Below are 253,641 nucleotides of genomic sequence, written 5' to 3'. Positions count from 1 at the left end.
TTAAGACGGTGGCGAGGGCGATAACACGACACTAGTGTTAACATCTGGGCCGCGCTCCTGCCGCTCCCGCCTGCCAGCGCCGAGCATAAACATCCCGGTGTCGGCGTCATGTCTTCATTTGCATGTTTCAGACGCGGCAACATCGGCTGCCGTGCCGACAATGTCAATGGGATCGTTACCAGAATTTATTCAAAGTAGGTGCCCTAGATTAGGCAAGGAGAATTTATGTCGCTACAGATTAACAGGCTGTCACCGCGCTTCTACGATGTTAACATGTTACTTACGATAATGTAGGTACTAAAATATGGCGTGAGCTCAAAAGCATAATCAACTTTGGCTGTTTTCGTGTACAATATTGCATTGTTAAATCGATAGCTACCGCACAATGGAAGCTCGTTTGCCAGCTCCATAAAAGTGAAACCTACGACGACCTCGCGCCTTATTCTTCTCTTCTTTTATATTATACTCGTGCCTACAATTAAGAAGCATTGTGGAGCTTAATCCAATATCTATTACACTCTCAGACTTAAAACTTATAGTAAATTTGAATCAAATGGACTCCATTCAAAGCTACTAACCATCTGCGCGTTTCTATTGCTAGAGAAAATCTGCTAATTTGGAAGCGAAGTCCGTACTCGTGAACGTAGTGCAGTTTCATGGTTTGTGAGTTGGTACTTTACGCTTAACTCAACCATAATACAAAATTAGTTTCATATACTTTATTAGTTTACTTGTGTTAATAAGTTAAAATCTTTAAGACACAAACTTGAACGAGAAAACAAAAGAAGGAAACAAAGTTGCTACCGCTCGAAACGACATTACTTATCTGTTTTATAGTAAGCGCAAATTAGTTCCCTAATAAGTCATTTGAAAACAATGACCACAACAAATACAGGAGTTGCGAAGATATTTTTAGTCCAAAAATAAATTGAAAGGAGCTTTGCAAAGCGGTTCGCAATAATCTTGTAGGGTAAGTACCCACTGTGTAAGGTTCTACAAAATATATCTTACTCCTATTCATGACACTACAATATTCTTTACTACTACTTCTACCATTTTCAAGCACGAAACCTTTTACGGACGTCTTTTATGAGTCCTTCAGAGATTACGCCAAAAAAGCGTGTTAAAAAGAGCTGACCGAATTTCCTAATCTGATATTCTTGTCTATTTTTTAAATAACTTGCAAACGATAGTGTTTGTATAAATGTTCTTATTTGTTTTGATTAACGTAGAGAAGAAAAAACAGTTGACTTGACTTGAAAAAGGCAATACACGAGGCTAAGTAAGTATGATGCAACTTTCACATCCATTAGCTTCCAACCTTGCATTTTAGATGTATGATTTAAAATAATTTATGTTACCTAAAACATAAAGTACCTAATCATCTACATAGATGTTACAGACAGGAAGCTTTTGGACTGAAGAAAATCGTAAGGTAAAAACTATTAACTTTGAACTATCTTTTCCCAAGTGTAGACTTCCACACCAAACATGAAAATCGGTCCCACCAATTTATACCAGACTTCTTTACAAACTAACAGATCTTTTTTTGCTTTATAGGTAAGTTTTCATTTTGAACTTTCTAGGGACAGAAAAGATCATTCCAGAAAATGTTACACTTTACAAGGGTTGAGCTAGATCCAGAGAGGAATTTTAACGTGAATTCATTCAAAGCGATAAATAGAGCAAAACTAAAATTGAACTAAAATCTGCCAAAATTCATTATTTTTGACATCTCTTTAAATGTTAATAGGCTGAATCATCCAAAAATGGAGCAGACTAGATTTAAAAGATCTCAAATAAGATTTTACAATTATGTATCACAAAATCGCAGCTGCTATGCGAAACTAGACAATTAAAAATATAATTAATTTAACAATACTCATTGTTAATGCAAGAATAATTCAATTGCCGATGGATATGTAAAAAAATCATATCTAAAAATGCCGTCACAAAATTTCGATACACATGTAAGATGACACATGGTCCTTGAACACAAAACTATTTCAAATTATTACTACAAGAAACCGTTTTATAAAATACAATAGAGGACTTTGTCTTCCGTATAAAATTTTGATATTTAAGATGCCTTCATATATCTTCGATACCCATGCTAGATGACACATGTTCATGAACACATAAAACTATTTCAAATTATTCCTACAAGTAAGCAAAATACTGCAGAGGATTTCGTCGTCCTCCCCGAGAGACATTCAAGATGGGTCTGGTACGTACGGTACAAGCATTGAGCCACACGCGAACCACTCGTTAGCCGGACAATAAGTAAATAGCTGGATACTCTAAATAATAAATGGTTCGAAATGAAGGCCCCTCTGTCCTTTCATGAAGAGCAAATCGAGAATTCATGACATAGCTTTCAGAATTAAGGATTTTGGGCGTCTGTCGTGTTTTAAGCAGTGGATTAGACTAGATTTTGACTAGAATGAAGCCCAATGTCCAATGGTTTCATGAAAACAAAAACTCTTTAAACGTTTCAGTTATTTCAGACATTACCTAGCTCCTGAATAGAAATTTCCTTGCAAACTGTGTAAGCTACGTACCTATAGTTTGTTTTATACTGAGATATAAAACACATAAACTGAAAAAAATGAACTCGTCGCATTCCTCCGGCTCTAATCCATTGGTATGCAGTTAATTAGTTAAATTACTCAATAACATGCCTTTCACTGGCCATTCAGTGTCGTGATTCATCCTCCGAATGAGACATTATTAGCCGCAGAGCACACACATGTAAATATAAATAAAGCCAATAAAACTGATAGGCTCCACGGTTACTCGCCCTTGCCTTGTAAATGGGCTGCCGGCAGTGACATTACGACCACTTTCGACCGCGTAATCTTAATTGTGCCGTTTAAGATAATTTAACCTCTTAATATTTAGTATAAAGTCATCGGAGCCCATACATTTGGTACAGCGTTTTTGACATACCGAAGAGACGAAACTTTCAATGAGAAAGTTTGGAAGTTATACTTTAAAAATGTTGAATGTAAATAAATTCGATGTTATAGTATGATTAAGTCATAATCCTTAATTTACAAAATAAATAATGAGAATAATTCGTTTTGGAAGTATCATCCAAAACATAAAATGGAGCCACACGATGCATTATTCATCATAATAATGAGGTGAGTGCAATTATTCGGACGTTATTTTAAAATGATAAAATAAAAATTCATTCAGCTGAAAGTGGCTGGTGAACCCACATACTTTGCATAAATATGAGTACGTAGGTACGTACGTATCATTAAAATTATAATAATTTAACATGCGTGGCTGGAACAGGCGAAATGGGAACTGCTACTGGATCATAAAAGGTTTTAATGAAAGCTATAACTGAGCTGATTTCAATTTATGCGTGCGAGGAACGACGCCCGCGCCCAAACTGACTTATATTAAATTAAGGAGCTAATGAGCTCTTACCCCGTCAGCTTCGGTTACATGCAGAATGTCATTTCATTTCGAACAAATATTTATTATAATATTTGCAGGGTTGCCGAAGATATTTTTTTATTTTCCAATATTTTAATGATATTTCATGCATCCTTTTTGTAATTTTTTTGTGGTAACGTAAAAAGAAATTTTTATATCGCCTAGAAAAAAATATTCTTAAGTTACATGTTTACTAAAATACATAAATTTCTGCGTAAAAATAATGAAAGTGATGACGATACTAGGTATACGCATAAAGGTGTATGTAACATTATATTTTTATTTTTTTCGTACATTGCCATCAAATTTTATTCGCCGCCTTAAAATGTTCTCAAAATTTGTTAATTAATTTTCTGAGATTTCTGCTCACAGAACCTTTTCAACATAATTTTTTAAGTAACTTGATCATGTTTTAAATTAGAAAATGGAAAACCTATACTTATGCACGGAAATACGTAAATACTACAAGTTACCAAGCTTTTAGGAAAAATAAAAGTAAATGTGACAATTCTCATTAAGGGACGACATACATGGTCTAGTTACCATCCCACCGAGGATATAGTAAACGAACTACAGAAACAGAAGGGTTGTATCGTAAACAGAATTGATGAAGGAAAAATAAACAAGTACCTACCTGAAAAATCGCAGCGAACACAAAAAGCAGGCGAATTTACATAAAATCCACCGCAACAATAACTTTTTATCACCCTGTACATTTATCTATTGATAAATTACCTCGCAGAATCTAATAGAATCTTTGAACTTGAATAGTTAGGCAGAATTCACTTTTCCATGGTTCATACATACTTTACCAACTACACGGAGTGAGCAGCGAGGTTATTGCCATTAGCTGGGCCCATCTCCGATTTGGAGATATCTACCCTTCCCTTAAGTTATCTTAGAACAATATTTTATAGTCATTTGCTCAGCTATAGAACTTTGAACTACATTATAATATTTACATATAACAAAATCATTAATTTTCTTCTAATAACACACTAAGACCGCGACTTAATATTTAACCATCTACTTATTGCTAAAAGAGAGTGTGCTAAGTCTTTATAGACATCATAACAATTCTACACACGTTTGAACTTCTGCAATCTCTAAAACCGATATTTTATTGCAATACGTGGTTTAAATCGATATCAACACCATCTCAAAATACTCCTCTATAAGCCACTTTTCCTTCTCTCCATATAAAAATAAATGGTCTTCAGGTGACTTGAACACATAAGTATGTAAACAAGAGTAGGGTAAGGATTTCAAATGTTGTAATATCAGCATATTGACAATTTGCTACCTGCAAAAATTCCAAAAAATGTTTTCCTTATCCGTTTGTGTTACTAGAAAATTTCAATGTTGTACTAAACAAAGATAGCTAGTTGATTATAGGTTTTGTGTGAGTCCGTAACAGGAGTACAAGTACCTTTTACACTGGAGAATTTCCAGTATAAAGTAGAAGCAAAGAGAAAAGGATGATGACATACGATGCGGGTGGGCTCACGCTCATTATAATATTACTATTACACTCTTTGCACTTAGAAGACGAAGGTTTTGTCCGCGGCAAATACTGCGAATACCGAACAGTTTGCATAATGAGGTGGTAGGCGAGACCGACAATATTAGTGTTCCCGACTGCACAGACCAAATATTCAAACTGTTGTTTTAGGACAACGTCAACAACAACACTGTACCAAGACAACATATTAATTGCAAATAACCAAACCCTACTTATGCTGTTTGTAAAGGTCAGTTAAAGGACTCCCAGTTCGCAGTGAGAGAGGAAATAACACGGTAAACATCAAACAGAAGCTAATTTCGGAAGAGATGTTGGCAATAAATTACGGAGTGAAACAATTCTGATTCAAGGATACGTTTGTTTAAGGCATTAGGATGTGGGGTCAGGTCAGTTAATGATACTTCTAATAAACACAATCCTGCAGCAAAATTTACAGCACAACTTGCTGTCATAAATCCAGTACAAGCTACCTACAATAAAATTAATCGATTAAAACTAACCGGGCGCGACACTTGACTAATGAAACCAGCAATAGGTAAAACACGACACAAATAGTTGTGTATAACGTGTGGCAGCTAAACATACAAGTTGCTCAGCTGTCGTAAACACGTTCAGTAAACTCTGTATCGGACTAATCGAATCGACCTATAACTTGGCTACGAGCTTGTAGTAAATACGGTCCACTTTATTATCTGCGCCAGATTTAACAGCGCCCTCTGCCGCCCGGATGAGACGTTAACGTTACACTCGGTAACTTGCTATCGCACGGTTCGACACTTAATTGAAACTCATATTCCTTCATAATCTGGAGTGTTGTGCAGAAAGTTGCCGTTTTATTGTTGATAGGCACTTCATTTAAGTTCTGTTGCCTGGCTACTGCATTATAGAAGCTGCTAGATTGCTAAACTTAGTTATCTCTTAGGTATTCTAGCGCCTTTACGCTTGCAAGTTTTCTCACGTAACGCCTCACGTAATTAAGTTACGATGAAGCTATGTAAACAGTCTTGTAAAAGCTTTTTGCCTTTGTATAATTAAATAGAACTAATGTATTGTTACCTATTTTATTTGGTACTAAAAATAAAAACACTTTTTACCACAGCCAAAACACCATACTTCTCATAACCTCTTCCTGACACAATAAAGAAGAGTCAGGCTTCAGGGTTTACAAATCTTTTAAACACTCCCGTAAAGAATTTGTTACCAAACAGTCAAATAACACTTCTTGACACGTAAATAAAACTACCCCAGTTTCATGAAACTTAAACGAAATGGTAACCTATCAACGGTAAAAAGGTTACAACTGCAGTGGAATGTACTTACTTTTGAGGATCCGTAAAGAACGAATCTATGAAAATGACAACAAAATGTAGATCCAATGTCTAATCTTACATAATCCTAATTCCTCTACAATAATTGTTGGTTTGGCTTCCAACTGAAGTGGGTATTTTAGAAGTAGATTTATAAGTCCTAAAGGTACGTCAGTAATGTCAGGCGAATGGTGCTATAACTGCGAAGAGGAAACCTCTCAGGAAGCTGAACAATAAATGGCTCACTACTCACCACCTGCGCAACACAGATCTACGGTTTCCGCTAACTAATTAACGAGAACTTCCAAATACGAGAGTATTGGCGTTTTACTCGTATCTTCAAGTAAGTAGGTCCAACGACTTCCTAGGTCAATCTTCATCCATCGAAGTTTTTGAGCATTTACGTATAGGTATTGAGCTATTTTTGCCCATTACATTACATTTTATGTATGTATCAACACAAGTACATCAAAATATTTACAAATATATTATCTCCTTTGACGTCTTTTAGTGTTTAATCTGCCCTTTTATGGCAAAAGGAATAAATAACATCGTTCCTTGAACTCTGTTAAACCAACAAAATTAAAACAAGCTCTTAAGAACGATGAGTGACGAGCATGCAAATCGCACGTACGACTATATGGAGAAGCAACAGAGGGTTTACGTCTTTTATGCATTTGACCAGGCTCTGTCAGTCGGTGGTTTAATTGAATCGCGCGTCAGTTTAGTGATATACGAGAACCGCCCGCCGCCGACGGCGACCGACCCACGTGGAACAATTAATCCCACATAAACAATTATGGAAGACCGATTTATATTCGATAAATTCGTCGAATCGAATACTTCGCCGTCACTCCTTTTTAATGATATCCAGTACGAGTTAATTATGTAAGGAGAATATAGACGATTTCATTTAAAATCGCCTAAAGGTGTTTCGATTAAATCATGGCAGTGATCGTGCCGAAGCACGGACGCTCGCGATTTGCCCTCTCCTGGTTTATAGTTCGCGTTGTTATCCCAAAGGATCCCAAGTTAGTCAGAGTTCAGGCGAACTCGATCATCAACTTTAACGATCTGCAAAGTTCAGACATTAAGCTGCCTACTTTTACGTTGTTACTAATATTTTGATTACCACTTAACTGCTATGTAAAACTTGAGACAAATAAAAATTTTACAGCCTACCGCCTATTTATTAACAGAGACGTAAAGCTAAAAGTTTTGCAGCAGTGAAGTAAATAAACATACTGCTAACTAGTCAGTCATTTCTCAGAATCTTAACTTCATAACGTTTTGCAATATTTCTAACAGCCATAACAACAAAAAAATCAATAGCTGTCAACGAGGACACTTTGTTCACTGTTAATATGTTTTGCACACAAGTACATTGGTTCAAATCATTTAGCCAACATAGGAGCAACAACAGGCGAGTAATTATACAGTTCCAGGAAAGTCGTTAGTGTCGTACGAGTGGATAGATTACGAACGACCGACGGTAGTTCGTAGTACCTCTAGCTGGTGCGAGGTAGGTTGGCAACTAAACTGCCTGAATACGGCCAATTCACCTGAACGTTACAGTATACATAGATATACGAGTTCTAATTACGTAACGCGCCATGCAGTGGCTTTCATTTTCACTGTTCTGCGTACACATGTATTGCGTAGCGGAGCGTCGAACTAATTGTATTGCAAAGGATTTAGCTTAATGGATTTTTGCTATAAAGTTATAGTATGTATGGCAATTGCTTTTGAACGCAAATGTTCTTCAGATCAAAATTATTAATTTACAGTTAACAAGATTAAAATCTCACCAAAATTATACCGTTTATATTTTTTCATATATATTTACGTTTATTGTTGTGGTAGCGAAAATAATTATAAGTACTATCTCGTACTATTTCTAAATATCATCGCAGGAATATGTCGGCAAGAAGTGTCGGCTCCCAGCCTCGTCTGCAATCAGACAGTCGCCCGCGCCGACATAAAACATAGCCCGTCAAACTTTATGTTTTCTTATAATCTCAACAACGACCATGTGTGAAATATAATACTGAAATGAACATAAAAACCTCACTGTCAAAGTTTTATAACTTGGCGAATAAGTAATTGTTAGGAACACCAGTTCCTTCTTGTTAAGGTAGTTAAATAAAGTTAGAGTTCTAGTAGTTTCAAAATGAGATTTGACCACGTAAATTAGGATTTGCTTCTCAAAGACACAGACCTATGAAAAGCGCAAATAAATTATAACACAGCTTGCGATAAACCTTTCTCTAGCGAAAAAGTATTAGTGATTGGACGCCGTCCAAGTACTACTACAGAATAAGCTTCAGGAGTTCTTAGCTCTTCGCTCACCACCGAGAGAAAATATTAGCATAAAACGCGATGTTTGAAAAATACTGTTGCTTCACTAATATTAGTTCCAAAACCACTAAAATGAAAGACGATGTAGGAATAACTAAATAAATAAAGTGCATCTCGTATCTCTCTCAAAGTTGACGCAAGGTAGTCAAATTCATCTATTTACTGACAAAAGTTGCTTGCTGTCGAGTTGTGGTTTTCATAATATTAATATCTGGTGCAACGGGCAGGTAAACGAAACTTCAAAACATGAGGAACTTTGTGGAGACATGCACGTAGAAAATTTAATATTCCCGTAGTTACCTGCATTACACGCTCCGCGGAAATTGATTTTTATTTATTAAAAAATGTGACCGCAGTTTTCGTTTAACGTGAAATACTTTAAAAGTTTACGTGTATTTAAATTAGGTTGTCAATTTTCCGGGACTTTAACTCAGATAGCAATGAAGTGTTGTGTAAGGTAACAAGCGTAATGGTGAGTTCCTTATAGATACAAAAGCTTCTAACGAATGCACATTTGAGATAAACATTATAATCTACGATTTATAGAAACAGGATACCCATGATTTCAGTGGGCGTCAAGCTAGAAGCCTTTCACTGCCTAACTCCTGTGATATTTAACCTTTAGATGACCACAATTAAATAGACAAAGCGTTTCTGCCTACGCCAAAGCTAGAGAACGTCGATTCATCGACTATTTATTAGGTACTGTGGTTATAATTATATCAAAACGTAGATACCTAAATGGTTTATTGGCTGCTTCTAATAGCTTTTTTTTTTTTTTTTTTAGCGACGTAAAATCATCAAATGACCCCTCCCGCTGTGGGTTAGCAGCGGTGAGGGAGTGTCAGACTCTTACTGACTAAAATCGTCGTGTTCCGTCATAGGCCTTTTATGTACCAGGGCCGCGGTATCTCTTTCGAACAACCCGCAGCCCCGGCAGGCCTTGGCCCTGCTGGGCCCCGCTGGGGTTGCTGACATCTCTTTGAGGAGCGCGTGGAACAACGCGCGCCGTCGACACGGGTCTGTCGTCTAGAAAGACAGAGGGACGATGAGCCACCCGAACTCACCGCCCACAGACCCACGCCTACGGTGGCCGGGAGTCATCTCGCGACACCCGGCGCCCATGGTGTCTACCTGGTCCAGCGCGGCGGCCGGGATGAGAGGTGCGAACTCTCTGGCGTTCCGCCTCCTCCTTCTCGAGCATGACCGCTTCGCAGAAGGAGGCGACGGCATCCCATTCCCTCTCGCCCCGGACCATGGCCTGAACCAGGGCCGGACGCGAGAGGTCGCCGCCGCCCAAAGCCTCGACGAGGACCCGGCGGTGCCCTTCCATTTTACATGTGGCGCGATATAGCATTGCCGCCGGTGAACGCCGTCAGTGATTCATTTCGCCCATAGGTTCCATCAGAGGCGATCGATTCACATTACAACGACACGTGAACGGGACAGGAGCGACTATCGCATGTCCACGGTGTTTTTTACTGACGTTGCTAGATCGACACATGCGAGATTTAACAACCTGCATTTATCAACTTGATTAACTTTAAGTAACGAAGAGGAATGCAGATGATTATTTACTCATAAATACTATTAATCATTTCGACCAGCACACAGAGGCATGAAACAAGAGAACAACAGCGACAGTAATTAGGTACTTTTTTTTTTTTTTTTAGCGACGTAAAATCATCAAATGACCCCTCCCGCTGTGGGTTAGCAGCGGTGAGGGAGTGTCAGACTCTTACTGACTAAAATCGTCGTGTTCCGTCATAGACCTTTTATGTACCAGGGCCGCGGTATCTCTTTCGAACAACCCGCAGCCCCGGCAGGCCTTGGCCCTGCTGGGCCCCGCTGGGGTTGCTGACATCTCTTTGAGGAGCGCGTGGAACAACGCGCGCCGTCGACACGGGTCTGTCGTCTAGAAAGACAGAGGGACGATGAGCCACCCGAACTCACCGCCCACAGACCCACGCCTACGGTGGCCGGGAGTCATCTCGCGACACCCGGCGCCCATGGTGTCTACCTGGTCCAGCGCGGCGGCCGGGATGAGAGGTTCGAACTCTCTGGCGTTCCGCCTCCTCCTTCTCGAGCATGACCGCTTCGCAGAAGGAGGCGACGGCATCCCATTCCCTCTCGCCCCGGACCGCAGCGGCCGGACGCGAGAGGTCGCCGCCGCCCAAAGCCTCGACGAGGACCCGGCGGTGCCCTTCCCAAGCGGGGCACACCTGGACTGTGTGGTCCACCGTGTCCTCGGGGCTGTCCGCACAATGGTGACACCCGGGCGCCTCCTCACGACCGATGCGGTGCAGGTACCTCCCGAAACAACCGTGTCCGGTGAGGACCTGCGTCATGCGGTACGTGAGGGCGCCGTGACTCCTCCCGAGCCACTCCTCAAAGAGGGGACTTACCGCCACGATGGTGGCGTGCCCTTGCTTCTAATAGCCTCAAGACTAATTCGTTTCCAAAACTGTGTTTGAACTTCAAATCCACTAAGACTCTTCAACACAAAATAGATGTCGCAATGAGCTGATTTAACCCACCATGGACTAATCTAACATTTTTAATTAAATCTCACAGCTACACGAATCATTTTCTTTTACAGTTGAATTAAACATCATCATTGTTTAATTACTTTTGACCGACAAAAGCCTGACCGCTAACAGTTAATGCAATTAAGAGGAACAAGACAACTTCGTCTCCAGATTTTTTTAACGTGTAACTAAAAAAGCTCGTAACTTAGACATGATTAAGTCTAATGCTTAAGAATTGATTTACTTGGTGTCACTAGAATTTATAGGTACGACCGGGTTGATATATCCATGTGGATAAAAACCCCGAATAAAAGAAATAAATATATGAAAAGAATTAATTTACTTGCAACGGGAAAGCTAAGGAAATGTAGCTTGTCCGTTGATTGAGTGGAGAATAGCTGGTAATATCGATATCTCGGCGGGCTGGTCGGTCCCGGTAGCAATAAGTAGCCGGACCGTCGCGGGCCGCGCTGACACTCGCCCCGCCCCTTCGCTAATTGCCGCCTACTTGTTTATTTACTCACTATTAAAAAAACGTGAACCTCGAACTGGTTGCTGGATGTCTTATGGTCGTAGTATGTTTGTATGAAAAACGATGGAAAATAACGTCTTCAGAAATAACCACAACCCACGTTTGTATCATATATCCCATCTAAATGAACTCGCTGTTTAATAACAATGTGTAGCCATAACAATCATAAAATAAATCTTACCTTTTACGGCGGTTTGTATTATTCTTATACTTCTTAACGTCAACACCAAAGGTTCTATTACCAAGCTAAGCCACAAAGTGCCTCCTCGTCGCTTTTCTGTTAAAAATATTATGTATGTGCGCAAACGTAGAGGTGGACACGTAATACTGGAACTTTCCACGAAAATCGTTGCGTCGCTGAAGCGTAAACACTTTGCGGTTCCGAACCTCACCAGCACACCTATATCATTTAAATCACCCTTCAATACCCGACGTATGTTCACTTTGTATAATCTGGTTCCATTATAGCCGGATTTAACAGCAAACACTTTGGCCGTGAACACGTAGTTTGACGCGAGCGTGACGTGTTTCAGCGACACTTTGTTGTAAGTGACACTGGTGTTGCAGGCGGAGGTCGCGTGGTGACGCGCGTGCGGCTCTGCGTCCGCGGCCACCGCGTCCAGCGCAAACATCAACAATATTAACGAACCGAGAGCCATCGCGTTACATAAATAAACAATTACTGGTATAAATGTCCCGATAAGTCAACACGTTTTCCCGAGTCCTCGTTTACATTTATTAGATAAGGACGGCACGTCAGTGTAGGATTTGCGACGTTAGAAGCGGTACCACAAGCGTGCGCACGAGCGCAGGCCGCGCCGGAGGCTGCGAGCGCGCAGGGCGTCTGCCCACTCACTCCAGAACGTTCACCTACCCTACATATTTACATACTGATTGGTCCCGCGTAAATAACACCACGCACCTGGTAATAGGACACCAGGTGATTGGATGCGACGTTTATCGCGACACTATCTTGATTTGTCGAGCTAGGAAACGAACTAATGTTTTCCAATCCACGTCTACATAGAAAGCCCATTTGTTACCCAAACGTCTCTATAACATTTAATGTAGTGCTTCACAAAACATGCGCCGTGATATACTGTTACCATAACATAAAAAGAGGACAAGAGTGTAACGATAGGAAATCTATTAAAATCACTATTCTTTGTACGGATTATATCGCGGTTACATTAATATTATTAAATCCCGACGTTTCGGATCCGTTACAGCACCCATGGTTACGGACAGACTAAGGTGTTGATAGTCTTGATATTTTAGTTCAACACAACTACCCTACATTTTGTTGATTTTATTGACAATCCGATTCACGCAAAACGAGCTCACTGTATTCTTAGGTCTAGCAGTTTCTGGCTAGGATTTTGATTTAATCGTTTCTATTATGGGGTTCCAAGCAGCTGCCATCTTCTCTAATGAAATTTGGATGTTTTTTTAATTTCTTGAATGTGACGACCAACCCCTTAGTCTGCGCTTAGATAAGTGTCAGAAATCAACACTATTCTTTGTAATAATCAAATATTGCTCCAACTACTGACAGCTTTTTACGTACTTACTCACTTATATTTTTTTTCACTAATTTAAGATCGTAAACACTTCAATAAGGTTATTAATTGAACATAAAATAAAATGATGGCGTCCTCCCATTCTATAGCCTCGTATCCATACGGTGTATGACGTGCTCACAGCCAATGATCCAACACCCTCATTAATTTGGACCTCATAATTACACAGGAGCTGTGCGCACGGCAGAGGCGCGATCATAATAAATAATAATTAAACTATCAGCTAACGGGGAACTTAATTCAATCACGAATAACGACTTTTGTTCCGTAAAAGATCCTTTTACATAGTGCGGGTTTTAAAGTTTATCGATAAATAAAGTTTTTGTCAGTCAATCAGGTGGCAATGTAGCACAGAAAATCATTATCACGAGCCGACGGCGACATCAAAAATCAATTTGTTTCTTGCGTCTGGCGGAGGTCGGGCTGCTCTTCGTTTTTACTGCAAAACATATCTTTGCCGCAACATAATTTGTAAAAGTCAATTACGGCCAATTTGTTCGACTGTTGTAAGAATGTACGCCAAACTCAATTATAGTATGTACATTGTAAACCTTTTATGTAAGTCAAGTAGCAATAACGAAGTAAATTACATAATTCTGCTTTTGAAGCAAATTGAAATATGGAGAGACGTAGAATTATTTTCAGTACCTAAGTTGTATCAACATCGAACTAAGGCTAATATTTTTATAAAGGTCGGTGTAAACAAGAGTTATAAAATTAAAATTCATGCGTGCAGAGGTACTCTAGTGGGGCTGCAATTAATATGAAAATCTCTGGACAATATTTATGACACTGACACAAGCGAAATTATTGCAGAGTTTAATATTTACTGACGCGCCGTATTTTACACGTCGGCCGGATTACGTGCGAAATATAAACGTAAGCTGCGTTATCCAAATTTAATGGTCGCTATTTGACACCTTGATCATTTGCATTTCCTGTAAATACTCATTTAGTACGTAGTTATGGCCACCGTTTATTATTCCTGATACTCCATACTCGTGCCAACCTTATTTATGATTACGACGACAACCTTCGATTTGCTGACGTAGTTTATGTATTTCCGAATAGCTAACATCGATTTCTAATAGCTAACTAGAAATATCGTGTTCAGGATTTAACTTGAATAAAATAGGTTATCATTTCTATTTATCAATATACGCCGTCAATTACAATGGCAAAGCAGTCCGTTAACGAAGTAGCTAACTGGGCTGAAACAAATCCGCATTCCATTATGCATTCTGTCAGTGCATTACAAATGGCGCGCCAACCTCTCATCGGAGCGTGCTGTGGGGATCATTTTCGACATGTTTGTTGTGATTACTTTCACATGTGGTTCCTGACTGCGGCGTGAAATATGGCTACGCCTACGTTTACGTTTTCAAATAATCCTCTAGGCCGGGGAATTATAACCCGTGAATAAACATAAAAGGCCGCGGTGGCGCGGCAGGCTGTAATTCCGCACTGGAAACGTCGTAAATAATTGTCGTGGCTTTCGCGCTAATTCCTCGCCAAGAGTGAAATCTATGAGAACGCTCGCGCTGCGCTCTTATGAAAAATTGCCCGCGACTTCATAACCTGTTGCTTTTTGTACGTATTTAGAATTTTATTGCTTTATAAAATCTGTACACGTGAATAAATTATTTTTTAAAAGAATGGGTGGACCTTTATTTACAGTGGAATAACATTCTAGGCTACATAACTAGCAGGCGTAATATTAGTAAATAAATGTAATATCACACAATCATAAGGCACACGTTGAAAAGCCTAGAGGGGCACGAGGCGGTATGTTAGCGCCAACTGTCTCCTCGCCTCGCTCGCAGGATGTCACAGCGGTAATTAAACATTCCTCAGCCGCTCTTGATATTAACCCGTTTGAAAATTCTAACAATGTCGTGTACTAGGCGCCTCCTATGAAAACGTTACGTAATAAACAACACATTGTATAGATACAACACGAACTAAATAGGCATCATGAATACATTTAAGCCTAAACTTACTTACTGTAGCTAATTTCAGTTTTCCTTATTATCTAAGCTTTTGTTATAGGTATGGATTTCTATGGGGAGTGTCCGATATTGTAATAGAGAGGGAGATAAGGGTTAGTGAAGAAAATTAAGAACATGAAATAAAATACTCACAAATAATAAGAAAATATGTACCTGCAAAATTAATAACCTACCTTATTATTCCAGGAAATGTAATTTGATTCATCTATAAATCTTTCTAATTTAATTCCGGTTAGGATATAAACAAAGAAACACCTACATATTACTCAAATAAGAGGCAGAGGGACACTTGTAAAATCTGCCGATCCTAAATAATTACGAAGAGTGGACTCAGATAAGCCCATAATCACTGGGGGGGTTTCCATAACACCACTTATAAACTCCCTTTTGTTACGCGTTTTAACCCGACGACCCTCGACCCCGACCCTTTCTTAAAACCATCAGTACTAAACAGGCATCTTCCTGTTGTCATTCTTTACAAATACTTCATAAGCACTTAGTCGGTAATGGTTATCTACAGGCGACCGTGCACCACCGAACCATTTCACATGTCTCGAATGACAGTCACTCATTAATTATTTCAATGTAATGAACGAGAGTGATAATACTCCTCATCATTTTACTCTACTATCAAAAATATGCCCCACAACTCCTAAAAGCACACTACGTATTCCTATATGCGTAGCATTACACACAGAAGCTGATAACAAAAGAAAATCTTATTAATATATTCCCAAAGGAATACCTACGTAGCAGATTACATTCCGGCTAGTAACTACGTCGGCTTAGCGGGAGATAATATCAAAATCTGTAGCTCAAGGCACCTTAATTTCCATCATCCCATTTCTCGCAGAAAGTCACATCAATACGATAGCGTTTAAGCGGTGGAGGGGGAGCAATAATGAATAGAGGCTTTTAGCCATATTACTGCGGCACAGGCGGTTGGCCAAACGACTGTTATGACGAAATTAATGTCTGCCGCCTAAGTGAGTGCTCATATGGTTCACCTCAATCTTAATGACGGAGTGACACCCGCGAGCTAAAATTTTATTTTTCTCATCATAACTCGCCGAGATGAGTACAACGACTTTTCTCTCGTAATAAATGTTGGGTTTGCGGTAGTGCTGACACATTTTACGTTATGAACGTATCATTTAACATTACATTCGTTTTAATATTTTTATCCGGGAATTCAGCTTATTATTTATTTTTACTGTTGCCGGCAAGTTGTGGGTTTCTCATGTTTTCGGTTCCTTCTGAATGATAGTGTTTAGGTTGTCACCGTCGTTCTTTGATTTTACCTAAGTAAAGCCTAATCTCATGTGTTACCGAAATAACTCATAAAAGTGGTCTTACTACAAAAACTTAAACATGTGTCAAGCACTTGTCTAAAAAAAGTGTCGCGGCAAAATGGACCTTATTTCAACATCATAATCTGTCATTTTTTTGACAAGTGTTAAACTGACGTTTAAAAGTTTTTGTGGTAAGGCGGAAGGAGTCTATGGCCAAAACTTTTGTATAGCATAGCTAATACATTCTGACAACCATATTTCAATCTGCCAATATGCGCTCCTCAGAACATTGTGTTCACTTGCTTAACTACCAAAGTAATATTTGAGTTCCTCAATCACGTCTAGATTCACATAATTTACACTTACTCTGAATGGTCCTATCTATCGCAGCTGTACTGATTGATTGGTCACTGAATGTGACCATGCGTTCGCCTCAACGTCGAATCAATCAGTTATGAACAAGCGATCAATTACTCAATCGTATCAGTATCCTCTTCATGTTCTAACCAAATGGGATCCTCTTTATGAAACCTATTCGCAATTACTAACTATAGTTCGGCCATTCAGAGAATGCGTTCCTGACACGTCGCGATTGAACTGACGACGTAACTTTGCAATGGCGTTGCAGTTACGATAAAAATATTTTTGCTGGTTGTTTACCGTTTTAACAATTGAGGAGCATTAAAACAACATTATTATATCAATAATCAATGAATGTTATTACGTCGTCAGTTCAATCGCGACGTGTCAGGAACGCATTCTCTGAATGGCCGAACTATACCCTATCAAATGGTGTATCTAATTCAGTGTCCATTTTTATGTTGTACTCTATTAAATAATCTAATTCTCTTTAATTCTATTTAATTCTCTTATGTTCTCCTCTTATGTACCTTCTCTCTTATGTACTCCTCCTATATACTCCCTTTTGTACTCCTCTTATATACTCTCTTATGTACTCCTCTTATATACTCTCTTATGTACTCCTCTTATATACTCTCTTATGTACTCCCTTATATACTCTCTTATTTACTCCTCTTATATACTCTCTTATGTACTCCTCATATATACTCTCTTATGTACTCTCTTATGTACACCTCTTATATAGTCTCTCATGTACTCCTCTTATATACTTTCTTATGTACTCCTCATATATACTCTCTTATATACTCCTCATATATACTCTCTTATGTACTCCTCTTATATACTCTCTTTTGTACTCCTCTTATATACTCTCTTATGTACTCCTCTTATATACTCATGTTTTTTTTTATTATTATTTAATTCACAAAACTGATATACAATCTATTAATTAACTAACAAGCAGTCGATATTTCATGTACATGTCACCGGAAAATAACAAGATCCGTAAGTTTATCAATTTACTAGGAAGTTTATAAACTTTCGTAAGATTCTAAACGGGAGATAAATTGTAATATTTTACGTCCACATTTTCGTAAATTTATCAATTTCCGACGTCATACGGTAAAGGATGATGGGCAATTTTGTATGAACCCTGGCCTGATAACCAATAAAGTTCTAATGTATATTATATTATTGCTTATACCCTACAGTTACTGAAATAAAACAGTCCATGTCAAGAATCGACCGGAAATAAGTACAATCGGGCACAAAAGAGTTATACTTTTTGCACCATTTTTTTTTTGTTAAAATAAAATCCATAGTAGAAAAATTCATTGTATGATGTATTTTCGTCAACTTATCACTTATTTAAGTAAGCCTAGGGTAGACTATCAATTAAAATCGGTCTTAACTAGGCATAATTGTTTTAATAGCAAAATAAAACATAAAAACTTTTACTTCTACCACCGTATATTATTTCCATTATTGGAAATAGCATTTCCTCGTTCTGCGGCACTGGGATAGTCGGCCCTGGGTTGTCGAATTATTAGAAAAGTAGCGACCCACCCCAGCTTGATGATGATGTCTGTGCCCGACAAGTATTTGCATTAAATAGGCTACGAACTTGACTGAACTGATTTGGAAAATCTTTCAGTGGTGGAAAAGCTACGTTATTAATAACTAGCTTTTGCCCGCGGCTTCGCTCCCGTCAACTGACTTCTCTACTTTACCCTATTTTTTTTTCATAAGAACCTTCTCCTGACAATAACAAACACAACAAAAAAGAATTAGCCAAATTGGTCCAGGCGTTGTTGAGTTATGCGCTTACCAACACATTTTACGATTCATTTTTATATTATAGATAAGAAGATAGGTTTTTCTTATATACCATACGTGCCAAAGTAGTTTAATTCCATAGGCAGTCGTAGGCTTACAGGACTGATATCTTTTTTCCCCAGTGGTTAACAATGTTCCACCAATAATGGATATTATTGATTATGCCGGTTAAACTCACTGGAACAGCGGAATAGTTACACCTTACGTTGTGAATACTAACTGTTATATTTTTAATATTTTTTTAATATGGACACATGCACCTTCTGTGACACGTCCTGACTGATATTGACAATAATATAATGCACTTAACAGCCCTCTCATACAAAATGAAGTGGTTCAAGTCCATGGGCTGTCCTATGCTATCAAGTGTCATATCTTCGTTCTCCGGTATAATATTTTGCCCATAATAAAAAATGAAGCTTATGACATAAGCTATCATTTGATGTGCAAATGGTTTTTATTGGATATACCGGTTAGACTCACCGGAATTGCGGAATACGTACACCATACGTTGTAAATACTACCTGCTAAATAATCGTTTTTTTTTTTCAATAAACTTGGAAAATATGGGCACAGACACCTTCTGTGACTCGTTCTGACAATTATTGACAATAATATAATGCACTTAAACATCTCTCCCATACAAAATGAAGTGGTTGAAGTCCATAGGCTGTCCTATGCTATCAAGTGTCATATCTTCGTTCTCCGGAGGGTTACAAGGTTTTGCCCATAACAAAAAATAAAGCTTAGGGTATAAGCTATCATTTGATATGCAAATGGTTTTCATTGGTTATGCTGGTTAGACTCACCAGAACGGCGGAATATGTACACCATACTTTGTAAATACTACCTGCTAAATAATCTTTTTTTTTCAATAAACTTGGAAAAAATGGGCACAGACACCTTCTGTGACTCGTTCTGACAATTATTGACAATAATAATGCACTTAAACATCCCTCCCATACGCACTGAAGTGGTTCAAGTCCATGGGCTGTCCTATGCTATCAGGTATTATATCTTCTTTCTCCGGTGGTTTAGAAGGTTTTGCCCATAACAAAAAATGAAGCTTAGGGTATAAGCTATCATTTGATATGCGAATGGTTTTCATTGGATATACCGGCCAATTTTACCCATCATCCTTTAAAAACTAACGAATATCTATTCGTAAGATTTTATATGGCTCGACCAATCACAGAAATTCTTTTAAATATACGATCTTTAAAATACGTAAAATAACACACTGCTCTCTGATTGGTCAATGTTCATAGTGGCAATGCTTAGGAAGGAGAAGTGACACGTGACAGCCAACCAATCAGATCGCGCGTAGCGTTTGGTTACTGCTTACTTATTATTTTACGAGTGAGTTCAGTAAGTTTATCAATTTACGAAAATCTGGACGTAAAATATTACAATTTATCTCCCGTTTAGAATCTTACGAAAGTTTATAAACTTCCTAGTAAATTGATAAACTTACGGATCTTGTTGTTTTCCGGTGACATACATAAGATTGATATCTACTCGATGTGAATCCTGCATGCATACTTAAACAGTCTAGTAAAACACTACTTAACTTCTAAAATTAAAACTACACATTCAAATTAATAACAGATAAGTGGACATAACTGAATGTAGAAACAAAAAGGGGAAAAAAAGTCAATTAAAAAAAAGTCATGTTATGTATTTCTGCTGTGTACTCCTTCCTATTGTTACTGCCCGTAGTTTCGAAGAGACGTATCTGAAGCACTCCTACATATACACTGAATAAGCTTCAGTCATACTTACATTTCTTGATGTCTCACGTTGCCCACGTAGGTAAACAAGACCATTGTCTTTATAAACTTCCGTCAAAAGAAGTGCTAGATAAAAATGATATAATTTGCATAGTATAGATTTTCAGTTTAACTTTCTTGCATTGTATAATTTTGTGAGCTTATTATTGTTATGTAATAGACTGTTTTTACTGTGACTGTATTACTTTTTAAAAAAGAGTATCTATGGAGTTTCTTGCCGGCTCTTCTCCATGAGACCAACTTTTTGGAACCGTGGAACTAATAGTGCAGTCATTGAAGCGAAAAATACGGTCTAACCTCCGAATTTTTTTACTGTGAACCGATTTGCATGAAATTTTGGAATTAGGTTCATCCTACCCTTAACTTCAAAAGTGAATATGATTTGAACTCCGCCACCCCCCCTGGGGGTGGTTGCCACCCCTTCTTTGGGGTGAATATTTTTTTTGCAAAATAACCTCGGATATCGATAGAAGACCTAATTTTAAGCATAAGTTGTCTTTAAAGTTTAAAAAAAAATCCAATACTTTTCAAGTTATTGGCAATTGAAAATTCGCAATTTTTTCACGTTTTTCATCGGTTTTTTGCAAATATCTCCAAAAATATACATTTTATGGAAAATGTATAAAGAACAAAATTGTAGCAGGTAAAACAACGAACAATTCGTTTTTTTTATAAACTGTTCTAAGTGCAATATTAAGCTAGATATTAAAGATCAAAGCCGTTTTTTATTTTGTCTGAAATTTAATCGACGTAGTTTATGCCATATATTATTTTAGTAAGTTGATCAATTTACGAGTTTTATTATTTTCCGGTTACATATAAACACATTACAATAGTTGTGACTCTTTATTATACTGCCTACTCTCACATTGCTCCAAATATTGATACTCCGAAGTTTTCAGTTACTAAGTAGAAAAAAATATGACAAGTTTTTGGACCGTAACTCCTTCAATTTTCATGCTATCACAATTTATAAAAAAACACTGTAAAAGTAATTAAGAGAGCTACAACATCCATCATTGCAATATATAGTAAAGAACTTTTTTCTAAAACGGTGAAGGGTTAAAGGGCTTAAGAGAGGCTGTGATTGCGCTGCCACGCGCTCTTTAAACAATCATATCTCCGTCAATTTTTGTTCGACAGAAAAAACAAACAAACCTAATTGTTTGTCAGAAAAATACCTAATTTTTTTATCAGTACACTTTTATACGTATCTGTCGTAATTTTTGAGATATTATGAAAAACAAGTGGGTTTTTCTTTAATTTGAAATTTTGTTATTTTCGTTAATCGCGACTTTTTTGAAAAATATCTGTCCTGAAGCAGCCAAACTGATACTATCTATCAAACTCTTCATAATAAAGTTAATCCTAGGCGGAATACGATTAATTTTAATTTTGGTGGAAATGGCACTTATGAAACCCATTGATTTAAAAGAAAAAATATAAGATGCTCCCCTTATTTGCAATACAGCTCACTTATTTTACGTGCAAAAGACTTTTAATAGTGCTCATCTTAAAGCTTATTTCAAGCACTACAAAACCCATTTTTATTAGAATTTATAAAATGCATCTACTCGCCGCTACATGGCATTGACCACAACGATTAAATTTCAGACAAAATAAAAAACGGCTTTGATCTTTAATATCTAGCTTAATATTGCACTTAGGACATTTTATAAAAAAACTAAGTGTTCGTTGTTTTACCTGCTACAATTTTGTTCTTTATACATTTTCGATAAAACGTATATTTTTGGAGATATTTGCAAAAAACCGATGAAAAACGTGAAAAAATTGCGAATTTTCAATTGCCAATAACTTGAAAAGTATTGGATTTTTTTTTAAACTTTAAAGACAACTTTTGCTTAAAATTAGGTCTTCTATCGATATCCGAGGTTATTTTGCAAAAAAAATATTCACCCCAAAGAAGGGGTGGCAACCACCCCCAGGGGGGGGTGGCGGAGTTCAAATCATATTCACTTTTAAGGTTAAGGGTAAGATGAACCTAGTTCCAAAATTTCATGCAAATCGGTTCACAGTAAAAAAAATCGTAGCAATAATGCTTCAATGACTGCACTATAATGTGACGTTTCATAGGTGCCTGCAAAGGCCTATGTGAAATAAAAAGATTTTGATTTTGATTTTGATTTTGAAGTCGTGGTGGCCTAGTGGGCAAAGAACTAACCTCTCGAGTAAGAGGGCGCGGGTTCGATTCCAGGTCAGGCAAGTACCAATGCAACTTTTCTAAGTTTGTATGTACTTTCTAAATGTACCTTAGACACCAATGACTGTGTTTCGGATGGCACGTTAAACTGTAGGTCCCGGCTGTCATTGAACATCCTTGGCAGTCGTTACGGGTAGTCAGAAGCCAGTAAGTCTGACACCAGTCTAATCAAGGGGTATCGGGTTGCCCGGGTAACTGGGTTGAGGAGGTCAGATAGGCAGTCGCTTCTTGTAAAGCACTGGTACTCAGCTGAATCCGGTTAGACTGGAAGCCGACCCCAACATAGTTTGGGAAAAGGCTCGGAGGATGATGATTTTGATTTTGAATGAAACACCTATTAAAAACTATGCTGTCGTTAAAAAATCTTATAAAATTAGTTTACGAGTTTCACTTATTCGTACATAATGGTTTTAAATTTGGAAATCTCGACTTTTATGGAGCAGACACCGATAACAGAGATTATGAAAGGCAAGTGGGGGTGAAACGCTGATAAGGAAATAATAGGCAGGCTATAAAACCGAGGGCAAAGTATTATAACTCGAATTATAGTGTGGTTCCGTCCTTTGATTGCCGTGTTATTGACTGAATTAATGGGCATTTTGTTTTATGTACAACGTTTTAGATTCTATCGGCGGTCTTTGACATCAAAGCCGAAAAGTCTAGAGCTTTCATTGTATGAATTGACCGATTTGAATATAATGCGGTTAAGCTGGATAAATAACCAAGTGACACACGATTCAGAACTGCATATAAATAATAACATCATCATCAGCCTATCGCAGTCCACTGCTAGACATAGGCCTCTCCAAGTGCACGCCACTGAGATCGATTTTCGGCTTCTCGCATCCAGCTCCTGCCAGCCGTCTTGCGCAAGTCATCACTCCACCGTGCCTGACGACGTCCTACACTGCGTTTGCCGAGGCGTGGTCTCCACTCTAGAACTCGTTTACCCCAACGGTTATCGGTTCTTCGGCTATTATGACCAGCTCACTGCCACTTTAGCTTGCTGATTCGGTGGGCTATGTCGATGACCTTGGTTCTCTGACGGATTACCTCATTTCTGATGCGATCCCTCAGAGAAATATAAATAATAACAATACAGGGCAAGATCTGTTGTTGTCTTGACAGAAGACTGTCCCATCAAGCTACGTAACAGCCAGCTGTTCATTATATTAGTATCTAAATCAAATGCTCAGGTTCAAAACATACATGTTTTCTTCTCCACATGTGGCATCCTCGATAATCGATATGGAATAAAACGGGAAGTCTTAATGCAAACGAGTTAAAATGTGTCGACTTAGTTCAGTAACTAGGGGTGGTCTACACCGATAGGCAGATGTCTTGTATCGGTAAGCTGATACTCTTTCCGAGCCTGTCGTATGCATAAGCAATGAAAAACATAAATATTTCAAATAACTGTATTATATAAAAGGAGATAATTTATTATAAAATGCATAGAATTAGATATGTTAAAGATAACAATATGTTACAGTATTAGAAACCGTATGAAGTCACAGTTCCACGAATATCACATTGCAAGGTATAGCCATAGTATTAGATAGTAGTTTCAGTACAATAGTTCCAAGAATTATAAGTATAATTACTGCAATATCTACATTAAAATCTGTTAAATTTAACTGTTATTGATTATTTATTTAAACTACTAGTAACAGTGTTCTTGTGATCAAGAACTTAGAGTGAATTACAATTATATAAATTATTTCAACAAAAACAATAACATCATCAAGTATTGACAATGAGCAAAAGTTATAACAACATTTAATGGCACAAATAATAATGTGATTAATCACAAATCATCAAATTAATATGATTAATCGTTAAGGGCACACAAGCCGGGCCAAATTGTGCGGGGTGCAGGATCGCAACCCAGACGATGTGATAGTGAGCCCTCGTGCCGGAGGGATCAAGTCTCGGCCACTCACGCGCAGCCGGTGGATGCAACCCACGAAGCCGGGGATACCTGACGCACCTGACAATCTGCACCAAGTCGTCAAATAAAATCATTGTCTTTCCCTTCAAATAGAATCCTTAAAATACAAATGAATAAAATGCTAACTTTGTAACGTTATCCGGAGGATGACCGATGTAGATAAATGGATCGACATCTAAGGAACTCATTCGTCCCTGAGACGAACCTCTCGCCACTGACGACCCAAGCTTCAACACTGCATCCTTTTTATATCTCCTTGCAGATACCTTGGATTTCCCATCTATTTTAACCTTCCCAGTATGCAACTCATACGGCCCACTACCGGCGTCCCACCGTAATACAGCTCTATCCTCCACAAATCCAAGCCACAAATGGTCCCTCGTACCGGAAGCACTCACTAATGCGCCCTTACCGCAAACAGCAGACACCTCGGCCCATATATCGAAGCGTTTAGCGGGGAACCTCGCGCGAGCCGTCATTCTCGCTAGACCATCGAACAGAGGCACTTCGTACATATCATGGTTATTCTCCTCTATAACCTCTTCGTACATTGAATAATCTTCTACTTCATTAGAATCAAATTCTTCAACATCGTCAATTAAAGTTTGACCTTTCTCTTTATCTTTGCTAGATTTACCACAATTCCCTTCGGCGTTACTCTCTACGACACTACTAGATTGAGTGTAGACTTTTTCTGCGAATTATCAGTTGAAGGATATTAAATCTGAATTAAATGATTAAAATCATATATTCTAAGACGATAATCAACTCTACAATACATCTAGCTTACAACTCTAGCGATATCCAATAGGTGGGAGTATGTCGATACATGTCAACTCGGGTTCGGGACTGTCAGGTTTGCCACTATCACTCGTGTCTACGGAAGCGTCAGTGAACTGCAGTGAGTTGGAGCTTTGTTTGATGTGCTCGAAGTCTTTGAGCGAAGTTCTGTCAGGCGTGTGGCTGTGTGGGTCGGAGTTCTGTCGTGTGAGGGAAGAGCGGTTGGATCTACTGGAGCGACTACCTCGGCGCACGTGTGGTGTTTCCTCGCTGCAGGGTCCAAAGGCCTGAACTACGACGTCGGTCTGTGTCCGGCAGGAGTGCGTGCGCAGATGACAGGCTGACAGGTAGGTTCGGCCGTCGCTGCCACACACGGATGGCCCGTCGGCTGGTGGACACTCAGATGTCCCGCACTCGCAAGTCGCGAGCCCGCTGCGGACTGTGCAGTGCGCACCGAAGTAGCAAGTCATGTGGTCGCAATTGGTAGCTGGCAATTGTGTTGATTCCGCTGTCAGAGAATAGTAGATTTAAACATCGAATCTTTTAAGCTAACCAGAATTTTAAATATCTTAGTCACTACTTACGGTCGAAACATCCATTAGGGCCCAGAGTATGTTCATGATTGGAGCAAACAGTGCACTTTTGCCCTTGTATGCCTGGCTTACACACACAACGGCCTGTCATCTGCTCACAATCCTCCCGTACTGAGCCGAATGCCGAACACCCACAAGCTAGAAGACAAACAAAAGAAGTCAATATAACTACACATAGAAAGTCATTGGAGGAGGGGAAAGGGGCAAAACAATAATGTTTAAGTTGATTAATTTAGCCATACTATCAACTTACGTATGCATCCCGTATGCCCAGTGCCGATCCTTGGCAGTCCCCAGTACCCGGGCTCACAGCGGTCGCACTTGAGGCCGCCGACGCCGGGCCGGCATGCACACTGGCCTTCTTCATCACACTGCTCGTTAACTGAGCCGAGCCGGTGACAGCCGCATACGGCCGGACACCCGGCGCCGCCCGGCCCTCGCGCCGGAGTCACGCCGTCGGCGCAGCACCCGTGCCATGACTCCTGGCAGCCTTTCTTCTCGACTACTGCTTTATCTGCGTTGTTTTGTTGTTTATTTAGCGTTTAAATAGAAATGAAATTAAAAGATAACAGCTAGAAAACATGTAATCCATTTCAATTGAAGTATTTCACTTTTTGATCAAGGTTGGATCCAACCCTAAAAAGGCTCAATAGCATCGGATATGGCTGAGATCGGATAGTACATAAAGTTAGGAGTTTATATAAACGAAGTCATCCTTAACGATTTGGCGGATCATTATTAGTATATGATTCTAATGTTATAATATTTATGTAGGTATAGTATTTTCTATGGGCTTTAGATGCCTGACTTAAATAAATAAAAATAAAAATATAAAAAAAATTACCTGTCAGTCCAAAATCTCAATAGACCGTGAAAGAAGGAAATGTGACTCCACAAATAAATTAGGATAGTGGGCATGCCCACAGCGCTCACAAATGCAGATCTGCCACTGATTATGATAAAACTTTATGGACACAATATTACACTTCTATTCTGAATGACAATCCGACACGATAACCGTCGGCTCTGCTAATGAAATCACAAGGCAACTTCATTATAAAACCAAGTGTGATTTCTAAACATCCGGCTCAGTAATGATCGGTAATGTCTTTCACTTCGCCTACCATAAATAGATCATACAAATATGTAAATAACTAGTATTTGTCTTGTGAGCAATGCAACTTTCGAAATAAATTATGCAAACAAGGTATAGTACGGGCCCATGTTTACTTTGCGTACTTTCTGATCGGTATGTGAACTCCAATGCATTAGATTAACCGAACCTTTCGAGCTCAAACAAACGGTCTTTGATTTAATTATGATAAATCTGCATTAATTTAATTCTGTATGTCTACTTGAACTCTTATGTTATGTATACTTGACGCTGTATTTGCGTTAACTAAAACCTTCCATGAAATAGGTAGATACCTAATACTAATGGAATTACGTCATACAATACTTATAGATTTAGGTACCTGTAATTATTTTCTTGTTGAAGGCAGGTTCTTTTTTAAATAAATATTTATATTTTTCCCCTATCCCAGAGACACCACCACTCGTCTACACGCGTTTGAAATATGTGTACAACATACCCCTATTATTAATGTTCTCTTGATATATGCAGATGGATAACTGCTATTAGTTAATAAAGTGAGTTAAAATCAAACCTTTTCTACAGCAGCGTGCAGCCTTGGCAGTGTGATGACAGTAGCTGCCAACAGGACAGTCCTTCCTGCGCGGGCCACCCCCGCAGTCGATAGGCCTCCCTTCAGCGTCCGTTAGTGGCTCGTCGTCGCCACATGGACGGAACTGTGATCGTACAAAATGGATGGTAATGTAAGACGAAGTAAAAGGTGGTCTAGTTTTTTCTACTGTTTGGTGTGACTAGCAGAATGCTCAACTTTCAGTATTTACATGAAAAAAAAACCTCGGTAGGTATATGATTTTCCCTGAACTATAGAATTATTATTTTTTTTTTGTTGTCGCTGGGCTAAAAATGCTATTACGCATCCCCTTCCCGTCGGGGGACGGGAGAAGGGTATGTGGGACTCCCCGGTAAAGACGTTCCCGGTATACCGACTAAAAAGGCCCAGCGGCACTCCGACCTCGCCTGAGTGGAGGGGGGTCTGGGAATCCATGGCATCCAGTCCCCCACCTTTCAGGTTTTGGATTAATACGTGGTAACTGTTGGCCGATAATTCTATTCGATATCTCATTTTAACTGTATCAAACTTATCATGGTGATTGAACTTACGGGTCGCTCTTTCTTTCAGCATTACAATGACAATGCTTACAAAAAATTGTAAATTATTTAAATACCTCTTATTAAAATATTATAATTACCTCTAACCCTCGGCAAAGAGCAAGAGGTCTGAGTCGCAAGTCCTCCTGTCTCCGGCAGGCCTCGAGCTTCATGTGGCATAACGTTGGGTACAGCCTCAAGTCTGACGCGCAAACCGGCGCTGATGATGTGGCTGCTGCAGCCGCCGCCGCGCAATCGAACAGGCAGGCACACCTGGGGATAGCAGCCTTAGCTTTAAGACACTATTGTACAGTTTGGTATAACAGCTTAAGATGAATTAAGGACTTTTTCTTGATAAGCTTGAAAAATTATTTGTCTCTATAGGCTCATAACACTTGCGATTGAAGGAATTTTGAGCACGATTATGACATAGCACTCTAAATAGACAAATTGTATCTAAAACTCTTTACATTCCATAAAAAAATATATGCTAGGAACCTGGGTTGTCCGTTGGAATCAACAGCGCACGTAGCTTCGTACGCACACTGCACGCGAGCACACACAGCCGTGCCCGTCACGGCTTCGCTTGAGTTCTCATTTTCATCGCCAGCGCGAATCTCATTGCTTATGTCAGTATATTTCGCTGATCTGTTGCCATCTGAAATTATGTTTTTTATCACCTATTGAATAATTTAAGTTATTGCCATGATGACACACACAGGTTTTCTTAGGCAATACATGAGCACGTGGCATCAATACATCAAGATTATCGAGCGTTAATAAAAAGTAAGACGTTTCTCTATTCACGCCTATTGCCTCTTGAATATTATCATAAGCCTCTTCAGAAACCTTTAACAAAGCATCCTACAAACATCTCCAGAAATTATAGCTACTCGTCTTTCTGCCATGTTCCCTGATTTATCTGGGGTTGACGAAATGACAGCAACGAACCTACAGTATTATTCTCATCCGTCTCAGTGCATTCTCCGTAGTAAGCTACTCTAGGCGGCGCTTCCCCTCGTGCCTTAGCTTCACAAGCACTTCGTCTTAGTGCACAATGATGAGTCCAACATTCCTTCGCACTGCAACCGCAGTGATGATCTCCCCACATAGAAAAGCCCTCCTAACTGAGCACCTGTCAAACCTTATATCCTCTTCCCCAGAAATGACAGCAACGAACCTGCAGTATTATTCTCATCCGTCTCAGTGCACTCTCCGTAATACGCGACTCTAGGCGGCGGTTCCCCGCGTGCCTTAGCTTCACAAGCACTACGTCGTAGTGCACAATGGTGAGGGTATGTGCGTCGGTTGTCTGCACAGACGGGCTCGCGCGGCGCCTCGGCGCAGGCCGCCTGGCAGCCGCACGCGCCGCGTGCACACCACGTGCCCGCCGGACACGCGATATCCGCACACGATTCTGTAAGTCGAAAATTGCTTATTAGATTAAAATATTCAAATAGGCTTTGCTATTACAAAGACAAGCACAACGGTAGCAGTAGCAAACCCACGGTTTCGTGTCCAGTTCATAAACAGGACAGGTTTATATGGCGGCAAAGTCATCATTTATATGGCTGCAATGTCAAAAAAGTCGTGGTGGCCTAGTGGGCAAAGAACCAACCTCTCGAGTATGAGGGCGCGGGTTCGAATCCAGGTCAAGCAAGTAGGGCTGCGGGTTGTTCGAAAGAGATACCGCGGCCCTGGTACATAAAAGGCCTATGACGGAACACGACGGTTTTTAGTCAGTAAGAGTCTGACACTCCCTCACCGCTGCTAACCCACAGCGGGAGGGGTCATTTGATGATTTTTGACGTCGGAAAAAAATAAAATAAAAAAAAAGGTCAGGCAAGTACCAATGCAACTTTTCTAAGTTTGTATGTACTGTCTAAGTATATCTTAGACACCAGTAGCTGATAAAAAGGTGAAGGAAAACATCTTGAGGAAACCTGGACTATATAGTCTGAAATCACCAACCCGCATTGAGCAAGCGTGGTGATTAAAGCTCAATCCTTCTCCGTGTGGGAGGAGGCCTGTGCCCAGCATTGGGACGATAAAAAGGCTGTAACTGTAACTGTAAAGTCATGTCAGTCAGTCATGACTGTCAAAATCTATGGAATATGTTTCGATGTACTTATTATGTGCTATATTATATGACGACGACAAATGTCTCAAAACAATTTATTTTACACGATTTCATAATTGAATATGGATCCGAGGAACACTCACCGCACGACCCCATATGCTTGATATGAAGTCGCCTCTTCTCCTTACAAGCCGTGTCACGCAGGGCGCACACGCTGCTGTACGTTTTATTATCTGTACCACAGACTTCTTCTGTTTCCTGCAACATTGTAGTTGGAAGATTAGAATTATCATTCAAACAATAATGATTACAGAACAGAAGAACGGGTACTTACAGTTCCCTCTTCACAATGCTTGGGGCAAACGCAGCTGGCTTCAGAGACACCGTCGCTCTCGCAAACGGCGTAGAATTCGCACTTCTTGTTCTCACAACCGTCTGTAATACATAACCTTCAATTAATAAATCCCTACTACTATGTATTACGAAATAGTGCTAAAAAAAGTCTTTTCCTCAGATATACAGGATTATGTGAAGTTTACTAGCAGTTAAACTGTGTTTAGTTGAAATTATAAACTCTCCAAAACGCTCCCTTCTGTCCATAATTTACCTAGCGATTTGCAAGTTACAACACATTTTCTTGAATTTTGGGCAAATAAAATTCATAAGTCTTCGCTATGTAGGTATCAAGAGTGTTACTCACTGCAAGGTCCGTCGTACAGGACCTGCACGTCACGGCGATGCCGACAAGCCTCCAGCTGTAGCTTGCACCTATTCCCGTACGAGATGCCGTCCGAGCCGCACACGGGCGCGAACTCGTTGGAGCAGCGAGGACAACGACACACGCCGCGCCCGCCCGTCGCCACGCACTCGCCGCCGTGAGGACACACGCGGTCCGCGCATACGCCGTTGGAACCTGGATTCAGAAATAAAGAGAATATTAATGGTTTTATTAATGGTATTCAGACTCATAGTCCCCAGGCCGGCGAACAATTTTTTTTTTGATACATATACATTTAAGACTTTGTGAGTGCCTTCCTTACGATGAGTCCGACAAACTTTTCGAATGCGCAAATTTTGGTGCCGCTGCGTTTTTTAATGCTTGACTCCTGAAATTGTCGATATGACGTCACTATGGCTCTTCGTACATACACGTTTCATTTTTTGAGATTCGTTTAATAAAGTTAACTAGAGAATGGTGGTCAACTTGTCCGATAAAGATCGTGCTGCGTTTGGAGTGTCCACCATCCTGAAAATGTCGATATGACGTCACTACGACTCTTCGTACATACACGTTTCATTTTTTGAGGTTTGTTTAATAAAGTTACCTAGAAAATTGTGGTCAACTTGTCCGATAAAGATCATGCTGCGTTTGGAGTGTCCACCATCCGAAACATGTCGATATGACGTCACTGTGTCTCCCCATACATACATGTCGGACAAATACAACAATGATAGATAATACTATTCTTATTGCAAATATCGACTTGTCCGACAAATGTAGTGAGTCAAATAGTCAGTTCGACAAGAAAATGAGAAAAAAATATTACAATTGGAAGAAGTTTATTCTTTTTGTCAATTTCTGACTTAAATATTCACGTGCATTATTTAAGTATATTAAATTGGCATACTACTTACCAATTTTAATTACTATTTTAGAAAAAGTAGCCTGACTAAGACGTATTGTTGATAGTTTATATTATGTTAAGGAATAATATCCCACATCTATTAATGGACTATATATCAATCAAAAGGTCTTTTTAAGTGCAACATTTTGTCTCAACATACCACTTATCAATTCTTAGTAATTTAGGAGATATAGACCAAATAAGGCGTATTATCGATAGGTTTTACTATGTTAGGGAATAATGTCCCACCTCTAGGTATGAACCATATTTCAATCGAAAGATCTTTTTAAGCGCTATATTCCGTCTTAACATACCACTTACCGATTCTTAGTATTTTGGAAGACATAACTGACCTAAGGCATATTATGGATACTTTACATTGTGTTAAGGAATAACATCTCACTTGAAGTTATGAGCCATATTTCAATCAAAAGATCTTTTTAAGCGCAAGGTTGTATTAGCATAACTCCGACAAATTGTTAGTACTTTAAAAGCTAGCGCTTTTGTAAGAATATATTATCGGTAGGTTCTGTCAAGCTAATCCATTACTTCTTTAGTAACAAATTATATATTATTTGAAAAACCTTTCCAAATGAAACATTTTGTGTTAACATACTTCCGACAAATTGTTAGTAGTTTAGAAGCTAGAGCTTATTTAAAATTATAATTATTGATAGATGTTTTCAATTAAATAAATCCCATCTCTAGTAATGAGTTATACATAATTCAAAAGACGTTTTTAAATGCAACATTTCATATTAAAAAAACTTCGGCGAATTGTTAGTATTTCAGAAGCTAGAGCTTATATAAGATTATTTTATCGATAGGTGTTTTCAAGTTAATAAATCCCTCCTGTAGTAATGATACATATATCATTCGAAACGACTTTCTAAATGCAACATTTACTATTAACATCTTCACACCATTTGTCAGTACTTTATGCCAAATCTTAAAATATATCTATATTTTCCGGACGGTGGACACTCCATATGCAGCATGATCTTTGTCGGACAAGCTTACCACAATTTTCTAGTTAACTTTATTAAACAAATCTCAAAAGATGAAACGTGTATGTACGAAGAGCCATAGTGACGTCATACCGACATTTTCAGGATGGTGGACACTCCAAACGCAGCACGATCTTTATCGAACAAGTTGACCACCATTTTCTAGTTAACTTTATTAAACGAATCTCAAAAAATGAAACAGGTATGTACGAAAAGTCATAGTGACGTCATATCGACATTTTCAGGATGGTGGACAATCCAAACGCAGCACGATCTTTATCGGACAAGTTGACCACCATTCTCTAGTTAACTTTATTAAACGAATCTCAAAAGATGAAACGTGTATGTACGAAGAGCCATAGTGACGTCATATCGACAATTTCAGGAGTCAAGCATTAAAAAACGCAGCGGCACCAAAATTTGCGCATTCGAAAAGTTTGTCGGACTCATTGTAAGGAAGGCACTCACAAAGTCTTAAATGTATATGTATCAAAAAAAAATTTGTTCGCCGGCCTGGGGACTATCATTGTCCACTACCTCGGCAGTTTTCTCTGTAGAAATCAACTAGCTACGCAGGGCATTTGTGCAGACATAAGTGCCTTCTGTATTCCTTCACTTTCATAGCTACATGAGACGGCAATCCGACACGACCAGAGAGGTGTCTGTACCTACCACAACTCTATAGGCACACCAAAAATTTTAAAGAAAGCTGCGTTGTAACAGCGCCTTCAGAAATAAGGGATCGCATAGACTAACAAGCAATTAAGACATACCACAAGCTCCTGCGTGCAACACCCTCAGCTCTCTTCCTACCAAACAGGCGGCTCGTCTCAATTCGCACTCGCTATCGTGGGTACGGGAATCTGAGCCGCAAACGGGACGTAGCACCGGCTCGCAGGGAGGAGGACAGGCACACACGGCACCGCCGCCCTCCACTCGACACTCCGCACCGTGGCGGCACTCCACCTCAGCGCAAGGGTTAACTCCTGATGATGTTAAAGTTAAGAAAACATATAAGTAGATAATCTCTAAAGAAAACTTGCGGTTTTTCGGACTCATTTAATTGCGCTCGAAAGTTTTCTGCTAAAATTATAATTTAGTGTCTTTTTAAGCAATAAATCAATTAGCTTATTTAAGTCGTAAGCCATAAATAATAAACATATGCATTTTAGTTTAAGTTAGGCTATGATGGAATTGACATGTACTTTATGTATAAAAATTCCTTAAATAAACGAGAAAAAAAAAACAATTAGGTACTAATTTACCCTAGAAAACATTTCATATCATCACAGGACATCATACACAGATAGGTAATGCGCTGAATCGATACTAACCCGAACTACACTGTCCTTTAAAAATAATCTTCAACTGCTTCCGTGCTCTACAGGACTCCCGATGCATCTGACACTCGTTGGAGTAGGTCTTGCCGTCGGAGGCGCAGACGGGAGAAAACTCGAGGGGACACGGCTCAGCGCAGCGGCAGGATGGGGAACGACGATCGTCCAACTGACACACTTCGGGATCTGGGCAGGTTACTCCAGAGCAAGGATCTGGAAAAGAACCTTTTTGAGAACCAAGTATACCTACCTATTTCCACATTTTAATATCTCAACGTCGTAAGTTCGTGATACAAGCTTGTAGACAAAACCACAAGCCAGCCTAATATTTTCTTACCAGCTCAATATTCCAAAAGTAAGTACTTGTCGCCCAAGTAGTATCATCATCATCGGCCTAGCCTTTTCCCAACTACCCTAGGTAAGACTGATTGCCAAAATGGGACACTTACCACATTTACCATAATACTTGAAAGTTATATTCGTATTTGATTCGCAAGCTGCTCTTCGCATCTCACAATCGCCGGGGTAGTCGCGAGCGTCGCTTGCGCAGAGCGGTCGCGAGCCCTCGTGGTCGCCGTAGCTGGGGCAGGACGTGGGACACTCGCAGTTGTGTGCGCGGCCATCGGGCGTGGGCCGGCACAGCGCTCCCGGCCTGCAAGTCACTCCACGACACGGATCTGGTACGTCTGATGGTAAAAACGAATAAAATTATAACAACCGTTTTACAGGTGGATCCAGTCCTTAAAATGGTTGAGAGCTTTGTGGACCTTTAAAATTGATATTTATTCATAAATTCAGTTAAATGAGGGTCAACAAAAGGGGAACACATAAAGGATAATATAAGGGAATACCTCTTTCATAAGGGATACATTTCTTTCTCCTAAGCGAGTACGTGTATAAGGGGAGTAGTTAAGAATAATACATAAGGTGTACATAAGGTAATTTTTAGGGGGGGGTACTCCTCCAAGGAAGATCACATAAAAAATAAATAAGCCTGACGTCACAAATAAGTTAGAGTTGGGGTCCACAGTGCCTGCTACAATAGATCCGCTTTTCAGGTTGATAATGGATAAGTAATACTTTTGAAAATGCATAATTAAAATTGAAACAATGCAAAAATGCAAACAGGTACCTAAGGGTAGATGCGCTTCTTGGACAACTCACAAATAAAACTTCAAACTACAAAATTGCTAACAAAAGCTTAGTGAGCTTACCACTAGGAAACAGATAACAAGCTTCAGCAGCCGCCGCAAGCACCAGGAGCGCCAGCAGCGTCGCGCTCACCATTGTCCGACTGGCTCGCCGCACTTGGCCGCTCTTGCTTCCACCATCACACATCGTATACTCGCATTGCACTTACTTCTACAAATATATTCAACACAATATACCTTATTTAATATCCTACACGGTTGTTCGTTGTATAAAGAAAAGAACTGAATTCAAAATTCAATAACAAAGCGATCAATAAACATTAGGTTTTTGCTTATATTTACAAGTAAACTTAATTAACTGAAGCACAACTTCAAGCACAAAACGCAGGAACAGATCTAAATATAACTTACCAAATGTTCGCTTCTGTTTCCTGATTACAATTGGGGCATGAAATTGAGAGGACACATTTATTTATCGACAAGTTTAAAAATAAAAGCTAGGTATTTTGTTTCTGCGCACAAAGCGTCATGTTTGGCACGATGTTCCCTCAATCGACGGAGGGGTACTGAAGGCACTGAAGCACTTGTCTGAATGAACCCGTTTCGCTCATGCGCACTGCGATATGACCATCGGGAAATAGAGTTATTAAAGTAGACGTGAAAAGTGCCTCGTCAATAACTCGAAGCTCGTTATCACCTAGCTACCTACCCACTAAACTACCCTACTCATAAAAGAGCCACAACTTTTGAGATTCTAATGCATCACAAAAGGCATTAAAAACCTTCTTTTTATCATTCACGAATATTATGTTACCTACGTGCTTTTAATATCTAATGTACTAGTAGGCACCTAGGTTTTCAAAATACCTAAGTAAAATGTTGATACTTACCTCGAATACTTTCATTCTGAAAACTGCTGAAAACCTGCTTGGAAACTCAGTTTCCGTGCGTACCTTTGCCTAAGGCCCAATTGAATCAGCTCTTCATCATCATCGTTCATCGTTTAGATTATTTTTTTTGGCTTCTAATCCAATATAAAACCGCGATCGATACCGCAGGTTGTGTGGACACCTCAATATGTGGTGCTGCGGTTTCGTAAATCAGGCCCATTCCTTAGTCGTAATTATGTATTTACTTACCTAATGATGATACATACTATTTTTACATACAAGGCTTTCACACTAGCGGATTTTTCGAGCGTACGCGCGATATATTCGGAGAGCAAAAATCTGTCGCTGGGTTTTTTGTGATAGTAGTTATAAACTGTTCGATATCGCCGAATCGCTCGGAAAATCCTTTATTATGAAAACTCCTCACACTTCTAGAATTCACGATCACATTTTATTATTATCGGTTCTTACAAAACATCTTTCTACACACCCTCGAACATTGACGTGGTGGAACATTAACAAGTGCGGAGTTATAAATAAAAAAGGGTATAATTTAGGTGGTCACCAAAAATATTTTTAAGACTCTAAGCTGAGGCACCAAATAAAATAAACAACTCCAAAAAAAATAAATTGACTTTATTAAAAGGGCACTAAAGTATATATTATTATGATCCAAAAAAAATAAAATAACATCAGAAAAATCGCAAATCTCGCACAAATATTATTTTTGGTTCCCAAAATGGATTAATGGTCACCAAATTCTATCCAACTAAAATATTAATATTACAACCAAAAATCAAAGTTAGTGACGAAAACGAATCGCTGCAAAACCGACTCCACGTAGTCTTGTCTGCCCTACCCCTAGAGTGCAATTCAAAACCGCGTAGGCGCAGAGGGGCGAGGCGGCCTGCGAGCTGAGGCGCAGGTACTTTTAAGGCTCGCCGCTGCGGCTGAGGCTGGCCGGCTGAGCCGGCCAGCAAGCCGAAGCTGCGGTGGTGAGCATGAAAACCATCTGCAACGATAAGCTCGCATGGGACCGCCGGAGCCCTGCAGCGCCGGAGCCGTGACAGAAGCCATGCTTGCTGCATGTTGCGTGCTTACATTTTAAACGTACTGAGTTACACACAAATTCATATAACAATAAATAAGCGAAGTACGTTTGGGAACCCCAGTATATTAATTGGTATTTGGGAAATATTCTAGCGATCATTAGCTTTTTTAGTCTAACAAAAATGACCAAATTAGGAGTCATGGTATTACATAATTGGGAACATCTAAGTAGTGACAATATATAATATTTGGTCTAAAGTGTATTTTAAAGGCGTCCATATATTTTTTTAGTAGTCAATAATACGAAAAAATGGTTTTATCTAATAATATTTTTGGAAACGTTATTTGGTGACCATTTATCCATTTTGGTAACCGTTTAGAATTTTTTTGGTAGTAAAATAGGTACTTTTTTGGGTGGTGTTTAAACACAAGCCAATAAAAAACAACTTTCAACTTTAATATGTTTATTTATTATCATGGTATATACCATTCAAGACGTTTTCACTCTTATTACATTCACAATTGCATGTAACAGAGAATAAGACTTTACATAATGTATAAAAATAGGATTGTACGAGCCATAACGGGACTCGGAAATGCACGCAAAATGAGAAATGAATTTACAAATTAAAACTCCTTCCTGTCCACTGCTAAAATGCAATGACAAAGTTATGTGCCCCTTCTGCTAAGCTATACACAATTTCATGAAATTGCACATGATTTTAAATTACATGCAAACCTACTAACAATAGCTAAATTTTGTACATTTGCTACGACCTATTTATATCACTTGTTTCTGTCAAGTTAAATACATAAATCATGATATGAGGCATCAAATAAATAGAAAATTCGATTAGACATTAAAAAACATTAAGACCGCGACTAAATTGGAACAATATAAAAATTAATTAATTAGGTTTTCTTTCTAAATTCTGTACATTAACAATCAATCGACAGATTCGGCAATAAATAAATTTACTATACAGTCTTACTTATAAAATGTCACTAATAACGTCTCTTCATATCGATGCGCTTTCGCTTATCACATAGATAAAAACCACAGCACTTTTTGTCACTTATGTTTACACTTCACGGTTAAACCAGCGTTCTGAGGAGATCTCTACATGCTATCTATTTACAGAATATAAAATACAATTTTATTTACAAGGCGACGGAAGTGCGTAACTACGGCATTACGTGGGAGGTGCGCGTCGGTCGTAGTCCCTTCGGTACACCTCCCGTTCGTAGTCGCGTTCGTCGTACGCGTACTCGGGCTGCGTGTAGCCGCGCCAGTCGTCGGGGTAGGGCCGCGCGGGCGGGAAGCCCATGCTGCCCGCCATGCTGGCGCTGTCGTAGTACGCGCCGTACGGGCCCGGCATGCCGCCGAAGCCGCTGTACCTGCTGTACATAATAAACACTCGTTTCAATATTTAGTTAAATCATTAAACATTATAACCTCGCCTTCTCTCAGCTTTTCCTGGCTTCAAATTTCACAGGAAGCAACAAGTCTAACATAAATCTTATGGTTGGTGACCCACAGCTTTCTGTGGGACCCGGTCACCCGGGTTACTTGAACACAAGATCCTTAAAATAATGGGAATCATAATACAATAATAAAGTAATAGTACCTCCTCTTGTCGTGTGGGCGCGGCGTGCGGTCGGCGCGGTACTGGCGCGGGCCGGGGTAGGCGGGCGGCGTCCAGGCGGGGTGCGCGGGATGGTCGGGGTGCGGGTGCGGCATGGCGTAGGGCGGGCGCGAGCGCGGCGCGAGGCCGCCGCTGTCGCGGCGCGTGCGGGAGCGCTCGCGGTCGCGGTCGCGGTCACGCTCGCGGTCGCGCTCCCGGTCTCGGTCCCGCTCACGGTCTCGGTCCCGCTCCCGCTCCGACCTGCTCCGCTCTCTGTACATCAAATCGTCCCGCTTCAGGCTCCTATCCCTATCCTTGCGATCCTTGTGCTTGTGTTTATGTCTGCAGGGATGGACAAAGCGATAATGGCGGTGAGCGACGAAGGAGAGGTTAGCGATTTCATGAAATGAAAGAAATATTAATATAAAATTAAAGAAAATATTAATATGGAAATGATAGATGAGGAAGCGGGCGAGCGAATGGAATGACATTCGAAGATTGTTAGTCACCAAATGGAAATCAAAACTAAATCTAAATGAAAGTGACGTAATTTACCTTTCATGACGTTTATTTTCACTCGGCTCTGGGTCACATTCGCCTTCTTCTAACTTTCTCTTTATTCCCGACGTCTGTGGATGCTTGTCGTTGGCCTTATCAAATTTATCTCGGTCTGTTTTAGGCCTCTTCTCCTTTTTGTCATTAGCATTATCAGCTTTTCCATCTTTTTTATATGATTTCACATGATTGCTATTGTGATTATTCTTGTTATTCTGAAAAACCAAAACAAGATTAAAGATGCAGAATATTACATACAAAAATTCTCATTTAGAGAATTTTACCAAAGTTCATGTTCTATTGAAAATTAGACACTAACCTTAACATTCTCTTTATGTTTTCCATCTTTCTTACTAGACGATTCATTTTTTTTCAGTCCATATTTATATAACCTATAAAGCTGCTTTGCATCAAAGTTTGTAAACTTGGAAACAAAGTACCAGAGATTACTTCTCCACTCAACTTTCTTTTCGGGATCCGGATATGCGTCTACACATATGTCTATTTGGTTCCCGATCTGCGTGAGGCAGGCTCGCGTCCTAGCTACTTGATCAGCTTCAGATAATGTTTGATCAGGATTATCTAGAGCTCTCAATGCTTTCTTCACAGGCCTCATTTTTTCTTTACACTACAAAAAAAGGTTTATAAATATTTAATACATTTAACATATCATCAAAGGTTTAATAATAGGCTGTTACTGTACTGTTACTGTTTATACATACCTCTTCAAAGACTGAAGGGTCGAGGTCGCCGAGTACCTCCAGTGCCCTGGGTTCATTGTTGGCAGTGAAATGCATGGGGCCCGCGGGCTTCTTGTTGCGCGACTTCATTTTGTCAGATTTCCTATTGCCATCTCTCTTTGCTCGCTTTTTATCTCGCTCTTTCCGGTCATTCGATGTTTCGTCGTGGGTGGACACATCTTCTAATTTCGACTTATTCTGAAATAGAAATAAATGCAATTAGCAATTTACTGTAACCTATTGACATAATTTTAATCATATTACGTAAAAATTACAAACCTTATCAGATTTATCATTTTTACCAGTCTTATTTGATTTCTTATTCTCATCTCCAGAACTACCGTCATCTTCTACAATATCCTTGGTAACAGGCTCCTTCTGTCCTCTCTTAGTCCGAGGTTTTCTTTGTTTTTGCTTGCCATTCTTTTGATCTTGCAATTTCTTTATGAGTTTCAGTAAATACTCTGCACGCGATTGCAAATGCTTCGCTTGAGGTTTCTTATCTTCATTGGTGAGTATTTTATCTCCAATTTCAAAGGATGAATCCATTTTAATAGCTTCCCAGGATCCCATACCATATTGATAAATTCCTGCTAGTAATTTAGAATCATCTGCTACTCCCCACTCAACATCGAAGTTTGCCGGCCTTGTCCTGCAAAAACAAAAAATCATGAAAAATTTACCCAACCGCCAAAAACAGTTATTAACCTACTAATGTTCTTAATTTTGTTGACTAGGGTAATGTTACATACCTAAAGTCCAATTGCCACTTAAGCCTCTCTTCTTTCGTGTCGGGCAGGAAAACGTCGAGCGGCGCCAGTTCGTCCTGACACGCTGCCATCGTCTTGGCATTGACTGGTACACCACCAAGCTTGAAGGTTTTCCTAGCATTCTTACGGCCTTCAGTTTGTTCATCTGAAAGGAAATCATTTCATTACTAATGACTACATGCATGCATCTTTCATGGTTAAAGCATGGTTCATGGTACATGTACTAAAAGTTATGATCACGATTATTAGCTATGCTATGGCAAGACAGAACAATGTTTCCCTCAAAAACTTGATAGTGTCCACCTTATCAAAAACTCATGATTCCTGCTAATAGGTAGCACTAAGTAGTAACTTTGGTCATTTAAAAGACTGAATATACTTACTTGCTACTTCTGATGTATCATTTAGCACCGCTTTACATCTCTCTTGCAAAATTTCTCCCAACTTTTTGAGTTCTGCTAAAGGTTTTTCTTGTAATTCTGCATCGCACGCTATACTATCTAGATGCTTTAGGGGTGCCGAAAACTTTTTGAAACTCTTGACAAATCTTCGAATCTGAAATTATTAAATGCTGCTTAGAAATTCCATGATTGACTGACCTTTTCTTATCCGTAGCTATTGGGCTATTCTTTGAGCTTTTAAATTCGCCCAGTTACTGTATGGTAAACATTTTATAGTTTTATTACTATTACCTCTTGATCAGTAAAGCCTTTGATTTTCTCTCTATGCGAGGCAGGTGGTCGGCCTCGCTTCCTTGGGCGGTCGTCGTCGGAGCCTCCATCCGTGCCGTCGCTCTCGGCGTCTCCGTCCAGCTCGGCGCCGTCGCCACCCTCCGCCGACCCACGACCGCGCCGTTTGCGACCTTCACCTAATAATAAGTTTGATTAGAGAAATTATGCAGTACTCACCACACCAAATGACTAAACTGTAATGAATTGAAAAATTGGTTGTGTAAAGATCTACTCAATTCCGAAAGCTACATTTGTCTCTTAAGAATTTTGAAAGTAGAACTACATAACACAATGTTTATTTTGTGTATTTTGACAGGTGTAACAATTATACTCACTCCCATCAGCATTGTTAGCTTGCAAATTCTTTCTCCTAGGAGGAAGGTATAAATCCTCCATTTCTTTATTTTTCTCCTGTTCAGCTATCGTTTTGCGAACATTTTCGGGAATAATATCATCCTAGAAAAAATATATTTTATTACAGAACAACCATTAATCTGACTAGTCAAAATTACTACATCGAAAATTTACTTCTACATACCCAATCTTTACTTTCTTCTTCAGCGTTTTCTTTCTTGACTTCCATTACAGCTTTGTCTTCATCAAATGCGAAACTAGCAACTTTGAAAGCTGACAGCAACTCGTCTCCCGCCATAGAAGGACCTTCGTCGCGGGTCTCAGCTCGTTGCAGGATTTCATCAATATCACACTGTATTAAAAATCAACATGTGTTAAGAACTATCATAGAACTTTAAGATCTTGAATATCTATTGAAATATAATAAAGAGGAAACATTTTTTGTAACATTCAATCTGAATCCGCGAGAAAACAGATAGTAATCAATTAATATTTTTTACTTACGACAGGATCCTCATCATTCTCATCATCATCCTTAAATAACTCTTCAGCACCAAATTTCAATATTGCATTTAAGTCTTCTTTATTGAATGGGTTATTGGCACTTGTCGCAGACGCATCACGCTTGTTGAGAACAGTTCGGCCAGTCGTGTCCATTCTCTGGATAACGAGATGATCAAGCACCATTTTTCTTTTAGCTCTTTCCACAATATCTTCTTCTACCGACCTAGCAGTAACTAATCTATAAATGTTGACCTGAAAGAATAGACGAGAAAGGGTTTAATCACGCGTTCATATTACATGAGATAGAATTGCAAATAAATACGAAATATAAATGAGGCACTTGAAAGAATGATATAATTACCTGGTTCTTTTGTCCAATACGATGCGCTCGTGCTTGAGCTTGCAAATCGTTTTGAGGATTCCAATCTGAATCGAAAATAATGACGGTGTCGGCGGTGGCCAAGTTGATACCAAGACCTCCAGCGCGTGTTGACAATAAGAAACAGAAATCCGTCGAACCCTCAGCATTGAAGTGATCTAAAGCTTGTTTTCTAATTTCACCTTTTATACTGCCATCAAGACGTTGGAAAGGAAAATGCCTTCTTTGTAAATATTCAGCCAAAATGTCCAACATTCTGACCATTTGTGAAAATATTAGCACTCTATGACCTGTTTCTTTTAACCTACATAACAGCTTATCTAATAGGAGTAATTTTCCCGAACCCCTCAATAATTTCTGAAACAATAAACAATATTGTTAATATACATATTGCTGTGCAAATGCTGAATAAGTGCGTACATTTGAGAGAATATGTTACCTCTACAGCATCAGTTGTTGCGAGTGATGCTCTAGATTCAAAATCTTCGGGCTTCGTTAATAAGGCATGATTACAGCATTTCTTTAACTCAATTACTATATTTATGAATGTATTTATAGACCCTTTCACTCCTTTTCTAAGGGCACTATAATTTTTGGTGAGAATCCATTTATAGTATTGCTTTTGAATCGAAGTCATTTCTACTCTTAAGATTTGTTCTACTTTCGCAGGCAATGACTTTTCGACATCCTTCTTCTGCCTTCTTAAAATAAATGGTTCTAATTGTTTGTGTAACTTTTCGTAGCCTTTAGTGGCAGCATCTTCATGGTCTTTCTCAAATTCTTCCCAAGACTCAAACCTGAAATAGATGCACTTGTTAAATAACGCCTGCAAAACAAACTCAATGTTTATTTAACATTTATTACCACAATACTTACTTATAAGGCATGATAAAATGCAATAAGGCCCATAATTCCTTCAAGGAATTCTGTAGAGGAGTACCCGTAACCAGTAACCTATGATTTGTATCAAATTCCTTAAGTGCTTTATACAATAGAGAATCGTCGTTTTTTAACCTGTGTGCCTCATCTACTAATAAGCACGCCCAACTAAAGGACCTTAGGAATTGTCTATCTTTGAGTAAAATCTCATATGTAGTTAAGATGGCATTGAACTTCAGTCTTTTTGAGCTAGCGAAACTCCATTCAAATTGTCTGAGCTGTAAGATGGAAAAAATAGGAATTAAGTACATATAAAAAGAATTGATTGTATCAACAGGTGTCTACGTTCATGTTTACTTACGATTTCTCTACTACTGAGATCACCAATATAAGTAACAACATTAATATCAGGCGCCCACTGCTCAAACTCTCGCTGCCACGCCGTCATTGTACTTAAAGGCACAACACATAGGAATGGTCCATAAAGTTGTTGTGATTTGAAGAGGTAGTATAGAAAACAAATGGTCTGAAAAGTTGTTATATAAAAATTATACTAACGTGTACAATATTTCTTTCAATACCTAGATTTCAATTTTAAAATCTACTCAACATACCTGTATAGTTTTACCTAAACCCATTTCGTCGGCAAGAATAACAGAGTTGTCTTTACACCAGGAATGTATTAACCAGTTTAATCCATCCATTTGATAGTCTCTCAACACAAAACTCTGTAAAGAAGGAAATACAATTTATTTTATTACCATGGTATTGTATAGCCATATTAGTCAAATGCATATTCAGGGAAGAATTTAATGTAATTTAAACCATCAAGTAGCCAGAGCTCAATTCAATCATAAAACTGAAGTACTATTTGTCTATGTCAACTTTTGAAAAATAAATATAATAACATTATGCGTATTTAAGATTCTAAAATCATAAAACGCGCTCATTGATAACGATTGCTGCGTGATTACTCGTTCTAGGTCACAGCTCAAGTTTTAAACAAGCGACATCTGACAGAGTTAGTAAAAACTTCTGAGTTTAAGTAATCTCAACGGTATACCGGTAGATGGCGTTGTTTTAAACAGAGCAAATAACCTAAGCAGTGAAAATTTGACGTATGATATTGAAATTAACCTGAAATTAAAAATGTTATAAAAATAATAATTGTAAATGAAAATAAATATCAGAAGAAATTTTGACTAAAAAAAAATAATTTAAGAAATACGTATTTAATAAAAAGTAGCATACCGCATCTTTTCCCATGTATTCAGGCTGTTCCTTGACATGGTGGAACTTAGGCCTTCTCCTCAAAACAGGACAATGCCGAGATGGCGTCGTTTTGGCGGCTTCTCTATATTTGAAATGTTCTACTTCTTGTGGCCATCTCTTTTCTATTAAAATCGCATCTTCCCAAGTGGCATCTGCATATGGAAGTGACTCCCATTTGCAAAAGTACTCGTGTGCTGTACCGCCGCCTTCTAGTTCCCGCGTTTGTTCCGCTATTAAAGCAAAAAGTTTAGTTTACATAAGTATGATTACAAAACATACATAGGTAATATTTACAATCAATGAAACAACAATTATACAAAATTAATAATTACCTATTATCCTCTCTACATTATTGTAAGTCTTCACCAATTCTTGCTGCAACTCATTTTGACATTCAAAATAATCTATATCCTCAGGACCCGCCTGCTGCCTCCACCATGATAATTCAGCTTCTTTCTTTATATAATTTTCTAATTTCTTAAGACCTTTAACCTTTTGTTCATTGAGTGACCTTTCGGACTCCCATGTATTGTGAATGTGTGACCAGCCTTTCCATTTGATCAGGTACTGAGGTTCAGTTGAGTCAGCATCATCAGGGTTACAATCGGCATTAGGATCTCCGTGTTCCTCTATGTAGTAAAGTGTAGTCACATTCCCAGTGACTGCATAATGATAAGAAGACATTAGCTAAAATTTAATAGTGTATTTGCACCAAAATGCAAAAATAACAGAACACTAAATTCAATATTAATACTTTCTATAAAAAATAAAGTAAAAAACCATAGAATTCAAACTATACCTCCTTTTTTCCCTCGGCGGACGCCTAAGACCCTTTCAATAGTCTCACTATGGTCTTCCGGTTCAGGTTCCGCCTCAGCTTCACCATCCACGCCTTCCACTTCCAAAAGATCAGAGGAGTCGGTTTGTTCATCACTCGCTTCTTTGTAACTAACTGCGGCGCCCGTACGTCGCGTTGCTGTCCTACAAAACAACAAACCACAAATGCATTGCCTATATCAGCGACATCTCTTAGTATTGACGGAAACAAGCGCCCTCTGACGTCACCGACAAACGTAGGCATATCGGTCAAGTACGCGCGGTGATAGTCGCTAAATGCGCCGCCATTTTGTGTTGTTCAAAGTCATGATACATTTGGTGAGCAGAGCAAAAAACTTTTAAGGCCACTTTCAGTGTTATTTTACAAAATACGAATTGCCATATTTTAACCAGTTTTAGAGTTCAAAGAGCGCTGAGCACTTAGCAAAATGCCGTTTTATTTTTTTGTTGGAGTTTGGACAATTTATATACGACAGTTGCATTTAATATGCGTTTCGGCGCAGGTTGACTATTATAACACAAATCCAGTGAACTTATTAACTTGCTGAAATGATTATTTTCATAATGTGATTTATAACAAGACTTTTAAAATTCAAATAATAATGAATACCTAATAGATCAAAAGAATTTCCATCCACTAAAATGATTTTATTTATTATTATTTAACCAAAAATAATATTCCATCGATTAGGAGACTTATTCGACTGAACGAAGAAGTATGCAGCCGCTCGAAGAAGTATTCAGTCGAACGAAGAAGTATACGGCCGAACGAAGAAGTATTCGATTGAAAGAAGAAGTATTCGGCGGAACGAAGCAATCAACTGAAGGAAGAAGTATTCAGCCGAATGATGAGATATTTGGCAGGAAGCAGGAGTTGTTCGCCACAAAAATAAATATGCGGCGGAACAAATAAATAATAAAGAATTTCAAACCACCATTATTCGACCGAAAAAAACGAATTATTCGGCCGAAACAAGATGTATTCGGCCGAACGAAGGAGTATTCGGCAGAACGAAGAAGTATTCGGCAGAACGAAGAAGTATTTGGCAGAACGAAGAAGTATTCGGCAGAACGAAGAAGTATTCATCCGAACGAAGACGTATTCGGCCGAACGAAAAAGTATTCATCCGAACGAAGAAGTATTCGATCGAACGAAGACGTATTCGGCCGAACGAAGAAGTATTCATCCGAACGAAGAAGTATTCATCCGAACGAAGAAGTATTCTATCGAACGAAGACGTATTCGGCCGAACGAAGAAGTATTCGGCCGGACGAAGAAGTATTCGGCTGAACGAAGAAGTATTCAACCGAATGAAGAAGTCTAACTAAACATAACAACAACAATAAGGCATATTCTGCTTATGATTAATTTCGGCCCAAATAATTAGATTACTATCTATAGACACTTTAGCTAACAATCTTCGAAAATAGAAACGCACAATGAATAAAAATACAGTAAAAAGTAAAAAAAAGGCTAAAAATCATTACCTATCTTAATTTATCTTATTTTTTTAACCCTGAGTAAGATAACTTTGCTTATTTTCATTTCCTACAATAGTAAAAATTAAAATGAAAGTTTCAGAAATAGCATTTAAATTATCTAAAAATATAAGAACTACATATAGTACTTTGACAATGACATTATAAATAAATATAAAAAAAATGCATATAAATTGATGCCACTAGTTTTTATCAAAATATAATTAAAAACAACTAAAACCAGGGAATAATTAATAACATGAACACCGATTATCAATCTGTATTAATGATCATGTTAATGAAAATATAACATTACTACTGCTAGAGATAGCTATTTTTGAGAATAAATTGTATAAAGATACAAACCTTTTGGTTTCATCATCAGTGCCTTCTGAACTCTCATCCTCATCGCTGGTAAATCTTCTTCGAGTTGGTTTCCTTTTCCTGAGAGGTACACTTCTTTGGCCTGGTCGTTTGGAGGGTGGGGGTGGTGAACCTTTTAAGTCACTATCACTATCAGAAGAGTCTGAATTCCATGAATCACTAAAATATTTCATTTTTGTTAAAAACACAATAACATATTATGACATTGGCATGTATTTGTATTTATTACTACCTTTTTTTTCTACTTTTTCTACTGTGAGTCCTGCCTCTTTCACTTGAATCACTATCTGCTAATTTAAGTCTATCTGGTTCCTTTCTTGATCTGGCTGATCTCCTAATTCCATAAATGTCAGGATTGTCTTCCCATAAGTCTGACTTTAATTTGCTATTTCGTGATCTAGATTTAGTAGGAGAATCATCATCTGAAGAATTCTTGTCTGTATGATGATCAGATTTTGATGAGTTTGCATGACTGTGCTTTGGTGATGATTTTGTGTCATCACTGTGATGAGATCTGTTAAAAGATTTCTCAGATCCAGACCTTTCAGACCCAGACCCTGATGAACTAGATCCACTTTCACTGTTAATACAATAATTATAACATTACATTTACATACATAATAAGAAAGCCACTATTACTACGATATGAGGAAATACCTACCTTTCACTACCTGAACCTGAGCCGCTGGAATCACTCTTCTCACCTTTATCGCTATTCGAATCACTTCCAGATTCATTCATGAATCCCTTCTGGAACAAATTCGAATCATTAATGATGAAAACAACTACACAAAATGTTAGCCTATTCTTAAATTTTATGCTGTAAATTTCGATCATTGTTTAAAAAAATATATAAAATGAAAAGAACAATAATATTTTTGTGCATTATTAAGAATTGCATGTCACAATAAGCATCAAATTATCATTTTATAATTTAAAATGACTTTTAGTGGCTTGTTTAGTGCAGTGTAGAATGTAACGCTAGCTTTCAAAAGGTTAACGGCCCTAGAAATTAAGTTTTTTTTATAGAGCCAATATTAATTAAATGTTTTAAATCTTGGGTCTATCTGAAGTAACACTGGTTCTGCTTGATTTGGCACCTATTGGTTAATGAAAACTCCTGAAGAAATAATGACTAACCTCAAAGTATGAGCTCAAAGGCAGAAAACATCAAAAACTCAAAATATTTCATTAAAATTAAATAAATTGAGGATGCTTGAAGAATATTACAATTTACGCCAGTTTTACCACTGGGATCATAGGGAAATTTAATGAAAAAGACCAACATAACCTCAAATGATTGTGTCTTGAGTAACAGAGCTCACTAAGACCTATTTTCAAAGCTAAATTGCAAAAATGGGTCTCTTTTGAAAATCATTTTCACTGCGTGGTATCGAAAGATTACGTAACAAAGAATCATCGCAAACACTTTCTTGCGTGGGACAAGAATGTTTTCATACATAAAAACAGCAAAATGTATTGTAAACAATCACAAAAACCCTCAAATCCACAATTACGTCTTAAAATTTCACCCTGTTTCGGGGCCACACCCAAGTCTTCTAGAACGTTCCATGAATATTTTAAGCCTTTAAAATATAACAAAATAAACAAATACACAAAAACAATGAAAGAAAAGGCTTTAAAATCACTTACCAAGTGCATTTTGGAGTTATTTCAAGGAATACACGGTTTCTTATATAATTAACGACTGAAGCAGAGAAAAACTGTATAATTCATTAAGAAAAATGTTAAGAAAACACACGATAATAAATTTTTCAGCATATTTTTATGATAAGCGAATAAAATGCGAAAAAATATTTTGCAGTAAAATCTTGTCAAGCGACGCCATTTTGTCGTCGAATAAATTCTGGTGACGACGGAAATTAAAGAACAGTAATTTTGCCACAAAACTTTAGTTAATTTAAGGTAAACAGAGACAATAACCACTAAAAAAATTAAAAACGAAACTTTAGAGCCGTCAGAAATACTACTTCTGTACTGGAAATGATGCGAGCACCGCGCACTGCCAGCGAAACTCGAAAGCTACAGCCATATTGCCATCTGCCAGCTGCCTGACGAAATAATTACGTAGGGATGTCTAGTGATCACAATGATTAGGTGCTTGGAATTTGTAATAGTGGAACATTTCATTACAGCAACTTGCATCAATTGTGCGTTTTAATTAATTTATTTCTGTGATTTTTTATAAAAATATATATCAGCAAAACAAGAGTTTTCTGATTGTACATTATTTATATAGCTATACAATAAACAAATTGCAATAAAATTTTTCGCTAAAATGTGTGCTAATTAATTGATCGCCCCTAGGGAGCGCCGTTTAGATTGTTTATTAAGTGATAAACATGTCAGTAATCTATATTTATATCATTTATAAAAGCTTATACTCCGATCCGATCCGTAGATCCGTAACGAGTACGTACGCGGTAGCCTTGGAGTACGCGATGTCGCCGACAAACTACAAGAAAAACGGCTGCGATGGTACGGGCATGTTAAAAGGAGACCACCTGAGTATCGGCAATGCGACACTCAATCTCGATATACCCGGTCAAAGGCGCAGGCCAAAACTGCGGTGGTTGAGTGTCGTAAAGAAAGACATGGAAATCTGCGAACTCAAAGAGGAAGATGTCCAGGATAGAGCCAAGTGGAAGAAGAAGATACGGAAAGCGGACCCCGTCACAAGACGGGATAAACACTAAGAAGAAGAAAAGCTTATACTCGACATATTTTAGGAAACCACAGGAAATTACAAACTAAATGTGGTCTAGTCAAGACAATGTAGGTAATACGTAAAGTATCTATTTAACTACTTGTTATCCTTCGCAGTTAAATATGATCTAAGAATCTAGATATAACGCAACAGCTACTTAAGTCCAGTGAACTGGTAAATATTAATAGCTTTTTTACAAATTAAAAATATCGGAAACCTGTTCCAATTCGGAATAGTTCCAAAGGTATTTCAAATGTCGCATCACTATAGTCTTTGCAAGCAATTCTACCAACAAAATCATGCGTCACATCCGCTTTTGTTAAAAAAATATATTGGTTCGAATGATATTCTCGCCGGACCATCGAGCTTAGAACGCTGGACTGACTCATTTTCCTCAGCGTGTTACTTTGGAAAAAGATCCATCCTTTTCAAATGGATTGCTTGCAGGCAATAATGCTGTTGTAATTGCTCGATGATCTCAACAGACTCTCCCAGCGAGTAGGTCTTTAAACATGGGTCGAAGATCATAACTAACCTCCATGTAAAAATGGGAGACTATACCATCGAAGTGGTTGACGAGTACAATATACCTAGGGTAAACAGTTCAGCTAAATAAGTCCAACTTCAAGAAGGAAGTCAGTCATCGAATCCAACACGACTGGTCAAAGTTCGGGAAGTTTATACTAACGTGTACTAACGTATTCTCGTCCCCAATACCGCAGAAGAAGGTTTATGTGTTGCCAGTGATGTCATACGGCACAAAGACGTGGTCGCTAACTATGGGCCCCATGAATCAAAGTCACTCAGATAGCAATGGAGAGAAACCCACATGGGTTTTGTTACTATATAGTGTACCTAATGACCTCACTGAAGCTGGATGTGGACAGAAAGCCAAGGTTCGTTGCATTAGTAGAAAAGATTTTATAGATAGTATGACTGAATTTAAGCCTACCGAAACTTGTGTCATTACTTTTAATGGCCGAGTATTACCTACTAGAATATACTGTATCATTATCCAGTGCCGCTAGTGTTGCAGGTCACATGGAGTCTATAATGCAGATGAAAAACACGGTGCAGTAAATGTGGCCATGATCACCGTGGTGGTAGTTGCAGCATTTCTCAGGGCGAGGCCTTCTGTGTGCTCCATCAATGCTGCTGCTGCTTTCCATCAATATCCTCTCCCATCACTAGATAAACCGCTCAATCCTTCTTTACTCTAGCCAAAGTGCCTCTGCCCTTGCGTTCAGAATTCGTTCTGTAACTCGCTGTGGATACAGCCTGAGGGAGTTTACAGAAGAAGTAGATACCTTTCTATCTGCCGCTATTAGTCGATTAAAGTCATGTAGTATGTAGTCATCATGTTGATTAAATAAATATCTACGATGATAATAATATGTCAATGTTCACTCCGGAAAGACGAACTTACCATATAAGTACCCATTTCACGATTTAAAAAATAATAATAGGCTTTTGGCAATCAGTGGGACAGTTTAAGATTTTTTATCTTCTAGACCAGTGGTTCTTAACCGGTGGTCCGCGGACCACTGGTGGTCCCTGGAGGCATTCCAAGTGGTCCGCGAAGCTTGGCTTCGCGAAGTTGCTATACGTTATCTAACTTAATTTTTATCGACTTATAATTGCGAGCGGGGGTTTTGGCATGGACGTATATCGGGTGTGTCGTACTTAGTCCCCCCATTTATGAAAATGTATGTTTGGGCTACATTTTACGTAATTTTGGTTTTGAGTCTTAAAAAATAATTAAAATTTCGCGCTCGCTTCGCTCGCGTATTCAGAAACGGTATGCCCTTATTTTGGCATTTGTCAACCAACAAAAAGTTAAGTACGTTTGGCCAAAATTTTACGTAATATTTGGTTAAAGTCCGATAAAATTTCGCGCTCGCCTCGCTCGCGTATTCAGAAACTATATTATGGCCCTTATTTTTGCATTTGTCAACAAACAAAACGTTAAGTATGTTTGGGCTAAATTTTACGTAATATTTGGTTTAAGTCCGATAAAATTTCGCGCTCGCTTCGCTCGCGTATTCAGAAACTATATTATGGCCCTTATTTTTGCATTTGTCAACAAACAAAACGTTAAGTATGTTTGGGCTAAATTTTACGTAATATTTGGCTTAAGTACGATAAAAATTTCGCGCTCGCTTCGCTCGCGCATTTGGAAACTACATACGCAAGTTTTTCTTTATTTGCATTTACTTACCTACACAACTGCCGACATGCGTTTAGCTTTGAGTAGAACTGACCCAAAAATTCAGATGTTTTTTGATAAATAATAAACAAATGAATGCTAATTTAGGTAAACCGATGAGGTGGTCCCCGGCACGACAAACTTAAGTTAAAGTGGTCCCTCATGTCAAAAAGGTTAAGAACCATTGTTCTAGACACTAACAATGTATGTAGACTTTATTTAATTAAAGGATCAATGGTACCTATGTTTTTTTTATTTTATTTGTACTTTTCCGCGTAAAAGAAAATAAAATTCCACTAGTCTGATTTTCATATTCAATAGAAGTTTCCTGCTTGGCATCAACTATGGTCACACTACGATTATCCGGGACAGCGATTAACGCATGAGTACAAAGTGTCTGCCGAGACGGTCATTATTTTTTTAATACGCTTTTATGTTCTTGACTACTGTCTCCATGTTTCACTAGATACTGCTAGGTGTCGTGCATTCTCAAAATATCTATTTAAAAATATATAACGCGACTTAATTTTTTCCTAGTCTGTCAAGTGGCTTACAACGTATCTATACTAATATTATAAAGCTGGGTCGCGATTCTCCTAATTTTACTTAAGCAACATACGATTCATATTCGACTGCGATCCAATCACGACTCGATTACGATTGAAGCGTATGTGGCATTCCGCTATTTTTTCTTTGAAATAAACGTTTTTATCCTTTTCTGTCATTCAATAATGAATCATTTTGTCTGCAAATGATTTACGATTGCAATATGATTGTAGAGCAAACTGCCGTATAGACCAAAATCACCAAAATAGCAGACCAATCGCAAACCAATCGAATGTCGTTGGAATACGATTGGTCTTATATTAGTAGCAGAATGCTCGATATGGTTAAAACTACTATTGCGATCATATTACGATTCGATTTCTATTCAATTTTGTCATTATTAACTTAGGAGAATCGGGCCCCTGAACAGTTTGTTTGTTTGTTTGAACGCGCTAATCTCAGGAACTACTGGTCCGATTTGAAAATTTCTTTCAGTGTTAGATAGCCCATTTATCGAGGAAGGCTATAGGCTACTTTTTATCCCGGTACGGGAAGTAGTTCCCACGGGATGAGGGTGAAACCGGCTGGCAGAAGCTAGTCAATAATAATACATTGTATTTATACACATACATAAACATAAGTAACCTAAGATAAAACGTTGTTTATACAAACAAACCTTCTAATATACTAGAAACTTAAATAAATACATATTAATATAAAAAAAACATCGACGAAGTCATGCCTAGCTTTTATAACTCTGCGGTCACTAGGCGGTATGGTTGAAAGACTTTAGCTTGCACTATGAGCAAATAAAAAAAATAGTCAATGTCAAATAGACGTCAGGCAGGTGATCAATAAAAGTTGTGCATGCGTGCATATTGCATTTAATAACACCGAATACATCCTATTTGATACTGATATGGATGTCAAAAGATAAAGAGAAGTTTTGTATCTCATTGTTCAACAGAAGCCCGAAAATACATGTGAACCAAATATTCTATCTACTGTACAATACATGATTTGTGATTTTGTAAAAACATATAAAAGGTAAACAGTGTGTTTGTGTTTGTAGTTTGTAGATATATCTGTGAAATCATGTAAAATGAGAAAAAATAGTTTTAGTATGAGAGCTTATGCTGTACCTACTAATATAATTGACTGTTATGTATTGGAGCATCACCATGCATAAAGCATAAAGAAAAGTAATAGTATTTTGAGGCACTTTTCTTTTGACAACTACCCTACCCGAAGTAGCTATTGGCGTAGGTATCTGTAAAGTAACTGATTAAAGAGAAAAGTGGAACAAAAAAAACTATTTTAACAGTTGTGGTTGCCTTGTTGCTGAAAAAATACTTTAATTTTCCAGATACAATGATGCAAATCACGGACCTTCCGGAAGAAATCTTGCTGATCATAGTAAGAAGACTGGATTTCTGGACATTATCCCAAATGTATAATACCTGTAAGAGTTTCAGAAATCTGCTCTCCTTGCATGGGGTTATTGTTGAATGTAACATGTCTAAGAATTTAATGGCAACAGTGAACACACTGAAGCTTGGACTCTTCAAATCTATTGCAAACCATCTGTTAGAAATCAACATGCAAGGCGTGCCAGATTTAACTAGATCAAAAGTTCTGCCTGCCTTTAAGAAGTTGAAACGTTTAAAGATCCTAGACATTTCCTACACAAACCTGAATATTTCTGATTTAATGGCAATACATAGTGTATGTCCTTCTTTGAAAGATGTTACTGTCAATTTTGTTTCTGGCGAAGGTAGTACTGTTTTGCTAGCAGAAGAGTGTATATTACAGCACCAATCACTTTTTGCACATTTTGAAAATATTCATCTGGTGGGTTCCTTGCAAAACTTGTTACATTCTAAATTAGTATTCCGTTTCTTGAAAAAAGCAAAATTAGACACCCTCAAATTTAGTGCAGTACAAGTTGATAATATGCACATAACAGTTTTGAAACCGTATAACGTAGTTTATGAAGTGCCTCAATTCAATCACTTTGCAATTTTTTTGATGAATTGGAGGGCAACCAGGACCTATGGATATCTCTCCCAGTTTCCTATCATATCCATGTTAAATCTTGAAAACTATGATATCTTTATGATTAACTGTACAAATGGGCATGCAGTCTCTGTTTATGCAACATCAATATTTACAAAGTTCTTCAGAGAAAAATTTTACATTGATGCAGAAAATCTTTCAGAAGGCAGCCAACCAGTTGGAAATGCTGCTTTATTCATATGGAATAAAAAAACCACAAATTTTGATGACATATTTTTTCAGAAGTTGTATATTCGCATAAAGCCCTATTTCTGTTTTATTTATGAAGACAAATCAGAAATAAGCTGTCCAGTTCAATATGATTGGATCTATACAGAACCACAACCTGTTGATGGGCTCCTGCCTTTTCTTCGTGGTGATCATTTTGGTGATGATCCAGATGTATTTGAAGCAAAGTTAAGAAAAACTGCAATGCCAAGTGTAAAGCTAAATTATGATTTTGTATTGAAAGATAAAGTTGAAGCACAGTTAAGTATAGTTTTTAAGTCATCCATAGTAGCTTCAGTTTCACTGCAAAGGAATTGTAGTTATTACACAAAACTAACATTTTTAAGTTTAGTAGCAGGTAAAGCTATAAGTTATAGCATGGACTTTTTTGACAGATTGTTTCTCTACTGTCAAAATTTAACTACTCTATCAATGGAATGTCCCAATATTACACGCGTATACAGTCTACACATATCGCGTGCTGCACAAATTAGTCCCTCCTTAAGACATTTACGTATGGTTGATAAGGCTGTTGATTTTAAAAATGTATTTGAAAATTTGAGCAACTGTAAGACATTAGAAAGCATTAATTTAGTTGACTTGAAATCGTGGGATCGCCCTAAAATAGCTGACCCTTCTTTATTAATAGAAAAGTGTGACAAGTTATGCAGTGTTATCATAGAAGCACCACTTGCTGAAACTGCTCAAACTCAACTGTTTCAGTGGTGTAATAAAGCCAAAACTAAGTTTAGGAAACCCTATCTTCGGGTTGTAATAAATAGGATGTCTAACAACAATAGATTTAAGTACGATTATGATCCATTTATAGATGTGTTCCAATTAAATCCAATAAAACCAGTCTAAAATGCATTTATTGTTTAATTATAAAACCCAGGCTGAGTTAGGTACATATTATCACGGTGTTTGGGGCAATAATTATCACAAGATGACAAGACCTACAATTTGTTACTTTAAAAATTAAGATATAGTTTGGATGGTGCCTACTATTATTTAATTAAATACTTACCTATTTTATTATTGCTACATTACACTGTATGTAAGGGTGTACAGCGCTTATCGGCGTTGGTCCATTCTGGTAACAAACACACAAAGCTAGCAACGTGAAGCAAATCTAACTGTTGACCAGTTGATGTAACCAGAATGGACCAGTGCCGGCTTCTAGCTTGCTTTCTGTACATGACCTTAAAAATAAGTTTTGTATGTACACAATGGAAACCCTAGAAATAAATAGTAAACAAATGCCATCGTAGGAAATTTTATAATTCAGTAGTCGTTTTAAGCTTTGGTAAAAATTTAGCAAAAGACAAAGAGATCATGCCCAGGACTGCGCTCCCTCCACAAGCGTATGTCAGGACTCCTCTGTAGTATTGTGGACATTCTGTTTCATCTTCACATTTGCTGCAACGAACAGTATTGGTTAAAACGGTTTTGTTTATGTTAATATCAATTAAATACTTGTATTTGATGTAGGTGCTAAAGTAATGTAAGCTAGTGTAGGTAAATAATAGTACGTAGTAAATCAACAAAAGAGTAAAGATAAATTAGGTATCTCCGTCTGAAATAATTATAACTACTAATGTGGAACTCCTGTCCGTACCCTGATAAAATAAATAACGTATCCTATGTTACTCGGAAATAGTATAACAACAGCAAACAACAACGGCAACAGTTAAAGAATTTTAGCAGTAGGTATCGGAACCTTTATACATAGTCCAAACAAACAAGTACTTCTATTCCTAGTTACTTAAGACTGTGATTCCACTACAACCTTTTTTTTTTTGTTTCAGCTGAGGAAAATGCCTGACACATACACACACCGCCCGGGGAGACGGTGAGGTTATGTGGGGCTTGCACCCACTAAAAACCAACCTCAGCTTTTGTGCCGTCTTCTGCCTTTTAGAGAGGGGCCACGAGGACCAAAGACGTCTTTCGTGACCTCTCGGCAGTGGCTGGTCGCCTCCATCTACTGGCGATCCATCTCAGCAGCAGCTCGTGCAATGCAGGTAGCAGGAGTTCCCCGGTCTGCTACCCACTGGCTGCTGCTAGGGCGGCATCTGGGCGGCGTAACGCGTCCGACGGCTGCCCACCCTCCGGCGACGAATTGGGTCCGCATGAGCGTCTGCCTCACGGAACCGCTCCGCCGCCTCCTTCTGCGATATTACTTGTTCGCAGAAGGTATCTACGGCTTTCCAGCCGGCCTCGCTGCCGATCGTCACCCTCACCAAATTCGGCAGCGAGAAGTCCTGTACTGTGTATGCCGCCAACGCATTGCGCTGCTCGTCCCAGGCGGGACACAGCTCAATGGTGTGCTGCGCTGTATCTGGGCTGCTACCGCACTGGTGGCACACGGGGGCTAGCCACCTTATGCAAGTAGTAGCCGAAGCACCCATGGTTGGTCAGAACTTGGGTGATGCGGAAGGACAGCACTTCGTACCTTCTTCCCACCCAGTCTTCCAGAATTGGCCCTATTGCCGCCGCAGTCCAATGACCAGCAGTAGGCGCCGGCAGTCTCTCCTTCCACTCTGAAAGGACATCCTCCTGCACCTGCTCGCGCCACCTTCTGACAAGCTCGGGCGGAGGACGGTCGCCGCTCGAGCGAGCATTAGCTCTCCGGGAATAAATCTCAGCGAGCACTTGTGCCTCTAGATCCTAAGGGGGTTCCAGCCAGGGCGCATGCGGCCTCCGCAGAAACGGTCTTATATCAGCGGATGACCGCGTTCGCCATGATCCTCTGTGGCTTACGCAGTAAAGCCCTATTTTGGGCACTCCTCAGAGAATCTGCCCACACCGGTGCTCCGTAGAGCGCCATCGACCTTACCACCCCCGTGGATTCACACACTGAACAATACATATAAAAAAATAAAAACAGTTTATGTACAATGGCGAGCTTAACCCAGAATTGGGTTCTCTTACAGCCAACCTTAAAGCCATGGAGACATACAATATACTTACTAATTTTCAATAGCGACGACAGCGATGCCCGTCACAAGTTTGTCTGCGAACGTGACGATGGAGTAAATGGCAGCGCCCTGGTGGGAATGCGGCCCGATCAGGTCCGCAGTCACGCACAGACTGGACACCAGCGTTATTGAACTACCTGCACCTGGAACACACCCAAGAAAACTTAGGTAAGCAATAAGACATCTTTGATTTTTGAAGATTGGTCTTCTTCAGGTGCTTAGTCTTCTGGTTTTGTTCATTTGGAGTTGGCGTCTTCTACAGATTCCTCAGTCTGCTTAAAGTCGATTGCCATCATGCTCATTTAGTCTTTTCCTAACTATGTTGCCTATGTTGGTAAGGCAATTTTTCTGCTCTTTCGTAAGCTTTCTGATGACTAGCCAAACGAAACTTGGTCCTATGTTTATTTCTGTTATGTAAAGATGTGGTTTAAGACTCTTACCAATTAATGTAGCGACCATGTATATTTGTACTATACTAGCATGTGGATCTATAGCCAGTGCTATCCAAAGACAGCTTAACAGACTTAATAAACTTCCTATTAGATACGCCATCTGTGGACAGTTAAAATTATTAATCACTATCTAAGAATATAATTTCTTATTAATTGCTGTAAATAAAACTATAGCATATATTGTAATAACTAAACTTCTTAATTTTTGTTGCAATTTAAGTAAGGAAGGAAGGAAGTAGTTTTAATCCCTACCGCCAAACTTAATTGTCAGTATGAGGATAGTTAAGAAAAACTTCAATAAGTACCATAATTAAGTTGACATTACCTGGTTCCCAAATCTATTTATTCTACTCTTCAGTAGTAATGAGAAGAAAAATGAAGATATGTATAGGACTAGAGGAACACTGGCCACCAATTCTGACCCAGCACTTGGGTTGAAGACCAGACGCTCTTCCAGGAACAGTGGTACGTAGACTAGACTCAGAGCCCAGTATAACCGGGAAAATACGTATCTGAAATATGAAAAAATAGCTATAGAAGGTAGGACACCCTGATAGGACGACCTTTTACGAGGTAAAGTTACCAATTAATGTATTTTCAAAAATTGTAATGTAATTTGCACTACATCTATTAGAGCATTTTTATAATTTACTTACAATAAACTAGTTTGATATAACAGGGGCATGCGTAGAAAATACATAATCTTCGACTTGGCCACTTCGAGGGTTCCATTTTCTTCGTTTGGTAATGTAGCCGTTCCATTATTCACTGCGTGACCATTCGCCTTAGCTTCTTTTTTCGATTTTAATTTGAAGAATATTTGGAATAGCAGAAATGATAATATACCGATGCTAGAAATTATAAGTGACACATCCTGAAACAATAGTGTTACTGTGATTAATAGATACCTGTTTCACGTTGACGGGGTTTAAAATATTTTTGTTCTGAAAACGAAGCTTTAATTAACAACTTCATAATCACATAATTATTCTTTATTACAACTTTCGTCTTTGGTTTTATAATAAATATACAAACGCAACGCTCTACTCGATACCAAGACCCAGGTGGCGCCGGATTTTCTCTATGTCGGTTTAATAAAAGCAGATATTCACATAACACTGCATGTTAGCATGCTGCTAAATAAATAACTGCATCTCAACAATTGCTATCAATGTTGAATCAATAATTATGGCGAAAGCGTCTTGAAGAAATTACATAATTTGCTATTTAGCCGATCTTTGTCAACATACTCGATAGTGGAACATTCATACAATGTTAACAATGAATATGGTTATTACCCTGAATTTGTAGTCATCCAGGGGTCCAATGAACGTGCTGTAGTTGCTCGCTCTCAGTACAACCCACGTTATCAGATATACAGCCAAGCTTGACGTTACTGATGCCATGTATCTGAAACATAAGCAAACGATTGCTGTATGGTACCGATCTGTTAGTGGTTGTAGTAGGTATCTCATGTTTATTCCTAAATAATTATAAGTATTTTTAATTTTCTGCGTTATATTCAAAGACTGTCTCCATTTTTCCTCTGTAATTTTGGTACTAATGGCAACTGTTCCATTGTCTTCAGAAAGATACCCAGCTATGACGGGAATGTTATGAACACGGTGGGAACCGAATTGTTTTTCTCACACATGGGGTAAAAGTCCTGCCTAGACTATTACATAATAGGAAAAATGCACGCAAGATAGAAAGCGAGATTAATTTACCTGATAGACGTTAAATCGGCGCGTACTTGAAGGTTATCTGATATAGCAGGGATCATTGCTAGGTGAGATATCTGTACAACGGCCCAGCCGATCTGGAAGACTACGATGAGGACCCCATAGTAGATCGGCATCCACCACTGCAGGTAGTCGGGGTCGTCCGTCACCCAGCAACCCCAACATCTCACGAACAGCAGGGGAAATGTGCACGTCACTAGCACGCAACCTGGAATTACGATTAAATTATATTAAAAAAATATTCTATTATACAATTTTAAATTACAAAAATTGTTGAAGTAGACATTAACCAGCCCATACGTACCTACAGGGATATTAAAAATGTTGCTTATACAGAAAGTCTCTTTCATATGTTAGGTTTACATAGCAGAATGAAACACTACGTTCGTGCAATGCTTTCTCAAAACATGAAAATATCCATGGGAATCACCGCTAATGTCCCTTCCCTACTTTGATGACAAACCCAAAATTCTGTGTTTAAGAAACAGTCCTACAGCTCGTAGATCTCGGTCCGCCGTTGACAATGAACACAAAAGATGTTATGAATGGCTATGTCAACTATAAGGAAGATATTACCGCTAAAGTTGCGATGGGAACGAACTATAAATGCTTAGTTTATGTCGCCTGTAGTGAAACATCTATGTAAACATTTCGCACCTACACGTAAGGTGAGGTCAACGATCACGTAACATAAACCTACTATTTTGTTTCCACGAAAATTTCTCACGCCTTTTTTATTCGTAAGAAGTAACTCGTAATCGGAGTAATTAGAACATACCAGTTAAATGCCAAGCCTTTAGGCTTCCGAATCTGTCAGCTAACACGCCCACAACTGGAGTAGCTAACGCGTCGATGACTTGTCCTGGAATTTACAAATAAATAATGCATAAAAGAAAATAAAAACAATATAAAATAGTTAACGAGGTTCTGTCTGCGGTATTTTCATAAAAATTGCAGTATCATTATTACAATAAATATATTGTTATTAAGTCCTATTATATACATACCTTTTGTTATAGGAATGTAAGGTTTATTAAAATTTTGCTACGTTGGTAGGTACTGATTTTACATATAAAGTTATCGCTTAGTATTTTTATAGTTATTGCATTTATTTAACGCACACTTAGGCATACAAAATACACATGTTAGAACAATAAATAGTTTTTCAGTTCATTGAAGTTACTTACTATTTTCTCATCATTGACATTTCAAAACATTGAATGCGCATCTACTCGGAGACCTACGTAAGGTTGTTTTGCAGTGAGACATGCATTCATATCATTTATGACAGTAAAGGGATTTACCTAAGAGGAGCATAGCACCAGCTACCACGGCCCTCATATCCAGCACTGCCTGGAAGAACAGCATCATGTAGGAGAACCACATGGCTGCACACAGGTCGTTGTAAACATGGCCTAGGCCAAAAAGTAGGTGCTGACTGACTCGCCACCATTTTCTCTTGAACGACCCACTGAAAAACATTGTCTTATTATGAATCTCCAATAATAAACACTGACTTAGGAGGTGTTTCTGAGCTAATGTTTATGTAGACCGGCGATCTAGAGAACTCACATCGCTTGTAGGTTTAGGTTCAATAGGACTCCTTGTGATACTTAGTTAAAATTTAATTAAATAAATATTTTGGAGAAGCCTTTTGGTTTCAAAAAAATCCTTCCTAAAATTGTGATTCATAATAACCTTCTAATTCAACAGACGCATTTCGGAAGTATTCGTTTGATCGTGCGTTTTGAACCACTTTGAAATCGTATGCAGTCTTGTTGTACTTGTTTATTTTACCATAGATACCAAGTAAAAGTAGAACGAGTAAATCATTTCTCATACAAGAACTTTAACTAGAGCACATGTTCGCTTATAGTGCGTCTATAGTGTATTTACCTTATAAGTATCTAATGCCATACAAGTTACCAAAACGTGCTACACATGGGTGCGTCTTAGGTTACCTCTTGAGCCGTTCGATTTGCAGTTGACCGGTTACAGTATATACTGCTGTTATCCGAATTGATCGAAGCTGACAACATGTTAAATTAGACAAATTGGCTCAGAAAAGATTCTCAAAGGATATTCTCCGTAAAGGGGAAATATGTAGTTAGAGGTATTCTCGCAAATACCGGTGCAGTGGGAAACAGGCGACTTTCGTTAGAGGTCCGCATTGGGCAATTTTCCCAATTTAGGCGCCTTAATTCCTTCCCATGTCGTGTGCCACTAATTGGATAAGTTGCACTAAACTGAATTTGCACGGGATTAGATAAACGCTCCTGATAAGGAATGCTAACAAGTAAATTACCTCAAGTTAATTTCAACTTCAGTGGCTACTTCTTTGTCGGTCTCTTCAGTTTTTCTATCCACATCCGTTGCACCATATTTTACGCTCATTTTTCAAATTTATTGTGTCTAATGTGCAGTTTGCGAATGCGAATCTCAAAGAAAACGTCTATAAATTGTAACATTCGCTTGTCACCCACGGTGAATCACCTCATACACAATGTAAAATAAAACGAAACACTTTCACATCTGTTCAAACAAACACTTTTATAATGCTTAGTTAAATAATTATTTATTGTTAAGTATCTGTAACGTGTTGTGCGCTAGGGAGAGCGCGTGTGCTATGAATGGCGCACTCCACTTGTGTGACATCAAATTAGCCCCTGTACCCAAGAGAAGTATAAGACAAACTAGTCTTCTATAGGCAATACTCAATTGTCAAGGGACCATCGAATGACTGACTGCGCACCATTGGTCATTACTTGTCTGCACATTAGTTAGTTATGGTAACAAATAGCAGCTAAGTAATTGGACATTTATGTCGCGGTCAATTAAAATTTAATTTATCAATTTACTGTTGTTGCATAAAAAAGATAAAATATTAATAAAACAGCAAGTTATTATGATTTTTCGAGAAACCGGTGTTTTATTTCATTCTAAATTAGATCAGGTTTTCTCACGCCATTTAGGTAATTGATAACTAAGTCAATATTTACATTAAGGTACGTATGGCTGGTTTGTGAACACTTATCGGAAATTTATATATTAATTTTCGCGTTCCCGTTTCAGGTGAGTTCATAAACTAGTCATTAGGAGGCACATTCGCATTGTGTATCAGAACAGAGGGTGTTTTCTCTTCAGTAGATATCTGACGAAGATAACAGCTCTTATTGAAATATTCTGTCTACTACAAATGTGACAGTTAGTAACTGTACTGGAGTGTAGAATTTTCTCAATAAAAATCTACCGACTGGCTTAGAGGTAATAATTGGCATAGTAGTTTCAACATGTTTGCAATCATCAATTCCGAAGCTCATGCTCTAGATATTACAAGCAGATGCTAATATCTTCGAGTGTGCAGCTTCCCACATAGGTAATTTGAACAAAGAAAGGATCCATAATATTTAGGAAAAATTAGATTTCCGGCAGAATGATCGTGGGTTGACTGAGACGTTAAATTGGAATTACAGTCTCCACCTACGTGTGCGTGGTAAAATGCATATGTGTGCGTGGTAAGTACTGATGTGTGTTATAATGTAGGCGATTTGACATGGCAGTGGCTTCCGTGGGTATTAAGTTTCCTTTCCATCCGCGGTTTATGCCTCACTACGCATATACTATGCGTAAACTGACCCTAATGTTAACTAAAACAATAAGTAGGCCCCAGTCCCACGTTTGAAACGCACATATTTTTTTCCGAATCAGATTTTTTTTTTCTAAACAAATCAACTGATTTAATTTATACATAGACTAATACCTATAACACGTTTTTGTATCCCAGTTCAGAATAAGTAAATAGTTAAATGGCCCTGAGTACTAATTTTCGTCACGTTGATACTAATTATAAAATGAACGCAATAATATCATTGAGAGCACACGTGGGGTTAAAAATAGCCGAGATGACAATGACCGAGAGAGTTATATCTGTAGGTAGCTATTTATCTATCAGAGATAGGTATAGATAGGTATAATATCAAATCATGTTGTTCTGCTAATACGGTTGGTTTCATAAACCTAAGTATGGACCTTAGTCAAAGTTTGGGCTCTCGACTAGAGCTTGACAATTAACAAACCTATTTGACTCTGCCAATATGAGTTTTCACATTGCTCGCTACGGAAGATTCAAGAAATTCCTACATGCCACCAATCAGATTGAATAGGTTTTCACTCAGTGTCGACAGTTGTTTCGAAGGCACAAACCTGTAAAAAAAAATATACAATGCGGAATTTAGTTCATACTTTCCTATAAGGGGGAATGACTATGGCTTTTACACCACCACTCTCGCTCGGTGGTTTATGGTGTAATGTGCACACAACCGCAATTGCTGTCAAACCGAGTACCTAGCATGTTAACCCGAGTTCACTATTTTGCAGCATTATTGATGGGAATAAATTAAGTTCGGCCCCCTCCCGACTACGATTCATTCGCCAGTCTCCGGACATCCCAGTTAATGTGCCATTGAACTTAAAGTACTTACCTATTAGTATTTGCATTTGCGTATCCTAGTTTGCTAATAATACAGACTACCAAACGTTTATCAAAGAAAACATTTGCAGTCATTTCAGTCGTCAGACTGGTGATGGCTGCCCAAACTGTACCGTGTACTATCAAAGACGTTGAAAAAAAACGTCTTTCGAAACTTGGAGGAACTAAGCCACCTATTCAAGTAATAGACAGATATCTTTCCTCAATAATCAGTGATTTCTGGCTTTTTAAAGTAAACACTTTCCAGGTTTTGAGTCTGCATACTTACCTACTCCTAATTAGCCGCTGATAAATTAGGTAAGTAGGTACTAAATAGTGTTATTTGGCTATCCACTCCACATCCTGTAATTGTTTCTATACTGTTCGCCGCATCTTATTCTAACTGCAAATGACATCATAACATTACACCGTTAGGCAAGTTACAAATTCTAGAAACTACACCATTATCGGAGACATAATACGACCAGCAAACTACATTCACTCCCAGGTCGTTTTATTTTTCGTATTTTAATTAGGTATTTACCTACTCTTTTGCTGCCAGCCTTCAATGAAGTAAATAGCGTGATAGTATTGATCACAGCGCCACCTATAGTTTACAACTGTTAACGTCACAGCTGTGTGTTACATTCATTTTTCTCTTGGGCCGTAGAAAAACCGGCTTCATAGTAGCAGTCTGTCCAACTCACGGAGCGCCTAGTGAAATAACTCAACAGTTTTCCGCCAGAGGGCGCTGTATGTAACGTGAGTGGTCGGAAAATAAATTGCAATAGCATGCCGTCTGTTATATTTCCTTATACATTATTGTGGAAAAGGTGCATTTTGTTATAAACATATCTGTTAATAAGAAATATTTGTACCCAAAGGGAAAAACGGATCCTTATTGCTAAGACTTCGATGTCCGTCCGTTTACCGTCACCAGGTTTTATCTCAGGAACCGTAAAAGTTATGCAGTTTAATTTTTGGCAGATGATGTATTATTGTTGTTCCTACACATAAAAGTTGAAAACTAGAATAAACTATTGTATGCTCTGTTTACAATATGTAGATCTCTGATAAGTATCTTCATTTACTAACTTATGTATTTTATTAATAATTAAATACCTAACGGCAAAATTAATTCATCAGCCATATTCTATGAAATTAAATTAATAAATTGGTCGTAATTAAAATATTGTGGGCAGCTCCGATCCCCATGCCAGCCATAAAATATTTCACGTTATATGCTTACTTACATGTTTTCAGCGAGCTCATGTGATAATTGAATTCCGAGGTAACTCCGTACCATGTTTCGAAAAAATATTATGAACATATTACTGAAGCTTAACGGATCAGTATTGTTATACAATCTATGTATATTCATACCAAACATAATATCTTATGTAATGTTATAGAGAGAAAAATGTTTAGGCCTAAAGGCCCGAAATATCTAAACAGATTTGAAAAATTCTTTCACTGTTGAGAAGCTACCTCGGTTGTTCTAGTCCTCGGGTGACATAGTCTCTATTTAATCCGGGGACCGAGGAGCTTCCACGGGAGGCGGGTGAAACCGCAGGACGCAGCTACTACTTATTCGATACAAAAGAGACATGATAATTCACGGTATTAACTAAAGATGACGCTTGTAATTAAATGGACATATCGTTGGATTAACGTAACTATTAATCTAAGTGCTCATACGTGTATTAGCTTAATTGTAGTTCAAGTTCATAAAACCAGTATGTGGAACTTGTAATATGTGGAAACCCAACTCGTTAATACTCCTGTTTATTACTAATTAAGTATTTCTGTACTTTTCCTTGAATATTACATAAACCTATCTATGTTCAACAACTACTTAATACCTAATAGAATAGTTATGTGGTGAAATCTTTAGGTAGGTACGTACCTATGTATAGAGGAAAATACCTCAGAATACGACATAACCTTCAGAGTATTAACAGCCATTTACTCAAGCTGTTTCGAGAATTGACATATGTTTTTTCCTTTCCAATGACTAAAATATCTCTTTGGATACCTAACCTATACGTATAGTTATTTTGTAATTCTCCGAATCCACGGTGCCTACATTTATAAAACAAAAGCAAGAACTGTATCATTATTTGGAGAACAAACTGTACTACTTTACATAGCTAAGAATACCCACTACTTATACTATTTCTCGATTGGAGAGTAGGAAACAGGAATTTCAATAAATACTACAATACCTAATTGGGTACTAAAATATTGGTAAGAAGATGTTTGATCAAGGCACACACTAAATATTTTATTTTTGGTAATATTCTGCTTCTATTTACATCACATATGTATGGAGAGAAACTACTTTGATTTTTTGACATCATGCATGTTATGAATTCCTGCTAAGGTAAAGTGAATAAAAGCCGTAGAAAAACTTTTACGACACAACTTTTAAGTCCTAAATAACCTTACCTGCTTAAATCTACTTTAAATAACTCTAGTAGCTAGTGAACTAGACTTTTACTAGCTCAGTTACATTACGTAGGGCAGTATAATTTTTAGTGCCTTGAACTACGAACTTGACGTTTTTACAGCATTTAAAACTAATGAGTTACATACCGAATACAACTCTACCGAACCGTTTCTGGTAGTCAAAGGTACAGCGGTAAATTTTGATTTAAGTACCCATAGGGCCCTGTGATGTACGACTCTCAAAGTTGTATGATTTTCACGTCATTATCGGAAAAAACAAACGCTTTTTGAGTGAATCCTGGAATCACCAATCTGCATTGGATAAGCATAGTGATATGCATGAGCTATACATGAGTATAGCTTAATTACAAAACCAAGCAATGCTGGTACGCAACATTAAGGATATACTAAACAATGTATTTGTTTTTGATACCAGCTAAAACATTGTTGTCCAGTGTAGGAAGGAATAATGCAGAAACGTGATCGTAGCCCACTATCATGCACCAATAATGGTTGAAATCAAAGTGCAAAGGCATGTTAGTTTGAGCCTTTTGTTCCAGAGCTGAAGTAGATTAAAAACGGTCTGATCACGATTGGTCACAATCGATTGCACAGTCGTATGTCCTAGGTGCACACAGTCACTATGCCGTGATTTATGAGCCAGCGGTGCTATCTACTGACTAGACAGTCTGCAGATAATTAAATCCAACATTAATTGATATAGCGGCACTAATAGCAATTACGATTTATTATGCCTGCCTCAATTGTCGTGGCGGAGAATCTAGCACGCGTGTGCACTCCAGAGTTATTTCAATACTTAAAAGTCTTTATAGTAGCTATATAAATTGATACCGTGTAATGGAAGCTATTTGAACTATTTCACGGCGATTCAATTGGCATTTGTTAGAGTTAAACTTGAAATAGTGTTTCTATTTTGCGAGGTGTTGTAATAATCGGGCCTGACTGAGCCTATAGTTCATTGTTAACATGATAGGTGGCGTTACATAGGCGTTAGTTATATTGCGTTTGTACAAGCCTCGTGTTTCATGTTGCGTTGGTAAATTAGATGTTACCTGAAATTCAGAGCTTTCAGGAGATAATTGTTTTATTGACTCAAACTTTTACTGTTACAAATAATATTAGGTTAATGGGATTCTTAATGAAACTTTGACTCTTTTTCTTCCTTCCAAACAACAAAGCTTGCTCATTGGTCGCCAATGTAAATAACATTTCCCTGAGTTGTTTGCGAACCCAGTTTAATTTTCTATTGTAATGGTAAAAGTATTTGAATAAGTAAGTACTCACATTTTCTGATAACATTCAGTGTTTTAACAGGAAAATGCATCCAAGGTTATAAAAAGGGGCAGGTAGTATAGTGGGTGCTTTTTAAAAGGCAGTGACACGCTGTCGTGAGAAGGTCAAATCGAAACTGTCGACAAACTTTAAACTGGTTTCGAAGAAAGCCTTCAAAAGGTGCCCAATAAGATTGTTGTTCCACTGCCGAAACTTATAAACGTATCCATTTATAAGTAAATGTATTTTCTTTCAGATGTTTGTTTTATATATTTGCTTCCTTTGTATTGTAAAGATTGGGGAAAATATTGGATTTGGAGATCAGATATTAAAAACTTTTATTGGACCGATGCCGGTTGTTTTCCTTAAATTAATAAGATGTTTAATGAATTATTAAATGTATTATCGAATAACGATTGTTGTATTAATCTTTCCGCTTGGCAATGTTTTGTCTTACTTAATTGATATTTACATAAAAACTTATCGCAACTTTTACAATCACTTTTAGGTCATTTGAGTTTGATTGTTTTTTTGAGCTTTGTATGTAAAGTCTTACGGACCATCTGGAAGCATTTTGATAGTTCGTTTACTCCTATTTTTAAACGTAGATTAAATCGAGGCTGAAAAATCCTTTGCATATGGCAGAAAACGCGCACCTACTTAATCAAGACAGCTTGCATTTTTTAGCTTAGATAACCATTTAAAAATCTGATCGATGGTATCACTTTCGTTTATCTTAAAACTGATGACTTTTTTGGTAATACAAACGCAGGATGTTGCCACACTAAGGACGTTAGACAATGGTTTTTTCATCTCTCATTGCTAAAATTATTATAACGCCAGTATTTTAGTGTCGTAAGTCAGTTTCAGCGGATACTCGGGCGTGGGAGGACGTGTTAAATTATAGCATTTGACGCTATTATGTATTTAGGTCTATTGTATGAATTATTTATTACATTTTGCAATAGAAATCGTAATTAGAGCAAACAATAGCCATCACGCATTAGGTTGAATCCAGATTGAATCACTTTCTTTTAATTTTGTTTTTTTTTTTTAACTTAAGAATATTTTAAATTAAGAAATTAATTAAAAATACCGGATTTTAGAAAACAAGCTCCATTGTAATAGATTAATACATTACAATAACTTGATATAATTAATTAATTAAGAACGTTAAATAATGATTTTTATGGACTTAATATTAAACAGCTTATAATGCCAAGACATTAATATAAAAACCACAACTCACATCCCTTTTAAAATTAATATCGTGAATGAAATCCGTTCCGTTACAATATAATACTTGCGACATTAGATTGTCGACTTAAGCTGTGTGTAGAGCCTTAATACGATTTATGGTATGTCTGTAGGGGAACTTGTCACCGGCGACAATCCTCGTATGTGCAAAGCTCAACACGGCCCACGCCTACTACGCCACGCTTTCAATTCACACAAGCTAAATCAACGCACCCTGTATACTGCCGATATTGCTACCAGTGATTTCTGATCTCATTAAGATGTAACACGCGTTTTAGATAATACCAACACTACTGTAATTGCTAAGCAAACACATGTAAGTAACTGAGCTAAATTATGAGTTAAACAAATAACCCCCAGAGGTAGGTCGCTACTACAGGTTTGCACTACTCCTTTCAGGTGTTCCACGTTTAACATCAAAGAGAGTGTGTATTTAAATATGTTAGATTTATACACCTTACATGAATATAAGGTGCTCAGTGGCGCGTGTCCCGGCATACAAGCAGGGATATTAGTTCAAACGACTAACGCAAGACGTGGGACTCTCTGATAACAATTTGATTATTCTGCGCCCTCCACTGTTAGGTCGTACAACGTTTTAAGGTAATCTTGGCTAATGATTCTAGCCTCACCCTTCGCTAAAACAATATCGCACCCTAACAATTTACAGGCAAATTAGTTTGTAGATAGGCATACATTATATACGACGGTTGATCACCGCTAGCTCAGAACATAAACGAAGCTATAACTTTGATGAGTAAGTCGTGTTTTGAAAATGTTATATGCATGAAAACATGATAACATTATGATCGTTAAAGTACATGCTGAAGTATTAAATGTAGGTCATAATCCAAGGGAGGTAATAGTCGACGCGGGTATTGCCAACAGCCGCGCGATCCCGTGCAAAAAAGCTATAGACGCTCTGGATTAAAACAATTTTTATGTTTATTTTTAGTAGAAGCGTGACCCGGTTTACACGTGATAGGTCTATAAACTCGTTAAGGATACCTACAGCGTCGTAAGTGCGGGAGATGAACACATGCTCCACTTGATCGAAATACACTCCATTTATGAATCTCTGCATTTTGTTCTTGGTTTATTTTAAGTCCGTAAAGAGGATTATCGTCCATACTTCACGTGTAATAATAATAATTATTAATACACAGAAATTCATCAATATTTATTATGTTAATTAACAATATTTTATACACAACATTATGTTAATAAGTGTCACAGTTATTAGCATAAAAATGGTCGTTTCGTGAATTAAGTATTGCTTGTATAATTTTCTTGTGTGATAAAGCGGAAATCTTAAATATGATTGTTAAAATTATTGCTATTTCTTATTTATGTAAATTAAATATTCGTAAAATGTCATGTGTGTTATAAAGTTATCATACACTGTCGTCAACACAGTAAAGGAACGCCCACGTACCGATAGTTTTTTTTCTAAAGGCAGGCAAATTAAATTAAGTGGGTTGACAGTTTACAATGTAAAAACATATCTGATATAATATACAGGAGCTTAAAAGAGACATGAATGTTCTTATTGATGATAAATACTGTAATACATGGTCTACTTAGGTTCCAGTGGCAAAGCTGTATGTTTCTACAAAGTGTACATTGTGCCGTTATCGGTGTACTAATACGGGTGTCCAAAAATACGATAGCTTAGCAACAATGGTTGATGGTGAACGTTCGTATGTGGGTCACGCACTCGCGCGCTATCCGTTCCATTTCGCATAAGGCCAAGAACGCACTATGATAATAATTTGCAACCACGATAACAAAAGTGTCTGGATACAATCGTGACACTATTCGTAACTTAATGTTGTACTGCGTACCATAACCAACAATATTTTCAGGCAATAGCAATATATTATTTGGTTTTATGAGAGGCAGAAACATTTAGCAACACTGATGAGCAGAGTCTTTTGCATCATCATGCTTTGGATTGATGACACAATTACAGAGTCAGACACTCTGATTTAAGATATGACCACTGACCGTGTTTCTTCATCATTATCTGTGTCTGTGCGTGATTGGCATAGAACGTAGAACTTTGACGTGAACGCAATTATCTTGAGCTTTAAAAATTGCTAATGCGTGCGTTGTGAATATGGCATGCCACACTTTGCAAGATTGTAACGTCGTGCTATGGTTTCCAAGTGCGTCTTGCGTGACCTTAAAAGACACGAATAACTCGAAGCAGCCATCTGTTATCATCACCTCACACACGCGCTTGGAATTTGAGTAGTCTCAAATAATATGTTAAATAGACACTTTATTCTAAATGGTCTACACAAGCTGCGTATGACCGTTTACTGATACTCATATTAAAATAGCTATAAGCAATTAAGCCGAATGAGGGCGCGGAATATCTCGTAATATTACACGCTTAATTACTCTGTGTGATTTGAATCCAGTTTCAGATTTAATTTTAAGGTCACGATCAATTACAAAGTAGGTACCACTTTACGTACCGCGCAAGTTGAATGCGGTAGTTTCTTAAAAGATTAACGTATAATTATGAAACGACCACTTAAGATAATATGAGTGTATTACAACGAACGATGCAATGAGATTACTTGAACCAGAAACGGCAATGGGTAATGTCATCAAATTAATTCCACTGGAGTTAGTTTTTGCTGTAAGTCACGCTGGATTCGAGGATTTGGAAGTGGTAAAAACTAACTTACCACATATTTCATTGAGCTATAACTTTTGTAATATGAATGTCACGCCTCTCGGGAAACTTGGTTGGGCTTGGCTGTGTTTGCCGAGCGCGGCGGCTGACACGAGACTTACTAAGAGAAATTGGAGACTTTCGTACAAGTTTATTAAGTCCTGTAATCCTTGCTTTGTTCTCATTATTTAAATTGATTTATATTGTAAGCTGTCATCCGTTGTTAACTGAACAGTTTAACATACAGATAATTCCTAAGGAACAAGTAAAATACAAATAAGTGTAGCAAACAACGAAATAGATTTGACCCTTACTTTCGATGTCTATCTAATGATACTTCCTCTTAACACATTCTGGTCTCTGTGGGCTTCCGTCCTTGTTTCCTCATCGAGCAGGATGTATCGCAATCACGGTATCGTGTAAGCTGCTGATTCACAAGGGAAAACTTGATATACCTCCTCCACTTTCTGTTAAATTAGCAAATTTTTCGATCCAGGTGCTCAAGTGCAGCGACCGCGACGGAAATGACGCGGTGTTTCTGGGAATACTTTTATAACCGTGAATTTTTAAACGTGCTACCAATAAGCAAAACTTACGTAGAATAATTTGTGAGGACTGAAGCTAAACCGCAACGACGTCCGAGACGATAGTTTTACATATCCTTTTGCTTCTCAAAATCGCGAAAGATCGTGATATTCCGCGATCTTCTTGATTGGACAGGTAGACGAAAGTAAATCACGAAATAGGTATTAAAAAAATAAGTCTTTTCAATTCTCTTTGATACGCGTTACATTTATTTTTTCAATGCATAATGAGGCGTAATGAGAAGTTAGGTACTTTGAAATTTCAACTTTAATTAAAACTTCTTCTCGGGAACTTGTTCAGACGACAAAGATTACAATCATTTATTGGCCGAAGTTAAAACAATGGTGTATCCTGTTTACCTTTGCCATTGTGAAGTTTGTCGAATGTTAGTTTGTTTCAAACACCCAAGTTTAGTGTGGGTGAGGACATTAGTATTGTCTTGAAACAGACCTGTGTAGGCTGGTGTTAGTATCCTTTAGACAATACGCTATTTATTCCTTATTTGAATCGCAATTAATTGGCTTAGCTTTTTTACACTGACAAATGTAGATATGTACCGAGTACCAGCACCTTATTTGGGTCCACATGCTGAGATTGTTTACTCATAATATTTTGAATAGACATTATATTTATGACGTTTAAATTAAGCTTTGTACCCTTGTCGTCTTCAGTATGTAAAGATAAAGCTTCACAATTTCGCAGGTAGGCATGGTACCTGTCCCCTGTACAACACATTCAAAGTTATGACATGATTTCATTTGCCTTAGAAGACAGAGACACCTACCTAATGTACTTTTAATTTCTTTGATAGACTGTTTTCCTTATCTGCCCTCTTCCAGTTCGCGTGCTCTTCAAAAGCAGGAACATCAACTGAGTCTTTTGATTACATCTTTGAACGGGGCTTTTTATAGTAGGTAGGTATTAAAATGAAGAATTTGTTTGAACAAAGAGCTTTTCATAGGAAAAAAAGTATAAGAACTACTTCTTCTGACAAAGGGTCATATAAATTTGGGTACACGCAACTCGTGAATTGTATGAAAATTTTGTGGACAGAAAAAGCTGTAGGTGTCACGCAAGTTATATTCAGGGCGCGTTTAAGCTGGCTCGGTTCAATGGTGTTCAGTGCGCGCCAGTTCACCAACAGTTGTAGATATTTATTACGTATTGATGTCGCACGCGACGCTAATGTTTAACCAATTTACAACTAGTTTAGTTTCGTTCAAGGTTCGCTCATAAAACGCCCGTCGAGTTTTTATTGTTGTAGTTGTTACTTACATTTATTGACTTCTTTAAAAATGAATTATTATAACTATAACTTCAGTCATGAAATTCAGCAGTAAACCATAACTTTTTTAAAGAATTTATTTTTATTCCTTTTTTTGAAAGTTTTGACATCACAGCGTAAACGTTGATATCGGGTCAAGAGACCTGCCTATTTGTTTAACTTATCTACACATACATAATTGATTACACCAGGGTAATTCTTCTACTTCAAATATACGGCTGTTTATCAGCGCCGGATAGCCATATTAGAAAGCAGTAACATTATTCACCGGAGCTATAAAGCTGCGCTGTTTTGATTAGTAAGCTATCAATTACGATTTATTTTCAAGGTACAAGTAGTTGTACGGCAGGTGCAATGGACTGCATTCCCGAGTGCTAGAAAAACTGGATCCAAACACCGCTCCTGCGCTCGGAGCCGGCAACTGCCGAGATTAGATATTTTGATACAGAATTTATTTTATTATTGACTTTAACGACGTGGGAAACTATTGTAAAAGCGATTGCTGCGCATCTGACGTCATAAAATAATCTTTGTATCATATGATATTATCACATAAATTGAATAACCCTATACACAAAGACGACGATAAGTCAACACTACAAAAGAAATAGGTAGAGGAAGTTCGCCCTTACTTTTACATTTACATATTTCGCCAGAGATATTTCTATTATTTTCAAAGTTTGACAAGTCATGAATAAGTTTTATTTCCTTGAAGCTTAAAGTTCATAACGCGAGCGTTTTATTCGGCTACATAGAGAGCAAAGTTATGGAGCGTTCATATTCCAATTACATAAGTAATTAGGTGGAAATGTACAGTATAAAGTTAGTGCAATTAGGCCTGTACTCTGTCATGAATTGTAATCTCATTATGTAAATGCATGGACGGTGCGCCGGCCGAGCGACGCCGGGAGGCAGGCGAGTGGCGACGTCGCGCGGTGATTAGCACCGCTCATACCTGTCAATTTACCTCGACACACGAGATTTGCTGTCAACCTGCATTACTATTCAGCATTCTGTGATACCACGTCCAATTTATACAATTTATTGTTGCATCAAAGCGAATTGAATATAGAACAAGATCTGACGCGCGACCGTCGATATCTTGATTCTGTACCGATTTTAACGATCTACCGATAGTTCCGTTATTACAATAAAATTGTTTGCTATCAGTTTCAATCTTAATTCGCTGTAATGTTAGATAATTTCACAATCAATCACTAAAATCGATTGTTTTGCTTTGCCACTTTCGAATTTCGCGTCGGATAGTGCCTATAATTATTTAGCTCCGTGTTATTTCATTACGCGCATGTCTAAACAACGTCGCACCTGGTAATAAAATTGTGGGTGAAAGTCGTTGCTTTTTCACACATATCGTGCCAACCATCTATAATTCACACGGCTCGAGGACACTGTCATAGTTACGGCATCGCCTTGCATGCGCCGCGTTGACGTCACAAAGCCCGGTGTTATTGCTCGAATCACTGTATTAGCCTCATAACCAGAGCATTTAACATTTGGTCGCCGTTAGATAGGTACACATAAATTAGTTAGCGCGGCGGGGCCATCGCACTTTCATTAGTGAAATTATTTGCTAATTTGAACTGAACCCGACCGCAGCTACTCAGTAAGGGGTTACGGGGGCTTAATCTACTTCATTACAGGGGCTTAGCGATAATGAATGCAGAATGTGGCACAGCTTCACATTTAAAATACTTTTTTCTCGGTATCAAACTAAGTAGTTCGTTGGAAAAGAAGACTAATTAACCTTAGCCACATAATAGAGTTATTTTCCACAATTTTCCAGACCATGTACGTTTATAGAACTCGTTAACAATAGCAAAGAGCGTTCATGAAACTGAAGTTCATCCACTGTTGATATGTCTACGAGTCAGTGACCGCGGCTCATGGCTCTTCACCAAATACTGTGTAAACGTTAATAACCAGTTCATCCACGATTATCACACACATTATCCAAACTATGCGATGAATGCCTATTCTACTATTGATTTTTGTTGTTGTGTATAACTTGGTAATTGTCTAGCCAGCGCGTGTAGATTTCGCATTAATACGCTAAGCGTTGAATAAACGCACGTGTCTCCTTTGTCGGACACCGAGCAGTGCGACCTCTTTGAACTAAACGAAATGCCTCCGGAGACCAATTTCTCTTTAAAAAGGGTGTTATTTGCTCAAGTGTGCAGAGTGCCCGTACGCACAAATGAGCGTATTACGTAATGTAATAACACTTGACTGAGACTAATTTCGTTTCAGTGTTACTGTTGCTTTGTACAGCGCATGCACATTCATTTTTACTGACGTACACACTGTGAGTAATAAGTAGCGAAATACTTCTTTCACTCCAAGGAGACAACCTATAATTTATAATCAATTAAATAGGAATACGAATAACCACTGCAAAGCTGCGATTTTAAAAGCCGCGTACAACTTTGCCATGGCTTCTGTAACTGACACTTATTTCAAATTTAGTATCCCTTATTATCGTTATACGTAGACCATTTATTTTGTAACGGCTCTATTACCTATAGCTGCAATTTTGAAAGGAAAATTCATAATTACAATAACTAACGATCGTATTGTGCATTGCAGTACAGTTTTATTGCTGTACCGTAGCAAATTTAAAAATAGTTTTGATTATTATAATTGCGCAAGTTTAAAAGTGGTAGAATCCACGCGACGTGATCAATGGGTGTCTGCGAGCTGACATTTCCGTTGCTTTGCATAACCTGACATTAAAGCTGATTGAAGTGCCGTCTTCGTACCCACGGAGGACACCAACGACGCGCCTCGCACTTTGTTATTCATTTTATTCTCTTCGATTTTACTCCATATCGGAGACAACCTCATAAAATATTATTTTCAACAGAAATAAAATCGAAATGTCGTGTTGAACTATATTTTGCCAATAAAAGCAGAAAAAAAATAAAACTAAAGAGCCACGTTGAGTCAGTTGCTCGGTTGCGGCGGTATAATAGTGTTATGTTTAAATTTTTCTTGTATTGAAGTGATTGAATCACGGAGGGACAGTTTTTATCAGTTGGAAAGTTTATAAAACGAGTTTGCACAGTAGATACAGCTTTTTAAAGCTTTAAAAGTGAACAATTTATGGTGAACGTAAAAAAGGGACTTGTACAGTACCAAATTCTCAGATATTATTCTGAAGTATATGATATTAGTCAAATGTTATATGCAATGACGGTTTCGAAGAACCGTGATCGATGGCTCCAAATATTATGACGCCATTGGCTGTCAAAATAATTACCAGCATATTGTTCTATGTTATTAAGTGTTCTTATGCTCCTGTATCAAACACGAGCCTTTGGTGCCGACTGAACGGTTGCACAACAATGCTTTGATGATACAAATGATAGTCTTGGTCTACTAAGTATACACGCACGAGAGACCCTGCTGAAGAATTTCATAATGCCTTTCTTTGAACTTAATTATATTCAAAAAAACCTTTTGTGTTGGGCCCTAAAAATAATAGAAGTATAATGAACGGTATAAGAAATACATCATAGTGACAGTTGTAAATAAGAATTTTGATAGTTATTATTGACCGTTGCACTGCACGGATGCAGTAAGATTTATTAGTCTATCATTACCGTTTCTAATGCAGGAAACTCTAAATAGATTCGAGCTGAGAATATCTAGAAATAAACATGGCTGGCGAGGCAGCCGTGACAAAAGTCGTTACGGAGTTACAGTGGCTGAGTTTTTATGACAACATCGCTAAAGGTTGGAGCCACTGATTTCTATCGTTAACATTATTTTGTATAATATGAGGGCTCATAACTTGGTGCCCGTTAAATAATAATGTATATTGACTATTTATTTTATAGGAAACTGTTACTGTGCATCCAAATTATAATGATTGTTCTGCTATAAAGCATTTGTGAAATTAACGACGGAACATTCCAGTTCTGCCGAATAAATGGCACGGTATGTTTTTTGAAGTTTTGCATGTTTTTAGAAATTAGGCCTGTACTAGTATATTTTTGCAGTTTGGTGAAAAAGCGGGACGTTGAACTCAAGGCACATGATCGGTGTATCCGTATTTTCCATCAATTATAGTTTGTGATTTACAAAACAAAAACAATCGGAACAATTAAGTTATTAGTTTTGGGTACAATTAACACGATGACCTGGCAGATATAATAACTTCCTCAACTTTCAACTCAGTGATTGCCATTTTAAAATATTTGATTGTTCTTACGATAATTTAACGGTAATTAAGCGTTCTTATAGGCTTTATGTTCTTATTTCGTTCACTCTTACAGTCAGACAGATGTACCCTCATCAAGAACAATCATTCGTTACGCCGATTAATTTTCATTTACTGATAAATTCCTTTACAAGGAAATGATTTAGGTCAGATTGAAGAATGATACTGTGATAAAAGTGAGTATGTAATGCCAACGACTAATATTAAGTATTTGAGTCTCTCTCATATAAAGTACCTACACGTCTTTGTCTTTACTATTTTTGCAATAATTCCCAGTAAGTACTTTCCAGGGGCGTGTGAATTTTAACCTTGATGCGTAAAACATAGTAATAAGAAAAATCTTTTTGTTTATTACAATACTCCTGAGAAATGTCTGCCGTTTATGTGTACCTATAACAATCATATCTACCTATTGTTTTTGAACCCATTGTGTTTTACACAACTTCTCACGATCCCAGCCACTTTCTTCATCAACGGGCTATGTTTAGATGCCATATTGATTGCTACCGGCTGTGATTACAGATAAAATCTCATCTCATAATCAGCATGATAATGTGGCCGCTACCGAGGTTGCTGTGCCCGCCTCACCACGAGGCAACAATCAATTGAAGGCGGAGGCGATAGAAAGTCAAACGGTTGTAAGTACGAGTATAATCAAACGACACAAAGAACTAAGTAGATTGCCTTCGAAAGTAGGACCCGTGTTAGAATAAACGCCAAGAAACTTAACACTATATAATTGCCTTGAGACATCTTAGAACAAGTATTTGGTATTTATACGTAGGGCAGCTAATTAACTACTAAATCGACACGCAACTGTCATCAGAACAATGTAGTAAATAGTTGTATTGAACGTGATTAGAATACAATGGTGTGTTCAAGTAGTCTGGGGGGAATGGCTAACCGCAACATGAACAAGTCAGTAAACGCGGCGGGTGCGATCAATTACCATTACGACGGCCGTAAAAAATAAATAACCCCGTGCTCATGACAATAAAATTGGCAACTGTACTAAATAAGGGACTTTGCAAACAATTCGAATTGGAGTTTTCCAATTAGGGTCCCATTTATTTTAAAGTACAAATGGGTCTCGAGCGTGTCAACAGTCGGTTAAAACGCAAATCGTTCTCTTATAAAGCGTAGCGCGGCGTTAAGGCGCGGGTTACCAGCGCGTGATGCCGCGAGCAAATACGAACCGACCCTCATCGAAATCGCCCAACTACAAATAATTCCCTTCATTCCCGCTCTATTTAACATCTACCAGTACTTCGCTTTAAACGGTCCTAAGCTAAGTACAGTTTGATGTTATTCCATATAATGTGAGCCTGCAAGCGACATGATCTATAGCGCTATTATTAAAGACAAATACACGGATACTTGTTGCTGTAACCGAGTAACTTAGCACAAGTCACGTCCCACCTAATGTTGGAAAATAATCCCTTATGAATATCACGCGCAGAGATTTACTTGTTCTGTAATCATATTAGCTGATATACTTACGTAGACAGGATCGTGCGTGTTATGCGATATATGTAGGCGCAGTGCAGACACAATCGACGACGAAGCGGGGCACTAACTACAGCAGGGGTGTTTGCGTCAATTAATATAGGCGCATCGGGCCAGTGTTGCACGGCTATAACAAAATGATGTCCATCAGGATTGAGGAGCCAGTTTTTGTATCTTAATGAAATTTTGTACTTATTTAGTAGTACGTTAAAAAGTATTGTAGGCTCAATCTTGGAATTTGTAGTATAATAGTTCAAAAGTTATATGAACACAAAGGTGGCTCCTCAATCTAAATATTTGGACTGAGGAGCCACGTTGGAACACAGAAAGTATACGATGTACATTCTTGAAAATTTTGTATGATTTAGTAGTAATTGAGCGCAATGCGTACTAAAAATTGAACTCCAGTACCTTTAATATTTAAGAAGATACAATACTTTTAATGTGGCACCTTAACCCATACGATGAAAGTGTGAATTCCCATGAATCGTAAGTGGCAAATTCAAATTACACCCCATAAACATTTAGTAGTAAGTGTGTCTGAATTTGTAGTACATAAACAAAGTAGTAAAATTGAGTGAATTTTGTAAAAATACGTATTTTAAGTGGCTCCTCAATCCTGACGTTTCTGAAACGAGAAAATGCTTGGGTTACCTGAAATCGGAATGGAATTAAAAAAATAAAGACACTAACATTTAGTATAAACTACTAAATATACATGCACAAATGAAAATTGTATGTATTCAATATCTGATAAAAAATCATCTTTTCCATTTTCCTTAGGACGTCGCCATTAAGGGTGACCATGTAATGTGAATAAAAATCAGGATAAATAGGTAGTTCTTAGCTTTGACGCCAATTTTTTATGAAACCTCTGCAGACAAACGCATTTATGGCTATTCCGCCTCGTGAATGACAAAATATTATTAAATACAAAAGTATTTAATAACCTTACTTAATAAAGTATTTAATAAACTTGCTTTGCCATTCAACATTGCTGGAGCGATGTAATGTTCCAAATTCAAAAAACGCGCCTGCAATGGTTTTTTTTTTGCCCTTAGGGCAGGCTAAAATGTTACGACCGTACTGCCTAGTATTTCGTAGTGGTAATGGATTTGATTTTCATTGTCCATAAATTCGATACTTCGCATTTTTTTTAATAATGACAGCATTACATATGAAACAGATATTCGCCTTTATCTGTCGCCCTACCTATTTATCCTGATTTTTATTCACATTACATGGTCACCCTTAATAGCGACGTCCTAAGGAAAATGGAAAAGATGATTTTTTATCAGATATTGAATACATACAATTTTCATTTGTGCATGTATATTTAGTAGAAATTTATACTAAATGTTAGTGTCTTTATTTTTTTAATTCCATTCCGATTTCAGGTAACCCAAGCATTTTCTCGTTTCAGAAACGTCAGGATTGAGGAGCCACTTAAAATACGTATTTTTACAAAATTCACTCAATTTTACTACTTTGTTTATGTACTACAAATTCAGACACACTTACTACTAAATGTTTATGGGGTGTAATTTGAATTTGCCACTTACGATTCATGGGAATTCACACTTTCATCGTATGGGTTAAGGTGCCACATTAAAAGTATTGTATCTTCTTAAATATTAAAGGTACTGGAGTTCAATTTTTAGTACGCATTGCGCTCAATTACTACTAAATCATACAAAATTTTCAAGAATGTACATCGTATACTTTCTGTGTTCCAACGTGGCTCCTCAGTCCAAATATTTAGATTGAGGAGCCACCTTTGTGTTCATATAACTTTTGAACTATTATACTACAAATTCCAAGATTGAGCCTACAATACTTTTTAACTTACTACTAAATAAGTACAAAATTTCATTAAGATACAAAAACTGGCTCCTCAATCCTGATGGACATACAAAATGTGCAGTAGAATACACCTACATGCGTTAGTTGAACCAGCAATTTACTTGCTGCACTAAGTAACTGTAATGACTGTTCAACAAATGCAACAAAGTAGATTAAAGAATAAACCTCCTACCATAAATCGTCTTGTCCCGTGACAGGGAAGTTATTCATCCAAGATGCGTCAGGAGCTCGGGCTTAATCATTGATAAAATTGTGCTGTTCACGTATGTGGAGGTGTGTGTATGCAAATGAGGCATTGTGTGCGAGGGTTGATTCAGTCCGCGGTGCAGCTCGCAATCAGTCGCATTGACACGGACCGCCGCCGCGCCGCCGCCGCGCCGCATCGCCCCGTGCCGCGCCGCCGCCCCTCTATATTTTTCATCTCTTGACATCCGCTCTGTTAACGTGAACGCACTCGGAAATTTATGATGTTGTACCTGATGCATTGGAAGCCAATGTGTCTATGCATGCTACCAGACAACATGGACTGAACATAAATCTAACTATTTTTCGTAGCGAGCGTAGGCTTACGCTCGTAGCAGAGTTCATAAGATTTATGCTAGTCGTACGAGTTTACACTATAAACACTACGAAGTTACACTATTATTTACTTTAATTAACAAATAGTATCTATGAAAACAAAAACAACAAATTATTTTTTTTATAAAGAGATTAATTTGATAGGTTATCATCAGTCTGTCATTTACTTTAGCTATTGAAAATGTCTTCTGTATTCTAGCCACTATCACCTTTCTATAAAATTGCAGGGTGTTAACTTAATGCCGCGGAGCTCCCTGTGCCTGCTTAACCGGTGAACACCACGGATGTTGTAAATTGCACATCCAATTGCAATAGCTAAGGAAGCCCTGTTTTATAGTCGTGATAGTTTAGCTTGATAATGCGTTCAGAAAGTGGCGTTCAATGAGAGTGTATGAGAGGAAATCGGTTCCCATTGAGCGTAGCCGTAATCACGAGCGCGCACAAATGATCGCGGGTCGCCGCCAGCCGCGCCGCTGCCGCGCCACCGCCACGCCGCCGCCGCGCCGCAGCGCCGATAATGAATTACAGCGCCATTGCTCGCTTGCAAAATCTAGTCGGAGTCGTATCGGTAAGTAACGAGGTTAGCTGCTCTCCCTGGAGCTGAGCGAGATCGCGTCGTGACTCGGGATGCCTTCGGGAGCGTTCATGGGCGAATTATCTTCTAAAATAGGCGATATAAATTATCCCTAATGGGTTTTATTGCTGTAAAGTATTGTATTTGATTCAGATAATTTTTCAAGTTATTGAAAGTTGAGTACAATGCCTACCTACCTATGGGAAAGATTGTTGTTTAGTTTTAGGTAATATTAGGTAATCATGTTTGAATTACAGAACGAAAAAGGAAGCAATCGCTGAAGTGTGGACGCGATAAAAGCTTTTATCGAGGATTTTACGATTCTTTTCGCACTATCCCAGCTATAAACGGCGAATCAGATGGAGTGAGAGACCGCGGGTGGCATAGCAAAAAATAACTCTATTTACTTTGCCCACATAAAGTTGAAATCTCTGGCATTTCACCCAGCCGAAATGTAATTCGACTATTCCGATATTTCGAGAACGGGCTTCTATTATAATTTTGTTTACAATAATATCACATACAGTGACATTTATGTGAGAATCGAGGCAATTCAATTTATAATATTGCCTCAAAAGTTGCACTTCAACAAATAATTCCCTTTGGTTACAAAAATATTATCTACATAATTGTAGATTCTCAGCACCTATCTACTATTATTACAATTCTTAATCATATACTTGTATCTCAGTGCTTTAAAGCTCAGAAGCAGAGTTTCTATTTCAGATTGTTTCACACACAAGGTCTGTGAATTAAAATAAAATGTGCGTTGCTTAGAAAAAAACTTGCCTTCCAACCTACCTATATTTAAGGCAGAATATTTGTAGGCAGCAGAGGGCCTTTGCAGCGTGTTCTCATAATGTCAGAAACTTACGCTAAGAAAACTAAACGCGAGGTCAACAGTTCAGGAAAAGGTCGACCGACGTAGCAAATTATCCATTTTTTGTCGACAAACATTACAGTGTTTGTAATCAATTCGCTTAATAAAATAAAGAGAAAAGAGCGGGCAATAACTAGACCAAAATTATTATCCGATTTGATCTTGCGGTCGAGCAGCTATTCCGAAGCCGTGCATTATTTAAGCACAGCTTTTGTTCTGCAGATAGTAAAAATGATATCGCACCGTCTTGACCGGGTAGGTCGCGTACGCCGTAAACCACGGAATTTACGAAGCATTTCGTAGTTCAAAGAGCATCGAAGCTAGTCAGTAAAACATATGGCCTGCCGCTGAGGGTGACACTGAATTACCAGGACTCTCTGATAGAGATTGTCTGCAGCCGACACTAGACTTTATATTGACTATTTATGTGCGAGAATTTCTCTAAAATAGGTTAGGTACGAACGTTTCTTGTTTAATGCAACGAGTTCAGCATTTTACCTACCCGTTGAAAATCGTTGTTTTAATTTTTAAGGACATCACGTTCTCAAGATAATGCGATAGCAAAAGGTGCACTTATACTTAAAGAGCACACGGAAATGACTTCACTTATGAATACATAAAACGACAAAAAACAAACTTCGTTTAATTACTCATGCAAAACTAGTTTTGTAAATGCAGGTCTTTCGTATATACAAGCTATATTTTCCTGATCGTTAATTTATTCATTGAACGTGATTATTGTTCTGATTAAATACTTGAAAAATAGCGCATCACACACACACACTAAGATTAGTTTAAAAATGCCTTGAATACATAAAAAAATAATACATAGTTCCTTAATCAGAAAAGTTATAAAAACTCCATCACCCATTGCTACCTCTATTAATATCAGTAGCGAGGTAGCGTGCGTATACGCAGGTAACCCAATTTATAAATTGGTCTTGTTTGAAAAAATATATTAATACTATTAATAGCTCTGTTATGATGATTATCAACATCAGAATCGAAATAAAATTTAAAAACCAAAAAAAAACGTGTTCTTGTAGAAGAAACATGGTCCGTTATAATTATAACCGTTCTGACTGTCAAGTTGATCGTTAAAACAAAAATATGTGTGCATGAGGCTTTCTTTTGGTAATGACGAATGCAGATCATTACAAGCACCGACTCACGTTAGTCAACATCTTCCTGGAACATTACACATGTATTTATGCTAACTGCGCAGTATAACAGCACCGCTCAGTTTTTCAGCACTGTAATAAGCAGCTACTTAAAGCGCTCTAACGGTAAGCCATTCTCCGGTAAGCAAACTCAGCTCGCTTTATTAGTCTGGGCAAATTGAAACCTAATTAATGTCGAGTAGAAACTTAGCGGCTCGTGACGGTCGATCGTTGCTCAATAATCGACCCCCACGACTATGGAAATTCAGTTATAAAACTGTTGTATCACGACGCTGACGGTCAAATTTAGTAAACACTCCAATTTTAGACTTAATGGTTATGAATGACAGTGAAATTGTGGGCAAAAGTCAGCGCCCAAGAGATGTCGTCGTGGGAGTTTCGACATTGCACGGATAGGATAAGCCTTTGTTAAGTACCGATGATTAAATATAATATTTTTATTAGAGTTGTTTGTTTCATGAAGAAAAAAAGGGTGTTGTGGCTTTGTTGGGTCAAAAAGTATAATATAATCAAGTAGGAGACATTATGTAAGCACGGTGGCGGCAACACAATGCCGTTACACTACACTATTTACATTTATACGTGTCGCTGTAACACTTAAGACTTAGGAACAAGTATGCGGAGCGCAGACAGTTACGTGTGATAACAATTATTTGCTCCCGCTGTGATATTGTCTCCGTGAAAATACAATTTTGGATAAAACTTTACAAAAACATGAAGAATTTCACTCCAGTGCTGGGATTTAATAAAAAATTTGCTACTTATTTTTTCTATTCTGAATACCAAAGAAAACATTCAAACGAAATATAATAAAATATCAGCAGATGTGCTCAAATATGAAAAAGAAGAAAAAACCGATCATCGTATTGGCAGATGACTTTCATACGTAATAGATAGACAGCCGTTGCTTCTCAGATATAATTCCTGACGTTTATAGCAACGTGAAGCAATAACGTAATGGGTTTTAAGATTGCAGTAACACACCAGTAATGACAGGCTGTTAGCCCATCGACTTACAAACACCATACTCCTTTCCCTTGATTATTTGCACGTGACTTTTAGTTCTTCACTCCATTTCTAATACCTTGGTAGATTTTATTTTGTAGGAAACTAAATTACCCGAGCATCATCGGAAATGAATTCGAATTGCTTTAACGAGGTGTGACGAAAGGACTTTTTATTGTTACGTTCTCTAATCAAATGTTCATAATAGGTTTGTCAGTTGAGCAAACATACCCTAATAGAATAAGACATGCGTTGGCTTTTTTTACAATTTAAAGCGGCTTCCAGTTCTGTGCTCATACAATTTAACTGGACTGACACGACAGGTAGACTTTCACTTCCATTCGTATTACTTAGTGTATGAGGCAAGCTAATTATTTTTAATGTATTTATACTTACAAGAGATAAATCGAGGCGCTGTCCGTCACGTAACCGTTACTATGACATGTAATTTGTTCGGATCTGAAATGTTTCTGTCCACTGAGGTGCTTTATAATCGTATAAAAATCGTCTCGAATTACCATTCTGAAGTGATTAGATTACGTGATGACCTACAAATACTAAAAGGTACTTATATTTAAAACCACCCACAGAATCTTCTACAGTTCGTGGCCTTTTCACTGACATTTAGAAATCCTAATGGATAAGATAAGGCCAAATCATCTCCAATCTTAGGTTTTGTTGCCGCCATATTTTCAATCTGTACCCATAACGATTTTATGCTCAAGTAGGAAAGGTACTGGAGCCTTATTTTTAAATGAGTCCCTAATAGAAACGGTGTTCAACTCTCGAATTCAACTTACTTATATTACGACGCGGTTGACAAGAGCCTTAACTGTCAAAGATTATGTAGCTGTTAAATGCTATGTGAAAAATATGATAGACATTGATACAAGTGTATCTTACGTAACACTCAGTTAGACATAGTAATGAGAACTACTAGAGTCGACTAGCCTTTGTTTATTTGTTACGTCACGACGCTTTTCGATCGCCGGCTTCGTGTTTAATACAAGCAAATAAAACTTACGAGCAAGCACTTAGCGCCTGCAGCAAATGAAAAAGTTTTGAATTCTACATACACATAAAGTTGTAAGAAAAAGTAATAAACATTAAACCAGAGTTGAGTTTACGTTAAGCTTAGAACAAACGGTCTGGTGTTGGTTAGAAGTAATGTGTTTATTTCTGAAGAAATAGGTGTACAATTTAAGTACATGATTCTTGTGTGTTAGCTGTTACAATGGTCAAAAAAAGGACAGTTAGAAGCTTCTGTATAACTTCATTCCTAACTGACCATTGTCTGGTACACACAAAAATGTAATTTCCGCCTCACATTCAGTTAAACATAATTTTTAATAAGACGCTTTCTTTGTGCTCTGAAAGGACCACTAAGCTCCGAATATTTTTTCCTTTTTATTCGGGTGCCGTATTTTTTTACACAAAACAAGGCTTAAGCTTTTAAAGCTTATTTGTAAAGCTAATAACAAACCAAAGCCTCTTAAAACGCAGCCAGAACATACCGCCCGCCATACGTACGCGAACATTATCCTATTACATGCTCAAACCATGAAATAATAAAAATACCCTAGGTATTTCTAAAATTCGAAAGCTTTGTTTATTACAGTATAGGACATACGATATGATTTACAGTCCATAAATTGTGTTTATGCAACTAAGTCTCCTAAATCGACTAATCTACATATGAACACAAACGAGCTTATCTTGATTATAACTGGGATGGGTCTCCTATTTCAGAATCACTAATGATATTAATAAAAAATTTCGACGGTGTCGGAGAATACTGATTGGACCGGTTCGCCAAATCAACGCTGAGCGGCTATCGAATGCAAATCCTATTAAAATAGAAAGAGACTGACTTGAATAAGTTTACTGTTTAAAAATCAGGTGCACACGGAAACCGGGCTTAACAAGTTTACAAGACTGGTTGCTCTGAGACCGGTTTGCTGGTAAAAAATAGTTACGTATCACTTAACTTCACACTCAAAGTCGCGTTCAAAAAATAATCTATTAACTTATCAGCTCACTCGAAAGTTTGGAGGTGTAAAGTGTTTACGAGTAGAGATAAGAGTTTCGTAATAAATCTCTGAAATCCTCCGTTAAGCTTGAGATAAACTTTTGATTCATCTCGTTCATTTTTATTGTTTCCACTCACGCTTATAAAAAATCTGGGTGATCTTATACCAAATTGATAAAAAGGAATTCAATATCTCACATATTTGAAATTGGAAGCTTAAGTACGTTCGCTCTTTGTAGGTCTACGTATCTTGCACTTGTATAATTTATCCACTTACTCGTAAGTTAATGGGACCTTGGAATTGGAGTGCCAATTACATTCCATGATTTTAAAACAGCTTTATTTTGCACTAGTTTCGTAAGACCAAGCGATTTATGTTCCAGCAAGATGATAAAATCGATCAATGCTTAATGTGTGACATACTTAGTTGGAGCATCACAGTTATTAAACTCCACTTTTTCCATTTGGCACGGCGTCAAGGCAGATGTGAGGCATAGTTTCCAGATAATGGCTAAGTTGGTAACTTTTCACATTTCCTCGGAAGCGTGTCCCCTGGCAATGTCGACAATGTCGCGCGTTGTGAATTTGTTATCCGCGTCGCGCGATTAACGAGATGCATGTACTCTAACTTTGTTAAACAGATGATACAATTTAATCGTACATCCACGGCATAAGTTAAATCGTTAACGCTACACGATGATAGTGGCTTTAAACATTAATTTCCATAGTAACATTATAATTACCCCGGTCATTACTTACGCTAAAAGCTATTTATTTTGCATAATGGTGTTTGGGTGAGCGCAACAATGGTGAGTCGCAATGCGGCGGTGCACGGCGTGGAGATATGGCGGCTGGTTGCCTGTGAATCGCCAAACTTGACCGCGCTCTGCCCTTTGTTTGTTCGCTCTGGACGCGTGCCTGCTATCTGCTCCCAACTAAAATTATCCGCGATATGACTACGGGAACATAACGACCACTTGAAACAGATTAAACCTTATGATATGTTATGAACAAATATAGTCTACGCTCTAGTTATTATTATTCCTGAGCTTGTGAATGTTGTCAGGAATATAAACACCTCAGTAGAAATTTGGAAACGTTTATGACACGCTTTCAATTCTGCTGACAGTCGTTACTTGGGACACGGCTCGTCAGCGGAAAGGTTCGTGCGTCTATGGCTGCGGGCGACCGGAACTTTGTAGGTTCTGTCACGTCATTTGCGCGAGAGAATACGCCATTTTTTCAGCCAGGACGGGACAAGAACGCTTACTCGTCGAGATAAAAATGTCACTTTCTCATCGAGCTTTTTGCTATCTCTGACGTTTTTACCGAAGTTATTTTTAACTGTCACTATTATACGTGGTTTGGGTTAATATGTTTTTTGTGAGACTTGTCGTAAGTCTCCACTAATTGGTTTTCTTATAAGTGTCTGACAAAGACGTAAGTGTCAATAATCTTGAATGTATAATATGTAGTTACCAAAGTAGTTTAATATTTCAGTAGGACACCGCAGTGGGCTTGTTGTATTACATGACTTGACACTATCGTAACCTCTATTAAGTTTTAATGTGAGCTGAGCGTACGAACCGGGTGATTGAGTATAAGATGAATATTGGTTTGCGTGTCGGATTATATTAATAACGGTAACCTTTAGTGACCTGAAACTTTCTCCTGTTTTGTCGACGCCCGCGCCGGTGCAGGTTGTCTTGATCATTAATCACGCTAATGATGTCAAATGAATTAAACATTAGTCCGTGGCCGGCTCCAGAACAGAACCTTCAGTATCCAATTAATGCTAACTGCGAGAGGTATTACGTCGCGGTTCATTTGTAGCATGCAAAGTGATGTAGGAACAAAGAGTAACGAGCCATAGAGTGCGCCATGCTAGGTATCGCTTTTGTTGGCCAAATACGTACAGTGCAGTTGACGCAACGCACAACTTAGTGAAGCTAATTACAAAATGTTCAAACGGAAAAAAAATGCGATAATTATCTACCGTTCTCTCCAGTCATAGAACATAAGGCAAGCAAACCGACCCAGAAAGGATTTGCTACAATTGAAAAAGATAGCACATTCTGATTGTACAGTAAATGCGTCACGTAACAGAAGGACACTATACTCAGCAATAAATGGCCTGAACAAATAGATAGGGACTAAACTGGGGTGCTCCAAGTATCTAATCCTTCTTTATGCGTTTGTCCAGCGCGCGAAAATGAAGCCCACTCGTGGATGACGTCACAACACACGAAGGAACAGAATCATGACACTATTAGGATAAACGAGGACGCGGCCGCTCCTGCGGGTCCACGTTATAATCTAGTCTTGAATAAGTAGGCACTTGGCCCGCACTTACATCGACTTTCATGAATTCTTATATCTCGAATAAAACTTATTTTATGGTCTATTTCGCGACTTTCGGGTAAATTATGTTCCTCAACGATTCCAAATATTATGATCGCTACTAGAGTGTTATGATGTCGAATTTTGATGAGATATTTTTTCTGGGATGGACTCTAATACAGTTTTTCTTTATATCTTCCATAAACTGAATTAAGTATAGTACTCGTAACTCCGAAAGCCATTACAGTTTTAACTTAGCTGCTGCCGCTGAATACTCAAGAGGTTAAAAATGTAGGATTCACAATTTAGTGCGTGTCACAGCGCTTTGCTAAAACCACAGTAACCCACATTTGTAGCGCCATTAGAATTACGAATTCGCACACTTCCGTCCCCAAAATGGTCATGGCACATAAACAAAGAACCATTGGTTCCACCATTAGGACTTGCCTTCTATCCATAAAATACGCATCTATTAATTAATATTCATGTAACTAACAATCTGTGTTCGGCGAATTGCATATGAATTCTATATGGATTTGTTGTAGCTCATGCATTCTATAGTAGGTGGTGTACGAGGAAAACTGCTCATTGTTAAGTCTAGCAGACTTATGTGCACCTACTTCACAATTCTACCGACATGCCTGTGCTTTAAACACGTACCCTACATACGTACAGCCTTATTAATAGTACTACGCTATTATTTGGTACAAAAGGAAGCGCGCTTGCCGTCTACGTATACTAGGCACATACTACAGACTCGAAAACGAAACAATAATAGCAATCTATGTTCTTGTTCACTGCACATTTAAACATGTGTGGATACTTATTTTGGAAGACTCCTTTCAGAGAGGGTTAATAAAACATTAGGCAAATGGATGTCGTTACAGCCGGGATTAGGACTGAAATAACATGCAGATATTGAGTTCCCTCTCTACCATAGACCCACAGACAATACAGAGTATAAAATATTCAAAAAGTACCAAATAAAAAGTTCAATCAATTAAGAATATAAACACAAACCATAAAAGTAACCAAACGACGCACGACTGGAGTTGTGCGTCTAACGAACGGGAAGTTAGCCCTGGATTTTATATTGGTTACGAAACAGCTAATGCGTTGACAAGCATTCGACGATTTTAGTAATGTATTAAATATTGTATTATCATAAGCCAAGCGATCAAGCGATGCTTTATGTGTAGCCAGTAATGGAAGTTTATAGTCACAAGAGATACATTTAATTCTCGTAGCGGTCCAGATGTACTTGCGTCCTAAAATATTTAAGACCTTTTTGTGTTCAGGCCACTTCAGGTAATAGGTAGACCTTCTAGTTTAACGAGCCCCATGTACAAATTACACATTAAGGTAATGGGCACAGATAGAATAATTTGCTAACGGTCCATGAAATATGATGTTCTAGCCAGTCACATCACTTCGCGGTCGTCGTGTAATAATGTGGCCTAGTTGCGTTGATTTGCTCAAATTGCTCATACTAAACCGTATGTATGTACACTTATGCGATCTAGTAATATGAACTTCAAAATTGTCTCACAGAATTGACCTCTAGACACGTGCTAGGTGTTACTGGAAATGTTGAATATTTTTGTGACACAATTACTAAATTAGATATAGTAACGTTGACACACCTCTCATAATTATTTCAGTGTACGCGTGTGTTTATTATTTTTGACACGCTTGACTCAGCAGTTTAAGTTCGTGGTGTTGTCTGTCGCGAATTAATTATGCAGTGTAGATAAACAAGTAGCGGTCGCCATGGACTTCCATGTTAATTAACTTCAGTTCTATTTCCTTGTGGATAGTTCTGAGAATGTCTCCATTCCAAGTTGTTCGGCCGCGTTGCTCCGCGGTCCGTAATCATCAGCTGCCGATCGCAAACAAAATAAATCGACCGACCACGCTCCCACTGAAAAATGTAGACTCTTTGAAACTGCAAAATACTTGTTTATAAACTACTACGCTATGCAAAGTGTGAATAAAGATAGTACATATCAAATGAAAAACGACACTGTCAGACCGAAAAAGTGCTTCAGTTCCGTAGTTGAAACTGAAATATATGCGGACCCATCTGTGTTGTTTGCTCTCTGTGTTTTATTTACTGCCTTTGATTTTCCAAATATTTATGAGTTTGTATTTGAAGTTTCATATTTTAGAGAGCATGTAAAATATTGGTGTCGATTGATGAACGATATTTGTATGATATCGGTTTCAAATTCGTTTATCTACTTTGTTTATTGTGTAACTATAGGTGTAAGCTGCTTAATTAAATGCTTCAATGCAATAGAACTCTAGATAATGTCTGGAACTTTTAATGACTTTCATTGAATTTCTTAGCTTTTTCATTGTTACGCTTTTGAGCCCATTGTCAAGCATTTGTATTCAATATTGTCTAACTATCTATCCAAAATTCCTAACTGGTTCACCTGTTATAATGAGTCATACTCTAAGGTCAAAAAGATGATTCACAATAGATTTTTTAGCTAATACAATAGTTAAACAATCATAGGTACTCATATCATTTATTTGTGACTCATATTACTTAAAGTTATGCTATGAATAGGGTGGATGAATTTCTTCATCGCAGTTAGGCAGAAAATAAAAAATGTCACGATATTTATAAATAGTGCAAAATTTATAAGAAGTGGTGCCAATTTGCCAAATCAACGGTTCACAAGTTTAGTGTACAAGTTGTTCTAGGTGGCCTAATTTAAACGAGCTCTTAAACATCTGGCGGGGCTGCCAAACGGTGCAGACTAAGTGATAAACACAACTGTATAACAAAACTGTACGTTCCTAGACTCGGTTAACTGTGATTTTATGTTTGTGTCACATACAATTCGGTATTTCAACATCCGTAGCCTCTTTGAAGAGCCACAATAGTTCGTAAATTCAGTAATCATTCTTTTTTGTTATGAAACGCGTGAAGAGTACCTATTCATACAGATATTTCGTACTATACATGATAATTACTCGTAACTGTCCATGTGTAGGTTGCCTCATCAGAGTCGATTAAGTATATTATGAGGCTTCCAACCTACCTTAGATACGGAGTGTTTATGATAAGTAATCAAATAAATTAATTGAGTCAAGTAAAATGAGATATTTAAAGCAGACCTTTAGATTCTAAATATCAACAAAACATCAAATTAAGTCATAAAATTATTTTGCAAAACCATGCTAAGCAGGAAACTTATCGATTAATGACTTTTATAGCGGAAAGCGCTACATATAATATTTTACAGACATTGCGCTTACTCTGATATCGTAACATCAATGAGATAGGTAACTCATGTATCCATTCGTTGATGATGATTGCTTACTCTACAACTGACATATAATAAATAACCACTAATTTATGATCTGGCATCTACAGTATCATGAGTACACAATATAGGTGTGTTCTATTTATAAGTGGAACTCAAAGACCATTGAGAGGAGGGTTGACAATTTGACATGTATTCAATTCCATTGAAAGTCCATAATATCTGTCGAACACAATAACTTTGTCGACATACTTACGTCTAGGGAAACTTTACGTGGCTATTTTAGGAGTTCATTGTCAAGTATTTTCGGTACAAAATGCTCTAAACCCAATAATCACGTTCCCGCCGTAGGCTAGCAATAGTGGTCTGCAAAGGTTAAGTTTAATCTGATTTTGGCTTTAACAATGCACTGGGGAGCAGTAGACCGACAATGGCGGCGATACAAACTTTTAGCCTTCCAGGGGACAATTTATATAGCAAGTGACCATGAACGAGTACGGAATGGTGGGAAATAAGTAACAACGAGAAATATGCGCCCATACTTTTCCTACTTCCAATTTGGGCTTTATGTAAGTACCTAATTACTGTCGCTGTTGTTCTCTTGTTTCATGCCTCTGTGTGCTGGTCGAAATGATTAATAGTATTTATGAGTAAATAATCACCTGCATTCCTCTTCGTTACTTAAAGTTAATCAAGTTGATAAATGCAGGTTGTTAAATCTCGCATGTGTCGATCTAGCAACGTCAGTAAAAAACACCGTGGACATGCGATAGTCGCTCCTGTCCCGTTCACGTGTCGTTGCAATGTGAATCGATCGCCTCTGATGGAACCTATGGGCGAAATGAATCACTGACGGCGTTCACCGGCGGCAATGCTATATCGCGCCACATGTAAAATGTTGCGATGCACCGCCATTAAATAAATTCATTCACACGCACCTTGTTATTATTATTTTTATATCTTTTCGATACTGTCCTTTACATGATTTATGCTCGCTATATTTCATAGCTACTTGCATGAAGACACTTTATTACGTAACGCAACTTCGGATGCACGGTCATAAAAATAAATAATGCAGAAGACGTTAATACGGCCCATCTGTAATTGATATGCGGGTGATTCTTCGAAACACAATTTTTACGTGTTTTTCACCGAAGAACACATGAAGATATCCTTCGATTTGAATGAAAGTTTCAGGTTTTATGTAAAAGGTAAAGGTCTATCGACGCCTCATGTAACTAATTAGAATTTATTTAAAAAAACTATAATTAAGTTAGCAGAAAACAGTAAAAACTAATTAATCTGGTATGTCCCAACGACGGTTTTTGCTGCATTATTTAACTTTCTGCGAGCAACGGTCGCGTTACAATAAAACTAATGAATCCAAATGATCTTTAAATATGTGTTTCTTAATATTTTAATATTAAAATGAAAAAAAATGGTGTATTTTCATAATTACATAAATTTAAAAATTGTCCCCGACTAAATTCATCATTAAGCTGGCTCGATTTGTTCAAACATTATCTATACGTAAATAAAAAATATTTGAAAGTGTAATATTTACTTGTAAGTGACCGTTCCGGTCAGCACCGAACGGTGACAGTGAGTGCTCGTGAGCGGACGTATTTTTCCAAAAAAATGCGATTGCAAGTTGTCATCTGGTGTTTGTAAGGCAAGTAGTCATATCAATCTGTCTTAATTAACTGATAGTCATCATCATCATCCTAGCGTTGTCCCGGTTGCCCTTCCGGGCCCGGGGTCCGCTTTCCTGCTTCTTCTCCTCCACTTCGCTCGGTCTTCGGCATCCCTGGTGGTTAGTCCATTGGCACGCATGTCATCCCTTACAACGTCAAGCCAGCATTTCCTGGGTCTACCCAGTCTGCCCCGGCCGGGCGGAGGCGCCATGGCTAGACATTTGTTCCCCACGTAAGTGGCCGGTTTCCGTAAAACGTGTCCGTACCAGCGTAAGCGACACTCTTGCAGTTTGTCTGCAATGTCACGGACATGAAGGCTGCCGCGGATGCGCGAGTTCCTAACGCGGTCTTTCCGCGTAACTCCACACATCCAGCGCAGCATTTTCATCTCCGTGACCCGCAGCTCCTGCTTGTGCCGCTCAAGCACAGGCCACGCTTCACTGCCATACAAAAGGACAGGCCTAATGATGGATTTATAGACCTGTCCCTTCAGCTTAACCGGCATTTTAGGGTCACAAATGACACCAGACACCTCACGCCACTTGGCCCATGCCGCCGAAATTCGTGCCCTGACGTCGCAATCGATGCCACCAGACGCGTGAAGGACAGATCCCAAGTACCTGACCTGGTCCGTCTGCTCAACCATATTACCGTCTATGCAGACGGAGGTGGGATCTGTCGAGTTGCAGGCCACGTACTCAGTCTTCCCCACATGCAGCTGCAAACCGCCGTTCTCGAGTGACTCCTTCCACATGTTAACACGCTGCACCAACCGTCCCTTGTCCGCGTCTGCCAGCGCGATGTCGTCAGCATACATGAGCAACCACGGGGGCTGCTCATGCGCATCTCGGATGCTTTCGGACAATGAGTCCAGTATCACGCTGAACAGAAACGGGCTAAGGACGGAGCCCTGGTGTACTCCAACGGTAACAGGGAAGGGTGTAGTGTCACCAACAGCGGTCCGAACCACTGAATCGGAATCCCGGTACATGTCTCGGATAATGTCAACATAGACTTCTGGCACCCCTTTGGACCGCAGCGCCCACGGGATCATCATGCGAGGAACACAGTCGAAGGCCTTCTGCATGTCCAGAAAAAGGAAATGCAGAGGTGTGTTCTTCGCCCTGTATTTCTCCATCACAATCCTTAGGGCGAAAACAGGGTCCATGGTTCCATGACCAGGGCGGAAGCCATACTGACAATCCGAAACAATGCACTCCTGCCGGAGCCGAGAGTCAACGATCCGCTCAAAGAGCTTCATGGTGTGGGACATGACCTTTATACCGCGATAGTTTCCACACTCCTGCACAGACCCCTTGCCCTTAAAGACTGGAGTGATGACACTCCGTCTCCATTGGTTCGGGATTCGGCCGGTGTCCCATACGCGGTTAAATAGGTTTGTTAGGATGCCCACCCCACGAGGCCCCATAGCTTTCCATACTTCGATGGGGACTCCATCGGCTCCGACAGCTTTCCGATTTTTCATGCGGCGAAGAGCCAACTGGACTTCGTCAGGCGTTACCGGTGGCACCAGTCCTTGATTCGGAGGGAGGTCCGGTGGCTGCACTTCTCTGTGCTGCTTATTCAGCAGCTCGTGGAAATAAGAGCGCCATCTCTCCTTCACCGCGAGGTCCTCGCATAACAGGTTGCCGTCAGGATCTTTGACACAGCGGCACTTGGAGATGTCCTGTGCCGCTTTAATCCTGGAACGAGCCAACTTATAAATGAGCTTTTGCCCCTCAGACGTTTCCAACCTATCATATAGTGGCTGTAAGTGGTTACGTCTGGCTCTGGCTACAGCTCGTTTTGTGGCTCGTTTTGCAAGCCTGTAAGCGTCGCGATCTTCGGGAGAGTTGGACGCTTGCCACTTCAGAAAAAGTGCTTTCTTCACCCTAGTCTCCCTCTGGACTGTGTCGTCCCACCACCAAGTTTCCTTGTCACACTTGCGTCCACCCTTAGACATTCCCAGCACAGCCTTCGCCGCCTCCGTGACAGATGCCTGAATCCTGTCCCAGTGTTTTTGGACAAGTTCGCCTTCGGCTCCGTCGCACTTGTCGCCGATAGCCGAGGCGAGCATGTGGGACTTGTTTTCATCAAGCATCCACCACCTGATTTGGCGTTGGAAGTGCTCCGGACGTTTGTCTTTGGGCTTCACACAGAGATCCATGACAAGGAGACGGTGTTGCGCAGTGAGACTCTCGCCGGGTATGACCTTGCAGTTGGCTACTTTGCTGATGTGATGCCTTCTAGTGAGTAGGAAGTCGATTTGGGTCGCGTTTCTCCCGCTCCTGTAGGTGATCAAATGGTCAGGTTTCTTTTTGAAAAACGTGTTCACAACGGCCAGGTCGGCTGCGGCACACGTCCGGAGAATCTCTTCCCCTTCCGTGTTCCGGTTACCGTATCCAAAGCCTCCGTGAACCCGTTCAAAATCCACCCCCAACTCACCCACATGACCGTTCAAATCGCCCCCCAAAACGATGTCCTGCGACAACGGGATGCCACTAAGCACATCACCGAGTTTATTCCAGAACGAAATCTTGTCAGCATCGCTACAACCGGCCTGTGGTGCGTATGCACTTATCAAGTGGGTTTGAACCCCCTCGATAAGCACCTTGACTACCATAAGTCGGTCGCTAAGGCGTTTCACCTCCAAGATATCGTCGTGCAATCCCTCGGCTAGCACTATAGCTACCCCGTTCTCCCCACCAGGTGCACCCGTATAGATCAGCTTGTAGCCGTTCCCAATGTACCGGGATCTGCTGCCTTTCCACCGAGTCTCCTGCAGGAACGCCACGGCCACCCTCCGCCTGATGAGTACGTCGGCCAGCTCCCTCGCGCGTCCAGTCAACGTGCCAATGTTCCACGTTGCGAAGCGGATTTTCTTTTTGGTAGGGGCTCGCTTCTTTGACCGTGCCCGCCCGTGGCACGGTAGCCCTTGCCCACTTGCCACAGGAGTCGGGCGAAGCTCCTGCGCGCCGTTATGCGGCGGCGCCCTATCCGTGACCCTTTTCCTATTTTTGCTTCCCATTGATGTGGCTATAATGTGGCCTTTACGGAAGCGACTGCCGTCTGACCTCCCAACCCCGAAGGGAAAGCCTGCGCCAGAGCCTCGTTCGTTTTCCAGCAGGTGTACCGACTAGCAGGTGAGGTTGGCTTGGGCCCGATGATCTTGGTGGGCCCCATACACCCGTCCCCCATCTTAATTAACTGATAGTGTGTATCTGCTATCGTTTTATTGCCAAAGCAAAGTGTCTTATGAGATGATTTTGCTAACATTAATTGCATGTTGGATGCTTTACGTTTATAAATAAAGGAGAAGGATTTGATAATCTGCGAATTCCTAATTTTTCTGGCCCCAATTAGTCTGGATTCATCTGGCTCTTAAAGCCAGATGAATTTGAGCGTTACATATGAATTAGATTTCAATCAAATTCGGGCATATGTAAGAGGTATGTCTAATGCTTTTTTTCATTGCAGTTTGTATATTTGTTAATTTGTGTTGACTTCTAGTGCATTTTTTTTGTTCAAAGACCGTGGAAATAATTATTTTCCTCTGGACATAGATTTGTATTAGTATTACTTATTTTTTAATTTCAATAAGATTACTTAAGTAAGTAATAAAAAAAAATAAAGCAAATGGCCTGTTGGTTTTTATTCCGAAGTTCAAATTCTGTGCTAGAGGTTTTGGGTTTTTTTTTATCATTGCTAGAATAGCTTTATATTTTTTTAGATCCATATTTTCAAAATGGCATAACGAAAATTACAAACAAGATAAGAAATACTAAGAAAAAAGACTAGCGGATAAGAGAAGATATGACAGAATAAACAATAGTGAAGAATTATGGAAAGAAAAACAAGAAAAGAATAGACAAAACTATATACGCAGGAAAGAAGAAAACAGACAACTACTGATAGGAGAAATGAATCTCATTTTCATAAAAGGTTCCTGAAAAACTCAAATTTAATTATTCAGCGTTCTGCAAGTTTGGGAGATCTAACCTGATTTCGATCAAGAGATACTTTTTCAAGAGATGGAAGTAAACATTTTAGTGTCGTTTTAGAAAATATAAATCCATACTTTATAGACTCCGATGGTGAAAAATTTAATATTTTTTAGTAATTTAGGCAGGATATTAATTAGTTTTCTACTACCTCAAGCTTAGAGTTCCTATTGTACTGAAAAATTAAGTCTGATTTTGATTAGTAAGTTTTATTTCATTCTAATTAAGAGTTTGTTTTCGGTGAAGTTTATTTTTGTTTTAAGCTAAGATTCGTTTTTGTTTTGTGTTATTAAGTTAAGAGGTCTTATTAAGATAAGTTTACCATCTCATATAATTATAATTATAGCGTTGAAGCTAGTGTGATTTACCAACCGTAAGAGGTTAAATAAATGATTAATTTGAAGGAAAGTGTTACTGTTTACTTAATTCATAATTATTTTCTTGTGTCAACCAAAAAAAAAGTGCAGAGTAATTATTTCTATATTTGGTAAAATCTATACTAATATTATAAAGAGGAAAACTTTGTTTGTTTGTTTGTTTAGTTGTAATGGATAAACTCAAAAACTTCTGGACCGATTTTAAATACTCTTTCACCATTAGAAAGCTATATTATCTGCGGGTAACATAGGCAATATTTTATTTCGGTGCGGGCAGTAGCTCCCACGGGACGCGGGTGAAACCGCGGGAAAACGGCTAGTTTTATAATACAGATCATTGGAAAAATAAAGGAAGTATCATTCATCTGCCTCTGTCACAATTAATCTGGCCCAGCAATTAATCAGCACCTTTTAAATCCTAATCTACGTGATGCAAATCGATGCCTTCGATATATGATATTGAACACAATGCTCTGGGTCAAACTGTTAAGTCAATTTAGGCCTAAGAGCAAAAAAAAATTGAGCCAGATCAATGAGTCAAAAACCCTCTGTTTCAAAGAATCACCCATGCATATCTTGTGACTGTGTGAGATAGAAAAACGAAAGCAAGGGCTAAACAAGCGTGTGCGATGTGTGGGAGCGGGACGATGCGTCGGCGTCGCGTGGGCGTCATGCAGTGTAATATAATGATATTACACTTAATAGAAAAATATAATTGTGTCGTGTTGGGAAGATGCGCCATAACACGCCTTTATAACATGCAGCTCAATTAATTAAGCCTATTTATTTAGATTTAACACCAAAGAGACAAAGGCTTAATGGTGAAATCTATGCAGGTTTTCATCTCCCCACCGCCTCATTTCCCGGATACAGCGCAATAATTATTATTTTGATACGAGTGCTATAAATAAATTCACGTCAGTCTCTTTGTCTTGAGTAACTCTTCCATCATCTATTTGAGAAGATAACGTTGTTTTAAGTAGCAAACGGTTAAAATAATTGATTAAAGGATATATTTGATAAATGGAAATGAAATAATTGGTTAATGTAAACTTGGAAGTTGATTTTTGTCTAACACTTCCAGCGTTCTGTTTACTTAATCCGCTGTGACTTTTCCCGAACTGTTGACTCAATAGCAACGTGGTTACAGTACAGAGTGACTAAGCGCACTTTCACTTCTATAGACTAACAATCCATGTAATTATGATATGTGCGTGTTTGTTTTACTTTCTATATCATTCAATTGTATTGTAGTACTACCAAATAATACAAATCTTCACTTACCAATGTATTATGTACCTCAGCAAACGCATGTCATCGGGCAGCTGAGCTTGTTAATTTAAACTGAAATAAAAAAGGCAATAGTAAGTAGGTGACTAGTGATGACTGGATTTGGTAAACGAGGAATAAAACATGACTAACAGACAGACAATGAATCACGAAAATGTTACCTATAAGTGGAGTTGTGTTGAACGTGGCGAGTCGGACGGAAGTCGCGTCGCAAACTCAGACAAATCGACTTACATTGCTATTTTATTGTATTTTAGAGTGGTGGCGTTAAATTTCACACACATTCTTAACAGACTTTGTTAAAACAATAATTCCTAAGAAGTTATGTAAGGGAAATTGTCGATCGTCTTTTAAATTGATAAAGAAAGAGGATAACTTAGTACGACCAAAACAAAACTGCAGTTAGTAGAAAGTAGTTTCTATATCTTATCGCAGTTGATCACTGCAATCAAAAGATGGCGGCAGTGTGACTAATAAATAAGCCAGTTTCGAGAGATAGCAATAAAAACCAGAATATTTTATTTTTATCAACAATCTCCATAATTAACTATGTATCTTTAATTCAATAAATATGTATCTACATATAAGAAATCACTACAAATTATTGGATTACTAAATTATTATTTTGCATCTATTAACTATGTAATTGCAACGAACATTATGCATACCTATGCATCAAGATATTTCTTATAAGTTAAGGTTTTTTTTTTATAATCCAACAAACGTGTTAAATAAAAATATAAGTTTTTTCAGTCTGCATCCCTATTAGTCACGGTGGCAGGTGTAAAACAAAGCTAACACAAGTGGACTTATTTATCATCTCATATTCACAAATCTAATTACATTTTCAAAAATAGAACAAAAATGCTGACGTTTAGTTTTTTTTTTTTCAATTTAAAATGCGCGGGCAAACGCCGCGGTCTGTTGTTCATTTGAGGGATGTTCCATCGCGATAAAATATTCAGGTAGTTTGCGTTAGGTTCTGACCTTTGTTTAAAAGGGCTGACGTGCAGGATCAACCCTGTTGGTATGACAGGTGTAGGTTATACATATGCCGCATAGGCACTCGTAACTGTTTTTATTTAAAACTTTTTTGTATATATTGAAACCAGTTGGTCGGTCTGGCAAGTAATAAAATTCAAGGTTGTTACTTATATTTTTATAGCGTCATTTTTTTTCCTTTTCAAGATCTTGTGTAACAAACCATTAGCTTTATTATGCTGCTTTTAATGAAGCAATTTAATTTCGTCCAATCTTGCAAATGGTTGTTGATTAGTACGTTGTAATTGATCATTGTAGAGTGCTAGTCTACAAGCATAAAAAATAAAGGCACAATAACGTCAACTATATCCCAGTATTTTTTACACGCGGTTACCTCGGTCTCCACGGAGGTGTAACGTAGGGTGGCCACTTGGACATACAACGCCAGTAAGAAACCTAACCCTTTTACTTTTTTTTCCACTGCACCGCCCAGTCCCCGGCCACTGGACCGCGAAGCTTTTTTTTTTAAACCAAATTCTCATTCTACGGCTCGCTCCCGACTCCCGATTATACTGGCCCTCTTTATGATTCTGGCCCCGAACGCTCTCTTCGAAAACGAATTGAAGATAACAAGCTTGTTTTTTCGCCTCTCCACTTGTTCATTTTGGAATCGCGGCCGATCGAGTACGATATTGTTTTCTTTAGCAGAGTTTTCTTATATAAAAGAAGTAAGAAATTCCCGACCGTAGAACTGGGAGGTGTTTTCGCAATAAATCTATATTGAAGTAGTTTTATAACGCTGATATTGTTGCATTCAACTAACTGGTTAAATATTACTGTACTCGTTACGAAGTTCAGTCAAGTTTTGTATTATTAACAAGGCTTGTGCTCTAGGTGAAAATTCTTTTGGTGCAATTTCAGAATTTCTGCTTGAGTTTATCCTTAATGTCACTGAAGCTGTTGCCCGGCTACGTTTCTAGAGAAAAGTTGCACATGGTGAATGGAGTGGAGAGTGTAGGTACGTAAGGCAAGATAAAGAACGTTGACTAACTATGCATTTTTTTTTTGAAACTACAATAATTTAAGATTTGTGCAGTGGTAAAAAAAAATTTTAGGTACATATTTTATACTTACAAAAAATAAGTAGGCAGTTAATCCGAACTACAATAAACAATAATTAGTTAGGCGCGATACGCGGGTCGAAAACAAATAATTTTCTAAACATCGTTCTCAGAGTGGCTGTAAATCGATTCTGAACCGTGCCGGAATCTATAAATCACAATTCTCCAATCAATTCCTAAATCAAACATTGATTTGGTCACAGTTAAGAGGGCCGCTGCCGGCGCGCCGCGGCCCGCTATCGCCGTCGCATCGTGACCGCATCCACCAAACCTTTCATAACAATAAATAAAAAATTTCATGCATAAAATTTCACTTATCATTCAGTAAACGATTCAAGTATTTAGATAAGTATATCGCATTTGCATTCAAAATAGCAACTCTTATTCATTGAAAAATAACTCTTTAAATCTGATGAAGTAAATAAAAGACAATTTTTTCTCAGCGGCTAATCAGAGTTTTGCGAGACCATATAGAATTTAGATTTGTTTTTGATATTAGAGCGCGACTAAGAAAAAAGAAAGATACTTTCCATTCCACTTAATACTTACAATGTCAACTGAAAACGTTGTATTTTATCTTTATCAAAGGTTCTAAAGTTAAGTTTATAGCAAACAATAATCAATAAGTTGGCTCGTGAACCGGTCGACGACCGAATAAATTTGGCGTGAATTATCGTCACGATAGCGTGTGGATTTTGGAAAACGACCGCAACCTTAGGTCAACCACCCACAAGTTTTGATTTCGTAATAAACTTTAAATAAACTCACTGAATGTTTCAGGTTGGTTTTATTTTGGCGCAACGAATCTAAGGAACTAACAATACTACCTAGTTCGATTCAAACCTATACGTAACAACAGAAATTGAATTATTGGCGAAACGATTTTTTAGACACGCTAATATTTCTTCGATAATCTAAAATGGCTTTATCGCTTTCTATTTTCATGGTGAGTCTGAAAAATTTAAACTATTTAAATCTGAATTTTGTGAGTTATTGTGTTTATGTAGATTACGTACAACATATAAAAGATAACAAAATATTACCCAGTTTCGGTTAAACAACACATTATGTATTTCAAAATGTTGTTGCAAGAGCATTTCATGGGCCATCTAGATCCGTTAACTAAACGCCTAAGCGGCATAGGACTAGGTACCATCGAGGAGTAAACAAGGCTCACTCCACGCACTGGTCAGACCACTTCTCGGGACTGGGGCACTTAATCGCACCCATTATCTGTCAACTATGATTTCCTGCTTGGAGCACAACCAAAAGTCTACATTTTGTTATTGGGCCGTTCACTCAAACCGATACACTTCGGACCGGACAATCAGCTCCACGAACAAGTTTTATGCCTTAATTTGAGTCTATTATTGAGAATAGGCCTCTCTGCGTGTGGTGTGGGTTTTGTTATTGTACAAAAGTAAATACCTGTTCAACTCACTTGGTGTCAATTGTGAACCACACAAACAAAATTACTTTATTTATATTGAATTTTTTTCATTGTTGATGTTTTTTCTGTAAAATAAGTTCACTGATAGGAATTTGAGCGAAGGTCCCTAAGCCCACCAAAATAGATTGTGTGAGACTATAATTCACATCATAATAATAGACACATTACATGACCACTTCACTTAAATATAATTGTCTAAGTACCTAGTTAATTTTAGAACAAAAATTACAACATCAATAGCCGATTTTAGAACGAAATCGACCTTTTAGAGACAATGAACGCTAAAATTAGATACACGTTATTATGAACGTTGTTAAACAAGCACTTGTGGGCTCATTTCGAAGAATGAATGGTACCTGCGGTAAGTACGTACTTCAATGTTATTCCGCGATAATGATAGAGCACCGAATTATTTGCTTGTCAATGTTATCTAAAGCATCTAGAGTTAATATAAATGTGTACTACACAATCGAGATTGTAGATTTTATTGTCCGTTTATAAACAGTGAGCAGTAACGCTTTGGACTGATAGCGAGATAAGTGAACGGGGGACAATTCGGCGCTGCAAGCAACAAGAGACCAGCGACTTCTGTCAGTTCATTCTTTGTTGTCTTTAATCCAATATCTATGAATAACTCAATTTATAATCAACCAGACAACTCAGCTTAATTCAGTCAACTACTAATTGAATTAAGAGTTTACTTTAATTATTCATAAGAGATTGTGATCGGATTATAATTGATCCACTTTTAATGAGTAACACAGGGTTGGTTATTGATAGTCTGTTCAATAATTGAATATTAAATTCAATCGAAAATATAAATTTGCCAGTAGCTTCATTATTTCTGTCGTAACATCGAAAATATTATTTCTTTTGAAAGATAACAAATATTTACCGATTACACACAGTAAATTAATTGGTGAATCGGCCTTAATTATTCTTCGAAAAAAGGGGTACGTATATTTAGCTTATCGTTTACAATCATTTTATCTAGATTAAAGCTATCGCGTACAAATTGCGTCCCACGCATAGCTGGCCCGCTTGCAGTCCAAGGTTAATGCAGAAATCGGCGCGGGCGCAGGCGGTTGCAATACGTCACGAGTTACACAACCCACGCGTCTTGTCAAGACTAACTGACCGCCGGCCAAATTAATTACTGACCAACGTTTTAGACACATTGAAATTATGAAATGCTGTGTTTAAGCAAAATTTTATATAGCTTTTTGAACTTTAACCTCTAGCCATTATGCAAAGAGGTAAGTATGAGAGAGTTATGAATATTCATACTAATATCTTATTATATTTGACACTTCTGTTAGATTTAGTAATAATAAGCATTAGTTGCATTCTGATTACAAATATTTATGCAATGTTCAGGTGTTAGCTAAATCGGGTTAAGTAATAAATTGTCAGGCTATCATAATTCTTACGTAACATTTATGCAGGAAATGAGCACAGCCCGGTAATTTTCTTTTACTTCAGAAACTGGATCTTAATATTAGATTTTCAGTACGGTAATGGAACGTTTATGCAGATTTAGTCCGTGAACGTTTTGCTCGAGTTATGAATGAACGTCCTAGATTTGCTTGGGCAATCATCTGGTGTGTTGGGGTGCGCACGACGCGGGCGGTGCGCGCGACTACCCTGCGCGGCGACACGACCCGTCCACGTCGCCTCGGAACCGCCTAACTACCGCTAACGGCGCCTCCATTCCTATGTAAATCCTGATGCCGCATCCGACGCCAGATAATACAGCAACAATTTGCATGTCCCCTTGCCCTTTGTGGTCGCGAAACCGGGACTCGGTCGCCGCCACCCTCCAGAATGGGTATCGATTGTAGAACAGGTCCTGCAGAGCGTCACATGAATAACAAGCATCCAGTATTAGACAGTAGTTTATCGAACAACATGTAGAGATTTGCTATTCATTGGAGCTGTAACAGCGGCCTCACTGACGGCTCACTGCTCATAGCACAGGGACCCAGGGTCTACCGTGACCTGAATAATTGAATCCGGAGCACCTCTGTTTCCTCGGGACACTCTTGTAACACGATATCTTTCATATTAATTAAATTAATTAGTTAAAATTCAATACGTGTATCTAATCCGCAATGTAATTAATTTTGTGTTTGTGAGCCCCTGTTTATTAAGTTAGTAAAACAGCCCCCGTAAGTATGACTACTGAACTAAAATTAACTAATTGGGAGTATGAGACTGAATAATTAATCAGCCTTTGTAAAGGTCAGTTCACACAAACCGAATTAGGCTGTAATTCGAGTACCAATTTATCACGCTAGCATTTAAAAATCCAGTTACATCAGAGAGGTTACTTAATTGCTTTCGGTAGAGCCGATGAATAAATACACGTACAGTCACAAAAACTTGACTAATTTCCAATATCCACCGACAGGTCCGGCTGTGCCATTTAAATTGATACGTCAATCAGGATATCATTCGTCCACGACAAGCATATTTTTTTCATTTTAAGGCAGTTGCATGCTATTTCTCTAATGGCGTATAGAGGACGCGAGCGATGCGACCGTGTGTGGAGCCTGGCCAGCGATACGCAGAACCAATTATGAGTTTTTCCCTCCGGCAGATCGGCATCCGGTGCCATCTCTGTGTAGATTGTTGCCGGTTCTTATTACAGGCCTCGCAGATTCCGAGCGTATGCACACAAACACCACACATCCTGCTTTCTATAAACGTCTCTTAATTGCTTATACTTACCCGGTCGGTACTTTTAAAAGCCACATTAAAATATTTCGCAAACGTTCCAATCCCTTTGTCAGTCTCAACAAATTTTTCTTACGTGAATATTCCATATACCTTCTCAAATCTTAATTTCAACAAAAAAATGTGTTGCCATGATGTTATTTAAAAACACACAACATAGTAGTAACAAAGATAGGTAGTTACTATTTTACAACAAAAAACATTCCAGTAACAAGGTTACATATCAATGTACCTGAAGAGAAATCTCGCTTGAAAGCCTTTCTCGTTCGGAGGCAGTAACACAATCTTTTATTATTAAAATTCCCAATAGTTTTATTACACACGGCGGGACCAACGTGGCGGGTGTCTACCAATCTTAATGGTCTATATAGAGTAATTTGTTTTCGGCTTCTGATACGGCTCATACAGATTATGGTCACGATAGGAATGTTGTAACGACTTATCAATTCGATACGGACGGTTTTTTCTCAGACTGCATAGTAACAGAACATCATACAATGGGGTCGTAATGAACTGGAATGGGAGTCTCACAACAATTTAGAAGCTATTTATAGAGCGATAGTACTGCAATGTTTAGTTGTGTTAACTGTTACTAGATCATTAGTCTCGTCTTAATTGAACGGGGGCACGAGCCTGTCAAGGGAGCTTTGCCGACGAAAAGCTTCATGCGTGGAGCGCACGAGCGTGAAATTAGAACTGCCTTTTTTAATGCGGTTACTTACTGAAGCCATCTGTAGAATTATAACAGAGTGGAAGTATTTTCAGTAACAAAACGTTATATAAGTCATTTAATACAGTGTAAGAAATAAAAATAACGGACAGAGATACGATTGCTTTTTTACCTAACTTGAACTTCTATTAAACTTTAAGTCACCTACCCGCCATGAAAACCCATTTGTAGAAGATTTTCAAATTAGATAATTGTGAAACATAGAGTATTGGAGACAGTATCGCAGAGCTGTCGTTACTTTAGCGTCTGAGAAAAGCGTCTGTACGGTTGTAAATCAGAAAGATGTCAACTCGCGGGTTATCTGAAGCAAGATATACGTGGGACCAAACATGCTGGCTTGTTTCCTCATATCAAATGTCTTCGCTATCGCACACCTAAGGTTTATGCTCTATTAACTGAAACATCATTTCTTTTCTTTATTTACCTACCTCAGCAAAATGTACACTTGCTACTGTTATTTCTAAACAAGTAGAATTCATAAGTAACGAACAGCCACGTTGCTCCGTACCAGGCACTTTTAAGAATATTATGAAAGAGCAGCGCTTTCTAGAAAGACAGGAGGAATTTATTTATTTATTTATTTATTTATTAAAAATAAGCACACCAACAATACAATCACTCAATGTTATACAAAACAACAAAAATCAAACAATTGAAAGCACAAGCAATTGTACAAATTACAGGATGTTAATGGATCCAGGTTGCATGACATTAAACATGAAACTCATTTGAGACTTACACAAAAATAACTAAGCTAATAAAATTAAGACACACATTAAAGTAATAACGAATGGGCACTATTCACACTGTTTAAGAAGGGAGCGTTTGTATGATGCGAACTTCATAAAAAATATATCGATGGGATAATCTGTCACAATGGTCCTCTCATTATATAACCTTGCCATACGTGTTAGAGGGCTATTAAATGTGGTATTTAGAGTAGATATAGGAATTTCAAAAACTCGATGATGTCGCTTACTACGTCGGTCAAACCGGAACTTTAAACCTTCTATCAACTGGGCATCAAGAAGGCCATTAACAATTTTGTAAAGAGTCAGTAAATCAGAATGAATTCGCCTTTCTTTTAAGCTTAACAACCCAAAGTGTCTTATTCTGTCACCATAATCAGGAATAGATCTTCGAATGCCTTTCTTTGAACACAAATACCTAACAAAACGAGCCTGAATAGATTCAACCTTGTCAGCATAAGTAGAGTAATATGGAGACCAGATTGTGGAACAGTATTCCAGTGAGCTTCTTACTAGTGCATTAAACAGTAAAATAATACTGGTGCTTTTACGGAATGGTTTGGACATTCGGAAAATAAATCCAAGCATCTTCTTAGCCTTGGTCACTAGGTTGTCTATATGATGGCGGAAAGTTAATGCAGTATCGAAAAGTACTCCTAGGTCACGTATGACAGATACTCGGTTAAGAACAGTTCCCTCTATATGGTAATCAAATTTATCATAACTTGACTTATTGGTGAATGTTATTGTCTGACATTTGTTAACATTTAGCGTCATTCTATTGTTCAAACACCAATTTTGAAGGACATTTAAATCATTCTGAAGTTTCAGACAATCATTAAGGTCCGATATTCTGTAATATAATTTTAAGTCATCGGCATAAGCTAGACAATTACATTGCATTTTATCTAATAGGTCATTTATAAACACTAAAAAGAGTAGGGGGCCCAGTTTTGAACCCTGAGGCACACCAGAACTAGGAATAAATGGTACAGAGTCATAACCCGCTAATGCCACAAGCTGAGAACGATTAACTAAATAGCTATCGAACCATCGCAACAAAGAACCATGAATACCAGCATGTTCCAATTTTAAACTAAGAATTGAATGATCTACGCGATCAAATGCCTTTGCAAAATCTGTGTAAATAGCATCCACACGACCCCTGGCCTCAAAAGTGTCGGCAATAAAAGAAGTATAGATAAGTAAATTAGTCATAGTGGAACGGTTGGACATGAAACCATGTTGTCTATCACTAAGCACATGACGTAGGTGGGAGTAAAGTGCAGTATATATGAGACCCTCAAATATCTTCGCAAACTGTGATATAATAGATATTGGTCTATAATTAGTCACGTCATTCAAATTACCAGATTTGTGTATGGGGATGATATGTGCAATCTTCCATAAATCTGGAAAGGTGCCTTCTTTAAGGGATTTATTATATATTAGTTGTAGTGGCTTAGTAAGGGCATCAATACAGAGACGGATAAATACAGGAGGTAGTCCATCGGGGCCTGCTCCTTTATTCAAATCCAATTTTTTTATACTATTCCTAACGTCGTCCTCGGTAATGTTAACAGAAGAAACACTGAAATTAGACCAGGATACTCCTGGAGACAAGTTATGAGAAGGTTGAACATCCGCATACACGGAAGCAAAATACGCTGCGAATAGATCCACCACCCCGCTTCCACCCTCGCCAACACGGTCACCCCAGTGAACTTGGTCAGGGATACCCCGATATGATTTTTTAGTCTTAGTATACCGCCAGAATGCTTTAACATTTGTCTTCAAATCATTTTCAATTCTTTCTATATATTCTTTGAAACAGATCTCTAATGCTTTCTTAACTCGCATGCGTAAGCAAACAAAAGCGTCATTGTCTCGAGGGTTTTTGAACTTTTTGAATCTAATTCTATATTTATGTTTTTCTTTAATAATTTTAATCAAAGAAGTTGTAAACCAAGCGGGATAGCAGTTGTTTTTAGGTTTGCCCTTTGGAGTATATTTATCAATAATTTCCCATAAAATATTATAGAATTTCTGAACAAACTCATTACAGCTCAAATGAAAGTACTCCTGCCAATTAACCAGACGTAGATCACGAACACACGCTTCATAATCTGTTTTCATAAACATATATTTGGTCTGTGATGTATTATGACTTAAATTAGAATGATATGACTTATCAAGAGTTAACTCAAGGGGTGGATGATGTGAATCGGGTTTACTAATGGGGGGCGCAGAGGTGACAGAGATGCCAGTATTCTCATCCACTAACACGAGGTCCAGGATATTGTTATTCGTATTATTTATAAAATTCTTTTGAGTATATCCAGTAATACTTAGAAAATTGCTCAATGCTAGCGATTTAGGGTCACTGGCTCCTAGAAAGGGATCGTCAAGGTGTGTCGTCCATCGGACATTAGAAAGATTAAAATCACCAATAATCAATGTAGTTTTATTTAAATCATTTAAACAAATTTCTTCAGCTCGTATGAAAAATTGCTCAAAGATATGGCTAGGTATATAGGACGGTAAATAAACTACGCACAAGTTCATACAGACACTTCCCAAGCTTATACACAACCACACATCTTCAACAGTAGTTTGCCAATTCGTTTTATGAACAAATTTAAATTTATTACTTATAGCTATAAGAATACCACCACCATAATTTTTTGAGTACAAATCCATAAACTGAGAACTGCGATCTCGCCTCACAACAGTATATCTCTGATCAAAATATTCTGAGGATGATAACGAGTCGTCTAACCAGGTTTCAGTCAAGCAAATAATATCATAGTCTGAATTTAAAACTGACATAAGAATTTCATGCGACTTCGTTTTCATACCCCTCACATTCTGATAAAATATTGAAATACTATCCATTACGATTACTACAAATAGGTAACTTAAAAATTAATTACTATAAACTTTGATAATTATTATTATTAAATAATTTTATCTAAGCATTTTTCATCTTTGATCCATATGGTTCCTGAGTTTTCACTCTTACAAACGAAAATTTTACCATATCGGACCCAAACAAACTTATAAGATTTATCTTTGGCCCTAAGACGTGCTGCAGCGTGTAGAGATTTGTAAATCGGAGAGAGGTGCTCAGACACGAATACTGGAACCTTCTTATCACCATAACCCAGAACGGATGAATTTAACTTATCTTCACTGTGAGCTTTATTATAATTTGTCACGGCTGAATAAAATTCGTCACGACATCTAGGACTACGTAGTTTTACTATAACAGAGCGAGGGCGTGATTTGTCGTTCTTCATACTAGCCACTCTTACGCACTTCATAATGTCACCATCTTTTAGTGCATATGACACAACATTGGCCAACTTTATGATAACGTTAGGTAGCACCTCATTTTTATTCTCTGGCAAGCCGTGGATTTCCAGGTTAGCATCACGCATACTCTGGTCTAGTGAGTTAAGACGCGCCGTCAACTGAGCCACCGTTTTTTCCATCTCGCAGTTACGTGAACGAAGCCCGGTATTTTCAATTTGTACATTCCGAAATTCTGCTTTTAAATCATTAACTTGAGAGATATCGAAGGAACTAGATTGCTTCAACTCGTCCAATTGTTTTCTAATATCATTCATTTCGGATCTAAGTTCACCGATCATACTTTTAACTTCACGACGCATCGTGTTCCTTATTTCATCTCTTATAATGCGTCTTATGTCATTCATTTTATTCTCCTCATCATCAGAGCTATCCACCATATCTTTTAAGCTTAACAACCCAAAGTGTCTTATTCTGTCACCATAATCAGGAATAGATCTTCGAATGCCTTTCTTTGAACACAAATACCTAACAAAACGAGCCTGAATAGATTCAACCTTGTCAGCATAAGTAGAGTAATATGGAGACCAGATTGTGGAACAGTATTCCAGTGAGCTTCTTACTAGTGCATTAAACAGTAAAATAATACTGGTGCTTTTACGGAATGGTTTGGACATTCGGAAAATAAATCCAAGCATCTTCTTAGCCTTGGTCACTAGGTTGTCTATATGATGGCGGAAAGTTAATGCAGTATCGAAAAGTACTCCTAGGTCACGTATGACAGATACTCGGTTAAGAACAGTTCCCTCTATATGGTAATCAAATTTATCATAACTTGACTTATTGGTGAATGTTATTGTCTGACATTTGTTAACATTTAGCGTCATTCTATTGTTCAAACACCAATTTTGAAGGACATTTAAATCATTCTGAAGTTTCAGACAATCATTAAGGTCCGATATTCTGTAATATAATTTTAAGTCATCGGCATAAGCTAGACAATTACATTGCATTTTATCTAATAGGTCATTTATAAACACTAAAAAGAGTAGGGGGCCCAGTTTTGAACCCTGAGGCACACCAGAACTAGGAATAAATGGTACAGAGTCATAACCCGCTAATGCCACAAGCTGAGAACGATTAACTAAATAGCTATCGAACCATCGCAACAAAGAACCATGAATACCAGCATGTTCCAATTTTAAACTAAGAATTGAATGATCTACGCGATCAAATGCCTTTGCAAAATCTGTGTAAATAGCATCCACACGACCCCTGGCCTCAAAAGTGTCGGCAATAAAAGAAGTATAGATAAGTAAATTAGTCATAGTGGAACGGTTGGACATGAAACCATGTTGTCTATCACTAAGCACATGACGTAGGTGGGAGTAAAGTGCAGTATATATGAGACCCTCAAATATCTTCGCAAACTGTGATATAATAGATATTGGTCTATAATTAGTCACGTCATTCAAATTACCAGATTTGTGTATGGGGATGATATGTGCAATCTTCCATAAATCTGGAAAGGTGCCTTCTTTAAGGGATTTATTATATATTAGTTGTAGTGGCTTAGTAAGGGCATCAATACAGAGACGGATAAATACAGGAGGTAGTCCATCGGGGCCTGCTCCTTTATTCAAATCCAATTTTTTTATACTATTCCTAACGTCGTCCTCGGTAATGTTAACAGAAGAAACACTGAAATTAGACCAGGATACTCCTGGAGACAAGTTATGAGAAGGTTGAACATCCGCATACACGGAAGCAAAATACGCTGCGAATAGATCCACCACCCCGCTTCCACCCTCGCCAACACGGTCACCCCAGTGAACTTGGTCAGGGATACCCCGATATGATTTTTTAGTCTTAGTATACCGCCAGAATGCTTTAACATTTGTCTTCAAATCATTTTCAATTCTTTCTATATATTCTTTGAAACAGATCTCTAATGCTTTCTTAACTCGCATGCGTAAGCAAACAAAAGCGTCATTGTCTCGAGGGTTTTTGAACTTTTTGAATCTAATTCTATATTTATGTTTTTCTTTAATAATTTTAATCAAAGAAGTTGTAAACCAAGCGGGATAGCAGTTGTTTTTAGGTTTGCCCTTTGGAGTATATTTATCAATAATTTCCCATAAAATATTATAGAATTTCTGAACAAACTCATTACAGCTCAAATGAAAGTACTCCTGCCAATTAACCAGACGTAGATCACGAACACACGCTTCATAATCTGTTTTCATAAACATATATTTGGTCTGTGATGTATTATGACTTAAATTAGAATGATATGACTTATCAAGAGTTAACTCAAGGGGTGGATGATGTGAATCGGGTTTACTAATGGGGGGCGCAGAGGTGACAGAGATGCCAGTATTCTCATCCACTAACACGAGGTCCAGGATATTGTTATTCGTATTATTTATAAAATTCTTTTGAGTATATCCAGTAATACTTAGAAAATTGCTCAATGCTAGCGATTTAGGGTCACTGGCTCCTAGAAAGGGATCGTCAAGGTGTGTCGTCCATCGGACATTAGAAAGATTAAAATCACCAATAATCAATGTAGTTTTATTTAAATCATTTAAACAAATTTCTTCAGCTCGTATGAAAAATTGCTCAAAGATATGGCTAGGTATATAGGACGGTAAATAAACTACGCACAAGTTCATACAGACACTTCCCAAGCTTATACACAACCACACATCTTCAACAGTAGTTTGCCAATTCGTTTTATGAACAAATTTAAATTTATTACTTATAGCTATAAGAATACCACCACCATAATTTTTTGAGTACAAATCCATAAACTGAGAACTGCGATCTCGCCTCACAACAGTATATCTCTGATCAAAATATTCTGAGGATGATAACGAGTCGTCTAACCAGGTTTCAGTCAAGCAAATAATATCATAGTCTGAATTTAAAACTGACATAAGAATTTCATGCGACTTCGTTTTCATACCCCTCACATTCTGATAAAATATTGAAATACTATCCATTACGATTACTACAAATAGGTAACTTAAAAATTAATTACTATAAACTTTGATAATTATTATTATTAAATAATTTTATCTAAGCATTTTTCATCTTTGATCCATATGGTTCCTGAGTTTTCACTCTTACAAACGAAAATTTTACCATATCGGACCCAAACAAACTTATAAGATTTATCTTTGGCCCTAAGACGTGCTGCAGCGTGTAGAGATTTGTAAATCGGAGAGAGGTGCTCAGACACGAATACTGGAACCTTCTTATCACCATAACCCAGAACGGATGAATTTAACTTATCTTCACTGTGAGCTTTATTATAATTTGTCACGGCTGAATAAAATTCGTCACGACATCTAGGACTACGTAGTTTTACTATAACAGAGCGAGGGCGTGATTTGTCGTTCTTCATACTAGCCACTCTTACGCACTTCATAATGTCACCATCTTTTAGTGCATATGACACAACATTGGCCAACTTTATGATAACGTTAGGTAGCACCTCATTTTTATTCTCTGGCAAGCCGTGGATTTCCAGGTTAGCATCACGCATACTCTGGTCTAGTGAGTTAAGACGCGCCGTCAACTGAGCCACCGTTTTTTCCATCTCGCAGTTACGTGAACGAAGCCCGGTATTTTCAATTTGTACATTCCGAAATTCTGCTTTTAAATCATTAACTTGAGAGATATCGAAGGAACTAGATTGCTTCAACTCGTCCAATTGTTTTCTAATATCATTCATTTCGGATCTAAGTTCACCGATCATACTTTTAACTTCACGACGCATCGTGTTCCTTATTTCATCTCTTATAATGCGTCTTATGTCATTCATTTTATTCTCCTCATCATCAGAGCTATCCACCATATTATCCGATTGGGATTTATCAGATGGCTGCTTAGATAAACAACTCGGACAATTCCACGCAGAACGCTTCAACTTACTAAGCCTTTTAAACGCTGACGCGCTCAGGTTGACGCATAGGTGGTGATAAACTTTGTCACAATTGGAACAAATAATTTTTTCAATTTGTTTGACTGGCAACTCGCAGGTATCACAATTTGCCATTGTATAAATGAACTGTCAAGTACAGGGAATGTCGAAATAAACCCAAAAAGATTTTGCTCGCCGTAGGATACGAACCTACACCACTGTGTGCACAAACGGCAGGCTTACCGAACAGTCCCACGGAGACGTTGCAAGTAGTAGCGAAATTATAGACCTGTTGTGGTATTGACAACTGACACAAAGTTAACACAAAGTTAATAGACGGTAGATTTGTGAGTGTTAACTTGGATTAATAGTCACTAAACTTTCACATATACCGTCACAAAGCACTTGTATTTTATAAGTTTTTGCAAATTATCGCACTCCAATCATTACAGTGAATGCAATGCACTTGTGTACCTACCAAACAAACTGCTGTATGTTTGTGTCATATTGTTGGAACCACCGCGTGTCGACCTGCAATATGTCTTTTTATGTTTAGTTTATCTATAAGGAATTCTCGTAAACTTTAATATTATTGCCAGAAATCCTTTCCCGCATTCCCATAAAGCTGAAATTGTTAGTACAAATAAACGAAAATAGAAAAGTGTTACGTGAGGATGTTTACAGACGCGCGGTGTGGCCTTGTGGGTTTCTAGTGAATTCAATCTCGGAATTTCACCGATATATAAAGTTGGAACTGCGTCATTAATGTGCATTACTCCGCAGAATGATATAGGTAATATGTAATTTAACAATGATAAACTGATGGTCCCAAAGGCGTGATAGTCCTACATTGAAACGTTTATCTATGGGTCATATACCTATATGGCCTATAAGTATATGGCAATATAAAATGACATAAATCAATTACTTCACCACCGTCTACAAGATGTAATCTTAACTGATATGCCCTAATTTTCACGTGTGTTTTTACATTGTTCATACCCCTGTTTTCTCTTATAAGTATATCAAAATCAGATATAGCTTTTCTTTTCATTTAAATTACATGGTCTTGTCGGTTCTCAGAAGTACTTCGGGCGTAATTCTCGAAGGCTTATGTCGTAGAATACACGGACTATGTACCCAGAGGCTTGGAATAGTGTCTGTTGGATTAAGCTCTCAGTTTCAGCTCGATCTACATACCGCAGCGGCAGGAGCAAACATTTGTTAAGCACAACAGAATTCCGGCCTAGAACCGTTGTCGTCGATCGCCAAATAACTGGAATATCTTTCTAGGATCTATGTGCCCTGCTGACTGCCAGTTTGGCTATTAACGTCTAGTTTACTAACCGAAATATAATACAATTTTCGCTTTATTGTATTTAATAGTGTTAAGCGATTTACGCTTGTATCGCTTCCATTTTATGTGCCAAGCTAAATCCGAGATTCGCGCATAGATTTTTATGGCGTACAGATTATTAAGATATGTTCGTAGTTTATGTATATGTTATCTGCTGAAAATAAGTTTTATTTTTTTATGTACAGAAACGTGTAGTTAAGGAAAACATAAGCATTTAAATACATTGCTGTGCCTAGCTAAGATATAGGCAAATGCTTTTTATTCCTACTGGGTTTTTAATTAGAAATTTTATATAAATACACTCTGATAAAGTTTTCCCATCAGTTTTCCTTCCAGATTCCTTGACATATTTTATATTGTCTCTTAAGTAAACACAATATTAATTTGGTGACACGTGTATTCTGATTACATATTTTATTTTAAAGAAAGGTATCGACTGATCTTATTATAGGGAAATATTAAAACTAAGTATCAAAATATTCATCCGCATCGCTGTCAGCTGGGATCGTGCCCAAAAGGCTGGCTGCATTGCCACGCTGGATGGCAATGCATATCCTTTGACCGAAGTATAGGCCAGCCCTTTGGTCACGAGTGGACTCCACTAATCGCTTACTAATCGGTATCGAATTGATTCTCTAATAACAATATCAAAATGAAAAAGCATACGCGTTGACCTACAGACAAACATAGATTTAGAATTCAGTTTCAGGTAGAAAAGTAATACGAAACCTTTTATCAATCTTTTAGGTTTTGGTTACATGTAATTGAATAAATATTCAGCTTCGGGTTTTTAAAGCCTTCTATCGGTACAAAAGTATAAAATAATTGAAACTGAATAATACGTAGCAACATGTATTTCCAGTTTATTCTACTCCAGAGTTCCAGTTAAAAACCGAGGTAAGGTAAACGTACCAATAGTCGTCGGATTTCGGAAATCCCTGACTTTGAAGCGCTACTGTGTGTTAAATATTCAGTAGAAAATGAAAATTTTTGCATGACGTGATAGAGTATTTATTCGTTATTCTAAGTAACTAATGTTTTTTTAATCATTTTGATGGGTTTACATACTTATTAAGGCAAAAGTAAAAAAAGGGCGATTTGTACCAATAGTCGTCTGATTTGTACGGATACTCGTCAAATATTCCCAGTACTCGTCAACTTTTAATGCTAATGTAAACTCTCTGCTCTTGAACATAAAGTTCAAGTTATGTACATTTTTTGTGGTTGAATTTGTTAAGCATACTTTGTGCCTTTGAAACATTAGGTAGATAGATAGAAAATCAAATCCCTATTTAGAATAGCAGGTCATAATCTGTTAGAAGATCAGGTATTCAATAAAACAGATACATAATTGCATTTTAATTTATATTCCTAACTATCAAACGCTTGGAATCACAAAATCAGTCTATAAAATATGTACCTATATGTTATATTTCTTAATCATAATAACCGTGCAGTCATGTGCATATGTGGCACGAGTAAAATTATTACAAAAATAAAATAATCAGTTTTCACAAAAAATACGCCACATTCATTAATCATCATATCAGCCATAGGATGTCCACTGCTGAACATAGGCCTCCCCCTTGGATCTCCACAGATACCTGTTGGAGGCGACCTGCATCCAGCATCTTCTGGCGACCTTTATAAGGTCGTCTGTCCACCTTGTTGGTGGACACTGCGTGCGCTTACTAGTCCATGGTCACCACTCCAGCACTTTTCAACCCCATCGGCCATCTGCTCTGCGAGAAATATGGCCTGCCCATTGCCACTTCAACTTGCTAATCCGGTGGGCAATATCGGTGACTTTAGTTCGTCTACGGATCTCCTCATTTCGGATTCGATCACGTAGAGAAACCCCGAGCATAGCCCTCTCCATAGCTCGTTGAGCGACTTTGAGCTTTGAGATGAGGCCGATAGTGAGAGACCACGGTTCGGTGCCGTAAGTCAGCACTGGTAACACACATTGATTGAAGACTTTCGTCTTGAGGCAGTGAGGCATGTCGAACGCAAAGATATTGCGTAGTTTCCCGAACGCTGCCCAGCCGAGTTGGATTCGGCGGTTGACCTCTTTCTCGAAGTTGGACCTACCTAATTGGACTACTTGTCCTAGTGTATATGAGTCAACAACTTCGATTACCGAGCTTCCAACAGAGAACGGGGTGGGCTCAACATGGACATTTGACATAATTTTCGTCTTGTTCATGTTCATTTTCAGGCTCACCCGTTGTGAAACTCGGTCGAGGCCATCGAGCATCATACTGAGTTCCTCCATCGACTTTGCCATGACTACAATGTCATCGGCAAACCAAAGGTAAATGATGTATTCGCCGTTGATATTGATGCCAAGTCCATCCCATTCCAGGAGCTTGAAGGCGTCGAGCCTCGGTTTCGCTGTATGGTCTCTTTAACACGATTTGTATTAAAGAGACGCAGATTGTGTCGCAAGGACTTAGATATTCGTCTATTGAGCTGCTTATATGACTTCGCGTCGCTGGAAGACTGCAACTGTAGCAAGCGTCCTTCAGTCATGAGGTTTAAGGTTTGGTCGGTCAGTTTTTGAGGTCTATCTTTACGGCAGGGTCTAAAAAACTTAGACCCTACCGTGCGGACAGTTTCCACTAGCCCGTCGTTGATCTCGTCCACTGATGCTAGGTTCTCAAGGCAAGCCAAGCGATTAGAGAGCTCGAGTTGAAAGCTTTCTGAGTTTTGTATATGGGACCGAGTAGGTCGGAGCGTAGACTTCATCAGACTGGACCTTTCAAGTTTAACATTAATATTCAGCGAGGCTCTTACGATTCGGTGATCGCTACCGGTTTTTACCCTATTGATCACAGAGACGTCGCTGTATCCGTTTCTTGTCGGTCATGAAGAAGTGTATCTCGTTTCTCATGAAACCATCGGGACATAACCAGGTCCATTTCCTGTGAAGCGGCTTCTGGAAGAAAGAGTTCATCATGAAGAGTCCCTTTTTCTCCAGAAAGTCGGCCAGCCTCTGTCCCCTAAGGCTCCGTTGCCCATACCCAAATTGCCCCTCTCTCAACTCATCACCGCTTTTTTTTCCCAACTTAGCATTAAAGTCCCCCATAACAACAGTGAAGTGGGTTTTGGAACTATGTATGGCTCTACTTACGTCCTCATACATAGTCTCCACCTCATCATCGGAGTGTGACGAGGTCGGTGCGTACACCTGAATGACCTTCAGCGAATATCTTTCGGATATTCTCAGTATTAGGTATACCACCCTGTTCGATACACTGTCGATGGATGTTATGTTGTTTACGAGGGACTTGTGAACGAGAAACCCGACACCACCTTGGGACTATTGGTCGCCCTCCCGGTAGTAGAGCAAGTTACCAGACTGCAGGGTTACTGTGTCCTCTCCCTCTCTACGGACTTCGCATAACCCTATAATGTCCCAATGTAACTTGCTCAACTCCTTTTCCAGCTCGTAGATCCTTTAGCCAGTCCTCAATGTGCGTATGTTGTGTGTTACCAGGGCCAGTCGTCGTGGGGGTGGGTAGCCGGATCTCTTCCGGGGATTCTTAGCACCCCCTGCTTCGCCGTTACCTTGACCGCTACCCGTGCCAGGAATAGCGAAGCTGCCGGGGACTGGGGGCCTAGTTTCTGTGCCTATCATAATCATAATTTGCCGTTAATCGCCACGCTTGGCAGGCGGGTTGGCGATCGCAGTGAGGGTGTGCGGTACACGGAGGGCGCTGCTGCCCGACCTCCGGTTTGTCCCTTAGTCGCCTCTTACGACACCCACTGGATGATTTGGGGGAACTCAATTCTAAGCCGGCGTTCCACGGCGGTTTAGAATGTCATTATTCTATTCTAAACAGCTTCTATGACTTTTAAAAGGCCCTCTTGCTTGTAGTTTCTTACAGTCATGATCTGCTATTAAAATGACGATGATGCAATCACTAGGTACATACAATTTTAAATAAAAAAATCTTACTTAAAATTACTCTTTACCCATCAATATCGAATACGACAAGCAAAGAAGTGACAGCGCTGGAAGCTATGTCATCTTAGTTTTAAAACTGATTTTAGTATTTTTTGCATTAAAACAGTTAGCTAGTTGAATGACATAATTTTTATATAGGCGAAGACACGTTAGGGAGACGCGGTACAATACTCGTGACGACATGTGTTATTTCGAACAGAAAGCATAGTGTAAGAACAGTCAAGTCAAACACAGTTTTATCAACAATATTGTAGTCTAAACTTTAAATATGTTTGTCCTAGAGAGTTAACAATTTTGTAAAAGTCCCGATATTAGCTATTTATTCGCATTTTGTACTGTAAAACACAAAATATCCTCATTATGACGAGTTTAGGTGCAACTATTGAGCATGTCCCAGTAGTCGTCATAATAATTCTAAAATTGACGAGTTTTGGGTCAAATGGGAGTTTTAAAGTACCAATAGATGTCACATGAAAAAAATATATCTTCTATGTTAAAAGTATTCCAAATTGCATATTACATCGTTAGCAAATAAACTTAACTATCCAATTAAACAAAGAAACATACCACAGACACCACTGGAGTCATGTAAATTAAAACACAAAACCACGTGCTGGGCTTCACTTTTGACAGCTAAACTTCACGAAAAAACGATTTTGTTAGGGCACACACGTTTCGACAAACATATCTCCGATACCATGACTGTTAAAACCCCATATTGTCATTTCAATTGTGCTATATGTTATCAACAATATGTTGACATATAAACCGGCCCATTTTAAGTTCAATAGAAAAAATAAATAAAAGTTTTTAGATTAATTGACGACTATTGGGGCATGACGACTTCACCCGCGTTTACCTTAATGTATTCTGTTACATCAGTAGTATATTTCTTAAAATAACTCTTGTAAGTCTGAAGGGGTGTAGGTACATCCCTGGATTTCCCGTGTTAGCGGTAATAAGGGACTAATCACCTATTAGTATCGAGACTGCTAACCCCAGGCTATTTCTGAGAAACTCCTTACTCAAACTCAAAATAATAGTGTGTGGTATTTCTCGGTAAAAGGCTAACTTTCTTGGGTTTTTTCACGGCGGTTGTGTCGTTATAAAAGTGACTAATGCATACTCGAGAGGTGGTTCATCTGTGTCACTTGTATGTGGAAACATATTACACGCTCGGTTGAAAGTTGGCAAACAGTGGCTGTCCTAACATCGTATGGCACGGTGCCGACGACCATAGCCTACCATTTTTCTCGTTCCTATAATCGAGCGGGAGCGTTACCAAAATGTACATTCCTAACGAAAACATTTTAAAGTTTCATGACATGCTCGGCAATAGACACAATATATAAAAGCTTCTGAAGAATGGATTGAAATAACACGGCTTGGTTAGCGTTTTCCACGAACAGCTAAAGTACGCAGACGAGTTCAATAAACTCTCACTGTTTCGTAATAATCTAATTTGTGGTTACACCTTAATAAAGCATTAATAAGTTACGCCTGAGCATTCAGGTCCCTATAGAAATAAAGTAGTATTTATTCGATAAACATTCAACGAGATTGAAATGTAATAATGTCACTAAACAGAAAGAAAGTCACTTTGTTACCGTGAACTTTTCGCAAGGGCGGGCGGGCGGCCACGCTCGCTGGCGACCGCCCGCCCAGTGTCGCGCTAGCCGCCCAACGGGACGAACGCGCACATTAACCTCTGATATTGTAGTTATCGTGAATATTGTCGACGATCGTGTACTTTGTGAGTGATGTCAGTGGATGACGCCGCAGCCGGCCGAGGTAGCTCATGTTGATACACTGCTGACACGAGACCCGTGCACTCGCATGCGGCACGTTACATACGAGTTAGTTACAGTTAGACAACTTATTGAGTTTTCAGTACTACGAAATTGCATTTACTTTTTCTAAGTAAACAGCAGTGTTGAAAGGTAGTACTAGTTAACCAAATGTTGTTCCTCGAAGTTTGCTAAAAGAAAATTTCGCTCAACAAACGGGTTGTTAGTTTAGTTTATTAAATTGAACATTTGAGGAGACGCATTAGAGACATAAGTGAATGAAAAACTCTTGAACAACTTTTCGGATTCGCCGGCAAGTTTGCAGCGGACTTTTAAGTGTTACTTACGACTAATTTGGGAATCGCAAGAACTTCTTAAAAGGTAAAGAAGCAGTATACTTTATTACCGTCCTTATTTTATTTTTCTTTACTTTAATGAAATGTCGCAAATAGCTTTCAGGTAAGCATGTTCGAATTGTTGAAATACCTTTGTACTAATTTGTTATTTTTTTATTGCCTACCCTCTTAAGTATTCATTTAATATAATATCACCATTAAGGAAAATGAGCCACATTTTTACGCAGGGCGTCGCACGAATTTCATTTGATGTTAATAGCGTTATATTAAAAGTGTAATAATGAGTTCAATTATTTATATTGAGAGTACATTGACACGGAGTTTGGTGTATTAGTTCAGTCGGTTGGTCAAACAATAACGGTTATTACCGTAAACAAATCGTTCATCAGTTGGTGATGGTCGACAATTTGGTCGCGGTTCAGGCTTGTTGTGGACTGTAAGGCGTGGGAAAACAAACAACCGCTGCTCTCGTTAACGGGCTCTTGTCCTACACTGGACCAGAGTACCGCTGCGGATGCTGCCACTGGTCACATTCAAATTTCAACTTTACGTCCGAGTACCACGGAGTAATGACGTCTTTAAATGGAAGAACAGATCTATGTCCGCCCGCGTAATGTTTGTTCAGGACTGTAAAATTTAACGACAATTACGACCCGAGGAAATGCCGGAAATATATTTATTATGCATTTAGAGCATCACTGCTGGCGTCTCTTACCGTTCTGCTAAATATTCTGTAAAGAAGTTTTGTTTTGTAAGCAAACCATATTATCAACGAGCGACCCACTCCGCCCCGCTCGAGTGCAAATGAATGTATTATTATGCTTAAAGCTTTCTCAGGGAAAATGTCTTGATGCGTTTCTAAAGTAACTACTTCAGTATTTGCAACATGAAAACACAAAGCTATGACTTAGATTTATACATGCAACTATTATGAGAACCTTAAATTAACGCTATCCTGTCTCCCACACAATATCAAGAATAAAATTAGATTTATTGCAGTTAAAGAGACCACGGCACAAAACACAGCTGCACTCCTATAACAAATGTACGTAAACACTAAACACATTCAATTAAGTGTCCGTCGCTGGAACATTCTGGTCCTATGTAAATGGTTCCAGTGCTGGTGTCCATTTCCGTTCGGTAACAGTTTCCTTCCAACGCTATAACACTCAATCCCTTACGTAAAGCTCCCTGCGAGTATTGTACGATTATCTATGCATGACTTTTTATTTGTAAGGACTAAAAAGCTACAATAAAACCGGTTCCCAACGTCGACGCCAACCGGACGAACGACAAAGTTTCTGTTTCTTTTTGGTTCAGTGATCTAATCTAAAGTCTCCCCTGTCGCCCTGAGAGCAACCGAGACAGGAAACTTGTTTTCTTATTTACTCGCACGTGAAGCCGAGGTTTGCCGAGCTTTGTCGAGTGTTGCCGAAGCGCCCGCGCCGCTTGCCCGGTACTACGCCTACACCATGTTTTGTGTGACGTTTCTATTCTATGACGTGAATCCATTGATATTTTTGTTACTATAGTGTAGAATTTAACGTACTGTCGCGTATGTGTACTATGGTATATACAGTGTGGACTTATTATGTCATTATGCTAACATAACAAACAAACGAATTAATTAACGTGCTCAATCAAAAGCTGCTTCATCTAATTTGCTACGAGACTTATCTGTGAAAGGTAAGTAAATACGTATACTATCTCCTTAATTAAATGTGTGTTTTGTTGATTTTGGCTGTGAGTGTTAAGAAACTGAAGTCTTTGTTCGAACCGGTTGGTATGATTGAAAGTGGGTGACTGTCAGTATAATTCCGCGGTAAGAATAAGGTTGAGTGCCGCAACCACGGTGAGCGTTGCACGACTCGACTTAACATTGAACGTGAAGGTAAGGCCCAATTAACTCCATATCACAATAGCGTAAGGTTTTATTAAGGACTCCTTGTGTTAATTATACCTTTTACTTATACGCGCCATTAATTATTTATACTAGGTATACTTACATTGCGTTAAATATATTACCTACTTACAGTTCACGTTGATCCTGAAAAGAACAAGTGTTATTATATTACCAAAAGGCCAAAACGCAATTATTTCTTTAAATTTCATAATTACATAAGTTCAACATTTAATTAAACAGCTAACTGTGTGGTATCTGTTACAGACAGGAATAAGCTCAGAAAATGAGCATGTTGGCCTCTACATACTTCTGAAGGAATTAAAAGTTTGTTTATAAAATTATACCAGTTGCTACGGTTCATATATAAACTGGTCGTAGCTAATGGTACGAACATTAGCAAAGTTTGTTAAAAGCTCGTCGCAGTTGAAGGTAGTAAAAGTTCTCGTAGCAAATTCTATTCTATCTTTTTTTCAATTCTATCTTTACAAAATCAATAAACATGAGAGAATAACTGTAACCACATTTCTGCGATCACTGAAAACCACAATGAATAATACATAAAACTTTTCTTTTGAAATGATTCTGAATACTTAACTAAACCATCTCTAGGAAGTATCTCGGCCATCTTCATCTAGGAACTAAATGTACGACTGATGGCTCAGATAAGTTGGCAGTAATGTCATTGGATGGGTCGACGTTACCGGGCCGCGCGGTCGTTACCGTAACTCAGTGGAACCCAGGGTTCATCTCGGCTCGAGACTCGCTGCGCGCACTTATCCTGCACCCATCTGACCCCGCGGGAAAGCGGTGACGTCACTACCCACCATACTTCTCATATAACATTCACGTTTACTCATACAGTCAGGGGTAAACGATTATTGGGGTCGGAGGTTATGGCCTGGCGAACTACCATTACCTTCTTAAGTATTTACACTATTTATTTACTTACCAATATTCAAATTATTGACCTACATGGAAACTGTCGTCATTTCACTTAAATCTAATTCCACAATATACCTAATTGTTTAAAATTAGGTAACTCAGTTAGGTCCGTGTTAAGAATTAAAATATTATAATATTTAAATGAATTAAAACAGTACTGTGTTAAAGTTAATTTTTATCATTGTTGCCTACTTAATATTAATGTTCTCCAGTTGAATATTAAGTATTCATTCGAAAACTTTAGATGAATACTAAGTACTATGGTTGGAATATTCTTATTACAAATATTTTTGAGCAGCACCTCTTGTAAGTTAAGAATAATCACATTATATTATCGTGTAAGATTAACACAATATCTTGAGAAATGGATATTAATCGCAAATGTTAAGTATCGAATTCTATGATAATGAGGTTGAAACGGTAAAAGCGGTTGAACTTGGCCCGTAACCTTTCAATGTAGTAACCACGCTGGCTGCCTACTAAATAACTACATAATGAAATTCGATCAAACCTGGCGACGACGTCGACGAATGTAAAATTTTATTGAAAATCTATTTTAAACCAGCTTAAAGTTTATTCTCAGAACATATTTCAGCTTTTATTCGAAATTGACCTCGCGAAAGTTTGTTTTAAAAAAACATTGAACCAAAATACAATGCATAAAAGTTCTCGCAGAAAGTTTTGACTTGAATAAATGATTTGGAACGAATTTGGTACTTACGCGTCGAGCTGGTTTTATCTACATCTGAAGGAGGTTTATCACTACATTTTCTATTAGCTTGGCGATTCGAAACTCCGATTTCTTATGAATCGTACGCCTGAAGGGACGAAACTCATATAGGTCAACAAATCATTCAATTTAACGAGAGTCAATGCCATTCCTAATGTTTGTAGGAGGCCGCACAAGTGTCGCTTGCCCAATAACACAATTGGATCCTGAGGTGTCTATACTTACTTATATTTTTCCCTTGACTTGTTTAAAAAACAAACAGAACCGGTATTCATTACAGCCATGTGATTGTTAGACTTAATTAAGTCGGCATTGTTGACACATTTTCACTTATAGCGATGTATCTCACCAGCTCCCCATTCCACCAGTTTCGCCGGCTGTACCTTTGTACCGACCACCGCTTAGTTATACATTTATTCATCGTGTTCAATCAGCACTTATTTTAGAGCAGTCGAGTGTAAAACGGAGGCCCAAATCTTCGTGCGTTGAATACAATTTAGCAATCGATTGGCATCCTATAGTCTATTGTAACACTGATGGAGATCAATTCGTGGCAATTGCTATAAATGGGTCACGTTACTGACGTTATTTGACCGACTTTCGATCCACAGAAGACAACGCTGACAATTATACCGATTCTTCAAACACCGCGGTCACTTCCATCCATTCAATACCGTCCGTCCTATTTGTTTTTATTAACTTTGCACTTTTCAAACTGTGTCAATGGAATTGGTTTAATTTGATTTGAAGATTGTTTTGTTAGGTCGATTTAGCTGAAAAAGCAAAAGTTGACTTTTTACGCGCTGAGATTGGCGTGCAAGAAAGTGTAATCGAAAATCAAAGTGAAATGTCACTCAGTTTGAGGTCATCATTCAATTTACACCAATACTAGGTATCTTGCTTACAAACTAGTGACGTCTCGTCTGGAGACAGTGTAAACTGCCTATGTGACCGAGTATTATATTTCTAGAATACTTCACCATATCAGTCGAAGTATAAATGCAATGAAATAGAAGTCTCCGGACTTTGGTGATAGCTACTACACAAAAATCAGACAACGACCCATAAAAAAATATATTAAACGAGGGCATTGTATACACAGTCATAAACTTCCCGACAATATTCTTATCTCATTGTTATGTAAGAGAGGAAAACTCGAAATGTATGCCTTAAACTCCATCATCTGAAGCTTATCATTTTCTTCTTTACTTGTAAAGTAGTCACTTCGATCGAAAGTTGGCCTTTTGTGTTGTAATTGTCACTTCTCAAAGGAAAAGATTGTATTCATTGTTAAGTTCTTTAAATCGACGTGACTTGGACACTAAGTTGCCGTTTAAATAAACTTTTAAAAGAAAAGGAACAAAAGAATTGGAGTAACGTCATAGACAAGGCGCGAAACTTTTAATAAAACACTTTAAATTTGTGTTACGTACCGACGCTGGCAGTTCCGGCTAATTGAATTAACTGGGCGGTAATGAGTACATTTTGTAGACGTTTTAATTGAAACAGACTGGTGAACAATTGTACGGGTGTACGCTACATGGCTGAGCTCACGCCGCCGATCGTCGCACGTGTTTAGCCTTGAAGCTAGATCCCTTGAGAAGCACGACGTATGTCAGAGCCGTACATTATTGTACTCCTGACATAGTTCGATGACGTACTAGTATAGATTGCAAGTCATACCTTTTATTACGGCACATTCAATTATGTATTATGTCCTTAGAGTTCTACTGATAATACCAATGTATGAAGAATGCCGAATGCTTGAGCCGAGTTTCTGACAGACTTTCTAGACCATTGGTATACCAAAGTCATCAAACTAATCCAAATATTGTTCAGCTTACTCCAACAAAGCTCTGTAACGCAATCGTCTGAAAAGAACTTAACCACTAACACTTTATTGCCACATTGGAATTAGTTGTATACAAAAAGCACTTAGAATAATTAGTTCACAAACGGCCTGAATGACACAGCCATTGTCAACAAAACTCACAGATATACTTTCTCACGATAAAGGAGAGAGCGAGCTATCAAGCAAATTGTCACTCCATTCTTTGCTTACGATATTCACCCCGCGTTCAATCGTAGTTATCTTCGTAATGCATCAATGTCCATTTGAGTAATGTTCGTGCAGTATTTAAAACAAAAGAGATTTGTTTTTACTGTTGATTAGTACTTTTTCGCACACAATGGCATCGAGAGCTCGTAAAAGCTAAGCGGGCTCATTGAAAAAGTGCTGGAGACACGCAACAGCAATGTTTTAACTGCGCTGTCTCATTAATTTGCAAACGGCCAGTTGGTCACGGGTGCGCAAAAAGTTAATCTCTAGTGGCCATTATTTTGATGTAGTATCGACTAGAACAATGGACCAGTCGCGTGACGCGATTACGTTATGGAAATACTATTCGGAGATTATATCGGTATTATAGTAATACGTGAACGTTTTACATTATTATATCTGTCTACATGATTAGAAATTCAACTGGCTGTTTAAGTGTCTGAATTTCCACAGCTAATTTTATCTACTGATTTTTATCTGTATTAATTCAAGAGATTGTTATTAATGTGAGCATGTAAGCATATTATTATGTAATAACCTCACAATACTAACTTTTATTTGTTAGTATTAGAGTGATGCAACAAGAGTACACAGGCCGCACAAGCCTTGTTAGTAGAATATATGAAAAGCTGTGGAGTTGCAGCGGCAGTGGGCGGCGCCGGGCGCACAGGGCGAGATGTCGTTTAGAGGAAGTGGTCTCATCCAATTAAGAGCATGCCCGCTGGATTGCTTCCAGCGTTTTTGTCGTTTTTGTAATTGTCTTCCCGCACATTCCGTTTTACAAAGCGCCATCGGAAACGCCTACCCTATCTTGTGTTCAATTTGTACGGTTTAAAGTTACACGCCTTTAACACCAGCTAAAATAAATTCGAATGGCATTGAGGTAAACCATTTATTCAAGTAGTAGGTGTGGCGAACATTTGTGTCTTCGGAGTTAGGAATTAATTATCTATCAATTCCCTTTTTATTTCAATGATACGGGGTTTTATACTTGAACATACTTTTACGCGAAATACTTAAAAAGCAAATGAAGTATATCCGTAGCGAATAGCGATCTAAAGTGATACTTGCTACGGCAAAGCCCAGGAGACGATAACTCTAAAGTTAGTTTATTATGCTAAATTATTCACAGTATTGCTTGTTCGTATCTAAGCTGTAAAGACACGAATAACTCCCGCTGAACACATATTTGTTATATTTAAACTAGACGTCAGCGCTAAAACACAAGTTCTTTAGTAAGATATTCGAGCTTACAAGTTTTGTGTTTAGCGTTCACGTACCGAGCTGATACCGATACTCGCACCGGCGTACTGCGGCTTAAAGAGACACGGTGCAGCAGAGTAGTCGTGCATCGAAGGGAGGAGTATTCAAATGAGGAATATTGGGAGTAGCGGTGACGGCGGTCGGTGCGCCTTTGTCACCGCGCCCATTGTGTGCCACCAGTGTGCAATGTGCATAGGCACACAGTGTGTGCGGGCTCGGGGCTCGCCAATCTGCCTCGTCCGCTGCATCACAAAACGGTACCGTCTAAGTATTTGTTTCGAGTCGTGATCGACGCTCGCCCGGTTTCTTGCTCCCGATGCTGATGCATTTCACCGCTATCATATGTCCATCTAGCTGATTAACTACTCACGTTAAACTCAAACGAAATGCTTGCCATTCTCAGATTGGAAATGTTTTGGAATAAAAATGTAGAACAGTTGCACCTGCTCGTTTTCGAATACGAATTAGGAGAGTGTATACGTACGTTGACGTTTACACAAAAGCGTGTTTATATCGTGTGCAATAATAAACGCGTTTATCTAGCTGAAGAGACACCGTTAAAGCTCGTGCAGTCGCAGTCGTGCCAAATCTCTTCATTAAACTGGTTGGAGGTGGGCCGATAGCGGTACATCCCGCTGTTTACGTTTTACATGTAGCTGTAGCTATCACAGCGCATATACATACAGCCTGTGTTATCTAACTCTGTGCATTGTATTGTAGCTCTATGTAAGTAGATTGCTATCACATTCTGCTCACAACTATGACCACATTCTGTATGTCTTGTTCGATTAAAGTTTATTACTAAAGCAGACATTTATTTAAGATTACCTGTATCTTAAACATAGATAGTATTAATCTTTACTAAGTAGGTACATGTCTCGTATTGTTTGGCAATCTGCCGTAAGTTTTAGGAAATTAAAATGACCAACAATTTTGCTCATATAAGTACGTAGGTATACTGGCATTATGTTGTTAGTTGTTATCCCAAATCTCGTATTTAATCAAGCAGTTTCGGAGACCAAAGCAAGTTGTTGAAGCGTGGTGCACTCAACCTCAATATGTTGCCAGTGAGGCTGAACTTCGCCTGTAAGTTCCGCCAGCCGGTAATTATTCACATAAATGGCATCCTAATAACATATCGGATGGCCCATTATCAACAATCGGTGATCCGAAATAGATCATGAGCAGAGATTAGAGCGCGGTCGCGTTTTAGCTGAGCCCTAATTTATTATTCAACCAGCGTCGCGGTACGTAATTTATATAGGCGTAGTTATCGCAGACGAATGCGGCCGTGGCGCTTTGAAAGCTGATTACAGCTTTAAGCGGCTAGATAACGCTAGAGGTGTTCGGAGTGTCCCGTGTCGCAAGCCGGCCGCCGTGACACAGTTTCGGCTGTTCGACGTGTGATAATTGCAATACTAACTAAATATAATTGCGCATTGTGATTCGGCGCGCACGCCGTCCGCTCTGCCGGCGCGGAGCATCCTCGCGCGCATCCAAATCAGCGGCCGCCACTCCCGCCGCCTACGAATGAGGATTTAATTTAATGTTCTGGATAGTAATTCGTTTCAAAACAATAGCATCAGACGCAGCATTGAATACATATGCAGCGTTTTACTTGTTTATACTTAACATATAAAGAATGGACAACTGTTTTGTAACGCGCGTTATGGAATAAGTATTATAATTATGTAAATATTACGCTACCGTAGAACGGATTGTGAAATTAATATAATTACATATGATAGAACATGCTGTATATATCTGGCGGTCAAATTACTGCAATAAAGCCAAATGAAGTTTTTATTGGGAACGAAAAATGCAGTTATTGAGTAACATTAAGAAACGGCTTTACGAGTTCACGAAATGTGAAACAAGTATGATAAAGATAACGCAATGCACTATATGGGTTTGCAATATAACATTTGGCATCGAAATATACCAAGCAGTGTTTGTTTTGTGGCTTTGGCAGCCGTCCATCAGTTACTATCGGACGCGAACATCGAAGAATGGACGCAGCGCGTATGAGCTGGGTACTCCCGAGTTTATCACTTGATCTCACAATTCAGTAAACTAAATCAATTATTAACAACAGAATCCACGGATAAATTCTTCTACCTTAGTTTCATTTCAGACTGCGTACATTTTGTATAAGTAAGATGCTAAAATTGTGCTGAATGAGAACGGCAGGTAGAGCGTTACGAATTTTGAAACTCAGTGTTTTTCTTTTTTGCTGAAAGAAATTGGTAAGTAGTTGTTCTTTGGGTAAAAAGGCCGTGTCTGACAGTTATTTTTTCGATTAGATTCGTGTAGTGTCTATGTATTTCAGCAAAACTGTTTCAGTTTGAAATTGGGTAATAGACTGGTTATTTACTGAAGTTCATTGGTTTGATGGGAAAAAATCTATTTCAAGGAAGTGGATACAAAATTAGTTTAAGATTGATAAGAATTCTGCTGAAGCAAGTTCATAGACTCGTGGCTTTGAATAGCACCTCGAGTGTTAATGAAGAGAAAGTTTATTCATAATGAATATATGTATACACTTATAACTTACAATTTACGCGTAGTTGTCTGTGTAACGTTGTCCTTACAAGTGGGTGCGTTGAGCGTGAAAGCCTACCGCGGTGAGAGGGACGCGGGCGGCGCGCGCGCTGCATACTGATGCCACGACGAAGTCGCAAGCCCCCACTGCACTCCGAACCACGGCGCTAACCCTACACACAACTATACTGCAAATACTAACAGCTCCAGGGCTCAAGCGGGTTTAACGTTCGTGCGTGGAACACAGCCAAGCAATAAAACTTGATGTTTATACAACGAGTCTGCAACATGCTAGTTTATGTATCGAGCTTAAGCTCCACACACACATACACAACGCGCACACAGACTTAATAGACCAGACCAGTTGTGACAACGCTAAATGTCTGCCGTCGAACAAAATGGCCCACAAATAAACGGTATCGGTTCATAGGCATCTATGCGAAGGCTTTGATTCATTTTTTCATCGATTATAACAGTGAGAGGGGCAGAGCCGGGCGCTGCTGAACTGTTATTGTTGAAGTTAACGAGGCTATTGTTCAAGGGGTGGGTTAGGCGAGGTGTCATCCCAGCCACATTGTCCGTCCAGCAAGTGTTTTAATATCATCACACCATTGTTACTACTCGCCGTGCATTATTTACACTGCTGTTGCTTCCTGTTCGCTAGTTATGAAAACATTCTAATAACTCTCTGTTTAACAACAACTAAGTATTTGAAGATATCGAGCACACAAGTCTTTCAATATACTAATATTGTTTCCGGGACACCGAACGTAACTGTTATTAAGCATCTATTTAGAAAACAATATCGGAGCGACACAAACAACAGTAAGAGAACATTTACATACCGCTCGGTGAAAGTAAAATGTACGAACTGTGGACTCGGATTGAACTACTATTGATTCCATAATGGGACGCCGGGGAGAACGCCACAGAGAAGTAAATCCTAATGTACCTCTACAGTATTAACATAATGGCTTTGATTCTTTAATCTCGAACCGAGAGTACACAGGTATGTTGAGAGATTGAAAACATCGGTAGGTCACGTCACGAAGCACGAGACGACTAAACGACGATGCAAGTTTGAACTTTGCCTTTGGATGTTACATCGTCATCATTTAAATTAAAATTTTTACTTACTAACATTAATTAAGTTCTTTGTATGATTACTCTGGCAGCGAACATTACAAGGTCCAAATATATTTATTGCAGTCGAAGTAATCACGCACATGGCAAGGTTTTATCTATTATTACGAAGCACCCTTGATTATTCATCTCAGTGTTGCGTGTTGCTTTGAGTGAAGTCGGGAGTAAAACCACGATTAATCAACGTTAACCTTGAAACTTCGTGATCTACATCTTAAGTTCAAAATTAATTTTCATATAGTACACAGATTTAGCAATTAGTTATCTCGGTGCCCGTGAAGCTGTGCTCCATTGTATGTGTACCGAACTACTGTAAACTGAATTGTAACATTCATTTGATACTTTGTTATCGGAATTATTTAAAGTAAATAGCAGCTTTAAGCGTATATTTTAACATGTCAGTTATTAATAGGGTTTTACATTTTAAGCAGGGTATCTTTCGGCATATCGGTTCCTTTAAAGATCAGATAATAAATGTTCTTGTCGTAAATGTGACAATCACAATCATAATGTATACTACGAAGCTTTCCTAGTGTGCACATACGACGCACACGTTATGTTTCTGTACAATACAACCTGCATAGCTTACAAGAACTAACTCGGAAGTGAGGAGTTCTTTCCACTCAACAAAGTCGAGTAAATAATTCATTTGGACGAGTAGATGGGGCTAAAAGTAACACCTTCTGCTTGGATAGCGACGACTTTGGAGGTGCTAAACTTCTGATAACAAACTACAGCTTTCAGTGCGATGTTGGGCTAAGCGATTAGTGCGCGCGTAGGTGGTCATTTGCTATAATTTACCTAACACAGCAAACGACTCAAGTAGATACGTATTTGGAAATGCGATTAGATGAAGTAAATGTTATGGCTTTGTTGACATTCATTCAACTTTGTTCCGGTTTACTCTAGTAAACAAACAGCAAATAGAAATTTTATTTTCATAATCAAATACTTTTTTATGTGCGTTCGGATTGGAGTGAAAAAAGGAAATTGCGGTACAGCGCGAAACTAACCGTAAAATATAACGTTTCACAGTGCAACTAACTTATAATTCAATATTGGCAATCGATTGGTGCCGAACCACCAAGCCGAGCCTTAATCGGTGTCAGTTTTCCTTAAGATCGATTCGTTACGTTAAACCGAAAAGTGTCTAGTTTCTCAAACATGGTGAAAAACTTTTAAGGAAAAAACCAGTTCGTTTTGTAACTTATACAAAAAAGTTGATAGTTTTGACATTCAGATAAATATAAATTAATGAAGTCTCTTATTAAAATATACCAAGGTATCTATCAAATGATTTCGTCAGCGATATAAGCGTTAGAGTTTTTGTAGTGGCAGGACATCTAAGGTCAACGAGTGGAACATTGAACAATGATTGTAAAAAACCCATCCCATTGTGAGTAAGCTGCATGTCATATCGTTAAGGCTTGGTACTCGTACCGCACATGGTACAAGTTTAATTTGTGTAGATAACATGCATGTTTATTTTGGGCATATCTACATCGGGACATGTCATCGTCCGGATGGGGCCAGGCAGTCTGTGAACTCAAGGCTATGGCTCTTGACAAAAGCACCAATGTATATTTATGTCGCCTCAGTCATTGTGCAATATGTCCTCAACTGTACGAATTGTGCCATCACTAAATTGAATGCTAGCCAGCTTGTATGAACTACGTATGAATGTACTTCTGCCCACGGGATTTAGGATACGAATAATTGATCAGATATACCAATGTGTTATTTACAACACCTATGTTTCAAAGACAAATCCAAAAATGGTTGTCTAGAATCTGTCATGAAATAATAATTTTAACAAAGCAGCTTGTTAAATACCACTATATTTATACCTAATTAGAGTATTCATTAGGTTAATAAGCATGTTACAGTTATTATTATTTTCTCAACATATACTTACCTAAACAAATAAATGATACAGAAAAATATACGATATATTATCCACCGGTTCAAAGAGAGGAGCCTAATTAGATGCTTTATTGCACCTATTGCACTGTACACTGTACAATGACATAGATTTGACAATGGTTAGACCAAACAGTAATTCGGCTTTGACAGTGTTCTAGGTATTACTTAATCCACCTGTATTGTTGCACTATGCCTACTAGCTACAAGTTTATTTAAATACATGTACATAATTTGTAAATGAAATACAATAGGTATATCTATATTTTCATCGTTCTCTGTTTACAGGCAAAATATCAAAATATATAAAAGTTATAAAATACTGCTTCTGTATCGCAGAAATATTTTCATTACGCTGTCGAAAAATCAATATTTTTAAATGCCTGAATTCCGTAGGTGTATGCGGAAAATTGGTAGCTCTTTGAAATATTAGTCTGTGCTGAAATAATTTGACACGTGTATTTCAAGTGTCAGGCAGTGTAAGCTAGGAAATCCCAGCAAATGGCCACCCTAAGCTGATGGAATGCGCGCGAGTGTTATGCAACGCGAGAGAACACCTGCGCATGAGCCGCCAAGCGGTCTTCTGACGGCAATTAATCTCATGTCAAGAATTTTCCTACGATCTAACACGTACCTAGTGACATAATAATAAAATGTTTAGTATATCGTTGCCACATACACTTGCAAGCAACTATTTACAGCTGCGAGGAGCGGCATCAATTTATTTTTGATGCAAAAAATATTCATTACATTCTGAGAAAATTACAGCAGATATTCAACATACACACATCAATATAGATCCATACAAAATGAACTGCGAAGTTTGTACAAAAAATGTGTCTCTTTATAATTAACCTCAATCAAATTCTAATTCAATTGTATCATTGACATCCTTTTACAAATAAATATTTTTTGTAGTTGAAAACGCTTGATATATAAACATTAAAGTACATTGTTTTTTTTCTTGTTTTCTGCACATTTCGAAAACTATTAATAACAATGACAAGTTGGCTATTACAGGAAATATGAAATTAGTAAACTATATCATCTTGGGCGGGCCACTTAATGAGGAATAAATGTAACATTTATATGTACAGTAATATTCTTTACAAATGAACAATTAAACAGCAACACTGATTACAGTACAACTAATTAATAGGCTGCACAGGCTTTTAAAGTCCTATTAGCATTGTTTCTACAAAACAGTTATTTAATACCTTATGGTTAATTAAACAAGAATACTCAGCAAATAACATTGAGCATTAGAAGATATTTATCAATGAATAATTATTTATTAAATATGTAGTTTGTCTTATAAATTATGGAAATCTAAGCTCTACAATTCATCATTAAATACGTAAGTACATAATTGATAACTAAATTATGCACAGAATTAATTCGTAGTACCTATTAGTAATGAGAAAATATCAACTTTTTGACACTTCCCAATGAGACAGAATTTTTATCTAAGTGGACAGTAGTTAATAAATTAGAAACTATGGCTGAAGCAGACGCGAAGGTTGCGGAGTCTTCTTAAGATATAACAAATGATATAATTAAACAATTTTATAAAATCTCAGTTTAACTTAAATTATATAAAAAGTTAGCCCGAGCTTAGTGTGTAGCCCTAGGCACGATTATACGCTCATAATACTTGCCTACTTAATCCTCATAATATAAATCTATACGTACTTTACTTGCACTGCATTATCTTTGACAATCATAAAGTAAATAGCAGATAATGTAAATACGAGCCACAACATTACCGTTGCCGTCATCACACAATATGTGCACAAAACTTTGATCTTTATCCCAGTCACGATAAAGTAAAAAATAGCGTGTGATTATTTTACAGATGGTTATAATTCACCATCTCGACTGTGCAGATACGGCCTATAGCAGGCGCATTAAGCATTATCGAGTATCGATATCGAGTGATTTACTAATGCTTGCCTGTGCGCACGCGGCACGACCACGGCTATTTAACATCGTCAGTGACCGAGCCAGATACAGTTTCAATTCAATTGAGAGCCATCAAAGCAACAATCGAACAGATTGGGGAAGCAACATATTATTACGCTGTGGTATACACATAGAATGCCCATTGATCTTGAATACCGTTCTGAATAATAATAGACGATTTCATCTCAATTGTGGCAAAACATACCACACATAACTTCGCGCCTTTATTCTTGCAAGGGGTACGCAGTGTTGTCGTTACACTACGCACCGTACCCCAAGTTATGTAAAATCCTTTGTGATACGAGGTTGACCCAGACCCAACCGGGCATAAATCCAGACGTGGGCCTGCTACAGAGAAATTCCTCATTGAAAACCCAATTTTGAATTATGATGAAAGCGAATATACATTTGTATGTAGAGACGAGGAGTGCGATAAGGCTTTATGCAAATATAAGTACACTTACTGCATTTAGCACTGAATACAAATACAGTAGCTGTTGCGTTAACAATTTATGTAATTACCAACACAACACGGCTCGTATCTTTCAAGAGTTCTTCAGTTAAAAGAATCCGTTCTATCGTTTGAAGTTTCCTAGAAAATTCCATTTAAACTTTGTTCGCACATTGTATTTGTTATTCCACTTTAACATAAAGCATTGGTGTAAATAAACAGATACACGAGTACTGTAGGTACGTGTATGAGTAAACCTTGCAAGCGCTAAGAACAACACGAGTTCGCAGAAAATACATTAACACGGTTAACACAGTTAAATCACTAATAAATGTTATGATTTAGTGCGTAAATTTGAAAATGACGTGTGTTACAACTATGTATCCCTAAAACATAGTTGCAAGTAGGTACTCTATAATCTAACTAAAGTATGGATTTACGCAAAAGGCAATTCAAGGGAATCGTAATCGTGAAAAACAATCGATCCCGCCTCACAGAGACTGTTCCCAGTGGATGGTCGAGAGTCGAGATCATTAATCAACTTGTTTGTTTCCTATTACGATGCTTTCGTGTTATTATATCATGTAAGGATTTTTTTATTGATAACGTACCTAAAAAAGTCAAAATTGAACCATAAAATAAATAATTAATTAATTGTTTTAAGAACAAAAATTGTTTTCAGAACCGAGATATAATATATAACTTTGCCAATTCTGCTTCAATATTACGAGATGAATTAATTCCAAACGTAATATTCGACAGTTTACAAAATTAGATATAAGCTATTATGCACATAAAAACAATATAGAATAACTTGTATGAAAAGCTCCGTTCCTTTTTACTGCTGATTGTGCGGCGAAAACACCTGAGCAACAACGTAGGATGAACAATACCGCGATTGCTGCCAGATAGCCGTCTCTTAATACATATAACTACAAGCAGGCCAGATGGGGAGCTCACAAACAGGCCGACGGGACCATTGTTATCTACTCATACACTCAGCGAGTTATTACTCAGTTTTAATAATGACAGGAATGAAGATCATAAGATTGATCTTCTAAGTCATTCGAAAGACCATCTAAAACTCCAGTTGAGATGTAAAACCGGCGTTAAACTTAATTACTCCGAATAAAAGTCGGTGGAACTCTGACCAGACTGAGAAGTAATTACATTTCTACAAGCTTTGAATTTTAATCGTTTGCGAGGCTGCAGGCACCCCAGCCCCCTTCCGCCGCGCACACATGCCCGGATCGCTTCTTACATTCAATTTATACGTGGCGAGTAAGTAAATTATTAAATTCATTGAAAGGAACTGGAGAACTCCATTAAGAAATACGCTGAATTAGAGCCCTCCTCGTTTAGATTTTGAATTATCCATCATATCGTGACAATATATTTATTTATTTATATTTCATTAATAGATTCGAAGATTTAATTACTTTGTCAGACTATATAGCTTGCTATATTAAAATCCGTAATGCGTCTAAGAATTAAATGGCTTGACTGTCGATTTATGACAAACTAACAAATCTAAGATGTTAGGAAAGAATATAATGCTAGTTACAATTATAAAGTGTGTGTCACACTATGAGAGATTCGCGGCGAGATGCACGGGGCTTCATTAGAGCTTCCTCCCGCGGCAGGTGCACTTGACGGCGTGTTAGCGACGCGGCTCACCATTGGCCGATGCGCCGGCGCTGATTTACGAGAGCCGGCTTCTCGCAGCTGCCTCCCTACAGTTGCAACTACACCACAGTTATAGGAAGCCGATGTTTAGATACGATGCACCAAAAAGGAAGTCGCGAAACCAGATCTCCTCAGGCAATATGAAACACCTTGTCATATATGCGCCTTTCTTTTATGGGCCGGACGCGTTTTTATGTACCTGCTCGAATCTTTTACAATACACGTACTTAAGGAATAACCTGTATTTGTATAATACTTCTCCTTCATCCAGTTTTCCACCTAATATAATATTAGCAATGCGCAAATAACTAAGCAGTACATGGTTATACAATCTCTTGAAATTCATGCACATCACAAGCGATAGCAATGTATTCTATATTCAACAAAAATCCAAAAAGAGCAATGCATAATTCGCCTAATTGTTCAATACACTCTCATTGTTTTTTAGCCAGGCAATAATCTGGTACATACCTTCCGCATAGCGGCGCAGTGGTGGAAGTGGGCTGGCGTGACCAGAGACATGACAGCGGCGACGGCGAGCGCGCCGGGACACCGGCAGAGCCAGGCACGGTGCGAGGTTCCGTCACGCGATGTCAGCACAATAAATTTAACTGAAAAAATACGGAAATTATCGTAACGAAACTACGGAAATATTAGTTACTCTTTACCACAGGCGACGTTACTCAAGGATCGGTAATCATGATCAATCAAGATGTCTTATAGCTCGAACAGGGTAGGCAGCCTGGCAGGGTTAATTAGACGTGAAGATAAAAGACTAGCGCAGCAGCCACTCTGTGCTAAACAGTGCGCGACTATTAGTCAGCGTCATCCACAGCGCGTTTCTTTTGTCACAGCCTCATTCATAACCGGCGTTCGTACATCAGTCCACACGGCCGGCCCGCACCGACTGATGCTCACAATTAGTCCTCGGAGCCCACATCTCTATGATTATATAATGTTAATTACACCTCGATTTTCCCGCGGATAGCGATTAAGACAGCCATTAGACTATATCCCAAGGCGATCATTACTCGTACTTTTCAAAGATTTGAACGTTTCCTCTGATATTCAAAAAATAAGAGCAATTTGCTGGAAAATGTATTATAAAATTATTTGCAACAATAACGTTTCATAACCACCGAAGCATTACAATATTGAGCAACAAGGTGTAAATAAGAAAATATTGCGAATGCGTTATTCACCACAAAGATAACTGCATTCTTTGGATCTTTACAAACAGGCGTGATATTTGTTCAGTAATTGAACCGTCAGCTCTCGATACTGAGCCATCACTTTGTGTAAATGAAGATTTCATGTCATATCATCAGATTATCCATTTATGCTATGTATACCAGTTAAGGCACTCGCTTTCACAATCATTGCTTTGTATCCACACCTTCACTTTCTTATCTCCCACACACAAAGTATAAAATATACTTCGCTTTTCATCGCCATACCTATAATGATATCGTATGACAACAGTTATTTACAAATATTTTATGAGGTGCGATATTTATTGCGACTAGAATATTTCATTTCACAAAGTGTGCTCACCTCAACTTTGCTTTGGCAAGATTGGTTAAGGCTGAGTTCACACTGACTAATAGAAAACTTATCAATGTAGTCGCTCGTCCACGTCGGACAATTACATAAAGTAAATTATTAGAAAATATAATAATGAGTTCGGTCGTCCTGCCACGGTTCACCAAACCGTCACAATTCGCTGCGAACTTTTTTATCGGCTTCAATAACCGTTAAATTTGATTACGACGTGTATCGAGATGAAAACGACAGTTGCCTAACGAGATATTGCAGTTGTGTTCTGTGTGAGTACCTCCGGGTACAATACCTTTAGCTGATCGTAGTAACAACAACAATAGTTACGCAATGATTTGTCAGTTAGTACTCATTTTCTTTTTATCGGCCATTGTGTCAGCGGCTAGCACGCGCCTCATAGAATAATAAGATAATTAACTGTAGCTAATTACAGCGATGGATAGCTTCATCGGATCATCGCAGTCTTATAAAGTAGGTAATCAGCAATCTAAGACTAATCTACCGTAATGGTTATGTTAACCATAATAATCACGCCCGTCCACAAAGAGGTCGTACATTCCATTCATTCGTTCGTTACGAAAAACGTGAAAGAAAATTTGTAAGTAACGGTAAAAACAGGTTTTCGATTTGTATAAAAATATATTGGTTGGAAGAGACAAAATAAATAAAACAATTAATAACTTTGGCCGACCATCACGATTTGAAGATTTATGCGGGTTAACTAACTTGTAACTGGGATTTTGACCGGGGCCATATGGGTGTATTTATTTACTTTGTATAGCAATATTTATTGAGCAACACCACTTCACAATGAAAATCGTTGATTGACATTATTCTAAAATTTCAAGGCATACCTACACACATTCATGTCATGTAAGTAGGTAATATGTTATATTCAATATTTCGTGCGGCTACTATTTCGAAATTAATCTCTAATGAAAAGCGCATATGACACGCTCAATACAACTTTCTGACATAGACGTATAGTTGTTTGAGTTGAGGCACAGTTCGTGCTATATGGTGAAGAAGAGGCCCCGCCGGCCAGCGCTGACATTACTTGCGTAATTGATTGCACAATAGCAGGAGTGTGAAGTCATCGCTGACCCCTCGACATATCATCATTAGGGCGCCCACGATTAGCGAATCATTGCTTCTCATAAATATACAACACTAATCTGAAACAACTTACGAAAACTACGACCTCCATTGATAAATTTAAATATTGTGTAATAACAATTACATAATTTCAATTTTTTCAACAATGTTCTGAAAAGCGTGCGCGTCAATTTTCAACGGAGTTTCGACATGCTTGGCGCATCAGTTTGTCAATGTCGGTCGACAAGCGGCACAGACGGCCATATTGCGACCAGCACTAACTACAATGCTGACTTTACGTCATGTGACATCTTGTACGGCAACATATACTTGCAGCTTACTTATTATTTCATACATCATTGCTTACTTATTTCAAAGTCATTTTAACCCGTAGGCAGCACAGATAGAGCGTAATAAATACATTACAGTCATTATAGTAATGCAGTAGTCACGATACCCGATTGTTGAATGGGCCCACGCTAATAGGTTCTTGGTCAAACTAATTAACGTACATGGGCCCACAATAATTTTAGTTTTCTCATTTGTTACAGGACCTAAAAGCAGTGCAATATCGGCCAATAAATGCCACAACACCAATACTCTGTTCACGAGTAATGGGTAAGTTAAGTACTTGAATATCTGGTACACTAATTCTAGTGGCCTCATTTACTTGGATTTCATGTTTTAACTAAGTAATTTAAATGTTAATATTAATGCTACTTAAGTGCGACTAAACCCGCTACAATGATTTGTTTTGTCGGGACAAATAGTGGACTAATTGTGTCCTTCTCAGTGGCTTGACCTCCTTTTCTGTAGGGTTTCAAAGTAAAAGATTGCTTCGTCATGATTGAGCAACAAAGAAAAATAATATTTCTTTTCTCTATGTCAGGGGAATTCCCAAACCTCGTGCTATCGCAAGTATGTAGTTTATGTTGTCCTTGTAATTTTATCTTGAATATTTTACACTTCCTGTGATACGGCAAATTAAATATAGAAACTGGTGGCGGATTTTATGTGTACCTGCATATAAGTATTTCCCGAGATATGGAAGATAATAAAAAACAAATATCGAATGTAACATAAATCTAGAAATAGAATACTTTGTCACACAACGAAAACATCTGTCGCGGTAACAGATTACCACATTAAAATATATGCCTATTTTTTACAAATGATTACATAGATATAAATGAGGTAATATCGATAAGAATTGCCGATAAACGAGTAAGTGTGAGTGGGCGTAGTACCTGTTCATTCATGAGTCCGCGGGAGGTAATCCGAGGGTCCGAGGCTCGCCCACGCGCCGCTAATCTATACCGAGCCCAAAAAATAACACCTTCAAGGTCTATCCTATTCCTCCACTTACGCTTGATAACTAAGCAGATTATACGGATCGTCCAATCGTATAGCCCTCTTGCGGGACTTATTTACGTCATCCATCGATAATCACACGAAAATACTTTCAGGCTCGAGATGGTCCAGTTCCAATGAATTAGCGTGATATTCACACTACCTGAAGGTTAAATAAATCTCCATGGAGTGACAGACATTATTTCTGTGAATCAAGCGTGTATCTTATTCACTTGAGCATTGTTTAAAGTATAAAAGTCGTATGTTATATCTGAGAAACGGGCTCCACTCTACAATATGACGTCACATTAATAAGTTCACCGCCAAGTGACAAGTGTAAACAACACAAAGGAGATAAAACTGTATGCGTTGAAAGGAAAACGGCGTTATCTTAACTCAAGCTTCGCAGAATTTAAATTAATTCTAACTTCTCAGAATTGGTCCTTAGCTCTAGTTTAGTATGCCTATTCCACTTACCTAAGTGTGACGTAAACAAATCGATTTTGAATTGCTAAAAAGCAATTCTTATTTAGAATCCGTACCAGGAAGTATAACAATTTTAAATTTAGCAATTTATACGATAGATGTAGCAACAAAAATCGAATAATGAACCAATGAACATTTTACTACTTTAATAGAGCAAAGCGCAGTCGTGGTTTCGCGCTCACTATTAAAGTTGATTGACGCATACGTTCAATTGCAGCAAATGTATAATTACACAGGTTTCCACGTGCACTGCGGAATGTAGGCTCAAGGCGAACCGCTGACATCATTACCTAAGAAAATACCTAAGTTGAGGAAAATTATTTATTATCACATAAGTACTCATACTGGCAGACAACCCGGCGACACAATTTAAGCATGGATTACTGCTTATAAATTATTTATCAAAATGATTTAGGATTAACTACAGATTTATGCGTAAAATTATGTCAATCTGAATAATTTAATATTGTAGATCAAATTGCGAAATGGTGTCGCGCCACGTAACTTTGATTTCGAACAAGAAATCAAAAATAGAGGTCACGTCAAATGTCGGGATTAGCATACTCATTGTTGTAGGCACTAGGCACTTCGATAGAACTTATTATAGAGAATGGAGTACTTAAACTTACCATATGCCTATTACTTTTACATTCGAATGGGTTTAATACTAAGAAATAGTTCCTAATCTAAGTAGGCATCTATTGTACCTAGATTAGACAATATAGGAAGTCGTGCATGGTGCATTCATGGCTCGAACATTCGCTGAATGAATCTTAAAGACTCGGTATAAGCACGCATTGGTTTAGTAGAATTGGCATCATTATACATATTATTTTCTCTTACACTTAGTGTGTACACTATACTTTATAAACTAGTCGTATTCTTGGAACTTATAAAATGCTAATCTAGTTACATATTTGAATTCTGATACATAAAAGGCAACTAGCGTGTACGTCAATTTACACAATAGGTTGGTTTTAACCCTACAGCTTGGCATTTTAACGCCCTTTAATTAAAATTGAATTTATGATTACATAGCTGTTATAGATTTTCCGGCTACGCCTTTGTTTGCTACGAAAAGTGCTCTAACTTCGGTAATTGATAAAAAGTATTTAATTTCGTAAGACACTTTTATCAATTCAATTATATGTTTCAGAAATAATATTTCTGTATAACGAGATTAATCTTTCTTTACATATTTCAAATCTTGTTATACTTCTTAGAAATTGTAACGTCTTTTCAATAGGCACACAAAATTCAAATAAAGACGTTGTAAGTAGGGAAGAAACTTTGTCAACAACATTTTATAGCTAAGATAGATTAATGTTGGGGTAAATAACGCGAAGGGCCATAAATCGGGGATTAGCATGTTATGTACCAACGTTATACTTTTCTTAGGATCGCGAGTTTTGTGAAGCACTCGAGCACTCGAGTTGCTCAGATGATTGATGACCTAAGACGAGTGCTGTACCGATGTACCACTACAGATTATTCTGCAAATGACGTTCCGAGTGGAGGAATACGGAGGAAATACAGATGTAAGATTAATAATACAGTCATAAACCGGAAAATTATCATACTTGTGTTTAGTAGTCATAACCATACTTACTGCATATCTCGTAAAGGGCACATTACTGAGCTTGGAGTCGTAGTCAAGCAATGAAAAATATTGATAAAGCACGATACAAGCATGAAACAAAGCCATTATGATTGTAATGACTGCAATCAACGAATGATACATCTTCATCTCTACAGATACCGCGAAAACCCCTCACAAAATCTATTTTGCTAACAAAAGCGAGCTAAAATCTGTTTTTAACCGCCGTCTTTTCTTCGCCTTAGGAACGGGTAATTTAATTTGTTTCCCGTAATCCGATTGTTCGTCCTTAATTATACATCGATAATACGCTTACTGTGCGGATTCATAATTTTTCTTTACAGTGTCACTAAGTAATGGCGCTGAAGTGTGACATAAAAGAGCACTTTCATTCAATATTTCTTTTACGGATCTTCTCTGGTCGCAGAATTGAGATATAATCTTATTGAAAGCATCAAATGCAAATGAAATAATCCCTGGCACCATTACTGAATTAAATCGTGATTCTTGATATTTAGGTCAATTTTCGGTTAACAGCTGGTATTACTGAAAATTCTGTTTGCAATACAGTTGTAAATAGACGAAACTATACAATGTACTCAGTTCAATAGTACAACAAAACAAACTTATCAAGCGAACACATATTTTTATCAGTAACATAATATTTAATATGAATTATACGTGCATCATGTACAATGGTGTCTAATTATCGCGTGGTCGCAGCTGCCAGGCACCTGCAAACTTATCGCTGGGACACTGACCCCCACTGACCTTTTATATGGTGCTGTTTTACTCTGCACCACACACACCTGACTTGTTCCATTTAAAATGCGATAAGAAATGGCAGATGCTGGTACAAATAAGCTAAGGTAGCTGCTGACCAGTAAGATAAAGTTGCAGTATGACTCTATTAAATGGTAGACCGTGTAAACACTCGAGGTACTTGAAGTTACACATGCACCTTTATAGACACTACGTTAGTTATCACTCTTCGAAGATCATCTCTATGTAAAGATTCATCTTGATAATCAAGACAATTATACTCAAACTGTTTATTCATATGTTTTATACATGATATAACATGCTGTTACTGCAATCAACAGTGAATCATATCCGTCAATAACAGGTATGTGCACAAGGAAATAACAGTGTAAACCTATTATTTGTTGCAAGATGTCAACTGACGTTATGAATACTCGGCTAATGTTAATGGAAGCAGTTGGTGTCCCGTTACACGCCAAGCTTTACGTAATGCAGGATCATTAAGGGGGTTTTTCTAAACGTGCAATTAGTCGGCGCGATTAGGGGGGGCAGGGAACGGCAGGGACTCGGTCCGGCACCGTCGCCGTCGCGTCGTCCGGAGGGTGTCGTGACCGTTACAAGGCAGCGGCCCGCCACAACTGTGTCGCCGTAATTAACCGCAACCAGATCTCCTACCTTACTAGTTACTGTGATTTCTAGCTCTAACTTCGACAAAATGAAGGAGCCAAAATGAGCGATTTAGCGGTTTTGTGAATGTACTGTAATGAGGTGAAAACAGACCGCAGACGTTACCAGAACATTGTTGAACGTACCCATAAAGCATGGGTATTCCTTTCTCTTCATGATAATGTGCTTTGGTTCGATTATCCCATGACCATATTGTCTGTCTCTATCGCATCTTCACGTGGCAAAGTAGTAGCCGCTTGAATATAAAATCACAAACTGTGGCACCCCCACAAGTTCTTCAATGTTTTCCCGTAATAAAAAAGAAACCGAATTCATAGGTATTGCTAGGTAGGAGAATTGAAGAAGTGATTTTTAAGCGGTAAACGCTAATGACAATTTTCGTTATTAAATATGAACAGAACTAAGTGGAGCAGCTAACACGTGTTCTAACCATCTCATGTAAAACATGCAAACATGGAAAAAATTCTAAGAAAACATACCAAACATTTCCAAAGCAATATATTAAAGAAATATATTATTAGAAATTACATTTATAGGTACCTACATAATGAATATTTAACAATGTAAATAAAGAAAAAATATATGCCGTACAAGTTTGAAATCAACACAATCTAATTTCGTGCCCTGAGTCAGACGTAACTCGGCACGTATACAAAAGCTGTATAAAAGCAATATCGTTTTATGACAGAATCGATTACGTCAAACAAATACATTCTAGATCAGGAATAACTATGCAGTTATAAATTTCAAGGGCATCAGAATTGGTCGCCGTCTGCCGCCCGACCGCCCGCCCGCCTACCGCGCGCCTGATTTAGAACTGGCTAAAACAACGCCAACTATACTATTTAGTATTTAGTCGCCAATGTATTTTAATGTGAACTTTTACATCGTCTCTTTGGCATTTCACTTTAATACCAAAATACAAAGCATCTACCCCAGTGGCTTAGCTAAATGTAAATACAAATGCTTTAAGCTTATAAGAATTTCGTTTGCTCTTTCTCATTTGATTTAAATTGTTGAAAAGATCCCACAAAGTTAGTTGGTTAGTGTGTAGCGTCCATAATTTGAAAGGACATTTTACTATAAGTAGATCAAAGTTCTACTTCACTTATAGAATCCGTTGGGATTATCCTTAGAAGATAAGTGACCCAAAACCTTCAAAAGTGTTTAAGTTGAAAGTCGATATTTTAATGACGTGTATTATGACAGTAAGAAACTTTTAACTCATGTTTTGGCTTAAATAAATATCCCAGGCGGCTACTAATCCTCACACTATCGACTTGTCTGTAAGATGTGACTTTTTATGTTTGCTGTAAGAGTAAATATCCATTAGGGGGAGCCAAGTAATGGCCCCAGCTACATTAGGCGGCGGAGGTCGTCTTGCCTTATTAAAGCTATACTTTTCTTGTGGATGATAACGGAACGACAATCGTCCTGCTCGCCTCTTAGCATGTTGTTATTTAGAAAGTCTGGAATACTTTAATTTTCCGACTCAAGGAACAGCCGAGCCGAGGGCACTAGAGACAAAAGCTTTTCATAAAAAAACAATTAAGCGCCCTCCTTTTTGAAAGTAACAAAAAGGCGTGCGTGAATGTCATTAACCTACCGGTCTTAGAATAATCAATGCATAGGGCCTGAAAGTGTTCTTTTGTTAGGAGCTGTAGGCCCCTGGTTAGCTAGTGAAGTACAGGGTTCGTGCGAACACAAGTAGAATGTAAATGGAGCAGCAAGCGCCGAGCGGTGTCACCGCGCCGCTGCGTACGTCTCGCACGATAAATCGTTGCGCGCGACAGCGACTCGGGCGCCTGACTGCGCTCTTTATTCCGCCTATATTTAGTGACTAACTATGGGTGCTTTTTACAATGACCATTCATATCATGTAACAGTATCTGTTGAACAAATTTCCATCAATAGCTAAGTTTCAGATAGGCTGTAAGATATGAACACATTAAATAAAAAGCTTCATCAGACACATTGAATTGAGAAATGCCGAAAAATGTATTTGTCATACTCATGTCAGTGCTCATAATTAAAGAAATTAAAGAAAGCATAAACACAAATCGAAGGACTGATTGTTTTGAAAGCTGTGAAACCCGTCAGAAATATAAATAAGCGTAATACATCAACTGGATCGTTTCGAACTAAAACTACTGCTACGGCTATTTCTCACTGTTAGCTCGGACTGGGTGGCGGGGCATCGAACCGAGTGAAAGCTTCGTGAACGATACAAACGTTGTGCTTGAACAAACACAACTTCGCCATGCGGTCGAAGCCGCCGTCTTGACTTCAAGTTGTAAGCATGTATAGCAAGAGTTTATTGTTTACCCGCTACACACAAGTCGCGTGGACGACGCGCATCGCCGTCGCGCCTCGCCCGCCTGCGTCTGATTCGGTTTTATTTGCCGCGCCTCAGCTATAAGAAGCTGCATGCATGCACTGAATATGCGTCTGCCAGACTGTCTCCTAATAGACTCGATCATATTAGACTTAATTACCTACTCAAAAAGTTTGAAGACGTCATCCTCCCAAAACAATCTCAGAAAATGGGCCAACACACAAAGAGATTAAAAGTGTAAGGTACCAAAATATTTCATGCTGCAACAATGTTGTTCGAAAATACCATTGATGTCTGAGTATGTAGTATGAGTAATGGAAAAGTAAGACCTACTCTGAGGAATATCTAGTAATGTAATACAGCAACAATATTTGCAACAACAACTGAGGTGTTCCTTAGAGACGTCAGTGTTATCTAGTGCAAGCGACATGGCCGGGCTCCCAGTGGCCGCGGCGAGCGAGCAGCCGCGTCAGCCCCGCCGCCGGTATGACGGGCTGCGTCTTGCGTCGAGTGCCAAACCACGGGATGGCTGCCGCTGTATCGTGTAACATTATCCCAAAGTGCGGTTACAGCCGGCTCTCGGCCCCCGACTGCTGCTTGTTCCAAACTCTAACTAAAATAAAATATTTTAAATCGTAGTTAGTCCGTATGGAAAGCTGCACAAACAATTCAAACTGTCATTATTGGGGTTTGTTCTGCGTCTATTCTAAACGCTGTTTTATGTCGTATTCGTATCCCCATCTTTACATAATAGATATTTGATTGGAAAACAAAGAATTGTTTGAGTAATATATTCAACATACAGAGATAGAAACTATTCCCGGTTTAACGAGCCTAATTAAATATTTCACCTCCCGATTTATGAACCCCTTTATATGCTAAATAGACTTCCGCCGGCGAAAATAATAATTCAGCCAAGTTATTGCATCGGTAGTACAATTTTAAAGCGAGGAGGGGTGGGCAAGACAGTGCGTGGCGGGGCCTGGCGCCGTCTGGTCGCTCGAGCTGACTCACTGGGCTCTCCGTGCTTCGTCCTGCACTCCCCTTTCATTCGCTCACGTTTTACCCCATAATTGATGTGCACGACCAATAGCAAGGAACGTTTTAAATGGCTATGTTCTATTACCCACATATAAAGTGATAATGAGTCGTTAATACACTTAATACAAGTTTAATAAAATAGCTCTTCACGATGCGCTCTGCAAATCTAAAAAGAGATGGCAGAATATGCCTTTCATAATGTTCGCATGAAAACAAAAATTGTAATGGACGGCACGTCTACGCGTATTTTTAACAATTAGCAGAACTGGCCGGTTTCGTGATTACTGTAAATGATAAATGATGGTAGGTAATGTAATTCCGAGTATTAATATGCATTGGTTGGGGCTGTCCGTCGCGTGACTTGCACCCCTGCTCGATCCCCGCACGCACCAAATTGGCCTGTCTGAGGCCCGTTTATGGACTCGTCAGAACCCACTCGGGCCCGGACGCTTTTTGATTTAATTATACTTTATATGATATCGCGTCGCCTTAACGTTTTAATTACGAAATTGGAGAGATCCGGAAGAGATAAAGTGCGTAATGAAAAACCAGATTACAGGATTATCATCTACTGGTAATTCTCTATTAATGCACTTTAATGCTAGCTACATTAATAAATAGGTACCTACTATGATTGTACATTTATAATGAAATCGCATATTTTTTGCTAAAAGTAATGTGTTTGTAAAAGGATAACAATACATCCATTTGAACACTTCTAAAGTCTTTTTCAGCAGTTTTGGAACATTTATTTCAAGTGAGTCACAACTAACGGAAGCGTTTTCCTGTCCGTGATATTTCCTTGGAGATGCAAAGCAATTTTCTGCAAGAGATAACCTTTCTAAACGAGTTTCCTCACACACAATATTTGTTTGAAAAAACCTCGTCGTATGTGAAATCTATATTCCGAGTTATGTTCCCTTTCCAAATAAATAAAATAAGAACGATATACACTAGTTCAGATGATGAAAATAAATTCATTTCAGCCATGATTAATGTAAACAGAGTTTCCACTGCTTATAAAACCGAGATCTGGCAGTAACCATCTGGCTCAATAAAAAAGTAATCGATTCATTTAAACTTTTGAGTGGCGGCTTTTACACAAGCCATTTATGCGGCGCGTGGGCTTCTGCAAACATTTCAAATGGTTAAATCAGGCTTTCAGAGAACAACAAATAAAACTGTCCTACTGAAATGGTTATCGTGAGAAATGGACAGGCGTTAAATGTGTTAGCACCGCAATAAAGAACAATGCAACCACACTATAGACATTTCGTTTTACTATTCCTAAGAGAAGCGAAAAATCGAAGCACGTACATAGTCAATATGGTAATGATGCAGAACGAACCATCAATAGTTCAATACAGCCACGGCCTTATTTGTACGTCGTATTCCCGCGTAGAGTTACTATTTGATGAAATAGGAAAGACCGCGTTGTTTGCTTTGGTACATAATGAGTGTCATTAAACTATAGCTTGGTCTGTTGTTCTATAGACTTCACTTACCTGTTCCGTATAAGGAGACGCCACTACGGACGGCGCCAGAGAAAGTACGGTGCCGGTCTGCGCTACTCTCAAATGAGTCAATGCTAGTTTATTCACGAAATATAATAATAAAACCTCAGTGAAGCTATTTACAAAGCTTCCTAATTGCTCTTTGTCAGAGTCTCTTTGTATAAAAGATTAGGTCTGGAGATATTCCGCTTTACATTCCAGACAGAATTCGTGAAAAGCTACTTTTTGAGATAAAAATCTTTAGATACAATTTATTCATTGCACAAGCTAACTAGTTACCTAGTTTTTTGCAGAAACATGGAATATTACCTACACTGCTCACTTTGTAAGTCAGTTTTTCTTGAAACTACTTTTAGAAGTACGGCAGGCGAGTGTCGTGATGGAGATTTGCATGTCGATGTAAACTCGCGATAAAAAAGCTGTCCGCACACAACCGCGATACCTGCTGTGCTTCTGGACATGGTGCACCGGTTCATTTATACTTGTAGGTATACACGTTAACACAATTTATTGTCTACAAAAAATAACAGTAGCCGTTTATTTAGAGCTAAGGTGTTTATAAAAGTCTGACTGCAATAAATGTTTTTTGCAACCACTCTCTGACTTGACTATATTATCTGGATAGTTCGGAACTATCATAATTATATAGCGCTTGCTACAAGCTTCAAGACATGTAAGTAAAAGCTTGATTAATAAGGAGGAACTGACAACGGTGATCTAACAAGACGTTAGTGAATCGCGTTTGAGTGAGGATCAGGCGCGAAGCCGGCCGACCACAGGGTTCCAGTCGAAAACGAGATTAGTCGAATTAAGGTATTACACCCGCATCGGCAGCGACGGCCGCTCCAAGGTATTTCCCAGAAGACGGGTAAATCACACATTTCATAGCTACGCCTCGAACGAACAACTCGCTTGTTGTCCGAATGTTTCGTTGTTATTATACGGTGTACTCGCGAAACCACACGCTCAAAAATGTAATTCACAATTTTGGGTTCATTGGGCTTTTTTACTTTTGACATTTATTGCTCTCCTAATTCATAGCAGGTGTACAAAACCAATTATGAACAACTTTTTACGCCAAATTGTTTAAGCATGTAATTACTGCGTTTATTTGTTTCATATAACTAACCAACAAGTCTTATTATCAATAAGTTATCTAAACGCGACATGTTCTGAAATTATGTTTCTTTTCGTGCTTGAACTCAAACGGGGTTCGCTTAACCGTCCTAACGTCTGACATAACAAAATCACACACCTGTGTTCTAGTACAATTTTGACCCCGAGCTATAAAATACCCAGCGTGGGTCTGATGAAGGACGAATCCGAACATTCAAGGGTCATTCCCTAGGGGCTACAGAGCTTCTAAAATCTTGTATTACGTGCCACATCAGCGACTACTAACAGAATTACGAGCGCACTGCTTTCTCTTGAGTTATGAGCTCATTTACGATTATTAGAACTTAAAGAAGGAACAAATTATTTGACAAGAAACTACTATATGATTCCTTGAAGAGCAACGGAAGAGCAGAAATAGTTAAAGTATTAAATATTAACTTTTAAATCTGCTCCTCATTTATTTAGTAACTACAGCTATCCAATCTTCTCGCCGGAATAGTTATTTTACATTGCGCAATAACAACAATTTACTATAGTTCGGCCATTCAGAGAATGCGTTCCTGACACGTCGCGATTGAACTGACGACGTAATAACATTCATTGATTATTGATATAATAATGTTGTTTTAATGCTCCTCAATTGTTAAAACGGTAAACAACCAGCAAAAATATTTTTATCGTAACTGCAACGCCATTGCAAAGTTACGTCGTCAGTTCAATCGCGACGTGTCAGGAACGCATTCTCTGAATGGCCGAACTATAATACATTTTTGATTGCTCGGTATCACAATTAAAATCGTAACAATCCAAATAACAGGTTCCATTCATTAAGGCATGTAAATTAATACCGTAGTATGGCTAAAGCCGTTTATTAAAATTAAACTCGGCCTGGCGTGGAACTAGGAAGATTAATGATCCCTTGAATACTGAGTTATGTAAAGAGCAAATGGAGTGGGGCTCCACGGGCCACGTCCTGGCATCATTCCAAAATCACTTATCTCTATATACACTATTAACATCCTACCTATAGCTAACGTTTTCAATTACATCTATCACTTTGAACTTCATACTTTACACTTTTATTGTATATTGTTTGACCCGACTTTATTACATCTTTGAAGTTTTATTTTCAGCGAGTAATAAAGTTCATTCAATAAATATAGAAACCCTATTTGAACTTGGAGGCAAATGATCAATGATCATGAATATAAAAGTAATTTAATCTCTGGCTTTAAAGAAGGAAAAGATTATGCGAAAGAGTTTAATGTTCCGCGAAGTTGTAAAAGTCATTAAAGGATTACTTTACAGAGCTGAATATTTATGTGAATAGATCCACAAGTAATAAACTCGAATTCTAATAAATATGCGAGTAGTCTCGAGTACAAATACTAAGATACAGAAGGTAAGTTATTGCTCCACATACGTTACGGGTGTATAACGAGTCAGTGCCGCTGAAATTAATAGCATTACATACAAGTATTCCACATGAATAAAGACACCTCCTACAATACGCTGAAACACAATAGGTTTCGATGAACAAAGTGTACAGCAGGTTATACCTCCGTACTACGCGGAATGTTTCTCACGGGGCCCAAACAACAAAGTTAAAGAAAACATATTTAACGTCGTCACGGACGCGTGCAGGAGTCGGCGACGTGCAATTCACAATACACTTGTTCAGAGACAAGTTGGTTAGAGTTCGCGAGCTTCAAGTTATATTGTTCCCGATGGAGTACAGAAAATAGGAAACAAGCAATAAAAATAGTTCCCAGCATCCGTCGGCCGGGGACAAATTCCGACCAAAATTACGTGAGCAAATTAGACATTCCGGGACAATGCTGGCGGAATAATTGAGGGCCCACAGTCGCTCGTTTGTCGAACGAAGAATGTGGCTCGTTGCGCCGCACTCGCTCCTATGCGCATCCCGCCGACATATTATATTCCGATTATGAATTGAATATGGATTATATTCTGCGCCGAGAATAGTTATTCCGGATTGGGACAGAATAAACGCGGCTCCCTGATTTTCCTCTATTTGCATTATTATCATAGGCTACGGAAAACAGACGCTACTACGAGCGTTGCTACGCCCTTTTCGTAGTCGTAAAATCATAACCATTTATAAAATGAATAGATATATTTTTACAGATAACTTAGTATCGCTCGTTATCACTCGAAATACGTTCATTATATCCTACCATTTAGCAACATAAAACTCAATTATTAAACTCATTGAAAAATCCTCAATACATTTACTTAAATAACGTACATTGAGGTCTGATTTTATGGGTTCATACGGAATACCCAGAAATAATAACAAAAACCGATGATACTGGGTAACCACATTATAACGCATTTCTACCCTTCTTATTTCGTATTAAAATTATTATAATGTAGTTAAATTTTAACGTAAATTGCGTATTCGCCTACAGTAAAACTTCATTATTAAAAATTATTACTATGTAAATAACTCTGTTTTTTTCCTTACACTCACAATGTCATGTATAAAACTAATTTTATATCAAAATTAATAAACCTGAACTATGGTTCATATACCTACCAACTAAGTAGGTACCCAAAGAATAGCTGCTTCAAACGGACTTGCCCGAGTTACAAAATGATACATAAAATAACTGGCTAACATAGGCCATAGGTTCGTTCGCGTTACCTAGCGAGCAAAGCTAATCAACTGTAAACTCAGAGTAACGGTTGCCCCTGACTGCACTATTGTTTTAATTCAAAGCTTCTTCTGCAATTCAATATGGCCGTCAAGTCCAAACAGTGCAACGGTAAACGCATGCGTGTCAAGCCGGTTTACACACATAATGCGTAGACGCACGTGACACTTCACTAACATAAACTTTATTATTACAGAAAACCCGTTCGTTTTTCCATTTAAATAAACAAAGGATGGTTTTATGTCTACTAAATCCAAACACCTTTTCATTCGTATATTATGAGCAATTTTTCAAGTGAAGGATAATATTTTAGCTTCTTATTACTATGACGAGCACAAAATATATTAATCATTCAGGCCTGTTAGGCATTCATGCTTCGTATAGACACAATTTATTAGGTTCGTACTGAAAAATGTACCAACTGGGATTTGATCGTAACAAATACGCACTACGTAAAAAGGTAATTTATTATACTCGCTGAATACATACAACTTGAAATTTATACGATTTAAGCGAAAATTTTAACTCAGCTGTCGCTCAAAAGATTTTTATAACTGGGCACTATATCAGTCTTTGCCAAACATTATTAAAACAGCTGAGACATACATATTGGAAAAAACATATTCATACATTTTCGCAGTAGCAAGTTATTAATATTTGGGTACTCCCAATCCATTTGTTATAATCGCCTTATAACAGGTAGGCGAAGGGTAGTCTGTATAAGCTCCTTGAGCAATACACGCAAGAAGACATAATACCCATAGTGTTGACTGTACATATTTATATACGAATTAATATGATACATACCGATATTTCATATTGTTATTTATAGCATTCTATAAGCTTGGTTTGTACGTCAATTCCAATATGTTCGTCCTACATTTCATATAATAGTCCATGAATTTCTTTAAACTTTATTGTACGACGCGTCGTTAGCCACGCAAGAGAGCTCACGATCCTCGCAGTTAGCTCTTACACAAATATCGTTAAATAACACCACGACTAAAACGTAGTGCATCAAAATATTCATACTCAACAACTTACATAACAGAACATATCGTACGGGTATTAGCTGTTTCTTCTTTATTTTTATAACAATCGTAAACGTAAATTCGGCGAATCCATTCTTAACTTTATCGATTCTCAAAGCAACAGGAAATATCTGTGCTTTGATTCACGGTTCGATGCGGTTACGCAGTTAAGGTATTTCGGGATGAAATGTAATAGACGAGGATTTGTGGCAATTCATACGCGTTAAGTGTGACGTCCGCGGCTATATTTCACGATTTTTCCGGTTTTCCGCTGTGTATCCGGCACGCATGATCGCTCGTAATGAAGACTATCAGATAGCGCGGCTCCGGCGACGCTCCTCACATCAATAACAATCCTCACAGATCCTCTGCAGTCCGCAAAAGCCACGGCGACAATTTGTCCGGGACTTTACTCAACTGGATATTCTAGCTGAAATTTTCTTCCCGCGTCGCCGCTTTTGGAACGTTTTTGTAATAAACAGCGGCGCCTCGGTTTTGTACTCCCTTTCTTTGTATGCAAATTACAATCTAGAAACGTTTCGTGTATTAAGTGCTAAAAGTGAGGCAAACCTTTTTCGCCTAGTTAATTGTGGATGAATAATAATAACTCTATTAAAACGGAGCGCAGTGGGTGGGGCAGGAAGTCGACGTTCTTACTACCTCATGCTGGCGTATACTAATTACTAGTTGTTGCACGTGGCTTCATTCACATCCTAAGGGAGCTTTAAGTATCCGGGTTAAAAGCTTCTACATCCCTCTGCAGATAAAAACTGTTTAACTTGTGTATATGAACCCTGCCAGGATGGACATATATACCTAACTGTGAAGGAAATTAAAAGTTAACTTATAAAACATAATTATAATATGCTCATCCCATCTACCCACTACCGTGTAGCTACATGCCTATAATTGTCTAAAGAATATCTTTCTACCTATCTCTATTTGAATATATGCTTATTTTAATCCAATATTTACAAGCTGTTGATTTGCATCCGTGCCATATTCAAGGACGTAATTATGCTAATGATTCTCGACCCAAATCAACAAAAAAATTGGTACGTAATTATTTTTTTTTTATTTTTTTTCGGAATTCTGTCAATGTCATCTGGCCGTATTTAAACTTGGCGCGTGTGTTACTGGCCTTAAAACCATGCTGCGCCCTCACACAAACGCAAACACCAAGCATACGCAACGATTATTCATAAATTTCATTCATAAAATTGGATTACTTCTGAAATACTACGACATTACAATGACAAAAAAAGCAGTGTATATTGGCTATTTCCCGTCTACTGTAATTCCAATCGATTATTTACGTATTTTATGCCCTCCTCCTGAAGTATGGCACAAATGCAAATCAACACCTTGTATACATGTTCACTCGCTAAAGTTTAAGCCTACCTTTTAATATTTAAAACCATGTTCAATTTACGCCTCCATTGCGTCTCTGGCGTAGATACGGCGTCACCGTGTGGCCGAACCCTGCGGAAGCCTGTGAGCCTCACGCGCTCAGGTCACGACTACACTCCAAATCTAAAATTGATTACGTACAAAAAAGAACACTCAACGCGACCGGTCTCCGGTAAAAAAACAAACCCACTCGCCATTAAACATAATTTATTCAACATTATTATTCCGTTCAGATCTAAAAATGATTTTCCAAGGTTAGACCCTAAAAAATGTTATGGGATTCTGCAAAAAATCCACGAATGTCTAATTGATAATTGGAGAAACACTGCGAATAATATGACTAAAACTAGTTTGGAATACGAACACAGATAAATTACCTATTAAAGCGATGTATTAACAACCAAGTTTCCTTAATTAAATATCACATTAATGAAGACATAATAAAAGCGAACGATTATTATCTTTGGAAACACGTAATGTCAGAAAAAAAAACTATTAATTAATTGCGATTATCTGTTACCAGCCTTCAACATTTAAATTGGCATGACTTTTTAGTCGTACCTCGTAATATCCTGATGTCGATGGTACCTTCGATACTTGTTAATGTAGTCAGTCTGATGTATGATCATAAATATTTGCACATAGACACGCACCATTCCATGCACGTTCATAGCTGAACATTGACCTTCTCGATCCCCATAGACTGCTGCAACGTGCGATCTAGATGCGATGATAATGCTGCAATAACTACGCTCTGCATGCTCATCAGGGAGTGCAATAATATTGTTAGCTTCGTATGAAATAATAAGAACTTATTTTCACTTGTAACAGATACCTACAGCAACCGCCAACGGAAAAGAAATATTTCCTTGGTTAATTTTAAAAAGTAACAAAAAGCCGGACTCTAATCCAAAATCCGGGATGCAACAAAAAGTGTTGTAATCGAAAACCTAAAAACATTCCAGCCGAGTTGGGATTGATATCATGCTTATCAGCGAACAAAAACTAATACCTTTTGTAATTCATATTTGGAAGTTCTTGTCATAACGAATGTTATGCTTTTTATCTCGATTTAATGTTCTGTAATGCGGTGGGGCGATATGCGAACATTGCGTTTGAAGACCTTTGACAGGCAGGGTTGCGGGCGTGCGGTCTGACACAGGCTGCAGCCACAAGAACGTCTACTCCTCAACTGAGCCTAACGGAGCCCACATCGACGTTACCTTCCGCGTCTTGCGGTGGAGACAGCTTTCCACACTCAATGAACCGAGACCAACCGACACCAAGCACAAATTCAACATAATTACTGTTAAATTACCGATAGCAATTATACTCCAAACTACAAAAATCTATCATCATATTTCCATTCTTGTCGATTTTAATTACATAAAAGTGACATCATCTTTAGGTACGATGGAAGATAATTCTGAAACCGCAATAGTGTATTTAAATTAATTGGTTCGCGTTAATAACAGAATGACTCAAGACAATTATACAATTTTTATGATTGGTTATAATCGGGGTCAAAAATCACTGAATTGCAACAATGAAACCGTACACTTTAACAACTTTAGGAACTTATTGGACATAAAGTTTTCCTGTGTATGTATTATCAAAGTGGCTGAACATGCACAAACGCGGAGTAATTAGGTCATTAATTTACACCCGTTTGCTGTTCGGAAAATGCAGCCTTTAGTTTTCCTTCATTGAAATATCAAGTAGAACAAGAAGGACCAAAACCAGTTCCGTAGCGCCTCTACTCAATGTTTAATGCAGTGTTGTTAGTTTTTTGTGTAATTCGAAGTCATTGTTAGAGCGCCATCATCATTATTCTCAGAGCGTCACGCGCCTAATAGTCGGTCGGTTTAGCCATTTCAGGCGCATCTCTTGCGACCATCCCTAGACTAATGTAATTAGTTCATTACTTTGTTCGGAGACGCTCCCCGCTCGCTTTGTATGTCTCTGCAGATTTATGTGAGCCTCTCTGTTTTGCTGCGGTCGTGAATGCGAAATTGCCTTTTTCCCTCTTTGCAAATTGCTAAATGTGTTCCCATTAAAAGTCCCGAAAAAATAAGGATTTGAGACATTTGAAATCGAAAACAAAATCCATTAATTTCCATTTGACCAAAACATTCACTCTTGTAAATGGTTTAATTGAAATCTGCGGTTTGAATGGGAGCCTTAATAAATACAACCCACCTTGGCAAGTCATGCGAGCAACCGACGAAGAAGCGTTTTTGTCGTTCTATGCGATTCGTTAACTAAACCTTGGCCAATGGACGCAGTGAACCTTGAAGATTGTTATAGTAAACAATTACGAAATTAACAATAAAAAGAACCAACAAAAAGAACTGTTATATTTTCAAATCTTCAACAAACCAACAACATAAAATTTTAAACCTAGGTACTAATAGATTGTCTATTCAAATGATACGGGATTTGGTAACAAGTCACCTACATGCTGTGAGTTCAAGTTTATTGGTCAAATACTGGTTTGGAGCGCGTTTAAGAGCCGGACTGTCCCGTTAATAAGTTTAGAATGCTAATGAAGGTTCCACCTGACCGAGACGAGCGCACGGGGGGCAAGCGGCTCGACAACGTGCATCCGCCGTTCTAAATTCATCTCTAATATTATTTCATTGGACCAACGTATCGTCGTACATCGCCATTCTAATTAATAATATTTTCTCTACTAAATATTTTTGACAATAATCGTACCTGAAAATAAACATGTGGGTGCCGCCTACGTAAACCTGAAACTCTCAAGCAACAATATACATAAGAACGCTCGTTTTGTATTCAGCTGATACAAACCCATTCATAATTCTAATTAAAGTTGCCGTAGAAAACAAACCTCTAAAAGAGTTGAGGAAAAAAGTGTTAAGGACAGCGACTCAGTAAACGTCACCGTGAGCGATGTCTCCATTAACATTTCAGCTCACGTATCCTACGCGTTTTCAAACTTTTTGTTTATGTAGGTACACATATATTTTATGCAGGATCTAACCCCACAATACACACACTTTGCAATTTTAACTCTGTCACAACTGCGTAGTGACAGCTTGTGACACTAAATCACTTGTAATATCCGCCAGTTTTGGCACTTATTGCATTTCAATTAGATTATTATATTAAATACAACTTCGAACACAATTTTATAGCCACCGATCTATTTTTATCCACAGCTGAAAATTATGTATAAATACAGAAACTAGCGTAATAATACGCGGGAGCTACCTCCGAGACTGATGAAACAGGTATTTAATAAAATTTACCTCCAGAGCTAATTTAATTACCACGGTGCAAGTTCCTGCTAAAGTGTCAGCTCCTGTTTTACCATATAATAAGATAGGATATATAATTGAGCGATATCCTAACCAATCCAATCAGGCATCATTGTTTTGTTTCGGGCGCATGTCACCAGGCCTGGGGCGTCAGCAAACCGTCTGTGCCACTCAGCGCGCAATGAGAGCCGTGTACAACCGGACTCATAGCTGACAGCCAATTAGCCCTTTGGCCCCGTGCTCCCGTGCCCCTGCACCCTCATGTTCCCCACACCCTCCTAGCCCGCACTCACAGACCCATTTATCTTTATTCGATGGAATCGAACAACTGACGCATTCGATCCCCGCTAGTAGCGATACGATACCGATCCCGATTGTGACCCGCACTATTCGCTAAATTTTCGTGGTTATATCTGAGATTGGCCGTGACACGTACAATGGACCAGATTTATGTCTTTTGAAATAAGATATCCTATAAGATTTATTAAAGTGGCCAATAATATCAATCTTAGATGTAAGAGATGTTTGTTTACATACCTTATTAGTGTTTAACGTTGTTGTTCAAAGCCACTTGAATGAGTTAATATCTACTTATGCCAGCAGTACCTATTCACCAGAACCTATAATTAAGGTTAGTATTTTGCATATTAGGCCAGCTCAAACTGGTACTTTACACCTAAGCACAACCCAAACAGTGTCTTGGAATTTATTTCCAATTATTCATCGGGGACTGTCAAGTATAACTTGGCTATGCAAAATTAGAGTATATTCATATGGTGGTCGATTCATGCATCGCATTGTGGAGACAGGGGCCGGTGAACAATCTACTTGCGATTGTCAAGGCTATTTGCTATTCCCAGAATATCTGTTAGCGCCGTCCGTGAGTCAGTGGCAGGCTCGTGAGTCACCGACTCTACATCACTCCTCGATTGTTTCCCGATAATTTGCTCTTTTACTGATCCATTTAAATCTATCTCACACAGCAAGTCTTCATTGTTTTATCAGGCACAATGGTTTTGCAATGACGTTTAAAATGTATGGTGTATTTTTGACAATTTTGTTTCAATCGGAAATAGACAAAAGGTCAAGAAATGTTTGACTTCATTTCAATTCATGAATGGCAGAATGATATGTTGAGTTGTGATAATATCTAGCAAGACTTTATTAATACCGGCTGCTCGGCTTAAAGGTTAGGTGTCAGCTCGCGGCTAACAACTGGCCGGCTGCGTTCCGAGGGACATTATTATTTTAAAATACCATCGAACACTATATTATTGTGTTTGCAATTAACTTGTCGCTAAAGTCACGTGTCGTTAAAAAAGATTAATTATTGAATGTCATACGACGACGTGCAATTCAAAGGTCTAGTACGTCTAGTCATTTCAATACTAAAAAATATAAAAGAACTCTTTCAAACTTCTAGATTGTGATCAAATTATAAATGTCAAAATAAAAAGTGAATGTCAAAATACTGAAGATGATTTAATATAAGGTTGAATAATAAGTGTTGATTCAAGAATACTCTAACATTTACATATCATGCGTAATTAATACAACATTTCGTAATGTGCATAATACACGCTTTAACAGAAAATTAAACAGCTTTGAGCCCAACACGGAGCTATTATTTGTCGTATTTACATCTGGTTTATTTGCGCAGTCCATTGTTTATCTACCCTACCACCCCATACATGTAAACATCAATCTCTAGATACTCGAGCTTGAAGGCCCAAAACTGTGATGTAAGTCACAATATTGACTTAAACAAACGAAGCGAACAATAAGGAAAACACAATGAAACTTGAATAAAGCGTTTATGAGAATTCTCTTGTTTTGTAAGCTATTAGAAATATGCAAATGTGAACCAATAACCCATGGTCAATTAAAATATTTACATAAAAACTTTCCAAGTTATATAAATTAATGTCACGTTTTGTTGTAGCCAAATAATTTCCAAGCGAAGGGGACGATATCGATATATTATTAAACCCCGGCTTGTGTAGAGGGCGGCCCCGCTAGCATGTCTAGTGCAAATAAATTTTGTATAAACATATATCAGAGGGATTGGGCGTACCGTTTGACATTCAGCGCAGTTGCAATAAAGCGAGTACCTATTATGCAAAAATGGCAGTGATGCAAGTATGCAAGCGGAATGGATGGGAGCGTCTTCATTCGCGAGTCGCGGCCCGTGGCGCGGCTCCTCACGCCATTCACGTCCGGAACAGAGCCTCGGGCACACGTTCGCTAATACCAGGATAGGGCTGGAGAATTTCTGCAAACATACCTAACATGCAGTTTGTAATTTAATGCCAGCTTACAAAAAAAAAGTCTGTCTTCAGTATTTTGCCCTTACCCATTTTGCGTAGATGAATGGTGTACTTAGCCTGCGTTTCTGAAGATTAAATTTTCACGGTCAGTATTATTATAGTTCGGCCATTCAGAGAATGCGTTCCTGACACGTCGCGATTGAACTGACGACGTAACTTTGCAATGGCGTTGCAGTTACGATAAAAATATTTTTGCTGGTTGTTTACCGTTTTAACAATTGAGGAGCATTAAAACAACATTATTATATCAATAATCAATGAATGTTATAATTTTGTGCCAAACTGAGTGTCAAATAACTTGGTAAACAATATTTTTCTAAATCTATACTGCGCTATTACAAGGTTATGTCAGCGGTTTATATTTTGTAGTGCTGTGCTAAAAATAACAGGCAAGTATCGTAATCTGTTCTTATACAGTTATAATATAAAATAATACGTTTTGATTTTCTTTTTAAGAATTGGAAAATAATGGACTATAAGACTTAATTATAACGTTTATGAAATATAAAAATAAAACTATGACCAAACCGCATTTTTATACTTAGATTAAAAATGGTAACCCCAAATGGCGTTATGGGCCGCCATTTTGTGACGCTAAAACAGTCGTCCGTTGTCGTTTCGTGCGCATAGACCACGTTTTTCAAGTGTTTTCGATCTGTTTTTATTTGATTACCCGGCTTTTGTTAGACCGAGATATCAGGATTGATTCTGTTATTGATAATAATATAATTATACATGTAGGCGAAGATGATGATGAAGACACCACCTCCTCAAGCAAATCGGAGTCTGATTAATATTCTGTTCGCACATTCAATTCAATGTACTTGTAACAAAGAATAAATAAAACAATTTTATTATATGAATATTACCTTTTTTTGGTTTCCACTTAAATAACTAAAATATAAAACAAATGATTCCGCCAATTTAAAACGAAAATAATCTTAAAATAATGCGGCGGTTCATTTTGAAGGAACGGTAACGAACTCAGTGTTATGTTGTGCCCATCACTAGTCGTGACTAACTGATAGGTGTCAGGAACGCATTCTCTGAACGGCCGAATTTATAGAGACAACGCTCTTATGACAAGTCTTTTAATTACCCTTTTTGTTCGCCGCACAATGTCTTTTTCGATGCCATTTTGTCCGACGAGAAAGACTCAATTGTGAGTTTCATCTCAATCGGACGACAATTGAGTCTCTCTGGCCATCTATATGGTGGTCTATGTTCACTTAAAATTATAAATTGAAAACCAAAAACAATTAACCCTTTCTCGACATAATGTTCAGCAATCAGACATCGTCTGTTGATCGGCTTTCGTAAAACTTCGCAAGAAATTTCTTGGGGAATTGATAGGAGTAACTAAGAGCCAGTGTTTCAATAGATGAACGAAAGAAAGAAGGTAATGCAGAATCATTAAAGTATTGAGTCATAACTTTTCAAAATATTTATCTGAGCGAATCAATTAGATAAGGCTTTTCAAACAGGTTGAGGTGTAAGAAAGCAATACGATCAGTTGACAACCCTAGAAAGGGTTAAGCCCGCGTACCGGAGATTAGGTAAACGAAAATAGACCGGCTTGTTTACGTTTGATGAACACACTTTGCGCTTCTTTGACTTTCTGAATTTTAGATAAAGTCGCCTTTAGAAATACCTTGAGATCGTATCGATACGACCGTGCAATACGGTCGAATACCTAATTCATATTTATACTAAAATCTACATATTTTTTTGAATGTCACATCTGGGCTGGTCTGCTTCTGATATACTTACCTATCAATTTTGTAGAAGTTCGTCGCCTTTTTTAACCTTCCTTTTAACCAACATGGGCTATTTAACACTGAAACATTTTTTCAAATCGGACCAGTAGTTCCTGAGAATACCGCGTTCAAGCAAGCAAACAAACAAACTTCAGCTTTATAACATTAAGTATTGTCTATCTAATAATAAATCAATCACGAGATTTCGGACAAGGATAAATCAATGACATACAGGCATTCTGCGGACGTGGAATGTGACAGCAGCTCTCGCTGGCACAGCGCGAGCGGACAGCACGGCGGGGGAGGTAGCGGGGCGTGAGCGGGAGCGGGGTAACAAATGGAGCAAGTCCCGCGGGAGCGACCGATACCCGCGTCACGGCTTCTAGTTTGGCCCATCATTAATTTAATGGATTATTTTCGTCAATTTTTATCTCGAAAGGTGAATGTTATCTTTAGGGTAACGTTGGCGAAAGTTATAAATAATAATTTTATTATAAACCCAACATAGCTCGCACACTTTCTGGTTACTGAAGTTATATTGATAAAAATCTGTTGCAAAAATGCTTGTATGTATTCTATGCTCGGTTCAACCCTGGGGGAAAAGATGTGATAATACTTGCTCGACCGTGGCAGTTCATTTATCACCACCACTGTCCGTTAAGGCCACATACCTACCACTTATCTAAATTGCACCGTGTGCCGTTGTGTGTGTCTGTATGTGTGTTATTATTATGTATTCTGATCACATTTCTCACTTGCAATAGCACACAACACAAATGCAGGTCGTGTTGCGAACTATCACGTCGCTCCGACTGCGTGTATGATAAATACGACACTAATACTTCCACGCTCACTGTCAATAATTACATAAGTACATAACCTTCGCCGGTTGTTGTAACACCCGCTAATTAATGAACTTACTTTTAGTACAAATACTTATTTACATGTTGACATAGGAGTATAGGAGTGGCCTTTTTTGCCTTCGATGAGTTTCACAATGTCGTACTCACAGTTATCGAACAGTTGGCATTATACACGTGTTGCGATATGCTTAGTGGTAGGTGAAGCGCTTTGGAATGTTATGGACAAGAATTTTAATAGTGATGACTCGAGAAGTTCAACATAATTAATACCCACTCATGCTTCGGTAATAAACAATTCACAAGAATTTCATAAGAAATTCATAAGAATAACTAAGCTTTTACGTTTAATAAAGAGCACATAAAAATGGGGATCATAAGCCTGATATTGTCAGATGTAATCTCTCGTTTGATTTCATTTGTCTTCGTAACATCTCAGTCATACTTATTTCAATTGCCCATGTCGACGCCAAAGAAAAAATATTCCATTTTTTATAAAGTTTGCTCGAGATGTTGTCTCCCGATGAGCATTCCTTCTTTTTGTATCGCTTGATTGATGACTTTTCTTAGAACGTGACGCTTCTTTGAAACTTTTTCGACTAAGCTTGTCCTCTTAAATCCATCAAAGAGTCAATTACACTTAACAAGGTTTTAGTATTGATAGGGACCTAATAAATACAAACAAGATGATTATTTTAAAGCGGTTTTATTGTGAAATATCAGCGCTGTTACTACTTAATCACTGAAAGTTGAGTAGATAATTGGAATAACTAGACTCTACGCCAAACTTCGTCTTTAATTCACAATTTGACTTATCAACAATTCTTTTGGTTGGTAAGTACCTATAGAACGGATCCCTAATATTAGGGTAGGCTGCGGGCATAAGACCGTAAGGCGTACTACCTGGATGGATGAAATTTTGACATGTCCACGATAATACACTGTGGTCGTGCGCCTCGTGACCTCACGCATCTCACAAAATTCCGACTCCATTTGCTGGCTACGTGCGTGAAAAAGCCGCCATGTCTACATTAATATTATTTCCCCCGGGATTTGGTTGAATAATTGACTTATGTCAGGATTGATCTGTACACTATGGGTAGTTTTCACCCAATGTTTCATTGAACCAGCATGGCCGTTGTTCGTAAGCCCAACGTAACATAAATTATATAGTTCCCTGATATATTCTATGTACCTATATGTTGGTTACGTTAAATCTAACGAAGTGCATGTAAGTTTAATGCAATTGACCCCACACAAAGTTCAATTCTGTCAGGATACTAAGTCAACGGACGATCCTGCGCACTGATCCGGAGAGGAGGGAAGTGCCACCAGACACGCTCTCTGCTCACTGTCCAGACACTATGTACCTAGCTAGCTTATACAAAAACGTTAGAATATGAACGTTAGAACAGTAAAAACCATAATAACCTTTGATGTCGGACAGCGTAGAGCGTAAACAGATCCTTGACATTTTAGAATTAGACGTAAACATCAAAGGTGTGAATCATTGAAAGCGCGCTTCTTCAAATGCATTGCACAAACAAAGGTTACAAGTACACCAAGTTAATAAGCTTGTGGAACTTTTATCGCTCACTGGTTTGCACATTCCTAATACCTATATAAACAGGTATGTTTTTTAAAGCTATTGGTATGTATGAGTATAGTTTTGGTCATCACTGATCGAATAATAATTTTCTTTCTCAAAGCCAAAACGAGATCGGGCAAGTGAAGCGAAAAATCTCACAGGATTAGGTAACTGTCTCCAATGCATCTTATAATTTGTTTTTAAGGTGCTTACCCCTAAAAACTTCTACGCAAAGCACTTCCTAAAATCCCCTAAGTCAGTAAATGTGTGCCGAAATCTACAGACAAGGATAATTAATTTATTGCCCCACTAACAGCACAAAATCTGCAAGGGCAGCATTCTTTCACGCACCCACAAACCGTAAGTCATCAATTAACCTTACAAGGGAGATTATGTTATAGGAATTCTCATAGTGCAGTAGGTAAGTATAGTACCTTTTCAAAGCGCCCCGTTAGAAGAAACCTTTTTAACCAGAACACTTTTTTTACTCCTGGTCACTCTAGTGGACACTTGCAAGTAGATAGATACTTTGATAAAAACCTCATCAACATGAAGAAGAGGAAAAAGCTTATTGAGCTTTTTGCACACCTAATTATGTTTTCCAATCATTAGCCAAGATTCTATATTATTTTATATAATATATTATAGCCAAGACTTATTTTATTCCCGTAAATAATTTATAAAGAAATTAATTTAAGAAATAAAGCATTTCAAACTGTCTTCGCTGTTTGACGCAGGCGCTGGTATATTTTTGTGTTAATGACAAAATGTAAATCAAAGCAAGAAGTGATTGATATACTGCTCGGTTGTGGCACAGATTGACTATTAAATATAAAACGTTTTTGAACTTGACTGGGGCTATTAAAGCGTTATTAACTCTGGTTGTATGGTGGTACGAGGCTGCTATGGTGTCGGCGCGGGAGGGAGAGTGTCGGAACGCGTTTGATGCATAAGTGATCAAATGGACTTCAGTCCGGGCGCGGGTCGATGTTCCATTGCGCAACAAACCGTTACCTATCTATTTAAATTAGGTTCGGATATATTTGATGTACTATCACAAGCCTACATCGCGGCGGCGGCGGCCCCTTGGGCTACGACGTGTTGACTCGACTTAAATTCAAGCACAATTACGTACAAATTACACAGCGGTACGTGACTCGGGAACACTTCTTGCAATCATGTCAACCGTTTCGACGACTGCGCGATGCTATCGTTGCCTGCACGTTAGCCTCTCGTACCTGTACAACTGCAATACTCAGGTAGCTGTGTAGTTATTCCGAGTTCCGAGGGTATCACAGCAATTGCATTTCTGTCACCAATCAACATTACTGCGCTAAAACTAACTAGGTATTTACTTTCATTTATGTCATGAACTATTTAAAAATTACATAATAGATGTACATAAATAATTATCACAAAAGCATATGTTAAACTTAGGTAGTTATTTTTCATTAACCGTGCGCGATACTGTCTAAGACTCTAACATACATTTAAATAAATTAGTAGTTTAATAAAGGTCATATTTTTATATGACCTTTATGGTCAAATAAGTATTAAAACATGTTTTGTCTATGATTTTATTGTTATCTATAAAGTTAACAAACAAATTATATGGGTAACGTTATTATTCTGTAGCAATATTTTAATTTTGCAGATCGCTTCCAACAGGTTTTTTGGAAGAATTATGGTGATACTCGAATGGTGAAAGAATTTTAAAAGTCGGTTGCAAGTCCAGTGGTTCCCACTTCTTCTTCTTCTTTCGTGTCGATGACATGTCTTATACTTAGTGAGACTACAGTTTGTCAGCCCAATATGCCGCCACAGCGAGAGCACGGCCGGATGCACTCATGAGTGAGGTCCTGCCCGGTTCCCACTACAACTTCTCAAACCACATTGTCACAAAGTTTGCTTCTTCATATTATTGGTATAAACAAGCACTAATCCCCAATTAAGTTAATACGCACTAGTACACTTGTTGCTAACGGTCAGTCCAGGAAACCAATAAACATACACATATTTTCAGCCAATATTCAAGTACCTACTTAATGTGTACACGGGCCTTTGTAACAGGATCGCTATCACGTTACTCCATCGGTTGTGCCCTATTAGAAGACGAGCTACACGTATAAATTATCAATATTGTGCTACATCGCAGATGATGTGATATTCAATATTAATGTACCGTGAAATAATTTAAAGCGTTTTCCAGGGCTATCAATCTGGCTCGTTAATGAGATTCGTCCGGTCGTTGGCGACTGCGTCGACCAATTTGTGCCACGTTGCACCTCACTAATGAAATACATAGGCACAAACTTGCACATAAAATAATCCCATCTCCAGCAGTCGCATCCGTTCCGTAAATGCATTTCCATAACATGCATTTGCTCGAACAAATATTTAACATTTTGGAGAAGTAACGTTGATAGAAATCAAAACAAAACGTAAACGTCATACCTAACCTAACATTCGTGGCTGCTATGAATATTTATGGTAATGCCTACAATATCTTAATTTTGTTTTGTTTGTGTCGAAGAATGGAATCTATTTTTATGCCGTGTTTATGTGAATGATTGTGTTTATTTTGTGAATCTTATGGTATTGGCTTCTAACATTTTATTTTGATAGCTAATGATGACGCAGCGTTCATAATGTTGTTAATTTATTTCACAATAAAGTCTCGCGGTATCATCTCGTTGTTTAGCGCAGGTGACAGGGCCCCGCGGCCGCGCCACGACCTCCGACCGCGCTTTCTCTCATCTGCCCACAGCAACTACCACTCGACGCTTTCCAATCTTCTATAAAATAAGTTTCACATTAGATACCCACCCTATAACTGTTGCACCATAGCTACGGATGATAGAGGTATAACGTCGATTATAAAACATGTCACGTTGTTACAGTGTAATTTGCAATTAAACTGCCATGCCACTGCCGCTGGAAATTCAATGTACCGCCAGTTAGTTATTGTTTTGTTAGCTGTTACTTTCTCTAGTTGAGACTATTATTTGGATATCATCGTCAAGAAAATATTCAGTAATAGCGACGTATTATCCGGTGAAATAATGTCTGTAACAACGCTGCATTATTTATTCTGTAAAGTTATTTATAACGAGCTGGTTCTTAAACAATCTACTTATAAACTAGATGAGTAGTGATTGGCCGAGTTGCAATGCAGACATAAGTTTCAATCTGTTCGCTTCCTGCGTCTCTGACGTCTCAATTGCTGCTCTTTTGTAATCAACAATTTGTGCCGCCAGTCGGCGCGATGCTACCGTCGCTCTCATTCAATAACAACGTGAACGAATTCCAGACAATTTTAGTTCCCTCGTTATGATTATGTCACTTCTATATCTATTGTGACACCGTCTTGTCGCAAGAACAACTAAGTATTCTTACTCTTAAATCTCGCGATCAGACACGCGCATCAACGCATTACGTATGCCTAATACAGTAGGTAGTTATGTGGGAAAAATTTTGAGCATGTCTTAATTATCGCATTCTTAATTTACTATGTCAGTACAATTACGTCATCCTAGTGAGACTCCAGTCTCGATAAAAAAGAACTTGAATATCTAGTTGTGATATAATTGTCAGTAATAACAACTAAACATAACTAATTTAAGGGATGATTGATGTAGGAAAATTGTCTCCATAGACGAGCTAATTGACTGTGTTTATGTTTTCACTAGAATCTCTAAAATAACTCATTTCAAAACCAAGCAGTTATAAGACTGACTATAAACAAAGAGATACTTATTTACAGCTCTCAACTTCACAAAAGTAGATAAGACAGGCTTGCCTAAGATTTAAACATACTATTAAACTATAATCAGGGTTTAGTAATCTGTTCGTCCTACATAAAAATTGGCTTTAGATTGAAGATCTTTTTGCTTGTTTAATGCCGGGGGCCATTCCATTGTCTCTGCAAACAACAATTTATATATCGCAATGCAAGCATCACGCGACGCTAGTGTGTATGGGTTCAAGCTAATCGGCTTCCCGCTTCACACCAAACATTAAAACTGCATTAAATTCTATTTAACGGTGGATGGAGCATGCCTAGTTAAGTAATTGAAAAATATGTTCGTGCTTCATGCAATGCAAAAAAATCTTCAACTATAGTTCGGCCATTCAGAGAATGCGTTCCTGACACGTCGCGATTGAACTGACGACGTAATAACATTCATTGATTATTGATATAATAATGTTGTTTTAATGCTCCTCAATTGTTAAAACGGTAAACAACCAGCAAAAACATTTTTATCGTAACTGCAACGCCATTGCAAAGTTACGTCGTCAGTTCAATCGCGACGTGTCAGGAACGCATTCTCTGAATGGCCGAACTATACTAATCAGTAGAAATTGTATGGTCTAGATCAGAGATATGAAAAAACACAAAAGTGGAAGTTGGTAATCAGACATTTTGCTCCGAATAATTATGAATGTCACGGTGAGGAAACAAAGGCGGCGGTTAGGTCACGCAACAATAAATTGATCACGCGCACACGTGTGCAGTCTCAGCCGACATCAGATATAGATCGAATGGAATCTTACTTCATTGTATTGTGTCTTTTCGTACAGCCACGATCCGCTGTGGCATATCGGAGCTTGATAAATTTATAATTGATTTAATAGTGGTATCCGCATCAAACTACACGGTTCAATAAAAAGGATACGCTCATACTTGCAATTTCATTCATGCATAATGAAATTGTAACCGTAACATTAACTGACACACATTTAAGCACGCCATGGCCAGTTGATCTGAAAGACTGTGAGGAATGCCCGCAGCCAGGCGGCACTTCCGATGGCGACGCGCCGCGCCCGCTCGAGATCTCTCCATGCCGCTGTAAATCCCGCGCGTGAACCTTACCGAGCGGACTCCGACATGCCAAGCGTTCCATTAACTATTTTGCAAATAACTCCTGAATGTTTTGAATAACTTTCGAAGCGAAGTTATTGTTACGTCAAAGACTCAAAGCAATGTTTATAAAAAGTGACACTGGCTTTATTATGAATTTTAAACTCACTCGCTTCTGTAAAACATACCTGAAACAAAACATAACGATGTAAAACAGTATGGTATTTTTAAATTGCGGCTCGTTGCTTCGTGCATCGTCATAATAACATGAGGCATGGTAGTCGGCACCAATACTCACCGTTCAATAACGGATGCCGTCGATTGTGAATTATTTTGGTCTCGGGAAGCATAACCTAGCGTACGCAGAGCAACAGGCCGCGCCGTTCACCGCCCACTGGACTTCACGTTCATAAGGAAACGTTACGATGCAGCTTCATCGGCCAATTTTAGATATTCCGCGAACAAGTGCAAATCTTGTTTGGTTAGTGGTCCTTCCACAGGCGGGTGGAATATCTATGATAGCCTACAGGGCGTAATCAAACGAGACGTGTTGAAAACTTGAACTGCAAAACATACCTATGAATTGCGCACAACAATGTGTATGTACCTATGTACAAAACGAGAGCACCGATGCGTGTAGGCATAATTGTGTGTAATTTACGCCGAGTTGTCATGTTAGGAGAACGTCATTAAATAATGACCGGGCGACATCGTTCGCCGAATTTGCTTATGCAAATAACTTCTCCGTTTGAGTGCAGAACTTGACTCGAGGCTAAGCAGACATGTTTTATGTTATTGTTCTCCGAATATTAAACATAAGAACCAATCACGATGCTAATAAATCACGAGATATATGTTTAGTAGGGATAAATGTCATTTTGAAGAATTCCATTGGATTTGCTTGTATTGTATCTAAACCTAACAATAAATTACAACAAGACACGCGGATTATCAGGATAAATCTGGGAAAGGTCCTTTTTCCTGCTGTTGGTCAGTCAAAGTGATGAAGGTCTTACTTACAATAATATTTTATGTTATTGTGCTTGTTCTTGGATTGCTATTTGGAAATCATCGTAAGTATCTAATTACACTAATTGTAGCGAAATAGGTTTCGCAAGCGCTAATTGTACCGGTCTAATAGTAGGTATAACATTCCTATGTAGAGCAGTATCGAGTATCTACAATAGATAAGGTATGTACTGGCTACTACGCAATATTTGGCCAAACAGTGATCGAGTACTCAGGCTCAGCACTCAGGACCCTTTCCTGAGTGCTGAGACATCGGCGCAGTTGCCGTGGCCCGCGGGACTCGACTCATAGCCAATCAAACAATTAAGGTTAAACGTGCTCTGCGACTCTGCTCCATCTAGAAGCCACAAGCGGTTTATAGCCAACACCTTGAATAATGTATGTTACCTCATCACATGAAGTAGGAGTAACAAACCTTTACAAGCGATCTGGGTGTTGTATTCTCATGAGACCAAAAATGATCCCATAATATTAAAAATTGCAAGAAAAATTATCGAATCAAGATGAGGCTTAGTTTTTTTTCACATCTTTCACGCATTTTGTTATAGGTGTAGGTCCTGATTAAGTAGAGAAAACCTACTGTACTATTGTAAAAACATTATTGTTATCAAGATTCTTAAATGAAGTTATTCTCAGCGATCTTCACAATATTTGGACTAATCGTCTGCATCAATGTTATGACATGGAACACCTACATATACATTCCGAGCGCTCGCGAACTTACCGGTCCATTGCGATACACTTCTATCAACATAATTACACGACTCCACCTAATGCCTTAATTACCTCACCGCTCGTTTGGTAGCATTGTCAAGCAATTTCACAAGAAAATTCAATTAACACAAAATAAAATGACTTCTTACTAACACTTTCTACTTTTAATACTTTGTTTTTATAGAGTTAATAATTTTGACTGCAAGGCGAGAAAGCTCTAGTTAAATCTAGAGTAGCGTGATATTGTCTTGTTAAATAATAAATGCGAATAATGTAGGTACAACTTAAAGCAGACGAAGCGAACCGAGTGAAAATCACTATTGTAGGCACTTTCTCAGATACTGTTACACAATCCTGTTACTGGAACAACGGATTTAATGGCCCCGTATTTATACTGCTGCATCATTTTGTGGGTTTCTGCAAATCTTATCTTGTTCTCTTTGAAAATAAATAATATCTGCTTATAGGTTTAGTATGAAAATAGTTTTTATATAAACCCATATCCAAATATATCTAGGCACATGAGTATCTGGTTTATTTTTATAATCTATTTCTACAATGTACACACTATACATATATACAAACTTAAACTACTTATCTTTAAACAAAACTAAAAATAAAATACTATATACAAAATATATATAAACATAAAAGGCACATGAGTTGGTTGCCAATATTAACAACAGAAAATAAACGCAGAAACTATAAATACTCTTCAGTATGTACAACCCGCGTGCACAACAATGTCTCGAACAAAAGTACATAGGGTCATTGAGTTGTTTACTGCGATGTGACCATGTGAACAAGCTAACTTGTTGATGAATGAAACACAAACACGTTGCAAAATTACTGCCTTTTGTTGTTGCGAAAATTTTAAAATAGCCGATGGTTACCTACTTGACGTCATGCGTTTATCAACACATTTCCGAATAGTGCCAAAAGCATGGAAACCTATCTGTGAATACTAAACAACTAGTGGAAGTTATTGTTTGAATACAGCACTATAAGTATCTATGTAGATACTGAAATTTAATCCACATTTTTACGCTGACTGCTTTGCTAATACTTACTTAAGTTACGCCTAGGTTAACAGTTTACGTCTTGTTATTCGATACACCGCTTGTTAAAGGAAATTACAACTTGATACAATTCTTTAGCAGCGTGAGAATATCTCAAACAAAGAGAAGTGTATATTTGAGTTAATTAATGTGTACGTTTTTATTTGTATAATTAATGTGATATCTGCGTCGCATCTCGCAATGGCCGCGCGGATGTCCGGTGTCCGCCACTCTGTACAAACACAAAACACACGACGACACTGACTATGTACGAACACAAAAAGGACAAGAGGACAAGCAGGATGTACAACATTGCACCACTACATGACAAACGGTGTCTATTTTTGTTAAACGACCCAAAGTTTGTAGTGCAGCTCGTAACCACTGGTGAGAGCAAATTGTTTACATAAAAACTGATACATTGTGGAAAATGTATGCGCTTCTATGTTAATATTAACTATCGGAAAACTTTATTATGTAATGAAAATTTCCTAACGTGGAGTTCTCAGAATCTTGCTAACACAGAATAAGACTTTTCTGTTTTGCGAAGCTTCAAATTTTTTTAGATTTTTCTTTGTACTCGAATCCAATCAAATTATACAGTGAATTTCTATATTTTCATATGAAATGGTGAATATTTGTTACAAGAATATTACTAAGTACTTACCTACCTACGTCTCTTTGTCCAGCATGTAGCCATTCGTGCCTAAAACGAAATGTATAAACTTTAACTACCGTAACATAATATTGTAATATTGAACAATGGTACAAATACATATAATCCCTAACAAAGGGCTAAAATTGAAAACATCATTCATTAATGTACCTACTTTATTTTAAAACCTATAGATACTCTCTAGATGTAATTAAAAATCATATTTATTTTACTGTAGGAGTTTCTTTAAGGTTTCATATTTTATGGCGATCAGCACGGTAAGTAAACAGCTATTTTTTTCTAATGCAGGCGTTTGCACGAACTCTTGGCATAAGCAACGGCAGCATTGAGACGCTGCTTAGCCACCGGTAGTGAAGCTGTGATCCTAATTGTGACTGCGACGGTTACAATCAAAAATATTAGATGAAATATCTTTAGTCTATCGAAGTTTTCTAGTAGAGGAAACGATAACATAGGAAAAAATGCCCTATCAAAATACAAACACGAGATTTTTCTATAAGGGAGTAACAAAATTTCCTCAAGAAAATAGTCAAACAATAGCAAAACAACCCTGGGCGGGCTCCAAGCTCGCGTTGCACATCGTGTGAAATCAAGTCTGCTTCATATGCACTGCGCTCCATTGTACCCGTTGGGAATACAAGAACAAAATTACCCATTGTCCTTACACCTCATTCTTATCCTAACTGATTAGTAACTAACACTATGTTTTTATCGTTGACACAAAGCAATTCCCAACAAATATATATTGCCAATTGTGGGAATCGCATTTAGCGCCGCCGACGCTCGGAAACTTTTGTTGTTCTGCGATCTCACGAGTGTCGACTCATTTAGCTTTATTTTCTCACACTCAATACTTGAGATTAATTATACGCATTCTGTTCCTGTAGTGTCGGAGCATTACACAAGATACGATTGTGCCGCGGATATACGCGGAAGCAAAGCCGTGCGCGAGCAACACTCTTCCTTGTGTGGGTAATTATGATTTCACCATTAACCGTCCATCCGTAATAATATTATGAGATTGAATATCGTTGAGCCGTGTTTAATTAAAACTCGGGAAATTGCTACCAGCCATCACATACGCCTCGTTCTTTTGCACAGCAATTATAATGTCCATTACTTCTAAATGTAGGTTGCGCAGGGAAGCGTGAGTAGGTACCTATTGCAGTTGGGTTACAGTACGATACTCTACTTTTTTAATTGAGAGAGCTCGTTGTGTGATGTCAAGGGTCGGGCAGTGCATGTCAGTGCGATTTAATTGTCGTGATAAGAGGGCGCGTTTCGCGTGGGAGTCGACCGACCGACCATGACGTCACGCCGCGTAATTACGAAGTCTTGCTCACATCCGGACCCTTACCCTAGCTGCACACACCCTTTACTTTAAATCTAGCTAAAAGCGCAATTGGACTTTACAAGCGTTCCTTACGGAAAATATGAAAAATATGTTGGAAAAGCGCTATTTATGAACGCTATAACAAATGTATCGCTTGCTGATGATTTTGTGGACCATGAAGTAACTATACCCGATCAGTATACAAATAGTTTTTAAATGATGTTAAGACACACGTAGGAAATCAATTCAATATGAAGATTATTCTTGACCCTAATTACATATGTATGTATACTTATCTAATGATATTTTCTTATTACTAACATGTATGATGAAACGTGAATAATCTAAGATTTCAAATTACAAGTGTCTAACAACCTATCTAAAACCTATAATAATGTAGGTACATGAATAATATTTCAAGGCATTCCAACATCTGTTAATGTTCAACCTCACTAAAAGTTAAGGAATTCGTTTGTTGTTAAAGTTATTTCAAACGACTATAATAGTAAAGGCGACTTAAAAAGCATGATAACAGTTTTCACAATATCATTGCGGCTGAGTGTACAATAATTTCACTTCCACTGCACTCACGTATTTTTTGCGAGCACAATACTAATTTGCCGGCTAGTAGTCGGCGGCACTGCAGTGGTAACGTTTTTGCAATGAATCCGTTGTTTCCTAAAAATGCTTTGCTTGTTCCTACGCTGGAATGTCACGTTTTGGAAACGCAGCAGATGACAAAGGAAACTAAACAACCTACTTGATGTATGATACCTGCAATACCTATCTGATGACGAAACAATACTTAATGGCAATAAAGTTGCTGTATCTAGAGTGGTTACGTATTATTTCAAAGGAAATGCGGAATTTAATCTAATATATAACTTAGTTGATATTGTTAATTGAAATTCAATTTAACAATGTGGGTCGTACAGATGTTTGTGTAGGTGTATTATGTACCTAATACTATCATTTGATATGGAGTTAGTGATCAGGCCGGTAGTTGTGTGGCGGTGGGCACGAAGCCGGTCCGGGCACGGGTGACGGGTCAGTGCGACACAATGAACCACTTCCTGCGGAGAGCGGACCGAGCCGACCAAACCGACCGTACAAGGACACGCAGCTGACACCAACTTATCCTACGCTCATTATCCAATCCCCACCGCACTCAAATTATCCGACACAATCTTAAACTGGTCTAGTGATCATAGTGATTCCCGGCGACTATTACCAATCACTTACACCAGGGCATGTCAGGGTATAGGTATCGACTAGAATATTGTTCCATAAGAAGTGTCTAAGAATTGATGCTCGAATTAGAACATGACAATCCCAATGTCACGAATTTGTATGTAAATACCAGTGGTCTCGATAGCCACTAACCCCGAATAAAAGAGTACGTTTCAGGTGGAGCGGTCGTGTGGCCGCGATTAACCTCGTGCCAATTACGCGGCCATTAGCGCTCCGAGCACAATACGCCTCCATTCAGCGGATGCCCACTTTACCAGCACCATCAGTAGGCTGCGCCCAATTTGCATTTGTTTGGAATTAGAACGTCAGCGAGCATTCGCGGCCCGCTTTGTGTCACCTGTAACTATACCAAACACCAAGCCTGTCCACGCATAATACCTAGAGCCGTTTTAATTCTCTCGTACGTACTTCCACATAAGCGGTTAACCTAATCGTTTCCATTGTCACCGAGTCTACTATACATAAAGCAGAGTGACCGTTTGCACATACATGTAGTCGTAAATGGGACAGCTCTATCACAAAGGAAGAACGACAATAGCGTGGGAAACGACAAAAAGTTGCGTTATTTCTGATGACTTATGATGTGATGTTCAGTAAATATTACGAGGTGGCTGATACATTTATCACACAGTGTACCTATCTAATTTGATTTCATTTCAGGACAGGTAAATCAGACAAACAAAATATCTGCAACATATAATGTTTTCCAGATTTTCTGATGAAATCAATATTCTAGAGTCAGGACTGGTACCTACAGACTAATCAATCAATTCTGCCAATACATATCGAATTTAGAATATAATTCAGGCACAGAATTTGAGGAACCATAACGTGATGTAGTGTCCATAGTTCCACAAAGATAATTGAGTCCATTGAAGTACAATGCAACATCCCAACCGTAGCGCCCGTGGAATGCATTACGACGGAATTCGAATGTCTTTGTAACAAATTACACAACTACCATTACCATACCAGTCTAATTCTTTGGTCACGCAACTTAATACGTTACCAGCGTAACATAAAGAGGAACACACGCGGTCCCAAGCAGTCTAATTTTATCAGTCGACGTGCTCGAGATGAATTTAGAAAACTGAAGTGGATTACTCGCCCAAGCTCCAGATTCACAGCCACATTCAATCACGTATTTTTTTCTTTCCCTCAGTTCATCGTGAGTCATTATTAATAAGAGCGGAGCGAGAAGCGAATAGACAGGATATGGTAATGACAAATGGAGTTCTCTGCTTATCGGAGCGGTCTATGTAGAAAAGATGTGGCGGTTTTCTCCGCGAGTAAGATGTCGGGCGATGTCGTTAGCGAAGCGCCATCTAACAGATATCGCCATGCTACCCTTTTTGGCGCACCGCTTACTGAATGCCGGAGATAACTATTTTCGCCTTATCGAACATATTGCAAACTTCACAACTTTTGAAGTGCTTATTTTCTAGTTAGGCACCGTGCTTACACAAACGCTATCAATTCTGTTTTAACAACATTGGTTATGAAGATTTGTACGTGTAATATAGTGTAGGTTTGATGTGCGTGAAAACAGGTGAGCTAGTTAAGTAAGACATATGTAGAGTCAAAATGTTCAGGTATATTCTTTCAATGTTTTTGTTCGGCTGTGGCATAATGCCAGTACAAGGTACCGTTCTCGGTCTTTTCTACAATAGCAGAGATATCGCGTCGTCTTTAGCTGAAATATATTGTCCCCGGCTTGCAGCGAGTCCGCGCTGTTCACCCACACCACCGTCCCTGATATGCAAATAGGCGCCGCCAAGATCGTAAACCGTTTTGGATCTGATAACGTAATTCGGAGGTAAAATACACCAAGTTAATGTGTCTGCATTTACCTATGCAGAGCTCCTTCCGATAAAAGTACAATAAGACAAAACTAAAAAAAGGTATTTCTATGTTTAGGGATAGGTTATTTTTGCGTGTGGAGCATTCTATCATAATGTTGAATAGCTTCGGTTGTGACAAATGTTTGCGATAACCAACCGCGGCATCCCCGGCGCGCGCCGCTTCCACTACCTGCTCTGCCTATCAGCCATCTTGAACCTCTTCTAGCTTATCTTCCGTAATATGTTATTCAGGAGAAAGTCGGACATTACGTAGCCATAGGCCAATATCGATTGCACTCACAGACGTAGCTTTGTTCAAAACTAAGGTAATACTTCAGGTATGTATGAGGTCCTATCACAAGAAAATCATATCTAGTAGCAATGAAATAAAAAGCAAATAAAGATAGAATATTTACAACATTATTTCAAGTAATCTTAAAATATCCCTTATTCTAATTTCTTTTAGCCCATCCTGATTTCTTCTACCATACTCGTCCATCTTACTTACTTCAAATTTAACTATCGTCAATATAAAAGGTTTTTATACAGAAAAAAGTTACCGAAGGTGCATCAGTTAATGCTTAAACCAAACGGATATAACACTGGCTGTTATTATTACTGCAGTGTCTGTACATTTGGCAGAAGGCTGTGGCTGTATAATAGCATTACCGCAGGTACGGGCCCAGGTAGCACCTGACACGTACAAATATTCCCACAACTAACGTGCGACGTACTGTGGCTATGCCTCAATTGCCCCACAATATCTCATGTTTTATACCAAGATTTTATTTCAACAAATGAATGTAAAATGTTTTGTCTTCATTGTCTTTCGTGAGTCAACTTAATCATAAGTATTTGAAGGGTTCTTGGGTGATGTCACTTCCTTTCTTCTTCTGTGCTGAATTTCCTTCCTACCTCTCTAATCGTAATACTAAAACATGACTTGATGAGTCCTAGCTGTTCACAATACTTAGATATTCTATTTTAGCCTGCAAATTTCTATAGTTGGGGACCAAGTAGGGGGTAGAGATTAAAAAAAACCTTTAAACTAAAGCATCCTTGTTTCGTCTTTAGTTCAGAAGAACTTGGAAGTACATTATGATCATTCTTACGTTAGTTTCTTGGTCAAAACAAATGGTCATAAATATCGGGACAATTGTATAACGTAGCAAGCGATGGTGAATTGTAGTCGTGGGTTTTTTCAAGCGCTCGACTATGGCTCGACGGTCCCTTCTTTCTACCTGGCACACAGCGAGGGGTGAGCCGCGTGAGCGCAGCGTATTATAAACTGGGACTGCCACATGTTTCTGTCCTTTCGTGGGTTTAAATCATGGTATAATAATAATAGCAATAACTAACAGTCTCAGTTAAATACTTTTATTTACACTCATAGTTGCAGTAGTTTGTGTTAATCTTTACGTTTGTTCTCTACCTTTGCTTTCTCAGACGAAAAGTATATATATATTCTGTTGAAGACATTTTAGTAGGTATTTCAGTATTATTTTTTTGAAGATTCCTTCCTATTTATGCTTATTTAATATGAAATAATACTCTAAGCTTAATGTTTACTTTCAACATAGAGCTTTTATTGTTTAGGAGAAGAGGGAGTAACAAACCGATATAACCCTCCTTATTTTTTATTCGACGAACTACGTTTCTATTTTATGGCCCCTCATTTGAAGCGTCAACACAAAACAAAAAAAGTTGTAGAGAACTGGCAACGTATCGGGACGAAACGTGGCATCGGCGCAGCGCACGCGCATGTTCGGGAAATAAGTGGAGAAGCCTGTCGGGCAAGTTCGGGCGGCGAGATAGTGGGGCGCCTCTGTCGCGCCAGTGCCCCTGCCGAGTGCGCCGCGACAGCACGCCGTACTGTACGCGCTGGCTTCGTCTGCGCGCCCATAGTAAACACTTCTGTTACACTCTCTACAAACCGGTTACTACCTTTGTGATCTCGAGTGCTACATCTGTGATTTTTGGTGCGCGTTGTGATTTATCTGACTTCATGTCAGACTGATATTTATGAATGAGTGCAGTGTAATTAAAAGCTGTGATTGAATTTTATTACCTTAACAATGCTATGACCCGTGAATTAAAAACGTACCAAAATTGGATTGCAAAGCTGGGAATATACAGAATTGGTGAGTGTGGAGCAATTTCTTAAAACTTTTCACTAAGATATTTAGTAATAGTTTTAAATAACGGGCCTAAGCTCAGCGCGTTGCGGAGGCGGCGCGAACAAAACCCATAGGATAGGGGAGTGAAGGAGAGAGCACGCTTTGTTGACACAGGGCAAGCGACTAGCGGGCGAGCGGGCCCGCTCTACCAGCGACTCGACTAGACACTCAACGCCAACGGTGTAAATTGTACACTCAAACGCGCACTGTTATGTCCTCTTTTGTTACTTTCTGTACTAATTTGGAGAGTCTTGCGAACATACTCGCTAATTTCAAAACTGTACCAATTAGATCTTTCACTGCCCCAGTGAAACTACCTTGTGTAAACCCGGGCTTATTCTGTTAAATTAGGCAAAATGTGTTTTTCTAAAATATATCTACACAGACTAATTTAATGATAACGTCTTATCTCATTTAGATACATTGTGCTGTATGAGTAATTAGATAAGCAGTATTTTTACTGTTTTAAACTGATATTAAAACAAAGAAGTCGAACAGTGCACCCCAATCATGGTACACTATAATATTGGAAATATAAAAACCATTCTGCTTAAATTATCATCTTCCTAATTAGTACGGGTATGTGCCTATGTGGGTCTACCTGTGAGTTTACAACTTTGATGAGAAAATACGTCTCTGAGTAAACTCTGGTAAAGTGGTAAAAGATTAAGAATCCTCCTCTTTATCCCGCTATCTGGACTAATTTGGCGGGCCAACCCCAATTAATTATTGGAACACCGAGGAGATTAAATAAGGAAATGGGGTTAGTAAAGTAAGGAATATCCATCGACATTCAACATACCATCAAGTTTGAAAAAACATAATTTTCATCTTCATTTATTTAAAAGAACATTTCCTAACTATTAGATTAGCTACATTTACATTATTTTACATAAGACAAACTGAAGATAGAAGCTAAAGAAAAGTGTTATTAGTCATAGCAACACAAAACACTGAAAACGTAGGAAAAAATAACTTGAGTGAAAAAGCAACGTCATTGACCTCTCTAATTATGGATCACAGATACATTGTAATATGTAAGATTCTTGAACGTCTTTTACGCAAATAGAAACAATTACTCCAGTTTGTAATAGTAATGAATGAAGTACATTATCAACATCCTGCGTAATTGCGTGCGCGTCATGTGTCACACTCATGATGTACAGACAGATCTACAATACCAGATGCGCCGGCACAGAATGTTAAGTCATTGTAACTGGGGCCAATGGGTCAATGCAAGGCTTGCTCTCATTTCCCCAGAGCTCACTCCCAAAAAGTTACAAACGACTAGTTTGTAACAGAGTTATATTGTAACCATGCATTCGAATTCCCTTCTCGCCTGATACATTTTCATGAAAATTATTAATTAAAATTGTATTTCCCGTGAGTCTTAATTCATAAAATACAACACTTATTTATTTGTTTGTCACTTGACGTACTTAACATCATAGTAGATCCGTCACTGTTCATTTGTTTTATTTAATTAGTATGTAAATCGTATCGCTATACGTAAATGAAGTGATTGGAAATAAATAACACTATCAAAACTAAATAGGCACTACTTAAAATTTGATTCAACGTACGTACCGAATACCGTAAATGCAAAATGTAGAGGGAATCAAAATGTGTGCCAAGTAACTAATTTCGAAAAGTTTTTATTAATTATTTTCTACCAAGTTCATATGGATATTTTTGAATATAATAAACATGAATGACATGGAGAATATTAAGAAATAAAATGGAAATACAAAATGTTGTTTACAACTGTATCATCCTGTTGCTACTTTATTATTCGGTTTCCATAAACTGCAAATTAAAAGGTATTTACTTACCTATGAGCTCAAAGTTTGGAAATTCGATAATTTAATTACCATGATCCTATTTATTGCTCCACCGGATTTGTCAAAATACAATACAAATTATTTGCTGCTATCGAATAGTCGACGTGTTCCTATAAATTCATTTCGCATACGGCATACGAATTGGTTTAATTTTCACTGTTATTTGTGGACGATTCATATAATCCTATATTTATCTAATTTCAAATACTTACATAATTATTGTTAACGTAGTTTACCGAAGTAAGGCGAAAACTACTTAATATAATGAGGTTCATTAACTAGGTTTAAGCCGATTATAGTTTATCAATGTGTGTTTCAAGTAAAGTTTCTAACATAATACTTAGATAATGTGCATTCATTAATAACAGCCGTCATTGATGCTAATGTGGGCAGAAACTCATCGGTGAATCAGTCATGACTAAAATATTTTATACATCCTCGTAATTATACAGTATATTAAATTATCATTACATTACCACAGGCTTGCAAACAACATATCTAACCATACACACGTAATAAGCTGTTTCCATCCCGTAGGAATAACCAGTTTACTGAAAAGGGACACTGATTTTGTAATTTTACCGCGGTTTTCCTTTTTCCTGTAATAATTCCCAAAGTCAAAAATGGAATGCCTATAGGATATGTAATTTACACAGAATGACGCGGGCTGTAGCTGTAGGTATTCAATTGTTTGCTTTCTACATGATTACAAAGTAATCGTGTATAAATAGGAGCAAGTTGCTAAGCCACCGTCTGCAAGCTCCATTAAGGAAGCCATTTCGATCTCACACCTTACATTACACGCGTCGGGATACCTACCATATCTAAAAATAAGCTACCGTTAAAGTACCTGCTCTGCCCTATCCCAGACCATGCAAAATATAACGCAACACATATGTATATTTTTATATCAACACCTTTTATTAAACTTGCAAAGAAATTATTTAAGAAAATTTGGTTTTCTCACACTAGGTAGTGTATAACGTTTGTTTAGGCTTAGGTTACAGACTTTATTTTCCTTTTAAAGGCACAGCTAAAGCAACAATTTTAAGAGAAAAACGAAGGAAAGACAAAATGGTACATACAGCCACATAATTGTTGATTGTATCGTACCTATATTTAAAATACCGGCAAACCATTATCAACAATGAGTAATTAATATACACGATGTGTCATGTAACATCCTCACGTATTTTCTTGAGTACAATAAGTAGACACCTACTCATCACTTGTTTACATCAAGAACAACGGATAAAGACCAGGTGTCAGACAGTGTATGACCCACACTGTTTTAAAAACATGCGTAGCGTGTGTAATATCGAAATTTGTAATTAGTAACTATTTTAAGAACGCTTCTTATCGATACGTTATCGCAAGTTGTATGTGGTACCTACCTACATGTAATATGTGTACAGTTTATCAAAGGAGTCGCAATCGGTAAACACGTGATTATCAAACTTTAATTGGCACAAATAATATTTTTATCACGGTTAACTCAATAGGAAGTTCAGTAAATGTTACAGATAAAGTTAGTCAGCAGTAAATATATACCGAGGCAATAATGATCCCTACATTTTCAGTTATATTTAACTTTACATCCAACATAAACAATCAATTCATATAAGCTTTGTAAATTAATAAAGATATAAGTATTGTTGCCTTAACATTCTTTAATTTTGCAGGCTAATATCTAATTAACAAAAGTATTTCAAAGTAAAAATCAAATTATAATATTCTAATCAAAACCAACCTAAATCATATTTAAACAAAGACCATAAATAATTATAGAGGTACATTATTAATACATCCCCTTTGCATAGAAATGAAGCCACATAAAGCAATTAGAATGATTCTGATGTGATTATTAACTCTATTGATGAAAATTTTGCTATGTTGACATAGGAGCATAATAAGGTACTCTAGCTCAATACAATTATTAGCTATGTCCTTGTATTACTTTTCAGCATGCATAAATATCACTACACATTATAGAACAATGCGTCCTAATATCTATTCGCGATAAATTCAAAAATTGCTTAAAGGATTTTCATTTTTTCATGCAAGTATCCACAAGGAAACTAACATCACCTATCTTATAACAAATATTTCATAAAATATAAAAAATAATGAAGTCTTAATTTTGGCTCAATCTAATTAATTAATGACCGTTACTAATTTAATCTTTTTACATAAATTCTAGATTTCAGAATCGCATACATTTAACATATTAAAACATTCTATTTTATCTAATTGCCTACCTAGTCACTTTATTTGTATGTATGATCTAAAAAGTCTTGATGATTATGCCGAGAGTCGAGAGACCAATTTATTTTTTTAATTGCTACTCGGATGTGAAGATTTTTTTAAAAAGTTCAGCGGAAAGTCATACCTATCTATAAACTACAAAAAGTTCATGCACAGCTCTCATACGAGTATCATTCTATCACCATGACCACCTTTTCAGCAATTCAATATATTTATATACTTACCTAGGTAGTTTAGAAATAGGTGTATTATATCAGCCTTAAGCTTTCCGTGACAACACCATGGAAAATGGCGGTGGCGTGACTATATTTTATCGTCCCAACAAGTTGGACGTTAAACCGCCCCCGACTACTTCGATGGTGATTTATTGCAAGTGACATTAAAGAACCGCAACTTCCTGATCTGCGTGGGATCGAGTAAGTCTTCAGTACACAGAGGCTTCGCGGTCGCATCTCGAAGCTCGAGTGTCAACCGGCTCTGCATAACTGCTGCCTTATCTTGTTTACCACATATTGAGCCCCCGTAATCTGCCTGAGGATCTCAAACCTATAACATGAGAAAGTAGTAATATGCACGAGACCAACGTACTTACTTGCTATGTTATACCATAAATTAATACTAATGAGAAATACACATGATATACTCAGTTGCGAACACCGTCCCTACCTGCACTATGTGGTAACTAGTACCTACTGTTAGCTCCGTCTATAAAATATCGAATAAATCGACTGCCTCGTTTACATTTATATTATCTTCCTTATTTCGTATTCGATGTTAGACGGTGCGACGCATTTTTTTATACTTCTATGTTAACATGGCCCAGATATTCCTTTTTGTTACAAATACGTTTTAAACCAGTTTAATAACCAAACACCTAATGTGTTCAGTAATACATTTTCATGAATGTAACTAGTTCAGCCTACATACCGGTAATCGCTCATTTGTTTACTTCGGTAATTGTTCCGGTACACTTGGCGCGCATAAATTAAACGTTCGAAGTGCAATATATCGTGTCCTGGGAGCGAAATTTCCGCTAAATAGTTAAAATAGGCTACAGTGAACAGTTGCTCCCAAAACAGCACTGCGGTGGCATAACTGACACCCGAAATACAAAATGCATGTCGCCCTCCGTACGTTGCACTCAGGGCCTCTTGCATTGTGTGCTCACATCTGTGCGATTATGTGCGTGCAACATGTTACATCAGCTCCTAACCCTTTTCATTAAATAGTTACACAATGCAGAACATCTGACATGTGATTACTGCACCTAATCCATTAATCACTATTGTTGTTAGTTTTATATAAATGATGTTGCATTCGCTATATTCGCGGAGCAAGCCATCATATTCACCTTCATCATTATTTATTCTTATTATACCGAACGTTTTAATGAAACTATTTAATAATATATTATAGATCACATTTGATTTGACAAAATAAGTATAGGACAATAATACAAACGTCTCATTGAGTAATATGAAAACATCCATAACCCTGTAAATAGTTCTGAAGGAAATACTAATATTAATGGGAAATAATCTTATGAGGAAGGAAAACAAACACTCACAAAATTGCTTGTCACAAAGTACGTTGAACTCGCGTCACATCTGAAATACTCGAAACCTGTACAGCCAGGTAATAAAACAAATAGAGAATGATGGTCACGTTTGGAACACCATTCTAAAAATAATGTCATGCGAACCAATTAAATATTTATAAGGTAGATCAGAATGATTCTGTTTACGATGGCAATTCACTGTAATATCTGTAGATATAAAAAATGAAACGTCTTCTATAAACTGTATCGAGCGAGGCATAAAAGGTGGATTAAAAATAAGATATCGTAACTAGTGAACGGTGGGCGCTGAGATCACGACTGGGACGAGACGATCGAGTTTTGTTTCTCACGATCGGCAAGGATAGTTGAAAAAATGAGAAAAAATAGTATGCGAATCCTGAGCAATGAGTGCGTGTGCGGATGCATGCTGCGTGCGTCAAACGAGCGTCCCGTGTGACCGAGAACCAGACCAGCCACTAGATATGCGTGTTCAGCGACACCACACTTGCTCATTTACATTCATCATTTAATTTTATATCTTTTTTGTGTCCAATAATAATAGGGTCAGAATGAAATTTATTACACCCGCGCATAAGATTAATTTTGTTTCTTTTAGATTCGTTAACTGTTTTAAAAACCACTGTGGTGCTGAAAGCATAGCGACACACACAGTTTCTATTATTGCACACAATGCACTCCTTTTGTTACCAGTACATTACTACAAAATTATTATTAGGTATTTAAGAATATGTAAGGAAAACATAATTATGTATATTTTTTAAATATCTTGTATCATTATTAATTCAATTTACCTACTCTCAAGCCTATACACATGTTTTATTATTGTCATTCATTAATTTTATGATAAACGTGATTCAAACCTGTTGCTATGTTAATCACAATCTTTGCAATTTCATGTTCATTTTATATTCGAAACCATTTTTTTAATTGAGAGACCAAAAAATTATAGTTTTTAATAAATGCATTATAATATAACCGACCAGATATAATTTGAAAATGACTTAGGTACGATAGAACTACAGGTGCAGTTAAAAACAATCGAGTTTAATAATGTCTTTATAAAATGTAAGCAATTTAGACATTTTTTGCCTATTTTGGTTATGTAAATGTTATGGACCATGTGATTAATTCGGGCATTATTTATAATGCCCGAGCATTATGAATAATGTCTAGCTTTATCGGGCCAAGTAATTAATAACTATCTTAATTTCATTATTTATCACATTGCACGGGCATTATTATATTGCTATATGATAGTTGGGCAAATTGATAATAAAGCTATATTTTATGCGGTGCGAGGGTGGCAGTTGTTCTAATAAATAAATCCTGTTACTTGCTACATATTTTATGATTATTGTTTTAAATTATATGTTCTATTTTAATGGGAAATTATAAGTCTAGCCACAAAGTTATTAATTGGACAATTGTCATCTAATTTACTAACTCGGCCTCGTTTTTCTTGATTTCATTTTTCTTGGCTCCTTTTTTTTATGGTAGAATTTAATTTGGATTCGAAACATTGTATTAAAATCTGAACTTAGTGACGATAACGAATCGCTGCAAAACCGACTCCACGTAGTCTTGTCTGCCCTACCCCTAGAGTGCAATTCAAAACCGCGTAGGCGCGGAGGGGCGAGGCGGCCTGCGAGCTGAGGCGCAGGTAGTTGAAGCGCTCGCCGCCGGCCAGCAAGCCGAAGCTGCGGTGGTGAGCGTGAAAACAATCTGCGACAATAAGCTCGCATGGGACCGCCGGAGCCCCGCAGCGCCGGAGCCGTGACAGAAGCCATGCTTGCTGCATGTTGCATGCTTACTTCCATGCTTTGTCAATTGATATGGGATGTGTTCTATTTTAAACGTACTGAGTAAAAAAATTAGAAGCTAAATAAATATATTTTATGATGTCATTTAATAGTATTTCAGAAGTTTACTTTAGTTTAGCATGCTACTTTAATTGTGGCTGACTTAGTAATTTAGAAGGCAACATACATGTTTGGGGGCGAGTAATGATATTAAAAAGAAGCCTGTTTAAATAGCACCCTATTTTAATTATATTTTCTATGTGACTTTTATTTAGAGAAGCTAAATAATAAAAGTTAATTATGCCAAATAATGAGTTCGATCACTTAAACTTTAGTTTATTTTGTTTTATAATAATAAGTCATTTGTATAAAACAAAGATACGTTGTAAATTTTTGGTTTTAAATTTAATTATATTTTATGTTATATTTTTAATATGACTTTCCTTAACTTTTAAATGCAAAAACTAGTGGATTTTTAAGGCAGAAGTCCTTCATAATTAATCCAAATCATGAGGCTGATTATTTAAGTGGTTTAATATTTAGTTTATTTTAAGTTAAATGTCAATAACAATAAAAAAAATGAAATTAAATATGTTTGTATTACTTTGCCCAAAAGGTCACGGGCAATATGTATAGTGCCCGGTCAATTTGATTATTTGAATAATTATTATCAAATTGCACTCTCATATTGGGCATTATTCATAATGACCGGGCATTATGTATACTGCCCAATTTATCACTTGGTCCATAACATAAATAACGTTTAATTAATCTGTTGTTTCAGGGTGCCCGAAGTGCGGAAAGATGGCGCGCATAGAAAGGAGATATTAAGTTAAGATGGCCGTCGCGCGCGCGGTCCTTGTCCTCCTAGCGTCCACGGCTCAAGCCTGGATGCCGGACGCTAACGCACGCATACATATCAAAGGTAACGGAAAAACACAAGTTTATATATGTTAATTATTAAAACTAATATATTCAAGTTAACAAATAAAAGTTTTCACTTCATAGGCAAACTTGTCGGAAGGCTACTTTTGACCACTGTGCGTATGACACTCATAAGAACAAAAAGAAAACTGAACGTAGTCAACCTACTTATAGAGACAGCTATTTTTATAAGAAACTCGAGCAATTCTTTGAAACGCCGGAGTTGGTACAGAACTTATTGGCTGCAAATGTTATTGCAGAATCCTGAGGACAAAAGTAGATATTTTCGATGATTTGAAATAAAATAAAAATAGCCATACTATGTATTAGAAATAATATTGACTCCTTATTGTGGGAGTGCTGAAATTGTTCATAATAGAGCTATGTATGGCTACTTATTTTTTAATTAACATCCTGTTACATGGCAGGTGCAAGAAACTTCTTGGGATTTCGGCGTATTGTAGTGACATGTGAGAATTTCCCAACCAATTGTTATGAAATCGCAAACGCTCATTGTTGTTTAATCGCTTTACAATGGGAACATTGTTCGTTTGATCTGCACAAAAAAAGATTCAATATGCACATTCATATCCACACAAAAACGTGTAAAGATTTCTATTTCTTAGAGAAATATATATTTTTTATGTCTAGTACAAATAATATGTAATCTGAATAAATTAGATTACCTACTGGAAATAGTTTTATGAAAAATATAATATTCATCAAGGCAATTTGCCTTCACACGTAACAACAGTATTTGGGAGGGAAAACTGAATTGTGCGAGGGATATTTCTGAATAATTCAATAGCTTTAGAAACAACCGCTATCCTACACCGTCGTGTGTTTCTTTCTTATAGATCAGTGTAGCATGTTTTGATTTTTAACATACCTTTACTAACGCTTTTTTCTTTTGTTTCAGGCGATGAAACTTCAGAACAATTTTTGGGCAACGCGACGGCGCCTGACCACTTCCGTATTTTAGACAAAGATGACTTCTCCATTATAGTTGGCGGCAGGTAAATTAGCACTTTAATTTACATATGTATAGGTATTGAAGCAACTATTATACAGATAATTTTACTACTCCATTCACATGGACCTAAATGATCATATTATGTAAATTAAAGGCGATAAGCAATTGCCAAAGAAGGCACATTACGAAATACTAAGTGCCATGGTATTATTTAATCAGGTTCGACCGTTCTCAGTACGAACCTGTTTGGTTGTCATAATTTATTTATAACCTGACATATAATATTTTGTACACCTATTTAAGGCTTGACTATAACAACGCGTTTTTATATTTACAGGAACACGGTGTACAATCTCAGTCTCTACGATCTCTCAGAAAATGTAGAACAGGTAAATATCCAATTTTTTTTTGACAGTCTTTGATCAAATGATTACTGAAAACCTCTGTCGTTAATGAATAGGTATTAGCAAAACTAGTAGCGTCTATAAATCGTTTTACAAAAAGCTTTATCGTGCACTTAATTCGGTCGCCTTGATAAGGTATATCATCAAAAGTAACCAGATAGTCCAGATTGATATGAACGTTGATTTCGCCAAGTAGAGCTGGCAGCCGCCGGTCACTGAACGAACAACTAACGAAAACCTTAATAGGTATCGCACTCCACTACAGGTTTATGTATCTAATCTTGCGCAAACAACTTCAGTACATTGGTACTGCACTCACTGTTTATTCTTAGTTACGTTACGCGTTTACCCATTTCGCGCGCCACTGTTTATTTTCTAAATCGTAAGAGATTTTATTTACCGTAATACATCGCAGTTGCTTAGGTACATTTAACAAAGCAATTTATTTTTAAGTCAAGCAGTGAATCACAGGATTACGTATTTTATATCACGCAACTTATTTTGACAGTGGCGGATTTACCAATAGGCCAAGTAGGCCAGTGCCTAGGGCGGCAGATTTAGAGGGGCGGCAAATTTAGCAAATTTTTATTTTTTATCAGATTTTTTTTAATAATTATACGTGTACACAATCCATATTGTCTGTCACCATTAACTGATTGTTAAGATGTTTTATTTCAATAGAAATTGTTTCTATTGTTTTTAAACTGTTAAGTGTAAAAAAAAATATTTAACAAAAACAATGTTTACTGACCACTGATTATTTTGTCTGTGTTCATATAGTGAAGGTATTTTTAAGTCATGCCTTTCCCCACTTTATGATTATTACATGCTGCTACCCCGACGCAAAAAGAGGGGTGTTATAAGTTTGACGTGTCTGTCTGTGGCATTACAGCAACCGTACGAATGAACCGATTTCAATTTAGTTTTTTTTTGTATTACAGGTGTTTTACGGGCGAGTGTTCTTAGACATGTCTGATGAAAATCGATTGAGCCGTTTAAAACTTACAGAGGTTTTACGCTTTAAAGTCGGGGGCTTTAAAGCGTAAAACCTCCGTTTTGTTTTGCCTGTCGAATAAACTTGTTAGGCAGTATTGTAGCGTGGGGGGGGGGGTCACATGGCAAATGCCCCGGGACGCACGATTTAGGGGGCGGCAAAATTAAACCATATTTTTTACTTAAAATAGATAATTCAGAATTTCAGAAAAAGGCGCCCGCTTTGGTCATGTCCTGTCAATTTTCGGGTTCACCCTTTGCATCCCCAAAAAAATTCGCGCTCGCTGCGCTCGCGGCTCCATGTCAAATTTCTGGATTTATCGTTCTTTAATTGTTGAGGCACTCAATTCCGAAAAAAAAAATTTTCGCGCATGTCCCTTATGGCTTTTTGTTCAGTTTGGCTTTTTATGATATGTTTACTTCATAATAACTCTAAGGAAAAAATCGCGCTCCCTTCGCTCGCGGCTACTTATACACTTGCACTTAATTTCTGTGCATATCTTATTTTTTGACTTTGCTTTGTTTTACAGTGGTTTTAATTTATTTCGTGTCCTTAGGCCTTAGACTACAATATTTTCGCGCTCGCTTCACTCGCGCTCCTTATACATATATGGAATGTGTCTTCTACGTAGACTATCAATATCTTTTACTAAATTTAAACATTGTTATAGTACATTATATTGGTAATTATTATAGTAACATTTAAGTTCGTTAGTTTGGGTTACTCATAAACTTTTCTAAGCACTTTGATATACATATTAATCACAATATTTCAATACATAGGGGCCACTTAGGTAATGAATGCACAAGGGCTACACAAGCTTAAGCTACATAAGAGACGCCTTTGGCTCCAATTATTTTTTCAGACCATAAACTATACAAATTTCGCGCTCGCTTCGCTCGCGCCTATTTACATTTACTTGTTTCCTCTATCATCGCGCCAGCGAGCGCACTAAAATATAAATCAAAATCTGTTCAGTTTACCTATCGGTTGTAGTGGTATTGTTAATGATAATTGTTAACCTGAAAACCAGATTCCCACAACCTTTTAAGGGCTGCATGTGCCAATACATAATTGTACCCAAAACTTGGGGGCGCCAAAATTGCCTCCTGCCCCGGGTGGAGGATAGCCACGCTACGCCACTGTTGTTAGGTCAACATTAAACTCTTCAGTGCATAGCGGGTTGCAAAAATAATCTAGCAACTGACAGAAATATCATTAAGTTTACAATCATACTAATAACGGGATTAAACTAACGTATTGAATTCCAAAAGTCAGTAGGGGCGGCAAAAATTGAATGGCCTACTAGCGGCAAATTTGCAAATCCGCCACTGTATTTTGATTATCCTTGTTTGTATAAACTACATCTTATAAAACATAAGTTAATTCTAATATTTCACAAAAACGTCATAGAAAACACCGGGTAATATCTTAATTTTTATTTATATCCTGCTAAGTCGACACCCTTAGGCCTACACAATTGTATTTTTAATGAAGCGTGCTAAGTATCAAGCTAAATATTTATATGATTTACTTTAAAAAAATATCAGCTGATATACCCCATGTTTTAGACCGATTGACGGCACCACACGGTGTGAGAAATAAAAATACGAAACAACATGGACGGACGCAGGGCGAGAGATTGTTTGGCATGGAGCCAGAAATTACTAACGTTTCAGTCATGAAAAACCGTCCTGTGTTTATAGCCACGATTTTATGACGGCACATCAGACAACCGTTCAATGCCCTTTTGGTGATAAATAAAATTAGGAACATAGTAACACAAAGATAGCACATCGCTTAATTTGTTTGCCTACACATCTGTGTCAGATTTCTACTTCCAATCGTCTGGGTCGGATAACTAAAAGCTTTCCACACGCATACTGTAGCTTTCTGAAGAGTTTTGTATTTCAAATCGTGTCTGTCTATCTGCAGAAAATTCAATACATTAATTGGCATTCCGTGACAGCCTATACGCAACATACGTCGAAAATAATAACTTGTACATAAATTACAAAGGCTTGTGGGCTATTTTTAAACAAAAAAACATGCTTGCACCCAGAGGTTCGATGATGGTCGGTGTTTAAATTACTCGTCACATATTAGAGTTGGCCGGTGTGGTGATGCGTTGAATTATTCACGGCCAGCGGCGCAGGGCGGCCACTCCGCCTCGACCGAATACTAATCATATCTACCTATACGATTACTTTCCTTCAACCCGGACAATTTATCTTTTTGTACGCCTCTATATTTTTTCTGCTACCTTAGCATATACACTTATAACCAAAGCAGAACATTTATTTTGGAAAAAATCCTCAGCAATACTGCTATTGCTATAAGAATATGGACTTCAGTGACAGCGCAAATGATATCAGTATTGCTATCTTGCACGAAGATAACTGCATGCTTAAGCGATAACATCATTTCTATGTAGATTGCAGTGCATTTTGTTTATTTATAGTAGTTTATAGTTTTTGATTTATCCAGTCGGTTAGTAAAATAATTTTGTTGTATTAATAAAGAGAATTAAAACGGTCGGTCTCAAAACCCACCAGACGGTCGGTATTGTACATAAATAGAGCAGACACGACGCGTTTGCCCGTCGGCGTCGACATCTTTGAAATGTTAAAACACGACTCCAGCCAAACTGATTCCAATCCAGCGAGGAATAACCGGGAATTTGCTGGTTAGGTCACCCAAATAGATCGAAACATAGCGTCTGTTTAGAAATTAAGCGGGTACTTTTTTAAATATTTACATATGGTTAATCAATAACGTATCTTTTATGAAAGTGCATTTGTCCACAGCGGTTGGAGTGGCAATCAACAGACGCACACAGGGAGCTTTGCCAATTAAAGGGCAAGTCTGCTGACGAATGTCAGAATTATCCAAGAGTAGCGGCGCGGTCGCACGGGCGGCTGCTAGTCTGTGGCACCAATGCATTCAAACCGTTATGTCGGCGGTACGCGAGGCACCCACCTAACCATCACCTAGAAGAAATCGACGGCTCAGGCCGTTGTCCTTATGATCCACAACATAACTCTACTGCAATCTTTGTCGGTAAGCAAATTTTTGCAATTATGTGTTACTTAACTCATGTCTGAAATTATGCAATACCTACTTAGAAGCAATCAAGATAAATAATAGAAGGTTATTTGCAAATTGTGAAAAATGTTGTCGTTAATTTCAGATGGTCAATTGTATACGGCAACGGCAGCCGACTTTTCGGGAACCGATCCTCTGATTTATCGCGAACCTGTCCGAACTGAACGCTCGGATCTACGATTACTCAATGATCCTTCGTTTGTGGGAGCTGTGGCTTCTACCAGCCATGTTTACTTTTTCTACCGTGAAACTGCTGTTGAATTTATGAACTGCGGAAAGGTCAGTGTTATTTTTATAGTCTAGCATTCATGGCATGATAATTTATATTTTTGTTACTACATACTTATGTATAATATTTAGGTATATTATTCATATTTATATTATTCTCCGTCTACAGGCAGTGTACTCGAGAGTAGCAAGGATCTGCCTAAACGATAAAGGAGGTCCCCACACGTTTAGCGACCGATGGACTTCTTTTTTGAAAACCCGTCTAAATTGTTCCATGCCCGGAGAGTACCCGTTTTATTTCGATGAAATCCGTAAGTTTTGGGAGCCATATTTCTCGTATTCGTCTTTTTACCTACTGTATAAAATACATTTTATTAAAATGTCATTTATTTTACAGAGGCAACTACTGAGCTAATAAACGGCATGTATGGCAAAAGCAGTAGCAAAAACGATATAATTTATGCAGTATTCACTACACCACAAAATGCAATTGGAGGATCAGCCGTTTGCGCTTTTGCCATGAGGGATATTATAGACGCTTTTGAAGGATCATTTAAAGGACAAGAAAGTATGAATTCTAACTGGCTTCCACTGGAAAAAGAAAAAATACCGGAGAATAGACCAGGATCCTGTGTAGAAGACAGCAGAACTCTGTCAGATTCGGCGGTCAATTTTATAAAAACTCACCCGCTGATGGATAAAGCTGTTCCATCATTCTTAGCGCGGCCAGTTCTCATTAGAGTTAGTTTACAATATAGATTTTCGTCTATCGCGGTGCATCCCCAAGTGCAAGCGATGAATGGAAACAAGTATGACGTCATGTACATCGGTACGGATGACGGGAGAGTTATTAAAGCTGTAAATGTAGCAGCAAACGAAGGCGACTTCGATGCCAGTGTAGATGAATATAGTAGGAACCCTGTTCGAACAGCTGTGATTTCAGAAGTGCAAGTATTACCTCAAGGAGTGCCTATCAAACAAATGCATGTTGCATTAACTACAGAAAAGTTAATCGTTGCTTCTGGCGACATTATAAAAGCAGTAACTCTGTCTCATTGTGGAAACGTGCTATCGTGCAGGTAAAAACTATAACTATAACATAAATTTAATGAGATTAGATATTTTAATTTAACTGGAAAACTAATAAATTTTATTTCGCTTTCAGGGATTGTGTAGCACTGCAAGATCCACACTGTGCATGGGATTCCAAGCAGCAAGTATGTTCTTGGGTTGGAAACAGGCAATTTCCTAATCCTGAGAGGTTTCTACAGAATGTAGAACATGGAAAGACTGATATATGTAATAAGTTGCCAGCGCTCTTGCCGGGAGATAGACATAGCAATAGAAATCCAGGCACTAAGAAACCGACGCAATCGGAATCGGAAATGCGTCAAAAAACTGATGACATTCAAAACGAAATATTAATAGAAGTCGTGGAGACTAATGTCTTGTCGGAAGACAAAACTACTCATAACAACAATCACGAGACAGGTGAGGATAAACACAATATATTATGCTTCGAACAATTGAATTATACAATTACTTAAAGCAAACAATTATATAATTATAATTTATTACGCAATTATATATTGTATTTATTTAATGTATCGATTTATTTTCGCAGATTTGCTGACTGTAGAGGCCGCTGACGGCAACATTTACAGTGCACAAGCTTTGCTCACCGCCGTCGTAGCGTCCTGCCTCGTCACGCTAATGGTCGGATTCGTTATTGGCTATCTTTTCTCACGGCGATTTCGACACCCGTTTTTTACCGATACCTCACCCTTCAATGAACAACACAATCATTTGAACAGGTAAATATTATGCAAATATCCGTTAACTGTTATTAAATAAAACTTCGTGTGAAATTTGAATGATATCGAAGTACGTTAGCGCAATTGACATTCTAGTTTTCCTTTACAGGCGAGTTTTTATGATTTCCAGAAGTGAATCATAGTTATAATTCGCAAATGGTCGCTGAAAGTTTTTGCCACATTAAAGCCCTCGCACTAGTTATTGTTTTGATTGACCTTGTACAGATACGACATGCTTAGTCACAAATCGTTTTTGCACTACACATGTAACATATCTACATACATATCAAACTTAATGAGAAACATGCTAATGATATAAACACATTAGCAAATCACTGTGCAATAATACATACAAAGATTTCTTACAGTAGGTCTTTAAGAAACGGCTATAACGTTTGTGTTACGTTAACTAAACTATCTGTTTCAGATTAAGCCCGCTGGAAACGCCATTGAATGCTAACACTGCGTACATGCCTCGATCGAAAAATGTAAACATGGTGGCGAATGTGTGTCCGAAACAGGACAACTTGCACATGGAGCTCGGCAAGGAACGCACGCTAGACCTACGAAACTCTACCGAATCCCTAGACAAGGATCTCAAGTGCGGCACTTTACAAAAGGTTAAAAAGACTTATATTTGAAAATTACCTAAACAAACCGTGTATGGATCCATTGAAAAGTGATTGAGACGATAGTATCGCGTCGCGTGTGCCAAGTCTTCCGAAAACGTTCGGTACGACAGTGTTAATGTGATCGACTATGATTTGTGTAAAAATGTCTCGTGTCCTGTCTGTGTACAGTTATTTCTTATTGTTAATGTTGTTATTTACTCATGTAAAGAACGGTGAATATTGCATTTAAGAAATGAGATATCAGAATGACTGTAAACATTTAGTGAGTTTGTGTAACTAAATCTATTATCAGAATTATGTAAATGTTGTTTTTAGATGAAATCATATAATGATATCGATAACTTATAAATGAAAAAGGATCGTTACGTCTATCATAAATATGAAAGGACAACAACAAATCAGACTGATAGGACTCATTTATTATACACCGATTGTAAATATTCGTAGTTAATGTTTAGTTAGGAACAGTTTTTGTCACATTCCATAATCCTAATTATGTAGGAGATAATATCAAGGTGCAGCTATAATTGTAAATATAATTACGTAAATAATGTATATAGCGTTGTATTGTTACTAGTATCTATCGCCAAACAGGCTCAAGGAGATCGAGCTTGACATGGTCAGCTCATGAGTTAAGAGAAATTACATTGATATTTCAAATGTAATTAATATTATTGAATAGCAGTTGACTTAGTATGTATTTTAATTTCGTTAGGCACATTCATTTGCAGAAATATCGTACACTAGCTTATTTACATTTTTTTCATAAATGCGTCCTTTTGTATGATGAAACACATCCCGAGGGTGTCCATTAGCCAAGTTCGCTGTTTTATATTACTAATGACCCCTTATCGTCGTGTCCGTGGAACCAGTTGCTACCTACCGGACTGACGATGATTACAGCTATATATTACGACTGTATAATGGCTGACTTATGTTATTTACAAGAGGACATATTCTTTAATATCGATCGACTTCTTTAGATCGATAGTTAATTTAACAACCGCAAAATAGTGTTACGAGTTGTAGTAAAATAATGGAGTTCTAAATTTCTGTTACAATATTTAAAGTCATAATATAATTATTATAGCATATATTGCTGTGCTAAGTGCATAGTGCCTTGTAGGTTGCCAATTTAGTGCCTAATGTTATGTAGGATACATCGGGACAAAGAAAATTATTTATTTATTTGTAAATGTAATATATTATAAAACAGGCTTATTTCGGTCTCAATTGTAATGTGTGTACCTACTAATGTCAACCAAATGAGCTTGACTAGCGTAGCCTATGCAGATTTGTGTTTATATATATGACGGACTTACTTTAATAGCACTTTTTATCTATAAATTTGACCTACAGTATTGATGTGGATTAAAATACTTATTAGGCTGAAATAACCACCAGACATCTAAAAATGAGCTAGTATTCCCACCGTGAAACAATCAAAGTCTCTTTATGTTAAGCAAAAATTAAAAACTATCTATTTCTGTACATACAAGTAAATAAGCAGTAGAGGGTATGAATATACTAAGTGATTTATCTATGTATGTATAAAAAAGTGAGTAAGTAACCCAAAATGTTTCCTTTGAAAATGATATTTTAGTGGGTATTATATTAGATTTAATAATGAGGTCATAGATTTCTTGATCATTTATGTTAATAAATGCTCATGTTGAATAATATCAAATACATATATACCTACTGTAATGTCATCAATATTCATAATAACTCACTCAAAAATATGTTTTATTTATATTTTTTATATCATAATGCTGGCAATTATATAAATTTCAGTACTAGAAGAGAAAATATAAGAATTAAAGCATTTAAAGTGGTTTTATTTCAAATTCATAATAACCTAGTCAGTAATAGGAATAGTACATAATTATGTAAATATTTATGTAAATAATTATGTAATAATTATCTACATAATTATGTAAACGATGAATAGTACATAATACAGCCTTTTTATCGTCCCACTGCTGGGCTGCGGCCTCCTCTCACATGGAGAAGGATTGAGCATTGATCACCACGCTTGCTCAATGCGGGTTGGTGATTTCAGACTTTATAGTCCAGGTTTCTTCAAGATGTTTTCCTTCACCTTTATATCAGCCATTGGTGTCTAAGATATACTTAGAAAGTACATACAAACTTAGAAAAGTTGCATAATTATAATTATTAATAAATAAAGACTCATTGATTTCTGACACTTACGCGAATATTAGACATTTAAATAAAACTACTTTTACGGATTTTATCGCGATTATTTAATCCCGACGTTTCGGATCCTTTACAGCATCCATGGTCACGGGCAGACTAAGGTGTTGGTCGTCTTGATATATTAGTTACAAACAGCTACCCTACATTTTGTTGATTATTATTGACAATCCGATTCACGCAAAACGAGCTCACTGTATCCATAGGTCGAACAGTTGTAGGCTTGGATTTTGATTTAATAGTTTCTATGATGGGATTCCAAGCAGGTGGTATGCACCAGCCATCTTCTCTATTGAAATTTGGATGTTTTTTAATTTCAATAGCCTCGCGAATCATCCTAGACAATCAACAAGATGCGGGTGTATACAAGCTTGAATGTGATTGTGGTCTCTCTTACATAGGCCAAACTAAAAGAAGCATAGGGACCCGCGTAAAAGAACACATCGCCGATGTCAAACACCGCCGTTCCAGACAGTCAGCAGTTTGTGAACACACACTAGACAAGGCCCAGCATTACATCAGATTTGATAAACCACAAGTCCTTGCAAGAGAAAACCGATTCCTACCTAGGATGATTCGCGAGGCTATTGAAATTAAAAAACATCCAAATTTCAATAGAGAAGATGGCTGGTGCATACCACCTGCTTGGAATCCCATCATAGAAACTATTAAATCAAAATCCAAGCCTACAACTGCTCGACCTATGGATACAGTGAGCTTGTTTTGCGTGAATCGGATTGTCAATAATAATCAACAAAATGTAGGGTAGCTGTTTGTAACTAATATATCAAGACGACCAACACCTTAGTCTGCCCGTGACCATGGATGCTGTAAAGGATCCGAAACGTCGGGATTAAATAATATTAATATAACGCGATAAAATCCGTAAAAGTAGTTTTATTTAAATAAAGACTCCTTAGAAATAGGTCTAAACATTCATGGTTTTTTCTCACAAACCATAACAATCTCAAATGTCTTCCTTATCAATATAATTGATGTAGTTACATAAAAACTGTCTCTTCTCTAAAGCAGTTTGAACAATGCTAGTGTTGATAGTGACTCCATCATCACAGGCTACTGCCTCCTCCTTAACTTCCGAGCATCCCTCATGCATCAATATAAAGTTATGAAGAATACATGCCACAGTTATAAGCAAGTGCACAGACTCAAGCTTCACAATATCAATATGGTTTAATTTCCTGAATCTTTCCTTCATTAACTCAAATGCATGACCAATATAGCTGCGAGTCTTCCAATGAATCTCATTAAACTTCATCTCTTCGCTTGTTAATAACTCTTCACTTGTAAATGGAGTAATTAAGTTTTTCCTTAGTCTATATTCAGAGTCTCCCAAAATATGATTCTCAAATTCAACAAAATTCTTAAGCTCATGTGCTAAAGCACTTTCTTTGAAAACTCTATGTTTTCTTGTTTTTCCTATTTCACCAATATGAATGTCTAGGAATATGAGAGATTCATCACAAACAGCTTGTAGGAGAATGATTTCAGGTTTATCTTTTTTATTTCTCTTAGATCCTACTTTAAAACGGCATGCATCAATAAATCCCACACAGTTAGGGAACTTGAATCTGCTATTCACCTTTATTCTAGTAATATGCTGTTCCTCCACTGATGGCCAGCTAATGAATCTGTATCTATGTTCAGTAAGGAGGGTAGCTATCTCATGGAATATGTTGCTCACTGAAGATTTGTGCATACCAAATAATTTACCTATTTCATTATAAGAACTATCACTCACCATTAACCACAGAAACACATGAACTTTCTTATCCAGGGAGATATTTCCAGGTTTCACATAGTTCTTCAGAAAGTTTATAAGAGTCTGAAAATAAAGTTTTGTATAAAATAAATTGTGTTTCAACAGGTGTCTTATACAGGGAGATTACAAAGAAGATATTTACTAAAAAAATATTCAACAGGTAGATCAAATCAATATAAAAAGTGCAATAATTTTCACTGTGCATCCAAGTTAGGTACATAATATAACAAGAACATTAACGCTATGTAGATTTATAACAATAGTAAATCGGCACCTGAACTGTACTCCTCTTCATTTTAAATCTCACAGCGTAATCGTCATCAGTGAAATTACGTACTGAATCTTCATAAAATCCTTTCATACGCCGAGTAACAGGAACGACTCCGGGATTTTCAACCCTTACAGATGTATAATCAAACTCCTTCTCAAAAGCCGTGCTGAACTTGTTCATGTTTTCGTTGTTTTCGCTAACTATATTAGCTACTGCTACAACCAATCTTTCCATAGTGGAGGCATTGTCATTATCTAAGAACATGCCCATTATGAATTCTTTTTGAAAATTATTCATGTTTAGATTCTTATCGTCAAAATTGTTTTGTTTATTTTTTGCTTGAACTCGAAGCGAGTACTGTCAAAGCCCAAAGCTCAAACGAAAAAATGTCACAATTGTCTGTCAATTATCATGATTCGTTCCTTTACATGCATAAGTAATACGAAAATCAAAATGAGCAAGCTGGGATTCAGTCTTAATTTTAAACTTAGTAACTGAATAATAGTTGAATTTTTATTGAGACTTCAGACAATATAATTACTTATCATTCTCAGCTCATAAAAACATACAAAACAAAAAATATGTCTTTAACCCCACGGACCACTTCAATAAACTGTAATGTCAAAATGTCAACTATTTGACACAAGAAACTCCTAAAAACAGATGATTTTCCGTCTTCCTCCTTCGCCTCTCTGTCTGGGAATTCGACCGGCTTCGGGCTTAGAAACCGTAGAAATAGCTGAATTAAAAAGTCTTTGAAAAATCCTAAATAGAGATCGCATCAATCGCATCGTCACTAATTAAGGTTTTTATTGAAGAGTACTTGTTGGTGAGCGAAAGTTATACAGTAGGTTCACCTGCTAATCAGACAAAATTTATTTATTAAGATTTCTGCTGTGTAAAAAAGTAAAAAAGCCAGCATCAATGGCTAAAGATGTGGCTTCCTACATTTCCGGAGATGATACGTATGTATGGTTTCTTATGCTCTACAAAACTGAGAATTATCTACAAAAAAAGAAGCGTTTTAAGTACTTTTTAAAAATCCAAATAAATCACTAAAAGGCCTTTAAGAGAAAGAGTATTAATTAAAATGTTGATTAAATTAAATTATATTGATAATATAATCATGATTTTCCATACGCTTTTAATATGAAATCTCATTTGTACCAGTTTATTTTTTTTCGAAAATTCAGGAAATTAAACTTTAGTTACATTCCCGAATGTTTTATTGTGATTGCTGATTTTTTTGTTGTAATAGACTAGACTAATAGTTGTGATCAATCTGTTAGCCACTTCTGCTCTATTGGCTTCTTGGCCCTTCAAAATGATAATCAACAACAGTTACATAAATCATAGGTTTCTCAAAAACAACTTATATTCAACGGAATATGGAGATGCAAGGTTCAAATGATCACAGATAAGTTGCATCAAATATAAGCAGTAACCTTTCTTTTTCAGTCACAATCACAATAATCAGAAATTAATATATCCAGCTGCTACAAGGAACCAAGACCCAATACTACAAGTTTTAAAAAGATTTCTCATCTGTGATGTTGATAGTATTGAAGATGAAGAGAGCCCATTATTCTTGGAGATAGCAGCAGGCTCCGGACAGCATTTAGCTTATTTTGCACCCCACTTCCCTGGAGTTAGATTTCAGCCAACTGAAGTGGATGATAGCTTGCTTGGCAGTATATCTTATTATGCTGAAAACTGCCCAACCAAAAATATAATGCCTCCAAAACTTATTGACATCTGTCAAAAATTATCATCTTATGGTTTTGAGGAAAACAGTATAGACTACTTGTATAATGCTAACATGATTCACATTAGTCCATATGCATGCACTGTTGGATTATTTGAAAATGCAGGAAATTATTTGAAACCCGATGCTTTGATGATTACTTATGGGCCATACAGCAAAGATGGTGTTATCACACCAGAGAGCAATATTCAATTTGATGCTTCACTCAGGGCACGTAATGCAGACTGGGGCTTAAGAGACATCACAGATCTAATTAAATTAGCTGACAAAAATAATTTGTCTCTGATGGATACTGTAGAAATGCCAGCTAACAACAAAACATTAATATGGAAAAAGAACTAACTGGTGTGTTCATGATACTGCCTGTATGTATTCCGTAAATAAAGTAGACTGTATACAATCCTAGCTATATTTATTTTAAATTTCTTGTTATGAACCTGCTATTCCCAGAGTCAGAACAATGTTGTCTTCTTATCACGTGAGGTGGTGAGGTTACATGCATACACCCCTTACATGTTTGTGTACTACTATTTAATTTTACTCTTATATAAAGTCGCTTTGTACTCCCCTTACGTTAACTTACGTTCATTCTTATATAGTCAATTACCTCCATATGTATTCTCCCAATAAATAAACTTCCTGTCCTAAGTACCTGAATGTAAGGGATGTGAATATACACATACGTTTACCGCCCCTGATTCGATGGAACTACATCTAGCATATAAAGCAATATTCTTGCTTAGCTGAAAAAACTGATCCCCGTAGTTCTGTGCAGATATATATTTTTAATTTCGCTTTTGGCTCCTAATTAATGCAAATGTTTCCTCTTCCGAATATAATGACCATCCATGCTCGAATAATTTGAAAAATATAACCCGCTCTATGGCGCAGTAGGGTAAAAACTTTGATTATATAAATGTCTAGATGGAGCGTCAAGTGCGCGCAAGCGATTTTACGGGTAGAAGCTGGTAGCATTATTTACGTCGACGCGCAGGTTTTATGCACACAAACGCGCATAAAATTTTTGCCTCATTTTCTTTGGGCCAGGCCACAACAGTGCGTTGCGGCGTCGCATCGCAAAAATCAACGACGCATATCATATTAATCGCATAGCTGTGCAATGTTGTTTTTGCGATGCGACGCCGCAACGCACTGTTGTGGCCTGGCCCTTTGTTGTGATTGTTGGGCAACGCTGCGTATTTACAGAGTGTACATAGCCAAAACGCATCCATAGGAAACTGCTCGCTGATATTTTGTAATGCTGTTTTTTAATTTGTGATTTCAAAGTATACACGAATTTTGCGTACTGCTCGCGTATAATCCGTAGCTTAGACGTGCACATGCATCTTTCCAATTTATACACGGTCAAATTTAACTATACAAAATTTATATTAGGTAAAGCATTAAATAAAAATGGCTTTGAATCTGAGTTTGTTTATTAAAAATGCTAATTAAACAAAAATGTATGTTGCCTTCTAAATTATTAAGTCAGCCACAATTAACGAGCATCTAAATAATACTATCTTACCCACTATAGTTATCTTCTAAGTAAACCACTCTAAATACAACTCAGCATGATGGTTATTTTTTAGCATCTTTTGTAGCAGGCATTCTAACAGTAAACTTCTAAAATACTATTAAATGACATCATAAAATATATTTAATTAGCTTCTATTTTTTTAACTCAGTACGTTTAAAATGTAAGCAAGCAACATGCAGCAAGCATAGCTTCTGTCACGGCTCCGGTGCTGCGGGGCTCCGGCGGTCCCATGCGAGCTTATCGTCGCAGATGGTTTTCACGCTCACCAGCCTCAGCCGCGTCGGCGGGCGTTAAAACTACCTGCGCTTCAGCTCGCAGGTCGCCTCGCCCCTCCGCGCCTACGCGGTTTTGAATTGCACTCTAGGGGTAAGGCAGACAAGACTACGTGGAGTCGGTTTTGCAGCGATTCGTTTTCGTCACTTACTTCAATTTTTAATACAATGTTTTTTAATTGAACGAGCATTATTAATATTTAAATTAACATTAAATGCTAGGTCGTGTAATCAAAATGGCGAACATGCAACTGCTCGCGAATAGATTGGAATCGTAAAGTTTTTCGCGCCTATTCCAATGTATATGTCACCGTAAGATTACAAACATCGTTAGATTACAATCTATCTTGAGAGATTGTAAACTGTCGAATTATTGTAAACCGTAACATCTGATTGCAATTTAACGCATTATTTTTCGCTTTATTATAATCTATCGATGAGAAATTGTCAAATTGTCAACTGTCCGAAAGCTCTCCCTGATTGGTCAGTCTTTTTGTAAGATCGAGAGCGATGTAGAGCGGTCAAATTGTCAACTGGCGTAGAATGGAATGCATCTTGCGCGCTGATTGGTAGAACGTCAAAAAAGACAATGTTCATTGCTACTCCCGGTGTCACAGCTCTTTGACGTGCAAAAATAAGTGACGGTTTAATTTTTATAAAATCAAAAATTGTACTTAATTTTTAAGACTCAAATTACACACAACTAAAAATTGTATTAAAAATTGAAGTTAGTGACGAAAACGAATCGCTGCAAAACCGACTCCACGTAGTCTTGTCTGCCCTACCCCTAGAGTGCAATTCAAAACCGCGTAGGCGCGGAGGGGCGAGGTGGCCTGCGAGCTGAGGCGCAGGTAGTTTCAGCGCTCGCCGCCGCGGCTGAGGCTGGCCGGCTCTGCCGGCCAGCAAGCCGAAGCTGCGGTGGTGAGCGTGAAAACCATCTGCGACGATAAGCTCGCATGGGACCGCCGGAGCCCCGCAGCGCCGGAGCCGTGACAGAAGTTATGCTTGCTGCATGTTGCATGCTTACTTCCATGCTGGGTCAATTAATATGGGATGTGTTATATTTTAAACAAAAAACTCAGTAGGTACGAGTAAAAAAATTAGAAGGTAAATAAATATTTTTATGATGTCATTTAATAGTATTTAAGAAGTTTACTGTTAGAATGCATGCTACAAATTTAGATGCAAAAAAATAACCACCATGCTGAGTTGTATTTAGAGTGGAAGATAACTCGTGGCTAAGATAGTATTATTTAGATGCTCGACGCTTTATTAATTGTGGCTGACTTAGTAATTTAGAAGGCAACATACATTTTTGGGGGCGAATAATGATATTAAAAAGAAGCCTGTTTAATTAGCACCCCTTTTATTTTATTTTTAAATATTAGTTTGTATTTGAAGACAAAATACCTAACTGTATTTTTATAAGAGTTATTTTTATATAAATTTAATACTTGAAGAATTTTTGAAGAGCATTTATTTTATTTAACTGACACCTCTATTTCATTCCTAACTCTACGGGAACTCCATGGGAACAGAACGGCTGGTCGTGATTGGTCGATCTTACAAAAAGACTGACCAATCAGAGAGAGCTTTCGGACAGTTGACAATTTGACAATTTCTCATCGATAGATTATAATATAGCGAAAAATAATGCGTTAAATTGCAATCAGATGTTACGGTTCACAATAATTCGACAGTTTGCAATCTCTCGAGATAGATTGTAATCTAACGATGTTTGTAATCTTACGGTAACATATATACTGTAAATACGCGGCAACGCTCCATCTACACATTCATATAATCATACTTGAGAAGTTGGTTCATTACCATCTATACATATAATAAATCTGTAAAAAAACTTTGTACATTGAATATAATAAAAAAATAATAATTGAGTGGGATTTAGAAACAGTAATAGAGCACAAATCCAAAAAAAAAATTCTGTCTGTATGTCTGTTTGTTTGTACACGCTAATCTTCGGAACTACTGGACGGATTTCAATGATTTTTTCTTTGTTGTATCGGTATAAAGTCTGGGCAACATATAGGCTATAATTTATCTTCGAAACTTGAAGACCTGGTGCAGAACTGCAACAGATCAACAAAACTATAAGAGATACAAAAATGGTGCCATAGCAAAAATTGTTCCACGTGATGAGCATTTTTGGCTGAGAGAATAAATTTGAAGATCTGGAACACCTGATGTGGAACCCCAAGAGCCCAGCTACACTGTAGCATATACGAGTATGACGTTTTAGCAAAAGTTGTTCAATCTGATAAGCACTCTCTGTTGACATATAAAAAATGAAGATCTAAAACACCTGATGTGGAACCCCAAGAGCCCAGCTACTCTGTAGCATATACGGGTATGACGTTTTAGCAAAAGTTGTTCAATCTGATAAGCACTCTCTGTTGACTTATAAAAATGGAAGATCTAAAACACCTGATGTAGAACTCCAGAAGCCCAGCTAGACTATAGCATATAATATAAAGGTATGACGTTTTAGCAAAAGTTGTTCAATCTGATGAGCACTCTCTGTTGACTTACAAAAATCGAAGATCTAAAACATCTGAAGTTGAACTCCAAGTGCCCTACTACACTTGAAATGACGTTTTAGCAAAAGTTGTTCGATCTGATGTATATTTTCTGTTGACTTATGAGAATCGAAGATCAGAAACATCTGATGTGGAAATGAAAGCTATCTCTAATTTCACTGTATAATCATACGTAAGGCTGCCTTTTAAGTTCTGTCGTTTGCTAACTTCGCGCGATTATTAAAAAAATATATATATGCCACTTTTATCTTCCTGTATTTAGAATTTTAAAACAAAAGAATGTTTTTAAATTGGTCGAATAGTTTTATTGTATCGTCCATTCAAACGTGGCAGGTCGGTTGTAAAAATGGAAATGTCTAAGGAAAATTTGCGTGCGATAATTTTCTAGAATTTTAAAAAGGGGTTGTCGCGACTTTAGTGCTTTGAAGAGATTAGTTCTGTATTTAATAATGTAGCACCATGCCTTAGGACCGTAGAAAGCAAATATTTAGGATTTCAATGTGGCCACTCTAGCCTCAGTGACAAGCCACGTGAAGGTCGCCCAAAAAACGCCATGACAGAAGATAATATCGACGTCGTGCGGCAGCTAATTCTCGCAGACCGATATGTAACATACTGTGAAATAGAGGCATCCATGGGCATTTCAGGGACCACTATCCAAAAAATTCTGCACGAAGAACTTGGCGTAAAAAAGTTGATCTCTCGTTGAATACCCCATTTGCTTAGCGACGACCAACAAACAGCCCGAGTAAGTTGGTGTCGCAAAACTCCGCAGCGATTTAACGGAGGAGAGTCAAAGCATGTCTATGATATAGTCAGGGGTGACGAGTCTTGGATATATGCTTGCGATCCATATTCCAAGCAGCAGTCAACTGTCTGGGTCTTCCAAGACGAGCCAAAACCGACCGGAGTCATTCCTTCAAGAATCACTTTAAAAAAAAATGGTTGCCTCGTTTGTGGCAAAGGGTGGCCACCTCGCCACTATTGTACTAGAATATTGCAAAACGGTTACCGCTGACTAGTATACCACTATTTGTTGGCCACAAGTCATCACCATATTAGAAAAAAAAATTCAAGACGTCGAATGATCCTGCACCATGACAGTGTAAGTTCGCACACCGCCCGCCAAACAAATACGTTTTCGAATTCCAAAAATGTTGAAATTTTGGATTATCCACCTGACAGGCCTTACTTAAGCACTAACTATTTTATTACATTCCCCAAAATTAAGCAAATTCTTCGTGGTCTACCTTTCAGCACACCTGAAGAAGCTGTTGACGCTTGCAAATAGGCCGTTTTGACTACCCCTACTTTGGAATGGAATAAATATTTCAAAAACTTGTTTGAACGTATGCAAAAGTACATGAAATATCCCTAAGTATTCTTAAAAAAACAATAAACAGTAATAAACTATTGGATTGTCTATACTTATTTCAAACGACACAACTTAAAAGGCAGCCCTCGTACAATAAGCTGGAAGTACCTCCAAGCGGTGAAGGCGGTAATAGTTTAGGACAGACTTTCAATGGTGATGCTATATCATCGTCAATTTTACTCTTTTACTACAAAACTTTATAGAATGAATGTTCGAGTTTTAATGCTATTTGAGTGTTGTATTCTTTTCCATTTATCTTCGTGACAGGGTAGCCTACTCAGTACCGCGGGGGGCGAGGGGGCAGTCAGCTAAATTTTAATTGATCAGGTATCTTCTTCACAATAAAACTATTACCATGGCTAGAAAGAGGTCGAATCTTTTCCAATGTTCCTAGGGAGAGAATCATAAGATCCCAACGCAATCCTCCATCCAATCCCTACTATGTTAAGGTCGGCTTCGATGCAACCAGTGTTTTACAAGAAACGACTGCCTATCTGACCTCCACAACCCGGTTACCCGCTCAACCCAATAATACCTCTTGGTAAAACTGGTCACACTTACTGGCTTCTGACTGCCCATAACGACTGCCAAGGATGTTCATTGACAGCCGGGACACACTATACTCTATCCACGGAAGCAAGAGCTAAAAGGTAAACAAAGAATGACACTATTTCAAGATGGCGGTATAACCCGACCGATAACAAAACGTCACATTTTTGTGTAAAATGTTCGCAGTATCTGTGATTTTGTCATCGGTCGGGTTATACCGCCATCTTGAAAAAGTGTCATTCTTTGTTTACCTTTTAGCTCTTGCTTCCGTGGATAGAGTATAGCAATGACAGCTCCTCCAAAAACCGGTCATTGATTGGTGTCCAAAATATTCTTAGAAAGTACATACAAACTAAGAAAAGTTGCATTGGCAAGTACTTGCCAGACCTGGAATCGCAGTCACACACTCATACTTGAGAGATTGGTTCTCTAAACACTAGGTCACCACTACTTTGTTATTTAAGGGTCCGTTCAGAAAAACCACTTAAATGCGGACTAATTAGAATCACTACTTTTATCCCTATGGTCAAGCCTATTGCGCTTTAGTTCTTAGCGTTTTGTTTAGTCTCCTGTGCTTTTGCTGTTGACGTACAAAAGTTAAATGTATGGAACGTTTCGAATGATTTTGCGTATCCCGTTGTTTTCCCGTCAACGGGCCCTTGAAATTCAACATCAGACGATTCAGATCTTTGATGTTGCTGACCCCGTAGTCGCTGGCACAAGGGACAGGATCCGCGTACGAAGTCGCGGGCAGAAGCTAGTAGACATAATATTAGTAAACAGGACTGCGCATATAAACCCAAAAAATGAGCCGAGTGAAACAGTAAGTACGGAGGCTGTCTGTCCCTTTCTAATAGGGTGACTATGAGATTAAGCTATGTGAGACAAATCCGAATTTGCTAAGATTATTAAACACAGATTGGTATTGAAGTTTTAACTTACGCAGTTTGTGACCTTAAGATACTTATAAAGGCTTTTAATAATTAGCGGGAATTAGCAGTATAAAAGCAGGAAGATTCGAAGTGAAGACTGTTTTTTTTGTATTTCTACTTCATATATAGACTGCTGAGCCATTTATGTCACCTTTCTTCATTTTTTGGGAAGCTATAACAATAGTACAACAGTTTTAAAATCCATCACCCATATTTTCACTCATTACAAGAATTCATGGGCTCCCTAGTTGTTAGGTTTACGAAAATGTAGCTAACCTGTGGAACGATATATTGCAACCACCATAGGATTCACTTTTACAAGTATAAATGCAACACTTTTTCACCATTTAAATAGTTTAAATTGATTTAATACAAAAAATATAAACAAAATTTTAAATGCTGATTATGCGCCAAGAATGTTCAGGGTTACCGCTAGAAAAAAAAAAAAAAAATTATGTTGTTTATGTTTTAAGAATAATAATTTATATAAATAATTTATTCGTATAAAATGCGATTTTTATTAATTTGTTGACTTACAATTGTTAAAATAAGATAAAAATATATGTGATTCAATTGTTTTTTTGGGAAGACAAAACTCATTTCATCATCACAACATTTTTTTATGCTGGCAAGGTGTTAGAAAGAGACAAACGGCCTCCGTTCTAACTATCCCTCTCGGCTCGGATTTGCTTCTGTGTACTATGCAACAAATTTAGTACCTTATTGCGTTGGAATAGAGTTCAATTTCGTAAATATATATTTCGAGCGTGCGCAATCTTAGGACTGCGCATATAAACCCAAAAAACGAGCCGAGTGAAACAGTTAGTACGGAGGCTGTCTGTCCCTTTCTAATAGGGTGACTATGAGATTAAGCTATGTGAGACAAATCCGAATTTGCTAAGATTATTAAACACAGATTGGTATTGAAGTTTTAACTTACGCAGTTTGTGACCTTAAGATACTTATAAAGGCTTTTAATAATTAGCGGGAATTAGCAGTATAAAAGCAGGAAGATTCGAAGTGAAGACTGTTTTTTTTGTATTTCTACTTCATATATAGACTGCTGAGCCATTTATGTCACCTTTCTTCATTTTTTGGGAAGCTATAACAATAGTACAACAGTTTTAAAATCCATCACCCATATTTTCACTCATTACAAGAATTCATGGGCTCCCTAGTTGTTAGGTTTACGAAAATGTAGCTAACCTGTGGAACGATATATTGCAACCACCATAGGATTCACTTTTACAAGTATAAACGCAACACTTTTTCACCATTTAAATAGTTTAAATTGATTTAATACAAAAAATATAAACAAAATTTTAAATGCTGATTACGCGCCAAGAATGTTCAGGGTTACCGCTAGAAAAAAAAAAAAACAAAATAAAAATTTATGTTGTTTATGTTTTAAGAATAATAATTTATATAAATAATTTATTCGTATAATAAATTAATGCGATTTTTATTAATTTGTTGACTTACAATTGTTAAAATAATATAAAAATATATGTGACTCAATTGTTTTTTTGGGAAGACAAAACTGTTGATCCCAACATTTTTTTATGCTGGCAAGGTGTTAGAAAGAGACAAACAGCCTCCGTTCTAACTATCCCTCTCGGCTCGGATTTGCCTCTGTGTATTATGCAACAAATTTAGTACCTTATTTTCTTGGAATAGAGTTCATTTTCGTAAATATATATTTCGAGCGTGCGCAATCTTGTTTATTATATTACATCTATGGTAGTGGCCTAGTGGGTAATGAACAGCCACTACCGACTTCTCAATACTCCATTACGGTTGATTTTTCGCATTGGTAACCCTGTTTTTGACATAAGTCAGATCCACGTTCTGTCATAGTCATTTTGACTTGTTTATTGTCACTCGTTGATTTCAAAGCGTCTTTCAGAATAATTACAATAGAGGTATTTTTTAAGTTCTTTGGTGCTTTTTTATTGTGAAATTATGGCTAAACGATCAGCCGATGAAGCTTTTCTTGTGGAAGAAACAATAAAAAAAACAGAAGGTAAAAAGCACTCTCTAGATTCTGATGAAGAGGACAGTGGAGCGGAGGAAGAAAGGAATAATGTTCTCCATGCAGATGACATCGAAGGTGAGGAAGACGGAGTTGGAGGAATGGAAGGTGAAGTGAGTACCTGTCTATAGCCATAGGATATTATTTTAAGTTTTACAATATAAGACAGTTGAATGTTTTCAATGCTTATCACAAAACCTTGATCTTTTCTATAATACGTCCAAGGCCGATTTCTGCAACGGTGGCTGTTCTCATATAAGGAGATCAGCCAGCTACGCAGGACATATTAAAGTGCAGACACAAGTGCACTCACTATTCCTTTACTCTCATAGCCCTATGGAATCAGGCGCAGGACCGACATTAACGTGTTCTTTGATGCATGGGTGAATGAAACAACCTCCAGACAATGGGCTGCTTTGTGAAACTATAAAACAAACAAAGCGATTTCTGTCCAACCCGGGAATCAAACCCAAGACCTGAGTCATAGCAGTCACGTTTGCGACAACTATACCAATGAGGCAGTCATCTTCTATGCTATAGTTCGGCCATTCAGAGAATGCGTTCCTGACACGTCGCGATTGAACTGACGACGTAACTTTGCAATGGCGTTGCAGTTACGATAAAAATATTTTTGCTGGTTGTTTACCGTTTTAACAATTGAGGAGCATTAAAACAACATTATTATATCAATAATCAATGAATGTTATTACGTCGTCAGTTCAATCGCGACGTGTCAGGAACGCATTCTCTGAATGGCCGAACTATAACATAATATATGTTTAATATTAGCATTGATCTTTTCTGTACTAGCATAATTAATCAGTTATTTGATTTGTTGCTTGATCTAAAGTACTTCCCAAGTTTAATTAATCCTAAATATTTTGTAGATTACCATAACTCCATTCAATATGAAAGAAGAACTGGAAGAGGGCCATTTTGATAATCAGGGTCATTATCATTGGAAGAAAGAGAAAGAAATTAGAGATGGCTGGCTGGACAATATAGATTGGGTCAAAGTGAAGGGCCGGCCAGAAGATAAGTACAAGGTTCACAAAGACAGTGATACCAAAGGGCTTGGTGACGAATCCAGTAGTGAAGAGGATGAACCAGAAGAAAAATTTGATTTGTTAGAAAATTACAAAGAAATATTCAAGCACATGAAACCCAAGGAAACCATTGCAAAGACCCTTCAGCGTCTTGGTAAGCTACTACAGTTGTTAAAAAAATCTCTATGTCTCAATAATAACATGTTCCATAGTAGAGTATTTTAATGTAAAGGTAGACAACATTTGAGCACATGAGTTTATTTAATTGAGTATATTTTAATCACACATAGAATTAAAAACTATTCTACTTAGAAACCTTAAACTACAAAGCACATTATACACACATTATTATAGTGCTTATATGTTATAAGTGATATGCTAATATGGATATTGTAATGTGGACATAAATCTATACCAGAGAAATGGTTATAATATTCGTATACAGAACAACTACTCCACTTAAAACCTTATTACAATAACACTACAGCAAGTACATGTTATATTTTCAGGTGCAAGCTCCAAAATATCAAGTGCAGAGCGCTGGAAAAGGAAAAAAGCAGGTATTGTTGATGAAAATAGTACAATTGTTACTAGAGTAACAGAGCTGGCTAACCAAATCCTGACCAAGCTGGGTAACATGGACATTTACCAAGAAACATATGAAAAAATTGAGGCTGTTATAGCTAAGCATGAAAATAAAAAAGAAGACACTGATTTGGATATGTACGCTGATGACTTTGATCAAAAGGAAAAGAGTGTTTTGGACAAAAATAATCCAGCTGGAACTGAAACTGAGAAGAAGGATGAGGAGGAAGAACAGCAAGAAGTGAAATGGGAATTCAAGTGGAATCAGAATGATGAAGACACGTCAGGACCTCATTCTACTGAACAAATGCAAAAATGGTCATCAGAGGGATACTTCAAAACTGGTGTTTGGGTTAGAAAGCAAGGCGAAGACAGTCAGTTCTACACATCCAATAGAATAGACTTCGAACTATACTTGTAAACTTACAAACTAATATAATGAAATAAAACCTAATTATAAGAATAAAACTCAGTTTTTTTACACATATTTTTTTCGACTTTTAAATAACTTATCAGTAAGACTATAGATACTCAAATCAGTTAGCGATGTCGCTATTTGATTTATAATAACAATAAACAATGTGATCACTTGCACAATGACAAACTGAGAAATAGATGTTCCAATCTCAAGCCAGCTTCCAGTATTTTTTACATTATATAACAGCTGTACTCCCATTAAGTTTGAAAATATCAGTACCATGATATTTAAATAACCAGCAGGTGCCTGAAAAGGAAAGAAAAGAAGTAAGCCTACATTTGTATTAATTTTTTGTGCAGATTTTTTAAATATAATTTTAACATACCTTAGTTAAATGCTGTACAGCTCTAAAACAGCACCCTACACTCAAAATAGGTGCCAAAGTTTTCAATAATATGAGTGTTGTTATTATAAAGGGCTGGAACGATGTGATAAAACAGGTCACCCATCTGACTTCAAATGAGTTCAGTGATGCTATGTTACCTGTACCAAAAAACGCTAAAATAATGTACAATACCTGATTTTTTATGTTAAGGAACATCTTTTAAAAATTATTATGATTTCCTCATAGTGGATTAATTAACGACCTCGGCGGCTGTTGCTGTATAAGAAGATTAGCCAGCTGCGCAGGACATGTTATAGTGCACAAGCGTTTACGCAGATACTCGCACTCACTGTTTCATCACTCCCATATCCCGATGGGACGGCAATCAGACACGGTCGGACAGAGATCAAACGCAGGACCGACATTACGTGCTCTCCGATGCACGCGTATCAATTAAGTACCAACATCATACCATCATCATCATCAACATGGCACCGGGCTGCTTTGTAAGTTTCGAAAACACACAAAGCGATTTCGGCCCAAGTCGAACCCGAGACCTCGTGGACAGCAGCTGCGGTTACGACAGGCAGCTAAGGTTATTAATTAATGTAGTTGAAATATAAGAGGTTCAAATATGTACAAAATGCTGCTGTTTCAATAATGGTATTTCAATTAAGACTGATTCATACTCGGTCAGCCTGCTGGTCTTAAAAATAGGCGTGTTCGAGAACGGAAATCGAAGGCACTGCATATTATGTCAAGCAATATGTACTCTGTTGACCAGACTACATATTTTCATTCAAAAGGATACACAAAAGTATGCTCGTCTAAAGTCTTGGCCACATATTTCTCTCTCGATTATAGGGATTTTCTTTCGTTCACTATTGTCCTTTTCAAAAGTGGTCTCGACTAGCTACAAATTAAAAATTAAATGAATTAGGTTATTAATGATTTTACTATAAGATAAAGATAAACTTTTTTTTGTTTTATACCATTAAGGCTAAACATAGCCCATGTAGCTCCCCAGCAGCTACACTATCCTCAAGTAATTTGGGCTATATTCTTTTCGGATAAGGGAAGTAGTTCCCCCGGGACGATTAATTGTAAATAAATAACAATTACCCTCATATTGTGTGCATGCTTCAATCTAAACTCAATAAATATCCAACACATCAAATTCATAATTAGAGCAACTATAAAGAGCCCTTCATGTGAGACTGATAAAAGCAGGTAAAAGTTCAGAATTGATGTGTTAATTGCCATGAGGCGACAAATCAGTCTTCTTGTAAATAGGAGTGGTAGCACCAGGCAAATAACTGCAACATGATAATATGCAGAAATTAATAATTTTTGTGGTGAGTTGCAACATTTAACAATAATGATAACTGAACCATATTCAGTTGTATTTACCTGCTGTAACCCATGCTAGAGCTTGATAAGAATGTAATACTGGTGTGCCTTGTTCAAATCTTTTAGATTGAACATAAATATTATGAAGGGATGTCATTAATAATACTGCTTGAATCACAGAGAGTACAATTTCGCGGTTATTCTCATCATTATTGGAACAGAGTGGTAATAGTATTTTATAAATATACAGCATAGTTGCAATTAACCAAATAATACCAGCAGTTATGCTGAAAAAAAAATCATTACTTAGTATGCATGTTTTGTATGTTTCATACTTTCCAATAGAATAAAAATACTTACACTAGATCAATGTTAACATTCTTGCCCACGACAGGCATGAAAGAGAACACACTAAGTAGCAGACACCCAACAGGCCAAGCAACAAGTACTGGCTTTGTTAATTGATGTCTTGTCGAAGAAAGAAATGGCCACACAGCCATACCCACAAGTGGAATGCTCAACATCCACCTGTGTGTAAATGACAAACCCTGAAAATATTTTAATTTAATCATACATATTGACATTTGATTTTACTTAGTAAATTAAGTATTTCCTGATAAATAATACAGTTTAATAGTACTCCTTACCAATGCAACAGAACCGAGGGTATAACATACAACTTGAATTAAAAACATTTTAGTATTTCTGTTTTTTCTGAACTGGCTTTTCACCAGTAACCAAAGGGATTGCGATGATAGGGCATACCACCACAAAAAAATGGGCATCAAGGTATACAAATTGTACTGCAGTGGTAAATGCTGAACTGAAAATAAAAGGCTTTTTTAATCGAAACTAACCAAGATAATGACAATTTCTAATTATTTCGAATAAGAAATCTTACCACAGACTAAATAAACTGATACAAAGCATAGGAATGCAGATATTATATCAAGGAATGTCTGTTTTTTCGGAGATGCAAAACTCTTCAAAATTGAAGTTCCTGTTTGAGTATGAAACCTTTGTTCTGATAACTGTCTTAGTAAACATGCTATCCATCCCAAAAACGATAAAGTAACCAATATGAGTAATGGTTGTTGGTAGTAATTATGATAATATGTCAGCCCTGAAAGACTCAATTGTATAATCTCCTCACTTAACATTATCAATTTCTCATAATCTTCATCAGCAACTAGCTTTTCTGTGAATTCAATAAGCTCTTGGTATTTTGCTTTACTAAATGGTTCATAAGGTTGGTATATATAAGCAATAGCATGTTCCTCCACATCAAGTCTTTTCTTATTATATTGTGATGCTAATTGCCTACTATTACTATATATAGCTTTAGCTTTGTTAGACAGGGTCATATCAAATAGTTCAGTTGTTAGTTTCCCCTGAAATGAAAAATCTATTCTATCAAACAGTGTTAGTTTTCATGCAAGATTTGATATTTTTGAATACAGTATAAAGAACAAAAGAATATTTATGCATAGTGTAGCATATAGTTCTCAGTATTCAGACAGAATAAGACAGACAGTCCTCCCACGACAGTGTGATGATAATGATATGACTATATCTTTTCCGACAGTTTAATACTTACTCTTGAATTGACAGGAACTGGAATAGAAAGAATTGTAGACATAATGGGGGACAAGTCCACTTGATTTATATCTAGTCTATGATCCAAAGACATTCCAATTGTTTCAGGATCTCCTTGCTGCATTTCTGTTTGTTTCACGCCTGAGCCCCATATGACATAAGGGGTTTGTGTTTCATGATCATCACCAGCCCCATGTGAACCTAAAACACATTGTTTTATTACTTAACAACTTACTCCTTTCCAAAGTATTTGATTCAGGTCATTAAGTGCTGAATGAACAATGTTATCTACCCCAATCGGTCATGCCATGGTCTGAGGTCATCAAAAATGTGGTCTTGCCATCATCACCATAATAATCTCGAATAACTTGTTCTATTTCCTTTATTCCTTCGTCAACATATTTCAAGGTTGATAAAAAATTCCTGTAAATTGAATTTAATCAATTATTCATCTATAATTATTGTTTTATTCCACATAGTACAATAAATAACATAGGAACATACTGTGTCTTTGGCTTATGTGTATGCCCAGCAGTATCTGTTCCCAAAAGATGCAAGAAGAATATGATTTTATTGCTTTGCAATTTTTCTTTAAGAATATCATTACTCTTTGCATTATGAAAAAAGTTTTTCACTTTGTCAAAAACCCATGCGTCCAATAATGTTGTATTTTTATCTGTACTGAAGCTCTGATCATAAGGGTCAAAGTCATGGACAACTATGTGATCATCAATGTTTGCTTTGGTGAATATATTCACTATGTCATAAGTACCCCAACACCAAGTGTAGAATGTTTGATTAAATACTGAATCAAAATCAACAGGGTTTTCTTTCCAGCCTTTTGCTACAGCTGACGGGTCTTCATAAAAGCCTGCAATTACTGCCACATGACCTGGACGTGATTCTGTTGGAACTTGAGTATTAGATATTCCCCATCTGCCATAAGAATTTGCCACAGATCTGTAATTTAAATACATGAAAAATACATTTTAAATTGTCTATACATACAACACAAAGCATTTAATTTATGAAATTGTTTTATAAGTAGTAAACAAACCTCAGGTAGGGCATTGTAGTGTAATTTAAGAATGATTCCGCTCTTAGTCCATCCACTACGAAAAGGACCAGCCTTTCGGCTAAATGTTCATGCCGGGGCTGATAAGGCTCCACATTTTTTACAATAGGTGATTTAAAATATATGTCAAATATAGAAAACAAAAACACAAAATGTACGAATAATCCCACAAAAAACATCTCTTATCCGGTTTGGTTGGACAAAACCTTCAATACATGCTTACAACAACTTATTTCTTTCTTCCTACCGAGTTGACGTCTCGACCAATCTCGACATACAAAATATTATTTTATTTTATTTTTAAAATAATTTTCCATTTAGTACCTAGTTAAGTGTGTTAATTTCATTCTAATAAAATATTCAAATATTTACATAATATTTACATTAATTTTAAAAATTAAAAATAAACTTATATATAAAAAAAAAAACATACAAAATTGATTATTGATTTTTATGATCTGTCAAACTGACTGACAGTAAAAGGAGGGTGAAACCCAATGGACGTAATAACCAAACAGGAATGGTTTGGCTCAAAGGACAATGCCAGGGTCTGGGCTCATAGTTTGCCCAGCAGTGGGAGTAGTTCCAGAGGGTTCCTTAGTGCACTCTGAACACGTAATGCAAATATTTTTGAAATCGCTCCCTGGGGTCCCGAGGAAAACCAGTTCAAATATTCTCCATGAAGAGTCACTTGACAAGGCCTGAGCCATTTGCCCAGTAGTAGGAGTGTTTGGAATCGGTTCTTTACTTCACTCTTAACACGAAATTAAAATATTTTTGAAATCGGTCCCAGGGGTCCCGAGAAAAACCGGTTCAAATGTTCTCCTTAGATATTCACTTAACAAAGTCTTTGGCATTTGCCCAGTAGTGGGAGTGGTCAAAATAGGTTCTTTACTACACTCTTAACATGAAATCCAAATATTTTTGAAATCGGTCCCTGGGGTCCGGAGAAAAACCGGTTCTAATATTCCACATGAACTGTCGCTTTACAACGCCTATGTCATTTGCCCAGTAGTGGGAGTGATTGAAATAGGTTCCTTACTTCACTCTTAACATGAAATTAAAATATTTTTAAAATCGGTCCCAGGGGTCCTGAGAAAAACCGGTTCAAATGTTCTCCTTAGATAGTCACTTAACAAAGTCTTTGGCATTTGCCCAGTAGTGGGAGTGATTGAAATAGGTTCCTTACTTCACTCTTAACATGAAATTAAAATATTTTTATAATCGGTCCCAGGGGTCCCGAGAAAAACCGGTTCAAATGTTCTCCTTAGATAGTCACTTAACAAAGTCTTTGGCATTTGCCCAGTAGTGGGAGTGGTTAAAGTAAATTCTTTACTTCACTTTTAACATGAAATTAAAATATTTTTGAAATCGGTCCCTGGGGTCCGGGTGAAAAACCGGTTCTTATATTCCACATGAACAATCGCTTCACAAAGCCTGTGCCATTTGCCCAGTAGTGGGAGTGATTGAAATAGATTCTTTACTTCACTCTAAACATGAAATCAAAATATTTTTGAAATCGGTCCCAGGGGTCCCGAGAGATTAATCTGATAAGACTTTTCTGCCAAATAAGTCTTAGGATCTCGCTGTCAGGATCCAGTGCTGGAAAATGTTGGAATGGGTTTTTTTTACTGTGATTTTCAAATAAATTCTAAAAGCGTTGGATTCTAATAAGAACTGACAATGATTTTCTGAAAAAAAAGGCAATTACCGCAATATTTTTGAATTTACGGTTTAAATCTACAAGGTGCCTGCGCAATAAGCTATCTTCTAGAAAAATCTTATCAAGAGGAATAAAATAAGCTCGAACATGAGGTAGTTAGTAGATACCGTTGAGGAGTTCCCTCGTCTCTCTGTCGTCTCCATTGTCAGGTCAGATCTTAACCTTTACAGTTTTGTGGTGTCTGACACATATACCCGAATGACAAGGTTTTACTCGATATGTGTCTACAATTTTTCGAGAGTCGCTCCCGATTTTTTTAGAGGTTCCATCACCAGACCCTGGGCCGGATGACAAATGAACCATTGAGGAAGTAAGCCCTTACAAACAATAAAATAATTGTTGAAATCGATTGGTAAACGACGGAGTTATGCACGTACAAACGTAAAAAGAATACAAATGAATTAAGAACCTCCTCCATTTTTGGAAGTCGGTTAACAAAAAGTAGTCGTGTACAATACCTCGTATTTGTCAATGAATATAATTTATTTCAATTAAGGTAATAAAAGTGGAATAGTTAAGAGTTCATAAGCTTATTTTTATGTAATATTGAATAAGAGTCAAACCAGTTTTTCTCAGGACTCCCGGGATAGATTTCGAAATGCTTTGGTCTGGGACCTAATATAAGCCTATGGAACATAATACACTATGCAGTTACTGTGGGCAACACTTGAGCCCAACTTCCATACAAAGATTAGCATTGTCCTTTGATTTTTGACCTCGAATAACTTTCGACGCACACATGGGATTGATGGGGCCTTTTAACATTTTATTTATAATAGTAAACCCTAGCTCTTCACCAATATTTGGCTTTCCGGGAATATCGTTATTTGACCACTACTTTTATGTTCTAAATTGACCGGGCTATAAGACCGCAAGAAAAGTGGTGAGTGTGGTTCCACGCTATAACGAATTTTATCATAAGCTTTAGATATAATTAATTAATCAAATCAATATGAAATAAAATACCAAAAAATATTTTTCTTCATTTATTATTACGCGTATAAGTATGTACAATGGAACTTTAAAACTATAAATAAGAACAATAATAGGCTAAGTAAGAATTGTTTAAAATTAGTAATCTATATAAGTAGTAAATTGTATATACCTACATCTTACAAACCAAATAAGAAATAGACGATTGTTTCGCCAATATATTGTCTTGCTATGGAATTCCTGCAACCAGTAAATTGTGTAGCTCTTGCTCCTGCACTGTTTCTAATAGTTTCAAAACTATATCGGTAGGAATCTTTTCGTCTAATTTTAAATCTTCTAGAGAAAGGCCCAGAGTCATAAACGCTCTGCGAACTTGTCCAGCACTAAGCCATCCTCTATCGTTCGGATCAAAACTTTTGATAACAGCCTTTAGATGTCTAAAAAATAAATTAAAATCTTATAAAAATGTAACGGGAGTTGGAAACCCAGAGCAGAGTCTAGTCGTCACTGAACATGGCGCGAGTGGCTGAGCAGACATCAATTTTGAGCATCACGGGAGAAGGAGGTAGGGGTTGAAAATGATTATTCATGTGCGTGTACTTTTACTTAGAATTTAAATGGAGGCAGCCATTGAATTTTGCGAGAACTGTAATAGGAATGTATCGTAGATATGAACATTTACCTTTCCTCAAATAATACCGGAGCAGCACTGAGACCGGCCCGAAATAACATACATTCATCCAAAAGTTGCACGATGTAATCTGCTATATTCATGGAGCCTTTACTTTTACTTTGAGTGGCTATTATTTTGGTAAGGATGAATCTGATAAGTTCAGGAATACGATGCTCTCGCAAATAATTTTCTGTACGGGAGACTATTGATAAAACGAATTTCTTGCGCTCTGAAATAACTTCTTCTTCAGACGATTCCGCCGATAAGAGACATTTACAGACTTCTATGGGTTCTGGAGTTGGAACAGATGATAAACGTTCCAAAGCAAACACAGGTTCCTCCTCTTCCAAGAATTCCATTACGGAGCTTTCCTTATCTTATCACTGATCAAGAATACTTTAAAAAATAATATTTAATATTAATAAATGATTTTAAAGATTGTTGACAATGCAAATGTAATAAAAGCTTTTGATTGTAATTATCAAAAATCTTATATATTATAATTGTATGCCAGTTATATAAATGATATCTCAATGTCACACAATAGAATAATATTTCAAAATTTTGGTTTGATCTCCTTTGATCAACGACACTGACCTCTATATATACCACTATAAAATGAAAGTAAAGTGGTAAATATAGAGGTCAGTGCTCAACGATCATAAAAACAGAACGACCACATATTATACAGGGGCCCGATTCTCCTAAGTTAATAATGTCAAAATCGAATAGAAATCTAATCGCAATAGCAGTTTTAACCATATCGGGCATTCTGCTACTAATAAAAGACCAATCGTATTCGATTGACATTTGATTGGCGTACGATTGGTCTGCTATTTTGGTAATTTTGATCTATACGGTAGTTTGCTGTACAATCATTTTGCAATCGTAAATCATTTGCAGACAAAATGATTCATTATTGAATGACAGAAAAGGATAAAAACGTTTATTTCAAAGAAAACATAGCGGAATGCCACATACGCTTCAATCGTAATCGAGTCGGGATCGGATCTCAGTCGAATCGAGTCGAACGTCAATCGAATGTTGCTTAAGTAAAATTAGGAGAATCGGGGCCCTGGTAGAAAAAAAGAGACCCCTTTTATGGGAAATCATCAAATGACTCCTCCTGCTGTGGTTTAGCAGCGGTGAGATACTTTTACTGACTAAAATTCATCATGTTGCTTCGTAGGCCTTTTATGTACTAGGGCCGCGATAATTCTTTCGAACAATCAAGCAGTCCCGGCAGGCCTTAGGCCTTGCTAAGCCCCGCTGGGGTTTTCTGACATCTCTTTGAGGCGCGCGTGGAACAACGCGCGCTGCCTGCTTTTGACTATGGGACGTAATATATTACATACAGAGATATAATATGAAAAAATATTTATAGTTTGGGATGTAATATCTTACTTATCTTACTTCTTACCTACTTTATCCTAATCCTAACTAATATTATAAATGTGAAAGTAACTCTGTCTGTCTTTTCTTCACGCCTAAACTACTGAACCGATTTGTGTGAAATTTGGTACAGACATAGTTTGGAATTTGAGAAAGGACATAGGATAGTTTTTATTTCAAAAAAAATATAAAAATAAAAAATAAAATTTATTTCGGACATATAGCGCCATCTATTGCTCAAACCAAAAATATGCCGGAAGTCACTATATCATGCGAACGAAGTCGCGGGCAAAAGCTAGTTATATTATAAATGTGAAAGTTTGTGAGAATGTATGGATGTATGTTTGTTATTCAATCACGCAAAAACGGCTAGACCGATTTGATTGAAATTTGGTATGTAGATAGGTGATACCCTGGATTAACACATAGGCTATTATTTATCAATACACCACGCGGGCGAAGCCGCTGGCGGAAGCTAGCATATTATATCCCATAGTGAAAAGCCGGCTTAAGTAATTTAGGTATTGACTGTTTATAGTGCTGTTTATGCATTCAACTTTTTTGATTAAAAAAATAAATTTTGAATAAATGAACGAACAAAAAAAACTGACGGCTGACGGCTTGGTCTTAGCTTTTGAATCATTTCTGTAAAATTTCTATATTCTGTGATTCGGTAGTGGTGGTTTACGAAGTGGTTTCCTGCCATTGACATAATTTTCTTAGGCTGCCCAATTCAAAGGTTTCCAAAATAGAAATCCTCATTCAATATTTAATTATATTATATTAAAGTTCAGCTTATAAATTCTGTGTACAATAGGCAATAGGGACCTGCTCGTAAACATGGATGAAGAAGATGTTAACAATTGTTCTCACTTCATTGTATGTGAACCGATAAAAACAATTCCTTCTGAACCCATATCAGTATGTAAATGTCTATTACCTGCTGAAGCGTCCCAAGAAGAAATAATATCGGAACATAAAAAGCTGATTTTATCAACAAATGCTCGAGTAAAAGATTATTTGTGTGACCATCGCATTCCTGAGTTTATTAATTATTTAATGACAAAAATAATGGTTGACAGTCCTTCGTGCCCTGCCACGTATACTGCACAGCTTATAGAAAAATGTATGATCTTTCGGGCAGGCCATGGTGTTGCTCCGGTAATATATGAAGACAGGTAATGTTATGAAATGAGGGATATTCTTTTTGATTTTCTCCTATAAATAGTTGATGCCTAAATGGCGCTGATCTAGGTACGTTACTGGAAGGAACGGAGCGTCGCGTCGTATCTTATCAACGTCATACAATTTTAGGGTCGTATAACGGAACGTACTTGTCATCAACAATTTAAAAAATAGAAAATAGGGAATCAAAATGGAATAAAAGGAGAAAATAGGTCAGTCAGATTAGTATCCGAATAATTCTTAGCTCGATGGAATGCCCCGAGAGATGGGCCGATTGATCCTTGTTCGTCAAAAACTTTTTGATGTAATGGCTTATGGGAACTATGTTTGTTTTGATTCTCGTAGTCTGAAATGATTATCTTTTATGTTTTTAAGGCATTTGGAAGCAGTTATCAAAAGCTTTGATCCCAATAATCGAGGATGGCTCACCAGTGGACAAATGCGCAGGGCTTTTAGGACACTGGGTCTTCCTCCAATGGAAACTTCAGATGAAAAAATTCCAAGTGATGTAGTTCTGAATAATTTAAGATCTACTCAAGAACACGAGCTCTATCAATTATTGGTCGCAGGAGTAAAGAAGGACGATTTAAGTCCATAAAAACACATACATAATCCTAACTAATATTATAAATGTGAAAGTAACTCTGTCTGTCTGTCTGTCTGTCTGTCTGTCTGTCTGTCTGTCTTTTCTTCACGCCTAAACTACTGAACCGATTTGTGTGAAATTTGGTACAGACATAGTTTGGAACTTGAGAAAGGACATAGGATAGTTTTTATTAAAAAAAATATAAAAATAAAAAATAAAATTTATTCCGGACATATAGCGCCATCTATTGGTCAAACCAAAAATATGCAGGAAGTCACTATTCCATGCGAACGAAGTCGCGGGCAAAAGCTAGTGGTACATAAAAAAACTTTAGTTTACCGTAGATTTAATTGGATTAGTTGATATGTTTATGGAATAATTTAACTTAAGTTTGTTATATTTACTAAGTAATAAACATTAAAATATGTTCTTACATTATTCTTTTCATATTTTTATTAAAGTCTATAAATTTAATATTTTTATTTTATTCGTGCGAGCGCATCAACAGCGAAATATCGACTGAATGGGTAATGGATGGCCTTTGATTATATATATTGGATGGCGAACCGTTGGCGGCACCGTGCCGTGGCCCGGCGACGACGTCGTAACGTTGTACGGTGACGGCGCCGCGCCGTGCATGATGGGGACGTTTGTTGCCCGTGGTACTACCAATAGTACTACCAGTAGTACCACGGGCAAATTTTTCTTCCCGTAGTACTACCAAGCGGTCTGGTAGTACCACGGGCAAGAAAAAACTACCCGTGGTACTACTGTCAATATTTTAGGTTTTTTTCAACCCTTTTGTTGTCACAGTTGATATTGTCATCCTAGAAAGAGAATTGAAATAAATAATACATAATATAAAACCAACCTCCCAAAAAAAGATACATTAATTGATAATAAGGTAGACTGACTGATTAATTACTTTATGTATTTCACATTATTAAAATTCAAATAACTAAAAAAAAAAAAAATTGAAATATATATTTTTTTAATGTGGATATATTTTGGTACTATTTCGTAAATAGATCTGGTAGTTGTGAAATTTTTCATTGCTCAAAATCGACAAGAGTCAAAAACACTTAGTTTTTTTTTTTCATAAATCAGAATTGAATACATTGATCTCGTGGTATTTACTTGATGTATTTTATGCTATCCTGGTACTTGGTCAGCATTTCCGTCTGGACATTGAAATACTCAGGTAAGTTATGCTGTCTTGGTACACGGGGAGAGCAGTTGAAAAATTTTTAAAGTAATATAAAAAGTCATACAAAAATAACAAAAAAAAAATATGTAAGAAAGAGTCACCTACTCCAAAATAAATTATAACAAAGAAAGAAGATGGATCAAAATTGCCCCACGTCCTATAACAATGTGACGTATCACAAAAAAAAGATAAAAATGTTTAAAAAAATATGGCATACTCTCTGATTTATTTTTTTTACACCTTCATACGAAAAAAATGTTTTAAACATTGTTCAGGCGCTGTTAAGAAAACATCGTTCATAGAACTATTTACGGACTAATTTATTAAATTATTTTGTTGTTCGATAGGGTATGATGTCCTCCTAGCCGATTATCGGCTACGGCGGCTGTTCTCATGTAAGGAGATTAGCCAACTGCGCAGGACATATTATAGTGAACAAGCATTTGCGCAGACACAGGTGCACTCCCTATTCCTTCACTCTCATAGCCCGATGGGACGGCAATCCGACACGACCGGAGAGAGATCAGGCGCAGGACCGACATTTACGTGCTCTCCGATGCACGGGTGTATCAATCACCAACTTCCAGGCTCCGGGCTGCTTTGTGAAAGTCTTCTAAAACCCACAAAGTGATTTCGGCCCGACTCGGGAATCGAACCCGAGACCTCGTGCTCAGCAGCCGCACTTGCGACAACTAGACCAACGAGGCAGTTCGATAGGGTATACCTCACAGGTGGTCCCATAATCATCAGGTCAGGATCTGATGATGGAAACCCTGAGAAATCCATGGCAACTTTTGAAAGTTGTAGGTATGCGCAGGATAAAAACTTGACTATAAGGTGTATGTCTTATAACAATATGCAACAGTGAAGGTTTGGAGCTGACCTGATGATGGAGACGAAAGAAGGTCGAGGGAACTCGACAACCGAATATGTAAACTACCTCGTGTTTGGGCTTATATTATTCGTATTGATGAGAACTTTCCACTTATGCGGATAGTGACAACTGTGCTTGTCACTGAAAAGCAAAAAAAAAAACAATGAAGTCGGTGGGGAAATAAACTTAGGTACATCCATTAGACACCGACTGCTGAGGTAGTTTACATATTTTGTTGTCGAGTTCCCGCGACCTTCTCTGGTCTCCATCTTCGGGTCAGCTCCAAACCTTCACTGTTGCAAAGGTCTATTCAATACAAATAATATAAGCCCAAACACGAGGTAGTTTACATACTCAGTTGTCGAGTTCCCTCGACCTTCTTTCGTCTCCATCATCAGGTCAGCTCCAAACCCTCACTGTTGCATATTGTTATAAGACATACACCTTATAGTCAAGCTTTTATCCTGCGCATGCCTACAACTTTCAAAAGTTGCCATGGATTTCTTAGGGTTTCCATCATCAGATCCTGACCTGATGATTATGGGACCACCTGTGAGGTATACCCTATCGAACAAAAAATAATTTAATAAAATAGTCCATAAATAGTCCTATGAACGATGTTTTCTTAACAGCGCCTGAACAATTTTTAAAGCATTTTTTTCGTATGAAGGTGTAAAAAAAATAAATTAAAGAGTATGCCATATTTTTTTAAACATTTTTATCTTTTTTTTGAGATACGTCACATTGTTATAGGACGTGGGCCAATTTTGTATGGATTGTGATCCATCTTCTTTATTTGAGAAGAGCACCAGTTGCGAAGTGCACCATTTGAGCATGATGTATAATTTGAGAAGTGCATCTAATGCGTCAAACCCTATGATTCTTTCACTGTTAGGAAGCTACACTATCTGCGCTGAACGCAAAGTACGTTTTAAATCTAATTTACAGAAGACGGCCGAACCAAAAAAGTAAAGTACTAGGACAGCATAACTTACATGTTCATATCAATACCTACTCAATGCGGTCGATAATTTTAATGAATAACACTACCTACTTAATATAATACTTATCTACTTAATATAAATAAAACGAAAAACGTAAGTAGATATTTAATTCTGATTTGTGAAAAAAAAACTAAGTGTTTTTGACTCTTGTCGATTTTGAGCAATGTAAAATTTCACAACTACCAGACCTATTTACGAAACAGTACCAAAATATATCCACATTAAAAAAATATATATTTCAATTCTCTTTCCAGGATGTCAATATCAACTGTGACAACAAAAGGGTTGAAAAAAAAACTAAAATATTGACAGTAGTACCACGGGTAGTTTTTTCTTGCCCGTGGTACTACCAGACCGCTTGGTAGTACTATGGGAAGAAAAATTTGCCCGTGGTACTACTGGTAGTACTATTGGTAGTACCACGGGCAACAAACGGATGGGGACGCAGCCTTAGGCATCGAAGTACTCCTCCGCATCGCTGTCCCCTGGAAACGCGCCCAGAAGACTGGCCGCATTGCCGTTTTTGTTTATTTATTTGGGATTCTGATGACCTGTTGGCACCCCGACGTTCCTTGCAGCCACGTACCCAGACCAGCACCAGCCACTTAGGCATAAGCTAGAAAAAGAATGAAAAAGGAAATCCCTCATTGAATATTAAAATTGTATAAGGTATGTGATTTTGGAAACAGTTGAATGTTCCAGACCTTGTATTCCATAACCAACCTACAATCTTCTTGGTGTTTTATACATACATAATCTATACAAGGTATGCAGCTGGTGTTTTTACGTTTTAGCGTGGTAACACTGTCTCTATTCTCTATGTAATCAAATATCAAATTAAACGAACAGCCGTTTTGTTTTGAAAATGCCAGGGATATGAAAGAATTTATTGAACTGTGTGCGAATATTTTAGAAACGACCTGAGTTTGTATAATTTTAAATGAGAATATCAATAGTAGTGAAAATTGTGAGGAAACTACCATCATGGGGAAGGATTTGGACGAAGTACGGATTGGAAAAATTGACGATTGTAAGTTCATGTTTTTAAATGTATTATTTATCCCAGATTACTATTACTCTCTATTAACCCATCATGTATTTTGCACAAAGGCGACTCTGATATTCGGAAGACAGGACAAGAAATGGACAGTATAAGACAACGAACAATTGCCTATGAATATTTATGTCGATTGGAAGAAGCAAAGACTTGGATGGAAGCATGTCTAAAAGAAAGTTTACCGCCAGCCACTGAATTCGAAGAAAGCTTGCGAAACGGAGTTTATTTGGCGAAATTGGGAAATTATATATCTCCGGACTTGCTGCCTCTAAATAAAATATATGATATTGACCAAAAACGATATAAGGTACGTAGCAGTTAAGCATTTTCTTTGTGAAGGAGTAGATAAATAACACCTACTAAATAACCACAGTTAACCACTTGGTCAGTGGGTTGTCTTAGGGGCGGTTGGCTAGCAGGTACTATCAAATGTATTTCATGGGCAAATGTAGCATTGTACTTGTTTACATCTCTCATATTTATACAATAAATTTGACAAAGAAATACTACTTAATTACTATTTATATTTTGGAAAGCCAATCACTTGATTCATTGTTGATATTCCAGATAATGGGCCTCCAGTTCAAACACACTGATAATATCAATAAATTCCTGCAAGTGCTGAAGAAAACTGAATTGCCAGTGGTGAGTACTATATATTAATAGGTGTATTAAGTAAAGAAAAAAACATAGTTTCATTATATGGTATTATATGGTAACGCATAATGCTATATGTTCAGTTATTATGACTTTCTCTTTCTGCTGATTAGAGGTATCGCTGTGTAACTATTTCTATTCATAATTTTATATAATAATAATATTTTGTTGTAGACTTTTCAGCCCGAAACAACTGATATTTACGATAACAAGAATATGCCCAGAGTGATATATTGTATACATGCTTTAAGTTCACATTTATTTAAGCTCGGAAAAGCTCCACTCATTCATGATGTATTTGGCAAAGTTATATTCACAGGTAAAGCAACTAGAATTTACTAGAATGATTCTAATTTACTTAGTAATATGTATGTTGTATTTCTACATTTAATAATTTCTTTTTTTTCTATTTATAGATGAAGAAATTGACTCAGTCTCAAAAGACTTACAAAAATGTGCACACCCACTCCCAATGTTCCAAAAGATAGGGGGCATATTGTCAAAAAATAATAGTAATGGCTCTGATGGTACTGCAATGCATGATGCTGTTGTTGAGCTCAACAATCTTTTAGACTCTGGTAAATCCATAACATCTGCTATTTTTAACCCACAACTCAAATTAAAACATGTACAAAATAGACTCATAGAAGAATATAAGAAAGTATTGAAATCAGCCAAAGATGATAAATCACAGGCTGCTATGAATCGTTCACTGAATGATAGCTATGTCCCAGATGAGTATGATGAGTTGCTCACTGTTGTTGAAATCCAAGGTTATATAACTGCCGTTAATTACAAATATTCATGGAGCAAGTTATGTTTAGCATCTCAGAATGGTGATGTTAATGCCTTAGATAAAATATTCAATGAGAGTTGGGTAAAGACAAAGAATTATAATCCCAATAATGTGGATTTCTACTGTGATGTTGTGAAAGAAATAAATGAATACAACAAGGATGTTGATGTGGAGAGTGTTACTAATTGGCATAAAGTATTCCAAAACATTATAAATGAAGGGAATCGGAAATCACTTGAACATATAGACCACAAGACTGCCATTAATAATGTCAATAAAGCTCTGGATGAGGGCACACCAGAAGATTTGTATGTTGCATTGAATAACCCACATCTAGAAATAAACTTCAAAGTTAACAAGTATGCCATACCCCTTTTGTATGAAGAAATGAAATTAGAGAAATTCGAATTGGAGAAAAATTTAAATGAAAGTGAAATAGCAGCTTCTGTGTCGTATCTTTTGACCATAGCGTCGATATCGGAGGCTGTTGACCGAGGAGATGATAATGCAGTATGGAACTACCTGAATTCTAATCAGTTACACCTGGAAGGCGTGCGGCCGCATTGTCGCCGCCGGTACCTGTCTGCGTTGGCGACAGCATTGCAAGTGAAGATAAGGGAGCAATGTGCATGCCCATTGTTAACTCTGGATGATATTAGGGACTCCATAGATATGGTCAATATGAGAGATGATGATAATGAGGAATGTAAGTATGAATAATTTTAACATTTTTGTAGTCATTTTATTACTTAAAATATGCTAATATTATATATTTTGTTTTACAGTGGTCTCAGTAATAGAGCATATCAACAAGGCAGTCATTGAAGAAGACTCGGACACATTACTGATCCTACTCAAGCACTCATGCCTAAAATTGGCCACACCTTTACACAAAGAGGAAAGTCATCTATATTTACGAATGCTGAAAAAAGTACTTGTTCAAAAAGAATCCCAAAATCTGTGGCTTGATGATATTGTTGAGATAGTCAATGAAGTTAATTCAGAATCCGAAAATGTAAAGGAGCTAACAGAATCATTAGTTCAGTTAAATTTAGCAGTCATGAAGAATAATGTGGAGGAATTTTGGAATGCTCTTATGCAGCCTGTTTTATCTATCTCTGGAATGATTGAAAGCACTTGCAAAGATGTTTATTTTCAAATGTTTTCTAAGGCCCTAAAAAAGAAGGGTCATCATATTTGTCCTTGGATCGTTTGCCACACTAATGCTGGTAATACAGTATACATTGATGTTGAATCCTACACTTACTGTTGGTCTACCCCCAAGGATTTTGTACCTTATGCCCGTTATTTGACCAGAAGGGATGTTAAAAGCATAATTGACAAAACTAACAAAAACCACGTAAATAAGTACATGCAAATGATAATAGAGAAAGCTGTTGTAAAACTTCAAGCTTACTGTAGAGGCTACCTCATCAGAAAAGCTATTGCAAACAGACTTCAGTTTTTCAAAGACAATGAAGAATACATAATAAAAATCCAGGCATGGTGGAGGAAGGCCATTATTGAGAAAAAATATGGAACCTTAATAAAAATGAAGGCTATTGAAGCTAAGTTGAAAAGGGAAAGAAAAGAAAACCCATGGGCATGGTATAAAGTGCAGGTATGAACCAATAAATCTATACTAATATTATATAGCTGAAGAGTTTATTTGAACGCGCTAATCTCAGGAACTACTGGTCCGATTTGAAAATTTCTTTCAGTGTTAGATAGCCCATTTATCGAGGAAGGCTATAGGCTACTTTTTATCCCGGTACGGGAAGTAGTTCCCACGGGATGCGGGTGAAACCGCTGGCAGAAGCTAGTTTATTATATTCAAGATTCCTACTTATGAAATTGCGTGTTTTTATAGTTTGATTGTAAATTATTTCATAAAAGTTGTAATTTTTATTTCAGGAGCCGAAAATAATCAAAATTCAAGCACTTTGGAGAGGCCGCCGTGCCCGTGAAGCTTTCACGTCTTTGTTTTACTCTGCTAATCCTCCACTAAAAGTTGTTAAGAAATTCATTCCTATGTTAGATTTTTCTACTGAGGATTACGATAGAGAAATCGAGTTACAAACTTTGAAGTCTGAAGTGGTTCAATCCATTAGGAAAAATCAAGAACTATCTAAGCAACTTGATGATATGGATCTGAAAATTGGTCTTCTTGTACAAAACCGCATCGCTTTGCAGGAAGTAGCCGCACATGGCTTGAAGTTAAATAATTTAGTCAAACACAATTCTATGACAAAACTTGTGCTAGAGAAACACCCTGATGGCAAAGGTACTTTAATGACAGTTTCGACTGCAGTAAAGGGTCTGAAATCACTCACCAAAGAAAGTAAACGACTGTTAGACGGATACCAACATTTATTTTATGAACTACAAACAAATCCGACCTATCTTTCAAAACTTCTTTTCTGTATTCCACAAAACAAAACGAATTTCTTTTTACAAAATGTTGTTCTAAGTTTATACAATTTCGGTGCATATGCCAGGGATGAGTACTTGTTGCTGAAATTATTCAGATTTACTTTGGAAGAAGAAATAAGTTGTAAAGTTGTTAAGCCCTTCGATATAATTGCGTCGACTCCATTGGTGCTTAAAATGGCTGTAAGCTTGTCAAGGCAGCTGTCTGGGCTGAACAGCCTGCAAACCATTATTGGACCACTCGTTAACAAAATGTTGCAAGATAGAGACCTCAATATAGAAACAGGACCCATTGAAATTTACAAAGCTTGGAGAAATGAGACAGAGATGAAAACCGGTCAAATATCGTGAGTTTGCCGTAAATGTGTTATTTTTCGTCTTGATCTTTAACTCAAATTACTAATCTTATTTTATTTTATTCTTAGGAAACTGCCATACAGTGTTAGCCAAGAAGAAGCACTAACATTTCCTGAAGTAAAATCTCGGCTAGAGAAAGCTCTTACTCAGCTCAAATCCATAGTCACCATGTTTCTGGATGAAATCATTAATTCCACCGAATTATTACCATTTTGTATAACGTATATGGCTCGAGTTTTACACAGAGCTCTTACTTCTAAATTCCCTCATACTCCCGAAAAAGATATATTAAAAGTAAGTGAGTCCTGTACATAGTCACTGACACTGCACTTGATATAGATAAACCACATTTATTTTCTAATTGTTGTATGCTAAATCTATCTATTTACTTGTTTAGGTGATCGGGAATCTCGTCTACTACCAATTTCTGAATGCAGCGATAGTTGCTCCCGATGCGTTCCACATCATCAATTTACCGAATGGGACCTGCCTCACTACAGATCAACGCAAAAATCTTGCTTCAGTGGCTAAAATCCTGCACTTTTCTGCTGCGAAAAAAGGAGTAAGTCATGTCGACAGGTTTAAAATAAGATTCAGTTAAAATAGCAATAAAACTGTTAATTTGTGCTGTTTGAATGTTTGTGACATTAAAAAGGTGTAGACCTATATAAATCCAATTTATCGTAACAGTTCAAAAGCACAGTTATACATATCGCCAACTTAATATTTATCGTTTCTTAAGTGTCTTACGATTTTTTTTCAAGTTTGGAGAGGAATCGAGCCATTTACGTTGCTTAAATCCGTTCATTGTGGAGTGTCATGAGAAAATGAAAGAGTTATTCCGTCGCTGCTGTCGTGGACCTACTTTGGAAGAGTATTTTGCTGTTGACGAGTATACTGAGGCCACGATGCTACATCAACCACATATTTATATCACAGTTCAGGTAACTCCAACATTGAGAACCTCCTCCTTTTTGAAAAATCGGTTAATCATGAATGACATATGAAGACTTACAATATTATCATTTAAAATTTTAGGAAATTGTTGACACACACGCACTTCTAATAGAATACCAGGACATAATAGCGTCCGATCCTCGAGATCGGCTAAACGACCTGCTTGACGATTTGGGAGAAGTACCTTCAGTAGCTCAGCTGGCGTCCAGAGATGTTGATACTGTACGTAAGACATAATAAACTGTTTCAACGTGTTATTTTTAGGTTCTTGTATTTTTTGTTTTAATTTTTTTCAGCTAATGGGAGACACGACAGAAGAGAACGCGAGGCTCGAGGTCTGCTTAGCGCTTACGAATAAGTTCCAGGCGCCTTCCGACGACATGACTGACTTAAACAAACTCTTCATTAAAACCAAGGAGTTGTGTGTTTCTATTATTCCTTTTTTGAATGGTAAGCGGACCTTTTTGTCTATTCAATAGATTTTTGAAGATCTTAATTGAGGTTAGAGAATATGAAATCATTTAATCGTTTTTTTAGGTGAACATCTTTTGGAAGCCTTATGTATAGGCACAACAAAAGCCCAGCAAGATCAATATGCTGGTAGGATACAAAAACGTATCTACTCTGGTCAAGCTCGTCAAGACGAAGTTATGACTTTACGGGAGCATATAGCTAAACTACGTAAGAATCTTCAAATGCTTGAAGATGAGGGCTATGTGACAAGAGAAGATGGTTACCAGGCTCTAGTGACTTCTATTGCCCTTGATCTATGCAATAAGGGCAAGTATAGACAGGCACAAAGAAGAGCTTTGGCAACTCTGACCCGAACCAAACAAAGTTTACAAGAAAAAACTAAGTATTATGAAGAGAAATGCAAATCTTATGATCAGTACATAAAATCTTGTCTTGCTAATCTACACACCGGCAAAAAGTAAGTTTCTTGTTACACATTTATTATATTTAAAAAAAATCGAGTAGTTTTTATCGTAAATTATTAAAATTAAATCACAGAGATGACATAATAATACATAATTTTCCATTTCTATTTCTTTTTCTACTATATTCGTATAAAATAGTATAGTCTGATAGCAAGTTTATGAACTGACGATATATCGATGTTATTACAATTTTTTGCAGAAGTGTTCATGCTTGCTTGAGAAGATCAGGCAAAGATATGCAGAAATTGAAATCCAAATTAACTGTGAAGTATTCTGGTGCCAAATTGTTGGAGAGAGGGGTTCTACTAGAAATTGATGGACTATCAACATCCCAATTCAAAAATGTTCAGTTTGACATTACACCAACCGACCACAATGGAGTTTTCACCATTAAAGGAAAATTCATGGGTGTTGAAATGGAATCTATTGAAGTTGACATACAAGATCTCCTTCAAAAACAATATGAAGGTTGTGCTGTTATGGACATGTTTGGGAAAGCTAAAATTAATGTTAATCTTTTGATATTCTTATTGAATAGTAAGTTTTATGGTAAGTTTTAGTTTTTATTGCACTTGATTTCATAGACGTAGTTATTCCTAACTAAATGTACGGTTGAACCGACGCGACGGGTGGGCGATCCACTCTTTGACTATTAACTCAATGCTAATGCAAGAGTTCCTTCACAATTTGTTAATTATTACAAAAAAACTGATTTTGGTGTTGATTGCCTAGCAAAGCCTCCAATTTATATTATTTATTTTCATTTTTTTATGTTGGTATGACTGTGACTGTTTGATTATGTATTCAGCAAATCTTGATAAATGCTTATTTTGTATTGCCATTGTCTTTGAAATCTCAAATAGGATATAACTGTCTTATTAAGATTTGATTTAATTTGACCTTAGTTTTAAAATCCTGATGCGGACAAGGGTCTGATAGAATGTACTTAACACCAAAAGTTCAAAATTCCCATGAAGTATTAAAATACCAAATATTGTTACTAATATTATTGACTACTTGCTTAGTAATAAGGCACATTTTCTTAATTACAAATTAACATTATTGGTCACAAAGTTTTCTGTAATTTTAATCATTTATTAATTATTACTAATATAGTTTTAAAATAATAATATTATTTAAGTATCTCATTTTTGTGAGACATTTTTTTTAATACTCTAAAATCTGGTAATTAATATTTTTCGTTACAATAAGGTTCCTCTAGCTTAGATGAACATCGTTTAATACAATATCATCACCAGTTTTAGATGATCAATGTGTTATAGCCATTAAAAAGGATTTTTTTGCCTAAAACTGTTAATATAACAATCAGAATTCCAGTTTAAAAAATCATTAACATTGTTAAACGTATAAGGAAATTCACACGGAGACTTATTTGATTGTGCCTATCCTTATAATGTACCTATTGTAGCCTTTGATATCCTTACTACTATGAAATGACTTTGAGGTTACCCATTAATAAATTAAATTGAAATAAACTGTGATAAAACTCATAATTATGAATTGGAAAGCTAAACACTACTTTTAACATTTGTACCTTCAAAAAACAATGCAATTGTATATAATAATCAATTTAAGTATTCTTATAATTTTTTAATAATAAACGAGGCTGACAAGTAATAATTGTAGTTTTTCTTGTGTTGTATTTTTAACTCTGGCAAACATTTCATAACTGTCAATACAACAGTACATTTTCAAACTTATCTGTAGTGTGCTTGTCTGTTGATAAGATAAAATAATAAAAATAGTTTGACTATTATAATTTAAGATCATGGTTTGGCACCACCATGCGCCGAGCTACACAGAAACTGTTGATATTTATTTTAGGTGTATTATTCACAACCATTTATTGTGAATTTCTAATCTACTATGTTGTGGCTATCCAGGTAAATAAACTTTAAATTTTATTTTTCTTTTATACTATGTAATTTGTCATTAATTTTTATGTCATAATGTCTTGGTATTGCTTGCAGTGTTCATGGCCATCTATAGAACAACCGTACAATGATGAACAGTTGCTAAAAGCATTTATTTTAGCTGATCCACATCTGCTGGGCCCCCGGAAAGGTCATTGGCTTGACAAATGGAGACGAGAGTGGCAAATGCATCAGGCATTTCAAGCGATCATGATGATACATAAGCCAGATGTGGTGTTTGTTTTAGGTATAGCTTTGTATATTATCTGTTGTGTAGCTTGCTGTATTATGATTTTTTACATACTGAAATGAAGTATTAAATCTTAGTAGACTCTCTAACTAAATAATTTATCATTTCTGAGGTATCCAATTTAGTTGGTTGGCTTTACGTTGGCTTCATGCATGTTATCTCAAACCATATCATTCAGTATTTATACATGGAATATATATTTTTAGTTAATGTTGCATTGTTAAATGTTTTGAAAAATAAAACTTTCAGGAGATCTTTTCGATGAGGGGGAATGGAGTAGTGACGAACAGTTCAAGAATTATGTAGATCGCTTCCACAAATTATTCCCAGTGCCTGATGATAGTCTGATGCATGTTGTTGCTGGAAACCATGACATAGGCTTTCATAACTTGTATGTATCCATGATTAACTAGAATAATTATTTCGTACAATTACATTACATTTTATTTTAAATATTATTTTCGCCTATTACATGTCTCTGATAATAATTTTTTATTACCTGTTTTAGCATAAGCAGGGGATCAGCTCGAAGATTTACAAAGTTACTGAACTCCTCATCAGTTCAGTTTTTAAGTTTGAAGGAAAATCATTTTGTTCTCATTAATTCTATGGCGATGGAAGGCGATTCCTGCGAACTTTGTACTAAGGCTAGAAACGACATAAATAAAGTGGCAGGTAATATTATATTCATACCATTTTAGAATTGCCGGCAGATGATGCGATGCGGCTTCGTCGACTGCCCGTCTGTCGTTTATTGAGACGTGTAAATGAGCATTCACGATTACACACACAGATGGTACTGCCATAGCATTCTCTTTGACGATAATTTAATCTTCATGACGGATCTGCATAAGACATTCATTCTGATATTTATACATGTATATATAATATTTCAATTTTTGTAGGAATACTAAAATGTTCAGAGAATTCAAACTTCTGTTATGATGGCATTCGAAAAGTGAACTATAGCAGACCAATCCTCATGCAGGTGCGTACCTACGATTTACTAACTTGAAAGGACAAAATGAAACATAGTTATAATGTTGATAATTTGAATTCCAGCATTTTCCGCTATACAGGGTTTCGGATGCAGTTTGTACTGAGCCAGATGCGCCGCCATTGCCTGAACGAAATAAACCATTTCGGTTAAAAATTGATGCCCTATCTAAGGAAGCATCAACTTTTCTTGCTTCGAAAATTAAGCCCAAAGTAGTGTTTGGAGGTCATACTCATCATGGTTGCCTGCAGCATCATGTTTATAATAGTCCAGAAACATTGGAATTTTACGAATATTCGGTGCCTTCATTCTCCTGGAGAAATCGGCCTGATCCTAAGTACATGTTGGTGAGTAAAAATTTATATTCACTTTTTTACAGCTACTTTCAAAAAATCTTATTTTAATGATAACGTGTATCTTTTAGGTGACACTAACACCAAGTGATTATGCAGTACATAAGTGTGGGTTACCTAAGGAAACCACGATAGCAGTTACAGCTGTTATAATGTTGTTTGTGGTCATATGGTTGACTATGCGACGTAGACTTATAGGAAAATAAGGTGCCAAGCAATATAAAAGACATTGTAAATTAATCTCATGATTATATTTGACAATAAATATTTTTGACAAGATACAGCACTTTGTACATCAACAACTGAACTTTAATTTCCAGTTGAAATCATTACATACAATTACTTCTTTTAACAAATTATCACAAAGACCTACCTGCTAACATTAACATAATTCAGCCGTCCACAATAAGTTATAAATACATTATGAAAGCATAATAGAGGTAGATAAAACATAGAGATTCTTTCATTAACTTAAAATAATGAATACTGATATTGGTAATGTAACTGGGAGGGTTCTTTTTACATACAGTGAAACTGAAAACATTGAATCCATGTAAAAAATAGTAGATGAGCAACCTTAACATAAGTATGTATAATTGTACTTGAAATTTTCATAATAACAATGTTATAAACTATCATCGCTGAAGTACCTAACACTTACAACTAAAATCAGTCTATGAAACTCTAAAATGAGTCTTGTATTATCAAAGGTACATAGTCTACTGAGCATTATCACCTATCAGCGTAAGTATACATTATGAACTCCGCTACTTAGTCTTAAGGTCCAGTTAACACCAAAGTTACCAAGTGAAGGCACTTTTTAGAATTACATATTATCTAAGGCAGCATTTATATCGAAAACTCTGGACTGAAAATAGGCCATTCGTAAGGTGAACTTCTTAATTTTTTTAAAGAGCAACCTATGTATATTTTATTAATATCTTAAAAACACGAGAACCTTAAGTACATTTTCTCGTTCGCAGATCTATGCATGGAACCATTTGAGCATGCCAGATGAGCAAACCTTCTACTCAGATTGTGAATACTTAGACATAAATGGGAACATTTTGGAATTCCTCTGAAAAATCTCACCTTATTTATTTTAAAGTGAATTTCAAACAGCGCTTGGTAACTCAATATTAAAATTACAATCCTACCTTAAACACACGCGCAAACACGTGAGCGGGCACAACCGTTACCGGAGATGCCTTTGTCAAATTCTATAAGAATATAATTTGTAATACTCTTGGTTGTTGCGTGGCATGCGCTTGGCCGGGCAGGTCGTGTGATCTGGAGCGGCCGTGACACGCGTGCGGTGCCCGCGCCGGCCGCGGCACCTGACTCTGCTTCTGATGGTACCCGGTGTTCGCGTGCCGGGCCGACGAACAAATCACCGCATGTAGATAACGGTCGTACCGACATAAATTTGAATCGCCGCCGCTAGCGAGATCTAAGTATCCATTACCAGAGTTATCGGATTTCTTTTTTTGGAATGCATTTATTGGCTTTTCACTGACTGTATACGATCTATTTCGATGCTTCTGATATTTGTTTGTAACTTCTTCATCAATGACAACAGGTTCACACGGCTTTCTGTAAAGAAAATAGAATGGTTATCAACTATGAAACATTCTAATATTTTGTAATTTTCGGATATTATTACATTTGTTATATCCGACATAAGACAATTTTCACTACGTGGTAGATTGTGATTAGAATAAATCTCCTAAATTATTCAAGAAACGTACCTTGAGGCTTGAAAGCTCATATGGTTCTTTTCCATGTTGGCTTGAATGATTTCCAATAATTCGCGTCGTTGCAAACTTCCAGAACGTTTTTTAGTGTGTTTTCGTTCCCTGTGCTCCCTGCGAGGTTGGCGGTGGGCTCGGGATTGCGTGTATGTGGTTTGCCTTGGGGAACTGTGGACGGGTCTTCGGTCACCCGAACATGATGATTTGGAGGAGACATCATCGTCGGGTGAGAGTCGCCCTCTGTGCTCATCTTCACTATGATCAATGCAGTCAGGAGGAGATGGGTTAATAGTAGATGAACATTCTCTACGTCGGCGTCTCCGCGCCTCTCGTCTGTCTCGGTGGTTTCTACATTTGCCATCTTCTGGCACAACTGTTAATCGCACTTGTATTGTTTTGGAGCCATAGTGTGGCACTGTCACAGATTTTCCTATAGATTCGTATATTGTTGACACAATGCCGGCTATGTCCTGTATAAAAAAGGAAATATTAGCAATATCAGAATAAAAAGTATTGAATTGATGTTTCTAGCAAGATTTGGCATATTTAAAAACTAGGCTGTTCGCCACATCCACACCCGTGTCTCGAAGGAATTATTTTCTCAGGCTTTAGACTTCATTCGTTTTGCGCTAAAGCTCGACAGACAGTGTTACTTTCGCATCATATTATTTTGGATTTAAGGATTACTACTACGTTTCTACTACTAATGGCGCTTGAAACCAAAAGCAACTCGTGATGATGATTAACAGTAATACATCATGTTTTTAACAGAATTCGACGGCAATTAAAAGCAACACAACAAAATACTTACGTCCTTGGTCATGCGTCCGTGTCCATCGAGGTCATAAAGGGTGAAGGAGAACTGAAGCGGCTGTTGTTTGGAAGGCTCTGGATGTTGCAGTTCTACATCACACGTCAGCTCCTAAAAATAACAAATGATTTCTTATATCAGTGATTTTTTTTACATTTTAAAACATGGAAATTGTTACAGCATTACAAAACAAACTCGAGAAGTACGTGTGAGTACGCAATACTATGCCAGCAGCATTTTAAATAGTTTTAAGTCATCAATGAACGCTATAAACGGCGCCGACGCTTGACTTTCATTCAGTAATTTGACGGGATAATTATCAATCTATTGATGCTCTGCTATAGTTAATGATTATTTAGAGTAACCGATACTCCTGTTAGCATTTCCTTATTGGATTACGGTCGAAAGGTTATGTTGCTAGGCTGGTGGATAGATAACCCAGTGGCGCCGGACATAACGCGCGTTGCGGCCGACTAGGCGGGCGTCCTCCTTATCTATCTCCTCACGCTTTAAAAGGAAACTAGCTGCGCCTTTAGTTTCAATCGGTACAACAAGGTAAAGTGGGTAGGTGACCCGCGATTACTGTATTTACTTACTAACTACACGCACGTCTGGGGCGAATGGCTAACTGAATGAATCAATACATGTTACGTCATAGGCTTCATTAGATACGATCGGAATAAGAACCCACTCAGCAACAGAATAGTACCTATTCGTACATATTTTTAAAACTAACGGCAATGTAAGACCCGCGGAGACTACGAATTCTCCAAGAATTCATGATAATATATTATGTAGATCGTAAGACATGAATTTGATTAAATCTTAAGTCACGACTTGCTTGGTTACTAATCGCCACTTTCTAAATCCCATACACGCATGGGTGACTAGCGCTCGACTGGTACATTGTACAATATAGCTATATGGTACAGCTTACAATTATTTATAGCCTAGATTATTTTGAATTCAATCAATGAATCCCTTCAAATTTTTTATAGATCTTCGATACGACATTGTTTCAATTTTTTACTTGGCACCCACAACGTTAAGAGTAACTTTCTTCAGCCTTGTGGCTTTTTCCTGCTCTCACCCCAACTTAGCATCGAAATCTTCCTCGTGATTCACTTTTAGCTCATGGCGAAAACTACATAGAAACTCCTTCAGCAGTGGTAAGTTTATCGCCAAAAAGACATACTAAGTGACAGATATCCTTGTTATTGTAGTGAGTGTTTACCTCAAATCGCAGCCTATGATGGTGCTTTTCATCACTGTTTTCGGGGGGCGGTGGCGTGGGCGCGGGTGGTGGCTTGTAGACAGGTTCATGCGAGGCGCGCGGCGGCGGGGCCGGCGGTGTGCTGGGCTGCAGCAGGGCACGAGCCTCGCTCGGCAGCAGATCAGGGGGTGCCGAGCACTGGGAAGCGGCTCTTCCCACCAGCTCCTCCGTGTCTGTCCGCTCGCTCTCCGTCCCGACTGGAAAATAAATAGAAGTCGGTAAGATCCTTGTGTCTGCTATATATGAAAAATTTATAACCCTATCGCTTTTTGAACAAAACTTGTAGTAACCTTCCGTCCTACAACAGCTAATTGTTGTATGGCAAACCCACTATTAATATGTACATTAATTAAAAAATGTTTTTGGTTGACACAAATGTGCAACAAGTTCCATTTAGCGGTATGTATCTAGCTCAAACAAAACTAGCACCAACCATACAGCAGTTGCATATCACAATTGTGATATGTAATTATAAACTATAGCCCGTAACACAGTTTAAATAAATGGTGGTTGGATGCAACAGCCAGAGGTGGTATTGTCCAGGGTCCACTTAATAACAGGTACGAACCCAAATCGTAATTTTGTTTTATCTTCAATTCGTATTTCGTGCTATTTTTAGTTATTGTAATCATTGCCCGAGGAACACAATGCGAGTAACATAATGGCCAAAAAAAGTTGTATACTCAAAAGCGTGTCGGCGAACCTCAAAAGGTTTGTGTGAAGCGGACCGACGCTGAGCGACGGAGAGATGTAAACGACACAAGGTTACGGGGAGCGTTGAGACATTTCCTGGAAGGCCCCGTGAGTGGGTCGGCTTTGGAACGTTTGGGATCCACCGTAGCATCGCACATCTGCCGCTAACGTTATTTCTCTTAAAGGAGGCGGCATTTCTTTTTGCTGTCTTATAACATTTACTTTGAAAGCATTCTTTTCTTTTGCTTTTTTCAGCAGTGTTATTATCATTATTGTTGATCAATGGCAAGTTATGTTACATACAAACAGGCATAAAAATGCAACTTTTGTGGTTCTGTCTACAACTGCACGTTGACCTTAGAATAATATTCGTTAAATACCTGCATATTTAATTTTCGTGAAGCGCACATACGTAAATCACAGTTGAAAAGGTTTTTGATGTTCCGAACGTCTCTCGATACCCTTGCTCGACATCTATCTACTGGATACGTAATACTAATAATGCGGCTACGCGTAACCACATTCCTGCACAGTGATTTACAAAGGGGCACTTTTGTAAGTCGACTCTCAAATTATTTTAGTCAGCGTCTATTTAAAATTATTAAGTATTGAAAGATCTTGTTATGGTGACTTTGATTATTGTTATATTGCACTTAAATGATTCGCAATTATTATTTTTTTTATGTTGAACTTTCAATGAATGAAAATATCTTTCGTTTGATTTGACTCCTTCTGGATGTATTTCATAAGATAACTAGGTATCTCATCTCATGACATGTGTCCCAGATTGTTTCAGGTCCCAGGTAAGGTTAACCGTCTAGTATCTAGTTGGTATTTAGACTGTGCATCTACCTACTTACCTATATGTATCGTAACTACTTCTTATTTATTTTTCACTTCGTTGACAAAAACAATGTCGCAACCATTGAATTACCATTACCTTTGCGAAAACAAAATGTTCACGGGTAATTATTATAACGTCCTTTAACTGCAGGATAGCAGTTATAAAATAAGTCTTGTATCAGTAGAGTTCGACTACGGTTTACTTACATTATTTTGTAACTAACTAACTGTACAGAACAATATCAAAGCGCTATTTCTGTTTGTTTGCTTTGAAGTAGTAATAGTTAAGTAAGTGGGTGCGAGTCGCGCACATAATTTTGTTAAGCCGAGTCTGTTTTTATTTACGATAGTTTGATGTTTTCATAGGTATATTAATTAATCACTAGGAAGTTACAATCAACGATCGTGTAGTATAGCTAATAAACATAACATTAATGCAATCTCCACTTCTTTGTAAGTAAACAAATTGATTTGCATTTTGTTTGTGTATACCGCGAAATGTAATTCCGTCGGAGCTACAAGTAACGTGGGCCTGTGTGCGTAGGCCGCGCCGTGTAGCGGAAGACGACTCGTCCTATTATTTGATTTTACTTTTTTCATTCAATTCATGTTGCCGCGAACGAATCACCCGGCGGCGGGTCGACGCCGCCGTGCCAACGTTTGATCTTGCCGACTTTTGATAACACCGTGCGAGATCGTAAAATCTTATAATAAGCATGATAAAAGTATTAAGTAACCTTTACATTAGTAGACATTCACATTATACATCGCGGCCTGACTAAGGTTTGATTTAATTGACTAGATAAATAACTACATTTACATTCAGAAGTGCCGTTAATTGTATCGCTTGGATCACGCCTACAATCTTAATAATTTAAAATAGAAATTGTATCGATGCTAGGTGGACTATTCTCCCTTTAAATAAAAACCTTTGGGTGCTTCAATTATTTCAGTGTCTGAATTTACCTACTTTTGTTAGATATGTGCACAGTACGCGTGTCGGTGTGTGTCAAAAGTGGCTAATTCTTGAGATAAAATCACCCCATTATTTTTTAAATTAATTTATAATTAAAACTCAAAACAAAATCAAAAATCCCAAATAAGTAATCAACAGATGGCGTTGTTGTACACGTAAACAACATGATTTAAAGAACCCTTGTTGCTCTATTTCAACTCGCCCTTGACCGGTTTTTATAATAATATTGTGAAGTTTGCTATTCGTATCACACTTATTTATATATGTAACTAGTGTTGTGTAGTTTGTTTTTATGACTTTGCTGAGCTATTTTCCGGTTTTAAGTATGTACCTGCAATATCTTCTAGTCTAGGTATTCGTGACATGTGCATTTATTTTGAAAATTTTGGAGTCACGACTCACATTCTCAGTGTAAAGTAGCACGAACAGCGTGCGTTTTAGTTCCTAGTGCAAGTATTATGGGATGACTTACTGCTAAACTTCTTGTATCCATTTGTAAACTTGTTGCGCCACCACTTGACGAAGTGGTGCGCCATGGGGGCGTCCGCGGCGGGTGCCGGAGCTCTCAACGTTTCGTAGCACGTCATGCGCTGCGCTCACGCACGCATCCCGTACACTTCAAAAGAACCGCACGTTTAATTTAATATATCACTAAGTTTGATTGTAATTCACTTGCACTGTATTCGGTCACAACACAGGATTTATAAGGATTCGATGTTAACACGAAGCCTTTGACCCAGTTGTCCGCGTGAATGTTGAGCGACGAGAGAAACCGAGCGACCGTCCCTCGTGCGTGCCGTAGAGTGACTGACTGATGGATGAAGGGAGCAGGGAGGGGCGGCGAGGGCGCGGGATAGTGCGACGCGGTGTGGCGGCGGCAGCGGCTGCTGTGTCGCGATCGCAAAACAAATGCCGCCTGGTGCCTGATAGCGTACACAATACAATAAACAATACAACCGTATGCGTGACGAACAGGACGATCGCGATCTCCCCGTCTCAGATAGGAACAGCTTGACACAAAAGCCTTTGCAAACTTATCAATATTATCAACCAAAGCTCTTTTATTTACTTTTGGTATAAATGTAGAGCATACGATTTTTGGTGTAATGTCTATCTACCTTCATAGTAGGAACTTAGGTATAAATAGTTTATTTACCTAATTATTAAATACCTACCTACATGACTATAAAATTTACCTATAAGAAGGTTTAGTAAAGCTAGTTTAGTGTTCGCGATAAACTCAAAAATATTTGATTGATACGAATTTGATGATTTTCGTGCAGTTTTTGCCAATGGAGATAATGAGGCAAATTTAGGCAGACTTATCCCATCACATTTATTTAAAAAAACTGAAAAATTTTGTAGCTTATTATTGTGGTTGAAAGTGATAAGTAGATACTTTATATCAGAAACTGCCGGCCCATCTGGGATATATAGACTCCAGCCCGCGTAGACGCGTAGTAGCTTTTTCTTCCGTAAGAACCTTTTCCCCTGAATGCCCCTGACAATATCGGGACATGTTATTTAATCAGCAAGGCTAAACAACGATTTTACTTGACTCCAAAATTCGGATTCTTCTGCAAATTATCAAGAAATTCCAGATTAACGTAACAAAAGAATGGTTCAAAGCTAAGTACCTACTTTACTTACCTATGCCTTTTGGAGGTTCCTTACAGATATCTACAACTATGTGTACTTCCTACTTAGGCATTAGAAGAATAGGTAATTTAAAAAAAGGTAAAATTACCAGGTGATTGGGAATTTGTATGTATTTCAGCTCAAAAGAGCTTAGATTTATTGATCTGACTTTGTATTAGCGCAACTTTTACTTAGTAAAGAAAGTGAGCAGCAGGTAAATACCTATAGGGCAGTAATAGAGAGAAAGGTGAACGCGCATCCGCTACGTTGGCAATGGCAGCCTCCATGCGGTCGATGACCCTGAAGTAAGCGATTACAAAAAAGATTAAGGTAGGTAGATAGTAGGTAGGGTAAACCGAGGTATAACTGGCCACTTTCAATTATTAGCCACTATTCACTTTGACTGCATAAATTAAGAACTATTCTCATAGAACGCCATCTATTATTTATTTTTAGTATTACCTACTCAACTAGCTTTCATTATAGTGACAGTTTTTTCCTCTATGAACACTAGCGCCAAAAATATTGGTCATTTTGTGACAGCACGCGTACGAGTTCCGACGTGAACGGTAAATCCTTAAATTTTTTTTAAGGTAATGATTGAATTTAAAAGTGAATTTTGTAATACTTCGTGTAGTAAACGTGAGTTGATTGTGTTTGTGGTATTGTATAGATGGTAAACGATCGTTTTTTAAGGTTTTATTCTGTCAGTATCTATAATAAAGCGAGATTAGTTGGGTGGCCAGTTATTGATTTTCATTTTTGTGTATTTTCATTTATTGGCCACTCATGCCAGTTACTGAATTATACGCTAATATCCGAATTTTACGAAAAAATAAACATATTTAGAATGAGTATAAGGCACACTATCGTGTAAAAAAAATCCAGATAAAAATATACACGTTTATCAGTAACTGGCATGGGTGGCCAATTACTGATAGTTGTATGGCCAGTTACTGACGGATTTTTTTTTGTTGGACAGATTTTCTGAAATGTCTTTAAAAAAACGCCAATACTCTAAAGAGGCAATAGAAAATGCTATCAAATTTATTGAAAACAATGAAGGTATCCAATCCAAATAAAACAATTTCTGTTGTCTCAAATATACCTTTCTCGGAATACCTGAAACAAAATCATCATAATCCTGCCCTTATCCCAATTTTATTTGGGGTCGGCGCAGCATGTTTTCTCCTTCCATACTCTTCTATCTGCCGTCATCTCACAAGTAACATTCTTTCTACTTTCACACAATCCATCCATCGTTTCTTTGGTCTTCCTTTTCCACTATATCCGTCCACATTCATACTCATCATGTTCCTCACAACATGATTCTCATTCCTCCGCATCACATGCCCATACCATGACAGCCGGTTTCCACGCAGTTTTTCTGATACCGGCGCTACTTTCAAACTTCCTCTTATATACTCATTCCTCACTCTATCCATTTGCGTAACACCACACATATGTACCTCTTAACATTCTCATCTCTGCCGCATGCAATTGTCTTTCATTCGTCGCTTTTGTGGGCCAGCACTCTGATCCATACAAGACAGCAGGTCTGACAATACTCTTGTAAATTTTCCCCTACCTGAAACAAAATACCGGAATACCTGAAACAAAAGTTGCCCGATTTTCCCAAACGACAACGAAAGCGCCAAATTGAGCGAAACATCCAATCAATATGTTGACAAGATAAGAGAAAAACAATTTAAAAAAGCAAGAAGAAGATGCCGCAAAAGAAGAAAGGAAGAGATTACGAGAAGAGAAAAAAAGTCAAAAAGAGAATGATGTACCAAATAAAAAACTAAAGAATAAAACAAAAAAGACTGCTACTAACAAAATTATAAATATGTAGTCAAGACGAGTCCAAGAAACTGTTGGAAAATAAGAAAAACCGATGTGTTACTTGTTGTGACTATTGTTTGAATCTAATAACAAGAAGGGTGATCCTATGTAGGCTCTGTAACAAACAATTTCATGAGAATACTATTGTCGCACAGGATTCATATTCCTGAGGCTGAATGTGATTCTTTTTTGTGCCATAATTGTTACAAAGAGAGAGATTACTCTACATCTGATGATGATGATGATGATGTAATTAATTAATTTAAGCACGTCAATAACTACAAATGATAAGTTCCTCGTTACCATACTATGATTTAAGTGCAAACGAACTGTGGTATACTGATCTCATTAAATTAAGCTAAGTTGTAGTTTTTTTTACGAATTAAGAACCACCTTGTTAGAATTTGTTTTATTATGTTTTTTAAGTTTTTAATTTCTAATATAGTTGCTTTATTCTATATATTTTAATTGATTTGAAATATTATTTTTGCATGGCCAGTTATTGGTATTATGGTGGCTAATATCTAATTTTAAATGGCCAGTTACTACTAAAAAATACTACTTTTTCATTCTGTTAAAATATTACTACATAATTCTATGTTGTTTCATTTTTTACTCACTAATAACGATAAATGGATACTTGCTTTAACTAAAGTTGATACAAGAATATTAATTTCTGGACACATTTCTCCATGGCACTTAAATGAACAACTCGCTATCCTTAAGTGGCCAGTTACTGGTGAGTTTACCCTACTTGGTTAGTGGCAAGCCAAGCCTCACTTCAACCGGCTCTGTGCCCAAAATGAATATAAGCGAAAACGCACCTCTACTCTACTAATCTCCTTTTCTAAACAATAGCTTTCTAATATCTGCTTATCTCTAAATATGCAGATAATCCGCTTTTTGATTTCTGAG

At 37.6% G+C, this 253,641-nt stretch overlaps 14 protein-coding genes and 1 long non-coding RNA gene across 24 annotated transcripts; 8 read left to right on the top strand and 7 right to left on the bottom strand.

The window, feature by feature from the left end:
• Positions 1-24,189: 24,189 nt before the first annotated feature.
• LOC124634291 (agrin-like) lies at positions 24,190-36,078 on the bottom strand. Its single transcript, XM_047169797.1, has 17 exons — positions 35,963-36,078; positions 35,615-35,762; positions 34,850-35,086; positions 34,398-34,613; positions 33,837-34,049; positions 31,132-31,344; positions 30,766-30,866; positions 30,575-30,689; positions 29,532-29,768; positions 28,850-29,009; positions 28,453-28,624; positions 27,777-27,918; positions 26,363-26,623; positions 26,101-26,247; positions 25,761-26,024; positions 24,863-25,430; positions 24,190-24,783 (listed from the first exon to the last, which is right to left on the bottom strand). Exons 2-17 carry the CDS (start codon positions 35,736-35,738, stop codon positions 24,624-24,626), a joined length of 3,330 nt encoding a protein of 1,109 aa, XP_047025753.1. The 5' UTR covers positions 35,739-35,762; positions 35,963-36,078; the 3' UTR covers positions 24,190-24,623.
• A 1,860-nt stretch (positions 36,079-37,938) lies between these two features.
• LOC124637639 (chromodomain-helicase-DNA-binding protein 1) lies at positions 37,939-50,063 on the bottom strand. Of its 4 annotated transcripts, none has more exons than XM_047174287.1 (24): positions 49,654-50,063; positions 48,662-48,750; positions 48,233-48,580; positions 47,983-48,159; positions 46,100-46,281; positions 45,633-45,962; positions 45,280-45,530; positions 44,643-44,756; positions 44,390-44,554; positions 44,026-44,306; positions 43,589-43,946; positions 43,132-43,506; positions 42,771-43,022; positions 42,451-42,618; positions 42,248-42,368; positions 41,874-42,049; positions 41,565-41,736; positions 41,164-41,326; positions 40,691-41,063; positions 40,394-40,609; positions 39,991-40,299; positions 39,672-39,886; positions 39,120-39,458; positions 37,939-38,892 (listed from the first exon to the last, which is right to left on the bottom strand). In XM_047174287.1, exons 1-24 carry the CDS (start codon positions 49,660-49,662, stop codon positions 38,685-38,687), a joined length of 5,391 nt encoding a protein of 1,796 aa, XP_047030243.1. In that variant the 5' UTR covers positions 49,663-50,063; the 3' UTR covers positions 37,939-38,684. The 4 variants fall into 4 exon arrangements, with proteins under 4 accessions (XP_047030243.1, XP_047030394.1, XP_047030316.1 ...); XM_047174438.1 differs by having other exon boundaries at positions 39,120-39,389; XM_047174360.1 differs by having other exon boundaries at positions 48,662-48,747.
• LOC124637872 lies at positions 46,362-47,594 on the top strand. Its single transcript, XR_006985302.1, has 2 exons — positions 46,362-46,455; positions 46,829-47,594. It is a non-coding gene; the product is annotated as an uncharacterized LOC124637872 (long non-coding RNA).
• Positions 50,064-54,308: 4,245 nt separating the features above from the next.
• Positions 54,309-56,633, top strand: LOC124633183. The gene is made up of 2 exons (XM_047168335.1): positions 54,309-54,527; positions 54,847-56,633. The coding sequence occupies exon 2, from the start codon at positions 54,852-54,854 to the stop codon at positions 56,625-56,627; it is 1,776 nt and encodes a 591-aa protein (XP_047024291.1). The 5' UTR covers positions 54,309-54,527; positions 54,847-54,851; the 3' UTR covers positions 56,628-56,633.
• LOC124633192 (major facilitator superfamily domain-containing protein 12-like) lies at positions 56,618-141,480 on the bottom strand. Of its 4 annotated transcripts, none has more exons than XM_047168355.1 (11): positions 141,346-141,480; positions 101,792-101,851; positions 62,243-62,409; positions 61,717-61,800; positions 60,924-61,146; positions 60,495-60,606; positions 59,853-60,070; positions 59,522-59,708; positions 59,185-59,296; positions 58,737-58,887; positions 56,618-57,182 (listed from the first exon to the last, which is right to left on the bottom strand). In XM_047168355.1, exons 2-11 carry the CDS (start codon positions 101,818-101,820, stop codon positions 57,041-57,043), a joined length of 1,425 nt encoding a protein of 474 aa, XP_047024311.1. In that variant the 5' UTR covers positions 101,821-101,851; positions 141,346-141,480; the 3' UTR covers positions 56,618-57,040. The 4 variants fall into 4 exon arrangements, with proteins under 4 accessions (XP_047024311.1, XP_047024327.1, XP_047024318.1 ...); XM_047168371.1 differs by lacking the exon at positions 141,346-141,480 and adding an exon at positions 133,726-133,941; XM_047168362.1 differs by lacking the exon at positions 141,346-141,480 and adding an exon at positions 101,959-102,047.
• LOC124633166 (semaphorin-1A) lies at positions 123,855-202,678 on the top strand. Of its 3 annotated transcripts, none has more exons than XM_047168323.1 (12): positions 123,855-124,299; positions 144,078-144,144; positions 192,558-192,698; positions 193,617-193,713; positions 194,008-194,059; positions 197,876-198,128; positions 198,259-198,452; positions 198,571-198,712; positions 198,799-199,480; positions 199,567-199,892; positions 200,026-200,215; positions 200,643-202,678. In XM_047168323.1, the coding sequence occupies exons 3-12, from the start codon at positions 192,611-192,613 to the stop codon at positions 200,854-200,856; spliced, it is 2,238 nt and encodes a 745-aa protein (XP_047024279.1). In that variant the 5' UTR covers positions 123,855-124,299; positions 144,078-144,144; positions 192,558-192,610; the 3' UTR covers positions 200,857-202,678. The 3 variants fall into 3 exon arrangements, with proteins under 3 accessions (XP_047024279.1, XP_047024270.1, XP_047024261.1); XM_047168314.1 differs by lacking the exon at positions 123,855-124,299 and adding an exon at positions 125,773-125,960; XM_047168305.1 differs by lacking the exons at positions 123,855-124,299; positions 144,078-144,144 and adding an exon at positions 183,943-184,253.
• Positions 202,679-203,937: 1,259 nt separating this feature from the next.
• On the bottom strand, positions 203,938-205,477 carry LOC124630625 (protein ALP1-like). Its single transcript, XM_047164590.1, has 2 exons — positions 205,119-205,477; positions 203,938-204,907 (listed from the first exon to the last, which is right to left on the bottom strand). Exons 1-2 carry the CDS (start codon positions 205,410-205,412, stop codon positions 204,032-204,034), a joined length of 1,170 nt encoding a protein of 389 aa, XP_047020546.1. The 5' UTR covers positions 205,413-205,477; the 3' UTR covers positions 203,938-204,031.
• Positions 205,478-205,758: 281 nt separating this feature from the next.
• On the top strand, positions 205,759-207,280 carry LOC124634138 (methyltransferase-like 26). The gene is made up of 2 exons (XM_047169565.1): positions 205,759-206,080; positions 206,574-207,280. The coding sequence occupies exons 1-2, from the start codon at positions 206,040-206,042 to the stop codon at positions 207,220-207,222; spliced, it is 690 nt and encodes a 229-aa protein (XP_047025521.1). The 5' UTR covers positions 205,759-206,039; the 3' UTR covers positions 207,223-207,280.
• An 8,683-nt stretch (positions 207,281-215,963) lies between these two features.
• LOC124630568 (CD2 antigen cytoplasmic tail-binding protein 2 homolog) lies at positions 215,964-218,237 on the top strand. The gene is made up of 3 exons (XM_047164529.1): positions 215,964-216,251; positions 217,026-217,338; positions 217,694-218,237. The coding sequence occupies exons 1-3, from the start codon at positions 216,069-216,071 to the stop codon at positions 218,188-218,190; spliced, it is 993 nt and encodes a 330-aa protein (XP_047020485.1). The 5' UTR covers positions 215,964-216,068; the 3' UTR covers positions 218,191-218,237.
• On the bottom strand, positions 217,427-222,919 carry LOC124630558 (GPI ethanolamine phosphate transferase 1). The gene is made up of 12 exons (XM_047164517.1): positions 222,576-222,919; positions 222,023-222,478; positions 221,811-221,941; positions 221,520-221,719; positions 220,824-221,313; positions 220,570-220,745; positions 220,283-220,470; positions 219,983-220,209; positions 219,695-219,888; positions 219,384-219,485; positions 218,573-218,764; positions 217,427-218,493 (listed from the first exon to the last, which is right to left on the bottom strand). Exons 1-12 carry the CDS (start codon positions 222,770-222,772, stop codon positions 218,248-218,250), a joined length of 2,799 nt encoding a protein of 932 aa, XP_047020473.1. The 5' UTR covers positions 222,773-222,919; the 3' UTR covers positions 217,427-218,247.
• Positions 222,920-225,339: 2,420 nt separating this feature from the next.
• LOC124630970 lies at positions 225,340-228,329 on the bottom strand. Its single transcript, XM_047165036.1, has 3 exons — positions 228,255-228,329; positions 225,932-226,318; positions 225,340-225,686 (listed from the first exon to the last, which is right to left on the bottom strand). Exons 2-3 carry the CDS (start codon positions 226,279-226,281, stop codon positions 225,479-225,481), a joined length of 558 nt encoding a protein of 185 aa, XP_047020992.1. The 5' UTR covers positions 226,282-226,318; positions 228,255-228,329; the 3' UTR covers positions 225,340-225,478.
• LOC124630981 lies at positions 228,071-229,106 on the top strand. The gene is made up of 2 exons (XM_047165047.1): positions 228,071-228,492; positions 228,875-229,106. The coding sequence occupies exons 1-2, from the start codon at positions 228,155-228,157 to the stop codon at positions 229,095-229,097; spliced, it is 561 nt and encodes a 186-aa protein (XP_047021003.1). The 5' UTR covers positions 228,071-228,154; the 3' UTR covers positions 229,098-229,106.
• Positions 229,107-233,024: 3,918 nt separating this feature from the next.
• On the top strand, positions 233,025-241,000 carry LOC124644844 (ras GTPase-activating-like protein IQGAP1). 2 transcript variants are annotated; one of them, XM_047184579.1, is made up of 14 exons: positions 233,025-233,200; positions 233,281-233,534; positions 233,795-233,872; positions 234,068-234,203; positions 234,301-235,386; positions 235,466-236,301; positions 236,595-237,457; positions 237,536-237,761; positions 237,865-238,029; positions 238,232-238,411; positions 238,506-238,646; positions 238,721-238,874; positions 238,962-239,355; positions 239,562-241,000. In XM_047184579.1, the coding sequence occupies exons 1-14, from the start codon at positions 233,155-233,157 to the stop codon at positions 239,920-239,922; spliced, it is 4,920 nt and encodes a 1,639-aa protein (XP_047040535.1). In that variant the 5' UTR covers positions 233,025-233,154; the 3' UTR covers positions 239,923-241,000. The 2 variants fall into 2 exon arrangements, with proteins under 2 accessions (XP_047040535.1, XP_047040450.1); XM_047184494.1 differs by having other exon boundaries at positions 234,059-234,203.
• Positions 241,001-241,052: 52 nt separating this feature from the next.
• On the top strand, positions 241,053-243,175 carry LOC124645037 (metallophosphoesterase 1 homolog). The gene is made up of 7 exons (XM_047184807.1): positions 241,053-241,266; positions 241,354-241,543; positions 241,796-241,937; positions 242,055-242,221; positions 242,452-242,534; positions 242,609-242,890; positions 242,968-243,175. The coding sequence occupies exons 1-7, from the start codon at positions 241,168-241,170 to the stop codon at positions 243,100-243,102; spliced, it is 1,098 nt and encodes a 365-aa protein (XP_047040763.1). The 5' UTR covers positions 241,053-241,167; the 3' UTR covers positions 243,103-243,175.
• LOC124644960 (protein naked cuticle homolog) lies at positions 243,129-250,072 on the bottom strand. The gene is made up of 5 exons (XM_047184694.1): positions 249,716-250,072; positions 246,693-246,928; positions 245,459-245,569; positions 244,645-245,117; positions 243,129-244,489 (listed from the first exon to the last, which is right to left on the bottom strand). Exons 1-5 carry the CDS (start codon positions 249,828-249,830, stop codon positions 244,117-244,119), a joined length of 1,308 nt encoding a protein of 435 aa, XP_047040650.1. The 5' UTR covers positions 249,831-250,072; the 3' UTR covers positions 243,129-244,116.
• Between the last annotated feature and the right edge of the window lie 3,569 nt (positions 250,073-253,641).

This window comes from Helicoverpa zea, chromosome 1 (genome assembly GCF_022581195.2).
Source record: "Helicoverpa zea isolate HzStark_Cry1AcR chromosome 1, ilHelZeax1.1, whole genome shotgun sequence".
NCBI classification, from domain to species: domain Eukaryota; kingdom Metazoa; phylum Arthropoda; class Insecta; order Lepidoptera; family Noctuidae; genus Helicoverpa; species Helicoverpa zea.
The sequence above is the reverse complement of the archived record's forward strand: the minus strand, read 5'-3'. Positions and strand labels throughout refer to the sequence as shown.

Bases quoted from the DNA above. Each gene is read 5' to 3' on its own strand.
- LOC124634291 (XM_047169797.1), bottom strand. From the start codon at position 35,738: ATGTGTGATGGTGGAAGCAAGAGCGGCCAAGTGCGGCGAGCCAGTCGG. The intron at 26,025-26,100 runs GTAAGTAGTGAC...ATTCTCTGACAG, and splicing joins CCCTAATGGATGTTTCGACC to CGGAATCAACACAATTGCCA. The intron at 24,784-24,862 runs GTTAGCATTTTA...GACTTGGTGCAG, and splicing joins CCTCCGGATAACGTTACAAA to ATTGTCAGGTGCGTCAGGTA.
- LOC124630568 (XM_047164529.1), top strand. From the start codon at position 216,069: ATGGCTAAACGATCAGCCGATGAAGCTTTTCTTGTGGAAGAAACAATA. The intron at 216,252-217,025 runs GTGAGTACCTGT...AATATTTTGTAG, and splicing joins TTGGAGGAATGGAAGGTGAA to ATTACCATAACTCCATTCAA. The intron at 217,339-217,693 runs GTAAGCTACTAC...TTATATTTTCAG, and splicing joins AAAGACCCTTCAGCGTCTTG to GTGCAAGCTCCAAAATATCA.
- LOC124644960 (XM_047184694.1), bottom strand. From the start codon at position 249,830: ATGACGTGCTACGAAACGTTGAGAGCTCCGGCACCCGCCGCGGACGCC. The intron at 245,570-246,692 runs GTAAACACTCAC...TGTTATTTTTAG, and splicing joins ATCATAGGCTGCGATTTGAG to GAGCTGACGTGTGATGTAGA. The intron at 245,118-245,458 runs GTAAGTATTTTG...TTTTTTATACAG, and splicing joins ACGGACGCATGACCAAGGAC to GACATAGCCGGCATTGTGTC.
- LOC124630558 (XM_047164517.1), bottom strand. From the start codon at position 222,772: ATGTTTTTTGTGGGATTATTCGTACATTTTGTGTTTTTGTTTTCTATA. The intron at 221,942-222,022 runs GTATGTTCCTAT...TTCAATTTACAG, and splicing joins ACACATAAGCCAAAGACACA to GAATTTTTTATCAACCTTGA. The intron at 218,494-218,572 runs GTATGTTAAAAT...TTTCCTTTTCAG, and splicing joins CTGTACAGCATTTAACTAAG to GCACCTGCTGGTTATTTAAA.
- LOC124633183 (XM_047168335.1), top strand. From the start codon at position 54,852: ATGATGCAAATCACGGACCTTCCGGAAGAAATCTTGCTGATCATAGTA.
- LOC124630625 (XM_047164590.1), bottom strand. From the start codon at position 205,412: ATGAATAATTTTCAAAAAGAATTCATAATGGGCATGTTCTTAGATAAT. The intron at 204,908-205,118 runs GTGCCGATTTAC...CTTTATTTTCAG, and splicing joins TGAAGAGGAGTACAGTTCAG to ACTCTTATAAACTTTCTGAA.
- LOC124633166 (XM_047168323.1), top strand. From the start codon at position 192,611: ATGGCCGTCGCGCGCGCGGTCCTTGTCCTCCTAGCGTCCACGGCTCAA. The intron at 193,714-194,007 runs GTAAATTAGCAC...TTATATTTACAG, and splicing joins TCCATTATAGTTGGCGGCAG to GAACACGGTGTACAATCTCA. The intron at 198,453-198,570 runs GTCAGTGTTATT...CTCCGTCTACAG, and splicing joins AATTTATGAACTGCGGAAAG to GCAGTGTACTCGAGAGTAGC.
- LOC124630981 (XM_047165047.1), top strand. From the start codon at position 228,155: ATGGATGAAGAAGATGTTAACAATTGTTCTCACTTCATTGTATGTGAA. The intron at 228,493-228,874 runs GTAATGTTATGA...TATGTTTTTAAG, and splicing joins CCGGTAATATATGAAGACAG to GCATTTGGAAGCAGTTATCA.
- LOC124644844 (XM_047184494.1), top strand. From the start codon at position 233,155: ATGGGGAAGGATTTGGACGAAGTACGGATTGGAAAAATTGACGATT. The intron at 233,201-233,280 runs GTAAGTTCATGT...TTTTGCACAAAG, and splicing joins GATTGGAAAAATTGACGATT to GCGACTCTGATATTCGGAAG. The intron at 234,204-234,300 runs GTAAAGCAACTA...TTCTATTTATAG, and splicing joins TGGCAAAGTTATATTCACAG to ATGAAGAAATTGACTCAGTC.
- LOC124634138 (XM_047169565.1), top strand. From the start codon at position 206,040: ATGGCTAAAGATGTGGCTTCCTACATTTCCGGAGATGATAC. The intron at 206,081-206,573 runs GTATGTATGGTT...TTTCTTTTTCAG, and splicing joins TACATTTCCGGAGATGATAC to TCACAATCACAATAATCAGA.
- LOC124630970 (XM_047165036.1), bottom strand. From the start codon at position 226,281: ATGGAATTCTTGGAAGAGGAGGAACCTGTGTTTGCTTTGGAACGTTTA. The intron at 225,687-225,931 runs GTAAATGTTCAT...TTTATTTTTTAG, and splicing joins CCGGTATTATTTGAGGAAAG to ACATCTAAAGGCTGTTATCA.
- LOC124645037 (XM_047184807.1), top strand. From the start codon at position 241,168: ATGCGCCGAGCTACACAGAAACTGTTGATATTTATTTTAGGTGTATTA. The intron at 241,938-242,054 runs GTATGTATCCAT...TACCTGTTTTAG, and splicing joins GACATAGGCTTTCATAACTT to CATAAGCAGGGGATCAGCTC. The intron at 242,222-242,451 runs GTAATATTATAT...CAATTTTTGTAG, and splicing joins CGACATAAATAAAGTGGCAG to GAATACTAAAATGTTCAGAG.
- LOC124637639 (XM_047174287.1), bottom strand. The intron at 45,531-45,632 runs GTAATTATTAAT...TTGCTTTAATAG, and splicing joins TAATGTAGAGAGGATAATAG to CGGAACAAACGCGGGAACTA. The intron at 41,064-41,163 runs GTATGTAACATT...TTGTTTTTGCAG, and splicing joins AAGTGGCAATTGGACTTTAG to GACAAGGCCGGCAAACTTCG.
- LOC124633192 (XM_047168347.1), bottom strand. From the start codon at position 63,332: ATGAGCGTAAAATATGGTGCAACGGATGTGGATAGAAAAACTGAAGAG. The intron at 62,410-63,243 runs GTAATTTACTTG...AATGTTTTTCAG, and splicing joins GAAGTTGAAATTAACTTGAG to TGGGTCGTTCAAGAGAAAAT. The intron at 59,709-59,852 runs GTAAGTAAATTA...TTCATATTTCAG, and splicing joins TTATATCAAACTAGTTTATT to ATACGTATTTTCCCGGTTAT.